Raw genomic sequence first — 242,107 nt, forward strand, 5'->3', positions numbered from 1 at the left:
CATCTCACGAGACGCAATCACTAAAACTGTGTGTTTTTGAACATTCTTAAATGTATGCACAGTTTATAGTCAAATTTTTTTAAAGAAATCTAGCTTACGTTATTACCAGGAAGAGCATAGAGGTGTGCCCGCTATTATTTCTTAATATAAGATGTCAATGTCAGAGCAAGTTTGCATTATACGTCACGTTGCTGTGGTGTTTATAATGCTGAAAGTTGAAAATTAGACAGATAGTTGTGTTGCATAGAGAAACAGTCATTGGCATATTTGCGTTTATACTTTAACGTCAGTTTTATTGTTCATGTATGTTATATACGTTTAATACCATCTAAAATAATGATTGATTTGAGTGTTACTAGCCTTACGCCGTAGGATTTCTGTTTTCAGTCAATCAAATCATTCAATCTTTTTGTTTTTGGTCAAAAGCGCGGTGGGGACGAAAAATCAAGCCAGTTGCTACTAGCACATGCCAATGAACAGGATGAAGTGGCAAAGCCTAAAAGGCTTAAAACGTGCTCAAAAATAATCAAGGTAATAATCGCTGATAACAACTAGCACAGCCACTAAACCCATAATTAGTGAAATCAATAAAACATGTTGACAACAAGTTGAAAAAAGCGAAATTAAGCATATGAGCAGGTGGTGTGTTCAAGCAACAGATGATTGAAAATTGCTTCAATGCTGTACATCAATGGATAGGAAAAGAAAGCCCACCATATAAGAAACACCATACCGGGCAGGAGCCCGGTTTCTGGTGGCCATAACACTAATGAAAGGCAGTGTTGCTGAGCCCCAGTTTGTACAGCAAAAATGCACACCAATGATAATATTTGGAAGATAATCTTTTTAATGCCCTTAGGCAAGGCCTTAAAATTGCTTTCTCCTGATAAGTGGACCTGATGAAGAATTCTGAATTCAAGCACCGAGCAGTCTAAAAAGCATAAAAACAAATTAACATAAATCTTAATGTATGATAAACAGAATTTGCGCAAAGATAAGCTCGGTAACCAGGGATCACGCGGTAAGGAATCATGGCGGAGTTTAACTTGTGGAAAGACTTTTCGCGGTTTGAGGATAAATCTTATGATACCACCATAAAATGGAATCCAGTGAATTGTTGACATTTGTAATATTTCAGTCTGCGACATGAGCATTGCAAACATTTAATCAAATGGTGAATTGAAATGAAATGACAGCGAATTGAATTTAAATACATCGGACCTTCATGCACTGCTACTCAACAATTGAAAGAAGTGCACAAATTTATTTTTTGCCTATCTTCAATAATAAAGAGCTGCAAAAGCATTTCATATACAAATTGCAAAACGTTCAGGAGTGAATTACAACTGTTTGTAACTTTGTGTAGCATAAGACTTTTAGAACACTTCATAGTCATACAATCTAAATTGTTTTGTCAAGTTTTGTGCAAATTCATACAACGTGCTATACAGGTAACTAGACAGTGAAGTTGAGGGAGTTTTTGGGTGTGTTACGGAAGCCCTATGCTACACATAAAGTAAACCAAATTTACTTCTTGAACAATTTGGCAAACATGTTTGTAAATGGTAAAACTGACTCAATTACATCATACACATTGCGAATTGCAAAAAGGATTGAGCGGCAAACAACTCAGAAACGTCCAAGTTTGTCAATTTGTTGTGTTGTAATGTAACATGCTTAAGCTGTACTATTCCATAATATTTAGAACTATCTTGCAAAACCCTTGATCGCCGAACCATGGGGTTTTGCTGAACACACTTTGGGTCTTTGTAAATTTTGCTAATAACATTTTGTTACATTTTTACATATGATTTGATACGTTAACTATTTGTGAATTGTGTTAATCACTGTTATGTTATTAACTAGCATATTGGTGTTTCATAACAACTATGCTAATTCCATTTACTTGAATTCGGATATCAGTCTTCATTGGCGTTGCAATGCAGTCTAACTTTGTCCACCACATTAACCCCTAGAATATTCAAATTTCATGCAAAAATGGAAAACAAAAGATTGCATCGTTGACAATGTTTGTGTAACTGTAAACTACAAATTTTATCTTGCCACTGCCATGAAGTGTCATCAACGGAAGATTATTTACCTATTCATGCCAGTATTGGTTGTGCTTTATGTATGCTTAACATTTGTGCAATACAGAATGATAACTGGTAACATCGATGATGATCCAGTGCATACTGCCCAGACAAGATCAGTGTTTCACGATCACCAACTTACCAATCCCTATTTCAACTCAAGCAATAAATGTGTGGTATCTCCATTATCTTGCATCACATTATACAATGTTCTTTTTTTGAAAATCATGCCATACCATGATGAAAACTTCATTGTTCATAAAATGTCTTCATTTTTAAATAAACCAAGAGGAGACTTTTCTGTTGATAAAACTGCCTTCAGAGGTGGATTGCCATACTTCTTTTGTCAACACACAACTACAGGTGTTTGTTCTCAGCACAAAATCTGTCATCATCACAGTAATGAACTCTTCAATACAAATTCAATGCCAGACACTGTGAAAATTCTTGCTTCAGTTAACGGTAATCATTGGAGTTCCAATTCCAGTAAACACTTTACTAGTAGCAGCAATGTTTTCAATCACTCCTGCTACTCCAATGCTGCTGTAACATGGGAAGTGCTGAGAACAACAGATTTCAGTTCTGAAAATTATGAAAGTATTTTTCAGTTAGTTTTGTCATACTCAAGTTTTATTCAAACTGGAAAAATCAATGCTGCGTTAGGAATACCAGTTCTGTCTTGGACTCTTTTAAGTATGTCATCACCACTAAGCAACCTATCTTTTTTGCAAAAAGAAGTTAAAGATATCTTATCCTCCGCTGAAAAGAGAACTGCACTGCAAACTAGTCAGTTGAGAAAGAGGCGATCTGCATCAATAGTGCAAAATCGAAGAAAGTTTTACTCTGATAACAAAACAATGTATCTTGCTCCTGCACCAGCAACTAAGATATCTTCCATAAAAGATACCAGGCCTGATTCATTTCTGTCAAAAAGTATTTTCAGTCATCATTTGCAGTCACGAAATGATTTTGAATCATCTGCTTCAGGTCCTGACGAAACAGGTTGTCATTGTTTCATTTTTCTAATTAAATAAAAGTTGTTTTTCAGTATTTCAGTGCAACTTTAGTTGCATATAAATTTTTAACAACATACTTTGAAATACTTTTATCGGTCAATTACATTTCACAATTAATGTTATTTGCAATTACAGTTGCTGATGTGATGATTTTGACCACATCATCTGGATCACATGGACAAAGTGAAATTAATCAACCTGACACTAGTTTTGCAATTGGTGGGTCCGGTAATGAGTTGGGAAGTGGTGGAAAATCAGGTTTTGGAAGTGGATTTCTGTTAACAAATCCATCAGTTTCCTCTTTCAGTCATTTTGCTACTAATAAAACCATAACTTCAAAATCTGTTTCTTTCTCATCATATTTCACTGAACAAGTTCCTTTAAAATCATACAAATTGTCTGCATTTATTTCAAACTCCCAAAGGAACCTTCTATCTACTTTGGAACATGCAGTTTCCTCTACACCGCTACACTCATACTTATCATTTCGATCTTCTCCAAACAAACAATTCAAAAGATTTACTGGTACCGCACATGACTCATACTTTTCTTCCAATTTTTTTACATTTGCAACTTCAAAACACGAACCAATATTGACAAAATCCCCAAAAGAACTTAGAGCAACTACTGCTGAACTCAGGCAAATGAGATCATCTGCATCAACCTTTTTGCATCTACCAGTTATTTCAAATTTTCAATCACCTACTTTGGGTGGTCCTACTTCTAAATCGTTTAGCTCCAAACAAACTAACAGTTTCATGCTGATGGCTAACATTGGCACATTTACAAATGTAGCATTATCAAAAAATACATGTAAGTATTTTGTGTACAATCAGATTGGATGTTGTCCTGCTAAAGGCTCCGGTTTGTTATTACCTTTTGTTTATTAATTATTTTTTCAGTGCCCTCTACAACTGTTGCAACATCAATTTTAACTTCACCAGCTACAAACACAGCAGGTAAGTTGAAAAACATGCATTGACCAGTAGTACCATAACATACCCAACAACTTTGTTTTGCAGAACCTCAAAACATTATCATCACAGCTACATTCGGAAAGTTGTTTGTATATAATCTACCACTTGAGTGGAAGTTTGGGTTAGTAAGAGGAGATGCTACAGTTTCTGGCCAAAACAACTGGCTTTCTTACAATTCATCTGGTAACAATCTGTATGGAGTATTACTTGATGAAACACCTTTGCATTACACATTAGTCATCACGCCAGATAAAAATTATGGTATGACAGCACCGAGCAAAATTATCTTAGATATACAGGTGGAAATAAAAAGATTTGTTAGAAATCCTTCATACCTTGTGAAAATTAACTCCACCTTAAGCAATTACCTGCAACCTGACAATGCTGAAATTACAAAGTCTAGACTTGCTGCACTGACGGCTGTCTTTTTACAAAAGGTAGCACTGATACTGCCATATGTCACTGTAAACGATATCACAGTGCATCATGCTGATGTGTTATCTATGCCGCACTTGTCAAATAATGTCCTGACCAATGGAAAAATGTTGCAGATCTGCTTGTTCATAGAAAAGTTTGGCTACAAATCATTTTTTAAGCACTATCAACCCCTTCTAGAAGATTCTGGAAACAAAGAGGGGTCAGAGAGACTGTTTTTTGCATTACTTCCAGATTTTGTGCTAAACACAGTTGATGTGGTAGGCCCAGAATTTGTTCATGGTGAAAATTTACCAGAAGCAGATGAAGATATAAACAGTACAATTGATTTATCTGTTATCTTGCCAATAGCCTTGATCGCATGTTGTTTGGTCTTGTCAGCTATTTTTCTCCTTATCAGGCATAAGCGAAAGAGACTACATGCGACTAAGTATTTCTTGGTCGACAGGACATTTTCTAGTTGCAGGTTTGTAGAGTGCATTTATCTTTTTGTGATCAACACAATTGTTACTATTTAGTACTGTTTTATTGGGGTATTTTTTTTCATAGAAATTTGCGTAGGAATTTTGCGATTCATTGCCAGTATTTTATCAGAGTTAAGCCATGCTAGTCATTTGCAAGCATACCTAAGAAAGTTAGTAGAATAAAGTGTGGACAAATTTGGATTAAAAGATAGATTATTCTTATAAGTAATTTTGTACCTCTGGGCTATTCAGTGGACTTACAAATAATATTTGCCACCTATGAATGCAAGCTGTCAAAGTAGAACGAATAAGTAGTTAAACCCTGTGACGTTATAGAAGAAATATGGTACTGGATACTAAAAATTTAAAAATTTTGGTTGTATGGACTTGAAACAAAGTTAGATTTGCATTGGAAGACCGATAGATGTTGTTTTGTTGCTATGTTATTACTTTAAAGTTAGGTCAAAACGGAATTGAGGAAAGTAACTTTAGGCAATTCATTTTTTTAAATGATGACAACCAAATTTTTTTCATGGACAGTCTTGCTTTAATTGTCATTTGGTATTGGTGCGATGTTACATTCTTTATTCTTTCTTTCAGAAAACCAGTGTGTCTAGTAGATGAAATTGAGATGGGTAATTTCCAACCTTCAAAAGCGCGTGTTCTTGCTGATGATCTTGGTGGAAAGCATTCCCAGTGCAATGTATGGAATGAAACTATTTTCACTAGTGAAGCTGGAACCATCTCTTTTTCAGAATCAATAGATGTTGCAGATTTACCTACAAGTAGTCGCCATCTTGTAAACAATGCATCAAGTGTTGATGCAAGTGGTTTTTATTCATTTGCTGATGTTGGATTTGAGCCAGGTGATGAATGTTATAGCGGTGTTAGTGACACTAGTTCATTTTCCTATGGCTTAGAGCTCATGCCCAAGAAAATACTGTAGTGTTAACCATTCTAATGTAACTGCCAAATTTACTATATTTTAAATTCCCTACTTCTGTAATAATAATGAGTTTGTTCTGTACTGCTGGTGTTTCTTGTTAATAAAACATTAACTACATAAATTATTAAAGTGGTTGTTTTTCTGTGTTTTGCGTGCAAAGTGTTCCCATGAATTTTTAATGAATTATATATTACTTCAGTCCTTAACCATACAATGTTAACATGCAGCTATGCAATCATGTATTCCTTTCACATCTTTGATAACGTTTTGCCGTGTTTTTGTGCAATGTTTCCGTTATTGGCTCACTCCAATGTAAACTGTTCTGTATCTGCAATTTATTTTATGTGCTCATTTACATAAAGTTTGTCAGGTTCCATTCAATACTGTACTATAGGACATTTTCTGTCGTTTCTTTTGAACAATACTGGCTTCAAGCAGGTATTCGTATTATGGTTTGCCTAAATCAATGTCTCCCAACTGAGTAAGATTTTATATCTGTCACAGCAATGTCAAAGCTTCTTGGATATTCTGGGTTTATCTAGGGGCGGCAAAAAATTCTAAATCTATAAAAATCTAAAATTAAAAAGCAGCACAGTATGCAGTAAAAATGATAGGCTACGCTACAGTATATGTTTGATAATCTTGTTTTGTGTTGAAAATTTTCTGAGAACAAAATTCTTTTTATATACCGTTTCTTTAATCGATGTTTCTGAAACTATAATTCATGTTCTACTCATAACTTGTATTAAACGTGTCCATTTCACTTTTTAAAAGAACAAATTATGTACTTGACTCACGTTTGTAGGCGCGCAATTCGTGTTGCTTGAACAGAATTAATAATTTTTGATTATGTCGCAATACTGCAATCTTACGCCATTAGGGACCCTTTTTGTGTTTGCTCGTTATTTGATGCTTTCGATTGCCGTTTGCCCAAACATTGGTTGGACGTTTGCTGGTACCATATGTGGAGTGCTTGAAAATATTTGACGTTTTGTTTTGCATTTGAAACAGTTGTGGTTGTAATAGATAAATAAATATTAACTGCTAATGAAGCATTTTTAACTGTAAATGAAGCGAGTAAGTATATTTTTGAATTGTGAAAGATTATTAAATTTCAGTCCATATTATTTCCTACTTCACGTTATTTGTGATGTTATGCCCGAAATGACTAAAAGACAGGTATAAAATACCCTTCACTCTGATGCTGCAAATATGGAAATATTTAGTTCATTAATTATTACTTATGGCGTGTCTTGTTTCGCAGAAAGTAAAAATACCATTTCAAATGGATAGTTTTTGCAACGTTACATTTCTCTTATCCTTAACTTGCATACCGATTTTTATACTGTGGTAAACCTTCACAACAACAATATCATTGCTGTCATGCAGTGGTAACCTACATTGAATTTAGGCCCTAAATTCATACGTAGGCCATACGTCCGGATTTCCCCGGACATGTCCGGAATTTTAGTGTTCAAACTGCGTCCGGGGGGAAATGCTAAAATATGCTTAGATGTCCGGAAATTTTAAAATTGTTTGTTGCGTTACGGGTAATAATTTCATTGTTACGTCATAAAGGTTATTTCATTTAGAACATGTCTGAAACGATAAGAGCGTATATTCGCTGAAGAAAATTATAAAGCAGTAGAAAAATAACGCAACAAGAAGTCTGTTGCAGACCAAATTAGAATACCAAGGAAATTGTCGTTTGTTTAATGCTTAATGATTTCGAAGTGGGCTGCGGGTTTTGTTCGCACCGTCAAGGTGGAGCATTGCTAGTGTGACGTCATATTGACAGACAATGTGTTCATACCTCATTCTAAAAATCGCTAGTGGGCACTAAAGAGTGTCCGGATTTTAGGCCACGAAAATATGGCCACCCTAATTTAGGGGGCAGCAGATTCATCGAAATCCAGGGGCGGTAAGTTATGCCGTTAGGTCACTGGACTCTTTCGTACGGATGGAATCTGAAATCTTCAGGGAAATTTTAGCAGCGTTTTGGGAAGAATATGAAAATATAATCGGACTGTGGTGTAATCGTCACAGTTATTGCTTACATAACTATTTACCGTCGGGCAAATTGTATTTTTGAAAAGATTTTGTCTCTGGTTTGACACACCTAATTTTTCAACGGTGAAGGATGGATGAAGTAATTCGTACTGACCACGCATATGTCGAACTTTTTAGCTTTGGCGGTCGAACTATTAAAAAAAAACTGGAAAATTAATATGTGTTTAATCTGAACGTATGTAAGTCATTCTTCAACAACTACTAGCCAACAATAATTCACGCCTTGAGATAAGATTCGTAGTATCACAGTATTGAGGAACAGCCGCGAAACAGCATCAACTTCACCATCCATCTCGCTGGACTAAGAATGAAGCCGCAAGCCGGCATGTAATATTGATAGATGTTATTGTTATACGTCAAGTAATGCAGTACATATCCGTAAATCATTACAGGGCGTCGGACCACCCCTAGATTTATTAGATAGCAGTTTTAACCAAGAACAAACTAAAATTTTCTCATGACGTCTCCAAATGCAGCCAGCTTTGTTTGAGTAGCCCCCAGCAATTGGTGACGTCACGTGGTTGTTGATCGGTATAGCACCCCGTTATTGGTGATGTCATGTAGTTGTTGATTATTTTAATTTAGAAAGGCAGGGTACTACTGTAATCAAATGCATGGCTGTTATTTTTGTACAGCAGCCTGCTGCTTTCAAATAGCATTCTGTTACTGTTTGTTGCTCAATACTTCACAGGCAGCTGTTGGGGATGTTTAACGCTAGGATGCTGTTCATGACGTAATGAACAGCAGACTGTGATTACTCGAGTAGCACTAACACTTTGCTATTGGTTGTTGCCCTGTAATTACCAGGCTACTGTTAGTGACGTAATAAACAGCAGAGTATTGCATGATTGCTTGAGTAGAATTCTGCCACTCACTTTGTTTAAAAACTAAACTGCTATTAATTACATCACGAACAGCACCCTGGTGTTACGATACCAACAGCAGTCTATCAGTACTGAGCAGCAAGCAATAACAGGGCGATATTGAAAAATAGTCGGCTGCTATACAACAATACCGCCTGTTCTTTTGGTTAAGACCTCAGCTCCAATTGTCATTAAAAAGTGTCATGTGACTTACATTTTATATCAAGCTTTTTAGTATGCAAAAACTATTTAATGACATGGAAAGCCTATAGGTGTTTCAGATTTGTTCCATTTTAGTATATTTTATAAATTGTTTAAAATAATAGCTAAAAAGAATGTTAATAACCAATTTGGTTGCCAATTGCCATTGGTTTATTAATTTTGTTTAGTTTTAATGTAAGATGTCTATGCTTTAATCACGCGACCTTTTTCTTAAATCTAGCTGTGGATTTTGGGCTATTGGAGAATGGAGATTGTAAGGTTAAAGTAGGCGTTAGGCGGTTGCCCTAAAAAGTGCTAAGGCTGTCATTAATGCAATTAAATAGGTGAATTGTGCGCTGTTCCTCAATTTTGCGATGAAGACGATTGTTAGAAATAAATTTTTATAATACAGTGATGCGTAAGTCGTTAATGTGCATAGATAATAAAGGGTTCTTCATTCTAAATCATTTAGGAATAACATCCAGTTACTTGTGCATGGATAGTAAAGGGTTCTTTAGTTACTATGTTTGTAAAAATACATCCTTAATCTTTATATTTACACATGGTTTAATATTCAATTTTTAAAAAAATTCTTTTTATTAGCATCAAAATACAGAGTACACTAAAAGCACAAGAAACTCACCATATAAACTTGAAAACTGGGTGAAAAATCTTTTTTTTCTCCTAAAAATATTAGGTGTTGCTGCCTACCATAATCTAAAAATTGTAGGTGAATACAACCTTCACTGTTCATGGCAGTGCAGATTAAAAACGTTGTCCTAAGTTTGGGCGCAGTTCAAAGTTAGGACGATTAACAGTACTTACTTTTCAAGTGTTCATTTTATTGTGGAACTTTGCACAGACTTTACTAATGTTGCATAATTTTGTCTTTTCTTTTATGGATTACGTAACTTCCATTTATGTTTTGCTTTTCACCCGGACTCCATACCTCATACACTAGTACCATATATACCTTACGTACAAATTTCAAGTTTTCAATTCTGGCCGGTGTTGACTCCGGTTTCCAGAACTTTAGCTATATCTTATGATCACTTCTATTATATGCAGTACTAGCCTAAGTAACAACTAACAAGATTTGACACTTTTCTTGTCTACCTCCCCAGATTGTTTTATATGCTATGTTTGGAGGTTAACTACCTATCTACATTTATAAATTAAGTCTGCATGTTGCCAAGTTAAAGTTGAGATTAAAAATATATATATTGTTTATTGGAAGCTCAAAACATATGGGTCATATGTATATTAAAAGTTTAAAGCATGTAGTGCAGAAGTGCACAACCAAATGACGTCACAATTTGGGTAGCTGAGGTCTAGTATACAAGTGTATCCAATGGTTGTGCACTTCTGCACTAGACCCAAACATATGGTACAAAGACAAAACCAAAAAAATTATTTATCACCAATGCTGTCATATTAGTTATGCTAATGGATACTATGCTTTTTTCCTAGATTATTAATGCTGGCTGGGTCCCCTTTAAAGTTGTAATGTTGTCAAAACTTTCGATTTGTTTCGCTGTTGTTTTGTTCATAATAAAATTGACATTTGCTTCAGAATTTGTTCCTTTATTCCTGTGGACAAATGTAAGGTATGATGCTGTATTACTTAAAGAAACTGCTCCTTGCTAATTTACATTAGTTATATTTTTTCAAACACTAAGTAATGTTTTGATGATACTTTAGTCAACCATAATTGATTTGTTACTTTGTGTCTTAATCGCCTTATCTGTGCAATATTTTTTTAAATGCAGATTGTAAACTAGTTTAATTGTCATAAAGTTTGTTTAAACTTCTTCAACAAAGCTATGCAATCCTTAACATTAGGTCGACTGTGCTTTCAAATTACCTAGAACGACCAAGTGCGTCAGTTGACGCATAATACACATAAAATACAATTCCTTCATTTATTTAGTGAGAAAAACATCCTTACTAAGTACAGCCTTCTCTGCTGCTTTTTCTCCTTTTAAATGTCAACTTCTCACAAGTACATGCTACTTTCGAATAAAATCGCTGACTAAGCGTGAATTTCTAACAGTGAAGTAGGTCGCTGGAGAAAAATTATCCCAATCCCAGTGTGACTCACAATGCTCAATTACACCTCGGACAATGTTGATTATCACATTGTTCCATTTTCTCACGTTGTTATGATTCTGTAGACTGTAATCGCACCATCCTTCACCTTCACAATGTGAAATTTTAAGCTATGTGCGTCAATTGACACGTGTGGTCGTTCAAGATAGGTATATGCTTAAATTCGCCGTTTTAATTGTAAAACCCCCAAAAGTCAGACAAACTGAGCAATGTAAGACACAAATAATTGTCAAGAAATTGAATACTTGAAATCGTCAATTGATGTGCTTGGTCGTTCTAGTGTTAAAACACATACCTGTTTTCTAATATAGCATTTATAATTCAAGTCTGGTGTTAAGGCACTTTATCTTTGCTTTTCTTCGTTTCTTTACTTGTAAATATAACCCTGGTGAGTTGCTGCATTATTCATTTATGCTCTGCAGAGATTCAAGTTGCAAATACGACACACCGCTGGGTCCTGGTGAAACAATATCATCAGTGCTTACCGAAACATATCTAAAATGTCTCGCTAGCCTTGAACCTGATAAAGCATTCATATTTGTTGCTGATAGGGTAAATTTCTTAAACACATGCTGCCTTACATAGCATATCGATTTTAATACCCTTGGATTATTTTTCAGAACCTTCCAAAGTTTTCTTGTTTTGCTTGATTGTCGTATGCTGTTTGTTGATATTTTTACTTTGTAGCCTTTGTGTCCAATTTGCTTACGCACTGAATTTTTTGTGATTTAGTTGGGTATTGAAGATTTCACTGTGTACGCAAATGGTGCTAAGGATGAAGAGAATCCATTGCGTAACGTCAAAGTGAGTTAGTGCATTAATTTCAGTTTTGCGATAATCTTTGTTTCTATTGCCTAGTTTCCCAAGATTGTTTTGTGTTAATATCATTTCTATGTTTATTATTTAGAGTTCAGACAAAGAAAAAATTACTCAAACTAACTTTACTTAGCAGGAAAGCAATACCATAATCCAAACAGTGTCAAATCATAATTCTACAAATGCTAAAAACTTTTACATAATAATAGTTTTGTAGGTTATAAAAACTGTTTTTACATGAACCATTATAAAAACTAAGCAATGATTTGGATGCAGTATTTGAGTACTATGATGCAACAAGCCAACAATAAGCGACAATCTTTGTCTCCCCTTGAACATGTTCAGAATTTAATTATGGAAAGAGAATAATTGTTAAACACTTGTTTAGTTTGCATTATGTGACAGGATCTATAAAGAAAATAATGCTGTAAACTCGAATTGAAAAGGGTTGAGGTGCGTTATCTTTCAACCATTTGAATCAGAATAATGTAATATAAAATCGTTTGATACCAAACAAGACATTAAAATCTCCAGCACCCTTTCATGAGATTTGAGAGACCTTAGCCATGGCCGCTTCTGCTTTGTTTGAAGAATACATACGTACCTTTGTAATGCTCGAATATGAAATGTGTGCAGCATTATTGGGGATCTTAAATTGTATTTTTGAATAGACATTCATGCAGCATGACTCATCAATAGCGGCGCCGTCAGTCGAACCTTCCAATATTATAGAAGACTTGCACAGCAAACTGAAGCCGATTGTGAAGGAAAACATTAATCAGATGTATTTCCCAAAATTTGATAGATCATCACACACTGCCACAGCAAGTGGCCTAATGCATTTAGGTATTTGATCACTGGTACCTTTGTATGACACTTTTTAGTCTATTAGTTATGAAATTGCTAAGATAAAGGTTGCAGGGAAAATTGTTAGTTTGTAAAAAAAGTAATCAAGATCATAATTTCGTCATGTCATCATTGTTGATATGGTAATATTTATTTACCGGTAAATATAATTATGTTACATTTCATTTATCAAACTTTTTAAATCTCAGATCGTCAAATAAGAGATACACTTCAAGCATCCAGTGGAAATTTTGTTGCTGTCCTAACATCGGAAAGAAATCCTGTAAGCCTCTAACAGATAGCTTAATGATAAATTTATACTGTGTTTCTCCTGAAAAAAACACTTAATCTAATACCAACCCTTGAAAGTGCCCTGGCTTAGTATTTTGGGTCGATTGGCTGCAAATTTAGTCAAAATTTTTTTCCAAAAATTTAATCACTGTTTACATAGCATTTATTTGAACACATAAATAATTTTGAAATTTTGGAGAAACACAGTGTACCATTACTACCATATATATTAATTGTAATTTATCATATGGTAGATAAGTCTACTTACGCTATACTTTGTAATCATGATAATAAGAAAAGTTATCTTAAATGACAATTGTGTGGGTGTTTTCATAATCAGATTTAAAAGCAACGAAAATCGACTTTATATGCGTATTCTTCTGATTATACAGTGTCATTGATTAAAAGAAACTTGTAGTCATTCATGCACTAATTAATATGTTGCCCTTTACTTTGTTAGGATTCTTATGGGACACAAAATGAAAAAACGCTGGGAGGCAGTAGACAACTTCTAGAAGATAAAAAAACAGAAAAAAATGACACTCGTCAGATGCTAGTTGGAGACTGTCTTTATATGGCATTTTCAAGTGTTCAACTTATTGTTGGTGATAAGAAGGAAACTATGGCCAATGTCTCAACTCCAGATTTTACTATGATAGATTGCAAACAAATTTCTCCACTTGCAAAGGCTCCTGTTGGTCATGTGGCGGGAAATATTACGTATGTAAACGAATGGCAGTGATAATATGAATAGTATGTCGGGTAAATGCAAATTACTACAATATAAAAATGGAAAAGACATATACGGTGGAATAATCCCATTATATGGGAGATAGCAGAAATCTCCATATACAAGTTAAAATTTGTCGGTAATTTTAATATTTTTGGATATTGTTGAAAGCTTGGGCAAGTTCATACGGATTGAAATTACATTAATAGCAAGAACTGTCACAATTATTTAGTTGAAATGCTTGTGGCGTGTTTTGGATTATTTTTACGTTTAAAACAGTTAGATATCTACAGTATAATAGGTTCTTTCAAATTTTTTCCATTTGATTTTACAGAATCCAGCAGACATTTAAGATTCAAAATTCAACCTCAGAAACTGTTGATGTGGAGTAAGTACAGTCGAACCACTGACGAAAGTTTTGTGTGAACCACAACTATATGTACAAATCTATAAACCATAAATCTATTTTCATAAATCTATTTCTTTTACTATTTCTTATTCTATCTATTTCATAAATCTATTCTCTTCCAGGATGAGATTCGTTCAAAGAATGTTTCAAGTGTCCTATAGACTTTGGTGGTACTTGGACTCAGTTCAGGTGACCCATAACGGGATAAAAACGCCTTTCGATCGTGACTTTAAAGACTCTATTTACGCTCCTGCCAACTGGTCGTTTATTTGTTATAACGGAAAGATGTCGAACAAAGCCAACAAATCAAACCCTGTATCACTTACCCTGGAATTTTTAGACTGGCAGGTTTGAAGAATTTTATCTGGACTGGTCAGCTGTCGAATAACAATGAAAATACCTTAGATCTGTGATAGATTTTTAAAAGCAATTTTTAACATTCTAAAATTATATCATCATAACTTGTTATTACTATCGCTTTTTTATTCGTTCATTTACTTCATATTCTTTTCGTTGAATTTCAGGTGCAGCCGTTCATATTGAATCGAGCCAACAACACTTTCGGTCCTGCGTATGATTGCATTGGTTGGTTTACTGGGCCTATATGGTCTGGCTTGTTGGCCACACTTCTGCTGGTTTTCTTCCTTGCGTTTGGCGTTAGCCAGCTCAGCAGCATCACTACTATGGACAGATTTGACGACCCAAAGGCGAAAACAATCACAGTTCCGCAGGATACCAGCTAGACATCGACCACTTGATTATGCTTTAAAAACATTTTTTTTCAAAAAAAGTGTAATTTTTCATTGGATAGGAATCATGTCAGCGTCGTTCCATGTCAGTACGGGAGTAAATTGGTTAATTCAAATTGATCATAAAAATATATGTGGCCTACTCTGCAACAAACCACTGTTAAGTGCTGGCATTTCTTTACCAAAGAACTTGTTAGATATGTTCAGCTTTAATATTGTTCGGAGGATAAATTTATATCATGTTAGACTGGATTTGCCTCGTGTAAGAAACCTGAGTATTTCGCGCAACATCCGATGAAGTTACTGTAGTAAACAGTCGGCAGTTTTAGAGTAGTTATTCTGCAGTCATTAACCATTTGTTTCCGCTTTTATGAAACTACTCAAGGAACGTTTGATTTTTCCGCGCATTCATCGAGTACGCATGCCATCAACATGTTTGGAGATGTTCTGCTAATTAACCGACATTCTTTGCTATTCTGTCGTCTTTCATGTTATTCGATAGAAACTTTAGAACTTGGAGTTTGTGGTACCGAGAAATATATGAGCATTTTGGTGTTTTATTTGCATATTACCGTGCAATATTCTATCTTTTGTATGTGTACGCGTTTTTCTAGTATAATAATGTATTACGTGTAGATCTGTGTTGAGTAAAAGTAAACTGTTTTGTGGCCAAGTCGTTTTAATCACCTGTTCTCTGATGAAAACGTTCAGATGTACAGGATATCTCACCGCTTTTTAAGAACTGGAACTTTTTGAACTGAAAACTAGATAGAATTGAAGATGCTGTATTATGTAAATATATCAAGACCGAGTATACACTATAAAGCTTTTCCGTGTTAAGCAACTCATAAACCACTCCTGATTAGAACAAGACGTTAATGAATAACTAATGTTTGCATAGGAAACATTTGTTTGTCATGAAACACGGGCAACAGAGTCTAAATGCTTATTTATAAGATGGAAAGCTATCAAGGGAGATACAGAAATACTGGTTTCATAGACGTCCATGTTATAACTACTGCAACGAGAAAGGAAGGAATAACTGCACGCACTGTAACTTAAAGACGAGCATAAGATTGAAACTCAGCATTGAGGCGGTAATGCTAAAACTGAAGTATATGTAATATATAGGTTTGCTTGTTTTGTTAGGAATTAAGATGTAGGAATAAAACCAGCTTAACTGATTGTGCTAGGTAGTACTTAGAATTTATTATTGCTTCAATTAAGTTTTAAGCCAAGCTTAAAATGACGTCGTCAATCCTGCCGAAAATTATCAGACAAACCAGTCAGCACCAGCCTTTGGACGATGAGGTTTTATTCTTTGAAGAAGACGAGTTCACGCAATCTTATTACAATTTAAACGAGAACAGTAGCAATGAGACGAGGCTAACATTTATTGAAAGCTCAGCAGCTGAAATCCAGTCGCCTCCAAACAGCCGCTCGAGCGTTAACGATGATGTCTCCGAACAACAAGAAGAAGGCAACGACAACCCACAGCACCTACGTTATCAAATTCCTTCTATGCATTCAGCGCTACGCAGCTCTAGAATAGCTATTTTCGTGCTTTCCTTTATTTTAGTGATTTTGATTTGCGTTTTTATTGGCAGCGTCATTGTCATCTTAAGACTCCACGAGCAAATCCGGGTTTTAAACGCTCTTTGTACTTCTACCACTTCACCGCAGTATTGACGTCACAAAACGTTTTGTACATAGTTTACGTTTGTTTTTGCACCAAGCAAAAATGTTTGTTTGCTGAATGTTGTTGTTTAAATGTCCTTGTTGTTTTTGTGCTTCTAGAGTAAAACTAATTGATAAATTGCACAGTAAATACTGCATGGTAACGTGTAGACCAGCGGTTCCCAACTGGGGGTACGAGATTGAACATCAAGGGGTACGAAGATCCTTAATTGGGCCGCAGAGCAATATATATATGAAAATGATGGAATTTTTCAATATACATATGAACAATTCCATCAGAAATTTTTTGGGGGTACGAAGAATGCTCTGACCTGACAAAGGGGTACGAGCAGCAAAAAAGGTTGGGAACCACTGGTGTAGACTATGTCGGACAAATCTGATTATTATAGAACTACACAATATGCAAGTGCTGCAGTTTAAAATTTATGGCGCTCCTGTTTTCTTCAAAAATTAATCAGTTTATATAAAATAGTGAAGCCAAACATTTTGAGTTGCATTTGCGAGTTTAGGATATTGTTCCCGCAATCAGTCAAGCTCTTCCGTTCATTTGAGATTAATAAAGTTTTGTGAAGATTGTTAAGTCAAATTTCTTTTAACCATTCTTTCAAGGTTGTTACTTTTTGCAATCATATTTTCGATTTCTCTCTCCTATACTGTATAACTTTTGTAATGGGCTACATCGCATAACATGTGTAGGGTACAGTTTTAGCCATGTTGCAATTTGAATACTAAAGCCGTATCGGATAACCCGTTAATCGAATCAAAAATGTTTGGCATGTGCTATGTTAAAAACAGCAGTTTTTTTAATATTATAAGTAGCAGTTGGCACTAAGCTTTTACACATTATTGGCACCATATCGATGTAACAGTTGAAACAAAAGTGAGCACACCGGCATATACCATAAAAGTCATGAATTTTACCCCAGAAGGGCACAATGCGTTATGAAAAGATTGATTGCGCCGTCTCAAACTGCGAATGTCTTTCGTAAACGTTTTTGTCACACTTGCACATATACATATATGTTATTAAATAACTTAATCTTATTAGTTTTTCTGGTTAGAGCTTGTAGGTGAATATCCAGCGAGCCTACTTCTTGATTTTCCTTGTTCAGATAATTTCGCAGCAGTGTACGAAAATGTTCCAATTAACGTTATAATGACTCCGACCATCTGCCCAATCACCATCGCTTCGGAAAATATAACATATCCAACAACTAATACCGCGCAAATTTTTAATTTGCAAAACACTGCGTATGTGATTACTGACGTCTGGTTTATGATGTAGAAAACTGATGTGCTCACAAGCAAAGCTAAAAGCCCCGAAACTGTCAGGTAAATCTATAAAAGAACATATAAATAAATCGACATTACATACCAGAAAAGACTTCAAAGTTACAAAACGCAGGAAACTATTTCACGAATTTGTCATTAGTGTGATATTGTTATTATTGTAATGCGCAATGTAATAAAAAGGCACTTCAAAAATTAGCGAAATACCTTAGAGTTAACTCTCAAAACAAACAAGTCAAATGTTTTGGTGAAATCAGTGAGTTGTAACGATTTAAGCCTTAGGTGGTCCGCTTTACCCCACCCTCCCCTATTTTGTTAACAAAACCGCTATATCTTACCATTTCTATGGAGTCAAATTTGTCGAAGTACGAATAGAGTTCAGGATATTCAATTGTAACGCTAATGGCAAGCAGAAGTAAGGCAGAAATTGAAGATTGGTAGAACAACAACTGAGAGGGGTCGAGCTGCAAGGTTTCCTGTGTCGTTCCAATCCACTTCATAAAACGAAGGAAGTTGTTCATTATAAAATTTTCCAAGTAGGTTTGTACTGTAAATGCTTTTAGTCATTTAGTGGTTAGTCAACCAATAGAACAAAGGAGCGTTATGAGATGAATAGTATGTTATATCATAATCGTCATTCTCAGACTAAAGATAATAATTAATCTTTGCACGACTAAATCCCGGCGGCAGGCGATGGGTAATCATCGCTCGAGCCCCGTTTACAGAGCTGGCCTTTGTGCAAGTTTCGATAGACGCACCACTCATGTTTTACTTTTTATATCTTATTTTCCAGATTTGGAACTGTTCATCAGGTCAACTGAACCGGAACGAGCGTAGTCTTGCTCAAATGCGTTACAACGGTATCAACAGTGGGCATGGGACACGGACCGCATTATTGAAAGTTGCTCGCATGCTCTAACCACACGGCCACCGAACCAATTAATTATATAAAGTACAACAATTGATCAAGTTGATCAAAGAATATTGCAGAAAAGTTTTTAAAAACTTTGAAAGTGGTATTTAAATTACATGCACTGAATTGCATGTTTTGTGCTCACTGGAGCTTCAAGTTAAGTTTTAAAAGAAAGTTTAAGCAGACGATGGCACGTGAAAAGTCTATTGTGAAATATAACTCCTATCATGATAGGCTTACTATGGTAAATAGTAATTTAAGTAAAGTATTCTCAACCTTACCGTGTAATACAACGAACATGCGATGACAGCAATTAGACCAAACATTGTTCCAAGAACGTTCAATACAACATCAGACCAGTAATTAATGATAATGCCGATCAATACCGTCAACTGCAATGTGTTTCAGCAAAATTAGCGATAACTATAAGTCGGACGAAAATACGCCTATGTGTGTGGTAACCAAGAGTTCTTACCAGTGACAATTTAACGTTGACAGTGTACTTTTTTCCATACATAATAACTTGAAGTAAGAATGTAAATGGGTCTGCTAGGCACTTAAGTATTTGATAAGTTCCTATAGTGTTGTGCTTCAACGAAAGATTGCTAAATACCACGAAACTGCAAAACGCAATGCTCAAAGGAACAACCTTTAGAATGGAAACAGATTTTACCTACATACAACAAAACACGTTTCAACGTTATTCAATGCTACCTGTAGGCTATAGATGAGTATAGCTTACTAAAAGTTTAGTAATGGTCTATTGTACTGACTGTTACTGCTTACTAATATTTAATCCAAAAATGTATTGCTTACCATATCGCGGACAAGTTTACCTTGAAAAATCTTGCAGCTATTAGGAAAAGGAGTCCGACAAAGGTGAAGAGAAACTGAAAGCCAACAAGGAACATCGGTGGCATTTCACGATGGAGGTACATGTGCTTGTTCAACATCACAATAGCAATGCTTGACACAAAATTGATGGTCATGAGTAAGAAAATGAGTAACCATCGTTTATTCTTTACGCGAGAAATCTTCAAAGTCGACATAACAAAATCAGGAAAGTTTTCTTTGCTCGAAATGCAGCGGGTACTTTATTAGGAAAAAGTAGTCCCCTCCTAACTATTGTAAATATCTCAGAACTGCGTCTGACTATAACCTAGTAGATGGTCTCCAGTTCGGGCACTTATAATAAATATAGGCCTATCACTTGCAAGCCGACAGTTTTATGCTTTTTAGCTTCCCACGCTGTGTGTACAGGAAAATAGCATTTCTGCAATTATAGGTTATCGGCAGGAAATCGGATCGGTTTACGTTTTCTACCTTCTTTATTGCTTAGTAACATCAAAATACACCATTATTAATTGAAATTTAATGCTTTACTGCTACTCTTACACCTGCAAATAAGTTACTACTTACGTATAAGGTTTTACACAGTGTGCGTATAGGCCTACTTTTTTTGTAATTAACCTGTATAGGCTACATTCGAAATATGTCGAATCAATTTTGATATCTGAAATATAGTTACAGTAGTGAATATTGAGGATTGTATTGGCTATACCTGCATGAATACTGTAACGTTGAAATTCCTGCAGGTCTTATACGGCTTACGGCAAGTCACATCAGCCAAAAACTTAAACCTCACTAAATGTATAGCCAGCTAAAATCGGCATACGGCAACCTTCTCGGTTGGGCACCAAAGCCAGAATAAACTTCTTACTATTCAGTCATCTTAAGCTACAGTTTTTTTAAGGTATCTAAGGGGCCAGTGTTTCAGGCCTCGGGGAGGGCAAGTGCAAAACGAAGTGCTTAAAAACGTCTACAAACACGATACTTGGCCTGAGACATAAGATAGGCAACTAAAATCATCCAAAAACTGCAAAGCGATATACGTTACGACGTGACACATCCGTATGGGCAACGCCATGTAACACGCTCTATATAACGTTATATGTTATTGTTTCGCTTGTGTGAAACCGAAGCCCAGATTTCACTACATCAAGTTTAATTTCCTTTATTGCTTTATTCATCACTTTTCGCTCTTTACCCTACATGTTGAATTATGTTTAACTTTCCCTTATCTTATTTTAAATAATACTTTTAACTGCAATTATCGTAGCCATTGTTACTTCGTGGTTTTTGAAAGCCATCTCATCTTTCCGCAGCATGTTAGAAAATGTAACGTACCTGTTCGTAGTGATATTTCTTCCATGTCCTATAGGCAGGGTTGCCATACCGTCCTTATTTTAAAGGTTCGTGTCTTAGAAAATTTTTTGGCCTTTTTTCTAAGAAATGTCCTTATTTTCACTTGCGTCCTTATTTTCGTCTTATTTTTAGGGCAGAGGTTCGTATTTTGGGCATTTTGACACCTTTAGTATACCATTTTGTACCAAAGGGATGCAAAAATTGAGAACATGCAAATAGTATCTCGTTTTTTTCATTTTTGGAACATTGATTGCCTTCTCCTGTTGTGCACTGTTTAAGGTAGTATTCTTCTTTTGTTTCCTGTTCGTCCTTATTTTTGAGTCCAGACCGATGGCAACCCTGCCGATAGGGTTCTTTAATTAACAAGACAGTATCCCCAAGGCATTAACGAAGGTTAGTCCTGTTCAATGGTTGTGATAAACCGTTCTAAAACGTAGCAAAATAATATAAAAAAAATCAAAAAACCAATTAAAAATTGTGCGCTTTTCGAAAGTTACACAAAGGTTAGCTCGGTAACCGGAGTTCCAGCGATGAGGAATCATCACTGGAATCACCGGGTTTGAATCGTGCGAAGATTTTCCTTAAGCCTGAGGATAAAGATTATAATCTTTATTGTTGTAATTATGCTATCATACTCTTGTTGATACCAAACTTCACTATAAATTTTTTCGGGAATTTGGAATATGATTTCGTATTAGGGGGATTACCAATTAACCCAACGTTTTTACCTTACGTCAGTGTTTCTCTACCTTTTTCTTACGGCGTACCATGTCCAGGTTCTATGATCTTGTTGCGTACCGATAAATTATCGAAAAACTCAACTTTACGCAAAATTTATATAAGGTTATTAACAGGGACGGATTAGCAAATAAGCTGACCCGGTAATTTCGAAATTACAGTGTCATTCGAAAGAGGCACGCTATCCAACTTTGTCACATCTTGTTCTCTAATCAGTCGCCGGACAGTACTTTTGCTGCTGGTAGTATTAGCGTCTCAGCAATGGTATGAGCCTTCATGTTTTGGGCCACGAGAAGGGAAACTTCATAGGATGCTTTGACAATCCCTGCCATCTTTTGGTAGTTCCGTCCTGTGTGGTCTAAGCGCTGTTTCTTTACATTCTCACCGATTCGCATTAAATAGCTCTCATTTCTATCATTATTTTCTGGGTAGTTTGACTCACGTTTAAACAAACTTGGCTTCATAGCTGTATTCGAAAGAGTTTTCAGGCAGACTCTGCATTGTGGCGGATATTCTTCTCGGTGCTCGATAGCAATAAAGCCATATTTTATATATTCAGGATAATACTTTCACTTCAAAATTTTGAATAAACTTGGCAAGGATACTACTCTAAAAGCCTAAATAAAAATTACATTAAAGTATTTAATGTAATTACTGAAATAATATACTTTTATATCTCACCAGCTTAAACTTTTGCTTTCATAAGCATGATACTGTAGGTCTCTTTTTCAACTTTGCGAGATACTGGTAGTCAAGTTTTGTATTTCTTTGTTGTTTTGGTATGATGTCATAAGAGCAATTTGGATAGAATCCGGAAAGATAATAATTCCAATCATTGATGACATGTAAAATATTTAACTCTGCATTACGATGAAGACACTTACTGCATTAGAAAAAATTATTTTAACGTTTTGTTAAAACTCTAATTTGACTTAAAAATAAATGCGTTTACTGCGTTTCTCCTGAAATCACTTCGCGTACCACAGGTTGATAATTTCTCACCCAAAACAGCAAACTCTTTCCAACCTGGGTTGTATATTAGTTGTATACCCAAGGTCACACAACAATTTCTTGTTTGCCTGTAAAATTTTAAATGGAAAACCAATTCAAAACCTTATATAAGGCTTGTTGTTGTTGTTGTTATATAAGGCCTTGTTTAACAGAAGAATATGATTACCACATACACAAATTTCCCATAGCTATATTTATTGCATTTAGCTGCATTTATACATCTAAAGAAGCAAGCTCAAGCTTGCATAAAGATGCCATAAAATTAAATTAAAGTTAAATTTTGAAGTGCTGCCGTTATTCTGGTATTAGTTTTATTATAAAGTTAATGTTTTATATGTGTGTGTATTTTGTCATACAGCCGAACTGGACTTGCCTGACAATAGGTCTACACCAATGTTTAATCAAACAATTAACGAATTCTCAATTAAAACCCGCAATGTCGCATTTTTGTTACAAATGTGCTTACGGTGTACAAAGTTAAGGATATAAACTTTTATTCTTGTAAGGTTTATGGGTCTATTTTTTGTTTAGGCATATTAGCTGTATCTATTCCGGTGGACCTAGCATCAGCTCTTGCCTTAATCCGTTACTGCATGATAATATAGTATGGTATCGTATTCATAAAGATACCTATTAAGTGAGGATATGAATACACCTGGCTGGCTTTTACATTTGGAGAATAAACACTAATTAATTACATTTATACAGTTAACAATGTTGGCTGACCATTGAATTGTTTTTGCAGTGGTATATACTAAGCATGCTGTTATAGTACAGTATTAAACATTAGGAAAAATGAAGGTGATTTGTGCTGGAATGAGTAAAACCGGCACAAAATCTATGCAGGCAGCATTAAAAGAATTGGGCTACAATGTGTATGATTTCATGGAACATTTCGAATATCTCCACGATGACTGGGTAAAAATATTAGCAGAAGGTGGAAGTACAGAAGATTTCCGAAGAATGTATGAAAATGTGGACGCTGTTACTGACATTCCAGGGAACATATTTTGGGATGAAATCCACAAAGCATTTCCAGAAGCCAAGGTTCATCATAGATAATTAGTTATTTATGTTCTGTAGTGGAAGAGCGTCTGCCTCACACGTCACAATTAGGTTAAAGAATATCCCTTCCAGGGTGCTCTGTGGCAGTACACTGCTTTTGAGCACAACGGTAGAGATACCCCAACTCATTGGTTTTGGTGAACAGTTCTGTTCTAAACTCTAGTACAAGACCATGTAAAAACCAGAAAACCGAAATGGTGAGGGATCATGGCCGTTTCAATAAAACAGATTTTTCCCAGTCCAAGGATGAACATTTTGATACTGTAGCATAGGCTGAACTATGTTGCCAATAATTATGTGGGACGATGAGGTTTACAAGTATAGTAATGAATCTCCTAGCATTGGTTTATTGTCAGATTCAGAGATATATTTAAATTTGTATCAGTTATTTTGTTTTGGTCACTTTCGTTGGATAAATGGCTAATTGTTAACTATAAGAAACAATTTAGATAGTGCTGACTATTCGAGATGAGGACAAATGGATAGACAGCGTAGAAAACCAGTACAGCAAAGCTAACAAACCCATCTTCTTTGTACTGACTTTCTTTTCTCCAACCTTTAAGAAGCTGGGAAGGTTTGGGGACAAACTTGGTATGCTGCTGGTAATATCTGATAACTATGATCGAAGGAGTGAATAGTGTCTGGTAAACACCATTTGCTTTGGGTTAAACTGAAATGGCCGAAGTCAATCATTGACTCTCTACCTCACACTATTTGATGTCTTGGTTCTGGTTTGACTACACATGTTTGTTGTAAGTCAGGTATTCCTTTCATATAATTCAAATAAAAAGTTCTTATCATGGATTTTTTTTGATTGTATTTAGCGTGTGCAATTTTTGGGTCAGCAAGCAAGGCTAGTCTTTTCAAAGCACCAACTATTAACTCCTTGCTTTATAAAATGAAATTCAGGAGACATAATGCTCATGTTTTACAGGTGAAATATGCATTCAGTTTTCTTAACAATGCATGTATAAATATTTTTGCTTGGTTTTTGTTTGTTTTAGTGAGCAATAATTGTGCTAGAAGATAATTGCTTACGTAAAATTGATCTTTATGTAATACATGTTTTGCTAGAATGCTCCAAAGGATAAACTACTTGTCTTCAGTGTCAGTGAGGGCTGGGAACCACTTTGCAATTTCCTGGGTACCCCAATTCCATCGACGTCTTTTCCAAGAAAAAATGTAAGGGAGAATAGACCAGAACTTGTGAAAGAATACATGGCAAACAATCCGACTTTTATTCGGGCTCAACGTGAAATGAAGATTTCTTTTGCTCTGTTTGTGGGATTACTCGGTTTTGGGATCTACAAGTTGTCCAGAACTACTCCCACAACTTGGATGGATACTATCGGTGGTGCTCTTGCATCTTTGAGGTCATGAAGTGTTTCTGTAGTTTTGTCACCAAATGCAAAATCGTATAACTGTTAATTGATTTTCTTGTTTCTTTAATGTTTCTTTTACTTGATCAACTGTAATTTATATACTCATACGACATGCAATTTATGAAAGCTGTGTTGTATTTAATATAATTTTTTATAACCATTATACATGCAATATTTTCTCAAAAGCAACGCCATTATTTCCTGTGCTAGTGTAACTTGCCCGCTGTAGAAGTAGCTTGTGAGCCGATAAAGTTTGAACATCTGTTTCATGACACGTCTGATACAACGGAAAATAAACACAGATTTGACCTCAAGGGCAACTGTCTTTTTGAAGCGGGAAAAGATATTTGCAGATAACAGGTGTATTGTGATCCACTTATACTTTTATCTCAATCATTCTCAAAACCTTTGACACCGCGTTGTTAGGTTCCGAAACTTAATAACTGGAAGTAAGCACCGGAAATAAACCAGTTTTGACTGCCTGATATGTATGGCTGAAGTGCTTGGCTAGTAATCTTTATCGTACTTCCGCTTATTTTGCTTACTAAAGTAATTTTTATGTGTAAAATGTTTTCCTATTGTAAATGTTTACATTAAAGCTACGGTAGGCGTGCATTTTAAACGCACTAAACGTTGTATAAAACGGAATACGCTTTGCTGGAACTGTAAGTGAGTTTTATGTGATGTCAGATTCGTTAATTTTTCTTCAAAGGTATAAAATATGTGGCCTGTAACAGAATCGAAGGAATTATTGTGCGTAGCAAACTCAGTCACAAGCATGTCTGTCCAACGTAGCAATAAAGATAAAATGTTTTGCGCATAATCAGCAATTAATTACGATGGAGTTATAAAAGAAGTTGTAATGAAATGATTGTTTATCGTTCCTTAGCCTGTAAGGACGACCACTTCAATTACAAAGTTTGTCTGTAGAATTGTTGTCTGTCCTCGATGATAAATGAGTCTCAGATCGTTGTTTCGCTTCTCTTAATCTTAGAATCAATTGTACACCATGACAACTGTATAAACTGGTTATATTTGTAATGAAATGATTGTTATCGTTCCTTAGACCGTAAGGACGACCACTTCAATTACAATGTTTGTCTGTAGAATTGCTTAATGTCCTCGAAGTGAAATGAGTCTCAGGTCGTTGTTTCGCTTCTCTTAATCTTAGAATCAATTGTATGCCATGACAACTGTATAAACTGGTCATATTGTTTCTTGTTTAAACGATTACATTAAATAAGACATTGTGACAGCTACACAATAAAGTCGACCACTTTCTATGGTTAACTTCGTAGACTGTGACGCAACGAATAGCTGCAAATGAAAGAATAACTCACGTCACGAATTATAACGATACACCGGAAGTCATGCATAGGCGACACGTAACGCAATGCTTTGCTTTGCCGATTTCCGTAGTCTATGCGGCATTCGATTTGCAAGCAATTTTATAATATCATCACATAACCTCCTCCCAGAAATTGCTTAAGATGCAAGATTAAGCAATTTATGATCAACATAAATGTAACATCATATTGTCAGAGATTCCTAACACAGGTCCTTTTAAACCCTTGCGAGGGACGACAACATGACAGCGATACAAATGGACAATATCCTAGGCATAAGACTCAAGTTATGCTTTATAGGCTTGACCAAAACATACAGTAAAATACAAAACAACGCGCTAGGATATATAGAGAATAAACAAACAAAAATCATTACTGAATGTCCAAATACCGATCAAGTTCGTTCACTGGCCTCCTACGACTAGTGGATGGGCCAGCGTGCTTTGTTCGTCGGCCATTGTTGCATTCATAGTTGACTGAATTCAACGAGTCTTCGCTGAGCACTTGCAGACGATGTAGGTAAGACATATCTTCGAAACTTGTAGTCTGAGATCACTAGACTTTTCTCAACCTCAAATGTAACTGTTCATAGATTCCTCGATAAAAGAAAAGCGTAGTTCTCACCGAGCTCGTTGGCACCATAATCGTTGTAATGAAATGATTGTTATCGTTCCTTAGACCGTAAGGACGACCACTTCAATTACAATGTTTGTCTGTAGAATTGCTTAATGTCCTCGAAGTGAAATGAGTCTCAGGTCGTTGTTTCGCTTCTCTTAATCTTAGAATCAATTGTATGCCATGACAACTGTATAAACTGGTCATATTGTTTCTTGTTTAAACGATTACATTAAATAAGACATTGTGACAGCTACACAATAAAGTCGACCACTTTCTATGGTTAACTTCGTAGACTGTGACGCAACGAATAGCTGCAAATGAAAGAATAACTCACGTCACGAATTATAACGATACACCGGAAGTCATGCATAGGCGACACGTAACGCAATGCTTTGCTTTGCCGATTTCCGTAGTCTATGCGGCATTCGATTTGCAAGCAATTTTATAATATCATCACATATTGTTTCTTGTTTAAACGATTACATTAAATAAGACATTGGGACAGCTACATAATAAAGTCGACCACTTTCTAGGGTTAACTTCGTAGACTGTGACGCAACGAATAGCTGCAAATGAAAGAACAACTCACGTCACGAATTATAACGATACACCGGAAGTCATGCATAGGCGACACGTAACGCAATGCTTTGCTTTGCCGATTTCCGTAGTCTATGCGGCATTCGATTTGCAAACAATTTTATAAAATCCTCACATAACCTCCCCCCAGAAATTGCTTTAATAATGCAAGTTTAAAGCAATTTATGATCAACATAAATGTAACATCATATTGTCAGAGATTCCTAACACAGGTCCTTTTAAACCCTTGCGAGGTACGACAACTTGACAGCGATACAAATGGACAATATCCTAGGCATAAGACTCAAGTTATGCTTTATAGGCTTGACCAAAACATACAGTAAAATACAAAACAACGCGCTAGGATATATAGAGAATAAACAAACAAAGAATCATTACTGAATGTCCAAATACCGACAAAGTGTCTTTACTGGCTTGCCACGCCTCGTGGATGGAATAGCGTGCTTTGTGTGTCGGTCATTCTTGCATTCATAGTTGACTGAATTCAACGAGTCTTCGTTGAGCACTTGCATATGATGTAGATAAGACATATCTTCGAAACTTGTAGTCTGAGATCACTAGACTTCTCTCAACCTCAAATTTAACTGTTCATAGATTCCTCGATAAAAGAAAAGCGTAGTTCTCACCGAGCTCGTTGGCACCATAAACGTTGTAATGAAATGATTGTTTATCGTTCCTTAGCCTGTAAGGACGACCACTTCAATTACAAAGTTTGTCTGTAGAATTGTTGTCTGTCCTCGATGATAAATGAGTCTCAGATCGTTGTTTCGCTTCTCTTAATCTTAGAATCAATTGTACACCATGACAACTGTATAAACTGGTTATATTGTTTCTTGTTTAAACGATTACATTAAATAAGACATTGGGACAGCTACATAATAAAGTCGACCACTTTCTAGGGTTAACTTCGTAGACTGTGACGCAACGAATAGCTGCAAATGAAAGAACAACTCACGTCACGAATTATAACGATACACCGGAAGTCATGCATAGGCGACACGTAACGCAATGCTTTGCTTTGCCGATTTCCGTAGTCTATGCGGCATTCGATTTGCAAACAATTTTATAAAATCCTCACAAAGTTATAGTACATGCCAATCTAATTTCAAGAAATTTATCACTGGCCACAATCATCCAAACAAAGCGTTTAGTGTTGTTTAGTCTTCAAAGATAAAATGTAACCATAAATAGCATTAAATCAAGTGCTAGGGGCTGAGTTACAAATCTTAAAGATGCCAAATCCTAAAAATCCCAACAGCAAAGCAAGAGAAACTTTCACTTCCCGTTGTACTCGTACAAAGGTGGGCTGAGAGGCCATTAATTCTTCGATAATCTTCCCTCTGACATTTTTTCTTGGAAACGGCTTCGACGGAACTTGAAGACCCAAAAACTGACAAAGCGGCCCCCACCCATCCTTGATGTTGAAGACGAGCAATTTGTCTTTTGGAGCGTTCTAAACAATTCGTCTTCAGCACTACATAGCATGCTACGTGCAAAAAGAGAGCAGATAGGTCTAGACTCTAGAGTCTAGACATTGATTAGCAAATACATAACTACCTGTAATACGTGGGCATTGTGTCTCCGATACTTCATTCTATAGAGCAATTGGTTTGTTCCAGCCTTATTCCCTTTCACGTAATTTTGTCCACCGAAAATTGCCAGCACTAAACAAGACGTATAAATAATTTGCCCAAGCTTTGTAATTTGCCCAAGCTGATAGTGATATACGACGTCTTCATTCAGGCAACTTGCGCATTTAGGCTATATGCAAGCGGTATACATTTTTAACAAGCAAAATATCCAGTAAACGTGTTGGTGTTTGGCTTTGTTGCCAGCTTCGCTCAGTTTTGGCAACCCTAAAGGCCTAAGTCAATAGCTCGCGGTGTAAAATACCGGAACTGTATTTGCAAACACACGGTTAGCTTGCACTCACCAGTTTGCTTCCAAAACCAACGAAGCTTGACTAAAGTTGGTGACAGGTAAATACCCAACAGAATCAGAGGATGAGCCGATTTAACCATTTGGTTTGTCCAACTTTCTATCCAATCATCTTCATCTCGAGTGGTAAGTATTATCTGAAAGAAGGCTATGTTTACTTTCAATTTCATTAAAGCGTAGTTGCTGCATATGCTCCCAACTAAAACGTACGGCAATAACACAAGAGAAACAGAGTAGCTTATACAGGCTATAGGCTACTCTATTTAACTAAGCCAGAGCCAAACAATCTTACTTTGGAATCTGGAAAAGCTTCGTGAATTTCATCCCAAAATGCAGAAGCTGGTACATCAGCAACAGCGTCTATATCTTGGTACATTCGTCGAAAATCTTCTGAGTTTCCACCTTTTGTTAAGATTTTTATCCAGTCATCGCGAAAATGTTCGTAGTTGTCCATAGTATCGTAGACATTGTAACCTAACTCTTTTAAAGCTGCTTGCATAGACTTTGTTCCAGTTTTACTCAGTCCTGCGCATATCACTTTCATTTTTGTGGCTGTGGCTTATCTCAGTAACATATCACCCGACCTGCAGTGATGTATGTCTATTGTAACTGCAAAGGCTTAGGCTTGCTTGGCAAAGGCTTTCCGACTTATGATAAAAAAAAACGCTAAACAAACTCGAAGTTGCGCTGAGTTGAGAGTAGGGTTGGCTGATTGAGTATACAATGCATGACCAACGACAGATTCGTGTGTACGTATTAAAGTTCAGGACGCGCAACCTTCATAACACGTACAGGTACACACCAAATAAGGAGCCGAATTGCCTAAAAGCATACGCATATGATAAAGTTTAACTGTTTATTGCGCCGAAAAATTATAGCCAGTATGTGGAACAAAACAATAGCCATTAGGTTATACATATAGCAACGTTATTGGAAAGATTTATGGTGACATACAGAATGCAAAATACAAAGTTAGAAGAGAAATCTGAAATGTTTTCAATGTCATTGCTAAAGTAGCCAAATGGTAGAGTAGACGTACTTTTCAAATGGTGAGTCGACCAGCAAAGTTTATCAAAATGTCTCGGCTCAGTGAAAGTAGGAGCGGCTGGTGATGAGTAGTAAGTCTTTAGCAAAAGCTGTAAGTTAGCTTCCGAAAAAGCAAGGGGCAAATCCAAAAACAAGCAAAAATAAACAAAAACACTTAAATCAAAGAGTGTAGTTATCACTTATCAGTATTCACTATTCAGTAGGCATACCGGAGAAAAGTTTTTTCAATAACTTAATATTTAGTATTAAGCATTTTGTCCGTCATGTATATAAACAACTTTTCTTTGACACAAATTCAACTTGTTTTTAGAACTGCTCTTCACTTACAAGCTATCACAAAACATTGTCAACAGATTGAACATTGAACAGATTGTCAACCAAACAATCAATATCGAGATGTTTGGTTTGCATACCGCGCACAATGCAAATGAAGTGAGATATGTAGACTGCAAGCTCGGCATTATGCTTGTGTACAAAGAATGAAAGGTTAGCACCACCACTAAACTATAACCATTAGCCGTTGAGGGTCTTTCCTTTGGCGATCAAGCGACTCCGGTCGTCCAGGCTTTCAGGTCTGAAATGTCTTGCGACTCATGAGGCATCACTATATGGTCACTAGGCCGACCGGTATATATATACAGTTATAAGTAGCTTATCTACAGTAAATACGTATAGGCCTATTTCATGTAGCCTATACTTGCTACTGCTTTTACTAAACTTATTTGGATTTTAGCTGTTGACCATAGTGAATGGTATACCGCAATAAATATATTGTACCCTATAGATTTACTACACAAGCATGACTATAATAATTAATTAGTATTGAATAAATAAATTTTAGGCTACTTTACATGAAAAAAGTAAAGGCCTGTTTCGCATATAATAGAGTACTTTGTTCGCAAATATCAAACTTTGTAGCTATCTTAATATCATATCAGCTGATAATAATGAAAGAATAATTTGCGTCGACTTAAGCAAAACCGGTACAAAGTCTGTGCAAACAGCATTGAATGAGTTGGGTTACAATGTCTTCGATTATATGGAAAGTTTTGAATAAAATGGTGTCGACTGGTTAAGAATATTAACCGAAGGTGGAAACACTGAAGATTTTCGAGGAATGTACGAAAATGTAGATGCTGTTACCGATATGCCTGCCCGCGTGTTTTGGTATGAAATTCACAAAGTTTTTCGGGATTCCAAAGTATGATTGTTTGGCATAATACTTTATTGTTTGCAAACAAAATCGTCAGATTGTGACCTCAAACACTATGTTCAATCGATTACACTGGTCTACAAAAACAAAAAAAATTTTTGTTGCATGAACTTTGATGATTGATTTAGGCTAATTTTTGGTTGCTGAATCCAATTCTGAGCTCAGAATTGCTCTATCACGTCAGGTTTTTTCGCTGCGCATTTTCCCCAATTTCATAGGTTGATCAAATTTTGACTTTCGTTAGTGACAGTACGGTGAGCGTATAACAGCAACAGATCAAATATTGTTATTGAAATCACCTATGATGAAACCTCGGCTGGAATTTTTGTTGTAGCACAGAATGACAGGGTTTTCAGTAAACTTTAATCTAGTGGTTTTCAATCTTTCTTCAATCACGGACCTCTTTTCGAATTTCGAAAATATATGTGGACGCATTCATTTTTTCTTTCGTATCTCATTACTTAGTTACCATCTTTATACATCGCGCTTGGTTTATACATCACGTTTGGTAGCTCATTACTGAGTTACCGTCTTTATCTGTATGCATCCGCCCTGGAGACTTAAAAGGCCAATGCTTTTTGTGACAGCAACCTGCTCTTTAGTAAAACGTAAACATTGTCAACAATAAACATAACATTGTTCGTATAATGTAAAAGAAAATTGAGAGCTCAAAACGAAGCCTGAAGTTCGTGTTACTTCACAATGGAAATAAATATGTATCGATTCCAGTAGGACATTCTGTGACACTCAAAGAGACGTATGAAAACATTAAGGATGTGCTGGAAACACTGAAGTACAGTGATCATGGCTGGGCATTATGTGTAGACATAACAATAATGAACCTTCTGTTAGGACAGCAAGGTGGTTACACCAAATACCCTTGTTTTCTCTGCTACTGGGATAGCAGAGCCATAGATGAGCATTGGATAAAAGATAAGTAGCCAGAAAGGAGCAGTTTAACACCTGGAGAGAAAAATATCATTCATAACCCGTTAGGAGATACCAAAAAGATCATCTTGCTGCTACTTCTAATCAAACTTGGGGCAATGAAATGGTATGCTAAGGTTCTTGATCACAATGCTTCGGAGTTAAGGTTCTTGATCACAATGGAGATTGCTTTAAGTACATCTGCTAAGCCTTTCCAAGTCTCAGTGAAGAAAAGAAAGAAAAAGGCTGGAGTTTTTAGTGGCCCACAAATAAGGAAGCTGCTCAGAGATCCAAACTTTGCAGCATCAATAAACAGAGTTGAAGCAAGGGCTTGGAATGATTTTCTTTAGTTGTTAGTAACTCCTTTGGCAACAGAAAAGCAGAGAACTATCCAGACCTCTTAAAAGAAATGTTATCCAGTATGCAAGAGAAGATATGCAATATGAGCATAAAGCTACATTTTCTGAAAAATCATTTAGATTACTTTTCTGAAAACCTTGGGGACTTCAGTGAAGAACAAGGTGAGCGCTTTCACCAAGATATTAGAGTTATGGAAGAGCGCTACCGGGGCCGATGGGACTGCCACATGATGGCAGTTTACTGCTGGAACTTGAAGAGAGAAAATTACACCACTACCCATAAACGAAAGCCATTAAAACGAAAATTTTCGAGCTCTTAAAGATTGTGGCAGTTCTGTATCATTACATTGATTGTTCAACGGCTAGTTTCTAGTGATGTTTTTTAAATGATTTCGAGGCTTTGTGTTCGTGTTTTGTATGATTAAGCGTTCCAGCAGTTTTGATTAAAACTACCTCTACATTTCAAGGCGGTTTCTGATTTGCGGTATTATTTATATTGATCATATATATTATTTCAAAAACGTGATGTGATAGAAAAAAAATAATGCCAGATTCGGATTCAGCGCCCCAAAATTAGGTAAAAAAGACCCCAACACAATCTGCAACAAAAATCGTGTTGACCAGTGTTATACATTAACATGTAGTCACGCTTATTTTGTATTTGCTATTTCTGTTACATTTCACACTAATTGAATAAATAATTATCAATTAAATTAACTGAGAGCAAATAGCACAAAAGTACAACTGCGAATGACAGGGATAACATAAACAGAGAGCTTAAGTTGGTAAATTCTCAATGCATGCCGGACACAGCGAGACGAACGAGGTGTAACAAAAATCTCAAACATAAAACGTGTGTGACGTCATGTTATTGATGTGACCGATTGTACCTGAAGTCACAGAAGCATCGCCTTTTAATTTCTTTTTTTGGCGGATATACTTTGTGTTAACGACTGGGGTTTGCACCCGAGCTTGTGGATATACTGACGTCTTTTTAGATCATATTTACACTTCGACGTGAAGACGACTGGTTGTTGAGTTGGAGAAACCAACTCATCAAGGCATCAACCTCTGCGGCTGTGCTTGGTCGCTGGTTATCACCAACCATAAGCAAACTTAGCAAGTTTCACAGAAACGCATGTAAGTTGTATAGGGTAGCCGTGTGCGGTGTACTCCGTATGTGTAGACTGTTAGAAAACTTTAGCAGGCTTACAAATGAGATGCATTTTTGTGATGATGCACCTTTACAGTGTTAGCATTTTATGGTGGATTTGCTAGACTTAAATTTGGTAGAGAACTCATCTGATGGAATAAGACTAAAACCGTATTTAGATAAGTATGGAAAAGTTACGGGAACTTATCGTTTTGATGGATCTGTACTTGATATAAAGACAATATTTGGCTACTCATCACATCTTCATCAGAGCCCAGCGCCAAGTGAAACTTTCCCTTGCTCGGTTGGTTATCTTCTTGTCATTTCTAATGTAAGGGATGTTCAGCTCTTCGCACGCTTGGTTTGATGGCATTAGCAGCGCTATTGCGTCTATGTGCAGGCCGTAAATTGCAGCAGTTTGAACGCTTGAGAGGTCAAATTGCCCCAATTTTTGTCATCTTTCTATTAATAAGCACTTTAATTACTTTTGTATATTTATACTCCCGCTAGATGAGCTAATGCTGTTTAACTTTGATATACTGCGCTAAACATCAAATTTCATTTAAAGCCGTTATATTCAAAACCATTTAAATGGCGATCAACGCAAATTATCCGGGCAGCAACATCAATCGGCAAACATGCGCAAGTTATGAGCTAATAGCACGACTTCAGCATTTGAACCAGCAAAAAGGACAACACTTCGCATTTATAACACAGCTGAGTTAGTAGAGTTATGCTGTAGGCTAGTTAGGACTATTTTCAATGGGAAAATATAAACAAAAGATTTCGATATAATCAGGAGAGTAATCAAGATAACAAAAGAAAAGAGAAATGTTGGTCAACAGAATTGAACAATCTTCAAGGATTTCAGGAATGTTTCAAACATACGTAAATTGGTCTTGCTTCGGGGGCATACCCTTGTCATTACGCGAACTAACAAATGGACTGGAGTTGGCGCCCGAGACATCCATGTCATCTTTATAACGAGCAGCTTGTAGAAGCTTTGTCTTATTGCGCGGGCCACGGAACGAACTTCGAAGTCTTTGTAGCGGAGAACGAACAGTGTGAGAAGCGGCAGCGGCGGCGAGAAAGCGTTCCATCACCTCAACATCCGGATTACCGGGTAATCGAGGTCCGGCGTCCGGCAATACAGGACTGTTCGGTACCACAGGTGAGTCCAAACCCTGCTCTCGTATTGTTTTCAATGAAATTGCTTTCGAGTTGTCCCTGCTGTGTTTTCTAGGCGATTTATCTTTGGAATGCAACTTTGTCTCTTGTTTAGATTTCTTTCCACCACCTCTCGAATCCGAAGATTTATCTCTGGACTCTTTTGACTTTCCATCTTTCGATGATATCTTCTGATCTTTCTTTGAGCCTGTTTTTGCTCCGGATTTACTAGAGTTGTCCTTCTTGTTCTCTGAAGAGCTGCCCTTAGGTCCCTTATCCCGTTTGCCCATTATGCTGGCACGAAGCAGGGCAACTGTTGATTTGTGTCGAAACGGCGATGCAGGCTCTGGGGCGCTATCTAGCGAGATACTTCTTTTAGACGAACCAGACGCTTGAATACGATAACGATCGTCTCTCTATAATGATGCAAATGAGGATCATACATGAGCAATAGAAATACATAACACAAGACCCTAAAGTTTTGTACATACGATTTGTTTTAATGAGCGTAATATAAAATCATCACAGCAATGTTTATTATCATCGTTGAACTAACCTCATTAACACTTTTTCTTTCAAAATCGACATCCTCAACAGTTTCATAATGATGCTTTTCTTGGCTTCTGGTTTTGCGTAAATTCGAAGTATTTGTGCCGATTTTCATTGACCTAAAAACGAAAAATTTACTGTAATTAAACAGATTGACAGCACAAAACAAAGTTATCCACAACAAGGGAGTGCTAGAGCAAAATAAATCTTGTTGTCAAACCATCTACAAATTTACAAGACTAATAATAAGGTATTTGCTCAAAGACCTAAGATTATCAGCTTGTTTGGCAAATTTTACCTCGACAATGAATGCACAGCTGCTTGCGGTCTCTTGTTTTCCTTTGTTTGATTTTTATTGCTACCTAAAGACGAGGTACTAGACACCTGCAATAAAAAAATGGAGCCGGTGAGAAACTTCCACAACCTGTAATTCTCTGAAACAGAGAACAAAAGCAGCAATGATAGGTATGCAAGGCGGCTTGCGTCATTTCCAACTAAATTTATTTCTCAGTTATCTTTGAAACGTGACCAAGCGTGGTAACCCCACTGGGGTTTGTTCACAAGTGTTAGAGCCGTCAATAACACTCTTTGAAATCCTTAAATTAGAACATATTTCTTACGGTTCCATTTACCTTTGCTCTTTGTATTTTAAGTAGAATATGAATGCATGTTTACGAAAGAAAATTTGCAGATCGTACAGTTAAACCGAGAATTTTAATCAGCGCGTCACAAGATGCACAGCAACCATTCAAATTACCTGTTTGCTGCTGTTTTCAGCATGACCATTGCGGAGATAACCAGCAGTTTTCAGAGCTCCGACGACATCGCTTAACTTTTCAGATCGGTCGAATTTAAGAGGCTGGTTTTCTAAATCGGTCAGCCCTGGTTTGCGAGACGTTTTTCCCTTATCGGAGGGAGCTTGGCGGCGGCTGTCTTGAACAGATTTCGAAGACTTGGAGGAATGGTCATCCCTGGTTCGTTCACCATCGCGGTTCGATTTAGTTGACCTGTTCAAGAGGGGGTTGGGTTTTTGCGATGATGGTTTTTCTGACCATACAGGAGGTTGAATCATGTCTTTTTTCCGAGGAACGCGCAAGGAGGACTGACGTTTAAAATCGTTAAGTTCTTCATCTTTTGAATCGCTTTTCTGTGATAACTCGTTAAGGAACTTTTGCCGGTTGGAAACAGCTGCTAATGGCAACGAAACACGGCGTTTGAATTCGCTTGGATTAAATTCATCGTCTTTACGGTTCGGTTTAAAGGGGACGTCGTATCTATCGGTAATAGGAGACTGCTTTTTGGGTAAATGTTTCAAACTGGCTGACATAACCGGGGTAAACGCAGACTTTCGTGTGGGCGACCTTTGGCTGAGACCGTTTAGTGTTGGTTTTTGCATGGCGGGTGGGTTTGCAACGTCACACGGCACCCCTGGTAAAGATGCCTTGGGTTTGATAAGTGGGGCAAGAAACAGAGCCGTGGGGCGCTGTGCTGGGGCTTGCGGGACCAGGTCCACCTCGGAGAAAAGACTTTCCTGCGAAGCGAGCAAGGACGGTGGCGTATCTGCAACAATAGGAGGCGAACGGGGCGGAGAAATCGGAGGCGGCGGTAGGGGTTTCGCTGCGTAAGCGGGAAGCTGAAGTTTCTCGTAATGATTCATTTTAGCCGCATTCTTGATGATTTTGGCAGGTTGCTTCTCGACGCGGGGTGCCGGTTTCTCGGGGACACATTTGACGACCTCGACTGTCTTACTACTTTTGGAAACGAGGTTTTTATCTAAATCGAAAATCTGCTTCGACACGGAAGCAGCCGATGGGGAAGGGGAGTAATTGCTGTCCGGTGTTGCAGGGGATAAAAGATGTGCCGTCTTAGCTTCTGTCGAAGAATTTAAATTGCAGTCTTTGAAGTCAAATATCTGAAACTCCGTCATCATTCGCATGGATCGTCTTCTCACCATGGAAGACTCGCTGTCCGAACTCTCTCCATCCGCCGCCCGTTTAGCCGCAGCTGAATTTTCAACAACCGCCGCAAATTTCTCACGCAAAAGCTGTTTTGCGTTTGTGGTTTTACGAATTCTAGACGAGGCATCCACGGCTTTGCCTTGAACCTTCCGAGTGCAATAAAAAATCGCTTCTTTCCTGCTCGTCTTAGGCGATGGCTGCAACGAGATAGCGCTAATGCCCAACTTAACGCGGTTCGGCAATGGCGACCCTTGTTCAACGGGCGTCAGGGGACTTTGCTTAATGACAGTAAGACACTGCGTCGGCGTTGGCCTTTCTTGCTTGTTTACCGCAACAACAGTAACAGCTTTTGATCCTTCGTTTTTTAACTCCGACTTCTGGTTCATTTCTCGTGACCTCTCGTCTGTATCGGGTTGCTCCAATATTGCTTTCCCAGCCGCCGACAGCGAGTCGACGTAGAGTGATTTGGGAACCGTTTCGTCATTAGAGATTGCAATCGATTCTTCACTTCCGGGTTTAGGTGGGTGAGCGCTTTCACTTGTTTTGGAGGAAAATACTGTGCGCTGTTTAGGCACCGGTCGGGGTGGTACAGCACTGGTAGTCTCGCTGTCTGTGGAATTTCTAGCGCTACGAGGCTTGGGAAAGACGTCATTGGGCACTTTAGCTGCGGTTCCGCGGTAGCATGACTCTTCCGGTGATTTTAACCGGATAATTTGAACCGGTACCGACCCGCCCGAGAAATTAAAGTTCTGTGCGTTTCTCTTCTGCTGCGGCGTGAATACATCAAAAGATTCATCGCTTGTGTTGTTCGCTGAGCAAGGACCTGATTGCACGCTGTCGTCCCGAGCTAATTCTGTCTCCGATAATAACCGGTTATTTAGGCACTGCGGTATTTTATTATTGGTACAAAGACCACCAACGTGCTTTGTAGCCGTGTCAGACATCGCGTCGGTCATTTCTTCTGTTTTCAATGGGAACTCGCTAATGGGTGAAGCCGGTGTAACAGCCTGAGACGCCAGTTCACGACCCAATTTATCCCGGGGTGATGTAACAGATGAACCTTGGTACCCAGAGTCTATACTGCACTCGCTAATGTGAAGCGCCGCGTTTGATTTGCTTAAAACGGGGAGGATTCGCTCGTCACTTTCCTTTACTCCATCTCCCTTCTTTGACCCCTTATTTGTAGATTGGGAGTGGGGCAGAGACATGGTTGACATGGGTGGACCAGCTCTTTTGCTCGTAAAGATCTGGTCGGAATCTATGCACGAATCGGAGTTGGGACGCTCATTAGATTTTGCCCTCTTCGTAATGACCTCCATCTGCTCCGGAGACATCTTTGGACCACATAGGAACTCTCCTCCCCACTCGGAGGAGTTTAAATTTTCGTAATTGTGCTGGACGAGTGTTCGACTTGAATCGTTGTGGACTATGGTGGCGTTGGAATCACTGGACGAGTCTCGTCCACTCGAATTATAGGAATTGACAGGGCTACTTCTGTCCCGCACGAAACCGTCGACGGCGTCTCTGTTGACTACCGGGGTCCTGCAAACAATATCAAGCCTTTAGTTTCAGTTTTAGTCTTAATCAACTACAAGCGCAGTTAGGTGAAAACAAAATTGAAATTTCTTACTTTAATATCGGGACAACGTTTATCGGTGTCAGGGACTTCTCGGATGTTGCATAAGATGGGTGATGTCGAGTTATCCCATGGTGAGAGTCCGGACTCAACCAAGGAGACTTCCCATGGTCACTGCTCATCCTGCTGATGATTTTAAGATCTTCAAACATCTTCTCCATGTGCTCCTTGAAGGTGATCGTCGTGGACCGTAATTCCAGCTACAACAAAATAACTGTTTTTCAGACGGTTATAACCTTGTGTGTTCGCGTGACACCTACGGCAAGGGTATAACAATAGGCTGACTAATTTTAACGACAGACGGGTTAACTTATTAGGGAGATAATCATAACAGGAAATAACTAGAGATTAACGTCTTCAGTCATCGTTCAGTTAACAGCACATTTGATTTCACTGGCCCTTGAGAAGAGAATATAATATTTCGTTCGAAACAAAAGTAAATAGATGTTTCACATTTGGCGCGACGTTTGTGTGTGACGAAAGGTGATATAGACCGTACTGTTACAGATCTAAGCCAGGAAACGTTCTAAGCCACGGATCGATAGAAAGTAGCCAAAACATTGACATTCACAGAAGTTTTTCTTATCAATTAATCACAGTGAGTGTAACCTAAAAGGAACCCAAAACCACGCTATACACGTGTGAGATTTAGCAAAAACTGCCCAATTTTAAGAAAGTTCGGTAAGGCTTTTGCATAAACTTTACCAGTACAATAGACAGTGAGGAAGTCACATGCCTATGTGGAGTAAATTGCCTGAAATTATATTTAGGTTCTCCACCAAATAAACACAGACCCCACAAAGCGACTAGTAAAGGCAATAAAAGTCGACCAACTCGAGACGTCGACCATCAGAGTAGCGTTTCAATTCATCTTATGTGAAGCCATTACACATATTTTATCAACTGATGCGCATAGCTGCTCATGTGGCAAAGGTGTTCAATTGCCACCGGCCCGCAAAAAAGCTTGACGAGTTTCTCGAAACTTCGGTTCGATTAATTATTTATTAATTCAAGAAAAAAAATCGATACGAAAGAGCGATTGCTTTCCGTTCACAAAGTGAGACAACTCTAGTGGTTGCGTCTAAAACCAATATTTCTTTGAAAGATACGGGCAAATCTCAAAGGCATTGCACGAATGAGTAATATCAAGATTGATGTTTTAATCTAAGACAAACACTGGCGGTTTTACCTTTCACCAGAGAGAGTAGCTCTATCGTGGAAAACTGTACAGGATGACATTTTGCTATTGAGCAAAAGTTTACTCCGTCACTCTCTCTGTCTTTCATGGCGAATTGTGTACGCCGTGTTGTGTGGTTGTGCCCTTTTGTGTACCATTGGGCTTAATTAGTTTTTATATGTTTTCACAATATCGTGTAAAAAGCAAACAAAACAATTTGTTGATGATGAACAACTAAGAAACATTGTCTTACACGAAACATGTCACAATAGTCAGGAAATTCCCGAGGCCACGCTACGTCATCAATAACAAGCCTGTGCTGACCTAATCTCAATTGATGCAAGGTGTTCAAGAGATTTTGTTAAAATTTTTTTCGCCGAATCAATTTTCGAAATTCAATTACTGGTCTCAGCAATTACTCAACGGTGCACACGTTGGTTAAAAATACGTATAGTTCATATAGAACGGTGTTGCTGAGTTAGATAATTTTAGGCGTAGGACTTCAAGTTGTCGGTGTCCTTTCACAACAATGTGACACAGAACAAAAACAAACAAAACCTCTTTCTGATCATAAATCTCATATCACGAACGGAATTAACCGTAAAAAGTATCGCAACCCTATAAGCGAATGAGCAATAATAAAGGAAATGACTCCAATTAGTGTACACATCACTGATTGTATCACAAATATACCGTGACTCTGGCAACACGGGAGAAGAAACAGCAGATATTTACAGCTTTTAAAGGTCGCAGACGACATATTGAAATTCCAAGGCAGAAAATCAACTTGAAATTGATTGCAACTTTTGCGCACGACACCACAAACAGATAATCCTTTAAACACAAGTACAAAGAGGCGATCATTTACAACTTTTAGTGATTTTACACCTGCGCAAGTCGGCAAGTTTAGAAGCTATTCATTATTATGACCAAACAGCAATAAATAACCAACTTTTCCTCTCGCTTTCAAGTGTTTGGTGACAAGAGCGAAGTTACACAAACAAAGCGAAGGCGAGCGACCACACTAAAATAGACATATGACGACAGCGGTTTGCTTTGGTTCGAAGTGCTGTGCAAGTCTCTATCAAGTGCCTCTTCCAAAAGCCGTCATGTTTCATTTGTGGCTTTATAGCTTACTTACCCGTGGGCTGTACATATACGAACAATAAGTAAAGATAAATGTCGCAATTAATGTTTCTGCTGTGGCCTTTGCTTTTCCAATCGCTTAAAGTTCAGTTAAAGATTTCCGTTATGCTTTAAAATGCCTCTGAGCCTAATCGTGAAAATATGGTGATTATCGTCGTTTTTGTAGAAAACGAATTAAACGCTTTGGTATTTTAGAGCTTAAAGATTACTATTTTTCAAGGCATTTAACGAGCAAGCGGTAAAGGTGTGCCCAGATTTCAAATTCAACATTTATAATACAACATTTCAAATATAAAATTGTGTTTTCAATTACCCAACTGAATGTAATAATCTTCAAACACGAAAATCTCTAGAAAACGGCCGGCAAAAGTAGAACAATGACGAAAGCGCTGTATGACGTAATCCGACAACATGGCAACTACACTTTGCGTTTAGTAATGGAAAATTGTATCCTATGATAAACACTACGACAACCATTACTTCATCGTGTTAAGTAAAGTAACGTGGCACAAAACTACACCAAAACAAAAGAAATGTAATTTACGGCAGAAAATTGGGCGCCTCTATAATACGCCACTTCCCAGCAGTTAGTTATTCCGTTGTAATACTTTTGTGTACACCATCAATACACTTTCGCATTAGGCCTATGACCCTAGACCCGCGCTATCTTTACTTTGCATTGGATTTAACGGCATTCAGACGACATCCATATTTGGCAGCGCCGGTACATATCGCTTTAGTTGGAGCGTTAATTATTAGGCATCAACTGAGTCTTTCTCTTTGTACAGCCCTGGTGCAGGGGTCAAGGGGGTATAGAGTTACCTGTCAGTCTTGTACTTAATTACGTTAGGGATACATAATCTCACCAAAAGGTGAAACATAGACAAAAGCCGAACCCGAAGATTGTCAATATTGTGTAGTACAGTGCATTGCTTTGTAGATGGGGCACGACCTGTGCAAGCCGACAAAGCATGAAAGTCTACAAGACAGTCTTACGAAAACCAGACACAATTACAGGCGAACGTCAAGCTTAAGCAAATAAAACAAACATTTAGTTTTGGCATTTCCTGTTAACATACAGTAGTAAAGTTATCAATGATTTAAGTCAGCACAAGGCATTCGATAAAGCCATCACAAAATCTGATAAGTTAACTGGCGTAACGCCCCGAACGGGATATAATAAAGTTTATGCCCGTAACTTCTAAAGCCATCACCGCCGTGAAAATAAAAAAATACAAGTGTCAGCAGGCGTGGATATATAATATTACGACGTCAAAGTCAGACATATTTATATATTTATTGGCCGCAAAGGGTACAGCGTCAAAAAGACTGTCAGCGGTTGGCTGTTATAGTTGACAGGTTTAACTGCAAGAAAAAAAGCGAGATTGCTACGTGTTTTGAAAACAAAAATCACTTCCAAATTTGTCCATGATACTAAGCTCTACAATACCACATAGTTTGATGATGGTAGATCACAAACGGATTTTCAAACAGGTCGATACAAGAGATAAAGCACAACTTTACTTCAAGTATTTCGTTGATAAACCACATATGAACCACCAAATGATAATAAGCAGCAATATCCGTTTAAGACCTTTCCAACGGAAGGATTGGGCAATAATTCTTCTTGGGCACCCATTTTTCAATAACATTTCAAGCCCCAGGTCAAACTGAATTACTTGATTTTAGTTTGTTTTAAGTTTGTGTGAGTTTTGTTGCGTTTTTCTTCTTTTGAAAGCAACAAACCAGTTATTACTCAAGAAATTTCATAACTCCAGCTTCAAATGACAAAAAATGTTTCAAGCAAAATTGCTTGCGGTAGCTTAAAAGCCTCCTTGTCAGTTTGAGTCAACTAATCCTTTCATACGAAAAATTTATCAAGACGAAAACATGCTGCCACGCCTCGCTTAATAACGAATCGTGATTGATTCGCCGTATGATTATGTTTTATCGGCCAGCGCCAAGCATAGTGTATGCAAAGTGTTTCGGACGCCAATGAAGCGCCTATGCCGCTCGATCGCTATTTGACTTTAAGTTAAAACCAAGGTGCTTTATTGTTTATAGCATGAGCATCGTTTCTAAGCTTTTGTTGCCTGTTAAAACTCGTCCTTCCAGCTATAGCCGATATACACTGGTCACAGTGTTCTGCATGCAGCTGCAATAACGTAAGGTTGTCGTGGAAGGCTGTAAATGATTCTAGTTAATCTAGTCGCTTTCTTTGAATGGTGATGGGCCTTGCCAAAAATGAGATCAAATAAGAGACCATGCAACGCAATTCGTATTTCCTCGGTGTGAAAATACCTAACCGTTTTCCGTTTCTCGCGCGGGTCAAAAACACCAAAGTGAAAACGTCCAGGAAATAAAAGGGGTGAAAAAAACGCATCTCGGCGTTGTGGGTGAGTGGAGTTGAAACAAAAAGAATCTAAGCCCATTTCATTCTCGGCTCATGCTGAAATCGTTAAATTGTCACAATTCTTCTCTCGACGAAAACCAAATCTGGACTTTAGAGGGTACGGTTAGGTGCGTAGTAAGTGTTTAAAACTCTTTCCGGGAGTGTCAAAGATATTCACCCCGAATACAAGTGGGCAATAGTAAAAATTCCGCGACTGCTTTGGTGCTGCGTCAAGGTATAATTTGATACTGCACGCAAACCTTTGACGGTACCTCTTATCTCAAATGGGTAATTATAGCACAGATACCTATTTTGTAGGCAGGTATAACTTTTAACGCCCCAATACCTGTGTCATGTCCAAAAACACGTCCTATATGATGAATCATATAAGAATGATGTCACAAAATGAAAAGGTATCAATTACTGTCCTATATCGAAACAGGAGATCTCCTTACACGGCGTTTGTGGTCATTTGAGAAAAGCATTTAACATAATGGATAACAGGTATAATAGGTCTACTGCCTATCAGCCCAATGCCCACAGCTTCAATAAACAATTTGAAAAAGTGAAAAACGACTTTGAAGATAGAAAGCTTGAACGAATTATACCTGGCGTTTGGTTAAATAATTAAGCGGTTCACTTAAATTAGTCAGACTAGCTCCTATAGCAAACTTCTTTCAGGAAGACAATAATAATAATAATTTATTAGGCTTGACCGGATTGTTGAGCTTAATTGTAAAAGCAAAAAAGATAAACGATTCATGCCACTGTCTTCACATCTTGCCGAACATAAGCGCATTATGGCTATAGGATATATCGTAATCAATTACTTCGGGAAAAGAACGCGTTATTTTGCGACCGTTTGACGAAGGACTGTGTTAAGATCATCACATTTTGCCAAACTAACGACGGTGTTACGCCACACTTTCAAAATAAACCGGGACCACCGCACCAGCTGCGCAAACGGTAAGATTTGCGTAAACAACGACTTGGTTTCTGGCCGCATTTAAAAAACATAAATTATTATCCATCGACTCCACGCAAGAAGCGTTTTCTTTGACAGCAATCGCTACATCGTCGGTCGTTGAAAGTGAAAGCATTTAAGTGACTTTAAACTGGACGCCTGTTTTAAACTATAGTGTCGATATTCGACAACCAACAGGTTATTTGTTCAATCACAACGACGCAAACTGTGGCTCAGAATGTACGCATGTTTATACAATGAACGCCTGCTGAAAATTGACCCACATTTTTGCTCGATTCTCACCGTTTAAGTAGTCTTCAAATAGCCTATTCAGGCCCCATTCAAAAGCTATTGGAAAACTAACAAAAAGAAACTGAGCTTCAGTAGGTGAGAAAATTTGCCGAACAAACCCTACCGTCTTTCTCTAGCTTCTTGAGGGGCTATTTCAAGACGTCGTCTTTCTGCCAACCAAATGATTTAGTAGCCAACTATAGAGTATTTGGATTGACTTACATACACTTCTTGACAGCCGACTGCCAGCTGTTTCGACAGTTTGGTCACGATTACGTATTTCGCCAACGTTCACATCATCAAACACTTAAATTGCCGTAAACATGAACATTCGAAGTACATTTAGAAAAGCGTGGGATAATAAATAATTCAAAAGAATGATTATGGGCTCACCATTTCCTGTCGTAGGCTTTGTATCTGCGAATTGAGCTTCGCAACCGACGTAGTCTTCACAGGCTTCATGGACTTAATCATGTTTTCCTTCTCGAACACTTCGTCTGTCTGCTCTGCGCGACCTGTTTTCAAAACCGCGGTGTCTCTGTCGATAAATGTCTTTGCACCTGGTTTAGTCTTTGTGAAGTGCGGAGAAACGTTGGCGTAGTCTCTTCTTCGTAAGTCGAGTTGCCTTGCCTCGGCCTCGCGGCAGTGTTGTATGGCTAGATCGACCTGACTAACACCATCCATACTTGACTTGGGCTGCTCGGTACATATCCTGCTGTTCGTCATCGAATTTGAGTAAGATCTCAGATAATTGTCTGCTGGTTCGCCTGACGAAGTTGTGAAGTATTCAGATTTTGAACGAAGGTTATTTTCGTTCGGTTTTGTGCTGCAACAAAAACGAGGTGCGCAATCGACTGTGCTAGTGTTTTGAAACTTTGTGCACAGAGGGTAATTCTCGTAATTAAAGTCGCTGCGATAAAAAAACGCCGTCTGCTGTTTGGAGTCCTCAACATTGACAGGTGTGAGCCAACCTGACTGCGCATTAAGGGCCGGATAGCAATTATAAGTGTGCTGATCTCTCTTCTCCATAAGCTGGCCGTTGACGTCACAAAGAGACCTGTTGTCTTCTCTCAAGTCAGAACTGTTCGGCTTCATCGAACTGGGTTGTAGGGTCACGTGACCTACATTTTCATGGCGTTCGACGACGTCATGGCGAACTTGAATCCATTCGTTAAAACCTGAACTGACCTGGCTCGGTTCGCGAGCGAAAGAAGCCGTGCCCCGCTGATTCCAGTCGTTGTTGTAGCAGGTTCCGTACTTGCTGTTACCTGTTTCCAGGTAATCGATGTTTACGTAATGCCTGTTCGGGTCGTCAACAGCAAAAGCGCCGAGTTGTCCATATTTTGCTGCGGGCATGTTTGTGTCGAATCAATGACGCGCTTATCCGATTTACGAAGATGGCATCGATAAACAGATGACTGACGTTCCTACAAGATATTTACAGCAACTTTAGAAGTGTTCTTTCTAATTTGCAAAACTCTTAAATCTTCTTTGCCTCGGCATCAGAATATGCTCCAGTAAGTAGGCTCACGACTTAAGTTTAACTACGAACAAGGAAAAAAATGTCAAGGTTTCCTCACAATAAAGTGAAATAATTTCGTCGATATTTCTATAATTACTTCTTTTTAAAAAATAGGGCATTGGTTGCAACGGCAGCAGTTAACAACAAAAAATATAGGTCTATTATGAATAACATGGGGTTGCGTAAACTCTGCAGGCTACCAATTACTTCTCGTGATTAAATCGTAATTAAGTATGACACAGTTGGATATATAAATAGCCAGCTATTTCATACGTAGCGAACTTGCGCGGTCTGTTGGATTTTATGCCAATTTTGCCGCGTAGTTTTGCTTTCATCGATAAACACATGCTTAGGAGAGAAAGATATTAGATTAGCGTATTCATTTAAGACTAATATTACGTTTCAAATGTTCAATTAGTACGTTCCCAAATTAAATTACGGCGAAATTTTTATTACCGGTATAGATGCTGGGTCGTCGTTCGCTGCAAGCAACTCGAGAATTACAGCATGCGAACTAATTGCCGGCTACGAGCTGACCAAAGACCCGAAATAACGGAGCAGCTATAAGCCAATAAAACCTGTGCCATGCAATTACATTAAAAAATTTTTTGCTAAGTAATTGTTTAAATTCGGTGAAGGCTTCGATTTCAAGAAAATACGCCGCTGATCTGTCAACAACTGATCATTCTAAAAAAATGCGGCAATCAATCAATTTGGCAACTACGCACTGACCTAAAGTTGTTTTATCTCGTGCAGTTGAACAACCTTGCATTCTATGAGCGATAACTTTTTACTCGTTTTAAACGCGCGGTCAAACTGAACTGCGCCGGCGTTTATTAACCCGTACACATAGAGTCTATGTCATAGAGCAAGGAGAAACCTACGCTGTAAGATATTGGAAAGTGTTCATTGCAAACTAGCTTCGTATCACAATGAGCTCTTTTTACGAATGTCTGTCTAGACGCGTTTGGTTCGTGGCTATGGCGAACAACAGCTTTCCCCCTTTTTTCTACACGAGGCAAGTTTCAAGTTGCCACCGCTTCAGCCTTTCGTCATTTGATTGGTCAAAAATAACGTCACCGAAGTCGTCAGAACAGTGAGATTCTTCACTTGGATAGATTTACTTCAAACGTTGAACAAGACTGCAATAGCATGCTATGCAGCATTGTCTTTTTGCCTCTAATCTCCCGCTGCTTCATAAGTAGCAGAGTAAGCAAGGCTGCGTACTGTCAGCTGCTTTGGTTTGCAACGCATCTTCGTTTACGTTATTTTTTCAAAAAATTCGCCTGTTTACCGCGTTAATTCTCGTCCCTAAATCCGATTTAAGTCTCTTGCGGTCGGTTCAAGACTTATGCGTCAGAATGACTGATCTGCGCTATAACGCCGCCTTGAAAATTGATAAAACTCATTGAGCAAAAGGAGATTTTAGCAAAATCAATTATAAACTGCTACAAGGTCTTTGTCATCGTTGACGGACCCGCTTTAGCCTTGTCAGGCAAACGGTATATACAGTCCAACATTGACTGTAAACTTTGCATCAAACGGATTATGGATTTTTGTACAAGCTTTGAACGGAAGGCCGTAATTTATGTGACAATTATAAATATATTTAGAAAAGATTTGACACGGTTGCTCAAACTCAGCAATGCATTGCAATCCGATTAATAGATTTTGAAGTTAGTGGCAGGATATGAGTGATCAACTTTGCTGCTGAATACCTCTATCAGATGCCTGTGCGACTGCAAAAAGGAATTGCAAATGGGTTACAGTTGCTTTACAACCTTAAATGTTATATAAAGTCAGCGCTAGAAATCATGCTTTCGCGATTAACTTTTTAGCTTATTTGCTGCACAGAGAACGCGCAGTAATATTCTATCGTTAGATGGTTTTTCTGTTTGAAACGTTAAGCCTTAGTTTCGACAAACCGCATTGCAAGTATAAAGTATAGCACGAAAACGTACGGGTTAAAAAACCATCCAAATATACAGTAATTGGATAGAGTAATTCACCAAATTTCTTACATATGACACAGAAAATTTTGCACGCTGTTAACGCATGTAAAAGGTCGAAATTCACCAGTGACGGCATTATTAACAAACCACAGTTGTTTAGTTTTCTCTGGGCAAATCCTTCTTGTAAATCCGCCACCCGTTAACCCCATAGGAATTCGTCCTGTGTGGCTACAACAGAGTCAGCAAGTTGTAACGTTTTACGGCTGCGACGTCATAACTTCCACTCTTTTGCAAGTAAAATCAATCACAAACTGTGCGGAGCCCCTCTTTAAATCGATGTAGCCGACTTTTCCCCAGTATAAATTGGTTTTAATTTCGCAAACGTTAAGCTACCTATAGTATATATTGTTCTGTGGTTCTTACATCCTGTAGTATATACCCTTTGTAAATGCCCTCTTGCTATACATGAAGCCATGTTATCAAGACTTTATCTAAATTGTCACGTCATTATCGTGCGAAAGGAAACCGAATCGAACCAGTTGTTACCCGTTTTCATTGCTCTCAGAAATAAAGCATTTTTCCCATTTTTCCCCACTCTGGTCATCTAACTAAATTAAACAGGGTCCCGGTGTAAGCGATATAGTCCATGAGTGCTCGATTGGACCTACCCGGCGTTTCAATCAGGCTTTTAATCGATTGCAAAGCCACTTTAAATCAACACTCGTCGCTCGTATACGCCATCGGGCCCATTCAGTTACCTGATAACGACAACAACTTATCCATTCGATGACCTCGCAGAGAAACAAATAATGGAATAGACTAAAAGGAACGAAAAGTCACATTAAACCGACACTACGTCAGCTAATCCACTCGCAAAAGCAAATTGGCAGAACACAACAAGTCTTTTCACTGACAAAAGATATTTTGGCGGTTTTCGCGGCTCTCGCGTCGTCCGACCGCAGAACGAAATGCTGTTTACTTGCGGTGGTTTATGATCCAAACTCTTCCTCATTCTGACCTTGTTGTGAATTGTTTTGAATCGATTAGGAAATTTATTTACCGACTTACTGCACTCGGTCAATGGTCATTTGCGTAGCGATTAGTATTCGACTTTTTCCTGATCGTGATTCACAAAAACATCTTCCTGTTCCCGGAAACTTTAAAGGAAGTCATTTTGGTAACGGCCTGTCTTAAAATGCGTTACGTCATACTTTACAGTCGTATTTCCCTTTCCTTTACTTTGCTTTTCCGGTAACCGTAACTTCAAGAGAAACGTCGTACTCACCTATTGAGAATAGGTATTTTGTTTGTTTTAAAGTTCACTTGGCATATACTGGCATTTGAGTCAATTTATCTTTGTTCTATCTATACTCATTCGAAGTGTAATAGTCTACACATATAGCATCCGAAAGATATGATTTAGGAAAAACTTCTGCAGTAGGTTATATGTTTTAGAGCTAAAGCTGTTGAAAGTTGATTCGCTCTATAAATGGAAGGCTGGTTAGCGTAGGAAAAGAATGAAGCAACTCAATCGATTCCAATCACTTCATTTTTCATTAAAAGCGCGGTGGAGACGAAAAAATCAAGCCAGTTGTTCTTAACATGCGCAAATGAACGGGGAAAGTGGCAAAGCCGACAAATTCGGCAGCAGACCGCCTATACATGTTTTAATATTTGTACATTTACACACAAGCTTGGTATGAACCTTAATTAAAGTATGTTCTGCGTGAACACTGACGCTACTGTGGCGGAACACAAGCAGATGATTATATTGCTATCACAAATAATGCCTTTTTAAACTTATAATTGTTTAAACGCCAGCGTGACCGCTTACGATTTTCGAAAACCTTTCACAGACAAGGAGAAAACCGCAGGACATGAATAGGAACAATGCACGGGCAGCGATAAATAGCGCTAATTGATCGTGAAAGTTCCAAGCGAATGCAATGAATGGAAAACTGATGAACTGAGAATTAGTCAGCAGTGGAGTATAAACACAAAGCAGGCTAAAGTCTTCACAGAAAAGCACTAGCGTATAATCGAATTTGATCCGCTATCGGAATAGCCTACTTATCGACCGTAAATCGGAAGATCCATAAAAATCAGATGAACTTTCTGCCCTTCTGAGGGTCGGCAAAACTAGCAAGGGTTTCGTCGATATCCGTGATCAAATTTAACTTACGAGGATAAAGTAGGACAAGAATGCAAAAGTTCTAAACAAGATTGCTACGGCGGGCGCTTCTGTATGCCCGATTACGTAAAAAACGTCACAGGCTAACCGACCATAACCAAATTTGGTATAAAATGCTTGTGGCAAAAAAACCTATACATACATTTATATATGTAAACAGCATACTTGCATAACTGTATCTCAAAAATCCATGTTTAGTAGCGAAAAAGCTTGGAGTACAAAAAATCAATAATACCAACAGAGCATGGAAGCTAAGTGCCGTTGTTGTGTTTTGTATTGAATTTACTTATCAGTGTTAACTGTTGTTTGCGAAATCTATATAAGCTGGTTAAAGTGCTAGTCTCCCGCTTGAACGTGTGTACAAATTGTGTTGATGTAATCATCTTTCGTTGGTACATTACCACTTCCACAAAAAATATATTAAAACTTTGAAGTAGGTGCCAAGTGGTTCTTCTGTGAAACATCTGCAACCAAGAACCACTCGATCGGTGACGAAGTGTTTGCCGCAATCTCAATAACAAAATTGTAACGGGCTTTTGGCGCTCTCGTCGCCTTTAAAACAACCCCCAGCAAACTTTCTTAAATGCTAGCAGTGGATAAAATAAACCACGAAATCTGACGCCGCGTCATCATATACCAGACTATGCAGGCTACTTATTTGCAGGCTAGTGTTCTGTGAAGCGTCTGGTAAACGGTTGGCGTGGTTTACTATCGATGTGTAAACCTTCACATAAACTTTTTGCCAGAAATAACATCGAAAGCGTATACTAGCTATTAATAACAAAGAAATAAACATTTACGTGATAAGAAGTGTAGTAACCTTTTGGGGTCTAAGTAGCAATGTCTGTAATTTGAAATTTTGTTTTTCTGCTAAAACTGCAAAAGTTTTCAACAACTTTCAGAGTCACGATTCAAAGCTTATCCAAACGTTCTTCGCTGCTACAGCTATTATGCTTGGTCGGTAGCACAATAAGCATATGTGAGAATTTGTGATACGTTTGCGCCATCTTGTGGCGTTGTTTTTCAAGCTCTTTGTCTCCACGCGTGGGCGTCGGAAGACAACAACAAAAACAAAGTGGTCTATGAAAAAGAGGACTTTTTACCCATCAGTAAAAGTATGTGTACAATTTAGATTTAAAGTAAAATGTGTGGAACTAAGCTGTTTCTTACACGGTCCACGTATAAACGAAACATTGATATCAAACTATTGACGGTCACAAGGGTATAAATAATAAACACTCTTTAAAAGCAATTTTGAAATGATATGGCAGCGTTTATTTTACCCGAAAAATTGCAGAACCACATTCAAAACGTCATTCATGAACGTAATGTTTTAAAGCTAAAGTTGTATTTAAAATCCAGCAAAAAGATCTGAAATGTTTTAGATTGAAATAAACCAAAACTAACTGTAACACTAAGACTAAAGCATATTTACAAACAAAATGTTGCACCGTACTGTATTGTGAGTCGTCTCATCTTACTCAACTTTTTCTTATATTAAGTTACACGAAAATATACAGGTAAAACGGTATACAGGCGACAGTGCGAAATATATAGTATACAGTCGACAGTGCAAGGAAGGTTGCTAACACAATCTCCCTTAAGTCAAAAGGTAGTTCAATGTGTAATTTAACAAGTCCCGGAAAATTTCCACATGTAATAGTGTCAATCCATTCCAAAGATCAGCAACAATAAGAACGTAACAATTGCTAGACGCCCCTGCACTTTGTACTTGCTGTAAAGAAACTTTCTATTTACTCGCAAGGTGTCGTTACGGAGTTATTTACAGCAACATCAAATATACCTTTTATTTACAACCTTATATGTACAGGCTTATATGAGACTAACCTTTGTCAGGCTTGTGCGGGTCCAATTTCCAAAGAATAAATTTCTGAAGATGTCAAAAAACTATGGCTATGATACCTTTACACAAAGTTAGGGAACATATGCAAAACTTATCCGAAATCGGGTCTGTATATTTATCGGGAGAAAATTGTACAACATCGGCGAATGAAAATTACATGAAAGAAAATAACAGCGCAACTCGCATGTTTTCAGGGTGTTTGGCAAACTTCATTGCTCCGTGTAAACGTTAGGTCGGGGACAATTTGGCCGGCTAATAGCCGCTAACGACTGAGAGCTCTTAGCGACTAAAGATTTTGTTAGCCATGAGCCGAAAACGTACATGAGGAGAGAATTTGGAGAAAAATGTTTGGTAATTCATTGACATGCTGTAATTTTCTGCTCTGTTAGTTATTTTAATGCTTAAATATTTTGTTTTACTGATAAACATTGTAGTCTAGCATGACATAAATTGCAAATCAGTTACAATTCTTTTCATCACATATCTTAATAATAAATAGCGGTTTTACCTGCAACTAACAATGTGACATGACAATTAGCGATTATGGCAGCTAACCACCAGCCAACTACTAATGCCATCCGGCTAAAGGCTAAAAAAATCGGCCGAATTTCCAGCTCTAGTAAACATATACTACAAGTCACTGTCTATGGCCCATTCTGTTATAGGAGCAATGAATGGTTAAAGAAATAACCAAAACGCTCAATTAAATCACTTGGAGGCAACCAGAATTTAAAATAAAAGATATCTGCATTTGTCCATCAGAGGGCACAATGACGTAACAACCTTTAGATAAATGTACATAGGTGGGCAGTACCGCGGTACTGTAGTACTGAATTACTGTACCGCGGTACTTTTTCAGTACTGATACAGTTACCATCGGTACTTTTGAAAACAAATACCGAATTGGTACAGAATCACTCTTTTCAAGAAATTTCAGTCGGGCCAGGTGCTCGGTACTTTTCACCTGATAATTTCAAAATTTTAACAAGTATGTTTTCAAAAATATATGTTAATTAATCCTTAATACTAATTTTAGCATCTGCTGATCTTTGTTAATCTAGAAATGTCAAATAAAATTGCAATCGATTTACGTCAGATATGTTTTGACCTGGAGTAACCTTTGCCGGGGGCATAATAGCGGCAAACATTGCATTTGTAGCAGCATCTTTTACACAATAGTACCGATACCGAGTACCGACAAAAGTACCGAACTACTTTTTCAAAAAAGTACCGAATACCAGAACCGTCGGTACATTTTTGCTAAATACGATTACCGACGGTACTTTCAAAGTACCGACTGCCCACCTCTGTAAATTTAAATCTTGCCCAACCTCTTTTAGAAGTTGTTATCCGAAATTATTAAGAGTGCCACCCCCGTTACCAAAATGTCCTTGTGAAAAGAGAGAAAAGTGGAACCATAGCAGAAGTTACCATGCAAAATGAACAAAGTATTATTTTGTCTCAGAGATGCGAATATGCAATCTGGTATATGATGTGCAAACAACAAGATTCAGCGCACAAATAATATGGTTTAGAGCGTATTGGGCGCCAGTATATAAGATTTATCATAAATAAAAGCATCCCTATTTGCAAGACCAACCAAGAAAAGAGAAAATTAAGATTCTTTTAAAATTTCATCGATGCGGCCCGCTTGAGATGAGATAGAGCTTGAGATCATAGTATGTGGCCCTGAACTACAATGCGTTTTGACAGCACGCAGCCACATAGTGGTTGTAGAAAAGCGCAATATTATCAAGGCCTTTATTTGACAAAAACTGCATAAGAATTTATAAAAACGTTCCTTCGAACCGGATTCGAACCAGTGACCTATGGATGCCTGAGGAGAACACTACAGTCCACCGCTCTACCAACTGAGCTATCGAAGGCTTCAGGAAAGACTCGCTTTACTTGGCATCGTTTCCTTTTGCAAATGCTACTTCAAAAGCAGATATCAGCGCTAAGCAAACAAAGTCTATGCAAGAGTTTGCACAAGCCTGAGGCTAGCTTATTTGTACGTAATATATTAATTGTCGCTTGTATTGATCATGATTAATTAAATGGTTCTTATATTCATTCAAGCCAGAGCTATAAGTCAGGCCGGGCTTTTCCGGTGGGGTTCGGGCCCGAATTCACACTCGCATTCTGCCACATTTGCGTGGTAATTTCACTTTCTTAACATGGATCGAAAGATGACTTCGATTCATTCGGTAAACTTAACTTTCGATTCTAATCAAATCAATTTTCGGGTTGGGGTTAAAAATAGCGCCCGATTACAACCCTGATTCAAAAAACGATTTAGCTGTGCAAAGCGAAGGGTCCACGATGTAGACTCAAATCGAGCTTATAACAATCTGTTCCAGGCCAGATTAGTTGTTCATTGTAACGTATATTCGCTGACATATACGCAATATGTATAGATGTCGTCCGTACCCATAATAATAATAAATAATTGGTCAAGTGGTCTAAGTCGATTTTTTGTTTTTAATCAACAGAATAGCAAATATCACAATTAACATGTAATGGTCTGGACCAGGTTGTTATTTTATTTAATAATCGTTTATTGTTTCTTATTGTTTACGTTTCGTTATGACTGGGGGCAGGGGTGGGGGGATTAGTAAAAAAAATGTGCTACGAAATTGCGTGGTCACGATTTTATACATTTACGTCTCGTTTACTATAAAGGAAAATTATTGAATTAATTTTACATCGAATGTAATTGGTAGAATACTTGACGGAGACAACCCAATGGCGTAATTTTCGGTTTTATTAGCAATTTAATTTAAGGTCACCGAGAACAATTTTAATCGCCGTTAATTTCAAGTTCTTCCTGAAATTGCTACAGCTGTTGTATCGACATTAAATCCGGTTTTAAGTATTTACAGGTGGCAAATACGAAATCCAATAACTTTCAAGAAGAGGGAGACCTATTGTATAATGCGTGCCCAGGACATATTGCCCCAACGAGACGATTTCAGTCAAATTGGTGAATCAAATATCTCAATACAGGCCAAATCTTGAGTATTTAGTCCTTTTAAGTCGGCTCGTTGAAGCCAATCGTAAGTCCGGGAGTACCTGATACTTTAGTAATTGTTTCACGCGTAACACTTAGCAAACGGAACCGTAGCTTTGGCCGCGGGTGGTCTCAAGAGTTCTGGCTGCTTTTATGGTATACCGTTACCGTTTGGTGTGCCCTGGAGTTCGCTAGAGCGTAATGGTATTCGACCTTATTCAGCCATCGCATAAACTACTCGAGAGCTTAATTGTGCTTTTTAGAAGAGCGGACTAGGAACTGATACAGTGAGTTGTTTAATTTATCTGAAGCACCTTACAGACCATATGCGTCTTTGTCTGCTCGTATACGCCGATTTTTTCAAATCCCAATGTCTAGGTCTCCCGTGGTTGAGAATAATAAGCGTTGGGTCATTGACCCGAGGGTAACACCATGTTAGTCTAGATTCATGCCTCCCATGTAAAGACACCGATTTTCCATTTCGACCTTTCATCTTGCGATTATCATATTGGTATATGTTTGCATCACTTCAAAAGCGCAAAGGGTGTCGTTGTTTATTGTCGGGAGAGACGACTACGAGTATAATCACGTTTGTACCGTGTCTGTTAAGTAGGGTCAACCGCTACATATTGCTTTTTTTGAAGTTTAACTTAGTCTATATAGACCTATCTCATGCGCTGGGTTGCTGCTGTATTTCTGTTTAATTGGTACGGGGTGAGAATTTGTAAAGTTAGTGCAAAATAACGTGGCAAAAGTAGAATTCCTACTTGATTGCAACTGGCTTATTTTATCCAATACGTGAAATTAATTTTGTAATATAATGGAGGATATGAAGGTCTATGTTTCAAAAGAGAAAAAAATAACATAAATTTAATGACATAGCTAAAGATTACCTGGCACGGAGCGTTTGCAGTGCTTGGAAATGCACACTGAACAATGAGTCCCAATCCAGCAAAAGCTTCCACCGTTTCTGAGGTCGCCGACACCAATTAGCAAAAATGTTTGTTTTCTATTTCTCGACGTATCACATTTTGAATGGCAATGAGTCGGAGTTTACATGGTTCCAAAATCATACTTCCACGTGTGTGGGCGCATTTAGGCAGTATGTTGATGTGCCCTACAACTCTAACTTTCTTTTAACTCTTCTTGTGTATGTTCAGCCTTGGCCTTTAAGCGAGCGGGGGTAATTTTTCAAGTGATAGTTTGGTAACACTAAGCGGTGTCACTACGTTTGACTGGACAAATATGATCACGTTACAGTATGGGAAGGTGTTTCTTCTGACAGCTGATAAAATGCGGTCACAAAAGGCGGCATGCCGGTGCCTCGTTAGTCAAATTTGTCATTGGTGGTTGTTATGATTTAAATCCTGGCGACTTTGCGGCCAAAATGACTGACGTATTCGTCAATATAGCTTGTGCGGTTTAAAGCAAAAGTTTTGCGTCAATAACACCGGATGCGATTTAATCAGCTTTTAAGTAATTTTATCCTCTAATTTTACTCGTCTTGTCGTTTATCTTTTCTGGCAAATTTACGTTACAAGTGGCGAGACTTCAAAGAAACCTGGGCACTTAAGTGTCAGAAATAAACTATTAAGGTCTTAAATAATCGGAAAATTCATTGTGGCTTTCTCCACTGTATATGGAATGGTAAAACCATTTATGACGATGCTATATAGCGGTGTAGTAATTAATATTATAGTTAGAAGAAAGAAATTATGTTGTCACAGATATCAGCCGTTGGATATATATATATATATATACACTGTACAGACGCTATAGCGGAACGCCAAACCACCTCTAATATTTGCCAAATCCAGCTAATTGGTCGGACAGAATGCAAAGATGAAGTTTAAGTTTCAGTCGCCAACGTTAAAACGTGTTAAGGAAATACCGCGCAATTTTTTCCCAGCTTCGCATGTGGTCTTCCATTTTCAAAGCTTCACGCTCCGGGAAAAGCATTTCTAAACACGATTGCGATTTGAAACTCCTGTTGCTGCTGTTAAAAGCGGCAAATCCGGTTTATGCTACACTGCCACTAACCGCTCTTTCAAAAAGACGCTTAATTGTAACCGATACATTATATACTTGTGCAGTTTCAATGAACAACGAAAAACATGGGCGTGTACCCACCATTAAAATATTGACCAAGACAAAAAATTCAAAATAATTGGCGCCTGTGGTTCTGCATGATAACGGAGATTGGTTGCACAGATTTCAGGATTATTCATTGTATAAAGATATACCAAGCATCAAATTTTAATCTTTAATATAAAGCTATCAATTCATTTACTCCACGAAAAAGAATTTTGCTAAGTATTATAAATGTCAGCAAATGTTTCGATTCGATATCCACTCACAACCTGTCAGTATACGCGAGCACGTATCAGATTTTTAATTTACTTCTGTCATAAACAGCGATATAGGAAATTGTTTTCATTTACTCATAAAGACAGGTGGTTGTGAGTTATTACAGTGACTGGTCGATTAAGAAACCTGTCAATGTAACCATTGTTAAATGGTTTTCTGTCACCGCTTCGCACACGAAGCCGCCCGCTCCTATAGAATATATATGATGTTCTTTGAGTTCCGATCAACGGAAAAATGTCATAACTCTTAATCGGTTCTGTCAGTCAGGCGAGTGATTGGCCTATCCGAGTCACGTATGCACAGGAAGTGGCACTGGACCAGTGTTTGTCGAGCCCAAGGTTTTGAAAACCACTGTCATAATGGATTTCTAACTTCTTGAAAGATAGCGATAATGTTTTTCTTCGCTTTGCTTACACAAAGAAAATCTTCCCGTTACTGCATATTTAGATAGGTGCTGCCGGGTGGGCTGTGTATACCATTGTTTCCTCCTATTGTGCTTAAACGTATATGGGACACTACTGGCTACACCTTCACTTGAATATACGATTTATTACAGAGATATTTGCTTTCTTAAAGGTGTAAGTGTGTTGCAGCCTTTAAAGTCAAGGTTTATAAAATCTTGAAAGCCCGGGGTCGGAAAATGAAAAACGTTTTTTTTTTCAATAAAGATAATCCGAAAGGCAAAGTATAGGTAAAACTTTTTGAAGTATTAAAGTTTTTTTTCACAGACCTCGAGATCATCATTTCTTAGTGATTCAAAACCATTGCCCAGAGAGACAGTTAAATAACAATCTGTTTATTCTTTCCGTAAGCGGAGCCAACGCATATTTTCAATTACGGAAAATCATCTGCATGTGACAGTGGCACTCGTGGTCAGATATCAAATTGCTTACGTTAATCACCAAGTTAAGTGCTGAAAAACTGGGTTTTATTGCTCCTTGTTTAACGCTTTGCTCTTTTTTTTCTTTTTAAAAGAGCAATCGTATGAAGATGGTTAAATTCGCCGTGCGAGACGCGTGACAAAAAAAGCCGGTCTTCTTCAAAAGCAACTTTTAAGTAGCACCTGGTCCAGTGACAAGAATAGATCGTGGAAGGAAAGAAGAATGTGTTGACTTTAGAAAAAACTTTTTGTGCTTTCCAAGTATCTGCTCACTTGCGGGGCAACGTCATTTGTTGTTAACCTTCGCCAAACTAAATAAAGTTTTGATAATATAAGCATCAATTCGTTTTTTTTTCAGAGTATCAGATATAAAAGCATGATAGCAGCTTTGAATATGCATCTGGGACTTGGAGCACAATCCTGTCCTCAAAATTCCACGCGTCGATCCTGCATCCAGCGACGTACATCGTTCTTTATCAGGGACATCCTCGGAAGCGGCAACGAAATGACGTCGGATGATGATGCGGAAGAAGAATGCCACAGTGTCGCCGAGAAAGAAGTTGACCCGAAGGGTTGCATCGACCATTTGGAAAAAGCGCATTCTAACTCTTCTTTAGAGGAAAACCGGATCAAGCAAATGGCCCAGGAAAACATTTCGCCTCTTTCCTGCAGAGAATGTTGCATCCGCGCCGACATTTCTTCTAGCGATGAATACTCTTTCAAAGTTCAAGAACGGACCGAAGAAGCCATTTTGACTCAGTTTTATCAAGAGGAAAAAGTTTATAAAAACTGCAACACCGAGATTGAACAGATTGAAGAAAACAACTCATCTTCATCATCAAGCCATGATGTTGTTTCCACTTACAAAATGCCATCCGTGGTGGACACCGGTCACGAGAGAAACGAGCCTAGCCCAACCACTGGAGATTTGAAAAAATGTGAGCCATCCAGCACTCCGCCGACCCCTACCAGTCATCTTTCCGAAGACTGGATATCAAGAGACTCGAGTTTCATGACAAGTGCTCAGAAATACGCTTCGGACTCAGCAAACTCCAACGTCATGAACATGATGAGAGAGCCGACGAGATACAATATTCATCCTTACAATGAACTCGTTGTCAACCCCGCCTTAATGGACATGCGATATGCTTATTATGTGCGGGCCGCAAGCCTTGCAATGCCGCCGCTGCCGTTTAACCTAGTTGCTTATCCAGCACACGTTGACCCACTTGCCAGCACACATAATGAGGCATTGTCGAAGAAAGTTGGTTTTGGTGCTTTACATTCTCCGCTTTTGTCCGTTTCCACTTCCGCCGCAATAAGCCCACGACAAGAACCATATCCGTCTAGTAGAATTTCCGAATGGAGAAAGAAGAACAACATTCACAGCAACATTTTCCTAAACCGGAATTCGACGTTTTCCCGCCGAACGTCATCGAGTCCACACGGGAGTGATGTCGCCACATATGAAGCCGCGACACGAGAAGATCGAGGCTTGTCACCGGGTCATTCTGTAACGCCATCTTCTTCCGTTTCGTCTTCGTCCTCCCTTTCGCCGGAAAAAAAATCAGTTCAACTTCCGGCTTACCTTCGGAGCAGACTCGGAGGAGGAATCAACAGCGACACGTCAGGCACCGGGGAGATCGGAAAGTCGAAAAAATGCAGAAGAAGTAGAACAGTGTTTACCGAATTACAGGTATAGGCTCAATGTTTTAAAAACTTGGTTTTTTCTTTTGCATTGAAACTCATAGCAAATAAGCAGAAAAATACATTCGTTATCGTTTATCAAGTGAACGCAGACAAATGTGACGTTTTTGTAGTTTTCTTTATACTTTTACTGAACATTTTCAGATGCTCGGTCTTGAAAAGAGATTTGAAAAGCAGCAATATCTCTCCACGCCGGACCGAGTAGAGTTGGCAGAATTGCTCAGCTTAACGCAGTTGCAAGTAAAGACCTGGTACCAAAACCGCAGAATGAAATGGAAAAAGCAGGTATGATTTTGTAGAGTGCAGATTTGAGCAAACTCTAATTAACAATAAAACTCATGTGAAAAAGCCATATTTTGTTCATGTCTTACGCAAAATGCAAATTTTTACTTGAAAAAAGTGCGAATTTCTAAATTCATATGTTGAAATTATTTTAAAGGTTTTACAGGGTGGAGGAACCGAACCACCTACTAAACCAAAAGGAAGACCAAGAAAAGTCCGTCCCGAAGAGCAAGCTGTTTCAAAACCCTTAACATCATTACCTATAACTCCTATTAGTCAAAGAGCTGAGACCAAGCGATAACAAGTTGCGTCATGAAGCTAATTTTAACTTGAAACATTCCATTATTTTTCATTTTTCATTGCCAAAACAGTAACATTTACAAAGTTTTATTCTATGCACTGTTTTTGATAACGAGTATACCTCTTGTAAAATCTGACGCTATTTGTATCTGTATGTTTTTTTCCTTACGCGTGCTTATTATGTTCGTTGTAAATTACACCGTTCGATTATTAAAATTTAGCAAATATCGTAAAAATAAAAACATCGAAAATTTAATATTTCATTGTTTGACAAATCATCTGGTTCATATAAGAACATAAAGCTCTAAGAAAAATGGCCGAACCAAGTGAAGTCCACCAGGCAGGCCAGTTTTGGATATCGAAAATATAGGAGCGGTTATAAATATTCGTCTGCGCCTAAAAATAATCCCAAGTAATTGCGACGTAGTCTTCTATAAACGACAATTAATTTTTTAATATTGGGCGATCTTTTGATCAAGTTGCAATTACTGTATAATCTACTCCAGTACATGAACATATTTCGGAATACGCTTGGCTTTTTCTTCTGTCTGAAAAAACCTGGTCATCAACCATGATTTTAGTGGTTACTGTCGAGCTGCAAGGTCTTGGTACAATAATAGCTCTCAGTGATCGACTTGTTTTCATTAAAACTACTAAAAGTAAATTTAATTAGCTAATATAACACGAAGACACGTGCCAACATGCCCAATATACACCCGATAAATGTTATCCGCAGAAAATCGTTTAAACTTTATTCCTCCTTTAATTGATGTCAGGTAATTGCCGGCGTTAAGGCCTCTGAATCGCGCAAGACGATGGGTGAGGTATAAAAAACAAGCCTTTAATGGTCGGTTGTTCCGTGTAGCGTTGTTTTTCTTTTTTCTTTTAAAACTTGCCGTTAGAGAATTAATTTGTTAAACTTTAACTTTTCTAGAAATTTTTTTAAAAATGTCCCCGCCACCGTCGCAGCAGACACATTCTCACAATTAGATTCGGGCGGGGCGCTCGTTACGATTTTTGTACACGTCAAATATCAAAGTTACTTTTGAAACGGGACTGTTATTACCATTTCCGTATATGATAGCGATACCACCTGAATTTCTATCGGCTTATACGATAAGTAACGATAGGTTGACGGTAAAAATCTTAACGTAAGCGACGTCGGTATACGTTGTAGCCTATACATACAATAAAAAAATAGACATTTCAGTGGAATATGAACTCGGTTGACCGCAAAGTCTTGAGTAAAAACCAAGAACTGTTCAGGAAATACTTTCTTAAACGTAAACGATTCATATCGCATATTTCAACCTGACTGAATAAGATTTCTATACGCGGTTACCGATTAGCTTTTCCCATTCGCGTAGGGTTACATCCTGCGGCGATTGACTCACTTAAGTGATGGATTATCGCTCAAAGAGAAGAATTTGTATAAAATCATTAAAAAGCAATGGAATGATTTTAAAGATGATTAATCCGTTAAAATCTTACTAATGTCAGCCAGACTGAAACTGACGCAGATTTGCGCCTGTGTGCTGTCAAAGAAGACAAAAACAAAAAATTGTACATTTATCATTTTGTATATACTGTAACTTAGTATAGATTTATTAGCGCTTACCATTTGCGAAGTAAATATCCAGTATCACATTTTCGACAGCGATACCGGATTAAAGATTTTCAAAGTCACAGAATAGATGCCAAGCGTTGCGTCTTGTAATATCATTGGCATGCAAATACCGCTAAACCGAACTCAATTGTAAGCCGATAGCCTGAAAGAAGTAACAGTATGGCGCAGAAAGAAGCGGGTCTATGATTCATCGTTTTGGCTACAAAAGTAACGTTTGTGGCCAAAATATTATTATTTCGGATCATGTGCGGATGGCTTGTACGAAATGACGACAGAGAAAAAACACCTGGTAGAAACGTATTTCGCCATTTAACTGTTAAATCGCCACCTACTATAATTGAACCAGGTGCGTACAGTATATAGGGCTTATCTCATAAAGGTTACACTCGGTCGAACACTAATGCATTAAATGATTTGGTATCTTTGATTCGATTGCCCGGTGGCTAAATTGACAGCCGCTCAACTGCAGCCGATGCTTGGATGGATTCAAGTAGCGTTTTGAATTATTCAATTTGAAATAAATTTCTTTGATATTGTGATAGTAATATAAGGTATTTATGTAATAACGTGTGTCGTATATGAATAATGTGCTCGTAAAGTCAACGCGCATTCTATACAGGTATGGCTTAGTCAGTTGATAATATACGTGAATCTTAAATAAGAACGACTATTGCCGACAAATTAATTACATTTAGCACCGAGTCACTGTTAACTGAATTGAGTCACAAAAAAGAAAGAAAATATAAAGATACAAAAAGATAAAGATACAGATCGGCACAAAGTAATGGAGCTCAAGTGCGGTCGTGGTGCCCCAGAAAAATAATAATAAAATTGTCGTCACCACCGTGATCAGTAAACACTGACGTAGACTCCAAACTAAAAAAGTTTTAAAAAAATTCATAATTGTAAATTTTAATAACATAACACAGCATCATTAATTTATGCTCCTGTCACAAATAATAAGAACCAGCGTGATTAAATTATCTGTCTAAGGAAACCAACGGAGTCAGGCAAATGAAGAATTTTCAAAGCAAATTATTTTTTCCACTTAGTCACCATGTAATCAATTTTCTCGACTGATATGCTTTTTGGCAATCACTTTTGCTAAAAAGTTCTTTGAGTCAAGTTCAATCGTGTTCGCACTGTTCGAATGGTTTGTTGCCATCTCCTATCACTTTTCAAAGAGTCGTCATAAACATAGTGCTTTTAGCGATATTCTATACCTGCAGGAAGCTTAACAGTGTGCGATTTCATTTCGGGGGCACGTTTCTCATTTTAAACATTCCTAAACGTGTAAAAATGCTGGGTAATTTAACTAAGAATACTAACTAACTAAAGGTTTCGCACTTTTGTTTGCCAGCCATTGGCTTTAAATGTCCCCGAAAGAATAGCATATAGCTTTTCTATTAAATAATTGGAGTAGAAAATGAACAGTTAGTCTTTAATTGTCCGTTATAAGTAAGTAATTTTTCGGTTGTAAATAACAATTTTCCGGACCTTGTTTAACCATGTTTCCAGCTATAATTGCACGAACAAACAACACGTCTGAATCACTGAACAAACAAATATGACATTGATTGCTTCATTGAGGACATAGGAGACGTGTGCCGCAAAAAATTCTCTTCTGGTCTCTTCATTGGCCCAGTAATTTAAACATACACCACCCTGCGAGATAAAATGCAAGCGCTGCCTGGGATATTTCGTGACTTTGGCCGCACAAGGAGAGCTCCCTGGGAATATGGCAGCTTCGGTTACTCAAAGCGAGCCTCAAACGCATGCAGTTGTAATTTTCAACCGTGCATGTGAACTGTATCGACTCAAAGGTTGGTCTCAACGATCGTCAGATTACATCCACCGCCGTGAGAGCTCGGAAAGTGATTGCTTACCCTGTTAAGTAGCAACCATATCCAAAGGGTTTACGCTGGTCGTGGCGGTTCGTCTGTTTTTCGGGCACTTTGAGTTTTGCAAGTTTGAAGATGAAACGACCAGTAATGGCCCGAACACAACCGCATAATGCTTCTCAAGTACCGCTTATAATAAACATGTTGAAAGTTTTTCGACTTGACGCCGTTGCTGACGCAATTACCACGGATATCGAGCAATGTAAAGACTTTTCGTATTTTTAGAATAATTATAAACGCTCACAAGAAAGAATTTCATAGCTGAGAAATATTATTAGCGTGAGTTTTCAAAACTATTTACGAGTTTCCAAAACAAAAATTTTCAAAGTCTCCGACGCTTAACGGAAAAGATAACATCTGTCGTTAAAGAGGCCATGGCATCCGTTACGGCCAATTTGGACCACACAGAACAACATTTTAATGGTTTCACTAACTGTAGCAATTTTTTAACAGTTTTCAGAAAACTTATAATAAGCGTACATTTGATCTTTAATACCTTTGTGAGATTGCGCGAAATACTGGCAGCAATAGAGCATCCACACAGCTAATTTTAAAAGTTAAAAATTATTGTATGTTTGCTAACATTATACCATTGCTAATTACCTATAAACATAAGGGCCTTAAGAAAACTCAATTTAATTTGTTGGCGGTGAAAGTTGATAATTGATTTTGTCGTCATTTTATACGAAAATAAATATGCTTCTTTATAAAAGCGGGTATAGTTAAACGTTGCAATACATTTTGCTGCTAAAAGTATGGGCTAAATGCTGTTTGTAACGTTGAAATAAAGTAAATCTGTTTTCAATATTTTATCTTTTCAATATTCTTTCTTTTTATCCCTATACGTTTATAATATATAGTTTGTTTACAATTGTCAACATCGCATTTGTTAACGAAATACTTTGTTTTTATTTAATAGTATACCAACTACAGGTTGCAGTTACACAGTGTGACGTGTACTTTGTTTTTTGATAGCGGTACGTTAGTGCATGACGTACACCTCCAATCGACTACATCTTCACGCGAATGATGTCATAGTGGCAATTAGCGAGACCGGTGTGCAATTTTAATGACATGACATCAATTAAGTGAGTAACTAAGAATTTATTGTGATAGTAATGTTAACTGTATTAATGCAGTTACTTGTACTTGTGTTAACTAATATTAATTTATAATGATTTATTCATAATATAGTTTCGTTTCATTCTAACTAACCTGAAAACTCTTCCTTGTCACAGAGCCAATGCAACTATAAAAGCAAATTCATATCAAAGAGTCGGCCACGTTTCAATCACGTCATCGCTACTTCACGTTGCCTGAAATAACCGTGTCATCGCTATTTCACATTGATAAAGAAAAAAAACAGTTTGCTGTGTAGTAATAAAAATGAATCATAAGTTACAATGAACAGATTTTCGCCTGCTGTAAAAACGTTATGTTATTTTTCTTTCACCTGAAAGAGATTAAATGAAATCTACCAGGAACAGCCGCTTCACAGACGCTTTGTTTTCATGTGAACTTAACCACTCAAGTAAAGAGGCAATTGCTGTTGTCAATCGCCACCACGTTATAACACCCGGTTATGGTGTCGTTGCTGCAGCGAGCTCAATACGTTTTGAATGCTTTAAATCATTTAATAAGATGTGGTTTAGCGTTTGTGAAAAAGTAATGACGTATTTGCAGATTCATTTAAAGAAATGCGTTGACGTCGTTTTTCATATTACGACCTCTGCTGTTTGTTTAGCCACACCTCTATTAAATTTCCCACGCGGATTGGTATAGGCTACCACGTTCTGTTTACATGCCACATGTGAAATAAAACTTGGAAAAGATTTTGGTTTCTTTTCTGTGCTGGGTTGCTTTCATATGTGTTTAAAATTGTTTGCTTGCAAACGAGACGGTGGTCTGTTGCTTATAATAATAATCAGTGTATTACATAACAATTTAAATTTTTTGCCTATAACATGTGCGTAGACTTAACCCCGAACGTGGTATAGGCTACATGCATTCAGTAGCTTGCCTTCTTTACGCTTTGCTATATCTTCAGCAATAGCCCTCCACAATACCCACACACAAGATTTCGATGTTGTTTGTCTTCAGCTATACCCGGTTATGTTAAATAAGTTAGGTTAGCCTATAGTTTCTAAGCTATACTGGAGAATGTAATGTTCAGTAAAATAAAACGGTATAGACTAACTGCATGAAATGCTTTATGTTTTTGTAAATAACAATTTTTGTTGAAATGTTATTTTTGCATTCATACCTGTAGGTAGTATATCAAATATTATTTTATTGCATATTATATATATATTAATATGCTAAAAACGTAGAAAGTAATTTAGCTATCGGTGTGCACGTGCATAGTATTAAAAAACAACCTAAAAATGCTTAATTTGCATTGTCTGTGGGCAACCATTGAAAGTAAATCTTGCAAAACATTTATCCTGCCGTGCAGGGTAGGGCCAGCGTTATCTGCTTGATTTTCTGGTTATGTATTACCCCTGCTTATTTATTCTGACACGAGTAAAGTCAATATGCCTTTTGGTGATTTCTTTTAAAAAGCTGATTTTCAGTGCTCTACCGACATGATCTACCTGTTCGTAGTTTTGGAGTTGCTATAATAGATTAACAACATATTGGACTAATCGAAAGAAAACTAGACCCTTGCTATAAGCTTAGTAGATTAACAACGTCGGCTTTAACTATTTTAGATTTATTCGGATTCGACAAAAACTCTTTCGTTTTGTAACAAATAATTGTAATCCCTGTTGAAGTTGAAAATACAGTTATAAGCGGTGGTGGGATTCAGCTAGTTCTTGGAATTTTAATGACCTCCGCGAACCGGTTGTTAACAAGCGTATGTATAGGTCTATGTGTATATCGGGTCCGGGACAATATGGCATGCCGCTAGTGAGAGAACCGGATGTTAAAATATTTGAATCCCACCACTGGTTATAAGTGAACAGGACTAAACGAACTAAATCCTATAGGTTTATAACTTGAATAAAAATCAAAAACGCCATGTAAGCTTATAGACAAATTAGACACCAATAACAAAAACCATAAAATATGCAAAGATGTTTGTTGGTCTCCGCTTTACCAAAAAGATGTAGGTCTACTGTAATCCGGTTCAACATTGTAGGCTAAATGTCTAAGCTGATGCACTCTTGACAAACTTGATACCACAAGAATTTACAACTCTCGCTAGTGGTCGCTGGGATCCAATTGTACGTCTACAACGCTTTTATGCATATAGCACTTTCAAAAATGAACATTTTCCCACTTGAAATTATCCCCAAATTGTAATTAATAACAAATGTAAACAACACATCTGAAGTAAAATGCAAAACAAGAAAATTCCAAATAACAAAAATTTGACAATAACCCCAAAGAGGTTCTAGGTCGATTCAACCCACGGACGATTCAACCCCGGACGATTCAACCCACGGACGATTCAACCCACGGGCCTTCCAACACACGGACCTTTCAAACCACGGACTATTCAACCCACTGACCTTCCAACCCACGGATCTTTCAAACCACGGACCATTCAACCAATGCAATTCAATTCAACTGGCGGACGATTCAACCCAGGACCTTGCAACCCACGAACCTTACAACCCGCGGACGATTCAACCTACGGATCTTTAAACTTACGGACAATTCAACCCATGGACGATTCAACCGCGGACGATTCAACCCAGGACCATTCAAACCACTGACGATTCAACCCACGGACGAATCAACCCACGGACGAATCAACTGGCTGACGAACAGAGTATTCTTGTGAAAGTGTGGAATTGTAACCAGTGGTATAGGTGTATTATATTGCTGTACTGGCATTGCATAATATAGTATGACTAGGCTATTCAAGATGTAATGGGTGGTCATTGTATTCTGTCACAGTAGGCACAGTATTTGTATTAGGTCGTTAGAAAATTTTTAAATTATTGATTTAGCCTAATACAGTCGGAATACCGTTCAAACGTAGCTGAAGTTGACTGAGCTAATATTTTACGGTACGCTCTCATGTCGCGCGGAAAAATGCTCTTCAAGAAAGAAATCGAGTCTGTCCCAGCTTGTCTCTAAAAAAGTTTGTTGACACTCAGCGGACAAAAAAGAAATAATATCGCAATGGAAGCGGGCGACACTGAGCAATCATGATGTCAATAATAAAAAAGAACATTGGAGGTGTTCCTTTAATCTCAGTATCGCTGCCGCATGTGGTGGTTGCTACAGAAGCCACCATAGTTTTGTTGTCGGTATGGGCTAGCGGGAATGTCAAGCATGGCTATGAAGTAAAGTTCTTATTATGAGGGCTAACGTGTTTTGTCGTCTCTATTTTGACAGCTACCTGAACATGGAGTACATATGGAAAAACGAAGTTGTTATTTTCACCGCAGATTGCAGCGTCGTTCTGTTAAATTTAGGCTACCGGTTAGTTACTAGGCTGTGAGTTTGATTAAGATTTTTAGGTGCTACATTAGGGTTTGGTTGATATGTGTACGGGAATGTGATAACTTTCAAGTTAGGTTAACAGTTTAGCGAAAAAAAAGTGTGTAATGTCTTGGATACAAATATTTCCGGTAACATAAAATAGCCTACCGTCTGACTGTACTGAAATCTGGAAATAGACACTTTCAATTCTGCAATTTGTTTGATGGCGCATTACAATACTATGCCACTGTAACGTAGTAATAAGTTACGGTCATTATCAATTTCATATGGTTGTACACTTTTGGACCAAACAACTTTTTGTGTTGGTGTTGTGTCTGTACATTATAGCCAGCAGATAGCCTACCCCTGCACTCTCAATTCCAAATTTTAAGATGAGTGCAATGTACACTGATAAAGAATTTATTTTGTCATAAGCTCTTTTATAGCACCTAGTATACATGTGCACAATCACAGGATGCCTTTGTATACCAGACCCCAGCTACTCAAACTTTGAAGTCATCTGGCATGTTTTTGCACTTGTATACTAGACCCCTGTATTACTTTCTAACTCCTTTCCATTCAGGGCTTCATGTTGGAGGGCAAAAGTAAATGAGTCTATTTTCACGACTTGACACTGACTGAGCAAACCTGAACCTGAAAATGGGTCTAAAATTTCACAGGTTTATAACTATGTAAGTTTTTAGTCTGCCTTCTCAAAGTTTTTTTCTTGTCATACAAAATTCAAATTTGTAACAGAATTGCTTTGATGAAGTGTTGTGGTGTGATGTGTTATAGCTGTAGGCCTATAGGCATATAATTTGTTATTTGCATTTCGAAAAGTTTCTTATCTTACATTTATCCCACATTTATTCTCCTAGTTTAATTTTTTAATGGTACTGCCAAGATTATGGCCATGTTATTGTAAATTAACAGTAACTAAAACATAGCTCCGGATGGATGGATGAAGGATGGTAAAAATTAAGGAGCAGTTGATTCTTGATGCCTCCTTACTGGCAGACAAAGGAGAGACGTTTTTAAGAAAAGAAGAATTAAAATCTTCCACCAGCACACTTAATTATCAAAAGCCTGTCTGTCCATACATAAGTAGCACTTTCGTAGACCTGGAAGAGGAATTTAAGCATTTGCATACTCATACATTTGTTCAACTCAATGAACTGTGCAATAAGCATGGAAGCTATTTTGCACCACTTGACCATCGTCGCACTGCACTTGATTTCAGATCATCTTCGGATTTTATTCTCAAAACTGCACTTGACAATGTTATTTCTTCAGCTCCTTTCTTCATGTGTGTAGTTGGAAACCACTATGGGCTTCATAAAGCTCCGGACTCTGACCTTTTACCTGCATCTACTTCGTATGTTGCAGTGTCAAGCCAGACCAATCTTTCACTAATGGATCGTAACTTGTTAGCAGCTGCAAATCATGGTTATCCCTGGGTTCTGGAAGAGCAATTTCAGATGTGCAGCATGATGGAGCTGGAAGTGATTTTGGCTTGTTTTGCTCTTGAGCATGACTTCCCAAAATATAGCTTTATCTACATTAAAGATTGTTACCATAACTACCTCCATAAAGAAAATAATCTGCTCAGCGCATCAAACATAATAGACGATTCGGACTTGGACAATTTTTTTGAAGTTGAAAGTGTATATGCTCAAGATCGATTGAATGATCTCAAACGGAGAATTGTCAACAAGGGTCTAACTGTAAAATTTTTCACTTCAAAAGAAGATCTGGGAAACCTGATTCTTCAAGACTGGTCCGAAGTTATCTTAAGTCTTTTACCCAAGCCTTCACTCTATTTTGAGCAAGGTAGTGTATGCGGGATACTTATTTATTTGTTATGATTTTGGTAAATTATGCAAGTACAGAAGTGTAAGGGGAATGTTTTAGTCTTCAGTCATAATTTCGCATTATTGTTGTGAAATCTAGCGGTATGAGCGTAGTTTAACCTGCACTAACACCGGGGTAATTTTAAATATAAAGTTTATGTGTTACTTGGAGCAATAATTAAATCAATTAAATGACTCAAAAACTGTACTGTTGTAGTGGACTGGGCTTATTAGTAGTGTAGAGTTTTTATGCTATTGTTAACAGAAACATTCCTCTTGGGTTGACAATAGGGATTTAAACTATAAGCTATGAATGGTCAGGCTGCTAATGTTTGCCATTGTTTATATCAATGGCACAAAGTTCATTTTAAAAAGATTGAGTAATAGGTTTTTTCAATTAGATTCACTGGCCCATCGACTAAAGTTCTTTCAATAATGGAAATTTAAAGCTACCACTGTAAGAGATAGCATTAAGGTATTACACTTCTTTTGTGTAGCCGGTCCATTCGCTATCAATTGACGTCTGAACCACAACAGTAACCCTTTAATAGTGGGCACCATTTATCAGCTGATTTGTGAACAATTGTTACATATATATACATTATGTTGTAAAGGTGATGATATTCATACCCAATTATGGTCAATACAATCTCTGCTACCAAAAATTCAACAAAAGTTTCTCGAATATGACGGGCTGAAGCAGCTCGAATTTGAACTAACAAAGCATGCCCTTTCCATTGCTGGTTTTAATAGCAGCGTTACCTTTTCCACAAATGATCAAGGTAGGAAGTACTGTTGACATAAGTCAGAATATTGCACAAATATTTTTGGATATATTTTTTGGCAGAAAGTAAAATGTACAGCGAAGATGCTATGTCTGTCAATGGGTTTAAACTTGGTGATGGTATTTTTTCTACTTCATCATCATTCATCCATTCTATCAAGTTGGTCTATTACTCTTTACAGACATATATTTTTAATAATAAAATGTAATTGTTTTTAATTTAAGTTTATACATGTAACTTATGTCAATTGTGGCCAAATTGTATAGTATTCCAATATCTTGAGTATCACTTCAGCATTTTGAGTGCCACTTGTGGTTTGCCAATAACCAAAGTAATAATGCTTCAGTGTTTATATAGGCCATTCATTTTGGCTATTCAAACACTCCACCTTTTTAAGTGTTTGGACATCGAATAAAGACCAAAACCTGTAATTTTGATTCGGTTGAATCATATAATTGAGCTAAAAGCATTACATACCTATGCAAGATTTGGCTTATATACTGATATATAATGCTTTGTGGGAATGCACTTTTTGCCAGAGACACATTTAATGTGCCACGTGTGCAAAAATTACCAACATTTCTGCATGATTAGTTCAAGGGGGTTACCCGAATCACATGAAACAGAACAAAGAATTTTTACATTGGTCGGTGATCCTGGCACTGGAAAGACTGCATTAATTGCACATTGGCTTCATAAATTTCAAAGGCAAAACCCAGATTTGTTGGTGAGTGATTTCTTTTGACACAGCTTTCACTTTATCCATGCTGTAAGAGCTGTAGTTTTAAGAGTTACAATTTTACGCAATGTATTAATACATATAGTATCCGTCTTTAAATGTGCAATTGCATGTATATATGTCTTAAAACCACAGTTTGATGTTATTTTTAACATGACGTTTTTAGGTAAGTGTTTTTTATAGATAATATCGGCTTTTATTGGTTCTTCCTACCTCAGCTATGATATAACATCATTCTGTAGAAGATGTATCCGAACTTTACGGGAAAAATATTATGACACAACGTGAGCAGATTTACATTAGTGTATAATAGCCAAGGTTACCAAGGTTTCCTTTGTCTAAGATTACTTTCTTTAAACCAAATATTTCATCTGCAGTAGTATGCCCGGTGATCTTTTGTCAGATGTGGAATCGTATGCCGGGTTATGCGACACTTTTGCCTCTTCGTTAAGCTTAGTTCCATGTCTTCTGGTTATTGATGGTGTTAACAGCTTGCGGCATGCCATGAGTGAAGATATTGGATCCGTCAAAGGTAATTTCTTTTCTTCCTTTGCTTTTGCCACCTGACATAGCAGCATAACCAGCATCAGCACCATGTTGTTTTGTTAGTAATTTTCACTGGTAAGTACTCTGGTGATTAAAATCGAGACACGCATTTGTTCTGGCCGCACCGCTGCTGTCATGGGCCATGCCGAAAGTTTAGGCGTCAGTGCGACCCGTTAGGTGGATTATACATAAAATACAGAGCTGCAAGCAGCCTTGCTAGATTTCTAACCTCATCCCCGACGCCGATTCTCACCCCACCGGACTGTGGTGGTCAAGGACGGCATGGGTATCGCTCGACCGCCCGTGTGCCGGCGTGAGCCACCACCAGACCCAGACGAAGATGATTAGAATTTAAACATTTTATGTTGTTAATATTGTTTACTACAATTCTTTCAAAATGTCTACATTCGTCATTATAAATGTTGCTAAAATTACCATTTAATTCGATTAGGCCTTTCCTGGTTGCCGAAAGTAATTCCTTCAAACTGCCGGATTATCTTGAGCACTGGACCTGCCGATCTCTCGCTTAAAACGTTGCAGGGCAGAGATGACGTCATAGTCTACAAAATGAACTCTATTGACCTCATGACAAGAAAACGAATGTTTGCGAACTATTACAGAAAAGACGGTAAGCTATTTTAGTTAATACAGTATATGAAGCTGCATTTGAAAAGCACATTTCAAATAGCTTTTTAATTCCTGTTCTGTGTCTTTATGGCCGCCAAATTTTAAATTGTCAAGTGAACTATCTTTTTATGTTTTATTTCTTTTTATCTGTTTGTTTATTTTCTATTTTCCCATTAGTTGCAAATATCTTGGGCCGAGATCTCATCGAGAAAATTTGGATGAATCGACTGAGCGAACGACCTTTATTCCTGGTCACGCTTTCCGATTTGCTCCGATCTTGTAGAAACATGCGAGAGATGGAACAAGTCATTGACAAATGTTCGGCGTTCCGTGCTTTCAGGTACAACGCTTGTGATAAAAGCAGCAAAGGATTTCTTATTTGACTTCACATATTTTCTGTCGTCACTTATCAAATTTTTTTGTGTAGAAGTCTTACACACAACCATAGATGGTGACAGTTCTCCTATATTTATATTTAAAGGGACTTTTGGCGCTCTGTCTTTCATCTTTGGAGTCGCCGTTACAGCTGGAGCAAAAATTCCTCCGGGCAGCCGGGATCGATACGTCATCGGTCAAACGCGGCGGGTTGGGTAGCCGACGCTCTAAAATTAATCGCCACTTCGCGACGTGGTCTAACCGTGGCGGAAATTCTCCACACTCTTTTCTTAATTGGATATAGAAGTCGTGCCACTGTCACTCCTGAGGACTGGTATATGTTTGCGGTAATAAAACAAATTTTGCTTTATCTAGAAGCAGCGATTGTGTGTATTGCTTTGCTGGTTCAAGTAATGTTAGGAACATAAAAGTACTATGCTTGCCCTGTTCGTGTTTTTTTTGTACATATTGGTATGGTTATATTAGTAACGCAGTAGTGTATTTACCGTAAGGCAATATCCCTCTTTGTATTGTTCCTGTCTAGTTACCAGTTAATACAACTAATATTAGGTTATTAGATTAAGTGACCACAGAAACGTGTGCACCAATAATACCAAAGTCTACCGTGTTGGGGAAGGCTCCAAATATAATGGGGTCGAATCTGCCGCGGTAAGCTTTAATTTAACCTTAGAAACTTTATTTTGAAACGCCCGCGTTTTTTTAGTCGGCAGCTGGCGCTGCGCTTCGTACCGGTCACGATGGGCTTATATCTGTCGCTCATAACGAAGCTAAGTTGGCTCTGGAACATTTTCTGTTGGGTTCTGGGAAATTCTCATCCACCAGCTCGGCATCAAGGTCTTGGAATTCTTTGACGTGTCGTCATTAGTAATGAAAGTTGAAACTATTAAAGTTTATGTTGACCTCATACTTAGTTTGATCAGTATTGAAATGTTGATAGTATATTCTTGCTGATAGTATAAGCACAGTTTGGACCAATGCCCCTGACGTTTTTGTAAACTTCGCACTTGTTTTCACAGTCACGTGGACAGCGTCAGACAACAGTATCACAATCTTTTGTCGTCATATTTCCTCAAATACGGTTCATTGAAGGGGAAACTCTACGAGCTACCCTGGCACCTCCAGCAGGCCAAAGATTGGCTCATGCTCTCCCAAGTTCTATGCAAGCCCAGGTAGAAAACTTTGGACGGTTGCAGATTCTTTTTGAGTCCCTTCCTCGCTCCTAAAGCGACACCATGCGGGACCGAGACATGCTGCAAAAGCGAGGATGATAAAAATTAAAGCTTTTTCGTTACTTTGTTTTATCATTGGTATCCTTTTTACGTTGGCAGATTCTTTTTGGCGATGTGCGAGGAGTCTATCTACAACGGTGGACTGTACTTAGATCTCGTTTCCTATTGGAAGGATCTTATCAGACACGACTTTAACCTGAACCATTCTCTAAAGGTACGTTGATTGCGGATGATGTTTAAGGATTTGTGATTTCCTGACGAGTATTCTCGCGCAGCCGAACCTACCGCCATGGACGTAGGATGTGCAAATAATGCAACTATAGATATCTTAATTGACACATATTTTCTGTGTCAAGTTCACTTAGCAAACAAGTACGATCTGAAAATGCTTAATTTTTTTATTGGTTGTTATGTAGATGCAAGTGATTTAACTTATTTCACCACATACTCTTATTCATTTAACTTGTTTCATCACATTAGATAACTTCTAACTTAATAAATCCCTCACTTAACTCACTTCCAAATAAGGTCATGATCGAGCAAGCCACGGAGGAGCCTGAAGTTATCCTGGAAGACAGACACGAGCTCTCCCGGCGTCCGAGCGCAGCCACTCAGCTCACGCACGAAGGAGGAGGAGGAGGAGGAAGGAAGTTGACGTTGATGGCAAGTCAGCTTCGAGCGCCCTCCATGATCATTGTGACGCAACACGACGATCATCCGATGTCCCTCTACCGGAGCACAGAGGAGAGTAGATCGGAGACGGAGGACAGGGACTTCAGCGAGACCGAGAGCTGCCACTTCTTCCTCACTGAGACTGAAATTGATCATCATCTCTTAGTAGGAGGTGAATTAAAACTTCCGTCAGTTTATCATTCTATGGTGAACAACGACGATAGAAAAATTATCTCGCAGCGGAATAATTGAATATTTTATATGATGTTTATGTTAGTAATCAATAGCATAACCAAAAGGAACTCAATAAGTAACATATTCCATGAAGCGGATAATCTGATGCTATTGATGGATAGATTGTACCAGACTTTACCTTTCCAGGGTGGACCCCGGCTGAAGACGACCCTGAAACCCTCGTGGATTCTTCCCCCCTTAACCCCGATGAAATGGCAAACTTGTACGTGAAGATTGCCTGGCTTATTACGCAACTCGGTAAACAGTTTTCATGTGATGGAGACAACGCAGCTGACGAGGCGTTTGAATTTTTACAAAATGTAAGGCAATAAAGTTTGTTTCGAACTGCGTATGTGTATGTATTGGTTATGTAGCAGCGGTGCGGGATGGACCAGTATTTATTACTGCGTAGGTGTACCGTATTTATAAAACGCACTTTAAGGCATTTAAAATCACTGAAATGTCAACCTGTACGGCGAACCAATGCCTTGTTAACTAAATTCAGTTATTCTCGTTGCAGTCTCACCCACTTTCGAGTTCCCAGCGGTTCACCTTGATCCAGTTGACCGTGATGGAATGCAAACATGGCAAGCAATCGAGTTGCGACAAGATCGAGCAAGCTCTTGAAATGTTCCAATACATCAAGGCAGCCATTTTTGACTTGTCTTTTGCTGAGAAGCGCCAGTTACAAGAATCAAAAGGTGGTTACCATTAATTCGCTATATCGGCGCAGTAGCGTTGTGGTTTGAGCGCTGGGAACGCAGTAATGCAGCCCCAGTTGTATATTTGTCGTCAAGCAAGTTTTTGTCCTTTATCCGGACAAGTATTTAATTGAAATAAAATGTGGTTTTTTTCAGGATTTCTTTTCCTTCAACTCGCCCGTCACTGTATCACAAAAGCAGAGTTTGATGAAGCCCACAAGCTTATATTGGTGAAATTAAAACGTTTTCTAACAGACACTGACCCTTTGTTTATAGTAAAGCGGGTGATATTAATTGTCTTCGTGGTGTTTAGGACTCGTTTGATATTTCGAAGAAAAGCAATAACGTCTGCGGCAAAGCGCACGCAATTTGGGCGCTGGGCAAGCTACTTTTTGCCCAAGGTAAGTTCACGGTCTTCATGTGAAGCAGATTCACTGATTTCAGTTTTTCTTGTCGGGTTTTTGGAGTCACCTCTCTGATGATAATTTTTTGGAGTCACCTCTCCGCGTGGCATTTTAGAAAACGTTTTAAAATATTATTGCGTTATTTGTCTGCAAATGTAAGGTAGTAACCTAAACTTAAACAACTGACTTTTCGTAGGCTTATTAGACCAAGCGCAAACCATGTATACTAAAGCTTTCACATCCTTCTTAAAGTGGTATGGAAGTATGAACACCTTTGTTGCTGATATACTGGTCGACATAGGTCGGCTTTTTACAGCTGCAATTCAACAAGATAGGTGAGTAAAAACATTTTTTGTTGCTGTAAATTGCAAGTAGCCACTCCTTTTCAACACTTGTGACTTTAAAAATGCTCTGATGCGGCCTCTCGTATTGTGTCGTCACAATACGAGTAATGTTACCTCTGAAATTAGAAATATTGCCTTTTATATAAGCGGGTGTTTCAACCGTTCTGCCTGTACAGACTTAACCAACGCAGAGCAATGTTAGCTTACAAACAAGCGCTGGAAATTCTTGAATTCAACAAGAAACCAGTAGAAGCTGCCTTTGTAACAACAAGACTTGGTAAGTTGTTTGACGAAGTACGGCGCTGTTCATTTATTTTTAAATAAAATTTGAGCAAAAGCTTCTAGCATGACCTGGCCGTGGTATTTAGTTTCCTAGTAAGTTTAGGTACAGATTTTATAGTGATACCGTTATTTTTCTTTTAAATGAGATCATTTAGGAACTATTTAAGTAACAAACGAATCGTTTACACGCTGCTTAAGCCTCCGTTGGTTTAGGTGAGCTTCTATTAGATGAAGGTTCCTTCCGAAGCAAATACGAAGCGCGCAACTGCTTCGAAAAATCTTTTGACGTCTTTGTCACCAACCGATTGCCACAAAAATCGCAAATTCGTCAAACTGCCCGGTGAGCCTTTGAAGTGTAATTTTAAGTATTAACGTATAATACAAGTATAACCCGGTCTGCATTCGCAGTATAATTTTCTTAAGTGAACATCTAGTTTTGGGCAAATATCATGTTTAACTTGTTACAATGCAGCAAATATAAACAAGTATCAAGCGATCTGAGGTCGGGGAGGTTTTGCCACGGTCGAGGGAAGTCAGCTGATCAGCGCACAGCCGATCGACCTTACAGCGCCCTCTCGTGGCACTCGAAAGATCTGAACCGGATCGTGGGTAATAACCGTGAAGGGGCGATATCATGCCGAGATGAAAAGGTAGGAGTTTTAACGAGGCTGCGTGGAATTCAGATGCTGTGTATATTTTGTAAGGGTAATAATATTATTGTCGAAAGAGTTAGCGGTGGTTTCCAACTTGGGGTCCGTGCGTTTGGCGCAGGGGTCCATGGGTTATACTTTAACTCCTCAAAAAAACCTATTAAATAACAATATTGAAGTTGGAGGCCCTCGAAAAAGAATGTTTTACAGCTTGGGTTTCCCAAGTGGGGTAAAGGTTGGGAACCGCTTCAGCTGATGAATTCAAACCTGAAGCCTGTTAACATAATACAGTCAAATACAGTGTACATTCCACTTAAGACAGTAAAATGTCTTCCGGGTGGTTGGTACACAGAAAGTCGGATCATGGACCAAGTCGCTGACCCCACTGCATTACTTCGAGTGAAACTGATCTAGGATGAAAAAAATCATTTAATTTGATTCGAGCTCCGAAGTATTGATCGGCCAATTTACAGTAGATACAGTTGAGCTTGAGCCCATTGTGGGTCACGAACATATAATTAGGCTTATGCATATGCATATGCTTTACTGCATCATTTCACTACCGGTAAGCAGTACCGAACTTGAATGTTGGTTCGTACAGAATTTTTGCAACTGCAGACGACTTACAGCGCTGATATTGTAGCCTACTTGTATTTGGCTGTGCAACCCACTCACTGAAACCCACTCCAATATTCTGGTGTTGTTTATCCAACAGATACGGTAAAGTAACGGAGGCGTGTAAAAAGTGACGTGCATTTGCGTAAATATTTTTCCAGGTGACAAACATGAAATTCATCAATACGATTTTGTGACCAATTCGCTACAGCGAACAAGTGTCACAAAATTTCAAACAAAAATTACGAATCACTTGATCCGTGATGATTTCATCCGACTTTCTGCATATCCTCATACAAATGTTAAATTTTATAAAAATTTTAGTTTTTTCTACTAAATCTTGTGCTTGGGTTTAGCCGCGTCGTACTTTACGCGAGGGTGTATCGCCTTGTCCTTCTGGTCGCCCTCCCAGCGGTGCATTCAGCACACTTTCGGTTGGAAACTATGTGCTTGTAACACCAAGAGCCAACAATTCCGCCAGAGGGGTAAGTTGTACATTCTTTAAATAGCTGGCATTGCAAACAATTATCATTGTAAATCTGCTGACTATCTGAAAATGCGGTTAAATTCGCCTTATCTTTTATACACATCAGGCAAAATCTACTAAAAATCGATGTTTTCTGGGAGAATCGCCGGTGCCAAGTGCACGCGTGGCGTCTAACCTACTAGAAAACGTCAGAAGAGGTAACATTAAACGGCTTATATTATTTAGAACAAAAATCTGTTCAAAATTCTTCGAATTCGTCGATAAATTTAAGAAAATACCTACGCATATTCTCAGGCTCGTACGTTATCCTTAGAGAAATATTAACCTCAGTCGATTCCTGTGAAACATTAACAAAATGTGATTACTAACCTACGGGAAGGAAACTTTTTATTTTTGATCACTTATTTTTTTCAACTCAGAGGAGTCACTCCGCATAGTAGGAGCGGAAGTTCGCCATGTAGATGATGGAAGAAGAAGAAACCCAAAAGGAGCAGATCTTGTGGTGATGAGACCCGAGACCTCCGAGGGCAAGGAGGTTCCGGTAATCATCGTTCCCGCAGGAAGAAACAGCCGATTGTCGGTAAAACTCGATCTGGACGAATGGGAGCGCCATGCGACTGATGAGGAGGGAGTTGTTTTGGAACAACTTAATTTAAATGACATCTCAGTGAGATCCGAGGTAGGAATGATGATAGGTGTGTATGCGTAATGATGTCCCATGGTCATGTCAAATAATATCTTTTTCTCTTCCCCTTTAGCTTAGCACTCCGAAAAGAAGTGTTCGTTTACAATCCACCCCATCTGTCCTGCCACCTAGCAGGTAATATGCAGCCAAGTTATTACTTTACTGACACCAAATGGTAGCAGCCTTTGGTTGTTTTACAGTAATCCCTTGATTCCTTGCAGCCCCGTTTTTAATCGAAGTGCAACCCGAAAACATCGTTGCGAATACAAGTCTGGGCCAGACCAAGTTTCATTAACTGTACACGGACCGTACAGCACAGTAACTGACGTGCTACGTACGCAGCGCAACAGTGTTGGGTCAGATGATGGAATCCACAAGTCAGCTTGGTTTCATGTTCCTGGCAGATACGCTAGGCCAGGACAGGTTTTGCCACCAAAACGAAACCAGGTAAATCCAAAATAATATGTTTTTTAGCTAAAATATTATTTAAATATTTTTGAAATTTTTTTGTACCAACTCACGGTCGCTTGTTTCTTGCATGTATGATTGATATCATAGTACCAATCTAAACCTGCCTAATTCTAGAAACGCTCCGGCGGCAGCATCGGTTCCACATCACGTAATAAATCGTACAGCGCTAGATCTTTTCCAACTCACCGGCCAGACAGCATGATGAGGTCATCGTACGGCAATGAGACACGTAAAGACGCGATTGATGTTGCACTCCGCAGACATAGCGAACCGTACCTAAGAATTCCGGTAAGTGGATAATGCGTTTAGACTGCCTCTCGTTTAAACCATACTTGCCCGCGTTAATTTCGGCGTGTTTCTCGATATATTGTAATTTATATCTTGGTACTTGCAGTCAACTTTCGCCCCTCCCCCTTCCACTCGCGACGAGGTTTCGCTTGTGGACGCGGAAAACGAAGATGGGTTTGTCGGGTTCACCCCAACACCTAGCATGGCTTGAAGTTTTGTCATCCTTCTATCTTTGCGATTTCTTGAACATCCGTTTCCGATTTTCCAGATCCACAAATTGTAGTTAGTTAGTTAGTTGTCCGACAAGCGGAAGTAGTATATTTGATTTAGGTTGCTTTAGTCCTTACCTGTACACAAGTCTTGATCATCATTTATAAAGAGATTATTATACACTGTGACCAAGAACGCAGTGGGAATTCTTCTTGCTTTTCATTGAAAGCACTTAATCTATGATCTAAACGTTACCGTCCAAATATTTCTGTAGAGTTTTTTCGCCTCCATGTATGCTGTGAAATTGATTAGTGTTGTTAGCATTGTTTTTTAATGCACTCATTTCTAACACGAATAAATGTATTGCTTTGCAAACAGACTAAACTGTCATGAAATAAAATTTTGTCCAATCGAATACACAAATAAGAAACAGCAACAACGCAAAAAAAACTTTTAACCAACCCTTTGTAAAATACGTCTCGTAGGACGATTGGATATAACAAGGAAATACCAGTCTAAAAACGAAAATCTATATTTCACCTTTAAACCGTCTAGTGAAACTGAGGAAAGGATACTGTCTTCTTCGACGCGGGTTTTACTGCTAAACTGATAACTGGAGTATTCGGAGTTCGATTCACAGGTCCCGTGCACTGCTGTAGCTCTTGCCTTGGCGCTGCAAAACGCGTGGCTTTGCCTGTGTTTGGTCTGGAATTTTGCAAAGATGCACTACGCTTGCTGCCGACAATGTTGCTAGAATTGGCCTTTTGGAGGGGCTTTCTCTCTGAATTAGTCCCTCGTTTAGTTCCCAAGTCCAGGAGATTATCTTTAAGCACAGGAATCCATCCCGCATCTATAGACAGTGGGTTAAACGTTGAAGTTGTTTCGACATTTTGCAGAGCGCCATCGATTTCACGAACAGCTTCGTCTGATATAGTCTCCCACTTTGGCTGCAAGGGTACTTGACTGGATATAAGCAGCTCCATAGAAGCAATAGATTTTATTAGCAAACTCCCGAGATTTTCTGAAGCCATCACAACGTACAGGCCGTGTGGTGTTGTTACAAAGGGTCCACCTTGCTTTCTGCAATAAGGAGTGGTGTTTTTACAGATAAGGCATTCGGACTTTTCCATTAGAGAGCGACACAACGCGATAAAACGATTTTGGTTCGATTCCAAAGCGTCCCAATCCATACGCCAGCAGCTGGAGCTATAGAGCAAAAGAGGGATACCAAAAAGGATCGACTCGCAAACGTTCTGGCAAGGAACTCGCTTCACTACCCTAAGCTTTGTCACTGCGGAAGCATTTGCTGGTTTAACACCGGTCTTTGTGGTCATTGAATTCTGCACCCAACCATCACTGCTGCCATCAACAACGATCTCAAAGTTGTTGTTATACGGCAGTTCTGACGGGTTTATGAGCCTCTCCTTAACATCACACTTTATAATCAAACCGTTTTCGTGACCTCGCATATTGAAGCAGAGATGAAGGTGTTCTTGGTCGGTTCCGCGGTCGCTCAACCAATTTCGCATGTAAGACTCAAAAGTTAGAGAATTGCTATCGATAACGGTCACATCCAGAATCCCAGCCAGATCCATACAGCACCCTTCCTTTAAGTCGTTGCTGCTTACACCGGCGTCCACAGTTACAGTTTCACTGCTGCCAACTGATTCTAAGGTTGTGGCGAATGACAGAACATTAACATGGCGGATGTCTTTAACATTAACTTTGGAAAGCGCGAGTGTGGCCGCTCGTCGAATCTCCTGAGAGGAATGACATGTTACTATCGTCAGTTCCAATTTAGTCAAGGTACCGGCAACTTGTTTAATTTTTTGAAACTGGGTAGCCGCATCACGGATAGCATGTTCGATAGGTTGCACATCTGGCTTAACCGACCACTTTGCACAACTTTCTGAGATAAGCTTCCGTAGTTCCGAAAGCGCCAGGTCAATTCTACTGTATGATGCCCTGTTAAGACGTTGTATTGAAAACAAAACTTCCACGTATGGGGTCATTGCCAGTAAACCACAAAACGGAATTCTATATAAACCACTTTTCATGCTGCAGGTAAGTCCAAAAAAGTTTGAAATGCCGTCGCACACTGCTTCAGTTACCTCTTTGCTAAAGCGAGAGGTTAAATCCAAAATCATGAGATGCGCCGGCTGCCTGGAATATGGATACCTGATATTGTCTGGAGTTTGGGTGTTTGTTCTTTCTTTAAACGCCATTTTCGGATTGTATTCATATGTCCTTTGCTTCTTGAAACCAGGTAGAAGTTCCGTAAAATTACATTATTGCAATTGTCTTACCTTATTAATGACATCATCCACAACAATGTATAACATTTTTGCCTTTGCAAAGTTACAGAATAAAGATGGAAAGTGAATCTGGTACACGGTTTAGCAAAGAGTCAAGGACTAATGATTAACTTACAGAACCAAACGTGCAGCATGTTTTATCAAAACTACTGCGAGGCCAAATAAGTCGACTGAACTTTGTCCTTGAACCTTGAAATGTCGGCTACGGCCGCTAGGCTACCCCAGGAAGAGCCGTCAGTAAGCTGCAAACGTTTTTAGCGAACTAGGCCTAAAGATGGGGAAACTTTTTTTAGTCGAACGCCGCATTTCAGTTTTCTGGGACTGGGAGTCAGTTAGGCTACCACTCTTAAATAAAACATTGTAAAGTTTTTCTCTGTTCTTGTTCTTTTTTTTTGTAGCAAGCAATTGGTCACAAAACTGTATTTGGCCTGAACCCTAAGGCGACACTTTCCCTACACCTGGCTTAAAAGCCTATTTCTACCATTCAACAGCACCTTTCGTGTATGCTGTCTATCAGTTAAACATGTTAGAATTAGACTTTGAATGTAATCAACATCGATAAAATCATCAAACTGACTATTTCACCGTAAGTAGGTCACGCAACCCGTTGCGAAAGATAGGTTGTTAGGTTAGATAGCCTAGGTAGGCCAACACCTTTGCAAAAAGTCGATTTAAGTTATCCATATTTAGAGTTTAATTGAAGTTAGATTTAGGGCTACTATGTGATAAGATTTAAGTTAGGTTAACAAAGAAATATGAAAAATAGCTTCGAACATACACATTTACCCGGTGCAAAAGTGGCAGCCTAACTGAAAATCATTAAATCACCAGCTTGCACTCGCCTGCTGAGAACTTAGCGGTTTGTTTTCAACCGGTTGTTTATGACGTCATATGTAAAATTACCTAATGTGATTTGCTTTCATCGGTTCTTTGCTTAAAATTCTTATTCATATCATACTTAACTATAGGGCATGAAAAGCATTACACTTCTTTATGTACCTCTGATAACTACAAGTTATTGATGTATTTTAAATGAGATCTATGGAAAGTTTACTCGATAGTTTAATACACACAGCTTAAAAGAAAAAAAACTGATCAATTAGTCTCAATCCAGGCGTTGATGTTATGACGACTGTTGACAAAATGAAAACATTTGTCGTAGAGACGTAGAGTATCGAAGGGCCGTGATTAACCGTCCTTGACTAACGATTTACTTAAACACGAACTGAAACTCAGCCTCAAGCATGTTGATACCAACCAAAGGAAAGTAGTTTGTGTAGTTTCTGGAATCACAATATTACGAACACTGACAAGTATTTACAGTAAAAAGGTGAAGTACCACACACATATACACAGTAATATTTAAGCCAATCCTGGATTCCTGGGCAGACTATACAGCGTACGGACACAGTGTATCAGTAATGATCTTTTTTAAAACATTAAGAAAACAACCAGTCACTCGGGGAAATTTGCCACTTAAGCAACAAATAAGTAGCTGACATTTGAGTTATCTGCGGTGACAGACCAAGTTACAATTAACACGATCGTCCGGCATTTAAGAATTTATGGCCCAAGCATTTATCTTGTCGACCTAATTTGTAGAGCAATTAGCCAGTCTGAATATTACTCATTTACCATTTGTTTTCTTTCGTGTCAAGACCCTGTGCACCTTTGATATTTAATTATTACGCGCGTATCTCTGTCATTTAATTGTTGGACACGATCAGAATGACATGGGTAAACGAGTTTGTGTTTGCTTGCCACTCTACTCTTATCGCGACACAGTTAGCACAACAAGGCTTTTCTATTTCAAAAGCCGCTGGGTTTTCTTTCTCCCAAAGATTTTCTTTTAACTGTTGAAAGAAAGGGCCGACTTACAGGTGAAATATATATTTCATTTATTACTTTTAACCATTTTCTGGGACCAAATACTTCCTGGATTTAATTTTTATTGGGAATTAATAAACTTCAAGTGTTTTAGGCGTTTCAAGTGAAAGCACCTAACCGGCACTTTTTGCTATGCCACTAAGACCCTCACTTGTGTAACTGCCGTGGTATTCGTTTTATTTTTGCCGACATAGAGTTAAACAATGTATGACGCCTTCACAGTTTGCCAAAGTTTTTCGGCGTCTATTGCTACTTACTGACATACGGTTTGAAAGTTTAGCCACTTGTTCCCATATGTTCTAGGCCGAACCGATAAGATTCGATTTTTCGTTTGATAATGTTTTATATTTATTGTCGCTTGCGCAGTTGATGGCACGCGAATGGGGGTCTTTCTTGGAAGGGACAAATTACGTTACTTGTCAGAAATTCCCAAGGCGTCGCTCTATCATGAGTCCGTAAGCTGTCAGATTGGGCAGACGTTTAGATAAACTGCGATTAGAGAATCGGCAGAGTATTGGCTTGATAATATTAGCAAAATGAGCCGATTCTCTTGGGAGACCATCTTACACTATAGCGCGCAGAGCACCGCTTGACATTATTACATTATCTAGTTGTAAATTATTTGTCTTTATAGAGGAAACGAGATACAAGCTTGCCACCGTCTCCTGGCGCAAAACCGGCCCAATTTTCAATTAAAGGAAGCTGATATTGTTCAGTGACTTTCATCGTCGCAACAATCAAGGACACCACGGCACGGTTCGGCGCACTTTCGAGAAATTTTCTGGTTTTATTTTTTGCCGTTAGCAGGACCTGAAATTAATTCTGAGATATTATTCTGAAAGTCCGAGAGACATATTCGGGGGACTCAGTCTTCATATGGCGCAACCACATTAAACGCTAATAGCGATAAAAAGCCTTTTAATGGCGTTTTGATCCTATCAGATTACCGCTTCACTGCTGTGAGATCGATAACTTGAACACTATTTAAATTTAGCTTTCGGTGATGTGTATTGATACCAACTGTAACAAACTGCAGCAAAGTATGTTTGGTTAATCTACTATTTAACATCAAGAATAATAAACAAGCGTTGTGATGAAGCAAAAATATTTTCGTAGTTGATAAAATTCCCCGTCTAGACTGCCTTATCTTTGTACTAGTAACACGTTATTGTGAACGCATTTGATGCACTTGTGTGAGCTAGATTTAAACCACAGCGTTAAAAACGAGATCGAACAGCGATATGCATATTGTCATTAGTTGTTTGCATGAAGCTGCTAGACAATCTAGCCGCACGCGAAAGGTTAATTAGTTTTATCAATATACGAGACAAACCGCTTCAAAGAAGGTGTATTTTTATATTAACTCGGGCCAGAATATTAATCTGTCACCGAAGTTTCGATGAAAAATATCTGATTTTTCTCCCGGAACAACTTTTGATGTTGCAATGAAGGCCGAATGATTGATGTCTTCGTCCGCTATGTCCCCGCATCAGGGACGAAGACGTGCGGAATTACATAGAGGACAAAGCAACCGCAAAAAAGTTCTCGAGTTTGTGGATATTTTTGTATTTAGTCGGTAATTAGACACAAACTTAGACAGCATAAAAAATGTGCGCAAGATGTCGCTTTGTTTACAAAGGTAATTTTTATCAATTTGAAAAGTCACTTTCGCTGATTAATTGACGTCGACAAACACCAAGTAATAGCTATTGAAGCTATAGCGGAGCTGAAACATGCTTTTATGATGATACTGTTTACCTTATGGTCAAGCTTTCAGTCACGGGCTATGATTTTACCTTAAATTTTAATTTTCATGCTAGCTCTGTATATATTATTCAATCGCTCTGGTAAAGGTTGATTATGTTCTAGATCAGACAAGTTTTCAACGAGATCTCAATGAGGACAGATAAGCTTCTGTCGTCGTTTGCTTCGCACCGGGCGATCTTAAGGGGCGTTTATGGGCAATAAATTATAGCAATATAAAGATGCTACGTTTGTTTGAATAGCACTTATCTCTTACTACTTTCATGGTTTGGTCACCGTCATCGTTTACGCAGGCAAAGAACATGCCGTCGCTTTATACATGAATAATGATCTTTGCTTAATGTGAAAAATTGCCACCGTGTAGCATATCACACTGACGTTTGTTTGTTGTCGCGCGCAGTGTCTTCGCGGAATGGAGCCAAATTAAAACAACCTGTCGGTTGGTTTTGCTGTTTGCGATCGGAATAATTAGCCTTTCATCAATATCTTGTCAAATTTTCTTATTTTATTTCTGATATCCGCTCGATTATTATCGACGTAATTTTAAACGTTACACTTTGTTTGTCCGCAATAATCGCCATACTCGTCATGGCATATGTTGGTTATGTAACTTCCAGGCTTGTCCACGCAAATCTAGCACTGTCATTTTGCGTTGTTTGCCTTTGAACGCCAAATAATAATATTATCAAGTGGTTCATATACAAAGCAGCGATAATTTTGAAGAATTTTAACTAATAAAACGCAGTGTAATCGCTTAATTTGCAAAGTTCATAATGTAGTGTATTTGCGAATGTTATCCTCCCAAAATAACCATACTCTATATTTATAAGATAACTCATAATAAATGCATTTAGTGTAGCCTGCAATTGTCGGGAGCTAGAATGATGGCAAGATGTTTTGCGTGCGCTATCAATTATCTCCTAGAATTTGCCCGGTTTAATTTGTAATAGCTGGGTATAAGGTTTAGAGCAGAAAAAGAGTTTAATGTGTCTCACATAAAAAGAGATTCGTTCAGGAAAAAGAAAAAAGCGACCGCAAAGGAGACGTGATTCGCAGTGCTCTGGGACCTGTTACAAACGCTCTGTAAACTTAGCCGACAATTTATATATAAACAGGTTGGTTCGTGTACACTTGACTCTTTGTGCGAAGGTGAACGCTGTTAGCTGGTCCAGGATTTGTTTTTTCGGTTTAATTTACATTTGCATTTGAACTGAGAACATGTCAGATGAATATGTTTTGCAGTTAAAGAAGTATTTATGTGTATTGCATTGCATTGCTATGTGATAAAATTAAAAGTTGAAAAGGGCTTCTACGAGTTGGGCGAAGAACTCACAAAGATTATTTTATTACGTGCAGAGATAAACGACAGATTTACGAGAGCTTTTGAACAGAAATTCGTTTGTGATTGACATTTTGGAAACCAATGGACGATTCTAATGCCTTCATGTTTGGCAACAATTCAGCGGCGGTCGCAATGTCTGCTCTTCAAGCGGCTGCATCAGCCAGTATGATGGACGGTAAGCCTCAGGGAGCGATGTCTTTTTACCCATATTCCGCGTTCCATGCTAACTCCACGATGGGATCCACCCTTCGTCCCATGCATGCAAGTCTCGCCAATGGCACCCCGTTCGGAATAAACGATATACTAAGTCGGCCTATCGCAACGTCGGCCTCGGTAGGGGAACAAACTGGCGCACCTTTGGCGAGCCTGTCCCCCAGTTCCCAACCGGCAAACCTTTACCCCAATTCGATGGGTCAGGGGGCAGTGATGGCGCAAGCGGCGGCAATGTACCTTGGAAACGGAAGCGTAAATATCTCACCCAATTCTGGGATGAGGTACAGCAAGCCTCTGGCTGAACTTCCTGGTCGACCCCCTATCTACTGGCCGGGTGTGATATCAGACGACTGGAGGGAAAAGCTTTCAATGCACGGTAAGTTTTACAGTTAGTGATTTAGCAAAAGTACTGAAATTTCTGTCTGTCGCGATTACGATCGGCGTTGGCATTAAACACTTTTCTATCAGAAGCAAGAAGGTATCACTGCAAAGGTTGCTGCTTGAGGTTAATCTCGTTGGGCACGCAATATGTGAACCGGCTTTGATTTAAATTTCAATTTTTTGACATTGTGATTTGTAACACTCAACGGACATAATAAAATACAAGTATATACAGTCCACAAGCCTATAAGGCCGCACCGTGGTTGTTTGAGTGTAACAACCCCCCACTAAGGCAACACTTAGCCTGTGCGAACAAACAAGCCAATGGCACAGTATGTACTGACAAGTAAAATGGCGACATGAGGTGCAGGGTTTCCTCGCTGGTCGCTACCGTTTGAATGTTTTTTCCACATCTGTCCTTGACCACATAACTGTAGTCGTCTTTTGAAGCGCGAGGATAAGCGTAACACGTACAAAGCAAAAGGAATGACGTAATAATTTAAAATTGAAAATGTGAGTGTCGTCACGTTTGCAATGTAAGAATGTTTTCTCTTATATTTGAAATTGCTCTCTATTGTCATTAAGAAAATAGACGCTGAAGTCATGACGCCCTATATAGTTAAGGCATCATTTTATTTTTTGTTTCGTTTTGTTCTTGTTCCTTTTTTGTTTTTTGTAATTGTTTTTTATTTCTTTTTATTTTATTTTCATTATTTAGCAGATATGTTACAAATAATTTGCTAACAATCCATATAAATTCCGTAATTTTGTCGAAGTTGTTAACTTTTCGACGTGTTGTTTTACAGGTACGCCATCGACTATCGTGATGGAGAAATACGGAAGAAAGAAGCACACGAGGCCGACTTTTTCCGGTCAACAGATTTTTGCTCTGGAAAAAACTTTTGAACAGAGCAAGTACCTAGCAGGACCAGAGAGGGCTAGACTCGCGTATTCTTTGGCAATGACGGAGTCACAAGTAAAGGTAAAAGCGTTTTGCTATTTTAAATATACGATTTGATACAATGAAGGAAACATTTTTAGTTAAATACCTGTATGTTATATTTTGCACTTAAATTGTTGAGGTAAAGATTGCCAAAATTTGCACATATATACAAAACAAAAAAAACAGATTTATTTCATGTTGTCGATGGATTAGTATTCAAGCCAACAAAGATTTAACTTCTCCTACTGGCAAATGTTTCGAGTCAGGATTATTTATTTGACTTTTTAACGACCAACCTCTTTAACCCACCAGCCATAAATTACATCTTATATTTTGCCAACATATGCTCCGGTCGATGTTATACTGAGTTTCAACCATGCAGATAAGCTTCCTGTATTTTTTAAATTTAACATTTGTGATCAATGTCACTTGGCGTAATTAAATTTTTGTCGCCCTAATTGCACAAAAACGTTTTAAAATTAATTACGCCGCCTAATATTAAATATACAATATGTTTTAAAGATAAATCAAGAGTTTTGAAAAATTTCGCAAACTAGATTTTATAACATTGAATTACCAAAATTCAGAAGACGTTTGACTCGCTATATATTTCAAATAAAGTGGCTAGCTTTTAAACGAAAAATACTCTAAATGAAATAAGTTTTTGAAGCGAAAACAGAAAGTGCTGTTTCGTCAGTAAGAGTATTAAGATGACCTTTAATACCGCTCGAAGATTGAGCATTTTAGCAAATTTTATTTGAATTTTTTCTGACACCAATTCAATTTGCAAGAGCTTAAAATCTCCCACGGGTCATCAATTAGAAAACATGTCACGCATTAATTGGCTAAATAGGCTTTCGCGTCGGCGATACAGACGCAAATTGGCTATTTATCTTGGCTTTAATTCGTTAAAGGGAAAAGTTCAACCGGCTAAACTTTAGTTGGCCTGTCCTAAGCCATTATCCTCGACTTTATGATAATCGTAGAATTTTAAGATAAAGCGACAATAATATCCATCTTCCTTTTCTTTTCTCCTGGTGTTTCTATACTTAAGTGCCTTATGCTTGGTTGCTTTATACTTATGCTTGGTTTTCACGATTTTAAGGGGTAAAATTGATTTTTTTTGCGAAAAACAGAAGCAGAAAAATTCGTTAATGGCAATTGTTATAAAAGCATAATGTTTTACACCAACACTTTTCTGGAGTGGGAGACGAAGGAGGCCCAATCGGACTCAATCGTGACGTGTTTATTTTTATAAGGTGACGTAAACTACGAGCACGAGATTCTGTTGGGAAGTTCATTTAACAAAAATGTATAATCTGATCCAGAAGAATTTCATTGAATTCAGTAGATTTATTGTTTAATTATATCGCAGTGATAAAGCAATGAGACAAAAATGTCATTTTGTGCTTTCCCAACACTTGCTCTTCGCAAGCGATTATTATGGAGATTTAGTGGTATTATGACGCATTAACATAAAATCTCACGTAATCGGACAGTCTGACCGTTGACGTTCATCTGTGACGCGTTAAACCAGGCGGAAAGCGATACATTCACAGCAAAAACTGGGTAATCGAACGTGTGAGAAAGTGTGATTTCAACCCATGCAAATTAACACGCGACAGCGAAGCGACTTGTCCAATCAAGTAGCGTCCTAAATTGTTTGTTTTCAAGGACAATGGACATTAATTTGCTTCATTTGTCATTAACGATGAGCATCTGCAGAATTCAGACAATTTTAAAGTGTCGCATGTTACACCATACGATTGGTGGCAGACAGAGTTATACTTGTTCCTTGTTGACCGTTGTGACCTGAATTAACGACATACTGCCGTATGGACATTTACAGCGACCTGTAATTTTGTACCTTTTCTAACAAGATTTTTGACACCAAGTTATAAAACTTTCCCAAAAAAAGTAATTGATGTTTTCAAACTTGAATAATGGCTACGATTAAAAACATTTTTTCAAAGTGGTAAAAATTGTTCACCAGTTCATAAGTAGATTTTACAAAATTTGATAATTAATCTTTGTACAGTGTACTGGCATCGATACTTGAGATGACCGCAAATCGAATTATAGGTTAGACGCGAAATGGCGTAATTAATGGCCGTGCTTTAATCGGTAATCAATATGGAAAAACCGTAGAAACGTCCTAGTAAAAGTTCAAAATTAAGCATGATACAATATTAGGAGAAATTTTGAACAAAAACTCAACTTGATTAAAATTGACGTTTGACGACCTTTTCTTTGATAGGTCTGGTTTCAAAATCGAAGAACAAAATGGCGGAAGCGTCACGCTGCAGAAATGGCGTCGGCTAAGAAGCGCCAGGATGGCGAAGTGACGCAAAAGATGAAGGAACGCGAAAGAGACGCACAGACGGAAAATCTATCGTCCTATCCAAGCTCACTCGTCGAGTCGGACAAGGAGGATAAATCGCCATCCGGAGGACATAACAATTTCGATAACTTCTCCGACACTCAATCCACTTCCGGATCGGTGGTAACCTCCAAACAAGGTTCAGATAACGACGGAAGTGACGTAGTTAGCGGTGACGACGAAGATGCCAAACCTTTGCCTCCGAATCGTCCATCTTCCTCTGGTGCTGCTGATGACGAGGACTCGGAGACGGAAAAAGAGCGCCAGTTTAAATCACTCCTCTACGGTGGACAAAGATCCCGCGGCGAACAGTACGAGCAAGCTCCTGGAGCATATACAACTCAATTCTCCGCTTGTCCTGGAGAGCTCGCACCAAACGGCGGGATTCAGTCCTTTAATTTCGGAATGCTTTCGAATAAATCCCCCGGAGTAAGCTCTGCGGGATACCGCAGCTCCGGAACAAACTCCCTTTGCGTGGGAACATCCTCTATGGTTGGAGCGGATTCGATATTCAACGGATGTCCGGCAGCGTTGTCCGGGGGCCTGGTGGATGAAATAAATCTTCAAAAATATTAAATTTGATCATCAGGCCTTGGAAGACTTTGCATGCGCCAGAATCACCCAAAGAAGACATATCTACGTTTTGTTACCGACGAGTTTGTTTTGCTTCGTAAAAAGCTGGTTGAATCTTTTAGAGCTTAACTTTTTAAAGAAGGTTTGAAAACCAATCTGTTTTTTTTTTCATTACACAGACGGAATTCTTTGCTTAGGTTTGCATTCATCGCTTAATTCAGTTCATGGCAAAGTATTTCGTGTTTAAAAAATGTTTTAGAGCAAAAGCTGTTACCATAGAGATTGAGTGTTTTTGGACCAAATGTGATTTGTTACTGTTATATATGACTGTCATTTATTTGTAAGGCGTATCACTGTTTTGTTATCAACGCGTTTTAAGTTATTGGCTGAAGAAATTTCCTCTAACGCTCTCATGCACTGTTGTATCACGCTTTCAGCCAGTTCTGTTTCTCTTAGCCCATTCGAGTTTCTTTAGGGGTAATGACAAAACTATAGGCAAATCGAATACAGAATCTAATACGGTTAAAAATCGGATTTTCTATAGTTTTAGCAAAACTTAAGCAAATTTCGAAAGATTTTTAACGCGTGTGAGACAAACGTAACGTCGTAACGACATCATCCCGTTATATGACTAAGTCCTACCCTTTAGCGAAGGTTAATTGCATTTTAGATTTCAACTGTTTGGTTTGAAGCAATCGATCACGGATAATCTAACTTACCCGATCCTTGCGGTTTGAACGACACATTTTTAATGGATACTTTAAAAGACGCTCGCATAATGTTGTAACAGGTTGAAGTGGCGGCTTCATTGCGCGAGGTTAGAGACTTGTATCAATCACCACATAACGAGAACACGAGGGAACCCACTTCACTATCCAACTATCTACTGCCGTATGGTGGTTGCCTGTTCCACAGAAATTTTATCGCTTTTGAATGATGAATAGTGTTTAGACTTAGAGCATGGTGGATAATATGCTATAGGCTACGCTAAAACCAGAAATATAATCAATTATGCAAAGATAAGCAGATTATGATCCAATCAATGTAAAAATTTCCATTTTAAAAAATATTCTCCTGGCTTTTAGGCTGAAACTGTTACCGAGTAGCCTACGATTCCAATGCTTTGTGGTTCATCATAGGGTTTTCAAAAAATTTTTATTAACAGTTTTGATTAAATTTGTGGCAATAAACATCGCTTCTTTGCTTACTTCAATCAATAATAATCGTATATACTGTACAAAATCCCTTTTATCCTCCAACCTCCCATTAAGCAAAAGGGTCATAAAATAGACAGTAATATCAAACACTACAGCATATACATTACGTGTTGCTTTATACATATCTACACTAACTTATACAAAACTAATTCTAGTAAATCCACTTTCCCGAGGCAAGGGTATTGCATTCTTGCGTATGTCATATAGAACTACAGTAATTAGCAGCTAACTTAACTTTCCGAAGTTTCGATAAGTGTCGAAACCACGACTTTCCTAAATATAACGCCAGCGCACATCTGTGAGTTTCCGTTGCCGCCATTAACAATGGTGAAATTGGCGTAGGTAGTTGAAAGAAAGTAACCGCCGATGTAAATCAGGTAAATGCTGCTAGCGTGCTCCGGACCGCAAACACAGGGTATTTTCCGGAGTTTTTTCTCTTACATGAACGCTTATGCAAACACGAAAGCGACAATGCGCTTAGCTGTTTACTAGAGTTTGACGATCTAATTTTCCCACTCCGGAAACTCGTGTGGGATAGTTTCTATTATTGATGTAAAAGGCTTACCCATCAACAACAAAGTATCACTAAAGATTAAACTCATGAAGTTGCCTTTTGCCTGTGTGTAGTGGATTTCAAAATGGAGGAGTTTTCGTAAGAAAAACAAAGTCACCAACGGTTCAATCATCAATTTTGAAATTGTTTAAACACTAAAACGAAACATTTAAATTAAAAAGTGGAAATATATAAAAGTAAAACGCATAGCAGTGGAAATTACCTAAAGCACCTTTCTTTCATCCGTTCTACCGTATATGGCAAATATATAGGATAGGCCTGTCGGTCTGTCTGATACTTCCTTTTGTTCATTTATTCTGTTCATTACGTTACTTTTCAACTTTCCCGTTTGGTGATATGTTTGGATGAACTCCACCGTCTACAACGAGGTTTCGTAGAAAATGGTTTAAAGAATTTCCGTTTTCCATTAAACAAAATCTCAACAAAACAAAGTTTGCGAACAAAACAAAAACTGGAAAGCGAAACGTTAAACTTTTAACCGCTAAGGGTTTCGTTTTCGCGGAATCAATTGACACCTACACAGCAAATTCCCTGGACGATCGGTCAAAGGCAACTTCTTGTTACGAAATCCATTTGCGGGGCATTGCATATATATTCCGTATAGGTGTTACGATGTCGAATCAGATTACGTCCAGAGAATTGCAAGACAGTCATTGTACTAATTTATATTTGCTATAGGCAAAAGCCTTTCGTTTAGTTTAAAAGTTTTCTACTTTTCAAGACAGCATGAAGTCTCTTGTAAGTATGCTTAATAATTTTTCTTGCGTGCCCTCTATCCCAGAGGTAACGACGACTTTATCACCTAAATTTATAACGTTGCCATATAAAAGTAATGTACATGCTAATTGTGTAAAGTTTGCAAAACCGTTTCAAACTATTGGAAATATTTGTTAATTGAAATTCAAAATCGAGGATAATTGCAGTATTTTGCTGATTTCTTTGCTATTTGTTCAAATACTCCACCATGCGGCGTATAGTTAACATGATGCGAAATGGAAATTTAGTCAACTGAAATCAGAAATTTTTAATTGATATAATTTTGACGATTGAGTTTGCTGCTTTGTTAGAGACGAAAACGTTAAAAGATCTAAGCAAGCGCGACTTCCTTTGTTTTTAGATAACAATCATTGCTTGCTTGTGTCTCTGTGGGATCGCCTTCCCTCGTAAAAACAACACAAATAAAGACAGAAGAAGTAAAGACAATTTAGTAAATACTGGAATGAGAAAAAAACAGAGAAAGCTGCAGTCACAACGCGAAATAGAGTTCATTTGTTCAATGTCACGAAATGACAGAAGGTTGCAATTGCTAAATTATTTTATATTTTAGTGTAACCTGAATATTACGACCTAATTATTTATATTCTATTACATATACTCTATATATTGCATAAACATTCATATTACGACAAAATTCATTAGTTATACCTATGTAAGCTATTATACTATATGTTGGAGTTGTCTTTAATCTATTTTACGCTATTCCACTTTATATCTTCCATCTACTGTAATTACCGTTGTAACAAATGCTAGAAGCTTGTTTTTTTAAATAAGTTTTGGTTACTCAAATATGTAAAAATTTAAATTTTTTCTTCATCTACTTCTAATCCTTATGAAATCGTCAAAGATTTTCCTGCAAATTATAATTTTGCGTTTTCGTTGGTGTTTGAATTAAGCAAATTTACCGTTCTTTGCAGGAAAGTAAGAGAGTATGGTTGCAAGCCAGAACTCGGGCCAATCAACAAGCATACAGTTTACACCAACAGTGTTGCTCACTGGATAAACGATCACGTGGTTTGTAAGGAGTTGGGATACGAAACAATTCCATTTGTGTGGTGCCAGGATCACTGCCAGTATAAAGACAAGAACATGGGACTTGTAAACATCACCGATTATGTTCCTGTACCTGTAACCTGGCAGATTGAGAAAAAAGTGACGTACAAGATGAAAAAAAAGATCTTGAGATGGGAGATTCCTGTTGCCTGTAGCTGCGTGCGTGCGTCGGACGTAAACACAATTCAGCTCAGAGGAAAGCGCCATACCTGCAGGCGCTTAAAGAAATTTTGATTTGAGGAAAACATTTTGTCAACGTTGTCTGCCGCTAGTTGTTATGCATGTTACTATTTTATAACCCTGTGTTTTTGCTATAACTTACGCAATTATTTATTCATAAAGCAATAAAGAGTCAAGCATTGCTATGGTTGTGGTCAAGTGTAGCCTGAGTTAGAATCTACTGAGTTCAAGTTTAAGTTGATTCGTCTACTTTCAAGAATCGAAATTCCCTCTAATGTCCATAACAGCCATTCACTTATATCATAACGTTGTAAACGGCTTTAAGTGGGATTTAATCAACCTGCTGAGAAAAGCTATACATTAATACGACAGCACCCATATTTACACATGCGCTCGTATATAAGTGAATATATCGTATATCTTAGCAGAAAACTTCCGTCATGTTAACAATGGGCTGGTTAAACGATCGGTAAAATACTACGTTACCTCATGTTCTTATAAAAGTAAATATTGTAATGGTAAAGTATCGTTACTACATGTGTCGAGCATCACCAAGCGCATATCGCTAATGTGTTAATGTGAATGTATTGCTATACAATGTTCTAATGTACATTGGGCTTGGTTTGCAAAAAATGTTACCAAATAGTAACAAACAACGTAAGTATAGTTATTCTCTCAATTCTATGTTCATATGCTCGTTGTTAAATGGTTTCTTTCTTTCCTGCAGGAAACCGAAACGTAATGGTCAAATATCACTATCAAGGCTTAAAGACATTAAATTATTAGATAATACAAGACACACGTGGAAACGTTACTCATTGGACAAACGATCACGTGATTTGTAAGAACTTGAAAAAAGAAAGACCCTTCCTTTTATGGCTGTAATGTTGTTGTTGAGGTTATGCAAGCTGGATGACTTTAAGGAAAGACAGAGGACTGATTCCTGTTTTGTATATTTTTGTGTTTTTACTCACACACTTTTTCACTATTACCGAGAAAACAATAGCTTTAAACTGTATCACTTTCGTATTCAAAATTACAAGGTGGAAACTGTGCGATTCAATTTTCAATTTTGTTTGCTTTTTTGTATAAATCGTAACCTTTTTTAAATCCATCATCATTCATCAATGGTCGATTGATTTATACATCACCATATATGACTCTGAGTCATATTTAATTAATTGAGGGAGAGGTAGAATTTTGTTCTTTTTCTTCTCTAAGGGAGAAAGTTTCGGTAATTTTGGGAAACAATAACTTTCTTTATTTGTGTAGAGGACATATGAACAGATATAGTCTTTAGATCTAATGTGGTAGAAAATTCCCATCCCTTTTAACAATCGAAATTTTAAACAATACACAAAAGAAATGCACTACCTCATATTCATACGTAAATAATAATTTGAATATCATAAATTCAACAATCCACTTGAACAATCAATTCTTGACCGATGACGGAATGTCAGAAGTATAGTCCAGAAACCATATAAAACTGCGTTTTTTATTCTATTATACCAGCAAGAAAAGTTTTACGGTATTCAGTATTGTTTGCACAGGTTACCTCAGCATCCAAGAAAAGAAACAACTAGTTTCTTTGACTCTTTGTCATACGTCAATTTACGAAAGTGTTTTTACATTCACCAATTTGAATATACGTTATTATTAACGAAATAACTTTCCCTTATTTTTTTCAAACGTTGTTTCATGCTGAATGTATTGATAGAAAAACATATGTTCTCTCAACCATTACCGATATAAAACGTCCGTCTTTAGTTCCTCTGCAACTAAAGATATAAAAGTATGCAGCGGCCTATAGGATTCTCACAATTAGCTCTGGAATCCACAAACGCCAATTGAACCAAGTTAACATTCAGTGCTAATGCTTAAAACTTTTTGATTACTTTTTTATCGACGTTTCTCGTTCAACTGGTTGGTGAAGATAATATGATGTCAGTGCAAGGAATTTTGTTGGTTAGTCCTTAAAAAATAACTCTTAGTATCTTTTTAAACATTTAAAAGAAAGATTTCTGGAAAAGAAAAGGTTTAAATGGAAGGTTTTATAACGGTTGGTGTAAACCGTTGTTTTATTTTTGCAGACCTTTCTACTGATTTATGGCTTGAAGTTGGATTTCACATGTTTTGCTGGAAGTGTATCACCTGATATTTCTGTTAAAGAAAAACTAATCAACGTTATTGAAGATCCAAGCGCTAAAAGGTAACTCTTTCATTGTAATTCTGCGTAACAAGTAATGGAATACAACTTATAAAAAAGGTCACTAAATAAAATTGTAGTGTGTGAAGAAATTGTAAAAATATAAAAACAAAAATTACACCAATCTTCGATTAGTAAAGGCATGCAGTGATTTTTAATTAAATGCAAGGTATATTTTTCATTCAGCAATATAAGTAGATACTGCGAATCGGGGCTAATTATCGACAATGAAATACACGTCCCCGGATGGCGCAGTGCGTACGTATTATGCAAGTTCTTCGACCCCGATGCAATTTGGTTTGCAAGTTACGATGGAAATGATTGCTCTTACTCCAAAGGGCGTCGTGGAAAAACAAAAGTTTTAAAATCTTACAAAGCTGAGCCGATCACTTGCAAAAGAACCTTCAAAGTGAGACAGTCCAACAATAGTTCTGTTGAGCTTGAACTCGAGCTGCCGGTCGGATATACATGCGTTCACAACAAAAAGAAAAAAGCGAGAAACAAGAAAAAAAAAGTAGGACTGGGATCAAAAAATCATTCTAAAAGAAGAAACAAGAAGCGCAATAGACCGTGACAAACTTAATTCATTCTTACACTATACTAGTTGGCTGCTCAGCCATTGCAACTTTTGGCTATCCCTATATACAGTATCGACTTGTCTTAAAAAAGCAAATTTATTTATCGCTTGTGCAAGTATTTTTCTTGGTCATTTTCTATCTTTTCTTTTACTGTATGTTTTATAATTAACTTCAAATAACTATACAATTGCTGTTGTAACGCGATATACAAATGCTGAGTTCTATTCGTAACGCACAACAAACTTTTTCTCTTCAACATATACCCTGTTACACTACGTTATTTTTTACGTACTTTTTCTTTCAAATGTTTTATTCGTTTGCCGTTGATGTTAAGGTAAATTCTTAAAATAAAAAAACTTTAGATGTACTTGCAGTTGGTGCTTTGTGTTATACCATATATAGGCTCTTACCGGTACCTTCACCTGAAAATCATTTAAAAAGTGCCAAAAAAGCTATAAAGTACTGTAAATTTACAACTTTGACACATCGATATTTATCATATAACGTTTAATGTTAGTTTTATAGGATGTTCTAATATTATAAGGTAAATATTTCTATTTGTATGTTTTTTTCTATGTTTTTTCAGCCTGTTTGTCGTCAGCGAGTAAAAGTCTGGTAGGGTTGCGTAACAAAGATTTTCCGTATGCAAAAATCTTGTGACAAGTGTTGGCCAAGCTTTCAAGTTCGACTACAAATTTTCAACAGAATGCAGGGTAGATCTTAGAATAGGTTACTGGACAAAGCAGTATAGTCAATACATGCTGTAGAATAGACCAATGCTTTACAACCGATGTGTTAAAGCGTAACTATATACGTGACCGGAACGTTCGTTTTACAGATAAAAACACCGTTTAAAAAATGTTCATTGTGTAACGAAAATATGTGACGTGTTATTTATAGTATCCTATTTTTTACCGTTTTTATGGTGTGTTAATTCTCTACTTGATATGCGATGATTACTTCACGGTGTTTTGGTTTTAGTTGATCAATTGCGATTATCGTTGTTTATCTCACGTTCTGTGCGTTCTTATCTTATAAATATCTTAAAACCTCACCTTTTACATTTTACTCATGCTCGAGCCGTTGTTAAGTGATTTAAGAAGTTCGGTTTGGTTTTGGTGGTGGGGGTTGTTTAATAAAATAAATTGATTTCTTGGGTTTTACTGATGGTGTCGCGATCCACCGGGAATGTGGGAAGATAGCCTGGCATCGAAAGCAAGAATTTTCTGTTGCAATTGTAACATAAGGGTGACTGAAAAATTGGAACACATCACGACATGCAATGAAAACTCGTATTTTTTGCGCAACCTGCATTTTGATGTTGATAAGGTTTCATCTTATTCCAGCATAGAGTGAGTCGGGAAATGATGCGAACGAGACCCGCTCAAAATACCAACAATGCAGAATAGTTCTATAACAATTTCAAGAAACGTTAACTTCAAACTGTTTTTGCGAACAATGAGAAAAATGTTCACCAATTGTGCAAAAATATTTGCAAAAACAATGTAAATAAATAAACAAGCAAAAATATTTCATTGAAACAAATCAAAATATAGTTTTAGTGCTCCATATTACTTTCTCTATTTATATACATTGTGAGATGTGCCGTCAACTTTTAAAAAGTGCATGCAAGTGTGTTGAGAGTAATAAAGATTTCAGAGGACCGGAGTAGAAATTAGACCTTTGTCTGATTTCTTAGAATTTTTTTCAATGTTTAATCTCTTATTGTTCTAACTATTGCCGAGACCGCATTTAAAAGATATGTAGGATGCAAAATGCACATGTCTCTTATAGATTATACGTAATCATTTAATAAAAAGCGATGACTTTGGCAAAATTAAATCTTGATGCAACGCGCTACTATTAATAATGTGTAGTTGCAAGGATCTGCGCAAAGTTATATATATCTTAATACTGGCACTTTTATACTTCAACTTTCGTTTTCACTGCGCTGACAAACACCTATATACAGATGTACAGCTTACATCTCAAGTTTCCTTGGGTGATCGATGAAAAAGCAACTTCATGTTACGAAACTCATTTGCGACGCATTGTATAAGCTGTAGTACTCTGTATAGGTGGTTACAATGCTGACATATAGGTTTCGTTTAAAGAAGTTCAAACGATCGAGGACTTTGTACCATTTTATACTTGCAGCAGACAAAGCATTCTGTTGAGTTTTGAAGTTTTTTAAACTTTTCAAGACACCATGAAATATTTTGTAACTATTTATATATATATATATTTATAGTATAGGCTATATAGTATATTTATACTATATAAATACTATAAATATATAATATGTATACTTTTTAAAGTCAACTACAGTAAATCGTTTGCATTCGGTATCTCTAACAATTGTATTATTGTCTTAATTCATTTTTGTCTCCGTAATTTTTCCTTTAATTTTTTATTATTGTCTTAACGCTAAAGTTTTGTTGCATTTCAAACACAAAAAAAATTAGAAAAATCAAAACAAACGGATCAGTTTCTTCTTTTCTTAATCACAATCATTGTCTGCTATAGTGTGTTTATTTGGAATCGCCTTCACAATCCTGAAATCGGATAACAGGTTTTGGAGTAATTGTTCTATTTCTATACTGACCGAGAAACAAAACAGTGACAGACAAACAAAACCTCATAACGTACTCCTTGGCAGAAGCATAGCCGGTTCCCCGTATAGCTGGAAAAAAACAAACTATACTGTTCAAAAGAAGAGCAATGTTTTCGAGGTCTTGCCATAGAATAAGTTTCATTCCAAGAAAGTGTTTTTTCCGGTATTGTATGTCGCTCTTTACTAAATCTATATTGCTGTTTTTAGTCCTTTGTTTATACTTTCAAAATATACGTTTAGGTTTATTTTGAAAACTTCAAGCATATATATTTCTTATCATATATATTTCACCTAATTTATAAGTTAGAATTTGCTGACCTTTTTACTTCAGGTTTGGCCTTTTTTTAACCGTAATCAAGGTCCCTAAAAGTGATTGGTATAACACGTCGCCGTCAATGGCGTTTACGCCATCTTGATTTTCTGCCAGAGGTAATGTTTCTATTTTAGAAAATTTCACCATTATTTACATAAACAGATGTATAAGGGTAAACCATATTAACTGGAATATTAATTTCGGTCTCTTTAACAATGAAATCTACACGTAAAGACCATTACCTCATATTCATTCAAGAGTAAATAAAAAAATTTCGGGAATCCCCTTCAAGTGGAAATGTCTACCACTGTCAGACTGACCGAGTGTCAAGACTCAAAAGTAGACCATATACCGTTAATAACTGTGTTTCTTCGTTGTTACCAACAAAATTAATAACGCATGCAACATTGTTACAATCACACAATGAACTAGGAAAGTATAGTTATTACAGTTTCTTTAAATTTTAGTCACGCATCAACATACTATACATTACATTTTTCTACAATTTAAATATAATAAAAGAAACCATTTTCTCCCATCTTTTTACGTAATGGTGTGTTACCTCAACCAACAACAACATAGAACTTTGGCCTATAAACATTTCTATAAATCGAAACTGAAAATATATAGCCTAAATGTATATATATATAAGTAAGTACGCAACGACCAATAAAAGGTATTCACAATAAATCGTGGAAATTTACAAGAATTACTTAAACCGAGTTAAAATTGAGCGCTAATATCCTAGAACTCGTTGAAACAATTTTTGGTGAGTTACCTTTTTCTTTTCGCTCACCATTCTTCGACCAGATTCTTCCAACAGGGGACACTGAAAATCAATGTGAAAACCTCCAATTATTTTCCTAAAACCACGAGTAGTAGTAGTCCACTGCACTACAGTTTCACTGCCCTATTAGCAATTTTTCTCACAACTCAGAAACGCAATCGTTAAAAAGAAGAGCTTTCTATCAGCTGTGAAATGATAAAACAAAGTTTGCAAATAATGACGACTTTTCTTCCAAATCAGTTCACACAGTGCGTTGTTATTGAAAGACGTGCAGTTACAGATTAAGATTAAAATAAAATAAATAGAGGACACATTTGAGCCAGAAAATCACTTTGAAAATGTGACAATTTAAAAAAGTCAATTTGAAAACGAAGCACTCGAATAGTCCTATATGATATATGTGTAGCTCATAATAACGTAGGCGGCGGCGCGTTGTTGGTGTATTCGGGGCAAAGGACAAAAACTTGAAATTGCGCGTGCCGACTTTTATCACGTTTATATGTGTTTGCCTTTAGCGTCATCTGTCGACGTTCCTGGGAAATTTCATTGGTTTGTTTGTTAGAAATTAACACTGTGTTTACTCTCTGCGACGATAATTAATTTGACGTAAAGAGTGAGTTAGAGTCCCAAAGTCCTGTGTTATCGTTGCGCCATATCTTGAAGCATACAGTATATGCTTTTTTCTGAACAGGTAAATGTCCATATTTTTCCCTTTAAAACTCCCTCTAACGGGTTTTCTTTTATTCCGAAGAGGAACGTATTTCTTCCAAAAATTTTCCACCAAGTGCAAACGATAAACGCCGGCAACATTAATCAAGTCGCGAAAATGCGTAGGCGAAAATGTGGTCCATTTAACACATGAAGTAAAACAAGTGGTTTTGTTTGCAAATTGTGCTTATAGTAACATATATCGAGAAAAGCCCAGCAGACAAACAGAGTTCCTCTTACTACTTTACGTAGCTTTGAACTCGAGCGAAATACAAAAAAGCTGGTGTACCGAAATGTATTGCGACAGCAACGAAAGTGGGGAATCACCACTAGGGAGTTGCGTGAAACTTGTTCAGCGATCTCTTTTAAGAACCTTTCTAGGTTACCTTAAGTAACTGCATTGCGTACTTTAGCCTTTGATAATTAATTTAAGTAGTGGACAAACAAAACATTAAAAAAAAATCAAACTCAACGTGTTACCCTGGAAATTACGCCCCGTCTATTGCGACCGGATAAAAATCTGTCGTTCCTGGCTTTGACCATTAGGGGACCTCATGAGCTGTACTTTCCGGCATGACGTAAAAGTCTGGAGAGGAATAACCAGTTGCGCTGGGAAGAGAAAGATATCAGGTGGGCAGGATTTTAGTTTCTTGGAAGAAACCAGTGCAACGCAAAGGCATTTTTGTCATCAGGTAGAGTCGATATAAGGGATGCCTCGAAGGGTTAGATATCATACAGCTCCACAACCTCATGAGACCATCATCAGAGGAAAGAAAAAGTTTTTCAAGGAAAGATTTTACCCTCGCAAGTTCAGAAATACTTAAAGTCAGCATGAATTTGCTAAAGGTAAGAATTTAGTTTTTAGATTTGCGAACTCCTAACAAACTAGTAGGATTACCTTTTTATAAGATTTTTATTAGTATATACTATATACTATATACCTTCATAGAAAAAGATTCAAAACCATTTAGAGTTTAGAATTAATTTAGAAAAAGTGTTTGAAAAGAATGCTAATATAAATTATATTTTGCTGACACCAGCAACAAGCGTTTGTTTGTTCAATAGGATTCCATCTGGGGTCAAGCAAAGTCTGTTTTTAGCGGAACAATGCATATGCCAATCTTTTATATCGTAGATAAAAAAATAGTTTTGAGTGTCATCAAATAAGTTGAGCTATAACGCAATACACTAATAGATATCTTTTTGTGTACTTTGGTCATAGTTTCTTTATTTACATGACAAAGTAGCTCTTTATTTCAAAGATACGTTCTTGTGCGATACGCAATACAAAAAATACGCTTACAACACCAAATGGGTTGTTCCTCATATTAATGACGACTGTTTTGGTCGATTATGACGAAGCAACTTAAGTCTAATCCAGGTGTTCCACCCATTGGCTCATGTCGTCACGATCACAATGTTCTTATAAAAGAACACAAACAATAGGCTTTGCTATAGAAAGGGGAATTCCCGCATATTTTGTGAGCAAGGAGCGTATTGAAATTAGTAGAGCGTGAGATTATAGGCACAATGTGATTCCAAAAACAAAGGTCGCGTTACAACTGTGTAATTGCGTAATTGTGTAATGGCTATTTAAAAAAAAAAGATTTTCGTTTTCGTTACGGTATAATCCAGGGGGAAAATCGCTGGGAAGTCGCGACCTACTAAATAAATTTTTTCAACATTTTATATACCCTTGTTATTCACCTAACGTCATACCCTCGACCGCAAACCCTGACTATTTCATTGACGTGAATCCGTTTTTCAGGCATTTTTACTTTTATTGATTGCTACCTCCATTTCTGCCGATGACCCAGAAATTGGCCAGCGAAAATTGAAAAAGCTGCTCAATAAGAGAACCGACATGACGAACAAAAGCGATAGAGAGTGAGTTGTTCAAAGATATATCGTAAAATTAAATGAACAATGAAATATTTCAACGGCATAATATCGATGTTACGGTTTTGCACAGGTTTCTCATCGACAGCAAATGCTACCTCTTGACTGATGAGAATAATACAATAATATCCTCTGAAGACCATCAAACCAAAGCAGCTGTAGCTCGTTGGAATTATATTTTTATTCAATGTGACAACCTGTTAAAACCCGACATCTCCTTGGTGCTATGTGACCGGTCCTGCTACAATCTAAAAAAGAGCACTAAGTTTAAAAGACCGAAAAAACTCTCTGGATACCAAAGCGTACATGTCACGCGTGAGCGGGAGTACGAATTGCGAGATGGAAAGGGATTTGTTAGGCTGTCTTTGCCTGTTAGCTGCAATTGCGTTCTTCGAAAATCGCTTTCAAAAAAAGCTTCAAATAGAAGGAAAACGAACAGGACCAGCTGAACAATGTGAATACAGCGATGCGTGTGATTGTGTCAAACATCAACATGTACTAGTTGCTGCATTGGATCGTAGAACGTAGGAAACGTGGTGGAATACAATTAACTCTGCATTGAACAGGAAATATTGTGAAAGGAGATGTAACTTTTGTCGAAAAGTTTGCCTTCATCATAGAGTAACTGCGCAATTGCTTTTTAAAAAAGTAAATTTTTTTGTTTTCGTTAAGTTAATCACACGGCAAAAAACGGCTGCAGTTTTATATTTTCAGCACAGATCTATGTTTATTTGTCTAGTATTTATTTTCTTATATTCTTTACGAATGATGACGTATCTTTATAAGTCCACGTTAGGTGCGTCTTGCAAAAGGAGTTAGGATTTCGTGATTTATTTTGATCAGCTGCTTGGTTGCTTGCTTGCTTAAGCTGTTTTTGCTCAGTTTCTGACATATTTTTCCTTGATTTTTCATTACTTATAAAACGATTTGATGATATATTTATTGATTAAGCGTTGTCTTTGGCACAGCGTAGCGCAAGTATATCATATTTTTATTTTTCTGTTGGCTACTTTTTATATTTTAGTGTACAATATCTTTTTATTTGCATTTATTTGATTATTTATTTATTTATTTCTCTATTTATTTATTTATTTATTTTTTATTTATTTTGTCGTCGCAAAGCATGCATAACGTGTCAGCCATTTAAGGTGATTTACCGGTACCAGCCTTTTGTTATAGAGTATGTAGTTACACTTTGTTGTTAAAATGGATTCTTAAGTCATTTAGTTCGAAATTTATTGTATTTTTAGACGGTGACATTATTGCTTTTGGAATTAACCAGCACTATAGTTATATATCGGTGATATTGTGATTTTAAAAAATTCTGTTACGTCAGTTCCTTTTTTAAAACTTTCCGCATTTTCGTGAAGATGTTTTAAAAATAAAGCTCCTTTGTGGAAATTTTTGTCATATTGATACTTCCGCAAACGGTGCCTCCGCACAATACCACAGTAAACCATATATCGCATTTATTTTATTGTAAGCTACGCCTGCGCTTAATGGTACGTATAGGAAAATCTGCACTGGAGAAAAAGTATAATAAGCCTCTGAAATAGTCTATATAGAGTTCCCACTATATACGGTACAGCACCTCCACGACAATATTAAAGTGAGAGAGCTTCAGCTGCAGAAGAGAAAAAAGGAGAAAGAGAATTTCGACGACAAGTGAAAAAATGATGACAAAGTCCCTTACTTCAAAATTCCATCTTTATTGTGAAAATGAAAGGCGGAAAGCATACAATCCACCCCACAAAGCCACTTTTTTCATTTACAGTGTATATAGGTATTCCGGACAAAGAAACAGACTAGTAGCATTCCCTGCTGTTCCCCACAACACTCCAACACAAGTGGGAAAGGGAACCCGCCCTATAACGTTTCTTCGTGACTTAGAAAACTAGACCGTTTACCAAGTAAACGTAAGTTTCAACTAACATCGCTGAAGCAGGCTGGTATTATACAGGAATGCGAGATCGTGAGAAGAGTTGGTTCTGCAACAGACGGTTGGAAATGGACTGGGATCCCGTAGACAAAGCAAGGCGAGAGCACGCTAAGAGGTTCTTCCTCTGAGAATATCTACCACAGCAAAAAGGCGAAGATTTCGTTTTCGGCATATTTTCAAGGTTCCCCAATTTGAGAAGACCAACTATATTCAACCCAGTCAATGCCACCGCCGTTCAACGAATCAAAAGAATGCTGCGAACCATATCTTTTAATAACCTATGAGAAACTTCACATAATTAAATTGTAGAAGAAACGACTAGGTTGTAGCTGAATTAATACTAGTGGGGGGGAAACTAGAATGTGTTATACTGTATGACGTGTATGTTTCATTCATACACTAAACTGTCTTATTTTACCATGGGTACATTTGTGCGCTTGTGTAGCTTATGTCGCCAAAGTGAACACCTGCCCTTTGTGTACAACTCTCATTCATCAAACTGTAAAAGTATTCAGAGCCTAAAACGTATTCATTCCTAAGTTAGCTTCCGCTAAAGATACGACTCACCCAATTAAAACGTGGGTGTTTGCTCATCGTCAAGCCCAGTAAGGTAACTGGGAATCTTACGCCCGCATCATAACATCAATTCGGTTGAACAAAAAAATATCACCTTGTTTCACTCCCGAACGTCGACAAAGAGTTTTAGGTATATGCTGAAATAATCTATGCTTTTCTTATGTGAACCATTATAATACTGCGCATTTTTCATGTAAATAAACCATTAATAAATATCGTTCATTCGCGCTTTTTCATGCAAATAAAGAACATACTGTCTGACCAATCCCCAACCAAGTCAACTCACGATAGCGACTCACGCACGACGCCGGACGATCGTTTTCCGGCGAAGCACAACGCCACAACATGTTGACGACAGCACAACAAACTCTCCATGCAACTGCACTATTTCCGTGATATGCTGTGATATACTATTTCCGTTACCAAGACAACGAAAGTTGTTGTAACATAAATTACCGCTGAATATTCGTAACAATAAATGACGCTTAACTGACCACACGATGGCCAATTGAATATGCAATTTGTTACCTACACAATGGCCGTGGGAAACTGCAAGTTCATTAACCAGTTGGCAATTAATGAAAAACAAAAATTCCAAATTTCTATTTCAATTTGCTCTTATAAAGCAACTAACGCCGTGTCGTGTATGACGTAGCAGCGATGAAAACAAGTGTTAATGGTCGTGTAACATATTTCAGAAGGTGGGAAACGGAAGAATTTATTTACCTGGAAGGGTTATGTTCACCTCAGCCTCACAGGCGGCAAAAATGCTGACCTTGCGTGATACAGGAATATAGGCTAATTAAAATCTAACCGTACTTTATTCGGTACTTAACACTGTGCGTCTTCTGTATCAGCTCGGGCTTTTTTAAAGAATCCGAAAATGCGCATACCGATTATACGACACTGATTACAATAAAGTAACTGATTAATTACAAAACACAGGTGGAACTGTACGCCACGGTCGTGACACAAGTCAAGTTACTAACAACGCAAGTCCAAGTCAAGGCGAATCGTTTTGATTAACAAACAGATAGGGTTTCTGTAGATTTCTGTAAGAGGTTTTATTCTGGTACCTTATGACGTTGGTAAGTCCCCCAATTTGGGTAAGCCACTAACGAAGAAGCGCCCCCACATTTTCAGTCAGCGAAATCAGTTTTGGTAATGGGAAGTAGAGGAGCAAGTTTCATTGATGCCTTGCCCAAAGCTATTACTGCGGTTTTACAATGGTCATCGAACACGATACCTGGGCCACATTCATTGCGAGGCCAGTTCTCGAACCATTCGGCTACCGGACCGATATTACAGTAATATTATTAATTTATTATAGGCAATACCCTGGTTTCTGGGCCTAGTGTCTTATGAACAATTTGAAAACTTCACAAGAAAAGAACTAAACCGTTAGGTGACGCAAGCAAGTTAATATGAATCATTTTTTGAAGAAGGGAAATGCCTTACACCAGTTCCGTCTACTGACAAGGAAGCTCAGGAGCTCACTGTTTGTGGACGTTCTGGGTTAAGGCATTGCGGCAGTCTTCTAGCATAGCCAAGGCCTAGTAGGCTATATGAGTGCACAACCATAAAAACAATATGGAGTCGGGTGCAGTTTCTTTATGTGTGGTCAATATTGAAATTTGAAAAAATGTTTCGTTGTTTGTGTTATTTTGTTCTCAATTACGTTAAACTTATGAATTATTTTGTCGGTTTGGTGGCCATGCTAACCACCATCTTATAGCACAATTGTATTATTGCTATCTTGCATGTTTTTTAAGCCGTTACGCTTTGCCACTTTTTGCTGCTCGTTAATTGGTCGTGAGCATGTGTTGTGTTGTGCTATAACTACAATGGTTAGCATCCTAACTTTCACTCTGCACAGTTTTAGCGAAAAATAAACAATACGATACAAAATGAGCTAGTGGCTGCTAGCCCAGTTGCCGTGTATTTTTGAGACAATGTTGTTGTGTAGGCTAGGCCCTAATACCGCCTACCGCCTAATACAGTCTGACAGCACAAGGTCTACAGGCTATCAGAGTTGGGCAGTTTGTTCTTTGAAAGTACCGTCGGTAACGGTCCCGGTACTTGGCAAAAAATGTACCGACGGTTCCGGTATTCGGTGGTATTTTAAAAGAGTAGTACTTTTTATGTAAAAGATGCTGCTGCAAATGCAATTTTTGCCGCTATTATGCCACCGGTAAAGGTTACTCCATGTCAAAACATATGTGACGTTAATCGCTTGTAATTTTGCTTGACATTTCTAGATTAAAAAAGATCAACAGATGGTAAAATTAGCATTAAGGATTAAGTAAAATGTATTTTTAAAAACATATTTGTTAAAATTTCGAAAAAATCACGTGAAAAGTCCCAGGACCGACCAAAATTCTTTGAAAAAAGTAATTCGATGTAGAGATTCGGTCCTTTTATTCGAAAGTATTGACGGTACCTGTATCTGCCCTGAAAAAATACGGCAGTACAGTAATTCATTACTATAATACCATGGTGCTGCCCACCTATGCAGGCTATACATACGTAGGCCTACCTTTGATTGCTTGATTGCTTGCATTTTGGTTTTAAATTCTATAAGCCACTTAATGTTTTATTTTTTGTTGCTGACTGTAATTCTCTGTCATATATCTAACACATATCTTTCCAAAAAATGTATGTCATTCTTTTAGCTGTGTTATATTTAATGTCAGATGTGATTTTCAATGTTTACACAAACGAACATTGTTTGATCAGTTGCCAGTTTATGTCCTGTAATTTTTTTCGTTTTACTACAGGCCTAACTGTGTATTTGCTATTGACTTGCTTGCAACCATGCCAGTATTGATATGTTTCATTATTGTGAATTGACATCCACAGCTGCACACCGACAACCTTTGTGCTTGCATCGCTGCATGTACAAAAGAGACACACTTTCAAACTTTTCAGTGGCTAATAATTAATCTTTGATATAATTTGTCTTCAGATTACATATGTTTTTGTGTTCATCTATCAAGTTATTTTAGTAATAGCATGCACGCTTGGGTGGCAAATTGCACCACTCTATCCAATTCCCTAATTGTCAAGTCAGTTTTGAATTTTTATGTGGTTGTGCTCTTTCATGCCTGATCCAAAATATCTCTCTCTTGTACGGCATATTACCCAGTTACTCTGCTCTATAAATGTGAAGCACAAGAAGTTTAAAGGCTATTATTTATATATATATATATATATAGGTCTATAAAATTTGTGTGAGCCACAGTCTTGTGGTGTGTGTATCTAAACACTATTTGACTAATTCAACTACACATGACCATGATGTTGGATTTTGACGAATGTATGTGAATGTGCCCCATCTATTAACTGTAGCCATTGTTTTATTGCCGTGTTATAAACCATCACCACAATTGTTTGTGTTGAAGTCTACTATTTATATTTGACCTTGATGTTTGTGAAAGAAATGGTGATTTTAACAGCTCATTTGATTAAATAATAGTTTAACAGATGCAGGCTTTGCATAGGCAAGAATTGCACTGAAGCCATTTCAATGTGTTTTGTGCAACTTCTGGTATACTTTGTTTTTGACTGTTAACATTTGTTATACAGTTTGTTAAGTAAGTTATAAAAATTTTTTGTCAGGTATTGGGCACATTTTTATTTATCCCAGTTTTGAGCCCAAGTAAATTCCAATTTCTTGTACGACATCACAATGTAGCCAACTCAACAAGTTGATGTTAGGAATTATTTGAGAGAATTACAAAACAAACACTGTGAACTCTTGTTATAGTTATATAAAGCAGGGAATATGCAATTGTGCATATACTGAAGCTAATTGAGTTTCAGAAGGATATAAAACACAATGGTGATGAAAACCATTCAAGTGAAAAATTATTTTATGTGTATTTAAAAAGGCAAGTATGTTCATGTTTGTTACTGTAAGCAGACCTAAGAACTAAAACTTAGTTGTGCTATTGCAGATATAGGCCCATTGAATGGTAACGCACTAAGCCCAAATGTGAACTTATTCCGATGATATCAGAGGCTTTTGCAACTCTGATAAATAACCTGTGCCTTCGATTTCGTCGTTCCAAACCCAACATGGCCTCCAACAAGAATAAATATCATCCAAAACTGAATTGCCTCATCGTTACAGCAAACGTGGGAACCCTGTTTGAAGATGTAAGTGGTGTTTTCACCAAAAATAATGTCTTATCTTCACAGTTACACGAAAATGCCTTTCGCTGCTGAATTTTATTTAATTCTTTTTTACTTTGCAGCCGGAGGGAATCCAAGATGCTTGGATTGGGGAAGTTACAAAGGTACCAAGTATTCATAGCCTTTTGTTTTGGAAATTCTGACTAATATAGGTCTGCTGTATTTTGCTGTACATACGGTGTCATTGAACGATTTGTTTGGGCTTAGTTACTCCAATTCAGAGTAATTCCTTTGCTTAAAAATTATTTTTTGTTAAGTTTTATCTCACTACCTTTCACATGTAAACCAGTTTTGCTTGTTTGTTAGGTTGTAAAGAAACATGAGCCCAATTTCATCGCTCTGCATTGCCAAGAAATAGGTGGAAAAGATTATAAGTCTTCCCTGGACCCAGTCAATGCTTTTTTCAAGTAATTTTGATTAAGTGTAATGACAGATACTGGTATTTAATTGTACTTGTGAAAAGGTTGTTAATACCATCCATGTGTCATTTAAATTCATGTAGTATTTTTACCCGAATCGGCCTATGTACCGTATTTATAAAATTGTAGGCTGCCCTCGATTGCAAACTGCAATTGTAAACTAGTCTTATGGTACAGCAAGGTAATTAAGCCTCTGCAATTGACTGTCTATACCAGGGATGGGCAAACTGCGGCTCTCCGGCATGTTTTTTGTGGCTCTTCTAGTCGAATCGTAAAATTCCAAAAAAATTGTAAAGGCTACCAAGAGTACCGTTTATGAACGTTTCTGTCTATTTTTTCTTTATTTATGGCAAAGGTTGTCAAAGTGCGCCTCGCCAACATGTTTTTTATGGGTCTTCTAGCTAAAAAGTAATATCCCAAAATGACTACTAATAATATAATAACCAAATTGACCATCATTACTGATTTTGCGGCTCGCTAGAGTTTATATTTTTCCGCAAGTGACTCTTTCATTGAACAAGTTTGCCCACCCCTGGTCTATACTCTACAACAATATCACAAACAACAGACAATGAAGAGAGTTTTGTCAATTAACTCTGGCCAACAAAAATCAGATAAAATTTTGATAAGATAAAAAATGTACGCCATAAAACTGCAATCAGTACAAGTACAATCAACCATGGTACAAACCACTATCGTTGTTTGCTCTGGGTGGTAGCGGTTTAAGTGCCAGTGGTCAATGTTCCCTCTAAGCTGCGCAAATGCGCACTGCTGACACGGTCTCCGCGCACAGAAAATCTGTGCTGCGCACAAGAAAACAATCCAACCTGTATTGAAAATAAAATAAACGCATAATAATGGCCAAAGTGCGCACGTCTGATGTTGCTCACAGTGGTCCAAGGGACCGCTCAGGGAGTTAGAGTGTTTGCTCAGACTCGTGAAAAATTAGAGGGAACATTGCCAGTGATTATGATTGGCGATAAACAAAACGTTAAGTTACATTACTCTGTGAAATTTCCTTTCATCCTAGTAATGCAGTACATGTTTGTTGTAGGAAGTTCATTGACCATGATGAACTTGCTGATTTTTCTGTGGTTCGTGGATATCTTGATGGAGACTATGACCATATCGACCAATACACGGTTAGTGAATAAATGCGAGTTAAGGCCGTTGTCTGCTCCTAATATTTAGCATATTTCTGACACTTTATGTCATTTTCCTTGACAGGCATTAGGAAATTTTTATTTCATACATAAGTCGCTGGAAAATGTCACCATGTTTGATTACTCAGGTAGGGTAGCAATAACATTCGAGTGTCAAGATGCTTTCTGTTTAGTAAACTAAACCAATACGTTTCATTATTTTATGCAGACAAACAGTATGTGAAGGTTTCTGGAAAAGAAATTGTCTCCAAAGATTTAAGTTCTTTGCCAAACATTCAAAAAGAAAAGTTTGAACAAAATTTTTTTCCCGATGTAAGTTGAATGAAAAACAACCACTAACAGTATTTGTTCCAGGCTTCGTCAATTTTTTTACCAGTGTAAACGTTAACAAATGGCAAGTAATTTTAATTTTATTTGTTAATTAAACAATAAATTGAGCCTTTTTGAATATCCTAGATAAGAACTTATAGTCACTAAATCCATTTTGCTTGCTGTTTGATAGCAAGATTAAAAAAACAATTTTGGCTTCTCAAAACCTTCATGGCCTTGCTGATGGCACCTGGCTCATAAACCCTAACAAGTAACAACTTAATAGTTTGTATGTTTTTAATAGTGCAAGTGGTCAAGGAAAGGATACAGCAGAGCACGCTGGAGAATCAACAACAAGTAACTAGTTTCATTTTCACAGATACAGAAGTTTTTCTAACTTTGTTTTCGAAGTTAATGAATAACGGGGCAGAGTATATTGCGCTTTTTAGAGTCATCGAGTTCGTCAACATTCATTTGTTTCACGACGATAGCAACTTAGTGTCCATGAAAAGCACTCCATCGCCCTACACATCTTATCGAAAACGCGCTCTAAAGTTCGTAATGCAAAGGTATAAAGCACCTTAAGCTTTCAGAGGCTTTAAATTTCATTCAACCTTGAATGAGTCGCCATTGAACGGGAACAGGAATTTAGTCGTAGGTTTTCACGTCAATATGTCAGGTTATATTTAGAACGTCGAATTTTAACGATTGAAATTGTCAGGTTGAAAGAGCTGTATCCCACAGACGAAGGAGTTTGCTTTATCTGTGGAGACTTCAATTTTCGACTGGATGTGAAATCGTTAGTTCAGGTAACCATACAGTACATTGTCGGGCGTAAATTCACCTACTTTCTATCTAGTGCCTATCATTACGTATGAAAACCATCCATTTACCTCAGGACTTCTTTGAAGCATGCATGCATGGCTGAATACCGGCGATAAACGCTTGCCTTTACGGGCGATGATTTACATAGTAAAGTACCCGTAATTGTAAAACGTCACGCTTCCTGCTTGCAAGACTATTTATTCACTCGTATATCTCCTCCCCCCCGCGCCCGCAATCACTTTTTACAGACTGCGTGCTCCCGTACTTTTTAATTTAGTTAAATTGGTGAGTAAAACACAAATTTTTTTCGAGTGGTTTAAAGTTTGTTATTGTAAGTCTGTATAGTGTTTACAGTGCATATACGTAATACGTGACGTGTCTTGATTTTTTGACACTGAGTAACACCACGCATGTACCGGTGGCAGCGTGAGCTGTTAGTGCTGTTGCTGGTGCTCAACGTTGGCTTAAGAAAGGTGACATCGATTTTTTGAAATACTTCTCGCCTGGAATGATCAGTCGTTTAGCGGTTAAGACTAGCTTTTAGTCGTTTCAGAATGTATTGCTTGTTAGTGCACTAGTGTACACTGTTATAAATATTTGGAAATTACTTTTTTGAATATTCTCTGCTGCTTATAAAGAATGTTCAAAGGGTGTTGCTTTGCTTGTTGTTAACAAAATATAGATAACCATGGAGCAAAGCACTTCCGCCTTTTAATAATAAATACGTATTGATTTGTTTTCAAAACGCTCAGATTAATATCGAATTTTTAAAGCACGGTTGGGATATAAGCTCGATTTTTATGAACGTTAATTTCATTGTTCAGTCAATATTTAGTTTCTTTACATCTAGTTATTGATGTAAATCCCTTCAAATATTTCTTGGAATTATTCCGCCATTGATCTGATACGCAATCTGTGATCATAATTTTTGAAAATTACTCGCAATTTGTGATTGTTTGTTGCTTCCCAACTATAAGAATATGAAATATTTTACTACGGGACGGAATCACGTTTTGAATAGAGAGATAAAATGAATCCAAGCATTAACTTTATTGTGTAGACGTAGTTATTTGTGTAAAAACTTAAAAATTTTAGTTTCTAACTCGTTTTTTTCAAAATGTTTTGTAGAAACTCTGTCCCAGTTCAAAGCAGCAAGTGGTTCGCGCCCCTACTGATGACGAAATCATACGGATACTAATACGTGATAATGTCGTAAACGGTTCGGCTGATGACGTCAAAGGTAGCAATGAGGTGTCGAAGGACGAAGTTGTTCTCAAGATTGAGAAGAAAGTCTTTGAAATCGAGCACTCATTGTTACACCACAATTCCAATTATGAGCATGTAATGACGTAATAGTTGACCTTTTACTTTTCGATTAAGTCGGCAAATTTAGTAGCTTCAGTCGGTCACGGCGGCCTTACTAACAACGTAGACCAAGAATAAATGGTAATATCAACAACTGAAAATTGACTTAACGTCATTTTTTTTAAACTCAGCTTCGTTCTTTCGACCTTGAACCGAAGGATTGGAAAGTTCAACTCAAGGAGTTTGACATCAACTTCCCGCCGACGTAAGATGAGTCTCTCCATCCGTAGATCTTTTTCTTTTTTATCTTCTTTGACGTTTTCGCTCGTTTACAGTTACCCTTTCTCGGAGGATACGAGTAAGTCGGATGTTTACATGGAGACAAGATGTCCGTCTTGGTGCGATCGCGTCCTCCTCTCAAATTCCTCCTGGGATTGGCTTCAGTCTGAGGTGAGTTGTCATCCTCTTTTTAATTTCAATTCATTCATTTACAGCTTTAAATCTTGGAGAAATTCGCCAAGACCGCCATGACCTCGTGTTAATTATTTCTTGTGTCGATTTATCTTAAAAATGATAATTAATTTTGTGATAATTGCGATAATTTTGTGAAAATGATCATTGGAGTTAAAATAGTGCCCAGTGCAATCAGGGTGGTATGATGCTGGAAAACTAACAATAATGACAGACGCCCCAATTGAAACTGCAACGCTTTCAGGAATTATGCCTCTTATAGAAATTGCACATAGTCTGAAATGCTAACTTACTGAATTTATGTATTTAAGTTTCCAATTGAAGCCAAGGCTGATAATCTTGGCAAACACGTGCATCAATCTTTAATGATTGGTGCCAGGTGGTGTTGAACTATGCAGCGGTTTAATACGTTTTATGAGGATAGCTTGTAACGTGTGTTTAAACAGATTGGATTTGATGCGTTGTTTTTGTTTTACGCGATGTCAATGCGCGTAAAGGCGGACTTACCGTACTAGATGCAGTTACGTACTGTAAGTAGAATTGCGTCCAACTTTCGGCACAGCAGTCTCTATTCAAAACTCACTATCGGGCTGCAAAAGCTTAGCTAGCGAGACGGCATCACCCTTCTGTATTGTTTTGCAGGAAATTGCACCTAGCGTAACATACAGCACAATAGGCCAGAAGGCATGCATGGGAGACCACAAGCCAGTTTACCTTTTCTTCAGTTCCTCGCTTGCCGACGATGACTCCGTGGCGACGTCTAGCGGTGTAAATGGAAGCGAAACTTCTTCAAAATAATTGCAAATAAATATTTTTTCTGTGAAGGAGCAACACTATGTACGTGTTTTTAGTTCGTCGCGTTCGCTGCCCGTAATTGCAATATGGGCAGTGAATGTTTAATGCTTTTACTCTCAAAATAGATTAATAACGTCGTAGCCCCAATCATCACGGTTTCCTGTGTTTTAGGTGCACCGAAATATGGTAGCTTTGTACTCGGTTTCCGTTGGCTTGATCACATAATAATTATGAGAAGTGGAAACTAATTTGAACTGCAAATATTTTTATAAACAGCTCTTCAGCGCTCTGCTAACTTATGTTGACCTTTTCGTCGTGTTCAGCTAGCTCACGGTACCAACACTTTAGATTTCAAGTTTAGAAAATACGATATACAATACCGCTAGATGTTGATAAAGGGCTGTACACGTTGCTATTAGTGAAGTGAATCGGCGTTTAATGTAATTCTGTTGAAACGAATATCGCGTTACATCTGTTGCTCAACGATCAAATCTTCGCTTTAGCTTCTAGCTATTGTTCAATTACACATTATAGAAATATTAAAACGTAACTTATTGTACATACTTAACTCTTGTTAATGCTGATTTTAACGTCGTAAACACTTGAAAAAAAGTTTTAGTTACTATGGTTACTTTTCGTTTTTTTTTTAATTGTTTAAGATGGATTTGTGTTCAGAGATTTTTGCTTGGTGATTTAGTTGATGTTCTTCTATGCTATTGCACAAATCTTTTAAGATTTACTGACGAGTTTAACTCTTGTTTTCCGCGCATATTAACTTAATTATCGTTGATGTATTGTATTTTATATTTTTGTAATTGTCAACACTCTTACGTATTCCCCTTGTATTTGTTTTTATTTCAAGCAATATAGTTTTTTGAGCAATATTTGTATCATCCGCCGGCATGGCTTCAGAAATCATCTGTCCAACAAAATTTGTTTTATTGTTTTGTGATGAAAGTTAGTTGAAGTTTTCAATGTGTACTGTTCTTGTAAACTATTTTCCAATTTAGTATAAGATCCTGGCTTACCATGGTCTTTAGAACGTGTAATGGAAATGTCGTTTTTGTTCCTAACAACTTAATACTTTCTTGAAAGCATATACCTGTGCCCATGATAACGGTTGCACAGGTGTATTTCCAGATACTCTTAGTCCATAATGCCGTTTTAAATATTTTCACTCACATACAGTTGAAAGGAATCGTGCAATGTTGTATTATCTTATTCTTGGCACTTGCAGCTTTTGGCTTCAGCTGTGCAATTGTGCAAAAACAAAACCGCAATTTTTATTAGATCAACCAATTTATACAATTTTCTGGATCGTCACCGCTTTTATGTTTTTTATTATGCCTAGATTATTCAATAAACTTTTAACCAGAACCTGTACTTTTTTGAAGAATTACTTTGACGTTGATTAGACTTACCGATGTCGTGTATCAGTCGTTTGTAATGCATACTACTTTATTGAACGTGCTCAAACCCTTCAAAACGTAACAATGTTGGAACACTGGTCATGCCGGTGACGTTGTAACTGGTTACGTTTCCATAAACGTAGTAAAGGTTTCTATCAGTCCACAGGCGCGTGATATAACGTCACTTTTTGAATCGTCATAGCACAAATCATCCCGTCTATATTCATGCTTCCAAAACAATCCGATTGCATTTTGCGATGACTCACTTCTGCCTTTACGTATTTAGGGCTGGCATCAAAGACTTTTGATTGACTATAAACAGCCAATCTAGAGAGTTGCTGTTGATGTAAGGGCTTTCATTATTTTAGACATTTGTTTGGATCCTTTTAGACTTTCGTGACATTGTTTTACAAGAAAAAATTCGACGTGAAAACAACAGGTTATATTCTAAGGCGTAAGAGCAGAATGAATTTTCAAATTTTAGTATGGACTGCCCTTGCAACGTTAGTGACGGGAAGTTCCGACTGGTCAAACTGGATTTTTGAAAGTAGTTTGACGTTATGGAGAAGAACCAAAACCTGCACCGATGAAGCCGTCGATTGCATTCGGGAAGAGACTACAACCGATATTTGCTCATCTAGTTGTTCCAGCGTTGGTTCACAAACCAACCATTTTAATGGGTAAAAAAAAATTTCATCATGGAGTAATAGATATTTTAGAATGATAACAAAAGTACGAGATGTTGGAACTTATATCGATTAAGTCAATGATAGAACGTTGTCGCCAGTCATTAGTCAATTGTGAACCAATAAAGCACTGTAGTAAATACAATATACGGCTCAATTAACTTACGTGGCAGACCTGCTTAAAATGATCAACGTAGGCTGTAGTTTACCGTACAGCACATGTTTGAAAGATCAAGATATTGAATTGCTGTAAATATTTTTCAGCTTTACGGCGTGCAACTCTTCTTTGTGCTATAAAGGAACCCACCAAAGAGAACTTCCATGTCTATCAGACAACTGTAGATTAACCCAGGTTAAAGCTTGTCTCAACACCGAATCTTGTGCCGGGCAGTGGGGCTCGTGGTCTCAATCGGATAGTTCCTCTTGTCACATTCAAGAGAGCGGAAAAACGAGGGTGTGCAACATCGAAGGGTCGCCTTGCTCCGATACTGTCAGCACAGGCGGTCCACCAAGGCAGTTTAAATGCATTCTGGTCACTACCCCACGTCCAGTGATTACTAGGAGCACATTGAAGCTGTGTAGCTCAACTGATTGCTTCACATGGACCGGTTGGTCTACTTGCCAGTTTAGAACAAGCAACGAGTTATGGCTGCGGACAAGAGCGTGCCTGAGTTGGTCCCAACAGTGTGCACCTCCAGACAGTGTAGAATCTCTGGATTGCGATCCTCCAACCACGGCCGCTAGTACTCCTACCAACACCCAAAAGAGTCAAGACGATGCAGAATCTACTCTTGTTTTGGGAGTTAGCGTTGGAGTTTCGGGGTTAGTATTGGTTTTTGTGGCAATAGCAATTGGAGTGAAATGCTGCCAAACGCAAAAACAAAAGAAAACTGTCGTTCGTCCTCGTGTCAACGAAATACGATCATCGCCAAGCATTCAATCCGCCGCATCTGCTCATTCCCTCCGACGACTTCCTGAAATTCCTCCTAACGAGATCCCTCGTCATACGCCAAACAGGGACTTGCCAAGCCCACCTTACTCCATGCCCATTGATGCTGTTATTCCTCAAATACGAATGACAAATGAACTTATCTTCGCTACAGTTACCACCAATACGTAAAACAAGGTGGATTATGGTTGACACTTGACAAAATTTTGATATAGTGCCGATTAGGAGGGGAAATGCTTTACAACGAAAGATCCATAAACAAGCAAGACTTTTCGTTACAATGAAAAAGAAGGCATTTTTGTTTACACTGTTGATTGCGTTGTAAGGTTGAACAATATTAGAACAACCTATGATCGGTTGGTAACAATGCATTAAGATGACTGCTTCGAATACAGTACTTTGCAATTTACCGATCTACTAACCTACCGTGTTTATTTCAGCTTATAAAAATCTAGGTCTTCCAATATTTATCACGATACTGTGGTCCGTTTAAGTGTAACTATAACTACCAAAGTAGTTTGAATCTATTTCAAAGTGGTCATTTTGTCATCGTTCAAAAAAAAATTAATTTCTGTTCGATGTGAGGTTATTTCAGCACATAGCTGCACATGTTTTCAAATTGCGGTACGTACATATATGCACCATGTTTGCTTATCTCCTTAGATTGCTTTTGTAGTGACTCTTATAATTCAAGTATAAAACCATAATAGTCTGTGGCTTGACGTATCAGCAGTCCGGACTGCAGAGCTTGGCCGTTTTCAACAAAACCTTGGATGGCCAAACAGCCAAAAATAACAAATGCTGTGCGCAAAAAATGCTGAGACGCAATGGAAGTTCATAGTTTCACTTATTCAGTCTTCAAAATTGAGTGCACAGAAGTTCTGTCCAAGTCATTAAGCATAAAATAACGCACATCAAAAGTGGCACTGAAGCTCATAAAAAGTAGTATTGCGTGTGCCTATGCCAAACTATGCAGCAGTTGTTCCTTCCAGGTCTATATTTGGGAGGCCGACCTTCCTAGTCGGCGTGAAATAGGGAAAATCGGGAGCTTAAATCGGATCTTAGGTAAAGTCAGCAAAGAATCGTAGAAACGAAGTGTCTCTTCCACAGGTTGATCGGTGTTCACTTAACGATGTTCCGGTCTGTATTTCATGACAGGATTCAAATTACTAATCAACAACAGTACATGACGCCACCAATTGCAGGGTTCTACTCAAAACCAACATGCTGCAATTCTTGACGTCACAAGAAAATTTTAACATGTGCTTAGTTGAAACTGTTATAGGAAATTTGGCAAATCAAATCATTATAGATGAATATAAGAAGCTCATTCGTCACGCTTCGATGAATCTCAACATTTTGCAAAGTTTGCTTGGTACTTTTCCCTGCTATGATTCTGTACTTACTTTGTGTTTTATGCAAAGCATTTTGGCGTCTTGTTTTACGAGGTAATGCGATTGCAAAGTCGTATTTTAAATTAAATATTAATTTAAATATAATAATTAATAACGTAATAATTAAAGTTTAAATACTTGCGTGGCTTAAAACATAAACCCTAATTTTTGCAGACGTAAATCTCCCTGTGCCAAAATGCAAGCTTTCCATACAGGCCTGGAGGCAGGGCTTGGCCTAGCCCTAGTATGCTGAAATTGCTGGAGGTTTGGTGTTCGAATTATGCCAATATTAAGGCTAGCTTTTTACGAATTTGTTTTTAGAATATTTTAGTTGTAAGAGGTAAGAGTTTGGGTAGATAACTAAATTACAGCTTCAAAAAAAAAACAGTAACATAGGTCCTTTTAATTCGAAAATTAGTGAATGTTTCAATCCATTTCTTTTTTCATTCTTTTAATTTTTTACTATTAATGTGGGAAACGAAAAATTATGCTGACATCGACGGTCGCGACTGTACAGTATTAGAAAAAAAACAAATAGTTAGAAATGTTACATAAACTAATTTTTGTTTTGAATTTTAGATAAGTTTAAAATAATAGACTAATCGTAGAAGTATGAGTAAATACGAACTGACATGTTATGCTGGCCACGTATTGGGACATTATATCAAACAAGTCCAGTGAGTAGGGTTCAAAGCACTGTAAAACAAAAGTTAGTGAAATATTTTTTGCTTACAATTTAAAGAAATTCATATGTTACTCACTGAGTGTTCAAAAGTTTTTACAAACCAATTTTAACGCCGAGAAGGCTTGTAATTTAAAAAAGAATGAAAGCGGGTTGACAAATTCCATGGATAACTACATTTGTAGTAATAACTGTCCTGTTCGCAGTTATTGGTAGGCTGGTTTCAGCAGAAAGATTAATTAAATACCAAATCTATTTCTTAGAGTTCTTTCTTAGAACTGTATATCTAAATCCAGTTTAAAGGGAGAAGGTATGGTCAGAATTTCTGCTACCAAATGTTTTCTTCTGTGTATCACTATGAGCCTTTGCATCTATTTTATTTTTCGCTGTGATCCAAATCCACAAAATGCTGCTAGATCAGAAAATGTAGAAAACAACTTGAATCCAAAATTTCAGCCTGTCCAAAATATGGATGAGGAAAGGTCAGTTACTAAAGTCCTTCTATTTTTTATTTGCCATGTCTCTGTAAATTTTTCTGTGGAGTTGTGAGTTTATTTGCTATACTGGCTTAACTTGTATGCATATGCAATGGTATTCAACACATTTTTCTTTAAATTTGCTGACTTAACAGCAATAATGCCCAAACATATTGTGTTTAAAGTGGTTCTGTGATATGCACTCATGATTATTTAAGTACACTTTTCATTGATGTGTTGTCTTGATATTCTTGAATGTAGTATTTTTAAGTTTATGTGTACTAAACCAAGTGTAACATGGCTTTTTTAAATGCAGGGAAGTTAAACACACAATCAATGACATTTCAGACTGGCATCCTCATACGTTGGCGGTGATTGTACCATTTCGTGACCGGTTTGAGGAACTAATGGAGTTTGCACCATGGATACATACATTTTTGAATAACCAAAAAATTCCACACAAGATTGTAGTGGTCAATCAGATAGACTCACACAGGTTTTCAGAGATCTGCTTTTGAACTAAAATATTTAGTTTGACTAAAATTCCTGAACAATGTCTGGATATATTCTATTTGATTGAACATTTATTGGTATTTAGATTCAACAGGGCATCTCTCATCAACATCGGATTTTTGAAGACAAGAGATGAATGTGACTACCTAGTGATGCATGATGTGGATCTGTTGCCAAATAATGTCGAACTATTGTATCATTTTCCTGAAAAGGTAGGCCAAATATGGAGTCAGGTTCTCTCCTACTTGCAATACTAAACTTTGAACTGCTGTTGGAATAGAGTCATGGCCTTTACTCTGCAATAACAGATGCGCATGGTTTCTATGGATATCATGCTGTTAATTAAACTAAATATTCTTTTAAAAAGGTAGAAATAGAATCACACAGATTGAAATTGGCTGTTTATGGTCAGCTTTTCCTCCAAATTTGTTCACATCCCACATTGCCTTGTCATTTAATATATATAAAATTTAGTTCACATAACAAAGCACTAGTGGGCTTGATAAGTTGATATCATAATCACTTCACCCACTAAGTAAATATTACCTGTCTCAAACGATGGGCATTGTTATACATTAACCCACCCATATCACAGTGATGCCCTGTATTTCCTAGGGCCCATATCACCTTGCATCGCCTGAATATCATCCCATGTATCACTACAAGACCTACATTGGGGGAGTGCTCATGATGTCCATCAAGCACTTTCAAATGGTAAGCATCGAGTGTATTTGCTGTGACAAGCAACCCTGTCTCTCAACAACCCTTTAACTTTTAAGTGCCGTGGACTTTCTAACACATTTTGGGGTTGGGGCAGAGAGGATGATGAGCTCTATCTGAGGTTTCGTGAAAACAGCTTAACGGTATGTCCATCATGGCTTACGGCCAGTTTAGCATCACATCAGCCACAAAGATAAAAGTGTCGGAAATAACATTTTATTTTGCAGCTCTACAGACCCACTGGACTTAGCACAGGTTATGAAACCTTTAAACACATCCATGATAAAGAGAGGCGGCCACGTGACTACAAACGATACGGTGAACAGAAAAAGGTGAGATATCTGTTATGATGTCATATCATACTATGATAGATAAGAAAAATGCTTGACAATCGGAACTTTCACAAAGGCTAGCTTGGTAACCAGAGCTCGTGTTGTCCAAAGACTTTATACAAGCTCATGGTATAGTATAAAAGTATTGTTAGCTACCAAAATTAAAAAATAATGTTTGCAGACCCAATTCCAAAGGGATAAAGCAACAGGCTATGATACCTTGCGATATACACTTGAATCTGAGCGAGTTTTGACCATTGACGAAGCACCTGTACATATATATAACGTGGAACTGTTTTGTGATAAATCACAGACTCCTTGGTGTGATCACTCACGATAGTGAAGAGAAACGAAGCTATGTTATATATTTAGACATATTTATTGAAAATGCAGTAGTTGTTTATTCACTGTGCAATGCCATCACAATCCTTGTAAAATAACGCACTAGTCTTAGCTCATCTTTTGTAACACAGAAAATGGGCAAAAGGCTGATGGCAGACATGTTGTGCTACCTAATCCTATGTTTGTCTCCAGCTTGTCAAATTTCGTTTTTATTTGCGAGTGTTGCAAATCAATTTTCTATCGTTGGTGCATATGCAAAGCATATACAAAATCATTGTTTTATTATCATAATCAACGTATTTATGGCACTATAAAAGATGTAATTTGCTTCTTTACTGCGCAGTGTCATTTCCGTTGTGTGAGTGATTATCCGTTTCCACAGTTCCATCATCTTCGTTTACCTCAATAGCTTTCTCCACTGGCATACTTTGTGATGTTGATTTAAACTCAGCATAACACATCGGGCATTTGTCTTGAATGTAAAACCACTTTTTGAGACAGTTCTCATGAAATAGGTGCTGACAGTGCATAATCCTCACATCACTTTCCATTGCCTAAATAAATTATATTCAGCGAAGGTCCTTTTCTTATTGCTGGTGTGTATTTTGCTCCCATTTGAGAACAGTTGGAAATACTCCTTCATTCCGTAATATAGTAAATAGAGCACCATACAACTTTTTTTAATTTTTACCTGATAACAGATTGGACAAAGGTCATCCTCTTTTTCCTCCAGCTCTTCCTTGGATGCGAGGGGAAGAGATTTTACCTTATTTGCTGCTTGCCTCCTCATTACCCATATTTTCCAACCTTTTCCGCCTCGCTGGACAATGCAGTAATATGTGTATACGGCAAGCATGGCAATTCCTGTAAAGATCAGTAATAGTAACAACGAATATGAGGAGTTGAAATCATGTTGATCACTTGACGATCTGGATAAATAACATACGAAAATAGAGGAAATGTTATAATTTGGTCATCTTCCTACCTAAAAAGCTTGTCATTTCTGTGTAAAGCGTCATCATTATATAACCACACATACAAAGGGTGATGCAAAACTCCACAGCTCTGCAAGTGGCTCTTATGTAAAACATCACATCATCTAAGCTAGTCCATCCTCTAAGGGTTAGATAGTCGACCATCAAAATGCAATAAATGGCAAGTGAACCCAAAATGAGTGAAAAAGTGTTCATGTAATTGTAAGTGATGATGAAAATCCAAAAAGTTGATCTGCAAAGACATTTTCTCAATCTCATTACATTGTGAACTGTATTGATAGTAAACAAACGCAAAGTGTTGCTAATCCAAGAAATCTACATGTGCTGATGAGTGATTGGAAATTAAACCAAGTGTGTTTGGTTAACAGTAAATTATTTAAATTACTGAACAACACGTAAAAGGGAATGTAAGAGACAACACATTGGAAAACATTTTATTCATCAAAAGTTTCGGTCGATACTACAACCTTTCTCAATGCACTAGAGGACAAACTATACAGCATGGTTAAGTTTACATTGAGAAAGGCGTTTTGGTATTGAGCGAAACATCTGATCAATAAAATATTTTATGTGTAAATCGTAACTCCTAACACTTTGCTGCTGCACAATAATTCTAGGTTATGTTACGTTCTAGTTTATCTCTACATGATAAATTGTTACAGAAAAAAATCATTTAAGCAGGGTACCTCATCATAAAAACAGAAATATATGACAAAAATCCTGAAACTGCCAACAGAAACAGGGCAAAAGTCACAGTCCGCAAATTCTTCCAAACAGAACCATTGTGGGCAGTTGCTAATGTCATTAATATTGGATCGACAATGTTGAAAATGCTCTGAAACTGATGATTGGTTTATGTTTAGATAAGTGGATATTAATTAATAGCAATGAATTGTGGTGTAAAAATGAAAGCATTTGACAATCTTTAAATCGGACCAAATATACACAATAAGTTAATTTTGTAATATTTCTGAATCTTAAAACTGCAGTAAAATTTCACAGATAATGATAAGTTTTTTCATGCCGATAGGTCTACCAGTTTTACCTGAGATGAAGCAATTGTATAGAGAAAGTATATCATTAAGATGAGTCGACTTTCCACTTGAACATTGATGGCATCCGTGTATAAGGTCATTATTAGTAAAGTTACTCCATCAATGACACCTTGACAACACAAAAATGCGCCATTTAAACATGAAACCATCAAATAAAAATGATGCTAATTAATAAAATACTTGCCTGTGAGTGGGCCACTAACCGAGTCAGGCGGGTGGTCGTGAAAGGACCAGTGTAACCAAGATCTGTACAACAACAACATTTATGATGTGTTCAATGCATAACAGGTGGACAAAAGTAGTGTTTGTATAAAAATTACCTGATAAGAAAGTATTGCAATTTGACACTGTTTTTTACTATGCACACAAGGCCAAATAAATTGATTGTTGTTGTCAGGCATTGAGCAACCGTAAATAACAGCAATGCTATGACTGACACATTGAAAGGAAGGTGATTGATCCATATCTCAAAGTTTTCAAATATTCCACTGTCGATGTGGCTGAAGTCGAAACCTTCATATATATTTGCAAGTAACTGAAACATATATCTCAGTACCCAGCATGTAATTAACAATCTCTGTATTTGATACACATCTAAAAGCCAGGTGATGATGCCTTGCCATCCGAAGACTCTTGATATCAGCTGCATCTTTATCCACAATAGTTTCCATTGAAATCGCAGCTTCAAAATGTTAATACCAGGCATGAGATAAAACAAAACTACAGCAATATTCAGAATATATGCAACATGTATCATGTCAATTAGCACATTGGATGCAAATAATCCACTTGTCCATGGCAAAAGGGGGCACAAAAACAGGACGAGTGACTTTGGTTTCGCATTCACAACTTTGCACGAAAGCAAGGACAAAGCAATTTGAGCGAGAATGACAGTCACAGAAGTTTCAATCGCTTCTTGGTTGCCGATGATGGTGTTTATCCATGGAATCTCACCCATGACCTCTTTCTTCACAATGCAATCATCAGCTTTGATAACATTGGTCTTTGAAAGCAGATATTGAAGCAGATAATGGCTTGCAAGCATAGAAATACACGATATTGCAAAAGAATAAAAGCTAATAAGTAATTTATGGGGAAGAAGAACAAGTAACCAGGCAACAATATAAAGAAAGAAATCAAAATTCCAGGTTGGCTGATTGTAAACATCCATCAGCAAAGTCCAGTTTTTAAAAGTCAGACTTTCCATGTACAGCAATTCAAGCATGATAACACCAGGAATTCGAAGAACAATGTCCAGTAATCGTTTTTTGTTATTATCCAATTCTTCCATTTTGGCAAATATTTGTATACAAAAGTCACAGTGTGAAGAAAAAATCAATCGAAGATTATTTGAACATATGTGTTTGTACTGAAAGAAAAAAATGAATTTATGATCACTTGTCTGATACAATGTACTTAACAAATGATACAATGATTTTATAAAACACTGGTTAACTATTACACGGTATCTCATTAAAATGGATTAAAAAATTGCAGCATATAAATACAACAATTTCTAAAATGGTTAACATGGCTGAAAACTGCACTCGTGTAATCAGTTTGTCAGAATATTTCATGGTAAACGTAAAAAACCGAGTTTATTTAAATGAATAACTGCATCTAGTTGTAAGCTGATAAATACCAAATCTATCTGATATCTGCAGCTTACTTAGCTTTTTGAATCATCGTTTTTGCAACTTACGATTTGAGTAAATGCAATAATGCCAGATGGTAAGCCAGAAACAGGGAATACGCCTGCCTCTGAAAGCTGTTGTGGAAGGGATTTTTGCTTCAAAAGCAACACAGCTATTAAGCAGGAAAAGCTGTAAAACTGGCAAGCCCCATGTGATGCTTTACTGAAATAGCTTTTTTTCAAAGTTTGATCAGTAGTTAGGCATGGACCTGTTTGTAAAAGTTTGTTTGTTATACCAGACATCTCCGAAATGGTGCTGTCATAGAAAAAGTACACCAGTGACATACATTTTTACGTGAAATGCTTGGCGTGGCATATTCTTTGGAATATTCTTGAAGATAAATTCTACAACAATGTGTAACATTAAGATATCAGATCATTTAGCCACTTTTTCGCTATTGACTGTGACATAGAGATGTGTTATAACTAACACGAATCCGAACATTACGAATCTCCTTTACTTTTGCATTCTTGTATCGGAATCAAATATTGAAAAATTATTACATCATAAAGTTTTTTCTATCACATCATAACTCCTTTCCATCTACCTTTTTTGTCCAAATCTTGCAGGCAGTTTAGGGTTGAATCTTTTATTTTATCAGTAATAAAAAATCAAAAGTAAACTTTAGAGGTCTGACTTGTTGATTGACATTAAAGACAGTGAAAGGTTTTTGTAATTTCAAATTCAAAAAATACAAGTTGATTACAAAAATCCATCAATGAAATGATAACTTCATGCATTTTTCTTGCCCGTCAGGAACTTTGCTCATGCACTATGATCAAATTTAGCGGTTTTGAATTAGATTCGCACGAATCTAAAAATTATTGATATTCTCACAAATGCGGATCTTTTTTCGATTTGGCATATCCCAACTGTCTATTCTGATTGTAAAAAGCAAAAAGTAAGCTATGGTGCTAACTTTAAGCGTATAAAACTTTCATGTTTTTGCGTTAACTATTTAAAATATTTTTGTGTGTTAGCTTAATTCCAGAAAATTTAGCGGGACGTAAATTTCTGTGTAGCAAATTGCAAGCCAAAGAAGTTTGTTTATTTTCTCTTGTAACGTACAACGCTAACCTATCCAAAATATGAACACATTATCCTCGGCTGTACTGGTTCTGAAAACATTTTCTTTACCAAAAAAACTTCAACAAGCTAACGTTTGCTCAACAACAGTATAACTCATAACCGTTTAACTAGAAATTTTACCAAATATAGTGATTATACATAAACACGTAAGGTAGCTGTTCAGGGTATCCCCCTGTCATACTTTTTTGTCGCTAATGTAAAAACACCCCAATTACGACCACGTCACATACATACAAAATACCTTCGATCGAGGTTGTCAATAAAATGACAAACGTAAACTCATATCTAACTGATGTGTAACAAATTGAATCAAATAAACTTAATTGAATGAATTTTTGCGCAAAACTTATGCATTTATACTCGCTTTGGACATTTTCCTTTTAAGTTCTCGTTTTTCTCTTTCGTTTACATTCCTTCGTTGATTACTTTACTTAATATATCCTTGCGTTTTCAACTTTGTTCAGTACGTTACTTCATATTACGACTATTTGTTCTAATTTATTTCGACAAATAAAGGGTTATCCGTTTGTTCATTTGTTGCCCGATATGCATCTATGCCAGACGTGCTACCCCAAAGAACACGTGATATTACTGGGATTCTGATGAAACATTATGCATGCACCTAGACGTCTCAGATCGGCCACATTGGTTACCTCGGGAAGTCTCGAACGTGCTGAATCAACGCCGAGTCAGTTTGCATTCCGAAAAGATCTCCCGAGTATCTGTAACCACAACGTACGACAAAGATCGAACGACTGCTTAGTATTTTGTGTAGTCCTGCAACTACGAGGATCCCCTTACCTCTGACGTATACTGCTGCCAACTTTTAGTCGATTGCGGCTCGTACCATAAGAGCACAAACCTTATCTGGGAGGTGAGGTAGAGTGGCGGCAAGCACCACCCTTCGGACATTTTTCTTTTCGTTTTCCTTGATTAACATTCCTTCGTTGATTATTTTACTTTTTGTACCTTTACATTTTCAAATTTGTTTTTTACTTTACACGACAATAACTTGTTCTAGTATATTTCGACAAATAAATTTTTATGAGTGATTTCATCTGTTGGCCGATATGCATCTATGTCAGGGGTTCTTAAAGTATGGGTCGCGACCCAAACATGGGTCGCGGAGGGTCAGAAAATGGGTCGCGACATAGTGACATAGGTGGGTCGCGACATAGGTTAATATAATATAATATAGGTCTATAGGACATTAAAATGGGTCGCGACATAGGTTTGGGTCGTGAGGTGATCATGAAACTCAGATTTGGGTCGCGCTCAAAAAAGTTTAAGAACCGCTGATCTATGTCAATGCTACCCGAGAAGAATACGTGACCTTTAAGAGAATTGTGTGAAGTATTTCTTTGTACTGTACCAGTCATAAGGTGGCAGTGTTTACCAATACTGTTATCGTTTTGCCAGCCTTTTTTCGTTTTGTTTCTCGCAAATCTTTACCCTTGTTCGGTACTACGGTGTTGTACAGTTGTAGGGTAAGGGTAATAGAAATGAAGCAAGTGAATTTAGCAATTTAGATGTGGATGTAGACTATTAAGACGCAGTGGTAAATAAAACGTTAAATTTTAATCGAAGTGTTTCATGGTGCTTGTAAGAATTTGAAAAGGTTGTTTGTTTCGTCGGAAATAATTAATAAATGATTGGCTGTTACTATTTTAACGAAAAAAAATTTGCGTTCGAAGCTAGTTTCTGGTTAACCTAATTTAAATGTTATAAGTTTTATAACATAGTAACCTAAACCTACCTTCTAATCTAAATCTAACTCCAACAAAACCTTAAAAAGCTAAGATCAACTTTTTGCATGTACCCTATCTCCTAACCGTCTTTCGTTAACAACAGGCTGCGTTTCCTACATATGGTGAAATAGTCACTTTGTAAATGGTTATATAGGCTATCATGTATACTGGTTTTATATCATGATAAAAAACCATGTCTACGTGTGCTATGGTACTTCATATGTAAATCATATAAGTGACTTAAAACATATTGCAACGATTTGAATTTTGCATGAGAGCACCGTTTGCTTTAGATACATTTATGACGTGTATGATAGGGTATTATCATTAGTGCATTATCCTCTGAGACTGCCTGTCATACATGTAAGCTTAAATAGTGTAAATGGTTGTAAAGCTTTTTTTAGAACATGTTTGCAGAATTAGGTTGCTTACTAAAATGCAAATTTTTATAATCTAACATTTGTGCAGAAATTTAATGACTAAGTTAAACTACTGTATTAAGCCACTTTAAATAGGCTGGGTCAAAATCTGGTGTATAGTCGATTCTATCTTGTCTCTGAGGTGTTTAGAACTTATTAATGTTGTAAAAAACTAATTTATTTTCTTAATGTTTATACTTCATAGGAAATCATAATATTATCAATCATAACCATAAGAAGCTAAGCACATAAGCAGGTTCATTTGCAGTGTTTACAATTACATGAAGTGCAGTTTTCCTGACTTATTGACTTTTTGTCTACGGTATATGATACTTACAAATAGTATACAGTTGTATAGTTCGTTTGTTTTTATCAGGAAATGTTTTTCACCGAATAGGCGTCAAACTTCAAAGAGTACAACTGAATTAATCAAGTAGGTTAAGCACATAAAATGAAGCTTGTTATTTGTGTTGTTTTCATGTTGCTTGGTCTTTCTCATTCACAAAGTCCAGATGAATGTGCCTGTGCTGAGTCTTGTCCAGAGGTATAGCTCGTACTTTAAATTTGACTTGGTATCTATCCTTTATTATTTGTAACGGCGATGTGATTAACTACAGTACATAATGGTTTTAATACTCAAAGGTACTTTGTTTATATTATAACTTTGTTACTTTTACATATGACTTATCGTTATATGAATACTTTGTATTTTGTGATTTACATTTATATTGCTTTCACTTTCACTGCTTTGTATTTCTTTCAATAGGAATTCAAATTTTTTTACTTAGTGCCATGTCACAATTTCATAAAATGTTATCATGTATTTGAATAGATCAGCTGTCCAGCAGAACTGAGGGTACGAGATAGATGTGATTGCTGTGAGACTTGTTTGGGTGTGGAAGGAAGTGTGTGCAGTGAAGAGATCGGAAGATTTTGTGCCTTGTCTGACCACAAATATGGATTTAGCTGTGTGATGGGTTAGGAAAACTAAACCACAGTTTTCGAACACTTTTATTATCACTGGTAGATTTTTCTGTTTGTTCTTCCTCATGACAGATCCAACCGGTAAAGACCGTTATGGTGAATGCCATTGTAAGCATCCCAAGAAAGGCCCGTTCTGTGGTCAAGATGGAGTCACTTACAAGACGAAGTGCGATCTGCAGGTTGCATCCTGGATGAGAGTTAAACGTAACTCCTCCAAGGTTGATGTGGCTTACCATGGAGAATGTGAAGAATGTAAGAATCTAATAAATTATCTACCAATTTCCTATGAAACATTAATATAGGTTACTTTATGGTTTATCACCATTTCACCAACTATTGTAGTATCACCTAGTTCCAAGCAAAACTCCTTTTCAACTTTTATAATACTGTTTAATTTAAATCCCAGATTTGATGCAGTTTTAGGATTAAAATGCTTTTCTGTTTCTGGCATTTCCTCCAGCACAAGATGTGCATTGTAAAGTCTTTAGGGAAAGTTAAATAAGTATTTTTCTTATCACTTCTTTTGTGTTGAAACTTGGCAAAGCAATCTTTAGATAGGAACAAGTTTACTGATCTCAAGAGCGTTTACATTTGCAACTGCGTGAAAAAGCTACAAAAGCTATAATTTAAAGAAAATCCGTAGCCTCTTAACTGAATGACTAGCACTTGAGGAGGCAAGATTTGACTTAGCAGATAAGCCGGGGTGTATTTTTTAGCATTTCACTATGGTTATTATTTTGTCACCAAGAGTGATCTTTTGTACACTTGTTTACTATTAACTGCTTAAGGTAGGTAAAAAAGCTCTTGTTAACACGCGTCATTTGGATTAAGTGATTCATTTGTTTAAAAACATGTTTTAACTGTCCATACTTTCTCTTGTGTATGTAGCGGTTAGCGCTTCACAAGGCTTAGCGTTGCGCATACATGTAAATATAAGCGTCTAGGTCCCATCAGCGTTACCTGACGCGATTGGTGTTGGGGGCACGCTACATCAGTGACTTGTAGGATATTTCAATTCTCTTTTTAAACGCTGCCATGTAATACCGCAAAAACATCCGTGGAAGCAACAAAATTACTAATATTCGAAAGCCGCAGGCACTTCAACTGCTGTAAAACTGTTTTAAAAGTCGACGTTTTGTTGCATTGTATCCTTCAGTAAACACATTAAATCGGATCGTTTCTTCATTTTGCGTTTTCTATGTTTGGCGTCAGAACACACATTGTTTTCCAATTCTTAGCTGCCTTGTTTGCCCACGCTGTAATATCACCAATTTGCCACATTCATAACTTCTGGTTTCGGTTTGATTTGCTGGCTGGCGAATGAAAGAAGCTTTTTTGCTGATTGCACAATTAGGATATCCTTTATGACCATGTTTACGTCACTGTAAAGCGCTTTAGTGATTAGTAAAACTTATCAAATCAAATTCAACTTGGCAGGACTAAGCTAATTGTGGTCGTTGTTGGATGAAATTAAAACTGGAGAAATTAAGTTATTTCCAGTCATTATGGAAGTCTGTGTAGGTGATGAAATTCTCCTTCTGTTATGATTACAAGGTAATAACATCTTATTTCGTGGCATCGGGTCCGTTTCTGATAAGGAAACACTCTCTTAAAGACGCCTACATGGTATGGTTTCCTGGTTGGTGGGCACGTCTTAACTTTTACCAAGCCTTGCTATTTACCGTAGCGTTTGTTTGGTTTAACTTTACCGTTTAGAACGAAGAAATATGGCAGAAAGGCGACAAGCACTCCGGTATGCTTAAAGAGAAACACTTAGGTGGCGCGATGCTCTTTCGTCGGGAGCTATCCTTTTCTCTTATACGACGAGTGGTGGACTATGCGGGATTTTCGTTTCGTCGTTGAACAAAATTGCACTTGTATAAAACAATGCATTATGGTGGCTATAAAGGAAGTGCGGCGAGGAATTTCGCCCGAAGCCATCCCGTCAGCTACGTGATTTATAACTCCCCATTATGTGGTTCTCATCTCGAAATGTCGTGACATTATTAATTAATCAGCTGCAAAAGCTTTTCATGTTTACAAATTAATCACTTTTTAAAATATGTCGCTGAAAATTGAGTGATGAAAGGGGCGAACACTTCACTCATTATAAGCAATATATGACAAAATTATTTTACCTGTTTTGTCTTATACGATTGTCTTCTCACAATCTTATACCCTCTTGACATCCAGATCCATTTATTTAAGGCATTTAAGCTATTTTGATGGACACGTATGTATCGAATATCAGTTCTCTTATGGTTGCCTGTATTTCGATATTCGTTTATAACCTATACTTGTTAACCCCAACAGTACCCATTCTAACGAGAAGACCTGGCAACGTGAACAACCGAACTGGTGAAAAAGTCTATCTTGCATGCGAAGCTTACGGCATTCCCACGCCGCATATCACATTTCGTAAAGTGAGTCCTCCCAGGGCAATTAAATTCTTAACTCCCAACTTCATACACTTGATAGCACTCTTCGTATTAACAACGTATGGCCCACTGGTAGTGAAATGACTGTTGTGGCAAAGCTATGTTCGTATCAAATCATGTTTGTTTTGTTTCCGTCGTGAACTTTTTATCATTGTCTTTTTGTTCAGATAACGCAACTTGAAGATGAAAGCGAAATGTTTGAAGAAATGCCATCAGACAGACTGAATATGGCTGTGCAAATTCGCGGAGGTCCGGACAAACATAAGATATCGGCCTGGGTTTTGGTAAGTGTTTTGAAAGTAAATGACGACCGAACGAGTACACGTAACTCCCAGACTGCTTCACACCATGAAAACCGAAGGTGTCTGGCGTAACTTTGAATGATCTTCATTTATTAAACACACTCTCAGCCGTTCTAACTTGTTCTCTTACACTCGAGTTACATAACGCGGTAGATTAAATAACGAAAACGTTAGGCTTCAATTTAACCCTGGGAGTCAAACTTGAAAAAAAATAAATCATGGTGAATCACAGATTTTATAGCCCAGTGCTGAATGGAATCGCTTTTGCTTGAATGATTTATGTCTCAGCATTTGCATGGGCGCATCAGACTAAATTGCAATCTCGACCTAAAAGCCCTCAGCCATCTGGCGCCCATACTAATGCCATCAATGGATTAAGAACATGAGTAGAAAAAAAAATTATAAGTATTGAAATAAGACCATCACAACATAGATTATGGAATAAAACCAAAGCCTATTAAGTTAACAACAGAAATATACTTGAACTAATTTTTGGATAGACATATTCAAACCATTTTGAACTTGATATAAATGTTAATTTGCTGTCGGTATAACAAGTTAACAACGCGACCCCGAGCCTGTTAAATTGCAAAGAACTGCCCATTGTTATGTGGCATCTCGTTTGCATGCCCCATAGTCCATCTTCTTCAAATACGGTCTAATTACTAAATTTCTTTTGATGTTTGTGTCTTCAGGTCGACCCATTGATGACCGAGGATGCTGGATTGTACGAATGCCTCGCTTCGAACACACAGGGATCTGTGTCTGACAAAGGTTACATTAATATCATACACTAAACGGCCAAGATCTTTTCCGACTAACACACAATAAAAGGCACTTTATCGTCAATCAGACTCCACTCAATGAGTCACTTTTGACCTTTCAAGTAGACACCAGATTCTTATATGAAGTCATTTTTAGAGTCTATTGCCATAATAATTCCGATGCTATAACAGGTTATTTTGGAGTTAAATACGGTTGCGCCTACGCAACGTCTGGCGTTTGGTATCCTTAGTGTTGTTCGCTTTAGTTTCAATGTGTTGCCTATTAATTATTATTTTTACGCATTTCTTGTCTAGGTGCTGTCATGCTTTTTACTTTTAAGCTTTTTTCTACCAATTGTTGCATGTTTTTCAGCATACGTCCCCTTGTATTCAATTCCGCGTGTTTAAAAGCGGGAAGTGGGACAGACTGAGATTTTTGAAAAATACCTTCAAATTACGTTTACGGTGTATGGTTTAAACCAGTGATTCCCAACCGCGGCTCCGAGCTAGCCTACTTGCGGCTCTCATTGACCCCAAAAAAACCCACAAAAAATATAAAAAATCTATTTATAATAATTAGGGCGATTATTTTTTGACTTGTCAGTTGGAGTTGGAGTCAAGTTGGACATTAAATTGATTTGTGGTATTTTTCTTGTTAGTGTTGCTATTCGTTGGTACATGCTTTAAAATTTTCGTTATAATTACTTTGTTTTCATGCGGCTCCATACGTACTCTGAAGTTTGAAATTCGGCCCCGACACCAAAAAAGGAACCACTGGTTTAAACTATAAAGTACGTTTGTTAACGAAGTCCCAGATTACTCTGAAGATCCCCAAAACGGATTTTTATGACGGTTTTAGATATTGTTCTTAGTGTCAAAATATCTCAGTTCTCACCATTCCTCCGTTTTTACAACGTTTTTACGTAAATTTTTACTTATCCGAAAGAATTTATACAGTACAGTTTCTTGGTACAATTATAGCTTAGCTATTTTTTCTGTTGTTATTATTAGTCCGCAATTTTTACCGACATACTCGCATGCATTTCCCGCTGTACATATACCCCGCACTCGTAGCGACTAACAAAACCAAGGCATGAATCTTCGTACAAAATACTCTGTAATTTGCTACACGTTAGGATTACACCCATCATAACTCATCTAACACCGCCGCAGTATTATATTAAGTAGTTCACGTTAACATACAAGCCCCTACTTCCATTCAACAGTCCAATAATCCGACCCGGAGATAACGTTAACCCGACCGACTGACTGGAAATGTGCGGGTCAAGGGACAACGAAAAACGTACGTGATAATTTGTCTAGACGTTTAAACAGCGCGATTTGTGGCTCGAGGCACTGACGACGATGACGTAATTTCCGTCCGTAGGTTTTCATAGATCACACTCATACGCGAACGGCGTTGAAACATTCTGGCTATATTATATGATTCTGACCGATTCTTTTAACTGGTCCTGGCACCTTGTGGAGTTGCTCAAAACCTTCAGGATATGATAAAACCTGGTTTGTGTTAATTATTCTGCCATGAATTATTAATTATTATCATTATCTTCGTTTATGATCGCATAAAGATAGTTGCTTCACCGGAACACGAGTAGCCTACGGCACGGGCAGCAGATTGTCCCACGAACTAACAAAACACTCAATTAACAATAATTAACCCCTATGTTAATCTCTAAGTGCTTGCTACTACAGCGTCAGCACATTTTAAGTTGGAGTGACCAAAATCTTACCCCAAAAGACCGAATATAGGTCTTGTTTAATTTACTGTACAGAATCACTATTGTATAAGCAATGCTACCAAAGTGCCACCATACGTAGTAGATAATCTATAGTTAATTCGCACGTCCCACGTATTCACCGGCTTATGCACCTACTACTTGTACATAATTTTTATACTAATCAAATGAATCTAAAATGAAACCATCCGAAAAATCGCAACGTCTTGCGATTGCCGATTTGTTCACAGCTGCAGTTCATATAGTAGTTAGCGTATGTGTATGCTTGCTGTATACTTTGCATCTTATTGCTGATTGTAGTTTTTGAGTCGTGACTGCTTTACGCTGCCGTCCAGAATATGAAACGTGCAGTTTTTGTTAGACGGCCTGGCCCATAATAATCCCGTTGTACATGTTTTGATCATTCGCAACTATACACACGCGCTTGTAAACTCGTATACATTATCATTACTATAACCGCATTTATATAATCATCCTGTATTTAAGCCTGTAGCAGTGGGTTCCGAAATTGCAGTAAACACCTCCGGCTTGCTAGCGTTAAGGTCTGTCGTCGGTTTAGCACTTTCGTGCGACATTTACGATGAGAATATTGTTTTACAACATCTACATATTCCTTGTTGTGGCCGACGACGACTCGTTGCGTTATATGGCGGCTTGGAGGTTGGTCGTCCACTACCTATATATCCTCATGTAGTAATTATGTATGCTTGATTATTCTTCTGTATATACGTGTACACCGCCCAAAATTATAGTACATTGACACCGTTTCTTACGTGTTGTGTGCTTACGCGTTGCGATTACGACAACGGTACATTTATAACTCTTCCTGTATAGTTCTTACACCACCTCTACCGAATTGCAAGCGTTTTCTTCTGACACTCTGTAATTCGATTAAAACTTATAGAGGAAGTTTTTGTGTTTTGTTTGCAAGTACCCGACCAGTTTCATCATTTAATGACTTCTTTGTGACGTCAGACAGTTGTATGTTCGGAAGAAAATTAGCTCACCTGCAACCGAGACCGAGGTAAAGGACAATATGAGGTGTGGCAGCAAATTTTGCATTGTCTCGAGGCAAAACATTTTGCTACTGTTTGACGAAGAAACCTTAAAAAGGATCAAACAAAACGCCCATGCAGCCTTTTGACTGAATAAATTTATTATTTTATAATTATTTAATGTTATTTTGACTCTCATTTTTCTAATCACTGGTTCATTTGTACCTGGTGAACAGTTCCGAATTCGGGCAATGAGTTACAAAAATAATAAAAAATACAGATAAAAACTATTTGTGACAATAGGAACGCACACCAAGGCAAGTTCGGTAAGTGGAGCTCAAGCGATGAGAATTGAGGAATCGTCGCCGAATTTAAATCGTGAAAAACTTTCATCAGCCCGAGGATAGAATTTGTGATATCATACCACTATAGGCTAAGTTATGTTGGATATTCTGTTCAAGCAAATTCCGTTTTCACTCCAGACTACCAAGACGAATTTGAAAAGAGCCTTTTTTTACCTTTTAGAATTCGAAAGAGAAAATGATTATTATCGACCTACCCAAGTGATTCTGAACCTATAGGCCGGAAAGTTTGAATTCTTTTTTCCACAATTCGGAAAAAGAGACCCACTTGATCTTTCACATTCTAATGGGTGATAAAAAGCATCTACCAGAAATTTGTCTGTCAGTGTCTAGTAAGTCTTTGGCATCATCTAGCGAGAAGGTTTCGGATTTATAAAAGCTGTGTTGGTAAGGCCTGCGAAAATCTATCTGCTCTTTATAAAGCAGTTGTTTTTTATATCAAACAAGTGTCAGTACCTGATTCATTTAGTTTCATCTTCAATAATTCTAGTTAACCTTCCTAATATTAACTGTTAAAAAGTCAAACTTATTTTATAAATGACCTTTAGGGGAGGTGGTCCTTCCCTCCCGCTGGCTAGTTACAACCTTCAAAATGTGGCTAATTCACATCTCGAGGGTCATACCCAGTTGTGCGTTTATCAAGTGTTCTGTGGAAATAACTTCTCATTTGTGGTATCAATTATAGTTGTAGCGACAAGCAGCGAGCTACCAACCTAACGGAAGAACACTATCTGATGGTGCATCTTGAATTCATCTTGCGTGCAAGGCTAACGTGCACTTAGCACTTCGATCTAACGAATCAGTTAGTTCTTGGGTCGTTACTGTAACTCCAATGCAATAATTGGAATAACCCAAACTCCATAAGAAGAATTCCAAACAAAGATGTTTGACAAATTCTTCAAATTTTTTCAATAGGATACAAACTGTGTTATGAAGGGGAGCACGACATATGGCCGCGGGAAAGTGGCCGCGAACAAACTCACCGGGGTCAACTGAACGCGACGTAAATTGACCGCAGACAAACTGACTGTGACATAAACTGGCCGGCGATCAAATTAACCGTCGATAAATTGGCCGGCGATCAAATTAACCGGCGACAAATTGGCCGTCAAAAGGTCAAAATTTTAAACTCGGTAGTATATGATATGTAAAGTAAATATTTGTTTGTAACTATTTCCTTTGTTTTTAACAAAATTGTTTTTTATTTCAATACACATTGAAACGTTTATTGAAATAAACAGAAATATTTCCGGAAATACGAGAAATACGAGTAACAACATTAAAAGACGTTCACTGCAAAACACATATGACACTACATAATATGGGCACTAAAATTTACACAAGCTGTTATTTGACAAACAAGGAAGTTTATTGCGCAAATTGTAGGTTTTGGGCGATGCCTCTGAGAAAATCTAATATGTCACGGTTTGCAAAATCTTCAACGATGGTTTGAAGTCGCGCATCCAGATCCTTGTATTTTCTCCTTTTGGCAGGAGGCCCTTGGGCACAGAGCTCCTCAATCTTCTTTTTGTTTATGTTCTGCAATTTCCTTAAAGCTTCTATAAATTTCCAAATGGTTGGGTGTTGCATTGATAACATCCTGTTTATTAGACTGTGGTGACCTTCAACTTTGTTGTTGGTTCTGGCTTCGCCATTTAACACCCGAACATGGACGTTCCAGAAGTCATGTGAATATGGCGGGTCTCTTCGGAGCTGAGTTCGAAAGCGACGCCCGATGTAAGTACGCTCAAAGTAGTCGAGAAGCGGAAGCATTTCATCAGGCAAAAATTCCTCTAATGTTTCAAAAGCCTCAATCAGATGCTGTATTGGAACAAATGCCAAAGCCGGTATGTGACGCAGCAGTAGTGCAAATTCTTGATCATTTTGATACCTTCTTTGAAGTCCGATTTGCTGCATGTGCTTCCTGACATTTTGAAGAAGAGACAAGAAATCTATGAATATGGGTCACCGTACAAGGGGCCAAAAAACTGTACGAGTGGCAACCTTGACTGCAATACACATACTGGATAGTGACTAGATAGCGACTAGATAGTGAATTAGAATTTTGACCTTTTGACGGCCAATTTGTCGTCGGTTAATTTGATCGCCGGCCAGTTTATGTCACAGTCAGTTTGTCTGCGGTCAATTTACGTCACGTTCAGTTGACCCCGGTGAGTTTGTTCGCGGCCACTTTCCCGCGGCCATATGTCGTGGAACCGTTATGAAGGGTGCCATCGGGTCAGTCCGTTTTAATATATGGTTATAACTGCACATTTAGTTCATAAACATAATCTTATGTGAAATAAAGAAATGCTTGAAATAAAAAAAACTGACTGAAAAAAGTGGGTTAAATTCTAAGAGAGTTCAAAACTTGAATAACTGCTTTGCATTTTAGCATATAATATGATGTCTGCAAAATGATACTTTTTAAAATCAAAACAATTGGATTGAATTACTTTCAAAGCAGCGAAGTTGCCTTTGTCATTAGTCTGTTTAAACTTTAGAAGAAGGGAAAATGACTGAAAGTGAATGACGAACATCGTAAATATGTTATGGCTTTGGAAGGTTTAGCGCAAAGACAATTTCAAGTGATGTAATAGGTGGAAACTGAGTATTAAAGATGATACTCAAGGCTATATTTTAATGTTTTATTATCTGAAAATCTTTGTGCGTATACAGGATTCTGGGGTCTAGTATACAAGTGCACAACCAGACGACGTCAAAGTTTGAGTAGCTGGGGTCTAGTACCTATAAAAACTCATCAAGTGGTTTTTCACTTGTATACTAGACCCGGATTCTGTTCAGGGATTTAATGTAATTGCTTGAAAATTGAAATTCATTGTTGTTATTGGAATTTAAAAAGTATCTGCCTGTCGGGGTTGATATTTGATAAGTGCCATGTGTCAAGTTTCCTCTTTTTTAATCGAGATCATCCTTTAAACAACTTTTGGCCATTGTTGCAGGATCCAAGTTTGTTGTTTTTTGTGCTATTATCCAATGGTTATTCTATAGCCTACATTGTCATTAAGATCAGACTGTTGAGTTTGTAGTGCAGCCACATCTAACTTTCACGTTCGCAGTTTGACATTACATTATTATTGAGTTCAGATTTTTATCTATCAGACTGCTGTGTGAGTTTGGTCAGATAATTGCATAGTCTTCAGTTTCCCACAAAATACTGTAAACAGCCTAAGGGAGGCATGCATAGAATTCTCACTACAGTATTATTGGGGTCGTAAGGATACAGGTTTTTAAAGTAGGTCTAATATCACTGACTTTACAAAATTAGAACTCTGGCATTGCAGACAATGTATGACAAAAGCAGATTTAAACCCAAAAGTATTACAGAGTAACAGAGTAAAGAGGTTTATTGATTACAATGTCTTTTGATTAATATTTGTTTAGATTAAGAAACTGCTGTGTGATGCATGTTATAGTTTGCCCGTTCCGATTTTAAATGATAAATTTTAAAGCAATAGAATCAGTATGTTACAAAGATTAACAAAGGGCGCTCACCGTTCCCAAGAACATAATAAAAACTCAAAACACCACGTTTATGGTAAATCTGATGATCCTACATTTCCATCTTGCTTATTTGATATTGCAATTATAATTAATGGCTTGATTTCAATGTTTTTATTAGATTAATCTAGAAATACTAACCTTTTAAATAAGTTTTAATATACCAGTATAATTGTTATTGAATGGACTGTTTAGAAATATCAGTAGCACTGTACAGTTAAACAGTTTCGTGTTCAATCTTTCAGATGCTCTTCTTGACAGTCCGAACCCGCCTGTAGTTGGAAAGATTAGTCATCATAGCATTGAATTATCATGGGAACAAGACCCCATGCACCGAGGCGACAAGCGGTATGACCTGCGTCGTTACTTCTTCTGTTAACCTATCAAAGCTACAGTTTATTGTCCAACAGTAACATAATATATAATACAACAAAATAAACATTTAAGTCGAAGTTTTTTCAATATGGTTGGGTTGCGTTAAGTAAGACTTGGTAAGAGGTAAGATAGGAGTTAATTTTCTGTTAGTGGCTCACTATGAAATTTCACATACTAATGTTTGACCAAAATAAATCGATGTCAGTGGATAAGTTTTGCAGGTGAAGTGTCATGATTTAAATTTTTAGGAATAGTAGGATTTTTTCGTTATAAACTTCTCTTTTGTGTGCCTAACTTTATAATATATGCCAGTATGGGTATCACTTAAGTTTTCTCAGTTCAACCGGTTAAATAGAACAAGTAAAATATAAAAACTATAAAGTTAAGTTCCGGTATACAGCAAGTATTTATTTGCTAGATTGAAATTTGCTTTAGAAGAAGAAGACAAAAGAACATCAGACTTTTCCACTGTTTATGTGTAAGTTTTAGGTTGCAGCATTTTTATTTACTGTGTCTTGTAAGTTACCTACGTCAGGTGTAGTTGAGTGTAATAAGCTGCTTTTATCCTACAGTGGTTATGCAGATTCTTATACAATTGATGGACTAGAGCCCCTCCATTCGTATAAATATCGTCTGAAAGTAGCTACTAATGATGGAGACTTCAGTCTCAGTCCAACAATCACTGTTTGCACATCAAGTAAAATTCCCTTTTCGTTTCTTTTGATACATATTGCATTTAGATTACGATATTATGCTAAATGTATCCTGTGTTTTTGTTGTACAGAGTGAAGTAACATGAATTGAATTGCCAAACTAGATGTATATCCTTAAAGTTAGTTGTTGTTAGTTTTGGAATGTTCTGTTCTTTGCTATAACATTGGTTGTTTAGGAGAGCCATTCAACAGTGATCACCTGCACAGGGCAACAATGAAGGCTGATCTTGAAGCAATTTCTAAAATACTTGCCACAGGGTTTGTATTGAATTAGTAACATTGGTATAAACTGGGATTATTTATTCTTGAACTGAACAAAGTCTTTGCGCTATTGAAATTCACTGGTGGTTGCTAACCACTCAAGCCCTGGTTACCAATCTTGACTTTGTATATTTCTTTTGGATATATTTTAGTGGGTTTGCCTGAATTTTGAAGATTTAATGGTCATCAAGACCATTGAATAAAAGTGTTGTTAATGCCTTCCTCAAAGGCATTGCATTTATAGTGTCGTCGAGTATTGAGCCTGGCTTGCATAATTGTAACTGCGACATTTTACTCAATCCACAAACAAGCCTACACTTGCTGAAGTTTGCTAAAGTGTTTGGTGTTGTTGCAAATCAGTCCGAATCCTTCATTTTGCTTATGTTGTTAAATTAACTAATGACATAATTGCATTTGATACTGATTTAGTTAATTGTTACACTTATTAATAAGCAGTTAAACTAACTTTGATCTGTTTTACCAAAGGGATGTTACTGTTGATGTTAATGACAAAATTGGTTATACACCATTGATGAATGCTGCCCAAAGAGGACTTTTAGAGTAAGCTAGTTTGTTACCTCATTTGCAGTGCGATAACAGACCCCAAAACTGTTTAGGCTAAGTGATTAGAAACAAAGCTTGCATTGGAGTGATATCTTTTAGTTACCAGTGATATACACATTATTTAGCTAGCTATTTGTTGTAAGCTGAATGCTACTTTGTGATAACACTTGGGAATTGGGATGTTTCATTGAAACTAAATCTAAACTTTTTTTTTTTCAGAGTAATTGAGTTGTTACTAGAACATCATGCTGATGTACATGCAATTAACAGCAGTGGAAAAAATAGGTATGTTACTGGATAGTACGACTGGGTTACTTTTCTCTCGGGCTTTGTTTTTCTGGTTGCTATTTGCGGTTGTTAACCCTGATGTGTTATAAAACGTAGTTTTAATGCTACTCAAATTAGCTCTTGTTACAGTGAAGTCATAAAGGCAGTTGTTTGATGATTTGTGTCAACTTGCACATCACATTAGTCTACAACTTCGTGTTGATCTTTGTTAAAAACAGCCTAATTGTAGCAAGTTATGCCGGTCATGGGGCGGTAGTAAAACGTCTTAGAGAAGCTGGAGCTCAATGGACTTGCTGCGATAAAGGTGGAAGCACTCCACTACACTGGGCTATAGATGGTGGAAATTGTGAGCTTATTCAATGGATGATCGATGACGGCGCCCCGGTAATCATTTTCATTTTGTGATTTATGATTGTTAGCTCTGTAAATTGTTGTCTTTTTGTCTGAAACTTACATTTACTTTCTTCTGTTTCAAATGTGATTAATTTGAAGAGTAGAGAAGTAGATATACTTGATTTCTTAGCAAACCTTGCCAAAAACATCCTTTACAAGTGCAATGGCGTATTTCATAGATGTCATTTCGCTTTAAATCACATTAAAACCAATTTGCCTTCATTCAATAAATGCTTCGATTCCATTTTTACGCAGGTTGACATAAAGGATAAAACTTCAGGTTGGACACCATTGTTACGATGTGCAGCAATAACCGGTGATCCAAGCGTGGCTGAAGTACTATTGTCGTCTGGAGCAGAGGTTGATTGCACTGACATGTAGGTTAAGTTGTCAAGACAAGCCTAAAGCTTGATTGCATGTTCGTTTATTTTTGTTTGTCACTTAGGCGTTGTTGTTACTTTCGTTTTAATGAAGTCCCACAAGTAAAACTTTATTTTAGTTCTGTGGCTTTTATTTTGATAAAAAACGAACGATTTCTTATGATAGTGATGGCAAAACAGCACTGATGATTGCATCGTTGAATGGGTACATGGCTTTCGTAGAAAAGCTGGTAGAAAATGGCGCAGATGTAACACTGATGAGTGGGGTAAGGTTATGTGTTATATTTAGCAATTGCCGATTGCTGGAATTTTAAGCATTCCTATTCTAAAATCATGTCTAACAACCTAGGTATTGCTTAGGCATTATAACAATGAGGCCATAGCGTAAACATTTAGATATTTATGTTTGAAAAATAATAAAATCGAAATACAGTACAGTATGTCATTAATTGTTTATTTTGTTCAGCATGGCAAAACAGCCCTTGAAATGGCTCAATCCTTCGATCGCCGAGTAAGCTGTTTTATATTTTTTCATTGTAAAAGTTTAATGTCTTAAAACGTGATAGATTTGCTGTTGTTCACATTGCGATGTTGTTGCTTAGACGGTGGTGAAATACCTTGCCAATGAGATGGGACCAGAACAGAAAGACAAACAGCATGTATAGCCAGATATCATCACTAAACAATAACAAAATATTCAAGATATGTTAAACTCTAGTCTTACCAATCTGTTTGCACTGTCAACTTTAGCACCGAATTCTGGATATCATTATTTCGCCACAAGAAATTGGTTTATGCAGTTGTTTGTTTTCATTACAAGTGATTTTATCAATTGTTGCTTGAATCACATCTTCTGCTTCAATCTTTCCATGAATATTTTGTTCTTATTTTTCTTATGTTGCCACCCAACACTGTACTCTATTGCATTTGGTTTCACGTTCCCAATAACTTTTGTTGACTGGTATACTTTGAGACCTTTATTTTTTTAAATTGTCAATTTATATCTGTAGAGTATGTAACTGTTTTATGTATTTATAATTATAAATGTAGCCTGTGTGATGTGGAATACAGGCCAAGTAGTTAATTCCACTGGCAAACAAACTGCTGTAATTTTTGGCTAGAAGTCCAGAAAATTAATTCAAGAGAAGAAAAGGAAATTGCAAGAGCAGAATTTGGAAATATTAACGAAGACTCCAAAGTTGATTCATATTTATTGAACCTAAATCTCAGATTAAAGAAAAATAAAATCAAAATATAAGGATAGATAACATTCGATAGGGATGTGCCGAATCTGAACATTACCTACAAGTATCGATAACTTTTTTATTCTCTGGAATTTATTCTTGAGCAGATTTGGACTGACTCCCATCATTTTTGCATGAAGTAAAAACTAAAAACCCAACAGCAAAGGAGACGTTGCGAATTATTAATAATTTGGCAACAAATAAGTTGATTTCTTTAGCGCACAAACATAGTGCAAGGTTTATGATCCGCTAGTTTAGCAGATAATTTGTAATTGCACAAATCTGAATCTTTTTAAATTTAACACTTACCTACATTGTGAGACTTTTGTAAAGGTTTACCAATTGATTAACTTACGAACTTTTAATGGCACAGAAATACGTTTAATATTGATATAATCACCAAAAATTCTTATTTCCAAAGTAAACATACAAAACAAAAAGATGCAGTATGACATACTATGGAACAACAAAAGTTTGATTCTAAACAAAGCATGCAATTGTTACCTAACTTGCGTAGTAAGAAAGGTAGATAGAGATTTGGCTTCACAAAGAACTGTGTAAGAAGTGCATAAACATAATAAATATAGGTAACACAACATAATACCAAATTACAGGCTTCAAAGAGCTAATTATGATAATCAAAAAAAAAAACAGAATGATTAGGTTGAATTTGATATCAAGATGCTTAGTTAAAGCTCGGATTTTTTTCTTCTTTGTTCTGGTTCTGGCGTAACAAGTTGTAAATCTTCATTTCTTATAACTTTGTAAGTAAGAAGCGAAGCATATTCCTTCAATAGTTTACTCCAATAGCAAGACACATCCTCCATTTTCAGTCGATTCCAAATAAATTTTTTCCCACTAAACCAAACACTTATGAAGTCAAAATAATGTTATCAAACATATTAGTCTTATCTAAAATATATTAGCCAACTCTTATTTTTGATTATACTTAATAATTAATTATTAAGGCACCAACCGGCTAGCTATTTGCTTCACAGCGTCATCATTCTCCTTTGCAAAGAGCAAAAGTTCTTCTACTTCTTTTAGTTTGTCGCTCACTGGTATGTAATGCACCCACGGCTTTAATGCTGGATAGAAAAATTCTAACCACTCATCTCCAACGTGGAAGACAAGTGAGTTGCAAAGAAACAGATGCTTCAATCTGAAGCTTGCAGCTACTCCTCGAAAATTAAATAAGTACCTGAACGATGTTTTAAAAAGTTATATTTTATACAACATTTATGCTTACTATGTAACATTTGATTTTTTGTATTTTAGATCTGGTGATTTTATGCATGGATATACAGTATACACAATTCCAATGTGTAATGTTTGTCATATTAGCTTACTTGTATTTACAATGATCAACAAGATGAATTGTGCTAGCAGGTTCGGCACCTAAAGTGTCCTACAAAAATCAAGACGTGTTGGCATTAATTTTTGCACACCAACAAAAACTTAATATTAAGAACAGAAAGGAAATTCGTTGAAGTACTTCTTTGGATTTCCATGCTTGATTTTTTGTATACTGAGCATCAACCAGGTCTGGTTTTTCTCGAGATAAAAGAATGAGGGGGTCCCTTGCAGCACTTGTGCGAGATCCTCGAAAAAATCCTATGTTCTCCTTTTTATCCCATGGGAATTCCTCAGCTTTTCTGTAATAACGAACGCTTTCATAAACCCACTACACTAAAATCATGTTTTCCATGCAGCGCGGTGTGCATTGAAAAAGCAACTACAGTTCCAGTACAACCAAAACAATATCTATGAAAGAAATATTGGGAAGATCAAGAAACAAGAAGTAGAAAAGCTAGAGGGCCGAAAGAATAGCTAAAGTTGATCCGAATATTGTAATTGCACAAAGTATCTGACAGACAGCAATAACAAAGACAGTGAATAAACTTGAAGTGGTAGTGCACCTCATGGCATCGATGTCTATTCCAGCTCCAGGCAGGTTATTTTACAAACCATCTTTTCATCCAGTGAAGCCGAACCTTAATAGGCTTTGGCCATTTAGTTTGCTGTACAATAAATAATCAGAATGCAAATTCTCACTTGGCAAGATCTTTCCTCATAAGATCCCAACGTCCTAAGCCAGTAGGATAGAGTGGAGAGACAGCAGGTCCACCTTGCCAAAATGTCCATGCTGGATACATGATGTCATAATGCTGAACATTCTACACAACAAAGTAGCAATCTGTTTTAACCAAAGCAAACTTCTTTTTTTTAATTTATCGGAAAAACTTGGTATTTCCAAGTGTTGCACAAGGTATCAACATCTGTCTCTCAATTCTAAATGTAATCTAAGTTCTATACCAGTACTTGATGATGCTATGGCTTGAGCAGGGTGCTTGTATGATAATGAATTGGTCAAATTTTGCTAAAACTATATAAAAAACTAAAACAGTTTAGAACTATGTATCCAACCAAAAATGCACAACAGCCAGCTTAGTAACCGGGGGCACACTTGGTGAGGAATCATTGCCCAAGTCATGCAAAGACTTTTGTCTGAAAAGATAAACATTCCAATACCACATGAGACCACTCACTCTTTCTAAGCATTAGAGCATAACTTTTAACTTACCACTTTGCTGAACGAGAAAACTGGAAGAGGTTCCATCTTTCCACCATGTCTCATTGACCGTGGCCAGTCATGGACATTTATACCCAAGTCCATATTTGGAAGCTCATCGATTATTTGCAGTATGAAATGCTCTACACCTTTACATCTGTGGAAATGAATCAGTGAAAATTAAAATTTTGTGTCAACTAAGGAATTTCATCTAGTCTTATTGGCACAAATGTTTACGTTGAAATGGGATTAGGATTATCATAAACACTTTGTAATGTTATAAATTCCAATCACTACCTGCTAGGAAAAAGGCATTTTTCAGCTCTGTATAGCTTGTGATCAATGATCTGGTAATGCACTGCTTTTTCCAGTCCTTTCTTCATGTCGGCTTCTGTAATTCCACCTCTTTCCTTCCATATCTTTAAATCCGCTGTAATCACATCAGAATGACATGTGCAATTTCCCTTGCAAGGTTTGTAGTCTTTCTTAGCTCTTTCGATTCTTTCTAGGTAGCTCTTCCATTTATTATTATCTGCATTTATTTATACAATTAAATGCAAGGTTTATCCCATCAAAAAAACAGACATATCAACCAGTGGTTAACCTCTTTTTTCCAAGGAACTTGGAGAAAACAAACTGACAAAAAGCAGGAAAATGCATGCGTGCCTCCAAGACTGAACCATGCTAAATTTATTCATATATCTCACCTATGCAAAACAAAGTGTAAGCAAGTTTATAATACAATATGTCTTCGTAATGCCAGTGTAAAATGTTTTTATGACTGACATGCCAAAGCATATATCGTAGCCAACATATTTTTGAATCACCTATGACATCAAAGTACTCAGTATTATCACATATTAAAACAATTGCACGCTGGGCACCATAAAAGCAGCAAAACTCAAGTCTGAAAAACAACGGCTATTTAGCTCAGACAAGCGTGGTCCAACTGCAGGCTCGCGGGCCAAAGTTGGCCCGCGAACTGATAATCAGCTTTGATTCAATCTGGCAACATAACTTCAATTTTTGTTTCTTTGTTATTGTAATTGACAAAAAACTTTGTGAATGATCCTTTGTAATGCGTAACAATTTTTTCAGTTCTAATATCAGTGTTACATTGTTCTTCAGTTCTAATTTAAAAACATTGGCCCGCAAGATAACATTTTCTGATTTTGGCCCGTGATGAAAAGAAGTTGGACCACGCTGGCTCAGACAATTTAAAACTGGCTTTTCACACATTGACTTGTCTATCACGCATACACTTGACATAGGCAAGTGAAATAACTATAATATAATAATTAATGATTATATAAAAAAGTTTACTTTACATATATGTGTTGCTTAGCCTATGTATGGCAGTGCAGCACAGATGTGTGAAAAATGACAAAAATAGGATATATAACGTCATTTAAAAATGCTGCATGATAACAAGTAAACAACAATTACGATATTTCAACAATAACTGACTGCAAATGTAAATTACATAAATTATAAGTTAGAGAATGGTAGACTTACGCGATATGTAGGAAGTTAAATAAAGTAAAGGCAAAATTACCATCCAAGAATAAATTACGCCAAAATTACGTCACTTCAGTCCTGAGCAACAGTATGGTCACTCAACCATATCCACACTTTTTGTACAAATATTGTGCTGTATACACACACGGATAATTGAGAACACATTAAAATTGATTTGCAACTGTAAATTGGGAAAATGAGATTCACCTGCTGGTCCAAACGTTGCCGTCGTTAACCCAAGCTTAATCCTGGATTACGTTAATCAGACTTTCTGCAAATAACCCATAAGATCTTAACAGGATAATTTTTTCAATAAAAACAAACGGAAATGCAGAGAAACAACCAAAAAACTTAACGCACTTATTCATCTTCCTTTCCACCAGTTTGTGACAAATGCTTTATGGGATCAACCCAGTTCCAACCCCTCGCGCGTTCGTTCTTAACTCCAAAGCGATCCGTTAACCTTCTCTTTTGAGCTTTAGTCAGTTGTTCTTTTTTTTCTTTTTTCTTGGAAGATTCATCCGCATCAGGTCTAGTCGAAACTTCTGGCTGTCTTGCCATTAGTTCTTCATAGTTTTCTTTAGCCCAGTCTATTAAGGAGTAAGTCATGGCACTGCCAAGCATTGAATTGCATTGTTCAGTTAAAGCTGCTGAGATTTCTTCCTTCACCTCCGGTAACAACCGATTATTGTAAAACAAATTCAAGTTTATATTCAGTGGACCAGTTGGATAGTTTGGTGGCCATTCAAATTCAATTAAAAATGATTTTAAAGATTCCTTTTCACCAATTTTGTACTGGACACAAGTTTTTGATACCTGCTTAAATGCTGAGTCATCTTCAAATATTGCTGTAAGTACTTCCAACTCCTCTTCTTGTTCTTCATTGCAACTCATACTTCTAAACTAGCCCGTATTTGTTATATAGGCTAGATGCAAAAGACAAATGCTGTACACTATAGCCTATACCTGTATACGGTGGATGTGGTATGGGACGATGTTTGGGTTGGTATCACGTTTAGACTTACTGATTTACGATACGAGCAAATGCAAAATGGTGTATATTTGAACAATTCTGATACTAATAAAACTGATAAGCTATATCTACACAGCAAAAGAACAAACAGACAAATTATTGGTGATGTTATATTTTTCCGACAATTGGTAATTATTTGTCATTTGTAAGTTTGAAGCAAAGATGCAAATTTTGGTGTGATGATGTGCACTGAGGTCTTAATTCTTTGTTTATTTATTACAAAATGGCGTTCAAACAACCAGCTTTTCTTTATTTGTTTATTATAAATCAACGTGAAAATAAAAAGGTTGCCAGTAGGCTATTTCACCGGAAAAAATCGTGCATTCGAAGCTATTTTTTGCAGCTTCTTGCTAATCTAACTTAAATGTAATCTAAACCTAACTTAAATCGGGTTTAGTAAACAAGTGCACAACCACATGATGCATTTGTATACCAGACCCCAACTACTCAAACTTTTACGTCATCTGCATGGTTGTGCAATTGTATATGCTAAACCTCAATCTAAACCTTACTCCAACAAAACCTGAAATAGGCTAGCTTTGCATACCCATTCTCCTAATCTATGACCGCCTATCTTTAACAACAGGTTGCGTGACCTACATACCATGAAATAGTCAATATGGATAAACAATCAGCGAGCAAAAGGTTGTATCGTGCAGCTTCCACACTGTGGAGTCATGGAGTGGACTGCGGTAAATAACCTAAATAAGTTAACCTGAAATTGTTCGACTAAGGTCGACCCATCAAATCGGGCCCGAGTAAAAAAACGCACGAAAGAAGAAACCATAACTATCTTCGCGTTTTGTTTAACCATTGATTATATTAAGCGAACTTTGGATTATACTTCAAGCAACCTTCTAACCTTTTGTGTAAACCTATGTTTGAAACATTAAACCACGTGGCTACTTCATTTGGGAAATTCCCAGTATGCTCACATGTGAAATTTGTTTTCCTCCAGGAATTGCCTTAGTTGAAATGGTAACTAATTGGTTTTTGAAGATTTTAACGCCTGCCACTCTGTTACACATGATAAGAACATTTTTCAAAAAAATTCTGGATGGTAAAACGTTTAATAAATTATATAGACCAGCATGTAGCACATCCACCTGCACTAATTTCACTTTTTTCAATTTATTTTTTATGGATTTAATTAATTATGGGTTTAGCAATTATAACCTTAATTAATTATTTTTGAGCACGTTTTAAGCCTCTTCGACTCGCTTGTCATTTTTGTCCGTTCATTGACGCGTGTGAGTAACAACTGGCTTGATTTCTCCTCCCCACTGCGCTTTTTATAAAACATATATGTTTGATTGACATGTCCATACCATTACCAGATCTCATTCTGCTCTCAAGTGTCTTCTCGGTGAGAAGCCCATTGTCTGCCTTATGGTGTCATTTTGAAATCGTATCAAACCGTATTGTCTTCCGCATGAAATAACTTTCTGCAGCACTCTCACAATTGCGATAAACAACAAATTAACTGGCCAGATTTATATCGACTCTTTTTTGTAAAATGACTTGAATGCTGTGTAAACCTGTGATTTGACATACATAATGCAGAGTTAATAGTAGCCTAAAAATTACAGCGCAATTGTTTAAATAGGCTATACTTCTTAAACTAATAGGAATTGTTGTAAAATTGCAGAAAAATAAAACAAAATGGAAAAACACGGTAGGCTATGGTATGATAAATAATTTAATTAATCTTTATTCTCAGACTGAGGAAAGTCTTTGCACGATTTAAACCCGGCTAGTGCCGGGGTTATGGAGTTAGTCTTTGTGCGATTCCGATAGTCACACATTTATTATTTTGTATTTTTATATAGTAAGCTTACTGGCCGAATTTTTGACATGTCCATTGAACAGGAGTAAATGTCGTTACTGCCTTGCCCAAGGACATTACAACGGTATGGATATTGATACCAAGTCGACGCCGTCATGTTCAACAACGTTTGTATAGACAAGAATAGCCGTAAAAAGACCAGCAAGGCGACGTGTGTTGCTTATCATTATGTCAACCAAAAGTCAATATGGTCAATTTTTTTAACCTGCTCACAATGCTATCAAACAAGCACAAAACAAATTTCAGCTTTGTACGATGTGTGGTATAGAAGTTATTAGGTCAATATAAAGTCAAAAAGTTACGTTAGGTCAAAATACGGTCAAATTGCTTCTTTAGGTCTTCTTTTTAGGTCAAAATCTATTAAACTTATAATTTTGTAACCATTTTGTAATATCATTCTTCCGTTTTTCTCTTTTCTTGTACCGCAAACAATTCCAGTGCCCCAAATTATACTTAGAACCAAAGCCACAAAGAGAGGGAAGGCCTTTCAGCGCGTCATGTGACGTCACGATGTGAAGGCATTGCATTTGAAACTGCAAGTTGTCAATCTTAATACGCAGAAACGAAAAAAAGTCAACACTAGAAAAGCGTTTTGTCAATTTTAAATGCAGTTTTAGATTAGAAAGTTGCTGTAGACAGTGTAGAGGCTATTAGTATAGCGTTTTTCAAAATAAGGTCAAAATTTAAACTTTTTAGGTCAAAATTTGCAAATTTTAAGGTCAAAATTTAAACTTTTTAGGTCAAAAAAATGATTGCCCTACTTATCATATAGTAGGCTTAGCCAATGAACATTATTAAAAACTTGACTGTAATCGTTTGGCAGTTTATCAAAATGTGCTACTTTTTCATTCCTGACATGATTTCGTCAGTTATATTGAGCGAACGATATCTTGCTTCTTCCCAGGAGTGATTCCCACACAATCTATAATGATATGGTACAACAGGTCCAAAGTACAATTTAAATGCAAGCCTTGGGTCGGTGAAAAGCAGCTTGAAGAAAGGAGGAACTAGTCTCAACTCCTGAGCGAGATCTTCTTGGTATTCAAACAATCCTTCCTGCAACATTAAGTTTACCCATGGTCAACTTTTCTTTACGTCTTCATAGTTCTAATAACAAGTTATGGTTGTTCATTATTTTGTTTTAGATTCTTTAAAGTGTGATTCATATCGAAGTACAGCCCACCCTCACACTATTGTACATATTTTATCACCTTTATACCAAAATAGAACAGAAAATTTCAGGCTCATATCAAACCACATAGGCTTTTATAAACCCCTGAAAAACCGAAAATCTGATGGACGGACCTTAAATACGAAACGTCCTCCAGTGTTTTGCAAAAGGAGGTCTCGTGATTCTCTCCATTTGTTTCGCATCGACTTCTTCGAAGGCAGTTTTGTTTTTCCACTTAAGACTTGGCCAACAAATCGAGCCTGAAAAAAGCAGACCAAAGCTGATTCCTTTTTGGACAGCAACACAAAGCAAAAAGCATTGAAGAGCGTTACCTGCAGTTCAGCGCTTGTCATGGCACTACCCGATCCGGGCGGAAATAAACAAACAAATGTGAGAGTTGAGGGATGTTTAAGTTCCATTGGAAATATCCATTTGTATAAACGTGCATTTTCAATATCAGCTATACGTAAACATCGAATAAAAGATAACGTCTTAATGTGGTAAATCGCGAAACATCGATTGCATGGAGAATTTGAGGATATCATATAGTTCAGGCTATCTATGTCTACATAATTCTGGAAGTAAGCCTCTTTATACAATCGAACGTTTCAAGGCGACACGAAGCAACATTGTTTTCCACTAACCCGGGAAAACATCTTCACTTAAAAAAGGAAAATGTGCTTTGTATCCAGTTGCCATGACAACCATGTCAATTTTTTCCTTTGCGCTGTTTTCAAAGATCACGTGATTGTCTGTAACACGTTCTATACCAGGTCTTGTTTTAACCCGGCCACTATAAATTTTTATGGGCAGTTCATCAGTAATTGTGATCGTAGCGAGTTTATTTGTGGGCGGATACCTGGTACGAATGCAATACATCATTCTATTTCAAAAAGATGGTTTAATATTTTAATAATACGGTTTCATTTGATAACGTGTATAATTTAGTAATCTACACGGCTTAAGCACAATCATAGGTAAGATTATTTTCAAGTTAAAATTGAGTGTTGTATCTCGCAGACCCAAAAAAGTTAACCAGTAATATTAGGCTTACTGGGATAATATTCCGCAAGCTTCGTGGTTCATTCTAGCTTCAAGAACGTTCTTAAACATACTGTTCGCCAACCATGCAGGAATCCATGCCAGTAAAGCTCGTGTAAAGCGATTGGCAGCAGACAAATCCAAGGGCAAACCATTCTTGAAAATATTAACAATAAGAAAGCTTTTCAAGCAAACTAAATAAAGATGCCAGAATAAGGATTTCATCGATGAGCTCTAAAGAAAGTGATGCTGGATAAAAAAAACAACGGATTTCAACAAATTAACGGTTGTTTGGACTTAAGGTTCACTTAGGCTGGGCTAAAAAGTTAAATAAACCGGTCTCAAGTTTTTAATTGGCTGCGCTCAGAATATATATGGATTGGGCTCAACGTTACTGAGGGCTGGTCCAAAGCCAATTTCTCTTTAAGGATGCCTGCACACTGAATGCAATTGCGTCGATCTCCACACGGCAACGCAGTCGCAAGAAATTCCATACGATGGACACCCAGTCGACGCACGCACAGTCTTTACAGTGGTCTGGGCACTGAATGTGTCGATAATTAAACCGGCAGGAGACGTCAACTAGGCTATGTGAGGCAAAGATGTAGCCTGGAAAGCTAAAATGGAGATTTCAAGGCTTACAATAATTTAGCTAACTTTCAAATTTTTCAGTTAGGCTAATTCGCTTTTACCTCGTCATATACGTAGGATACGAGTGTACGCGAACTTTGTTTGGTTATTTAGGTCCTTTTAGTCAATGAAAGGCTATAATGCCATATTTCGAGTTTAATGTAGTTTAGTTCACTTTTTGGTTGTCTTTTTACCATCCGAGCGTGATCAACGTACAGTATACCGGTATGTCAAGTGCATAACCACTCACAAGACTACTTTGAATCGCATGCAGTGATGCGAAAAAAACAAACATGTTTGTTTCGGGGAAACTGATTGGGAATGTACTGTCGTGCGCATACAAAATCATTGCAAAATTGTCATTGCAACACAGGCTGCCGCAAGTCGAGCAAATGACTTTTTTTCTGTGCGAATCACGTCCAGTGTGCAGGCACCTTAACAGTTATAGTAACACTACAATGTTTTTGCACAATTGCCAATGATGTGACTAAATATACCGTAAAATAACCTACACATAGTAAACCAATGTAACACAATCTGTCCCATACGTACCGTATGTATGCGTGGCGCAAGCCATGTACCCGATCTGGCACAAAGGAAGACGTTTTTTGCAGTGACTGCAGCATCGCATGCTAGATCGCAACCAGACGCGCTACAACCGATAACCAAAACCGATTTATCTAAATCAAACAAAGCTTAAGACCTATTTAAGCTGACTAATCACTCTAATAATAAAAAGTAACAAATGTTAAATTCGTTGACAAAAATTTCTCTGTTTAGAGACGGGCTTCGTTTTACAAGAGGCAAGCAAAAGATCAGTGGCGTCCGTACGGTGCATGTAGCTTACCTCTGAAGATTTCTTGGTCAGTATAATCTCCACTGTGGATCACCGTTCCTTTGAACACGTCATGCAACCCCGGTACGTCAGCCTTAACCTGCTTTGCAAATTTTCCAGTGGCGACAATTACTGCGTCGTATTCTTTCTCATTCACATCGTTTGTAATCAGATTTTTTGTTTTGACTATCCAGGTTCCTTAAATAACGACATAAAAAAGTAGTAAAAGATTGAAAAACATTAAAAAACAGGTTGCGGTATAGCTTAGCCTGGCAATCTATCTGGCAGAACCAACCCATTGCAAATGATACTCAAAATTGCATCCTTGATCTTGAATACCAAGTTCACAACACTAACATCCGCTTATTATCTACAACCACCTGTGACTTCGTATGAGTTTGACGGAAATACTTTGACAACTTCGGTGTCAAATTGAATGTGTTCAGTAAGACCAAATTTTTCAGCGTACATTCTGAGATAATCCAAGGTTAGATTTTGATCTAAATAAGGGGGCCAATCCTGCAATTCAAGATAAATTTGCATCGCATCAACGAAAACCACAGTACATTAGTTTTAGGGCCACATCATTAGCATTCACATCGCCAGTATGCTGTAGTTATAGAAGACATTGAAAATAGCGGGGGCGTAATGGCAATAATGGTGCTGGAGATCCGAGATCGAATGTGTGAAATAAACAATTGAGGCATACTAGAGTACTAGACAATGACAATACCATAACAGGGAAAATGACGATAATCCGTGTTTCCATTCAAAAACATTTTCCGTCCAGTTCCGTCATTGCCACCGCTGCCATTTTCTAGCAACCGGTAGCATATTACCTTTGGTGCGGGAAAGTCCGAAAATGAAGAATTGACTTTGCTCACATTTGTCACAAGCGAAGGATACAATTTGACGCAAACATCGTGCTTCGCTCGTGCAACATTATTCCACAACCCACCTAAAACAAAAAAGTTCCACAGGAAATTACTACACGTATAAGTATGGGCCGAGGTTTCAAAAAAATTGACAAGTTTAAGTAAAGCGAAACCTCATTACAGCACCAGATTTGCATGGTGGAGTTGGTGGAGGCCCTGTCATTCAAGCGCATACTTGCCGAGTTTAGCTTTATAAACTCCATCAAAACATCGTGTAAGTATATTTGAGCCAGCTGTTGCTAGATAACGACAAACATTTGAGCAAAAACTAGTACCAGCGTCGACTTAAAAGTAACAGAATACCGGTAACCAGCAACGCTACAGGAATTGAATACATATGCCAATAGCCTTGGGAATACAAGTCTGAAATAGCGATGTGCCGCGAAATGTTTCATGAAATGTATCATGAAGGTTGACGAACGAATCCCGAATCTATTCGAATTAGAACCAAACAATAAAATTTCATCCAAAAGTTGTCAAGTCTTGCTTGTAAAATGACGTAATCGATAAACAAATCGCTTTCTTTCGAAAAATAGCGTTTAAAAAACGATTGAAAAAGCAAAATCGTTTGGAAAACGACCTTCATTGTAAGTATTGCAGACTCTATTTTAGCTTCGTCGGGAAACTAGATCATCATTTTTAACAAAAGTAAGTAAATTTATAAGTAATATTGTATTCGGTTTCGCCATTGTTGGTATTCGTATTCGCCTGAATCTTCCATAAAGGCGATATTCGGCGAATCTATTCGGGTTTGGGTTCGTATCGGCCCATCCCTAGTCTGAAATAATATGGTTAATAAAATTTCGTTCGTGTTGCTACACAAGTATTGCGATTATACAGCAAAACAATAAAATTTTACATCTTTGACGTCAACTTTTCGGTTTAATTAGATAAAAATTCTTAAAAAAGTATTTTTCTTGTATTACAAACAGCAAAATCTTGAGTTGCAGTTGTACAGTTTATATCTGGGAGAGTATCACACTCCGTGCTTATGACAATCAGGGTAACAAGGAGTGGCGTATTTTGAACCGCGTTGCGTTTGCATCGCGCCCAAAATTTGCGGAAAGCAATAAGTTTGCTTTTTACGCTTGAAAATATGCTTGCTTTAAGGTGTTTTGAGGAACCTGTAAAGTGTAAACAGTCTCTCAAATTTTGTTCTTCTGCAGTTACAATCAGAAAATTAGCCTCAGTCCTTGTAAGTCGCCGTCTCTTAAAAATTTCTTAGCGGTCGTCGAGAAGAAAAACTATGTGTACTCAATTTAATATCGTTTAAGATAACAGATTGACTATTTCACCGTAAGTAGGTCACGCAGCCCATAGTTAAAGATAGGCGGTTAGGTTAGGAGAATGGGTGTGCATAAAGTTGATTTAAGCTATTTAGGGTTTAAATAAAGGTAAAATTTAGATTAAAAGGAAGATTTAGGTAAGATTTAACTTGCTACGTTATAATATTCACGTTAGTATAACATCAAACCCTGAAAATAGCTTTGAACGTACGATTTTTCCGGTCTAATAGTGACAGTTTTAAGATAAATAAGTCTCTTTAAAATTTACAACTGAAAGCTGGTTCTTTACCTACCCAAGTCAGCCGTTGTCTCAAAGCAAACAGGTTTTATTCCTTCATCTAAACAGGCCTTTATGCAGGCAAGGCCACTAGTACCAGCACCAACAATGCACACACTTTTGTTCATTGCCTTGATTGCTTAGTAAGTTGAACCTGAGTACGATCGTAGACTCTTTTCGTTAACCAGTAACAAGTTCCTGCGTTTTGTTTGCCTTAGCAAACACAGCCTACAATAGTATCGGGAAAATCATGAGGCGGCCAAAGGCTATAATTAGACAAATCTTTGACTGTGCAGCATTAGTAACCTGGAAAGAAAGCATTAGAGGCTTAAGATACGTAAAACATTGTTCCGAAGTATATTACTTCCTCTAATTTTGCGCTTTGACAACTTTCAGTGCAGTGCCTCTTTGTCCTGTAAAGTATTAGCAATAACAGCATTCTGTAGCCTCCCTCTTTCCTATTCGTGCCAACTAACACGAATATAATTGACGCTGTCTCAGCACTAAGCTAGTTATAGGTACAGTATATACTATACTATATACTATATAGCTTGTTAGCTACTAACACAAGCAGCTGTATTTAAGAGCCGTAGGGCACAAAGTACAACTACCTTCCAACTTGTAACATTGAATGAAAAACAATGTCACACTACTTTTGCAACATACGTGAAATGTTTCTACCACAAAGCAACCATCAGCTCGTTATTCGTTGTTTTCCGCTACGTCACAGTTATTTTATAACAACCCCGACAGGCTGTAGGCAAACAGCGCGACAGCCCGAAGAAACAAAGTGATTATTTTATCCCAAAAGGTCTGCTGATTCAATGTTAATTCGTGTTAGGCAAAAAATCGACTTTTGAAACTATTTTTCGTTTCGAAACCTTTCGTTAACGCGCGGTAACCTATAATATACCTAACACAAGTATATCTTCTAAACAACCTGCTGCGCGACCAACTTGCAGTGAAACATTCACTTAACGTTACGTTGGCGGCGGTGTGGTAATTTTTTGGCCAGCACCGAGGCGTAACTCGAACAAGTAATCTTAAATTTTTAAAGCTTAGATTGGATTGTTAGCTTGTTAGGTTGAAAGATCGAATGTAGCCTACGTAGTAAGTTTAACTTAACTGCCAAATAAGGTCAACATGTAACAACATGGGTTTAGGTTGACAAGTCAGTCCTGACTTAACGTGGCAAATGTGGACCAATTTATTAAATTTGTCGTATCCGAGCCACTGCTCGATTTGACCGGGACCGCTCTGGACTGAGATGCCTACATAGACTTATTTTCTGGGCATAACTTGTTCCAATATGCGTAGTTCTTGTAATTACAAGCAGCAACATAATAAATGAAGCAAGTGTTGGAAAAGGTCCAACCATACAGGTACCAAATCTGCGTTGTTCACTCGATTAAAATTCGACTGGCTAATGATTGATGGTCTGTGTGTTGCATGCCGAATGTCTCTTGCTTCTGTACGCCATAAGTTTTCTTTCTCGTTAAGTAAATGCAGACTTTACACTTTTCGATATCATACCTATTAGGCTATCACTTGGAAGCCAGTTAACATATATGAAGGTTTTCATACTCAACAATCTTTACGAACACATTACATGCTACATATACTGTATATTTATATTCACTGATGCATTGTGTTTAGGACAAGGTTTTGTTCTTGCAAGCGATTGCAATGGCCAAACATTTCAATAGAGTGTGCATTATTGGTGCCGGTGCCAGTGGTTTAACCAGCACAAAGGCTTGCCTCGAGCAGGGAATAAGACCGACTTGCCTCGAAAAAACCTCGGACTTGGGTCTGTATTCCACCGATAGTCGAAATTTAAACAATCCTAAAGACTATTCACAGTAGCTTACATAAACGTCTTTAATGGTAGTTTTTTAAGTATGATGCGTTGGCTTTCAGGCCAACCAGTTTTGAGTTCTATTTGTGTTCAGCTGTTTTAATAAACACTTATTTGTTGTACTTTTTTGGATTCTTTGTTTCTATAAATGCATGATTGCGACCACATTTTTGACACTGTATATTTTCCTGTATAGTGTATACTATAGTCACTGTATACTATAGCTTTTCCTGTTAAAGGTGGAATGTGGAATAACGCTGAAAGAATTAAACACAATATCAGCCCGACGCTGTACCCGTCGCTCATTGCAAATCTTAGCAAAGTTGTTTCTTCGTTTTCGGACTTTCCAATTCCTAAGGTAGGCTTAAAGTTCGGCTTACCGTTTTGGTGTAGTCATCGAAATGAAATTGCGGCTGATACATTTCCTTCAAATCTGCAGGATTGGCCACCCTACCTAAGCAAGAATATGACGTTGGACTATTTCAGAATGTATGCTGAAAACTTCAGCCTTACCCAACATATTCAATTTAACACCGAAGTTATCAAAGTGTTTCCATCGAAATCATACGACGTTTCAGGTATTGCTTACATAAGGCTTTCGAATCAGGCAGGCTTACGTATGATAACAATGTTGGCAATAGTGACAAAACCAAGTTGATATTCTTGTTGAGGATCGTGGATTGTGAGAACGAAAGATCTCATCACGAATGACGTCGATGAAAAGGAATATAGCGCGATTATCGTCGCAACTGGGAAACACGCAAAGAAATTTTATGCTAACGTACCAGGACTGGATGCAACTTTTAACGGTGAAGTGATACACGCTGGAGATTACATCAATCAAGAAATTTTTCGAGGTGTGTATAAATGTTTTTTAATTGTTTTGGTCTGATGTTAAAACTGACGTTGGAGGTCAGGCTGCCCTTGCTCGTACATTAATACGCCGAGTAACAGAATGTTTCGACTAATATTTATCAGATAAATCGGTTTTGGTAATCGGCTCTGGCTCAACGGGCTGCGATATTGCTTGTGAAGCTGCATCCACCGCCAAGAACGTGTTTCTGTCTGCTAGACATGGCACATGGCTTACACCACGTCTACAAAAGGTAAGCCTGACATAGAAGTTTATGAACTTGAAACATTTTACGTTGCTACTTAAGTAACTAATAAACTATACAGTTGTTGGTGTATATAGGATGGGAATTGACTGTTTCACCCAACGGTGCAAAGCAGTACTTTCGTGAGCGAACAAGCCGTTTCCTTGTAAATAACTATTTAAAACATTTTTCTTTATTATGGCAAGCAATTGAAAAACTATCTTCAACGAAGTGCACACTGCAGAGATCTATAGAATAGGTTTTACATTTTAAAGATGCCAGAGCATAACCATAATAAATAAAGAAGATAACGATAAAAACTATTAAAACCCTCAAAGTGTGAAACGTGCGTACTTGTCGTGCGTCAAGTGATAAGATGGCGCACAAAAACTCCCAAAGACGTGAAAATGGCAGTTATAGAAGTAACTGCTTTTGTCTAGTTATTCTATCCCAAACATCTAAGCTTACTTCTATTGTGGGTAGTCTAGCCCACTTGGTGAAGAGAAATTAAAAGGATTTCTGTAAAAAAAATTAAAAACCGCTCAGTGTGAAATGTACATGCGCAGCTTGCCAAGTGCATGTTGGTAACTTACAGGATTACAAAGACAGTTAGAACAGTGAGAAAATGACAAAGCAGGGGTAATTTTAGTCAAAACAAGTTTGCATCCAAAGAATCCTGTTTAAAGGTAGAGATTTATATGCTTAATTTTGCATGATATCTAAGTGTATGATATCTATGTCCTCCATTGTCTTTCAACAAATACTTCACAAGTTTCACTTTTGTCATTTTAAATGTTTTAGAAGGGTTTGCCATTTGACGTAACGATAACGAATCGCTTCAGAAGAAGATTACATCCATGGATGCCAAGTTGGATCGTCAATAGGAGATTTCAAAACATCCTTGAGAGTAGGGTGAACCACGAGGCTTGTGGCTTAAAGTCTATGTAAGATTTCTACAAGGCCATCTTTTAAATTATAGTCTAAGTTACATCACGAAATCGTTTTCCTAAAATACAAAGCCAATGAAACCAAATCAATTACAAATCAAATCGATTGCACCGAGAAATCAAATCAGTTTATAGCTAACTTTAGACAAAATGAGACGCAAAATATTTTTTGCACTCATTAAGGCCATTATTTATAGGCTATATATAGGCCTATACCAATTAGCGGTATAAACTTTATGCTTGATACTTGATAGCTTTATACGTTATTATCCACTTTAGGTATCCACCCACTAGCAGACTCGTTGTCACTACAATTAACGACAATCTGCCTATGAAGATATACAGCGGTCAGGTTAAAACTCGACCCGATATAAAACGAATAACGGAGAATCACGCAACATTTACTAACGGTGCAAAAGATGAAGTTGATGTAATTGTCATGGCAACTGGATACACCACTGAGTTTCCGTTTTTAAGTGACAACGTATTCCCAGGTTTCTTTAGGTTAATTATGCCATTGCAAGGCCGTAGCTAGGGTTAAGTTTCTACGAATGTAAACATGTCAACTACGTCCCCGATTAAATATGTTGTTAAATGTACTTTTGTACCAAAAAGTGCTGCAGTGGGCTATTAAAAAGTAGCGTTATACTCTATGGTATAAGCAGTGTTAGATAACGCTCTGTGTTGCACACTGCAGGCAATTTAGAAAAAGCACGTTTGCACAAATGGATTTTTCCTTTTGAACTTCAACATATATCTAGCTTAACTTTTATCGGAATTTTTCCTGCTGGATCCGGGGCCATAACAATGAACGCTGAGCTACAAGTAGATATATACTTCTCCAGTTTTATTTACCATCCGTAGAAAGATGTTATTGTCAAGAAGAGTTACGCTATCTTTATTGAATTCAGGCTCGTTTCGTTTCACAAGTTTTGACCGGGAGGAAACAACTTCCTTCAAAAGAATCAATGCAAAACACATGGAAAAAATCTAGGGATGTTGTCCTGCAAAATACTGGAGGACGCTTTGCTTTCAAAGTTCTCATTGTTTTATTTTCACTTTTTGAGTTTTGTAGATTTTGCAGAAAATTATCGAAAAACTCCCTATACCTAACTTATAAGCCACAAGTTATAATAATTTTTTATAACTAAATATTTAGCCTACGTTATTTGTTAATTATGAAGTTTTTTTTTTATTATAAATAAAGGACTTTAAATTGAGTAGGCTATTATTTGGGCAGACATCAACATTTGAATATCCAGAAGAGTTGGCTCATGACCTCGATTTGATCCCTTCCTTCTTCAAGCTGCTTTTAACTGATCCAAGATTGGCATTTAGGTTATACTTTGGCCCAATTGTACCTTGTCATTACCGATTGATCGGGGATCATACATGGGACAAAGCCAGAGAGTATGCACTTAACGTATCAGATGAAATTTTATCGGGAATAAAATAAACTGCTTTCAAAGAACTTTGATACGCTTCTTGTATAGAGTTGACATCACCTCTTTTTCGCCATTTCTTTTGCATTCTTTATTTCAACTTCCGTGTGTACTGGGGTTCCACGATGCGGCCTTAATCGCCTATTGGTTCCTTTAAATTCTCTGGGCTTCAAATTTCCCCTAGATATGTGAAGGTAGCATTTGTTTAACACTCGAGTGCGCACATGGCGGTAAGAAACACATGGAATTCGGGCAACCCAGTAAACCCGAAACAAACCAGTAACTCAAAAAATAAGGAAAAAATGTGTAACAATCGAAACTTGCATAAAGGTTGGTTCGTAAATCGGGGCTTGAACGATGAGAATCATCGCCGGATTTTAGTCGTGTAAAATTTTTCTCAGTCAGAAGATAATGATTATTATCATACCAATCTAGTAAACCTAGCATTTAGACTTTAGAGGAACCGGTGCGTTATCTTTGGGAAGGCCGGAGACGATGGATGGTGAGGCCGCACATGGTCGGATTCTGTGGTATAAGTTACGTCATACTGAGGTGCTTTTGCTTCAGGTTGTTTTGTTTAACCTGAGAAGAAAAGCTTTGAAATTTACGTAGTTTGTTGATGCTAACTTTGAGGACGCCACAACCTTTCCGCTTTTTTATTGAACTTTGGCTGTTTCATTCAGTATTGTAAATTTTTTTCTATGTATTTTGATCTGTCAAAAAATTGTCTTCCAAGTGGTTGGTTTGATTTGGTTTACAAATTAATGAAACTCTGATCGAATAGCCACGGTTCTAAAATTTGTTTTTGTGTTTTTGTGCTGTACTTCATATTTTTAGTCCTGCTTCTATCCAATTTGCTTTTTTAGTCGTTACTCATGCAAATTACGAGTCCTAGTGTACCTGTTTCACTCAAACTTTAAGCGACAGACATGCTAGGACAGAGGCTTGGCTAGGCGCTAGGAAACCATCCTCTCTCTTTCAGACTCTTTGAAAGCATCGTAAAATCTAGTGCGTGATAGTATTGTTTACTTTTTCAAGGATTACTGTCGAGACGTTTAATGCTCATCTTATCTTGTACAAGCATGTTTATTAGCAAGTTGGTTCATTTATCCTTCAGCCGTTTCAATGGTATTACAAAGAATAGGTTAGTCCGCTGGTGACATGTAAAAGATTAGGTCTTATAGCCTATAGTGTATGATGGTTTGCTTATGTTAAGATGTACCGGAGTCTGTACGTTCTTACGTCAGGACGTTTAATATTAAAGTTAACTACCTACGATCTACAAGTGATGATGATTGATTGATTGGTTGATGCTTGATTTGGGTCTAGTACACAAGTGCACTACCAGACGACGTCACAATTTGGGTAGCCGAGAGTCTAGTTATAGTATACAAAAGCATCCTGTGGTTGTGCACTTGCATACTAGACCCGCGGATTTCACATATAATCGTACAATACAAGTCCCAAAAACCCAAATGATAACACAGATATAGGCAACCATCAGCCACGCATTGCCTGCTGGCAGACTGCCAGGGCACGAAGAACTGAAGTAGCAGTAGCCCCCTACTGGAAAGTTTGCTTTCAGTGCGCCGGATAAATGCACCAATGAATGTAATGCCAACATATTATTTAGCCCAGTAGCCTATTGCATAGAATATGAATATATAGAGCAATTATGTTCTAGAAACTTGGGATATCATACATACTTTCCAGTAGGGCAGTAACCCAGCAGATTGGTGTCTGTAGAGTTTGGCACAGGTACTCTCGATACTGTTTTCTATTGGCTAAAGAGGCAATATTTAGGGGTGAAATTTTGCAGTCAATGACTTAAACTGAACTTATCTAAACACTTAATTCATAATTGATTTAGTGATTTAGGGTTGAATCAGTCAAACTGTGCACATTATTATGTAGTTGCACACCTAAAGCCGTCAGAGCGCACTTCAAGTGCATACAAAAATTTTTTGTCCCTGTACTTGTCATTTTAATTGCTTGGCGCACAGAAGATCTTGCTGAAAATGGCTTTACTCTGCAGTCCAGCAAGTAGCTCATAGGATAGGCTAAACTTTACTGTAATGGGACAACGTGAGGAAGTCACAAGACAAAATTAACCTAAAACTAATCCCCACCGATCCCTAAGTTTTCATGAATAAATTACCCCCAAAACTTCCTCACGTTTACAGATTAGTATTGCTATTTCCATACTTTCACAGATTAGTGTTGACCTGTGTCCTGCACTGTAAGTGTTTAAATAAAACATAAAAAATGAAAATTAAACATAAACGCTAGAGTTATCACTGCAGTATTGCCTGTAGTTCTAGCCTAAGATGGCAAAAAGAGTAACAAAATAGGTTGATTTAAAACCAAATCACCGTAAAAAGTGTTGCGCAACACTCCTGAGACTTGTAACTTTTTATGAATTTCGTGCATGCAGGTTCCACACTTTACTCTATTGGTTATATATATGTAAATTATCTTTTATTATTATGGTGTATTTTGTGCAAAGACAAAAAAGGATAGACCTAAAAGTTGTCTGAAGAAATCTGACATGGTACTGGAACAAATGCTACAAACAAATCACAATTTCATTTTTCCCAATAAAGTATGTATGTGTAACACATAATCAAATTTCAATTTTTTCCAACTTTCTACTTTTTCATCATGCCGGTGTCAACTTCGTCTGAACATAGTGGTAAAGAAAATATGAGCAATCCCAAAGGGCCTCCCTGTTCCAGTGGTAATTTAAATGTAACCTATATAGAACATAAACTACAGATGTGTGCCATCAGATTATAGAAAGTTCTGTGAATAATGACTTTAACAGATAAACGGTGATTACAGCAACACCATAACGCTTGTTTGATAATAACATAGCCTACCAGTCGTTATGATTATATTTGTATTGTATATTTGTATACGTAATGAATAAATCATTTGCAAGTGTCATTTATTTGTCCTAGACTCTGCCATGATGAATGGTGAAACAGTGCAACTGTCTCGATATGATCATCTCCTAAAGCAAGTCGAGAACCTGAAGCTCGAAAATAGTACCTTAAAAAAGGAACTTGTTACCAACACATCTCATATCAGAAGCCTCGAGTCTGAAGCATCGAGTTTAAAGGTTTATTTGTATATGCATGTTTTATCCTGCACCATTACAAGTATGGTAGTTGATCAACTGAGTGACAGTTCATTTGAGTGACACATTGGTAAGTACTGTTCAAACTACAGTAATGGGTTAGGGTTAGGGTTAATTATGTCACTCGAATGAATAATTTATGTCATAATAATGTCACTCAAATAATTTCACTCAAATACTGTCACTCAGATGATATACACCCTACAAGTATATGTGCATGTATTGTCGATACCAAAAGTCTTCAACAATAATTGAGCAATACGTATTGTGAAATATGTATAGACACCTTGTTTTGCGCAATTTGTATTTGGTTTATCAGTGTTTCCTACCCATAAAGGCAGTATATTTGTGGTACTTTGATTGGAAATGCTTACTTTTTGACTTTATCAATTTAAGGAAATGGTGTTAATGTTGGGAAATTCCATCAACCAGCAGCCAACATTAAGCTCACAAGAGAGTCAAAGTCAAAGCAACAATGTACCAGGTCGAGTGGGGTTTTTCGATTTTGAAGAGATGGCTGCATCATCCAGGCACCCTCCAGTTGTTCCTCATGCTGGTCTTGTGTCTTGCGACCCATTAGGACAGGCGGCCATGCATTATCCTGCAGCAGAGATTAGACAACAAATCAATAACCTACAAGCGCAAAGGTATAGTATTTAGGTCAAAACGCAATTAATATTTAATTTGGTAGCCCATTGATAGTGTATTCCAGCTTATATAATACATTTTTGTGTGTTTGACGGACTTCAGAATTCAAAATAATTGTCTTGAAAATTCCGCAGTCTTATGGTCAATGTATAATTTGTAATTATATACGCCATGGCTAAACGGTGTACTCTATTCTGATATAATGCACATTCAGCTTAAAGCGCATTCTATACTATTGCAATCGGTGGTGTTATTGCGACATATATACTGACATTATTGCTAATTATAAAACTAATCAGATCTGCAATTCTTGAATCTCTTAAACGTGAGGAACTCAACAAGGAGCGTTATATGAAGAAACTGAATAATATGAACGACAAGTTAAACAACATGCTTGACAATAAACAGGTTGGTTGAACAAAAATTTATAGGCCGGATGTGTTGTTTATTTGAGTTTCACTGGCTATATGATGAAATCAGGTGAACGACAAGGTATTTTAAATACTAATCTAGAATACAGATTGTTGTAGGCCTGTATATTTCTATAGTCTAGAACAGCATTTCTCAAAGTTTTTTAGCCACGGAACACTAAGGTTTGTTATTTCTCTTTACGGAACACCAAGAAAAAAAGGCTTATTTAGGGGGTGGTTGGAGTCGGGATTGTACCCAAATACAACCTTGTTAAGAAATACAGACGTAAATGGTGCACATATATTTCATATAACTAGCTAGCTTTATAACTAAACAGGAAATAAAAACGACTTTTAGTATAAGTAAGCCTACTACTATCAAAAACGCTGCAATTGTTAGATCGTAGAGTGTTGTTGTTTGTAACGTCATTGCAGGGATTTTTGACTTTGCATTACGTCACACTGTAATTAGATTGATATAAGGTTGAGGACTCGTTGTTGTTCCATCATAATAACTCAATTCAATTGCTAGTATACATAGTAACTGTTATTATGGACTACAGAAATAATTTGTATCACGGAATACAGTTTGAGAAGCGCTTTGCTTGAGTATGTGCTTGTGGCTTTAAGTCCAAACAATTCAATTATCTCGTTTTATTGTGCTTTCTAACCTGAGTTAGATAACTTTTTTTATTTTTATATTACATTTGATTGTGGCAACATTTTTGATTCTGAAGTACCTTTTCCATGTTTGTATAAAATGTGAAAAGCGCATGTAACTTGAATATGTCTGACAAAACTGTTTTTCAATAATGCCTTACATTGTTGTTGCTCATGGCCCTCTGCTCATTTTGAGTTGTTTTGTTTACTTGAGTGGCTGTGGTCATGCTAGAGTTACTAACAATAAATAGTCCAACATTTTTGTGTTCAGTCCACTTCTCTACTGAAAGCAGTAGTTGTTCTTGTTGGGTGGGTCGGGATTAATGGGTTTGCTTTCTATTGTTAGTCACTAAAGCATTTCTGTTAACCCAGTAAAAGGCTTGTTTGCGTTTTCTTCAAAATGCTGAAACCTACTTCCAAACTCAACTTATAATGTTCAACAACTAAAAATATTGGCCAAAAAACAATTCTTAGTGAAATACAACACATATGATAGATATTTATGATTTGATCACATATGATTTCTTACTGCTCAGTTTGCTAAAGTTTTTTTGACTTTAATATTATGTAGTTTACGGAACCTTTATTTTTATCAGATCAAGATTTGAATAGATATCAGTGGTTAAATTTATGCAAATGATAATCATTTTTCATTGCAATTGCATCAATATTTAAACAACCTATACAAGAATTGAAGAAGTTTGATGTGAGATATCCTATGAATATATGTTTTTGGATAAAAATTTCATTTAAATAAACATTAACCTGATTTATGACAGCCCTTTTCACCAACCACTGAGCAAACTCGCCAGTATTTAGAAGCTGGTATTCTTGAAATTCGTGAAATGATGGAAAAAGATTTAGGTTCCCCGGCTATGATGCAGCAGCGAATACAGGTTACAATTAAATTACTCATTTTTACCATTACATTACTCATTTTACCATTAAATTACTCATTTTTACCATTAAATTACTCATTTTTTTTCATTTAACACCTAGTAGAAAGAAACATGTTGACTACATTTAGGCTATTATTCTTCAAGTGGTGATTTATTGCCTTGCATATAGGAATGGCTAAGGGAAATACAGAAGATTGAACACGAAATATTCAAACTGTACAATCAACTTTTCCACACTGAAAATCAGTTGAAGTCGTTGTCCTATCCTTTGTGTGATCAATCGCCTTCAAGCAGGAAATCACACGAAACTGGTTAAATAAAAATGATTGATTTAACCGAGCTCAGAATATATGACACGTTAACCATCACTAACAGTCAAATATTGCTTTTGCTTAGTCATTTATTTCAGTTTAGAAGCAAATTCATCATCCTTCTGATCATTTTTACAGACAGTGGGGTTGTGGAAAGAGACGAAGTGTTCCACCTTGGTTCTTCATTTCTTTGTCATATTTCCACTCAAACACCCAAGTGTAGTTCTTCATTTAAAGCAACAAATCAAGAAAGCACCGATGCCCCTACACCTGCTGATTCAGCTAAAAGAGCTTGGTCAAGGTAAAATTATCTTTTATTGATATCACTTGAGGCTGATTAATTATTATTTATCAATAGCGCCCTGAATTTGTTAAAGTGGCTTAATAGTATTGTGCCGTCAATATTTATGAAAAATGCATTGATTTGTATTAAAAAAGTTAGTGTTTAAAGCACCAGTAAATTTAACTTGGAGTCAAATGCAGCAGTGTTCTTCAAAACAACACTGGAAAGCTTTATCCTATATCTCTTACTCAAAGCAATTAAATTACGTAAGGATTTTGAAAGATTTTTTTTCTAAATTTTATATAGCTTTAACCTCAGTAGTACATGAATTGTTACAGGTCCATTCAAACTCAGCAAACTTGCTTTGTTATTTCTTCTCCTTCTAACCTCGAACCTGACAATTCTAATTCTCAATTTTCATCTGGTGTTGGAGACGCTCTGCTTAGTTACTCTTTACCATCTAACAGCGTGTCTGGTGCAATAACAAACCAGGAGGTAAATCTTTTTGAATTTAAATAATACTATATCTTTTTGTAAAAAAAAAGGTTTCATAATAAGTTTTGATGCGTGATTGCAATACAATAGAAGGCGCTTAATGTAGCTGTGACTGTTTTGGTAATGTGCCAAATTTTTCCATATAAAATCTCTAGGTTTAAAATAGCCAGACCTGTGTGGATGGATATCATATTCACTTTTTATTTTTTACCGTGCACTGTGTCATTGCATTTGGGCGTTTTCATTTAGTTTCATAGATGTCACTCTTTGCTTTTTCATTTCTGCATAATATGTTAGTTTTCTGCCTTTATGCGATATGTTTTTAGTGTGTGTAATATGAGGGTTGGTATCAACCTATAACACAGTCAGTTATATTCTTGTTTGTGAGAACATAACTGTTGATTGAGTTCGATTTCTTGGCATAGACCAAAACAATTTTTAGTATAAATTATTATTTTGTGTTTGATGTTATTTTGTGGTTAATTCTGCTAATCCAGGTCCGGTTGTTCTTCGTTTTTTTTGTGATCACTTGAGTATTACGGACAAAGTGGTCCTGTCCCAAGGCTGTTGCATTTAGCGGCTTCCGCTGCATTTGTTTTATATGCCACTATATGTCGGTTTGCCCATTTATTCTATTGAATTCATGGGACATCCGAGTAATAGATGCACGACACACTCTTTATATTTCTTTAAAGATGGGCACAGCAGACCTGTTCTCAAAGCTGGGCTCCAATAACCCTGAAGAAATGAGTCGAACATTCCATTCTCTCAGCCTTTCAGTGGACAGCAGCCGTGCGATGAGGCATGGTGGTTGTCTTCCACTTCTTGTGCAGCTTTTGCATGACGGGAGTCTTCTTCCTGATGGTGCTGGACCCCCACCTGGAAAAGAGGAAGTTAATAAAGGAAGAGAGATACGAAAAATAGCTTCTCAAGCACTTCGCAATATTGGTTGGTGTTCAATTTATTCATATTAAATAGTATCAGAAACTGAGAAAATCAAGTTTTCTTCATATTACCAGTAATCGTGATTAATCTGATAATTCAGTTGCATCTGGCACAAATGAAGAGAAGGCAATCATGGAATTCCAAATACTAAGCCATCTTGAAGTTATCAGAGAACACAGTGAGGCACTTTACCAGCACATCATTTTCTTTTCAAACAAAGCCCCTCCTAAGCAGTCAAGTACTAATCAAGAAGATTTTAAACAGTCTGAAACCGCTCAACAACCCCACAGCCCACTTCCAACTATAAGCGACAGACTCCTTAAATCAGTTCAAACTGTTCTGCAGATGTTGTACCATAAACCAATCAGAGAGTAAGACATTCATTGATTATGTTACATGTCTCATAATACATCCCACGTGTGCTTTGCATTACAGCCATTGATTTTTTGCAGGGCTGTCAATGATTTGGGCGGATTATTTTGTGCTGCTGAGCTTTTAGTGCTCGATCATCACCTTGCCAAACATTGGGCTGATAACTCACCAGCTCAGGATCGGTCACGCCATTTAAGGCATTACGCTGGACTTATAATAATTAATCTAACATTTGGCCATTGTGCAAACAAAGTGAGTGTTTCTACTTAGGTCATAAAACTTATTGTAGCGTTACATGTAGCAATCTATGATGTAAATTCAAGGCCAAACATGGTATATATCTGTTTTTTTTTCTATCTAAATTTTTTTCTTAGCTTAGAGTTATTGGAGTGTTAGTCTCTCATTAGCATAATATCTGTTTCCAATATGCTTGTCATGTTTAATTATTATGTAGCGAATATTGCACTGAACAGCAACGTTGATCTGTTTTTTTTTAAGTGATTTGTATTTTATTGTGAAATCTAGTCGTTGATGCAAAACATTTTTTTAAAGACGATAGTAATCAAGATGAACGGGTTGCTTGATGCGATTATTGATCAACTTGAAAGCGATTCTGAGGAAATACAGCAGGTACAGTTGATTTTCTGCACATTGTTTCTTTAGTGGCTATAATATATTTTATTGTTTATCTGTTAGTTATTTAAAGTGTCTGATTGTCTGACACATTTCCAATATTATTAATTGCATCTGAACTTTTGTCCAATCAATTTGTCATCTTTACTTTTGATTAGTGTAGTAACAACAGTAATACAACTGCATTAAGAATTGTGTTATGCCACAGCTGTAGAAGTTGCTTCTAGTTGTCCCGCATAAAATCAATGCCCCCCTCCCCTTTTATGCATAATTTAACAGCCTGCCATTGTCATCGCTGATATTGGCATTAAGTTTTCATGAAGGCCGAACCTTCGCTTCACTCCCAACCTCAACACACTAATCCCAGGGCTATGTCACAGATGTTTTTTGTCATTCAGCTATGCAATAATTCAAATGCGGTGGATGACTATATCGGGGCTTATGCAGAATTTTTTTTTGTGTATGTCTGAGGCTGCCTATTTTGTGTTTTGGCTAGAAAGGTTTCAAAAGAATCTAATTTGGTCTGCTGCTTTTCTCACCAAAGAACTGCCTTTATTTCCTTTTCACTATGATTGTTAGGTAGGAAATGCTAACGTATAATTTTTGTCTCATGTTCTGAACTTGGTGAGAAAATGACACATTAACTGCTATATAACTAACCCTGCCAATTTCCCATCAAAGGGAACGTTTGAGTTATTACAGGTGAAGCATCATTTCCATAATGTTTCTTGATTAATTGCGGATTTTAGACAACTTTGCAAAAGGCTTGCTCTTATTATAATGGTTATTTAAGGCTTAGTTAACTATCGTTGATTTGTAGTTATATTAAGTGATAATCCATTTTTAAACTCATGCCCAACCTAGTATTTTGCTTAACTGGAGGTTGTCTAGACTTGATTGTATGATAAGAAAATTATACATCCTAGGTGCCAAACACCTGAATCAGCTTTAGATACCGCAGTTAAGATGATTGTTCGCTGTTGTAATATTGTCCGCTATTGATTTGTGTTATACAAATTCCTGTTATATCCTAGGCCTTGATTTTAAATGTAAAAACATCATTATGCCAAAAATTTAACCTTCGTCTTAACAGGCAGAGATCAGTCTGATATGTTATATAACAATGTTGGGTCAATTATTAATTTCTGCTATATATACCTTAATATACTACTATATATCTATCTATCTATATATCTACTATATACTTTAAAATACTTTATTCAATGTCAGATTAACATTAAATATGTTTCATGTTTTCCGTGTTATCCTGTAATAAAATATATTCTTAATAAATCAAAATAAATATTACTAAAATTCATCCTCAGTCAATGGCAAGTATACTCAGGAATCTCTCATGGCAAGCTGATGAGCAGGTGCAAGAGGTTTTACGGCAGAAAGGAGTGGTGAAGAAGCTCATGAAATGCGTGATCCATGTCAAACGGGAAGACACTTTGAAAAGCACGCTTAATGCCTTGTGGAATCTGTCTGGGCACTGCCCGCAAAACCGGGAGGACATTTGTTCTATTGATGTAAGCTTCTCTGCGCTTTTGATATTTTTTGTCAGATTCTTGCCTTTTGTTTACTTTGGAAGCCAAGTTACATGAACAGATTGATCTTTGTCAAAGTTTACAGTTCTTAATCTTTGTACTAAGCCTGTCTTGGTTTTATTCTGCAAAACAATTTCCCACATTGACAGCTATGTGGGATTATTGATCGTGAAGTCAGTAACAAAGCCAGTAGAAGTCGACAGCATGCTATAATAAGATTGTGGCTTTAAGTGGTAGACAAACAACATTGTCAGTGATCCTCTCAACCTATAAATGACCCAAAAAATGAACAAAACAATCTCCTAAAACTACTAATACAGCATCTGAATCACTTTTATTACTATGCAGTCACAGATATTAAAATCAATGTAATATATTTTTTGCATTTCCAGGGTGCATTGGCCTTTCTTGTGTCAACGTTGACATACCACAGCCCGTCAAAGACCGAACATGTTGTTGAAAGTGGCAGTGGCATTCTTCGCAATGTGACGAGCGTCATCACTAGAAATGCAGAATATCGTAAGGTGCTGTATGAAAGTGTCACGTTGAATGTAATGGTAATTTGGTTTATTTGGTAATATTCTCTGTTTAACCATTTCTTTTACGACCCTAGATTCTACGAAAGTACAATTGTCTCCAACATTTACTCACTCAGCTGGCTTCACCGAGCTTAACCATAGTCAGCAATGCTTGTGGCGCCTTGTGGAATCTTTCAGCAATGTATGTCATAACGCCCATTTCTTGAAAACTTTGTTGCCTTTGGCTATTTGGATTATTTGTATCGTTCATTGACCTGTAGTTTAAAAATAAATCCACTTAATGTTTTCACTTTGTGTAATAATTGCTATGAAATAATTCCTACTTAGCGAAATTGTTTACAAGTAGATAAAATTCCTCAAACAGGGATGAAACAGACCAGCAAACACTTTGGGATCTTGGGGCAGTTGGCAAGCTACGAACGCTGATACATTCAAAACATGAAGTAATTTCACGTGGAAGCAGCGCTGCTCTACGAAACCTTTTAACTAATCGCCCTGCGAAATTTTCATCTATGTTGCTTAATGGGGAAAGCTCAAAGACTGATATGCCATCACTGAAGGTAACAATGTACAATTGTGTCGATAATAAGTAAAACTCCAATAGCAAAAGCAAATTAACTAGTAAGTTTGTGAATGGTTTTGTTATAAATTGCTATTTTTTCATATATCCCTCATAATGATACCAATACAACTCGTCATTAAGGTGCGGAAATTCAAACAGCTGGAAACGGAACTAAACCAAGTAACGTCCCTAAAGCCATCTGAACTATCAGAAAATTTCTCACCTAGACATCATGCTCAACATCCAAGCAGTAAGCAACAATCTTCGTCTCTGCATCAGAGCATGCAGGTACTTTTGGGAAAGTTTAAATTTACATTCTTTGCTGTCATCACTGACATGGTCACTGCTCATTTAATTGTAACCTCATCATCATTTTTTCTGTTTGTTTTTTCTTTGAGCTGTGTTACATTATTGCTTATATTTTTGCAATTAAATTTCAAATTTTCAATTATTCAAAATCTTGTAAAATTACATAATTTTTTCAATTTTTTACTTCCATAGGGACAACACTCAAGTGCCAAACTGAAATCACAACCTGGCATCCATTCCTCCGGAAGCCTGGGAAATCTTCATCAGACTGCCCCAAGGAGACCGATCCCTGCATGGGAGGCAGCCGGCAAGATGAATAATACTCTTCCAATAAAATCCTCCACTGACGTGCTCCGTGCATCATCTGATAAAAGCAGAACCATACATAGTTGCAGCATCAATGAAAGTCCATACAGAGCTGGCATGGAATCCTCCACGGCATCTCAATTGCCCCCTGCCTTCTCCAATCATCCAAACAACACCACACTTCACCCATCGTATGATGCTAACGGTGTGAAACCTCCAGTGTATCATTCACGTTCTCGTTCCGATTTCAAAGCTGCTAGGACATGGTCCCACAATGGAAGCATGCCTAATTTAAACAACAACAACACCACTGTGGACACGACTGCTTGGCAATCCAAAGACTCAAAATCATCAACTAGTTCAAGCAATAGCAGTAAAATCTTAAGTCCCTCGCAAATGCCGACGGATTTGGTTGAAAAATTGCGCCATGTCAATGATGATTACAGCATGCAGGAAGATGATGACATGCCTGTTGATTACAGTCTAAAATTTACCGATGAGCAAAGTAGAACGCCGGCCATTCAGAGTCCACGCGCACAAAATGCAGTCGTTTATGAAAACAGAAGTAAATCTCTACCATCTCAAGTCCCCAATACCAAATTCGCAAATTCTGGAAAACCTTCAAATTCTGCCAGCTCAACTTCTGTCTGTCACACCAGAAGAATCACCGATGCTCCAAGATCCACAGACAAAGTGCACGGTGGCAGTAAAATTCCAACTCATCCAAAAATCGATCCATCTGTTGAGCAGAGAATTTTGTACGCCGACGACGAAATCTTTGAAACTGATGAAACGCCAACAAATTTCGGTGCAATATACGCGGAAGAGCAACTTTATGAGCATCTGCCAGTAGCCGACGAATACATGATGCAGCGATACCCTGAAGTTGTCGACAGCGCGCAAGTGAAGGTTGCCAACCCTGTTAGCAGCATTGAGGTCCAAGAGCGAGTGAAACATTATCACGTCGAAGATACCCCCATATGCTTCAGCACTCGGAGTTCTCTAAGTGACTTACATTGTGACACCAATGACCAGCATACTAGTGCTCAAGCTAAACCAACTGATAGCAAAATGGATGAGCATACAGATCACATCAATAACATTGAGGAACCGAACGATCTAAACGATTTTACCAACGAGGAGGACGATAAGTTCGAAACGCAGCCAGGAGCAATCACTCCTGGACCTTACTTCACAAAGTCAGCTCGTCACAGCGGCATCATGACTCCCAGAACTCCCTTCTATCAAGACACGCCTATGATGTACAGCCCAAGCAGCTCCCGTTCATCTCTAGACTCTTGTGATGCGCACTCCATCCACAGTGACGTCACAAGTGAGCCGGGTTCAAGGATGTTGAGTGGGATGATAAGTCCAAGTGAACTCCCCGATAGCCCAGGACAGTCCATGCCAGTTAGCAGATGCAGATCGCCAAGCACTCTTCAAGAAAGTTCACGAGAGATGAAAAAGTTTCCGGTCCATGCCGCCTCTTCTGCGAATCTGCAGAATATTCCTGCTAAAAAGGTTCTAGATAAAAATGCCATAAACCAGAACACGGCACCAACCAAACCTCCATTAACCAGCATATCCGGACCGCAGTTTGTTGAAAAGGCACACGCAATGCACACCGGTTACCTTGCAACGCTCAACCGACCGGATGAAGTGAAGCGATACAATGAAGAACCAGCGATGTCGGTGATAACGAGCTTCAGTGAATTAACCATAGATGATGAGAAAGTGGGTCCTCTTTGCTCGAAACCTTTCGGCCAAGAGGAAGAGGAATATACAAAAGAGGACGACGGTAAGCAGAAGATCCAAGACACAAAAGAAACTGGCAGACCCAAGGATTCGAGCAAGTTGAAAGATGCTGGAAGCCGTGCGATCATGCAGGCAGGATACGTGACTTCGCTTCCGACAAATGATGAGATCAAGCATTTTGTGTGCGAAGGCAGTTTGTCTCCGATGACATCATTGAGTGAAATAAGTGCTCTTCAATCCCACAATCAAGGATTTCAAAAGAAAAGCGGAAGTCCAGTGAAAGTTCGATGCTCCGCTGCTTCAAACAGGAACTCGTATGCCAGTCGATCCTCAGCAACAGGGGCCTCTGTTCCACTTCCACCAATATCTCAACAGGCTCAACCTAGTAGTACCGAGGGCAACGAGGAACTGAAAAAATCTTCAAGCTGTGAAACTACCGAATTGTCCGCAAATGCAAGCAGTTCTCTCCATTCTCCAGATGGAAATATCTCCAACCTTGAGCAAACAGAAGAAAACAAAAGTGACTTCAGCGATTTTTCCGACAGTTCAAGTGATGACAATGATGGCCTGCTTCAAAAGTACATCGAACTGGCGATGCCGAAAAAGAAGTAAATGACGTATTTTGTTATTATTTATTTTATAGAGCTGTGTTATATATGCTTTCATATTCTCTAAAATCTAATGCTAAACAATATTTTTTCAGAAATTTTCATAAAAAACACTTCATTTCACCACAGTGTGTATGCATACAATAATACCTATTACATTGACTACGTTAACTACAGTGATTCTTCATACATTCGCAGGTCGTCCAAAGGGGCTTCAGGCAAAAACACAAAATCAAGCAGCAAAGGGAAGCCATCGTCATCCTCATCCTCTAAACAGGAAGCGTCTACTCAAGCTGAGAAATCAATTACATCAACTCACGAATTGAAAAGCCAAGAGCAGCCAAACATGCTTAATATGAATAAACATAGCGAAACAATGAAAGACAAAGAGCCAGAAATGACAAGCAAAGCAAGAAAACCTTTTGACACTGGTTATATAACCTCCCTCCCCACAACCGATGAGACAAAGACGTTCAACACAAATGGGACATTCTCTCCCATGACATGTTTAAGTGAGATCAGCGCCTTAAATTCACACAACGGAGGTTTTGAAAGATCTGAAGCCCACGAGGTTAAAGACAAACTAAGTGGTATGCCAACCTCTTCACAGACCGTTGACAATGTCAGTAGAACAAACACAGCATCCAGTGGAGTTTTTATTCCCTCAAATGATTCCTCTAAGAAGATGAGGAAAGGTGTTACAGACTTGAAAAATGACAATGCTTCAAATAATGCTAATGCGGAACAAACTGATGCAGATGAAGTTGAAGAAAATAGCAGCCTTGATGACTTGTTCGATTCTTCCAGTGATGACAATGATCTTTTAGAACAGTATATCCAGCTTGCTATACCAAGAAAAAAGTAAGTAAACTGGTTTATGACAATGCTTATTATACTAGTAACAGACTATTGTACTTGCAAAAGAAACCTTGATGGACCTTCCTTCTTATTTTCCTTCTTATCTCCCTTAACCTTATTTGCTCCTAGTACACTAATATCATATAAAAAGTTAACGTGTAAGTCTTTGTTATTTCAGCTGCTATGTTTTCAGTTTTGTAAATCTACTTTTCAGGTCATCAAGTCGAACAAATGGTTCGAAATCCACTAAAAGCAACAGTAGCAGCAGTCGAAATAAAGAAAAAACACAAAGCCGAAAATCCACCCCTTCCAAGTCATCCAAACCATCGCTTAAGAACAGCCAGAGTTCGACAGCTAACAGGAATTCTGGTCAGCGTGTGTCCAACCACGTTCGAAAATATGACACAAGTGAAAGAATTGCAGCAGCAAACAATCGCCTTAACGGAATGGACATCCTGCAGTACATTGAAAATAAGATGTCCTCTGTGCCAGCAGCAGATGATTCAAGCGGAGAACTCGCAAAAGAAACTATTCCAAGTAAACCTGAGGAAAAAGAAGAAATTATTGCCAATGGCCAACGATCCCGGCACATCATGAAAACCGTTGAAACTCTCGGCCATAGCTATAGTGTGAAGAAACAACTCCGAACAACAGATAAAGTAGATGTTTCAGATAAAGCAACCAGCTGGGAGCCAGCTTCATCAACGGATTCATTTGTGAATTCCTCCATCCCTATGATGTCCAACAAGTCAAAAGTCCAAGCTTTTCTCCAAAGCAGACCAACAACTTATAACACCGAAGGCACGCCGATTGAAATGTCTCGTTCCACTTCACTCAGCAATTTGACTGTCGAGTCTGGAACAGAAAATTACAATTTCAGCGCCCTACAAAACAGGGCAGCAGAAAAACAGTTACACCTAAGTATTAGCAATCAACCTTCCACTCCAAGTAAACAGATGTCTGAAAAGTTAAACGCATCATCATCTGATCCAATGAAATTGTCCACGGCGCCTATTCCCGGTGAACTTACGAATGACAGTGAAGCGATTTTAGTTGAGCTTGGACAGCAAATTACGAACATGACCTTGAGCACGGTAGACCAGATTGCATCACGTGCAGATGCAGGCTATATGTCATCGTTGCCACACGCAGATGAGATCAAAAAGTTTAACGCTGAAGGTTCAGTGAGTGGCCACACTACCTTTAGTGCTCTCACGATTGACAGCGACACCAAGGTCACTCCCTGTGACCCGGACTTAACCAATCTTGGCATTCTTACTTCTCGTAATTTGATAACAAGCGGTGTAGCAGGAAAGAAAGCAGAGGACAAACACGTATCGCATGCACAATCCACTAGACCTGAGTTGCCTCAGTCCAATGATGTCGGAAATGCTGTTGACGACTTGGTATGAGATGAGTTAAAATTGTCATATATTTTTGTAGGACTTGTGTTGATAACTTAATTTTATTTACAGATTATTATGATCATTCTATATTGAAATTGAATAAAAACAATGATTTTTTTTAGTATATATAAATAACTTAATATTTCTCCATTTAGGCTGAAGATGCTTCTATCTGTCGTACTGGTAACAATAGTTCATTAAGTTCAATTGACATCGATTCCGATGGAGATGCAAATGATCTATTGAATGCCTGTATTTCATCTGCGATTCCTGATCCTAAAAGAGACCCTGCTGCTGCTTTGCCTCCTGTAAATTGCCTATTCATATAAATACACGTTTAAAATTCATAGTTCATGTCCAAGTTCCTAATTTTACCGGTTTTTGTGGCATTGATAAATTAAAACAAAGTAAAAGCACTGAAATAACTTGTTTGTGTGTCTTTGCTTCTTCACCAACGTTGCTTACTATTCTTTTATTTTTCGTTCTAGCGGCAACTGCTTCTATCGCAAAGCAACAACCCCTCGTACCAAGGTCAACAGCCAAGTAGCAGCACCACCGCCAATGCCACCATCAATGCGAAAAACTTTCATTCTCCCTGCGATGACGACTGGGACATTGTGCATCGTGGTGCCAATGCAGCTGCAGCCAGTCTTGTGCAAAAACAACAGCTCAATGCAATCAGTCCCCTGTCGCTAGTTTCAATGTCATCTCCTGATCAACCAAGTACCAGTTTCAGTCTCTCCGCTGGACCCAACACTCAAACCAGTGATGGTTTCTATCGTCTGTCACAGCAACCATCCATTGGTGATTCCAACACCTCCGATGCATCGGTTGGTTCGATGGTGCTAGGTGATGACGCAAAGTCGCTGATGAAATCTCAAAAACAAAGTCACCCTAGAATTGTAAAGGGAAAACCGTCATCTGAACTGAGCTCTTCCGAGAATAGGCCTGTGGCTGTCAAAGGTGGGAAGAAAGTTTATAGGAGCCCCATCACTGGGAAAGTGCGCGAGAATCTTCACTGCCCAAATCGCTCAAAAATCAACTCCTCGAGTGACTCGTCGAGTGCAAGATGCAAAGAAAAGCGCAATCGCAACAGCGGGAGCAGCAAGAGTCCCTGCAATAAATGCTATCCTTCACACTCTCGGCATCTACCCATCTCGGCTTCCATGGGAAAACTTGAAGACGTGCCTCCAGGAAGGTCCGATAGACACCCAATGTCAAACAGCTCAAAACAAATGGCATCTGGTTGCGGCGTCACCCACGATCAGAGGAAGCCGGTGCGTTCTAGAAGTGCACATTCCGGCTACCAACCCTACATCACCCAACTCTACCCACCAATGCGCCAGATAAACATGAATGGTGGCAACGCCATGCTTAACGGCGTTGTTACCATGGCGGCAAGGGGAGATATGGTTTTGGCTCAGTGCGACGGCCAAAGCACGCAGTTTGTGCCGGTCACTATAGCTGGACAGTATGTTACACCCGTCGGCACCAGACCCATTTTACTCAAGCAAGGTACATTCATACAAGAGGAACCAAGCCCCGCATTGCTGAGGAGTGTTTCACGTCACAGTCAAGCAAACAAAGCTGGTAACGGTAAGCCTCAATCGAGCAAGAAACTAAAGAAACCTGGTGGGAGTGCCAGCAGTGGCAAGAGTAAGATGTCATGGAAAGGTCTGAAGAAACTCCTGTCTCCCAATGAGGAGAATAAAACCATTACAGAATCCAGCCAAGGAAAATCATCCAGGAAAGGTCAGGCTGAAAAATCAAACTCTTCCTTATCAGAGAAGAAATCAGATCATTCAAAAGATTCAGACGAAAGTCCTCCCAAGATTAACTCGAATACTTGGACCAAGAGCAAGGGCCATAAGGATCCCAAAACTCCAAGCGTGTCATCAGAACCTTCTTCTTCAAAAGAAGTAAAGACTTCCAAAATTCCTAGACATGCTCCTCCACTTAGCAGCAATCGGTTGTCCAGTCTGTCATTATCAAGTAGTAGTGCAAGCAATGCAAGCAGCGGATCACTGGACACTTTCAGACAAAAACCTGAGGCTGGAAAAACGATTTATCCCACTGTAAGCTCCATCAAAAACATTCCTAAGTCACCGTCTTCAAAAGCAAGAATGCTTGTCAACAAGTCTCCAAGTTCAAAATCGTCAGCAAATGCTTTAAAACCTGGTGTCGTTTCGACAACCATCAATTCGAAACCCAGCACATCTAGTACTTCCCAAAATTGGAAGATAAGCCTGGAATCCAACTCGTCTGTTACCTCTTCAAGCACCCACGCTCGAAAAGTTGCGCCAAAATCACTGTCTGGGAGCCGGCAAAGCTCTGCAACTTCTCTATCAAGCAACAATCAGTCACTGAAGGGCAGAAAACCTTCTTTCTCCGTGGCCCCAGGTCAGATTGTGTCTGCACGGTCACTAAATGAGGTACAGTGGGCGCATGCTTTTTTCGCATGTTCGTTTTTTTGTCTTTGTCATTACTTCATATTGTCGAATGTTGATTATAGTGCTGTGCATGTGTAAGAGTATGTTGTTTAGATTGTCATATAACCCACATGTACCACTTCAACCTCAAAAATTTGCTAACCATCTCTAAGCAAGCGACTACACCGTTTTAAACACAGCAATCTTTATAATACAGGTCCAGGAAAGTTCAACAAAACTAAGCCAGGGTGACGTGGGGAGAAACTTTACTTCCCCCTTGAGAAGAGTCGTCCAAGAAGTTGCTCCATTTAATTATCGGCCATCTAAGCGACCGTCCGTTCCTTCTGATCTCGAAACCTACGACCACGACAAGCTGCAGCAGTATCTGAATCAAACAGCCGTGTAAGTGTCCCCTTGACGTTCTTGCCTTAGCGGGTGTAGCATTTGAAGTAATAGCTCAATTTCTGTGGTTGCTTTTTAAAGATTACCTACCCAATGCTGCAATTGATTTTCTTTGTTTGTGTCCTTGTGCCGTTTCTGTAGATAACTTGTTATTGTAAAACCCGGCAGTATTTCTGTGAAAAAAATGTTGTTTCTGCTATTAAATCTCCTCTTTACTTTAACATCATGGCTCGCTTGTTTTTGTAACTTTTCTTTTCATCCAAATGGTGTTCATTTCAGAGTTACAGATTTTTTAGTAATTGCGAAATATAACTGTGCTCGTGATTTATTTTCGCTTTCAATCGGCGCTCGTGTTTTTCGTCTCGCAATTATGGTTATATCTTGGTGCACAAACTCAATCAAAATCTCCAGGTTACAAACATGTCAACGTTTTTTGAGAGTTTTTTACGTCAACTCATTTCGCAGCGCATGCATTTTTCGATATGTCGTTTAGTTTGTGATTGTACTATGTGTCGTTTCTTTGTGATATTATCTTGACATGGTCACTTATCAATACAAAACTATGTTGGTTTTGAAAATGAAATATTCTATTGAATCTTTTTAATTACTTCTTACAAAGTTACCAACCGGCATTTTACGACGTACGATACACGTAATGGGGGATGTGCGTACTTCGCAATAAGTTTAAAATGGCCGCAATGTGGTAAAATATTTATTGATCCTCGGGTTGAGGAAAGTCTTTGCCCGACATTACTCATCTACGATTCCTCACCACTCAAGCCGTTATTATTATTCCATCAAAGAAAATGGCTGTAATATGGGCAATGATGATGGGGAACATGTTGATAAGGTACTTGGATGGTAAGCTACTTCTGTGAGTTTCGGTATGTGAGGACATTGGCATGTTAGAAATGGCCAAAAATTTGGCGTAGGATTGTCGTTATGAAGTTTGGATCGAGGGATCAGACAACGACAGTACCGGAAAGTGTATGACGGTCAGGGCCAGCCTTAGCAAGCGCGGTGCCCCTTGCGGATGTTAAATAACTAAATGTAATAATAAGGTAACGCAAACCAAATATCACCTCTTCAAATTAACTCCCATCAAAGCTTTGCGTCGTGATATATTTTCGCCAAAATATTATCTTTCGAGAACAAATTGAGAGCAACGCTATGATTTGTGCAAAATAAAAGCTGAATTGTTATTTTTCTTTTTGTGCAAAGCAAGGCGGGGTCCAACGCAGTCGCATCGCGTGTTTTGTGTTTCCATTTCTGTTATAAGAGCATAGACGAAGAAGTATAGAGCATAGAAGTGTCGTCATTTTCAGCGCCCTCGTTTACTCAATACGTTTCGTATCTTGTTCTTTCACACAAAACGACAGTAAATTTACTACTTTGTCGGAAATAAGATTATTCTTTCAATATAAAAGTCTAAAATACCCTGGTGTAGCTTGGAACTTATGCGCAACGCAAAGTCCATTGGCAAACACGGACAACATGTTTCAATCAGTACATATCATGTAAAATTTTGTTATGTTAGTGGTTTGAATGAAGCACTTTATTTTCTTGTGTGTGTTTCAGAAAATCTAACTGACAGTGGAAAGATAATTAATAATCCATTTTTAAACAATTAATTAGTGTATTTATTGAAATATACCGAACGCCATATCTCATGTACGGGCCTTTCCCTATTCCATACTGTCTCCAAATACAAAATAACAGCAAAAGGGGAACAAAAATATTTTGTGAGAGTGTATTTTGTACGTTTAACTTTTATGCACAACTGGGAATCGAAAATAGGCTACGCAGTAATTAACGAGCGTATTTAAATTTATAGAAATCGTCCAATACTTGACCGTATTCCAATGCTTGATATTTAAAAATATAGGAATCTGTGTGCAGTTGGGAGCAATGCCCTTTCTTTTGTTTCATTAACTAATTCAAGGTTATTCACAGAATAAGTGTGCATTTTGATCTTTAGAAAATTTGGTTCTCTTATACTTTTGCCCTCCGACTTAAAGGCCTGAATGGGTTGAACTTCAAACTTGCATGCATTTATAAAAAAAATCGTGAATCTCACAAGAAATTGTTTTATTTTATCTAGCTTAGACCTATGGTATTGCCATACGGTGCATTGTAGGCAATGTGCAGATGTGAGACAATACCGTACAGTACCCAGTATTGGTACATCACCATATGTGACATGACTTTGTCATATGTCTTATTCACTTATGATGTTTATTGTTAAATTTGTAGAAGCAAAGTAATTAAAATTTTGGGCATAAAAATGTTTAACAAAGTTTTTATTTTAAAAACTTTGTTGTTTTCTATGGTCCTGATTTATCTTGTCTGCTGCCCATATACGAAAGTAGAAGAAAGTTTTAATATTCAAGCAATTCATGACATCTTATATCATGGGACTGATGTAACTGAAGTAAGTGAATTAAAAAATATGAATTAAATACACTCACCCTGTCGTTTATGCCTTTGTAGGTTTTCTTGTTTGTTTTACAAGATATTTATTATGATCACTTCGGTCACTGTATGTTCAAATTTAATTATATACTGAAAACAATTAATTTTTGAGATGGCACGTTAGATATCATTTATTTACTTTCTAGTACGATCATCTTACTTTTCCCGGAGTAGTCCCTCGCACATTTATTGGACCGTTGTTTGTTTCCCTTCTTTCGTCTCCGATTGTGAAGTTTAGTTCAATTTTTGAAAACAATAAGTTTCTCACTCAATATATAGGTACCAATGCAAATGTACAATATGATATTTTAAATACCTTACGAATTGTGTAAAATTTTACATATTTTACAAATTAAAATTTTTACTTGCATTAAAACGTAAATGTGCTAATCCCTGCACTCTGAATACCATATTTTAATGGGGCATTACATTATCGTATGTGCTTAACAGTGGTTTTAAAACATTTTTAAGACATTTTATTATAAAAAATTGTTTGATACCACAGTGCGATTGCTGATTGGATGCTTAGTCCTTTCTGGCCTCTTCAAATTTTCCAGATCTTTGAAGAAAGTGTTTGGACTGGATGTTGTTGTTCATTTTCTCCTAATAACTTGTTCACAATTTCATTTTCTGTTTTACGCATCTCGGCCATTGGCTAACATTTTTGCAATGATACTTGGTAAGTTTCATGAGGTTTAATGTTTCAATATGTTTAAATGTTTGTGTTTTCGTTTCGTATGCTGAGATGTTAGGTGTAACGCTTAAATTGACTGATTCAAATGTTTCCTTTGATGTTTTTGCTTTACAGCCTTGCCGGCTTTAGCCTCATGGTTGAAACAAGATATTGGCAAATTTATTTGGCTCGCAGCCTTTAGTGCAATATTGTTTAGGTGGGAATTATTTTTAGTATCTTTGATAAATATACATTAGTCTTCTTAGCTGTTAAGTGCAACCAGGTGAAGACACAGAGGAATTTTTATGATTTTTTAACAATATACTTATACCCAACATTTTTCTCAGGTTTGAGCTCTGTGCAATCTTTGCTGTTTGTCTTCTGATTTCCCTAGTTCGAAAGCACACCTCTTTGCTTTATGTTTTCGTCCATGCTTTACCAGCTGGCATCATTGCCTTAGGTGAATAAGAATGTGTGAAACATTATGATTGTTAAATTTTGGTTCCTGTTTTCTGATACGTTCTAGCAGTTGTCTTGAACTATATCAGGTCTTCCGTATAAAAGAACTTAATTACCCTGAACAACTTATTCCCTTACGAATAATAATCATTGCCTTAGCCCAATCGTCCTTTTCATGTCTTCCTTCCAGGTTTCTCTGTTATGGTAGATTCTGTTTTCTGGCAGAGATATCTGTGGCCCGAGGGAGACGTAATGTGGTTCAACGTTATTTTGAATAAAAGCTCAAACTGGGGCACTTCACCATTCTATTGGTGAGAATTTGATGTTTTGTGTTTCATTGTTTGTATACTTGGTAGATATATGGGAATGAGGGTTAAATGTGACAAACTACTTTGCCATTTCATTTTAGACAAGAAAGGGTTGTCCAAGCACTGAGTAACTAATGCACTTGTAGGTATTTTACATCTACTTTGCCCAAAGCTCTGCTTCTGTCCTGTGTTTTTATTCCATGGGGATTTCGTTGTGACCCATACAGGTGGGTTCTGTGTTACTTTTGCTTAAAATTAAGAGTTATCTGAAGATATATGGACAACGATACCATAACCATAAAACACTGGTGTATGTTCTATATATATTGTATAGTTCCTTTCTAGCTAGCATGACAGGAACAAGAATATTCCAAAATATTGCATTTTACCTGCAGGTGTGCCATCCTTCTGCTGCCCGCGATCATTTTCGTGCTTCTATTCTCCATCCTGCCACACAAAGAGTTACGCTTCATCGTGTACACATTCCCGCTTTTTAACGCTGTAGCAGCGCGCGGATATGCAGATCTGTAAGTTATTGTAACGGCGTTAGCAAAGCTGGTTAGAATGCTTGGAGTTAACAGATTTTTAGTAGGTATTCGTGTACAACTGCGTACAATTAGCAAATGACCACGTTTTGAAGAATTTTGACTAAGAAACGTAAATGTACAAGTGCGCAAAAAAGGATGTTTCTGACCGTGACTTTGTTTCTTCAGAAGAATGAACTGTGCTCGTTATGTTTTAGTAGCTAATTTTCAAATAGAATGAGAAAATTTTGGGTATGATACCGAGAATCTTTGGTTGAAATTGCACAGTTGTAAACGTCTTTTGATAATCGGTCAGGCATTCTTTCGGGATCGCTAATTTCAAACTAATTTCAAACAGACAGCCAAACGCAGAGTACAGATGTTGAAAGCAAGAATTACGTGACGTAATCAAAGTTTTCAGTGACATGCTAATAAGGAATTTTCTTCTCCAGAAAACTTCGTTTTAGGAAGTCCTTCTTTTGGAAGGTTGGATATATTTTAGCCTTGTCATCTATTTTGGTCAATTTTGCGGCATCATTCCTATTTCTCAAAGCTTCGGTTAACAACTATCCTGGTGGAGAAATAATGAGTCTTCTGCACAAACGAGTAAGAAAGGTTTAATACTGCGAACTTTTTATCTGTTTTGGATAACTCGCGAGGGTTTTTGAGCTATTAGGATGTGCAATATCACGCAACGTCGATCGAAGCCTGGAACAATTTAAATCCCATTTTTTTCCAGGTACCTTGTGTGACCGATGCGCAGCCGGTGCACGTACACATTTCAAACTACGCGGCGCAGACCGGTGTAACTAGATTTCAAGAAGCATGTCCTTTATGGAGGTGAATTTAATTTAGTGACACCATCGTTTTCTTGATCTTTGCATACTTGGCTTATTTACCAATTGTCGCTTTTGAAGTCACAGAATTCAAGCCAATTTGCAGGTAGCAAATGTGTGATGTTTAACGTCAGCTTTTATTTCTTTTCACTTTGACGTGGTTTAAATCGAACTAAGCCGTTACGCAACGCAATCAATGCGGGGCGAAGTCTCCTATGACGGGTCGTTGCTCAACATGGGATAGCGCAACAATTTCGTTGAGTCGCAAGTTGGGCAAAAATTGACTATTGTTTTTCACTGATGAGTCATCTTTAAGACATTTTAACGAAATAATAGATTTGTGTTTAAGTTACCTTAATCGAAAGAACTGGGTCTTAAATTTGAAAATTTGATCTGCTCTGATTTAGCTGCTCCATAACTAGCTTTTGGCTTGACGTTACATTTGATATTTGTTTGTTATGTTGGCCATCAAGTTATGTGAGTTAATACGTGGCAGCTTAAAAACCAGCAGATAACATTGTTGGTTTATCAGAAATAGTTTACCAAAAGTGTACTGGTTATTTTAAGATGGGAACTTTTCTACCTCTATGACATTTAAAACCTAAAATCTGGAACTTTTTCTACCTTTATTATTTTAAACTTAGTTTAGATTGAAAAGTTTGCGTTTGTAAAAGGTTTAACACAAATTTATGAGAATTAATCATGGCAGGAGCATAAAACTAAAGCATTAAGCGTTATGTAGAACAAACATGTCATTCTGTCTGTTGTGGGAAATATTAAATGCGGAAAATTGTCTATGAAGCTTTAATAAGTTTAATAAAAAACAGGATATAGTTTGGCACAGTGAAGCTTAACTTTCTATTTTTGTACACTTCATTAAGTTTGTGATAGTTTTAAAATCATCCTAGAGGAGAGAGAAATAAGAATGAATAGATCAAAAGAACAATTAAAAGTAACTAAAAATCGACTCGGTTGAATCGTCACAAAACCATTTATAAATGGCTCGCAATATCAGCTGATACTACGTGGGCTATACTATATACCTGATATGGAATCAAGTTATTTTGGCGTTACAACCTATTATTAAACTTGGAAAAACTTTTTCTACCATTATTTGCCGGAAAAAAAAGAAATTACGTGATAAAATCGACGAGAATATACCAATAGCAAGAAAGAAATTTCTCTTCAAATTTTAAATGAACATTCCGCCGTTTCGTTGTTCAGACAATCAATGAATTCTTTTGGCTGTTAATTGTTTGAACGTTGTAAAATTCAATTCAAACCATGTTTCAATTTTTTTTATTTATGTTTTTATGTTAGAGGCTTATTTTTTCCAAACTTTCTCCATAATTAAGGCGCTTCATTTTATACTACCCCGTCATGTTTCTCTTTGGTGGTCCAAGAGGGCACAGAAATGGAACTTTTATTTGGCAAATCTCCTATTAATATCAGGAAAACTTCTTCAAAGCACAATCCTTTAATTTCAAGCAATACCATAATTAACACAACCCATAAAATTTATCCGAATCATCGCGTTTATGAGTTGTTGGGAAATTCTCCAAAAAGTATCTCATCACGATTGAGACCCCCGTCCCATAACTTCAACATTTTTCACAGATACAACAAAACGGAACATTTGAAACGTGACGATCTACGGCTTAATCCTGACGTCACTCACGTAATCGCAGATTACGTAGAGAGTGACGTCATCATGTGGAAAGCGACGCACGTGCCAATCGCTGAAACGTCAGCATTTTCCGGTGTCAGTTTGCGCTTCGAAACGATGTTTTTTTCCATTCCAATTCCTTACTTTAAGATGAAACCTGCTCTGACGGTTTGGCAACGGAGGGAGTTTCCACTGAACCAGGATAGCTCCGAGTGACCAGTTGTGCGCATTCTGTCAAACTTGTTTTGTCTTACTTCACTTTTAGATGTTGTTTGAATAATCCAGACTACAGAGAGTATGCCAATTTGAGATAGGCCTTGAGCTATTTCATTATCAAAAAACGTCCTACGTTGTCGCATGGATTATTCGTTGCTGCCGCCCTACTCATTGTGAATTTATACTTGTGCTAAAAAACTAAGGATTGGAAAATTGAAGTTAATACATTTCGTGCGCGGTTTGTGTATTATCGTGTTATACAATACTTCGCCATATGTTTTAAGGTTGAGTTGTCCCAACACCTCTTAAATTGTGAAAACGTTGGGGTACTGGACAGTGAAGTGGGTTAACCCTTTGAAAAATATTCGAACCAGACTACATCAGAAGACAAGTTATTAATTACGGGGCATGGCGTTAAAACAAATTTATCGGTTTAGGCCTGGAAGTATAGGCTACTTATTTTTGCGCACTTTTGCATGAAGTATGCCTATGCCAATTCTTTCTCCGCTCTGGTTGCAATGTTTACGCTTCCAAGAACTTGTCTGGAAATATAGATTTTAGAAAAAAAAATGTTAACCAAGAGGGTTAAAAGCCATTTAAATTTCACTTGTCACCGTTGATAAGAACATTTTTGTTACATCGATTTCAGCAATGGTCGTCTAAAATCAATGCTTGTTTTCCTTTCGAATGTTCCCGCCCGATAAGCGGGGTACTTAATCAATAAAGCTGAAAGCAGGTGCATCCATTTAAAAAAACGACCGTTTCGGCTTACCGTGTTCAGATTGTTGTGATAAGAGTCGACGAAATATGTAGGCTTGGAGAGTCCGCGATGAGAAACATAGGGAGTCTGATATAACAGAAGATTGCGGAAAAAGTCTGGGAACCATGGATGTAAGCATAAGCTCGAGAAAAACAGCTCAGGATTCATTTTTGTCCGTTTACTTTGTGGTCGTCATCCTCATTTCGTTCGTCAGCAATCTTCTAGTCCTCACTGCCGCCTGTCGGATTCGAACCCGCAATTACTACCGTTGTTTAATCTCAGTATGTTTGCTGGACATGCTGGCGGTCGCTTTCATATTGCCCTTTTCAGTCGCTATTATCTCCGATCGTAGTCTGGTTTCAAGTGACCCGGTCGGTAAAAGAATTTGTCAATTTTTCGGCGCGTTTGCTGCTTTCTTTCATAAAACATCGACCTCAAATCTTTGCACGACTTATCTGGACCGGTAAGTGGGCTGTGACTTCTAAAAATATAGTTTACAAATGAACTTGATAAACAAACTTAAAATATAAAATTAATATTAAGTCAGTAGTTTTATAATTTCAATGCAAATGGTTTGGAAAGTGAAAGGTCACGGGTCAAAAACTGATCAAACTGCTAACATTCTATTGGTAAACAACTTGGCTTAGTCGATTGGTGATATAGAGCTGTTTATAACTGGTAACAAAACAAACTTAACAAAGATATGCTAAAACATCACCAAGCGAAAAAATGTGGCATCACCTATTAGGCCTATAGGTTAAGCATTAGTCTACCACTTATTTTTATCCACATAGATACTTGTTAATTTGGAAGCCAATGTCGTACATCTCCAGTCGAAGATCAATCTTTTGCATGACATCCACCACTTGTAACATTGTAATTGCTATCGGTCTGTCAATTACGCCTTTTGCAATGACCGGACGGAACGAATGGGCCTACCATGCCGCCGATAATGTCCCGGTTTGCATTTTTGTCCCTACTACTACAGCGGGAAGGATTCTACTGTACATTGATGCGATCTATTCGTATGGGATTGTATGGTTCGTTATGTTCAGCAGCAGCATCGGTAAGATTTTCACATCGCAATTGCGTATGATTGATATTAGAACGAACAGTATAAGAAAAGATCAAGGTTCCATGAGGAATGATCGCAAATCCACTAAAGATTTGCAGTTTACTGTGATAATTAACTGATGAGATTCCGCGTTTCTTGCAACATCAGCAATGAAAACCAGCCATCGTTATTGATTCCAAATCAGCTTGATTAAAATTAAACTTAAATTCGTCCCAATAAACCTATATCTGTAACACGATAAAACTGCCTTACCTGTATCTATACTTCCGTAGCTTATATAATGTGATACTTGCAAAATAAGTGGATGTCTTGATGTACTCCAGGAATGCTTACCATTGCCTGCACCTCTGCCAAGAGCCGAGTGGTCCCACTGCCACAGGTGGACAACCGACGAAGAAGGGCTCTAATTCAAAAGAAACCGAAACAAACAGCTTGGTGCACCGACGCTAGCAAGTCTTCAATTCCATGTTTAAGTATATGAAAGTGCTTACTGCTTTTTATTGAAAAAAATATATGAATCTGAATGTGAGTCTATATATTGATTAACATGCAAACATGTACGTGCGAAAATAATTGCCCACGTAAAAGTTGCATAAACTTGTCTTTTGAATAATTAAAGTTAATTCATGGATAAATGAAAATTAATTAAAACCTTTTAATCAAGTTTAAAAAGTGATTGCAGCTTAATGTATTCATCTTATATAGATGAAAGGCACTCGCAAACCGCCCTAGATACCGGTGGTCCATCTTCATCGCGGATGTTTGTGCCGAGAACTGGAGCCAAAAAGCCGCAAGGATTCATCGCTCCTGTAAACAGGAAGAGAAAGCATCACAATAAAATAGGCGGAGATGAGGAAAATTTCGAACCCAGCCGGAAGTTGAGCATAGTCGCCACAAACGTAGTATTTTGTGAAGAGCTCACTCTCTTCAAAGATGGCAGCGGACAATGGAAGAGCAGTGCCCATGCGATCAACACTGGCAGCAAGGGAATCCCCTTTTCGGTTCACAGAGAAATCACTGTGGAGCAAAATTCAGATGATGAAAGCAAACCGATACGCAAATTGGCGTTTAGTTCATCAATCACTCCAACTAAAGGTAAAGCCTAAAGACTTAACGAATTATCAACTTAAACACTCAACTGAACTTTTCGCCTCTGTAAGATCTTAAGAGATTTTTTGCTGAGTTTATATTCTTTACATAGGTTTGAAAAGGTCACGAACGCTGGACCGACTGTCTTCATTTCGAAACTCGCGAAGACTGAAATTTGCGAGACGAAAATTACAGCAGCGAAGTTCGTTTCAGCTTAACATCAAAGCCTTGATGAATTTAACATTGACCTTGTTTGTTTTTTCTCTTTTAACCTTCCCCGTCTTCTACATGCACGTGACGCTGGCGTCGTCAAGGTCGAATGTTGGAATTCAAAGCGACAACACGCTGTCAGTCATTGCTAGTATAGCCATGGCAGCAGTGTACTTTACCTATCCTCTAATGATAGTTATGGCTGACAAGACCATGAAGGACACTATCGCGCGCTTGGTCAAGAAAGTTTTTCATGAAAACGACCTTGACAGTGACCTGGTCCAGACAGATCCCTCACTGGACGTCTAGAGCGCTGATGAGTCACTTATACTTTGTCATATTTCCCTGCTTTTACTGCCTCGTATCTTGTTTGTCTATATTGCATTATTTATTTTTTTTTTATATCAACGAAAAACGTAATTTCAGTGTTATTAAAATATTCCAGACGCCACGTTCATTTACAGTCTGCGTAGTTCGTTTGGGCAAAGAACGATCACATATAGTTTAAAAACTAACATACCGCACACCAAACAGACCGGATTTTAAATAGTTTTTTTTCAGTGCTTTCAGAACATCTTGTGTACATTCTACAACGTTCTTTTTTGAATAATTAACGTTTTTATACACAAACGTGTAAAGTTCATAAAAGTAAAATTACATCTACTACATTAAAAGTTACTCCGGAAATTTTGAAATAGCAAAGCGTTGAACTGAAACGACGTGACACGCTCTAAAAATTAATAAAGATCAGCAACCAAACAATTATTTATCGATTGGAATCCGCTGTGAAGATATTTCTCCTGCCGAAACGTCTCACCAATTGAAATACTTTCATTCATTTACAAATACAATATGTATTGATTTGACATCTACAGTTTCAACTGCCCGTCAAATTCAGTGTTTCACGGTCAATAAACATGTTGCGGTTGTTGGTGAACTGAATGGGTAAATTAAAGCTATCTTTAACTAAAAAGTGAGTATTATCGATCGACTTGTTGACCTTTTGTATAGATAAAAAAGATGAGACGAGAAAAGGCAAAGGCGAAAATAGAAACCGGGCTTTTTATTGCTATTCTGTTTAAAGAACGATTGATTGCTGCGGCCTAATTTTAGGACATTCCCTGTTTTGTTGATTGAATTTGATTTTAAAATGTTTTAGAAAATAACCACTTTGATCGTAGTTTTAGTGGTTTTATATCATGGATAATATTTTTGTGATTTTGACCGATTTTCTTTGAGGTAGAAGATCAAAGGCTGAACGTATTTCGATTAAACACAAAAATATTAGGAGATATTAGGTTGTTTTTTTATTTTTCTATTTTAAAAATGTGAACCAGGATGCATTAAATAACAGACAAACGTAGAAAATATAGCACTTATAAGTAGATGATGATTGTTGTTGGCTGATGATGTTGGCGTTGTTAGATTTATCACACTCGGTGTAGATTTTGTAAAATTGTCACGTCTTGTGGTACAACGTAGCACCGTTTCGTATTTTCTGCAGGGTTGGAGTGGATGTGACGTTTGTTCATCCGTAACGTTATTAAAAGTTTCTATACCCACACAAGTGAACATAGTTTATTATACGAACAAAAATTGCTTCCTCTAACAACGTGGTCTGATGTAAAAATATTTTTAAAATAACCTACACATCAGTAAATACATACAGATCAGTTCGGTTACCGAGTTAAGTTTCAATAATTAAGCCCTCTGATTGCTTGGTAACAGTCATCCGTTACTGTAAGATCTCGAAAGTTCGCAAGCATCCTAGCCAAAGTCGTGATCCTGGACATCTCGCAAGGTTATATCGCGCTATGGTGCAATGTCACCAAGATTATACGACTTCCTCCCTGACCCGAAAACGAGAATGGTCCGTTCCTTCCCGACTAACAGCAGAAGAAGTTCCCGATATACTTGTCAAAAACTTGCGAATTTTGCGCCTAGCGGTAGGTGTTGAGTCTTTTGCAGAATGAAATTTGAGTTTGGGCCCGAAAATTACTCCATCGCAAGTCCGACTTCCAAATATTGTAATTTTGTTGTAATCAGACGATGTAACTACAATATGTTTTAAATTAGATATGCGGGTAAAGTACCCACATTCAATATAGCCATGTTAACTGTGTTCATACATGAATTCGACATGAAACCATTTAATACAATATTTCATAACTTCGTCAATATATAGCAGCATATCACCTGATGGAAAAACTTGCATTTCGATTCTATTTCTCGACGAACTCATACCGGCGATTCTATCTTGTCGTCGTCTGCATAGACCGAAAATGTACAAAGAAAGCTTTAACACATTTTTATGAAAGCATGCAAAAAATATAACGACAGCGCCTCGATTCAAAGAAAGACGTATCGCATCATATCGCATTTCGTTACATTATAAAATGTTAACGCTCTTAAAAGTTTTATTAAAACATATTTATAAAATAAAAATTTATATAAAAATTTATAAAAATATTTATAAAATATCATTTAAAAAAAACTTGTGTTACAGAAAAAAAAATGTTATTCTTACAAGACGTATTCCCGTTCTCTCTTTTTGCTGCAGTAAACGGTGACTGACAAGAGCGAGATGACCATGACGACGATGAGAAATGTTATTCCAAACGCAAGTGCTACTCCGGTTGGATAAGATGGTGCTGATGCTGGAATATTTGTAAAAAAATTTAATAATTTGGGTTTAGTTTAAAATCGGGTTGGAGTAAGAAATATATTAAGCCGTACCTTCAACCACATATAACAACTTAAACGCAATTTATACCCAACTGACAGTATATGACGTGCTTTGTATATTAAATCACTCTCACACACGTGTTGTTGTGTAAGTTGTATATGGCAAAAATGTTTGCTTAGTGCTGCGTCGGCTGCCTACTGTTTCTCCCGTGACGTGTATTCTTTCTGTTACGGAGGGCGACCTTGTGGAAGCAAATTCCCTGGAATTCGTTATCGTCGACGACTTCGTTTCTGTATATGGAACGTAAGATGTTAAAAGTATAAGGAACTAACCGAAAAAGATTAAACAATTTTCACAAGTTAAGTTGTGTATACTGTAATACATTTATTATAACTTACCTGATGGTAAGGTGGTTGCATGAAAGTGCGACGAAGCATCGTGTTGAATGCTGGCTGCTCTAATATCGGCGGTTACAGACGAAGCGGTGAAATACACCGAATCAGCGGTGCTCTCTGTCGAATTGCTATAAGTAGTGGTTGCACTGATCACAGTGGATGAAAATGTATCAGCGCCTGATGACGTTGACTTCTGTGATTCGGCAGCTGGTATTTTAGGAGTTTCCTGCGAGGTGGTTTGGTCTCCGTCCTGCGTTGTTACCTCCTTGTTAACATTTGTAACCATGCCTTCATTGCCTTGATTTGTTGAAGTCTTTTCTGGGAAGTGTTCCGTGGATAGTTTCGCTGTTGATGGTACTAATGTTGATGTAGTGCTAATTTCGAATTCATCAAGAGATTTTGTGGTCGGATTAACGGTTTTCACTGGAGTGGCTTCATTCGTGCCCCCAACTAACGTTGAACTTTGGAATACATTTATTTTCGTTGCATTGTTTGTCGTCATAAACGGCATGAAGGGACCGACTGTTGAAGATAAGTTTGTGTTGTTGTGATCAGTTGCAGTTGGTCCAGGCTTGTCCGTATTATCTCCGTGTACGGGAGTAAAGACATCAGTGGTAAAGAGCGTGCGGTTGTGGGTAGTTAAATGTAATGGCGGGTCAGGTGTTTCTACTTTGCTTACTGTAGATACTTCCACAATAACAGGCGTACTATTTTGATTAGAAGCAGCTTCAGTTATCTGAGTTCTTCTACTCACTCCCGTAAACTCATTCTCCAAAGTTGTTTGATGTTCAACTTCAGTGGTTTCTAACGATGTGATTGAAACCCCTTGCGTAGCTGTAATAGAAAAAAGTTCTGATGCAGTAACTTCTTTTCTGGTCGAGGCTTCCCATGTTTTAAAAGCGGTTGAAGGAACTTGGGTTGGAATTATTTCACGAGTTGCATCAGTCATGTTTTCCAAACTGGGTTCTGTGCTAAAACCATTAATAGTACTCAGTCTGGCTGTGGTGGTTGCAGACGAATTACCAGTAGAAAATACTTGATCTGTGGTGATGTGGTTGTTTGGGATATCGTTGTGGTGAGTGGCAATTGCACTGCTCACAGTCGAAGCAAATGTGCGAGCGCCTGATGAGGTTCCATTGTTTATTTCAGGCTCTGTCGCTTCAGGTGCAGTGATAGCTTCTCCTTCTTGGGTGGTTAAAGCTTCTATTTTGTCAGTCCTTGCTAACTGTGTCTTCGCGTTTACAATGGTTGTTAACCTACCAGTGAAATTCTTTGTAGATAATTCTGCAGTAGATGGCATCATTGTGATGTCACTATTGAATCGGGAAGAGGGTACTGTCGTCAAACTTCTCGTCGGATCTAGATCAAAGTCGCCGGCTTTCGATGTTTCTTCTTGTGGAGTGGCTTCTGTTGTTGAAAATTGTTCTAGTGGCGCTGTAATATCATTAATTGTTGAAGGCAGGGTGGCGTTATTATAACCAGTTTTCTGATTTTCAGGCCTGTTAGCACCATCTCCGCTGGGGGTAGTAAATTCATCCGTTGTAAGAACTCCAATTGGGGAAGTATAAGGCAATGATAATTCCAGAACTAGTGTGTCTCTTGTTTGTACTTTGGTTTCCATAGATATTGTTGCAGTACTCAGCGTTGTAAGTTCAGTAGCAAGATTACTAGCCTCGGTATTTTGGGTTGCTTTAAAAGTTGTCGTAACTTTATTAGTAGGGGCTGATGAACGTACTGATTCAGTGACGCTATCCATTGACTCCGCTTGTGTCGCTGTAGAGTAAAACATCTCAAACGTGCTGACAACTTCTTTTCCGGTCGAGATGTCTGTTTCATTTAAAACGGTTGAAGGAATAGGTTTGAAAATTATTGCATGAGTTGTATCAATCGGTAACTCGGAGCTAAAAGTGGGGTTAGTGGTCACTCTTCCGTTGGTGCTCCCAGGTGAATTAACTATAGTCAGTAAAACAGAGCTCATGGTGACTTGGCTGCTTGTGGAATTATTGTAATTATTGATGGCATTGCTCATCTCTGACGAAGCAAATGTTTTGTTGAATGATGTAGAAAATTCCTGCCTTGTGCCAGCAGTCTGCATCATTGTAGATGTTCCAGGTGTGGTGATTCGCTTTCCAGCCTCTGTTGTTAGCGTTTTGGTATGATCAGTCTTTGCAAGATGTGTGTTAACGTCTCCAGATGTTACTAACTCATCAGTAAAGTTCTGTGTAGACAAATTAGCCACTGATGGCACCGAGGTGGGATTAATGTCGGAACTTAAAGGAGATGAAGTGAAGTATGCTGCATTTAAGTCTGTTATTAGACTAGCATGCGTGAGTGAACTGTTCACAGGTTGTGTAGAGGTAATTTTGTTTTTAATGGAGATATTTCTACCAGTTGGGGCGAGAGAAATTGACGTGGGAAGCGGCGGTACACGACTTGTTTCATCTAAAGTTTCAATTGATGTCGAAACCCGAACTACCGTGGTCTCTCTTGGCAACTCGTCAGCAAAGTGTAAGGTCTGCGTTGGTAAGGAGGCATCATAGTTTGAATGGACACCTACAACATCGTTTGTTGCAGAAGCAAGGTTTTTGACAATCCCAATGTTTGGGGTGGTATACATTGACGATACATTATATGCACCTGTGGGTAAGTTTTCTGAAGGAGAAAACTGAGTACCTACTTCTGCCACTTCAGTTACATTGGCAAATGTGGACGTAGTTATGGTCGCAACGGGAAAAGGTGTTGAAAAATGTTTGTCTGCAAATGGTGGGACTGTTGTGACGTCATTGGTTAAATCCAAAGTAGACTTATTCGTCTCTTTACTGCCGTCTATGGTTTTAGCATCAACATTAACAGTTTCGCTTGCAAAGGCAAATGTCCAATCAGACCAAGTGGAAACAGCAGGAGATTTATCCAAAATTTTTTCTGTAACTGCAGTTGTATCCCTGTTATGACCTGGAGGATTGGAAGTTGAAATTACATTTGAGGTTCTTTTATTGGCTCCTATTGCAGACGACGCTTCGTCAATGTCCGCAGATGTGCTGGTCAATGGAGAAACAGAAGGCGAAAGCGTAGGATTGGTGTCCGCAACTGTAGGCGAGTACTTTGCAGTACTTTTGGCACTAGGCATAGAATATATTTGCGTAAAATCCAACGCTGACAATCCATTAGGCCTTAGGGTTGTAGAAGATTGTGGAAGGGTTTCGTGGATGCCAAAACCACTTGTGGAGATCATTGTCACACTCAATACTGTGTTATTGGCACCTTGGCTTGTGAATTTATAAGTTTCGTTTGGTTTCACAGTTTGGTTTTTGATCGCAAGCACCTCAGTTGTGGTAGCACCAGATGATTCCAAGTTAGTTCCTTCTAAATCAATGGATATAGTTGGGTTCCTATAGACACTTGACATAGTTCCGGCCGAAGTTTGAATATCATTCGTCATTTTATCATATCTTGGCGATGAATCCTTTGAAAGTGAGACGTTCAACGGAATTGTGGTTTTATCGTGATGCTCTGTTGCTGCTGATGATGTCAATACATATCTAGCTGCAATTCCAGCCGTGCTTATAACCGTGCTTTTTTCATCAACTAACAATGGGGAGTAAGGTTTTTCTGTAATTTTACTGGGCATAGCGGAATGCATGCCATCAAAAGACGGTTCGGGAGGCACGGTTTGATTGCTAATACTCGACAGTGACCTCGTACTTGATGCCGCATTGCTGGGAGACGCAAAAGCGTAAACGCCACCGGAAGTATTGTTTGCCTCCGTTGCTGAATTGAAGTTTTTCCGAGTGGTTTCGCTTGTAGTTGCGTAGTGTGTTCCATTTTTGATTACGGTGTTTGTTGCGTAGATTGAGTTCACGAAACCGCTTGATGACGCTTCAGACAGAGCAACCAAGATTGTAGAAGTATCCTCCCTGAAAAGAGATTTGGGTGATACGGTAGGTCCAGAATCCTTTGTTTTCTTTGGGTCTGTGATAGTTACACTAATTGCGTCGTCCAAAGGAGTTAAAAATGCTGACATCTGTTTATTGTCGACATGAGAATCAATGTCAATAGTTGTTGGATATCTAGTACGTTCAATAGATTCCTTTCGGCATTTTAAAAGTGCTGTTATCAAAACGCCATCGTAGTCATTTCTTGCTGTTATGGAATTCGTAGCGTCTGTTAAAGGATCCGCCTTTAGCGACGTGTTTCTGTCACTGCTATCAACATCATTTTTTTCCGACATTACCGAAGTGAATTGCGATGTAACCGGTGCTTGACAATCTGTACTCGCAACTGCAGAGAGAAAATTTCTGACAGCTTGCAATGTTGAGGTTGCTCTTTTTTCTGATATTGAAATTGTGTCTTTAGTTTTACCAACAGTTAAACTTTTCCTGTTCTTGCTGACGTTTCTCCTATCAGTAGATGGCGTTGAAATTTCATTATATGTTGTCTTTGTCGTTCTGCGTCAGTGATCAATGTCAGCCGTATTAAACTCTTGAAACTTAGGGGTGTTTTCTTCACTGCCTGTGTAATAAAGTATGAACGGTAGGCTACAACTGTTTGAAAAGAACCTTAGTAGCATTTTCACTGCAGTTCTCACCTGAAAACGCTTTCTGTTTGGGCAGTATAGCAAAAGTCAATGATAAAGAAACTCTCTCTGGTTCTTTGAAGGAAGTTTTTGTACTTTTAAAACGTGAGCTGTATCATAGCATATTGAATTTATCTATCTGTCAATTTCATTGCCGTTTTTAAAACAATCTATAACTTACAAAAATATTTTACCTACCTCGTGTACGGCGTTGTTCCTTGATGCTACTAACGCTACTGCTTAATAGGAATGGGTGATGTTGAAGTGGCTTGTATGGTTACTGTACAAGTATCCTTTGCTTGATCACACTGGGTTCTTTGTCGAGTTGTGCTCAGTCAGAAACGTTTTCTTTCAAAAACGTAGCCTACGTTGAGCGGTAAATATAATAATGTAGGCACTAATAGCCCGTTAGAATCTCCCTATATAGGCAAGGCTATTTTCAAAAATATTCAACTAAGTTTACAAAATTATCAGAAACTTTTCGTTTTCAAAAAATATATTTTGCCCTAAAAATGCCACGTCGGTTTCTGTAAGAAACAAGTAAGCAATATAATAAATAAACAAACGTGTATTATGCGATAGCAGCACTCGTACATAACCATCTTCACAATGATCAACATTTCAGACTTTCTATAACAATTTCTCATTCAACCTGCCCCAGCACTTAAAGACCAAAGGTTGCAATGATAGGCTACAATAATGGTTCTACAATAAAAAGCAAATTTCGTTGTAACAGCAAGCAGGTGGCTACATTACTCAGACTTTAGCAGAAAAATAAATAGGTATATACCTTAGCAGGCGTATCTAAACTAAGGAAGTGGTGAAAGATTAGATGCGGAGATTCCAAAAGCAATTTAGATTTATCTATTCCGAGACACGCGCCAACTATTTACAGAGTAACTCGCGTTTCAGTAAAACTTTTTTTTTAGACCTACGACACTGTAAACCAAACTTCCTTCATAAATATTAAGCATGGCTCAGTAATACCTAGAATGATGATCGAAAGTGGACTGCGTTACGTAGTTTACTGGATCGAAGCGTTCGTGACTTGAATAACACAACCGTTTTATCTGCCTTTTCGACTTACAATACTTCATTTATGCTCCAATAAAAACCCTTCTGTGCAACTTTTCTTTGTATATTTGGATGCCTCATCACGTTGATGTACAATTTAATAAGTTTTAAGTTCGTTAATAATATTAACCAATCACCGCCTAGACTCGCTGAAGTACATATCCACGTCACGTCCGGCTTCCTTTCTCGGTTGTGACTGAAAATTCTGCTCCGCGCTACCAACTGTGGCAAGATGCGCCGTAGTTCTAACATATGATGAGATTGCCATGACGCAAAATGTAGGCGGGAGTTTTTCCGTTACAGTGGTTAAAGCGTGACGTAACTTTATATTATTGGTCTACTGTATGCTTGGGTTGTGCAATAAATCACCATGTTGCGTGATTTGTTTAAAGCAGCTAATTCTATAGCACAAAGCACGTGATATATAAAAGCATTTCTGGTCATACGCCCAATCGTTGTTATCACTGATCGAAAGTATTTTCAATATTGCCAATGGCTACAGCATAGTTTGCAAAAAGTGGCGTTGTTGATTATATGACAGCTGGTTTTCAAACAAGAATGTTGTAATTTCGTCAGGAATGAACAAAAATCTGTTTGCGCGACTTAATAAAACATTACCACGTAAGGCAAGCAAGCCACTTTTCAATGTCAATTCAATCTGTAATATGCATCTCTGAGACCACCATATAGTCCTCACCAAAAGGCAAGAAACTGTAACAGATGGAAAGTTAAATAAAGATACCTGATGCTCATACAACGAGAAATGAAAAGCATACTGGATAAATCGAAGAAAGAAATCATAGCAAAAAAATCAAGTTAAAAACAATACAAAGCACCAAAGCTAGTCATGTTTGAAAAAAACGGAAGTTTTTATTTCCTCTCGTCATACGCCGCTTTTGTCTTCTTTGGTTATAGACAGGTGTACCCTGTACCCACAACCATCTATATTTTATTTGAATTGAGGCTAATAAGTTATTGCCGGCGTTAGGAGTTAACGATGGCGTCACCGGTGTCCATGACGTCTTCCTTAGATAAGTGGCGTTTGTCATTCAAGTATTTCTCGTATTGCTGTTTCGAACGCTTAAATTCGCGAATCTTGTTCCGTATTTGCTTTGGAGTCAATTGGTACATGTTTCTCTTGTCCCTTGCCATTGCCTGGAAAGCAATTTTGCAGCATTTATTGATGTCATAACACATGACAGTAGCCAAACGTCAATCAAGATAGTCATATGCCATAATGGGGTTGCGTTACTTAAAGAAATCTTATGATTTTAAGTTATTTAATATGAAATGTGAAAGTAGAACTAGGCTTTAAATCAATAGCAACGAATTGGTTTCTGCTACATTAGCTAGATTCTTCCAGTATTGTTTATATGTTTTAATTTGTAAATAAAAAAAAATTTTCTTACAGAACTATTATTACTTTTTCTTAGTACTATTTTTGACTATTTCTATATTACATCATATCATTTTATAACATTATATTGTACGTTATTTTTGACAGTACCATTTTTGCAGAGAAAGATTCCACAATAATTTACTACACGCAATTAAACTATACCATCACTTGCTTTCTACCTTATAGTCGTCGTTATGTTTTTCAAGCATGTGAGTGCAAAAGAGAACATCTTCGCTTGGAAGTTGAAAGCGTTTTTCCTTTTCTCCCAATTGCACTTCAATTTCCATACCTTATCAAACAAATATCAGCAAATGAATATTTCCCAAAACGGAATATTACTTTAAACCTGGGTTCTTCAACTCGAGGAAATGAAATGGTTGGTTTTAATTTGAGCCTCCCAGAGGGCTACAGGCTGCTTTCAAAGCTGCATACATGCAAACATGTTTCTCCACTGTAGTTGCAGAAGCTATGCACATGCAAACCTGTTTGTTCTGCTGTAACTAGTAAGAAGTATAGTAAGTACATAATAGGTATAGAAACCTTTGTATAAAACATAAAAAATTTAAAAGACATACAATTATGGTAAAACTTTTTATGGGATCATTTTATACAAAGGGAATAAGACAAAAACCCAGCTCTTTAGTGTCTGTTTGTGCATTTAACACAAGATACGTATCGTTATTGCATATTGCTCTCTTCCATGCTTGCTTCAAGATAATAATTGGTTTGCGATAGTGATCTAACTTACAATGTCAGTCAAGAGACCAGTTCATTTAGAGTTAGAAGATTTGACAGCTTGCTACCCCGCTTTCCAGTTTTTTGAAAGTTTCAAGTTAAGTCTCATTGTATTGAATACCTTTGCCAGTGCTGACTGAGAACACCAAAGTTTAGTGATCAAAGCCTCTAACTCAGAGGCAAACTAACTGAGCTTTATCTCCAGATATAAAATTTAACCTTGTTGGGATTATTATTAAGCACCACAAAAGGAACTTGAACATTGGCATGTGTTTGTTTATAATATAATTTACCATGTCTGCCAATAGAGTTAAATGCTCTCATATGAAATCTGTGAGACTGCAGCATTGTTTCACCGTAATCTGTTACTGTTTTCCACAGCTGGATATTATTGAACATCTACCTTATAGCTTACACCTAACGCAATTATATCCATATAATTAATCACATATCCACAGTTTTGGTCGTTTCTTTATGTTCAATATTTACCTGGTGCTAGTTCATATTAAAGGTCAACTAAGGATCATTGTTTGTTTTGTACAGCCTATTATTGTGGCAATGCAATATATTAGGTTAATACTTCTTTGCTGCAAAAGTTTGTTAAAAATGGTTTAATCATCGCGATTGACCAAACCTGCCGTGAGTAATTACAGAATGCTTAACGAACTAAACGCAGTATTTGCATTTCTCCCGCACATCTTTCTATGTTTTTCACGTTTTCCCTTGCAGGGTTTCACCCTTGTTTTCTCGGTTATCAGAGAAAAAAAAGTAAGCAGTCATAACCTAGAACTTCTTTTTTGATGTAGAGTGGCCCCGGTAGGTTTATTTATCTCAAAAGTTAATCAGTTATTCCTTGCATCATAGTTAAGCTATCCTGAAAATTTGGTCAAAATCAGGCACCGGGTTTTCAAGTAATGTTGCTAAAAGATGAATAAACAAAAGTAATGAAAACGTAACTCTTTGTCTAATTGGAAGATAGTATGGCAAAATAGAACTGGAAAAAATTTACGTGAGGTAACAAAAAAATTTAGTTGGGTATTTGGGTAACAAACAAAAAAAACAGTTAGATATATGTTTAAATCTTTGTGATAGCCAGGGTGGAATACATTAGCAGTTAGTGTTCTTATGGCAATGCTATGATCACGGACGGCAACAAATATACAACCAGCTAGTCACCTTTTATAACTTCTGGCTTAAATGGTGCTTCCACCTTCTCCTCTTCAATAACCTTTGGCATAAATGGCTTAGATGGTTTCTTCATAGATTGATTTGGGTCTACAGTAAGTCCCATTTCAGCAAGATTTTGTTTAACTGTCTTCTCAGAGTCCCAAGATTGCCTGATCTGATCACTGTGATATAAAGTATTGAGGATCATTCAAAAAACGGAAGGCCTGAGCTATCTAGATCAGGGGTGTGCAACCTTTTGTACAAGAGGGCCAGATCCCAACAACTGGTTGAAACCGCGGGCCACACCTTTAATTAACATACACGTAGTTAAAAGCACAAAATCAACAACAGTTTCTTTCGTTATTGGTCTTGTGACTTTATTAGGGGTTATCTCCTTGCAGAAATATAAGTTAAGACGCAGGAATTTCTAAAGAAAACTGCAATTTAAATTAAGCGTCTACATTTTCCTTGAAATGCTAACTGCTCAGCAATTGACATCTTTGTGAATTGCGTTCTTGCTTTGCACAAGCTAGCCGTTAGGCCCTAATCGTCTGTGTGTGACGCAACAATACCCTAACGTTTAGGGTATTGTTGCGTCACAGACATTCAGCCAAGGTTTGATTCAGCACTGCAAGGGGATTGGAATTGATTGCACATAGCAGACTAAACTAAATTAAAACTCGTTTCGCGGGCCGCACACCGTTCAAAATTGTCACTTCTCCGCGGGCCACATATTTTTCCTTTGCGGGCCGCATTTGGCCCGCGGGTTGCACACTCCTGATCTAGATAGATCAAGAATTGTTAATTACAATAATCACAAAACGATTTATTTCCAATTACAAGAAATAAAATTAGGATAACTGATTAAACCCATTGGCGAAAAAAGATTTACAATAATAAAATAAAATTAGCCACGTATCCAAGCAGCATATAACTGCTTCAAAATGGCGATGCTGATTGCACAAACTACAATATTATGATGCAAACAAAACAAAACAAATGCAGAAAAGCCAATAGTTTTTACCATGGAATACGAAGATTTTGCTTTCTCTTCAATTTGCGCCACTCCCTCTTCTTGTTGGTGTTAACAAAGTCTTTTCTGCGTCGATTTTTTTTTGAACTTGGCATGATTGCCTTTGGACTTGACGTACAAATTTTATAACTTTGTACACTGGTATTCAAGAATTTGTGGGGCCACAACACAATAGAACAACAAAAGTTCTAAAAATTAAACATTTGCTGTAGATTGCATAAAATATATATAGAAGTTGAAAAAAATTTGTACAGAGTTTCAGATGTAAAACTGTCTATGAAACTGATATTTCTATTTTTAGCATATAAATCGGACACATATACCAAGTTGTTCATTCTAACCTAAAAGCACAAATGTTATTTTTCAAAAAAAAGTGTAGATGGAGCTGCAGGTGAGATTATATTTAATTTAAAATATATGCATATTACACAGTTTAAACTTAGGTGAAGTTGACCGATTCCATCACGGTGCAGGGACAATAGGCAATTCTTAGAAAGACAGAAAGATAATTCACCATGTAACAAAATTTTGCGAAAGTTTTAGTTGCATAAAAATTTTTATGTATGTTTTTTGGGACTCGGAACTAATCATAAAAATACCAATATTTTTCCTAAAGTGTCCTTACTTATGAAGAAATGTCGCTTTTTCTGACTTCACTCAAACTTTTTCAGTATTAATAAGCATAATTTTGTATTAGACTCACAAACATGCTAACACAAAGAAGTATTGTGCATAATATAGCCTACTCATGCATTATGTAAGGATGCAAATTGCAAACATTCCAAAAAACTTCAGAAGTGGTTTTGTTTGCGTGATTTGCATCTATGAACTGAGAAATCTTCTCTTTCTCGACGAAGAACATCGACATGATGAATCTAACAAGTTCCATCGTTTCAACCTTGAAGTCAGAAGTTCCGCATTTGACTTAGTGAGCCCCATGTCTCTAACTAAATCATCTAATTCTTGTTGGCTTGGAAAGTGTGGTTCTGAATTCATGTCTGTATGAGATACGTTGAATTTATCGTCAGAGTCTTTTTCAATATCTTCAGACCCTGCTAAATCTTCTGGAGCTTTTTTGCCTGGTGGCTTGGGCAGTGGCAACTCACTGCTATGCGGAACAGGTGCAATAGAAGACGGTATAGAAGGATATGCAATGTCACGTCGGTTTTTAGTTTTTCTAAACCTTGAAATGTCAACCAAACAGAAATAACAGTCATCTGTATGGTTTTGGGGTTCTCTCCAGATTCTCGGAATAGCAAATGGCATCGAATGCCGGTCTCCTCTAAGCCAGCCATCTAAATTTGATCGGCATGTTCCGCAGATCACACGAGGTGCCCAGTATTTATCTTGGTCACCAATTTTCATGCCAAAATAAAGTTCATAAGCATAAGAAAACCTTGCTTCTACCTTTATTTTGTACTTCACTTGTTTTAAACTAGTATATAGACCACAGACATAACAAAAACTATCAGCAGACAGCTTACATTTACGTGACGATGACATTCCTCAATTTACCAAGAATCACGCTACCTGTAATTAACCTAGTAAGATACCAGTAACTTTAATAGTTTAACTCAATTAATGAGTGGCTGACAATTTTAAGCTATGGTTAGTGTTGCCAAGCATTTTTGCAAAGATTGTAAAAGAGATAGCATATATTGGTTGAATTTCAAATTTTCAATATTAATTCGCCAAAACGCATTCTAAATAAGCTAAAGTGGTTTTGAAAAAAATCGCCATAAAAGTTCGTAAGATTCCTTGATTTTAACAATAAAATACTGACTGACTGAGACTATGCCAAGAACGATCATGTCGTTCTTCTTTGTTCATCACGAACGATCATCATGTATCTATTGTTACTATACAAGCTAAATTTTATGCACGTCACAGTGCACCAAAGTTATAACGAATTTACAATCAGTGTTCGAAAAAACAGGATGCTGAAAGTTTAAAAAGCTTAAAATAACATTTTTATACAACACTTATGACAACAAATTGCAAGAAATATGTTTTACTCAGCAATATGTTTTAGAAAATATTAAAAAATCGTCAGAACTAAATTTTTGTTACATATAATTAATATCAAAGTGACTATTTCATCGGCGTCCGTTTATCGAAGTTGCAAATTCGCAATGCTGTGGCCGGCAGATTTCCACTGATATGTTTATTGTATTCTGATTTTGGTAGAGAGAAGAAATAAATCCGGTGGTGTAGTGGTTAGCGATTGAGCCAGGTGCCTTTATACTATACAGTTTCACATGGACGATTCGCTTAGAGAGCTTGGACTGCTAAGAATACTTTTGGATGGGATGAAACTATTAAATTTAATTGAAACCGTATGTTTAATGTGGGTGCTTCAAACTCTTTTCATAACATCACCGAGAAAATGCTCTAATTGAATTAGGTTTTCAAATAATTTTAGTAATTTTATCTAATTTGAATTAGATCAAGGCGAGCACATAATGCTGGAAAATCTGTTAATGGCCGATAATACAAGTAGTTTGTGAAATGTATTGTCATAGCGACAACTCAATTGTATTTTACATTTTCAACCCAACCTCAAAGGATCGAAGTTGTCAAAGTGATCAAAGTAAACCTGTATATTTTGGAGGCACCCATTGGGCTTTTATGCTGGAGGTTTCAAGTTCAAATCCTGTCATTGTTTGACTATTTATTTTGATTAAATTGATATTTGAGGTAATTTAGTCATGAGAGGTAAGAGTTTGGGTCAGATAAAATTACTGTAGTTTTAAATTAAGCAGCGCGTATTCACCGGCTGCCAGTTAACAAATTTGGAAAAACTTTGGTAAAAGACCAGCCGGTTACGCAATTGGTATTTTATTATTTCGGTAAACGGCGGCCAGTGAAGTAGACACTTATTACCGGTAACTTAATCATGAGAAGTGAAAGTTTGGGTCAGAGGAGCTGTCATTTTAAGCTGAAAATTAGCAAACATTTCAATTCACTAAACTAAACTAATTGCCGTTTACCTACTTTGGTAAACGGCGGCCGGTAAACAACCTAAGTGCTTACTTCACCGGCCGCCGTAGAAAAGTACCAAATTTGGGTAACCGGATATACCCGTTTTACACTTGCTCGATTTGAAAACTTTTCAGTCTAGAGATGAAACAATCATAGGTGTAGGCTATAATATAACCCAAATAACTGAAAAAAAAACAATTTAAATCAGTATAACCTAGCCTGCTTAGGCAGATAGGTTACTAAAACTCAAGTCATTGTTGATTTTTTCCTCAAAAACTATTTTTATTAAATGCTGTACTGAAGACTCAAGCATGTTCCAAGAAAACAAGGTTTGTTTCTACAAAATCTTTACTTTTCAATTTCTAAGTTTTCATTGAGGCGTTGCATACTTTAATTGCAACAAACTGTAAAGCAATCTTTAATCCGTAGAAAAGTACAGCCTAAAGTCGAATTTAACTCTGTAGTTGGTCAGTTGATGTAGATTTTAGGTATAAAGTCTACCTCGTTTCTTTTGTATTAATTCGATTTAATAGGGATTTCCCCTACACATGTGAACAATTGATTGATAATAATTCATATACTGTATTCAACTTACAAAGTTAGCAGGTTTCAAAAATAAGTAATGGCTACTTAATATTTGAGTATAAACACTTCTGTAAAAATAATGGGAAACTGTTAAACTATAATTTCTTAAAAATACTGTTGTAAAGGTTACTTTTCCGCAATATTTAAAATTTGGTTTACAAGGTGTTTAACTTTCAACTTTTTTAAATGATCGAAAAATTATTTTTTGAAACGTATTCTTATATACCCATAAGTTAGAAGTTTAACAAAATTTTATACCTTCTGCTAAATAAATAAATACTTTTGAAAATTCACCAGTTATTATAATTTTTATATCCATAAGTAATTTGTTCTGACACGTTTTTTTCTCTTTGCAATGTTATTTTTATTTCTATGATTTAGTTTACCGTGGTGACAGTTTTAAACGTTCGTTTAACGGATTAATTAGGATTTGGAGCCAAAGCTGTGTTACCGCGAACTGTATAGGCCAAGCTTGTATATAGTAAATTATTAAATTTTAGGGAGTTTGCAGCTTTACAGTTTGTTACACAAAAAAAATTACATAGAAATTATTTCAAAATGTCTTCAGTTATTTTGTTTTGCCTTGTCTTGGCAGTGTGCCAAAATTGGCTGCAAATGCAGAAAGCACAGTTTCTAATTTAGTGCAGAAGTTCACAGCCAATTTGACGTCACAATTTGAGTAGCTGGGATCAAGTATGCATATGCATCATTTGTACACTAGACCCATAGTTTTTGTATGTGTAGATATGGTCATAGACTAAAGAGGAATATTAAATGATTAATTGTCATATTGATTCAGCTGGTATCCAAAACAAACTTTCCCTTCTGGTTGTGTGCATGTTAATCTGTTGGCGATGACTGAAAGGAAGTGACAATGCCACTAGTAGATAAAATCATGAGTTAGTATAGGTGATGAATTCAAAGGGTTAAGTGAAATTAGTAGGTGTGATATAGCCTAGTTAGTTTTATTTGATAACTTTCTTGTGATGTTACCTGTACAGCTATAAGCTAGAGAAAAGGCACTGTATCTGTATGTATGCTTTTTTTTCTGGGTAAAATGCATGACTAAAATTATGTCACAGCAGGATTTGCTGCTTTATAATTTAATTATCTCAAAAGTATTATCTGATGTTCAAGCCACCAAATTTTATTTTGTTTGCTGCTTATGTATTAGCATGGTCTCAAAAAACGTGGTCAGCAATGTCAAGGTTCACCATGTTTGTCAATTACTTATATGCATATGTAGATTTTGTTTGAAGTATTTTCATTTTAGCTTTACATGTATATATCGTGTTATTTTAAGGAAATAGTCATTGCATTATGTGTTTGTGATTTTCAATGTAATCTGGTAAAAGTAAAGTGATGGAGAACAGGAATTTTCAAAGAGGGTATGCACAAATGGATTATTCATCTCTCAGAAAAAGCACTGTTAAAGTCCGCCAAGGACAAAGGCAGTTCCCAAGTTATGAAAGGCAGTTTAATGCACACTATGGGCACGTTGCTGTGAGCAATTCTCAGGCTGAACTTTGCCCTTCTCCCATCATAAAGCCTCTTGCTCCATGTACAATTGAAACAGTGTTACCATCAGTAGCGGAACCATCTTTAATATTTGATGAGTCATACCAACCTGACACTTACTGTAAACAAGACAAGCAGTTTTCACCAAATAATTCAAAGTCTGCTGCATTAGCTTCCTCAAATCAACCACAGGGACATCTTCTGAGTCCAACAAGTCAGGATATTAAGACACAGCATGCTGCTTTAAGACAGCAAAGAAAAACGCAAGTGGAAAAGTTTTCCCAATCACAAGCCAGATATAAGTCAGTGCCCGAAATCCCAGTCCAAACTAATGGTTTCACTAATGAAGCCGAGCACACCACAAAGATTAAAAGACAAGTACGGAAGCCGACTAATCGTTTGTCGAATAGCGTTGTTTCGGTGCATAGTGAACAACTCTCTCCAAAATCTAATGGCTCAACCCAGAAAAATTGTGTGTCTCCAAAACAGAACATTTCTATAACGTCGTTTAGTAGCTCAGTGTGCAACAGTGTCACCCATGTAAACAATAACATCTCGGAGTCACATGTTACTCCCGTAAACAAAAATCCTACAGAAATACCAATAGAAACTGACTGGATGAAGGGACTTCCACCCAAAGCATTCGAACTGTTTGTGAATCAAGACATGAAGCTGAAAGAGCTACAAGTACAGGTTCAACAGTTGCTTTCCTTGCAAAAGAAGTCTTCAGAAACTACTGATAAAATTGAGCAGGATAAATTGAACCAATCTCTTACGAATAAAGTTGATGCTTATACTCAAACAGATTTATTAGGTGTGGACATTGTTGAAAAAGTGGAAGTGAATAGCATTGGTGTTAACACTAGTCAACTAGAAAATACTTCAGTGTATGAAAAGGAGAAATACACAACCGAAAACACAACTGATATAGCTGCAGTGGAGAGTAAAGATGCACAATCATCTGAAGCGGATGATGTAGAAAGTAACAAAAACAGTTCAATTCATTCCAGTGTCAAAGTAGAGAAATCACTTTGCTGGGAGTCCGATAGCTTGCACATTAATTCATCGGGATTAAAGTCAATGAACAACGAGCAAAGTATCATGTCGAGTCTGAAAGAGGTTGACATGCCTGGTCTGGATAGTAGTGAAGACAACACATCATCTCAAGCCCAAGACCTTGGTCAAGAAAGTCCGATTTTGGGAGAGAGTGCAAGCATGTACCTGGAGTCTCAACATATGAGCAACAGAAAACTTCATGAAGATCCCAAGGAGGAGGACAGTCATTATTTCGACAACTTGTTGAAGCAAGTCCAAGACATGCTAGGAAATGTAGACAATAAGAGCAGTGGCCCCCAGTCCTTGCCTGCAACACCGAGTACAATTCCTAAATCGATTCAAAGTCTTCCATATCAAAGATATTTACCTGCTAACGTGTTTTCCCAGTTGACGTGTTTAGGACTCCTAGCTAATCGGGACAAACTTGCATCTGACGAAGTTTCGGCGCTAGTTTGCAGTAGAAGCACAGATGAGTTGAGCATGCATGCAAATGCCATTGCCCTGAAGTACATGTCAGATGACCAGCTTAATAAGATTGCTTCAAATAGTAAAAACGCTCAAGATGACAACATGCCACCCCCAATGCTTCCTGACCAACACTTTGCAAGCCGTAAAACCAATGAACACTCAGTTCAAAAGATGCCCGGAATGAATTTACTTTCACCATGTGACATGTCCCTTGCAACTAAAAAGTACATGCAAAAATATGGGTTAATAGAGTCATCAGATAATGAAGAAGAAAATAAGGAGAATATTGCAATGAAAACAAAAACAATCAAAGAGGTAAAACCTGCCAGAAAACTTACGGTTTTTAATGACAAAAGAAAACCACTTCAGGAATGCAATGTAGGTGATGTTAAAAATTCAAAAGCCTTAAAATCTGCTGATCCTTCTCCGTCCCGAAACGATCAGATGGAAGTAAGATGGTCCCAGTTAGAAGATACACTTGGTGAAACACTCGACATGCTACATCCATTTTTAAATGATTTGGAAAACAACTTACAAAGTATGTCTTCAGTAAATGGACAGGATCTCAATAAACAAGTGCATATGACACAAGAACATGACAGTGGTATGGGTGAAACGATGGGACAAATCCTTTCATGTGGAATTTTACAATCATTGAACAACAAACCATCCACAGAATTATCCTGCCATTCACATAGAAATTCAACGCAAAAGAAAGGTAATCCTCACCAAAAATATGAAAACAATGAAGTTTTAGCAGGAATACTTCCCCCGAAAAGTATGAAAAAAATTGTGTCTCCTGCTCTGGAAAATCGTCGACATCTTAAACGAGGAAGAACACATTCGAAAAATGAAGTGTTGTCTGCACCAGTTTCTCCGTTTGTGACAAAACACCCTTTGCGAAACAGGATTACGTCAGCTAGATCTACTAGTGAAAATCGCAGCGAATCATTTGACCGGATTCTGGACTCTCGCATAATGCAAGTCTTTGAAAAAGGCGATGAAAGTATTACTGAATACGAGAGAGAATCAAATGAAAGTTTGTCTTTGATGGAAGTTTTTCCTGAAGAAAACATTCTTAATTTAGATAAAATAAATAGTATGCCAAAACTTCCGGTGACATAAAACGTCTTGAAGAAAACATTTCATGCAATTTTGTATTGTTAGAAATTTTTGACATTGGTCTTGCTTCAAACCGATATAGCTGAAATGTGTCCTTTTCCTTATGTGTGCATTTTTAATGTTATTTATATAACCAAACATATGTATATATGGAGTTTTCTTTAAGAAATTAGTTTAATATATATTGCTGGTAGATAAAATCTTGAGTTTTTATTAGTTCATTTTGTTAATCATATGTTTTTGTTTACCGTATGTGTGCCAAGTGTGCATTAGAGAAAGCTACAGCAGCTAATGTCATTGTAATAATTTTGTAGTTGTTAAGTTACATAATTGTGATTTAGTGTTAATATATGGATTACTTAATATTGTTTGAACGACATAAAAGTTGTGTTGTATTTCACTACAATATAAAGCATAGAACTATATTATGTGCCTTTAAACTTTAAGTAAAGATAACTGTATTAATATTTTAATATTACTAAACTGCTTCCATTTCATATCCATAATACCTAGCTACATGTAGAAATTTTCATAGTTTCCAGTGTCGAAATATGTTTACATTAATTTTATGTGGTTGCATTGTTGGTGAACGTTCTTTTATTTTTTAATACAGATCCTTCAAGTAAAAGTTAAATAAATCTGGGTTAACTTGCTTCTTGTAAGACTTGCACTATTCTGGTGATAAGTTTGAAAGAAAATGCATTTGGTTGCCAGAAATTTGCTTAAATATTTTCTACCCTTCATGAATTGGTTAAAGATGAAACAACTGCCAAGTACAATAATGCAAGACCTGATTTCAATTAAATTTTAGTCTTATTAGTATGTCACAGCATTTGGCACTGCAAATCATGTTGCACTGCATTGCAGCATTTGCACAAAAAAGCATAGTCAGCACCATAGCAAGTGTTGTTCATTGGAACTGGATATAATACAGTCATGTTCATTTTGCTTATGTTTAAAGTAACGGTGTGCGTGTAGAATAGCTTGGTGGTTGTAACTTTTTGATGAAACAAATGCAATTGCTAACCATAGAAAGAATATCTTAAAGATGAAGAGTGAAGGATTTAAACCTTTGGGTCACCCTACCGATACTATTTGTATTAACAAAACAAACACAGTTGAACAGACCTCTGTTTGCACTCTGCACAGCAGCAGATAACTGCCTGGTTCCAATAATATTTGGCTGATGTTTGCAAATAATTCATAGGGTTTGTTTTCGAAATGGAGCTCAATCGTTACTGACAATGTTAGAACTTTTAATAACTCTAAAATTATATAGTTTAGTTGTTAATTATTATATGATGATTTACAAATTGTCTCAGCATTGAGCAACTCCGTGTTTAGATAGTGTGGTGTGAAGACCATAATGTTGAATTGCACAGCAAGTTATACCAAATGCTTGATTCTAGCCAGAGCTGCATGCAAGCCAATTTCTTGGAATCAAGTTTTACCAGCCTCTCATAGAATCAGGTATAATTCTAGTGATGCCAAATCAAGCATCAGAATTGGTTGCGCATCAGGTTTTTGGGGTGACACGTCTACTTCCACTCAGCAGTTAGTTCACCAAGGTGACATCGATGTCTTGGTTTCTGATTACTTGTCAGAAATAACAATGTCCCTGTTGACGGGGGCAAAACGAAAAAATCCTACCTTGGGGTATGCACCAGACTTTGTCAGTTTTGCGATCGCTCCCCAGATCAAAGAGATAAAAAAGCGCAACATACAAGTTTTAAGTAATGCCGGAGGCACCAACCCAGAAGCTTGTGCAAAGGCCCTACAAGAAGCAGCGAAGCAGGCTGGCACCACTTTGGATGTCGCCGTTGTCTCAGGTGATGATATGATGCCAAACTTTCCAGATTTGCTAAAGAGCGGTAAGACAGAGGAAATGTACAGTAGACAGCCACTTCCCAAGTCTGTAATGAGCATGAATGCATATTTTGGAGCTGAACCAATCAGGAGAGCACTGGACATGGGAGCAGAAGTAGTTATCACTGGAAGATGTGTGGATAGCGCTCTAGTGTTGGCTCCTTTGATGCATAAATTCAAGTGGACAATTGATGACTATGACAGGTGTGGTATTATAATTATTGTTGGTTTTTTGTAAATTGACCCAAGGTATCATATTGCATATCAGATAAAAAGTATTTAAAGAAAACATTTTTATTCTACAATCTGTTTGGTTGTTGTTTTCAATGTTAGTACTACGTAACATTAAACAATATGTGTACAAAGCTACGTAAAGAAGTAACATCGAAAGAATTCTTAAATAATAAGAGACCTGTTAAATTGATTCATATCACTGCAGGTTGGCAGCTGGAAGTTTGGCAGGGCACTTGCTAGAATGTGGAGCTCAATCCACAGGAGGAGTATTCACAGACTGGCAGACAGTTCCAGCATGGGAAAACATAGGATTTCCCATAGCAGAGTGTTACCAAGATGGAACATTTTGCGTCACTAAACCTCCCAACACAGGAGGCCTAGTTACACCTGCCACAGTTGCAGAGCAACTTGTGTACGAGATTGGAGATCCGTCGACTTACATGCTTCCAGATGTAACATGTGATTTTACCAATGTCAAGATGACGCAACACGCTGCTGATTCTGTGTTAGTAACGGGAGCCAAAGGCTATGCCCCCACCAAAGACTTTAAAGTCTGTGCAACATACCTGGATGGATTTAGGACCACAGTAGTGTTTAGCATTGGTGGAAAGCGTGCCATTGCTAAAGGTTGGTTGTAGTCAAGTTCTTAGTGTTCTGGTAGAGCACTTGGCTTGCAATTTTACAATCGATTTTTAATGCTTGTTGACAATCACAATCGCTGTAATGACATGTTTTAATTACAAACTTTTGCTTCAGTTCAGAGGTTTTGCTGAACATTGACAAAATTGAAAAAGACCCCCAAAAATGACTTTTCACAGATCAATGATAAATATTCCAATACCGTGCCTGGTTAGTTTTGAGTTTAGTTCTACTGATGTTGTCTAAAGTTTAAAAAATAGAAATTCCTATTTTTGCAGGGCGTCGTACAGCAGAAAGTATCATAAAGAGAGTAAGGGCTGTGTTTTCACACTTGGGCTTGGCCGACTTTCGACGAGTTCACATTCAAGCATTTGGCGATGAAAGTTTGTTTGGTGAAAATGCCAGAACGTATGGAATCAATGGCGATGGCCCACGTGAGACCGTAGTATGGATGGCTGTGGAACATGATGACAAAAAGGCTTTGGAAATACTTTCAAGAGAAATTGCTGCCGCTGGAACGGGTATCTGTTTGAAGATTGTTTGATTTTTTAAGTTCACAACATGTTAGAATTTTATCTTTAATCCCTGGATCTGAAAAATTGTTCTAATTTTTTTGTTATTCTTGATAAAAAAAACTACCTTTTGCATGGCTATTGGTCGAATACATATATCAACTAACAATTGATACTGATCTCCTGGTACTAACTGCGCTTATCTTCTGTATTTTAGGTATGGCACCAGGTCTCAGTGGCATAGTTGGTGGCAGACCTAAAGTAAGCCCCGTGCTAAAATTGTTTTCATTCCTGCATGCAAAGCAAGATATTCCTGCGTCTGTGACTTACAATGACAAGAAAGTTGATATTCAACATCAAGTACCCGCTGGTTCCAGTGAGACAAAGGTCCAGCAAGAAACAAGTAACGACCACATTAGAAGTGGTGCTCATAGTTTCATCCTGGAAGACTTAGCATACACGAGAAGTGGCGACAAGGGCAACAGCGCCAATATTGGTGTCGTGGCCCGTGATCCCTCCTATGTGCGTTATCTTCGGAAGCATCTGACCGCAGAAGCAGTGTACTCCTACTTCAAGCATCTCTTCCCGAGTGATGTTGATGGAATGCCAGTGCAGAGATTTGAACTTCCGGGAATTGACGGATTTAATTTTTTGATGAAGGATTGTTTAGGTGGAGGTGGAGTGGCGTCCCTTAGGACTGATCCGCAGGGGAAAGCATTGGGACAGATGTTGCTTGATTTTGAGATTAAAAACGTGCCTAATTTGCCTGAACTCACCAAATAATCGAACTTGTAAAGTGTTAATACGGTCGTTTTGTGATTATTTAAATAGATATTTTGTGCAATAACTAAATAAAAACAATTAATCTTACTCTCAGTGATCAGTGACCAAAATTGCAAGAGGGTGCATGGCTAAAACTGGGTGATTGTGGATTTCCTTGTTGTGAACGGGGCTTGTGGGGCACGTAAAAAGTAAAACAGTCTGACAAGTGACAACAACAAGGCTAATTAGTAATTACTATAAAGCGTTATATTTTGCTGTTTTGAGAAGAGTTGATCAATTGAAGACTGCACAACTGAAGGTTTGCCGATTTGAAGAACTTTCTACAGATTGTACCCCAAAAGCAGCCCCTCCAAGTTTTGTTGGCCTCTATTTTTAATGCTTGCTGGAATAATCTTGACAAGGCCAAGTACGAAGTTTACCGACTACCGACAACGTTTTCTCTCTAGCTTGACAACTGGTTCATTTTTGATTATCCACATTTTCTGCTGGCGACCGATTTCTCATCAAGTGTGATGAAAGCAGAGGATTCAGTAGATCGTACATTTTTGCCAACATCATTACTACCCCGTCTAAATTACCAAACCTTGAGTCGATTAATGCTGGTACGTCGCATCCGCATGCTAACACTCTGCTCTGTGCGGAACTCTCACGTTGTTTTAACCGCACCACCTGTTATGCTTTTTACCGTTTTGGTATGTGGTTTCCCTATTTTTTTAAGTGTTTTAAGACAGGTTAGCGTTCTTTGTGAGTTGGTATCAGCATCTGTGGACCGTTTTTCGACTTCAGCTTGCGTTTCATTCAGGCTTTATTTGCGGTCTACGCAAAAGATATCTAAACTTGAGATATTATTCTAGCAATTTTGGACAATTATTTTGTTGGATCGTTTTCACTTTTCTTCCGCAAATTTCTTGTAACTGCGACATTCGTTAGGTGAGATTGCGTAAAACGAGCCGGATTGAAATACTTTTCTGCCTGCTTTATATTTGGACTTTGTTTAGTATTGAACGTTTTGAGATTGGGAAGGATACGCAGATTCGTAAGAACGGTCAGCTTTTTTAGTTCTGAAATCTCGTCATGCGCCGCAATTCTTTTAACTTAGCAATTGCTTGCATGTAGTTTAAGTTACTTCTGTTAATTACTGTCCATGTTCATATCCTAATCACAAATGTACTTAGTAAAGTAGTAACGTGATGAAACTTTTCCGTGGTAGTTTCGCTGAATTGTAATAGCTTTTTAGGAAAGCTTGGCAATGACGAGAAACTAACGTTAAACATTTAGCCTAGCACAGTGTGTTAAAAATCTTGTTGGGTAAAGGATAAGGTCGAATGCAGTTGCATCATTGGTATCGATTTGCTGTCGTTCTTGACCTGTTGGTGTTGCATAGAAACACGTCGAAATTCTTGAGACATAAGACAAACACGGATTTCTATATATAAGTTATTCCTTATAGATCACCTACGATTCAGGTAACTTCCGTAAACAATTTAAATTATTTATTTTGTATTCGAACAAAAATAATACGTACTATAAAGCATATGAGTGCAAAGAGTGTCTGGAACAAGCGGACAAGATAACGTAAAATTGCTAGGGAAACGCGCTGTTAAAAACCCCGAGTAGATGATTGGTTTTATTAAGCAGTGTTTCGTTAAATCTCAATTTCGCTCGAGCTTGCTGCAGCATCGGCCGTAAGTCTGGAGCGTCCTTGAGACAATTGGCATTCCCATTTTTCACCCTGGTCCATTCATGCAGAATTTCAACAACCTGAGCGTTCATTAAAAAACCAACGTTACGAAAATATCCAAACCATTTGTAAAATCAAAGTAAGATATTTCAACGTGCGCTATGAAAGATTCTACGGTAAATAATTGAGTTTTAAACGCTGCGTATTTTGACAAAACATGCCGTTACCGTAGCAAGTGCCTCGGTTTGTGAATTCATCTTGATGACGTCATGTATAATGGACAGCATGACGACATTAGTACTGCAGTTCCCTTCAAGGAGAACCCTCAGAAAGGGATGGGTCTGCGGTTGGAGAGAAGTGCACGGCCACCTAATTGCAATAACCAATTAATTATGTATGAGGTGAAAATTTAGGACCTTCGTTGGTTATACGAAGTACGGAGAGTGACCTTACCTTGTTAAGTGAAGAGCTGTCACTTTCTTCAAAGTACTTTTAATGAAAAAGTCTTTTATTCCAATTCTAATAAGACCTAACAAAAACTGTAAAAAGAGTCGGTTACGTACGAGATACTGGTTTAAATTAAAAAACTGCAACTAGTAAAGAATTAACGGTACTTTGTGAAGGGAATGAAGTAACGTGATTTCAAAAATTGAGTTTGGTCGCTTGTTTGTTGACGAAAGGTGAAAAGGATCAAGCATGCAGTGGCCACAAATCCTCGAAATAAAAGAAGGCTTTCCCTGAAACAAACATAAAATAATAAGCAATAATCACATCATTAATATATAAATAATAACTAAGAAGTTCATCAAAATCTCGTTCCAACCAAACCCACAAGTGGATTGTACAACCGATAGAAAGCATTTCTACAGTTTGCTGTCTCAGCATAGTCATAAGCAGTTCAGATGCATCGACGATGTTTACAAACTGGATTATGCACCATTTAACAGAAATGGAAAGAAAATGTGCGAGAGTTAATGACCCACAAATATTCCAAACCCCACATTCGTTTAAACAATTTCAAATATTCTAGAACATCTCTCGTCAATTGTCGGCACGTTTTCATATTCCTCAGCGCAACTTACAACAGGTTAGTTTACTGACACGTGCTTTTGTACTGGACTGAACTTATACTAAGTTTGAATGTTTACACTGAATTTTTGAGGTCAAAATTGTGTGTTTTTTTCATTCTGAGTGCAAACCAAGAAGTATATAATATGCAACCTTCATCACTTAATAAATTGAGCTCTCGGAGTCAGGCTAAATAATAAATAATAATTTATATTTTATAAATAATTTAATAAATAAATAATAATAATTTATAGCCCAAAATAATAATTTATCAAATCACTTCAACTGCCAGGGATGCTCTTACCAAGGTGTATAACTGCAGAGAGCAATTCAGAAAAATAGTTCCTAAAACCGAGTATATTTGCAGAAGTGCTTCCTTCCCCATACCAGCTTGCTTTATGACCTGCGTGACAGAATCAACAGCTGGTCCAAACCAACGACTTGCCATGTTGTTCCACCTCACTTTGTCCAAGAAATTCTGTGAATACACCACAAGCAAGGTACAAAATTTCTTAATAACGAGTTCATTCAATAAAAAAAATGATCGCCGACTCTGCCACATCGAAAATATCCAAATCAATGACATAATACATCCACTAATTTCTATTAGATCAGCAGTAAGCTAGGCGGTTAAATCTGTTATACCTTAGCATGTTTATGCTTCTCTGACAACGAATGAAGGAAATTTTCAAAAATTAGCTCGTCGTCTGATGAGCTCATAAAAAGCTTTGCAACATCCAGCTTGGCTATTACACTGTAAGGAAGATAATTTCCAGGGTGAATTTAACCAAAGTATCCTGCCACCATGTCGTATTTGCGTCACAATTTTGCACATACTAGTTCAGAGTGTGAAGTGCTTCGTGATTGGGAGGCAAAAGAATATTGCACTTAATCCAGCCTTGCATTGTTACGTCACAAATGGAAACGGCTGTTGTTGATTTCTTCACTGCTTGCATTGTTTCTGTGTAATCCTTGTTATGCAAATCCTTCACTCTGGCGTCGGACAGTACAGTGCTAATATACTGACACCTTGTCAAAGGGTTGGCATGTCCATCGCTAGCGAAGTGTTTCCAAACTTCAGTGAATGATATAATTTGTGTGTTTACTGTCTGGGTCCTAGAAATCACAGAATACTGAAATAAATGTTGTGTTGCAGTTTATAAATCAAGTTCAAGATAAACATTTTTTATTCATTTGTAAGGTTGTGCGTTAAGCAGCGATGTCAAGGTCCAAAGCAGACACTGAAGCAGACACTTTTAACCCACGGCGTACTTATGCTAATTCATTAATTAATTTAACTATTATTATTATGATTAGTAATTATGATTACTGAAAATGCTTTTTGATTGCATGTGCCACTTAAACCCTGTATGCAAGAATTACAAGAGCAAAATTTTGAATTTGGATTTTGGTGACTTATTTCTTACGAGTGTTATTCTAGAATGTGCCATGTGCGTTGATCTTGCATGTTAAATCATTTATTTAATAAAAATGTGCTAAAATTAGAAAAAAATATACTTGTCTTAGCCTGTAAAAAAATTAAAAATAAAATACCTGTTAAAAGGTAGAGTAAGCAAAGTGGCATCACAAGCCACGTCCTTAATGGAATCACATAATTGCTGGTCAATGTTACTGCATGAAATTTGCTTTTTAATCCACGGCAGAACCTCACTAATGATTGCAACACAAAAGCCATAGAACGTTTCTTCAAACAGGTCATTTTTACTTGAACGTAACCTTTGCGGAAAACAAATTTTGCCAAAAAAAGAATAAAAATAGATGCAGTATTAACAAAGTTAAAAAAAGATGGGGTTGATCTAAGCCTAAAATTTACACAAAGGTGCACTATGTATGCTTGGTTAGACCATGTAAGCAGCAATTACTTTTTGATAGAAAGATTTTGATACATGTAGAATACAAAAAGTATTATACCAAAAGAAAATGAAACTGTATATACCTCAGGGTGGAAAAAATCTCTGTAATAAAATTGAAAACACCACCTTGTTCAGATGGTCCAAGTGCTTCCAAGACGTTAGTTAAACAGCCATGGGGCAAAAGCATTACCTAGAAAGAAGTAATTTTAAGCCTGAAGATCATACCAAGAAATTGTTATCAAACATAGGGCATTTACAAGCTAAATTTAAAAAGAAAATTACATGTAAAATATATCGAAATTAAACCTGGCCAAGTGTAAATCTTCTGGACAGCCGCATGACCGAAGCAAACAATTCAAGATAATGTAAGAAAATTTTGTTCACTTCAAACCACTGTTGTTTTTTAATTTCTTTATCACCTATAAGTCTTAAACAAAACAAAAAAAAACATGAGCGAAATTGTAACAACAGCTGAAAGGATAAACTTACTTACCGACAAACACGGGAAAATATTTTTCCTAATTTTTTTCCTGTGACATCAAATGAAGTATCCCTTTCCAAACAAGTGAGTGTAACCGCATACAATCCTTAGAAATAATGCAATCTCAATTATAACAACAAGGCAGCATTCGTTGAATGCCTGAATCTGTCAACACACCTGTTATAACAAGCTTTTGTTTCCTGTAGTCGTATCTTTCAATTGAACACTGATCAAGAGCTGATATACTTTGCAGTAAAGCATCTTCAATGAAACGCAAAGGGCAAAAATGCACAATTATTATGACTAGTGAGAAATATCGATGAAGGCCAACTTCATTTAACTGTTTCATTGTGGAGGTCTGCAGACGTGAAAAAAGCCTGCAAATTTGATTGCATGTTAGCTACGAATGGCAATGCATTGAATATAAGTTCCTACAAAGTTTATTCATGAAATGCTCACTTTGTAAATGATCATTTGTTATTGTTTTTTGCGTTTTATACATACTTTGATTTTTCTGTTGTAGAACTTAATTCACTGTTAGTTATTAATTGGCTGTTAACTAGATAACTGTGAAATTAGAACTGCTATTTGTTACTTCCCACCTGTCTTTCAACTGGGACCAGATCTCACCATCATTTTCTCGAAGAACAAAATCCAAGACACACAAGAATGCTTGAAAGCTATCTGCAGTAGCTGTTATACTGCTGTGTTCAATCCCGACCTCATTCAGTTCACTCAACCAATCCATTACATGGAATTCTTTTTGAGTATATTGCCTTATGCCTGAAGTATTAAATTTAAGATTTGTTATCATTTCGTTAACTCTACAAGCACAATGGTTTGAAAAAATCAGCCATTACAACTTCCACGCTCCACTGTACAGTTTGGAATTTTTGTTATATTTTTGGTAAAATAGTGATTTAACAATCAAGAAAATAGATTAGAAGATAAACAGCGAGAAACTTTATTCACCAGTGAGTGCTTTTGGTTCGAAAACTGACAGCTTGAGGCTGAAGTGGCGCCAAAGAAGGTGAAATGATGCCAATTCAGTCGACTTCCATTCCGTGCTGACAGTCGAGGCTCTGAGGAGCTTCATAGCAAGCACGTAGCATTTTATGTGGAAAACTAAGACTTCTTCATCACACAGGCAATGTGATAACGACAACCTCATCAAGCGATTGATTAAATTATGGCAGAGTGGAACATCGTGGCATAATGGCTTCGAAAATTGATGTGTATCGTTAGTTATTATTAACCCAAGCCTTGCCTGATACATAGTGCTACATAAAATCATACATGTAGTGTAACTGGCATTCGCAAGTAACCAGATAAGACTTAAAGAATAGATTTTCACCAACACACACAAAACACTGAGCTCAGTAAACACTAGGAATGGGACGAGTCGTGTTCGAGTACTCAACCGTGTATTGACATATTTCCAATACTCGGACTTGAGTATAACCTAATAGGCCTACTAGGAATTATGCATTTTGTTGTTAAATTTAGCATATCACATCTGCACCTGTAGCCAACATAAATTCTAGTTGTATGAACAAAAAGTCTTAGCTTGTAAGTCACCAGAAATCTACTTAACATATTTTATGGATTCAGTCACGGCTATGATGACCAATTTGTTAACAGTTTTACCTGGGAACCTATCCACCACCATGCAAAGGAAAGAGCTGATGCAGTGTCTAAAAACTCAAGATCAGTGCTATAGGTGATGTCAACGGCGTCATTGTTCATTGTGGCTTGGACACTGGAGTTAATTATAGATGTGATAATGTTCCAAAATTGATTCTTGTCAGTAGTTAAATCCATGCATTTCTTGGTGAGGTTTATGAAGCACTCGCATGGATAAGCTTGATTGGCAAGCATAGTTGACCACTTCAAATGCCCTGCAAATTTATGACGAAAGTCATATTTTTGTGCAACACTAAACATATATGAACAAATCATTCGTAATCACGTAAAATGAAGTATGCCAGAAACCCAGAAATAGTATCAATAAATTCATGTTTCAAACAGCTTACATTCCTTGAAACATACCATATACACTACTAATGATTTCCTTGAAACAATTGGAGCTAAGTACGGCAGATTCATGTAGAATGCGACTGACAACTTTTACAACCACATCATCACTTTCAAGAACATTCGTTCCATTGCACTGATAAATCTTCAAATGCATATTAATTACTTTTACTATTAAAGTGTGCTTAAATTATGTGCAATGATTTCTGCATCTCGTAATCCTCTCAATACCATAAAAACAAAGTGCCGAATGACGTTAAACTAATTCATGTTTTGCAATAATTGTTCATGTGAACAGGTTAAACCTGGGCATCACCACAACCAACCTGAATCTTGTCAAACAGCGGAGCTCTTTCACGCAACATATGAGCAATATCCAGGAGCTGGCTATTGACATCACAAAAACAATGAAACCAATCTATCAACTTCATGTTGCTGCAGTTGTGTAATTTTAAAACTTCATCTATGTTTGCAAATAATTTAACAAAAAAGGAATCAGTTAAGAAAGAAACAAAAAACATTGATTTTTTCACATAAATAGACACTTCGTAAGCTGAACTACACAATCAAATACCTGAAAACCTGTTTTTTATGGATGGGTGATACAAAATTTTTGGACCATTTCTAACAACAAGAGAGGCTTCTGATGATAAAGACATAAAAAGTTCCAGAAGCTGGCAGAGCAATTCTGTAACATAATACCTATTAGCATTTATATAAATTAAATCCACATGGCATTAACCATGTTTCATCTCTTACAATAAATGGCAGATATATTTACTATACTATTAAAAATATGATGCACCAGACCTGTTCATTCAGCTGATATCAATTACAAATTCTACTTTAAAATTGTATATTGTCAAGTGTTGCAAACGATAATGTAAATAGTTTGCAGCTTGTATAGGCTTAAATAGTGTAATAAGCGCACACACTGTGAGATGTTAAATGTAGATTTACCTAAACTTTCCAAATCATCTTTGCATTTGCTGCAAAAGGAGCTACATTTCTGAAACAGATCTTTCAGTACATCGTTTGGTTGGAGAAGAGTGGGCAAAAATCCTCCACATTGTTTCTCCAAACAGAACAAATGCAACTTTGCTATTGCAAATATTAAGAAAAAGACAAAAATTTCCACAAATATTTAGTGATCACGTGTGGTAATAACTGAACTAAACAGAGAGGATATAACCAACAGAAGACCAAGAACAATACTTAAAAAATAGCCAACAGTACATGCATATACCTCCGTATATTGTTTCTTCAAAGTCAGAAAAATCGGTCTTGTCTTCAACAGGATTACATGGCTCAGTCCTAAAAAACAAACATTAATATAGTTCTTAAAAGAGTAATTTAAAGCCTATAAAACTAACATAGGGTAAATACATGATTGTTGCAGAAATCTTTTGAATACGTTAAATTGATGTTGCATAAAACTGAACCTTATGCCGATTGTAGTTTCCATAGAACGCAAAACAGTTTTGTTGTGCCTGTGAAGAACTGGTGAGTGACAAGCAACCAAGTCATTCTCTTTTTCGTCATCAGACAGTGGCGGGGTCATTGACCCATCAAAATTAATCGTATCATCCATTTTGCACTGTAATGCAAAGAACCTTAGCTCAAACCATTCATTTTTTCACCAAGTAAGCAAATAACAACTAACACAATTTAGAATTCAGTGGCTACACATATTAAGCTAAATGTAAAATAGAATCAAAACATAATGTTTAAAAAAGCAAAACACAAAATAAAAGAAAAGCTACAAAGTAAACTCTGAAAAATGTTAGAAATAAAGTACTAAAAATACTAATAATACCTAATGATATAAACTCATTAAAGTGATTATTTTACTGTTTGGGTTTAGTGGCAATGTTAGCCATCATTCATTTTTTATTAACTTGTTATTTTAACTAATGTACTTTCTAATCTTTTGAGTTTGCTGCTTTTTCCCGCTTGTTGTTTGATCGCTGAGTTATTAATTATGTTATGCCTCTATAATGGTTAGCATAATTGATGTGCTGCGAGAAAGATTGTTATGGTAAGATTGTCATAATATCATGTAGGTCAACACAAACGAATCCCTAACCTATTCGTAGTAGCACCAAGTGATAAAACTTCAACACAAACTAGTCAAATCATGTGAGCACAATGATGTAATAGCTAAACAAATTGCTGTTTCAAAAATAGTGTTTAAATATCAATTGAGAAAGCAAAATCATAAGCAAATGACTTTTATTGTAAGGGCTGTTGATCCTAGTTTAGTTTAGTCAGAAAACTAGATCATCTTTTCTTACCAAATACGATAAATGTATAAGTAATAATGTATTCGGTTTTGCCATTGTTAATATTCGTGTTTGTCTGTGTCGTCCGGTCAGGCGATATCAGGCGAATATATTCAGGTTGAGGTTTGTATCGGCACATCTTTAATTAGCATCTTATTTTTTGCTCTCCCACAAGCAATGACAAGAAGTAAACAGTTTCATATGGTAAGCTGGGTCATACAACTCATTCTAAAAGACAAGGCTATGTTAGGTTTTGAAAATAATAAGTAATTGGGTATGCAACATTGTAACAAGTTGATTTTGGTTATTTTGGGTTTATTTGAAGTTAAATTTAGATTAAAAGGTAAACTTAGGGGAGGTTTAGACTTTTGTAAGTTTATGTTCTTTACTTTGTAATCACATTTAGGCCTAGGCAGTGTTTATTTCATCGGTTGCTGGTTACCGAATTTGGTAAAAGCTACTTCGGTAAACGAATAGCCAATTACACATGTTGGTACTTTCTTTCATCGGTAAACGGCGGCCGATGAAGTGGCCATGTATTTTACTGGCCGCCGTTTATTGAAGTAGTAAAAAAAGAAAACGGTAAAGGATAATTACACCAGTCAGTGAACTGGAATGTATGCTAATTTTCAACTTAAAACAACTTTTTCCAGTGTGTAACTTAAACTAAAACTAATCCCCTATGACACAAACTATCACTTTTTATGATTAAATTACTAAGCCTGTATGCTGCGAATTTAAATAGATACTAAGCCATTTGTCAACATATAGGCCTACTGGTATTTTACATCTAGGCTATTTAACTCAACCGAGAGGACGAGCAAGCTGGCTGGTTAAGTTAAAACAAACATAAAATACCCTCGCAAAAAATACCAATGTGGATAAAGCCTTCTATTTGGTAGTGTAACTTAAACAGATTTTAATTTATTTTATATTTTATAGCCTACTTCATTGAAGATTTATATTTCGCGCAATCTGCTTCTGTTTAGTGCTAGACTAAATGAAGCGTAAGGAGGTAAAGAATTACCCATTAGCTCATGCGCTTTAAAGACCATAGAAATCCCAGAAAGAGAGACCACAGAGGTTGATATAAACTTATAAAGACTTTGATGCTACAGTATATCAAAAAATTACTCCGTCACTATTAACCATCGGGCATCGGTCCACAATGAAAAGCTTAGTATTTCCGTTTGTTCATGCCGTCCATAGTTCTTGATTGTCCGAATTTTCCATCTGAATCGGCATCGTTTACGTAATCAACGTCCGTGTAGACAACTTTTCTAAATTATGAATATTAAATCCCTTTCCTTATCTTTTTCGTATACCAGGCTGTTGTTTCGGATCTTACTGCAATTGGAATTTTAATACGTGGTGCCCGGATTATTATGATCGAACAAATGGAATCAGAAACATAGTACTCTTTCCCTTGCACTTCGTTATATACTGTATATTAGGGTTACCATATTTTCGTGGCCTAAAATCCGGGCACTCTTTAGTGCCCACTAGCGGTTTTTTAAAATGAGGTATGAACACATTGTCTGTCAATATGACGTCACCGTAGCAATGCTTTGCCTATCCATTGTATACCGGAGTGGATTTTTGAACATAGTGTCGTGAATTCACTAGGCTATTGGGCTATTTCTGATTTGACCTCTGGTGATCTCTAGGCTAGGGTTAGGCTATGGTGATCTCTAGGCTAGGGTCTAGGTCAGACACGTCGCGTGCCACGTGTTGGACACCCCTGATTTACAGGATTATTCCCGCAATTTTAATTCCCCCAAAATGCCCATCATAAAATTCCGGACATTTGAGCATTTTTTTAAATTCCTCCCGGACGCAAATTTATTTGTAACGTATGTCGTTGTTTAACTTCAGGTAATGAAGAAACATTGCAAAATACCGGACTGCTCTAATCAATCAATCAACCATATTATTTTCGTTAAAAGCGCGGTGGGGATAAAACAATGAAGCCAGTTGCTACCAGCAACGAACAAGGAAAAGTGGCAAAGCCGAAAAGGCTTATAACGTGCTCAAAAATAATCAAGGTAATAACCGCTGGTAACAACTAACATGGCAACTAAACCTATAATTAGTTAAATCCACAAAACATAAGTTGAAAAAAACCTGGTAATTTCGGGCTCAAGGAAGTACTTGACTGGAGTCCAACTTGAGTAATAACTATTAATTTCCCAATACTTGCGTGCGCTTGATTGTTTTTAAAACACTTGAATTGGTACTTATTGTTTGTCAATTGTCATGCAGTAGCCCCGTCTATTTGTTAATGCATATTAATATTTCTTAAATAGATTTATCTAACTTTAGCATAAGCATATGGCGATGCATTAGCTACTATGTAGTATTATGACCGACAGTCTATCCAAAATTTTTTGGTAGCCTACCGTCATGATTTTAGTAGCATAGCCTATACTATGTATGAAAATAAGTTGAAAGATATTATGAAGTAAGAATGCGATTGATGGTCTCGATCGACAGCGAAAATTGATTAGGCTACAAAGGACTTAAAAATTGCAGTGTCTGTTGTAAACATGGGATTCTAACACTGACAGAAACGATTTGTTTGATCGGAAATGGGCATTAGCGTAGCGGGGGTGCTGAGATTATTGGACCATGTCGTCGCAAACCCTTTTTGACGTCACATTTCCAAATGTCAACGAGACGAGCACGCGTTTATTTATACCTATAATATAAAATATACATGCTGGCTTCTTGTGAAGATGCTTGTGGCGTGAGTTTAATAAATCTCCTTGTTAGGCCTATGACTGATTTTGTTAAAAATGATTAATTTGGCAAGAGCTTATGCAAGTTTCAGTTGCGCAATAGTAACTTTCGTATTGTGCACGGTAACTTTCGCTCCACACAGTTAATGGCGAAATAAACGATACAATACAATATAGAAGAACACCTGAGGTTATTAGACGTCGAATGATGATAAATTGTATAGACTGGATCTATTGAAATGGATTTACAAGTTTTCTGAAAATATTATAATTGGCCTTAGACTTTTATATCCGTAAGATCGATTTACACGACAAAAAATCAATAACGTTCTTGGATTGTTTGTTTTATTACCAACAAAAAATGAACTGTTGAGAAAAGAATGATGGTAATGAAAAGAATTTTCGTCTTCAGCTTTCGCTTGCCATTACGTAGGATGACGTAGATACGTTAGAACAGCTCAGTCTTTCACTGCAGCAAGAAGCGTACTCATCGTCGCTCTCGAGCTTTAAATTGATGGTGTTGTTACTTCCGCAGCGTTCTATAGCAACTGCCTTTGTTGATGCGAACTTGTATCTTTTATTTTCCCTTGTCTCCGAGGCATTTAAGGAACTTTCGGAAACGGACAAAACGTTACTTGCGTGATGTAACAATTCGAGACGGTTAGCTTTCAACTTGTCTTTTGGTTTATCGTATCTGACGTCAGAAATTCGAGTTAAATTGTGCAACCCCTCTTCCGAGCTTTCAGCCGAACACTTGCTTTTGCTGCTGGATACGGTTATGTTTAGCTTGCTTCCTACGCCACCTGCTAAACCGGTATCGCTTACGGACTTCGACATTTTGACCCTCGTCGAAATAGATTCTTGCCTCAGATTACTGGAATAAGGCGTTTCTGTTGATCTGCTTTTATGCTTGCCACTTAAAGCTTTGGTTGAGCTTGACGCAGACATTGACATTTGCTTTAGCGAAAGCAAGACTTCGTATGTATTGTCGTCATCAATATCCTCAAACGAAGACAATAATATTTCAGTTGAATTTTGAGGTGTTGTCAGTTTATTCTTCTTATCCTTGCTGGATTGACCTTCTGGTTGTCTGTTTTTCTCACGGGCATTCTGGACCCACACCTTCCGGTGAAAAGCTCGCAAAGCTTTAGATTCCGGCCATTTTCTTTTCACGGTGTCTTTTTCCGAAAGACATTCGTTCTGGGAAATGGCTTCGTCGCCCGGAAGAGGAATGCGATTGTTTTCACACGCGTCATTTCCTTCATTTTCTGGGTTTGGTGGATGTAAAATGCTGTGACGTTTATTTAGACCGTTGCATATGGTATAATTTTTTTTAATAATTTCGTCGCTGTCCGCTGTGTTTCCGCACTTGTTGTGGAGATGCCAACTGCTTTCACAGTGAAAGGGAACACTGATGATCTCTTCGCTTCGTCGGAATTGGGTTTCGGGCATTTTATCGTTCAGAGCTGTAAATGCTTTGACAGCTGAGAGGCTTAAGCTCCTCTTACATTTGTCAAACTTACGGCTGTTTGAGTTAACTTTCAACGACATTTTTCGATTAACTTTCTTTTTTCTGCTGTAAAGAGATGAATTGGGTTTTTGCAATGATACGTCATTTTCCTGCAACTTCGGTGTGAAAGCCTGACTGTCAACGTGCTTGGTGCAGCCGTTGCTGTTTAGGCTTGCTGTATTGTTACCAGGAAGCTGAGAGGAACTTTCCACCTCGCTTTTACCAGAGTTTATGGGAGATGAAGTCGATGCTTCGTCACTGGCTTCTTCTTCCTCTGGCGGTTGCTTGTTTTGTTCGGGATCTTCTTTTTGGGTGGTTTCGTTTACCTCATTACAGTTCTCCTTTCTTGCTTTTGTGGTGGGAATTATTTTCAGAATTAGTCGGGCAATCCGCCGAAAAGGCTCTTTCTTGTTCGTCGTTTCTTCGGTGCTAGACCGTTCCGAGAAGGTACGTTTTATCGAACCGTCACAATCCTCGGCGAACATATGTTTAAAGTTGGCATTGTCTGATCGAAGTTTTTGAGCATCATGCGTCCTATTTACGTAATAAGGCATCGTGTGTGAAACGGGACACCCGACCGCAAAAGACGACCTTGGAAATACCTGTTAGAAAAGGTTAAGCATTTATTAACGACGCTGTTACCGATTTCATGTAGACCTATACTCGAAAAATAGTTGTAAATTCTTGCAAGCAGAAGAAGTTAACTGCAAGTATATGTGAGTTAACTTTCTGTATAAAGCGGAATTTATGATAGTGCTGGTTGTTTACCTTATACCAGGCCGCCTCGTACGGGGAGATAAAGTCATGTGACCATATCTCGTCAAGCGATATGTGAATCATTCCGATGAAAGATTTTCCGCGATTGTTTTTGCGTTGAAAGTACACACAGATCTGTGAATCGAACGTGTATTGTTATTGCAACAAAAAAATTTAATAAATTGTAGTACTGCTACATAGCCGACAGTAGAAACAATCTAATATTATGTGTAAGCACGACAACCGTCATATGAATTAGTTGTGGTCGGCCACAGAAGGAAACAGACAAACGAAACCATCAGCCATAAATTTATACCTGTAAGATCTCTTTGGTTTTAGTCACTTCTTGGAAAGCAGAATCATTCGCTGAAGATTTTTCAAACACAAGCAACGCATTGGACAACTCTTTTTGTGCATTAAAAGTCTCTTGGCCTTTCAAAACTTCGTTTTCGACAGAAAGAAATCCTTTGATTGAGATACCTGTCGATATTGCAACGCAGAAGTTAGACGAAGTTCGTAAAACTAGTCGAAAAAGCTGGTGCAATTATATTTATATTGTATTATAACAAGTAAAGAAGCCCAGAATGAAATTTATTTAGATAAGTGTTTTTACAATATTGTAAAATGTAAATCGTAAAGGTCAATATCGTCTTCAAAACTGTCAAAGAGGTATAAAGGGTGAACCAGTAACACTTTGAGTCAAAAATTAAACAGTATCATTCAAAAGTAAGTTGGCACTTACTAGCATCCAGGCTAGTGGCGGAATTACAATAAGTTTCTTGAAAATCGGCTACATGAACCCGCAGCTCAGTCATGTGATTGTACATGTTGATCTAAACAAGTATATTGGTGTAAGTACAAGTAAAAACATACCCTATACAAGTTGTTTTAGAAACAAAAAGCAGCTGGTTATTGCCGAGGTACCATCAATAAATCTATACAACTTAGTTATAGGATGTAATGTTCATTGTTCCACGTGCTGGTGTTCAAGTTATGAAGGCAACAAAGTTTTTAATCAGATAGCAATCATAGCAATTTTTAATAGCAATAACAATTTGTTTAGCGCACGAGTAAAAATACGAGCCATTTTAGTACAGTTCGTTCATATTTTGATGTTGTTTCACTGACAATTAAAAGAATAGAATATTATTTTGCCTTTGTACGCCCAGTACGCATATAGATACCACTTAGGCTAATGCAACTGTACGGCCCTCAAGACCTATTATACTGTAAAATCATTTTAAACTAGACCAACGTTAAGTAGCGCAGAACAAGACAGAAACAAACCTCACGTCAACAATCGTTTTATGACAACTATCCGTGCAAATATTGCTGGAAGCGACATGGAAAAAGGTCACGCCACATGGGGTGGGGCGCCGATTGGACTCATGTGTTGTTAACACGCAATTACTTCATCAAAGCTACATATAAGTGAAACTCTGCATGGGGTTTAAAAAAACTATTCTTTGTCAGTTGCGCGTAAACAAGATTTCAGTTAAAATTCAGTTTATTTGTTGACTGTTGTTGCCTTGTTACCTCTAACTACGGTAGATTGGATTTCAAATAACACAGAATAAAGTTTACGGGTCATTCAAAATTTTTTGTATTTAAATTTCCGCCATCTTTTGGTGCTTAGCAGTATTATTAGGTTTAGCATAAAACACGCGCTCGACGTTAAAAAGTTCAATAATCGACAAATTCAAATTTAATAATGATGAACCGACAGAAGTAATTCGATGTTAGTGATTACTTTCGATCGTATAGAAAGTTTATATCATAACTCTACAGTATTTTAGATAAAACAGTCTGTAATGCTGACAATATTCTTGCCAAAGGTAAAAACGCTTTTTTTAGCGATATTATATATAGTTAATTATTGCTTAATAAAGTTCAGTATTTTAAGAAAACAACTCGCATGAGCTTCATAATCAATTCGAAATCTGTCCTGGCGCCTTCTTAAATTAAAATCCTCCTTAAAAGATATTTCAGACAGATTCGGCTTCAGTCTACACCGCTTATGACTTTTTTCTGCCCAAACAATCATCAGAAAGGTCATGACATCATCAACATATCTGTCCAACCACGATCAACTTGGTTTCAGATTTCGTTAGTTTTATTTGGCTGAGATATAAATTGATAACTTTTCTTTTTTTAAATGACGCTGTCGTCTGCGCTTGAGCAAACCGGGCAAGCCTTGCAGTATTGCCAACTTTATTATAGAAATTCCGAAAGCTTGCGACATTTACCGAAATAGATGTCACGTTTGACTTACTTTTGCTAAGCTTACTTTAAAATATTTCAGGTCAACTCAGAATCACTCATGCGCATCCATTTTACATCCATATTTTTACATACATTCTGTATATTAGCCCGTACTGTATAATAACCGAGTAATTAGCACAATAAGCTTTAAAAATATGTTGTTATTGTTTTTGTTGCCGTCTAAAACCGATGGCAGCGACAGGGTAATGTTTACCGATTAAAGGGTAACTTTTTGAATTTTTTATGAGCGTTTTATCGATTACAAACCGGAACATTCTCACTTACATCAAAGTACGATTGCAAGCAAATGCACTAAACGCAATGGAATTGAGAGTTAAACATTTATCGTGAATTTGGCGGAAGATTTTACTCTTTTTATATGGGTCAAGTCCATTATAAACAACCGACAGTCGAAGAGTCGATGAAAATGATCCAGTTATCGCAAATGCTTTTCTCTCTTTTACCCAGATCACGTCAATCAAGGGCCTCGGACACCATCATCAGCTTTAAGCTAATAAGCCTTGGGTTGGTGGCATTTAGTGTAAAGTCCTTATAAGTTAGGTTTGTTCTTATTGCTGATCAAGTTGCTTTTGATGACAAGTTAAAAAGAGCAAAAATCGCAACAAAATATAAATTGGTCAGGCTCAAAATAAACATAAATAGTTTTAAATTGTTTTAAAGAAACTCGCCCAAAAAAGTTGACCGAGCCGAGTTATTTAAGCAGATTGTCGAAAACAAACTTCACAGTGCCGCCTGGAGTTGTTGTGAAGCAACATTTCCGAATTGTTAACAATGACAAGAACTAGCTTGCCCAAGTGTAAAATTAACCCATACACGACTGTCAAAAACGGAGCTACTAATTTTTGCCATAATGACGCCAAAAGCCTTATCTATTACAAAAAAGCAACTTGCCTCAGAACAATAAGCAAACCTTCACGCTTTAACCGCCAAAGGGGCGAAGGAAAAATCGATTTTCATGGTGAATGAAATTGCATAAGGGATTTTCTCTTTTCGTGATACACTTCATTTAAGCCAGCAGCTGATGGAAATCATTATCAGGACCTGGACCTAAATGAAGTTAACATCCAGAGGCGTTATAATATCAAGATCGATACATTATTAACGTCCACCAATAAGTGTAGAATTCATTGTGAAAAAAACGCTTTTCTTCTCATGTGCATTGGAACATAGATTAATATTCGACGTCCGTATACAGAAGTCAGAACAAAAAACATTAAAATTATAAAAATAGTACTAAAATCTTCTTTGTAGGTGAAAGCCTGGGCCCTTTGTTACGTACATGGTTGATCTTTTCGAACTTACAAAACCACGGATTTCAGGGCAAAGCCGATTTGCATAAATTTTCGACCGTCGTAATTTGTCGTTTACAAAAGAAGCTGCTTTATGTCAATGGGCGGACATGAAAGCTCTTTTATGAAAACTACTACGAAGTCCGAAAAAAATGAAATCTGTTCCTGGTGATAGACATTTACAGCGGGGAGTACAGAATTTTCCGCCACGTGATTATGCCATACCATATAACAACGAACAGCGCAAGCGTTAAAATAACAACCTTGTTTTCGAACAGTACTTTTGCAGAATGCGTTTTCGTGTCTAAAAGTTTTAAGTGGCAAAAGCGACAGTTTTCTATTACATGTAACATACAACAAAACAACTAGAAACAATCACCGTCATCATCAAACATTAGAAAATAGTAACATCCCGTAGATATACAAGTATAAAAAGTTTTTAGAAACCACAAGCCAAAAATTTACATTTTCAGGATTACTTAAAATTCTTTTTACAGTACGCACAAGGCAATAAGTAAAGTAAACTAATGTACAAAGTCCTATGATCATTTCTCTAAAGTATAAAGCATTAAAACATCGGGGATTTTCCAACAGTTTCGCTTTCATAATTGGCTTACCTTTGCGTATCCACACGGCAGAGCTGCCAACGACTGCCTGTCGACAATTTGGCCCGGACCTAGAGGTTCGACAAATTTCATTATAGTCGAATCCATAACAGGTATTCGGCACAGATTTTTAGAGAATCAGACAAAAGCTTCAACACTTTACTGATAGGTTTAACGCACCTGTAAATATACCGGAAGGTTCAGGCATTAACATTCACAGTTTTACACGGTTAAAACAAACTTGATACAGATCACTTCTTAAACAGATCACTTCATAAACCATACCCTATGCACGGTTGGACGATCTGATATTCTGATCACCTTTCCTCTCTCTTCACCAACTTAACTATGGCGCGAGAGAGCTCAGGTTAAGACAAAAAGCCTTTTTTCTCCACCGGTGTTGCCTTTTTATGACAAACGCTTTTTAGCCACTGTACTGACTGTTGGTAGGATGTAGTGATGTATTAAAACGGTTAATTATACCCAACAAGAGAAAACTGTGGTGTTGTCTTGGGAGGACGTTTTAAAACCAAAGGAGAAATTCTCACTGGCAAAATATCTCAAGCACAATCCGGATGCGATCAAATCTATTACCCTTTGCTTTTGTTTTCTTGAATAAACATAAATATGCGCTACTTTTAAATTCGCGTACATACCTGCCAGGCCAACGTTGTGGTTGAGTGTCTATATACCCTGTTACTGTAAAGAGGCGGCAAATAAATGCCATCCGTTTAATATGTCCATAATTCATGGTGACGTGATTTACAGAATGCTTTACACAAGACCCGACAAACATTATAGTTCCATATGTTACGGATTCATTCCTGTAGGATAGAGAAACGAACAAAGGTTTCCAAGCCTTGGGAATTCCAAACGTTCGCTTTTCATAATCAACACTGTGGGTTCTTCATATGTCTTATAAGCTCATTTTTTTGCATTTTTGTAGCACTATACCTTGTTACTTTTATAGTCATCTTGTTTTTGACATGTCTTGCTATTGTTTTATTTTTTGATGTACGGTTTAATAGAAAAGTTATGAAGAGATCGGAATAAAATCATTAAGACAGATTGGAAATAAGTAAGACATAAAATCATTAAGATTTTGATTTAAGGTTATTCGTGCAAGTATAACTTTAATAAGCGGAACGGTTTTCTTCAATTCTGTAGATCAAAGTGAATCGGTAAGCATCTTACAGTTCTATACATACCCTTACAGCTCAAAGCTCACATTAGGTATCTAATGAATTTTGTATTTCTTGCATCAGCATCATTGCACTCGAGGCACAAAAATCTGATCTTTGCATTTCAATTAGGCGTAGGGTTTATACGTAAGGGTTCTTTACCCCTGAGGTAGATTTTATTTGCTGATGAAATAACAATAGCATTTTCAGTCAGAAATATAAATTGAAAGTGTGACATTTGGCTATTGACTGATATGCCGTTGAACAATGCAATAATGTCATCGATTTATATTCAGTCAATGGAATTGCGTTATTTTATTGAACTCATTTCCCTTAGTTATACGATCTCAAAACAATGGTGCTTGGCCGTTGAAACGTTGTACAGGGTTAAGTCCGAAAACAAAAGGCTAACAATCCCGACATTGCAGATTTACAGGACGTAAACGTTCACTGATATTCGTTTAAGAATTCTGGTAACAAACATTACTGTCAATTTCTTTCGTCACTGCTTGGATTTTTTTTATTATCGTATTAACAACTGTTTTGTGGTTTTCCTGGGAAAGATTTCTACGGTAAAAGGAGGCAGAAATATGCAAACGGAAACAGCCTGG

The 242,107-nt window shown here is 37.4% G+C and overlaps 29 protein-coding genes, 1 long non-coding RNA gene and 1 other non-coding gene across 42 annotated transcripts; 18 read left to right on the plus strand and 13 right to left on the minus strand.

Annotated features, from left to right (window-relative positions):
* Positions 1 to 2,250: 2,250 nt before the first annotated feature.
* On the plus strand, positions 2,251 to 6,327 carry LOC143460799 (uncharacterized). Of its 2 annotated transcripts, XM_076958433.1 has the most exons (6): positions 2,251 to 3,095; positions 3,245 to 3,922; positions 4,012 to 4,068; positions 4,132 to 4,523; positions 4,638 to 4,987; positions 5,586 to 6,327. In XM_076958433.1, exons 1-6 carry the CDS (start codon positions 2,321 to 2,323, stop codon positions 5,929 to 5,931), a joined length of 2,598 nt encoding a protein of 865 aa, XP_076814548.1. In that variant the 5' UTR covers positions 2,251 to 2,320; the 3' UTR covers positions 5,932 to 6,327. The 2 variants fall into 2 exon arrangements, with proteins under 2 accessions (XP_076814548.1, XP_076814547.1); XM_076958432.1 differs by having other exon boundaries at positions 4,132 to 4,987.
* Positions 6,328 to 10,512: 4,185 nt separating this feature from the next.
* On the plus strand, positions 10,513 to 15,683 carry LOC143460516 (V-type proton ATPase subunit S1-like). The gene is made up of 9 exons (XM_076958045.1): positions 10,513 to 10,672; positions 11,597 to 11,726; positions 11,907 to 11,978; positions 12,662 to 12,836; positions 13,046 to 13,119; positions 13,588 to 13,847; positions 14,192 to 14,245; positions 14,389 to 14,614; positions 14,791 to 15,683. The coding sequence occupies exons 1-9, from the start codon at positions 10,572 to 10,574 to the stop codon at positions 15,007 to 15,009; spliced, it is 1,311 nt and encodes a 436-aa protein (XP_076814160.1). The 5' UTR covers positions 10,513 to 10,571; the 3' UTR covers positions 15,010 to 15,683.
* Positions 15,684 to 17,411: 1,728 nt separating this feature from the next.
* Positions 17,412 to 20,523, minus strand: LOC143461063 (solute carrier family 35 member E3-like). Its single transcript, XM_076958817.1, has 5 exons — positions 19,753 to 20,523; positions 19,392 to 19,589; positions 19,198 to 19,308; positions 18,342 to 18,497; positions 17,412 to 18,051 (listed from the first exon to the last, which is right to left on the minus strand). The coding sequence occupies exons 1-5, from the start codon at positions 19,963 to 19,965 to the stop codon at positions 17,758 to 17,760; spliced, it is 972 nt and encodes a 323-aa protein (XP_076814932.1). The 5' UTR covers positions 19,966 to 20,523; the 3' UTR covers positions 17,412 to 17,757.
* A 3,071-nt stretch (positions 20,524 to 23,594) lies between these two features.
* LOC143460801 (uncharacterized) lies at positions 23,595 to 25,631 on the plus strand. The gene is made up of 4 exons (XM_076958435.1): positions 23,595 to 23,917; positions 24,385 to 24,526; positions 24,760 to 24,869; positions 25,010 to 25,631. The coding sequence occupies exons 1-4, from the start codon at positions 23,666 to 23,668 to the stop codon at positions 25,313 to 25,315; spliced, it is 810 nt and encodes a 269-aa protein (XP_076814550.1). The 5' UTR covers positions 23,595 to 23,665; the 3' UTR covers positions 25,316 to 25,631.
* Positions 25,632 to 28,039: 2,408 nt separating this feature from the next.
* Positions 28,040 to 30,555, minus strand: LOC143460803 (uncharacterized). Its single transcript, XM_076958436.1, has 4 exons — positions 30,109 to 30,555; positions 29,812 to 29,953; positions 29,436 to 29,542; positions 28,040 to 29,331 (listed from the first exon to the last, which is right to left on the minus strand). The coding sequence occupies exons 1-4, from the start codon at positions 30,358 to 30,360 to the stop codon at positions 29,077 to 29,079; spliced, it is 756 nt and encodes a 251-aa protein (XP_076814551.1). The 5' UTR covers positions 30,361 to 30,555; the 3' UTR covers positions 28,040 to 29,076.
* A 4,516-nt stretch (positions 30,556 to 35,071) lies between these two features.
* On the minus strand, positions 35,072 to 47,355 carry LOC143458971 (uncharacterized). The gene is made up of 6 exons (XM_076955886.1): positions 46,189 to 47,355; positions 39,820 to 40,025; positions 36,989 to 39,731; positions 36,530 to 36,615; positions 36,239 to 36,350; positions 35,072 to 36,098 (listed from the first exon to the last, which is right to left on the minus strand). Exons 1-6 carry the CDS (start codon positions 47,149 to 47,151, stop codon positions 35,394 to 35,396), a joined length of 4,815 nt encoding a protein of 1,604 aa, XP_076812001.1. The 5' UTR covers positions 47,152 to 47,355; the 3' UTR covers positions 35,072 to 35,393.
* Positions 47,356 to 55,123: 7,768 nt separating this feature from the next.
* Trnay-gua (transfer RNA tyrosine (anticodon GUA)) lies at positions 55,124 to 55,210 on the minus strand. The gene is given in 2 exon segments: positions 55,124 to 55,159; positions 55,174 to 55,210. It is a non-coding gene; the product is annotated as a tRNA-Tyr (tRNA).
* Positions 55,211 to 59,792: 4,582 nt separating this feature from the next.
* LOC143459513 (uncharacterized) lies at positions 59,793 to 62,120 on the plus strand. The gene is made up of 3 exons (XM_076956708.1): positions 59,793 to 61,277; positions 61,433 to 61,573; positions 61,728 to 62,120. Exons 1-3 carry the CDS (start codon positions 59,958 to 59,960, stop codon positions 61,869 to 61,871), a joined length of 1,605 nt encoding a protein of 534 aa, XP_076812823.1. The 5' UTR covers positions 59,793 to 59,957; the 3' UTR covers positions 61,872 to 62,120.
* A 7,535-nt stretch (positions 62,121 to 69,655) lies between these two features.
* Positions 69,656 to 82,376, plus strand: LOC143460438 (uncharacterized). Its single transcript, XM_076957936.1, has 30 exons — positions 69,656 to 69,835; positions 70,419 to 70,527; positions 70,769 to 71,665; positions 72,300 to 72,467; positions 72,533 to 72,629; positions 73,065 to 73,197; positions 73,393 to 73,493; positions 73,587 to 73,741; positions 74,207 to 74,383; positions 74,560 to 74,722; positions 74,864 to 75,104; positions 75,482 to 75,612; positions 75,795 to 75,947; positions 76,107 to 76,221; positions 76,536 to 76,851; positions 77,061 to 77,233; positions 77,434 to 77,614; positions 77,771 to 77,844; positions 77,928 to 78,015; positions 78,215 to 78,353; positions 78,539 to 78,639; positions 78,858 to 78,984; positions 79,117 to 79,294; positions 80,266 to 80,394; positions 80,503 to 80,593; positions 80,816 to 81,075; positions 81,155 to 81,216; positions 81,303 to 81,528; positions 81,667 to 81,840; positions 81,947 to 82,376. The coding sequence occupies exons 3-30, from the start codon at positions 70,804 to 70,806 to the stop codon at positions 82,049 to 82,051; spliced, it is 4,920 nt and encodes a 1,639-aa protein (XP_076814051.1). The 5' UTR covers positions 69,656 to 69,835; positions 70,419 to 70,527; positions 70,769 to 70,803; the 3' UTR covers positions 82,052 to 82,376.
* Positions 73,117 to 76,607, minus strand: LOC143460440 (uncharacterized). Its single transcript, XR_013117883.1, has 4 exons — positions 76,525 to 76,607; positions 74,191 to 74,315; positions 73,533 to 73,772; positions 73,117 to 73,246 (listed from the first exon to the last, which is right to left on the minus strand). It is a non-coding gene; the product is annotated as an uncharacterized LOC143460440 (long non-coding RNA).
* A 15-nt stretch (positions 82,377 to 82,391) lies between the features above and the next one.
* Positions 82,392 to 84,394, minus strand: LOC143460439 (meiosis 1 arrest protein-like). The gene has a single exon (XM_076957937.1). The coding sequence runs from the start codon at positions 84,273 to 84,275 to the stop codon at positions 82,602 to 82,604; it is 1,674 nt and encodes a 557-aa protein (XP_076814052.1). The 5' UTR covers positions 84,276 to 84,394; the 3' UTR covers positions 82,392 to 82,601.
* Positions 84,395 to 89,170: 4,776 nt separating this feature from the next.
* LOC143461129 (uncharacterized) lies at positions 89,171 to 94,254 on the plus strand. Its single transcript, XM_076958922.1, has 3 exons — positions 89,171 to 89,947; positions 90,759 to 90,934; positions 93,153 to 94,254. The coding sequence occupies exons 1-3, from the start codon at positions 89,440 to 89,442 to the stop codon at positions 93,849 to 93,851; spliced, it is 1,383 nt and encodes a 460-aa protein (XP_076815037.1). The 5' UTR covers positions 89,171 to 89,439; the 3' UTR covers positions 93,852 to 94,254.
* A 2,019-nt stretch (positions 94,255 to 96,273) lies between these two features.
* On the plus strand, positions 96,274 to 97,713 carry LOC143460817 (uncharacterized). The gene is made up of 3 exons (XM_076958454.1): positions 96,274 to 96,377; positions 96,757 to 96,935; positions 97,334 to 97,713. The coding sequence occupies exons 1-3, from the start codon at positions 96,366 to 96,368 to the stop codon at positions 97,701 to 97,703; spliced, it is 561 nt and encodes a 186-aa protein (XP_076814569.1). The 5' UTR covers positions 96,274 to 96,365; the 3' UTR covers positions 97,704 to 97,713.
* A 7,730-nt stretch (positions 97,714 to 105,443) lies between these two features.
* On the plus strand, positions 105,444 to 108,110 carry LOC143460104 (uncharacterized). Its single transcript, XM_076957495.1, has 3 exons — positions 105,444 to 105,704; positions 106,627 to 106,745; positions 106,831 to 108,110. The coding sequence occupies exons 1-3, from the start codon at positions 105,609 to 105,611 to the stop codon at positions 107,204 to 107,206; spliced, it is 591 nt and encodes a 196-aa protein (XP_076813610.1). The 5' UTR covers positions 105,444 to 105,608; the 3' UTR covers positions 107,207 to 108,110.
* A 2,661-nt stretch (positions 108,111 to 110,771) lies between these two features.
* LOC143458678 (inositol polyphosphate-5-phosphatase A-like) lies at positions 110,772 to 120,136 on the plus strand. Its single transcript, XM_076955527.1, has 14 exons — positions 110,772 to 113,162; positions 113,229 to 113,430; positions 113,529 to 113,570; positions 113,773 to 113,873; positions 114,940 to 115,027; positions 115,113 to 115,176; positions 115,257 to 115,360; positions 115,662 to 115,714; positions 115,807 to 115,926; positions 116,079 to 116,166; positions 117,311 to 117,523; positions 117,679 to 117,752; positions 117,823 to 117,937; positions 118,601 to 120,136. The coding sequence occupies exons 2-14, from the start codon at positions 113,281 to 113,283 to the stop codon at positions 118,754 to 118,756; spliced, it is 1,368 nt and encodes a 455-aa protein (XP_076811642.1). The 5' UTR covers positions 110,772 to 113,162; positions 113,229 to 113,280; the 3' UTR covers positions 118,757 to 120,136.
* Positions 120,137 to 120,274: 138 nt separating this feature from the next.
* On the plus strand, positions 120,275 to 126,833 carry LOC143458679 (beta-1,4-galactosyltransferase 7-like). 2 transcript variants are annotated; one of them, XM_076955529.1, is made up of 8 exons: positions 123,017 to 123,245; positions 123,366 to 124,355; positions 124,666 to 124,845; positions 124,948 to 125,074; positions 125,478 to 125,576; positions 125,642 to 125,725; positions 125,810 to 125,914; positions 126,096 to 126,833. In XM_076955529.1, exons 2-8 carry the CDS (start codon positions 124,186 to 124,188, stop codon positions 126,252 to 126,254), a joined length of 924 nt encoding a protein of 307 aa, XP_076811644.1. In that variant the 5' UTR covers positions 123,017 to 123,245; positions 123,366 to 124,185; the 3' UTR covers positions 126,255 to 126,833. The 2 variants fall into 2 exon arrangements, 1 of the variants encoding a protein (XP_076811644.1); XR_013117692.1 differs by lacking the exons at positions 124,666 to 124,845; positions 124,948 to 125,074; positions 125,478 to 125,576; ... (1 more) ...; positions 125,810 to 125,914; positions 126,096 to 126,833 and adding an exon at positions 120,275 to 120,842 and having other exon boundaries at positions 121,113 to 123,245; positions 123,366 to 124,190.
* LOC143458677 (RING finger protein 145-like) lies at positions 126,521 to 129,694 on the minus strand. Its single transcript, XM_076955526.1, has 7 exons — positions 128,627 to 129,694; positions 128,491 to 128,552; positions 128,297 to 128,415; positions 127,938 to 128,092; positions 127,242 to 127,483; positions 126,948 to 127,120; positions 126,521 to 126,810 (listed from the first exon to the last, which is right to left on the minus strand). Exons 1-7 carry the CDS (start codon positions 129,595 to 129,597, stop codon positions 126,589 to 126,591), a joined length of 1,944 nt encoding a protein of 647 aa, XP_076811641.1. The 5' UTR covers positions 129,598 to 129,694; the 3' UTR covers positions 126,521 to 126,588.
* Positions 129,695 to 133,613: 3,919 nt separating this feature from the next.
* Positions 133,614 to 140,410, plus strand: LOC143459113 (insulin-like growth factor-binding protein-like 1). The gene is made up of 6 exons (XM_076956090.1): positions 133,614 to 133,800; positions 134,089 to 134,233; positions 134,313 to 134,492; positions 136,554 to 136,663; positions 136,846 to 136,962; positions 137,676 to 140,410. Exons 1-6 carry the CDS (start codon positions 133,708 to 133,710, stop codon positions 137,775 to 137,777), a joined length of 747 nt encoding a protein of 248 aa, XP_076812205.1. The 5' UTR covers positions 133,614 to 133,707; the 3' UTR covers positions 137,778 to 140,410.
* A 3,829-nt stretch (positions 140,411 to 144,239) lies between these two features.
* LOC143459382 (fibronectin type 3 and ankyrin repeat domains 1 protein-like) lies at positions 144,240 to 148,443 on the plus strand. Its single transcript, XM_076956520.1, has 12 exons — positions 144,240 to 144,417; positions 144,626 to 144,728; positions 145,174 to 145,233; positions 145,328 to 145,452; positions 145,645 to 145,726; positions 146,216 to 146,290; positions 146,513 to 146,578; positions 146,800 to 146,965; positions 147,230 to 147,351; positions 147,521 to 147,620; positions 147,821 to 147,865; positions 147,957 to 148,443. The coding sequence occupies exons 1-12, from the start codon at positions 144,345 to 144,347 to the stop codon at positions 148,017 to 148,019; spliced, it is 1,080 nt and encodes a 359-aa protein (XP_076812635.1). The 5' UTR covers positions 144,240 to 144,344; the 3' UTR covers positions 148,020 to 148,443.
* Positions 148,444 to 148,944: 501 nt separating this feature from the next.
* On the minus strand, positions 148,945 to 154,584 carry LOC143459381 (protein O-glucosyltransferase 1-like). Of its 2 annotated transcripts, none has more exons than XM_076956517.1 (9): positions 153,505 to 154,584; positions 151,775 to 151,877; positions 151,468 to 151,702; positions 151,183 to 151,327; positions 150,654 to 150,775; positions 150,094 to 150,253; positions 149,948 to 150,006; positions 149,575 to 149,799; positions 148,945 to 149,456 (listed from the first exon to the last, which is right to left on the minus strand). In XM_076956517.1, exons 1-9 carry the CDS (start codon positions 153,580 to 153,582, stop codon positions 149,288 to 149,290), a joined length of 1,296 nt encoding a protein of 431 aa, XP_076812632.1. In that variant the 5' UTR covers positions 153,583 to 154,584; the 3' UTR covers positions 148,945 to 149,287. The 2 variants fall into 2 exon arrangements, with proteins under 2 accessions (XP_076812632.1, XP_076812633.1); XM_076956518.1 differs by lacking the exon at positions 153,505 to 154,584 and adding an exon at positions 152,896 to 153,051.
* Positions 154,585 to 156,153: 1,569 nt separating this feature from the next.
* On the minus strand, positions 156,154 to 162,065 carry LOC143460116 (flavin-containing monooxygenase 1-like). Of its 2 annotated transcripts, XM_076957512.1 has the most exons (10): positions 161,759 to 162,065; positions 160,084 to 160,202; positions 159,625 to 159,763; positions 159,257 to 159,442; positions 158,962 to 159,089; positions 157,793 to 157,935; positions 157,383 to 157,597; positions 157,071 to 157,198; positions 156,873 to 156,998; positions 156,154 to 156,623 (listed from the first exon to the last, which is right to left on the minus strand). In XM_076957512.1, exons 1-10 carry the CDS (start codon positions 161,868 to 161,870, stop codon positions 156,405 to 156,407), a joined length of 1,515 nt encoding a protein of 504 aa, XP_076813627.1. In that variant the 5' UTR covers positions 161,871 to 162,065; the 3' UTR covers positions 156,154 to 156,404. The 2 variants fall into 2 exon arrangements, with proteins under 2 accessions (XP_076813627.1, XP_076813628.1); XM_076957513.1 differs by lacking the exon at positions 161,759 to 162,065 and having other exon boundaries at positions 159,978 to 160,119.
* A 671-nt stretch (positions 162,066 to 162,736) lies between these two features.
* Positions 162,737 to 167,112, plus strand: LOC143460115 (flavin-containing monooxygenase 5-like). Its single transcript, XM_076957511.1, has 11 exons — positions 162,737 to 163,124; positions 163,399 to 163,549; positions 163,837 to 163,955; positions 164,037 to 164,175; positions 164,269 to 164,454; positions 164,576 to 164,703; positions 165,496 to 165,638; positions 165,921 to 166,135; positions 166,339 to 166,466; positions 166,553 to 166,678; positions 166,882 to 167,112. The coding sequence occupies exons 2-11, from the start codon at positions 163,429 to 163,431 to the stop codon at positions 167,095 to 167,097; spliced, it is 1,521 nt and encodes a 506-aa protein (XP_076813626.1). The 5' UTR covers positions 162,737 to 163,124; positions 163,399 to 163,428; the 3' UTR covers positions 167,098 to 167,112.
* Positions 167,113 to 168,088: 976 nt separating this feature from the next.
* LOC143460114 (uncharacterized) lies at positions 168,089 to 187,182 on the plus strand. Of its 4 annotated transcripts, none has more exons than XM_076957507.1 (23): positions 168,089 to 168,227; positions 170,044 to 170,204; positions 170,619 to 170,869; positions 171,170 to 171,278; positions 172,720 to 172,836; positions 173,009 to 173,150; positions 173,289 to 173,451; positions 173,772 to 173,928; positions 174,624 to 174,876; positions 174,974 to 175,244; positions 175,326 to 175,497; positions 175,798 to 175,875; positions 177,204 to 177,407; positions 177,818 to 177,949; positions 178,039 to 178,145; positions 178,329 to 178,524; positions 178,668 to 178,814; positions 179,028 to 181,504; positions 181,703 to 182,365; positions 182,577 to 183,768; positions 183,924 to 184,076; positions 184,257 to 186,200; positions 186,415 to 187,182. In XM_076957507.1, the coding sequence occupies exons 1-23, from the start codon at positions 168,209 to 168,211 to the stop codon at positions 186,601 to 186,603; spliced, it is 9,297 nt and encodes a 3,098-aa protein (XP_076813622.1). In that variant the 5' UTR covers positions 168,089 to 168,208; the 3' UTR covers positions 186,604 to 187,182. The 4 variants fall into 4 exon arrangements, with proteins under 4 accessions (XP_076813622.1, XP_076813624.1, XP_076813621.1 ...); XM_076957509.1 differs by lacking the exon at positions 168,089 to 168,227 and adding an exon at positions 168,278 to 169,820 and having other exon boundaries at positions 184,257 to 186,168; positions 186,415 to 186,597; XM_076957506.1 differs by lacking the exon at positions 168,089 to 168,227 and adding an exon at positions 168,280 to 169,820.
* A 1,631-nt stretch (positions 187,183 to 188,813) lies between these two features.
* On the plus strand, positions 188,814 to 194,000 carry LOC143460646 (dol-P-Man:Man(7)GlcNAc(2)-PP-Dol alpha-1,6-mannosyltransferase-like). The gene is made up of 11 exons (XM_076958238.1): positions 188,814 to 189,030; positions 189,218 to 189,350; positions 189,577 to 189,750; positions 189,880 to 189,961; positions 190,092 to 190,204; positions 190,394 to 190,514; positions 190,658 to 190,738; positions 190,907 to 191,038; positions 191,488 to 191,641; positions 191,775 to 191,875; positions 193,489 to 194,000. The coding sequence occupies exons 1-11, from the start codon at positions 188,884 to 188,886 to the stop codon at positions 193,751 to 193,753; spliced, it is 1,503 nt and encodes a 500-aa protein (XP_076814353.1). The 5' UTR covers positions 188,814 to 188,883; the 3' UTR covers positions 193,754 to 194,000.
* Positions 194,001 to 194,147: 147 nt separating this feature from the next.
* Positions 194,148 to 197,326, plus strand: LOC143460647 (uncharacterized). Its single transcript, XM_076958239.1, has 4 exons — positions 194,148 to 195,579; positions 195,912 to 196,061; positions 196,294 to 196,683; positions 196,790 to 197,326. The coding sequence occupies exons 1-4, from the start codon at positions 195,330 to 195,332 to the stop codon at positions 197,194 to 197,196; spliced, it is 1,197 nt and encodes a 398-aa protein (XP_076814354.1). The 5' UTR covers positions 194,148 to 195,329; the 3' UTR covers positions 197,197 to 197,326.
* Positions 197,327 to 198,178: 852 nt separating this feature from the next.
* Positions 198,179 to 206,111, minus strand: LOC143459302 (uncharacterized). 3 transcript variants are annotated; one of them, XR_013117753.1, is made up of 7 exons: positions 204,740 to 206,111; positions 199,972 to 204,651; positions 199,711 to 199,863; positions 199,415 to 199,544; positions 199,084 to 199,154; positions 198,571 to 198,942; positions 198,179 to 198,440 (listed from the first exon to the last, which is right to left on the minus strand). XR_013117753.1 is itself a non-coding variant. In XM_076956393.1 (7 exons), the coding sequence occupies exons 3-7, from the start codon at positions 204,194 to 204,196 to the stop codon at positions 198,722 to 198,724; spliced, it is 4,800 nt and encodes a 1,599-aa protein (XP_076812508.1). In that variant the 5' UTR covers positions 204,197 to 204,477; positions 204,554 to 204,651; positions 204,740 to 206,111; the 3' UTR covers positions 198,450 to 198,721. The 3 variants fall into 3 exon arrangements, 2 of the variants coding, with proteins under 2 accessions (XP_076812508.1, XP_076812509.1); XM_076956393.1 differs by lacking the exon at positions 198,179 to 198,440 and having other exon boundaries at positions 198,450 to 198,942; positions 199,972 to 204,477; positions 204,554 to 204,651; XM_076956394.1 differs by lacking the exon at positions 198,179 to 198,440 and having other exon boundaries at positions 198,450 to 198,942; positions 199,972 to 204,477; positions 204,554 to 206,111.
* Positions 206,112 to 206,254: 143 nt separating this feature from the next.
* LOC143459304 (nucleolar protein 16-like) lies at positions 206,255 to 210,176 on the minus strand. Its single transcript, XM_076956395.1, has 4 exons — positions 209,941 to 210,176; positions 208,926 to 209,098; positions 207,194 to 207,303; positions 206,255 to 206,770 (listed from the first exon to the last, which is right to left on the minus strand). The coding sequence occupies exons 1-4, from the start codon at positions 210,042 to 210,044 to the stop codon at positions 206,600 to 206,602; spliced, it is 558 nt and encodes a 185-aa protein (XP_076812510.1). The 5' UTR covers positions 210,045 to 210,176; the 3' UTR covers positions 206,255 to 206,599.
* Positions 210,177 to 214,353: 4,177 nt separating this feature from the next.
* On the plus strand, positions 214,354 to 218,333 carry LOC143458730 (uncharacterized). The gene has a single exon (XM_076955581.1). It carries the CDS (start codon positions 214,879 to 214,881, stop codon positions 217,681 to 217,683), a length of 2,805 nt encoding a protein of 934 aa, XP_076811696.1. The 5' UTR covers positions 214,354 to 214,878; the 3' UTR covers positions 217,684 to 218,333.
* Positions 218,334 to 218,483: 150 nt separating this feature from the next.
* LOC143458731 (uncharacterized) lies at positions 218,484 to 221,801 on the plus strand. The gene is made up of 4 exons (XM_076955582.1): positions 218,484 to 219,750; positions 219,986 to 220,407; positions 220,698 to 220,940; positions 221,149 to 221,801. Exons 1-4 carry the CDS (start codon positions 219,047 to 219,049, stop codon positions 221,712 to 221,714), a joined length of 1,935 nt encoding a protein of 644 aa, XP_076811697.1. The 5' UTR covers positions 218,484 to 219,046; the 3' UTR covers positions 221,715 to 221,801.
* A 1,391-nt stretch (positions 221,802 to 223,192) lies between these two features.
* On the minus strand, positions 223,193 to 232,113 carry LOC143458728 (protein MMS22-like). 2 transcript variants are annotated; one of them, XM_076955579.1, is made up of 22 exons: positions 231,147 to 232,113; positions 230,295 to 230,449; positions 230,099 to 230,166; positions 229,813 to 229,953; positions 229,427 to 229,540; positions 229,179 to 229,315; positions 228,868 to 228,997; positions 228,466 to 228,716; positions 227,791 to 228,037; positions 227,421 to 227,601; positions 226,996 to 227,195; positions 226,831 to 226,924; positions 226,644 to 226,764; positions 226,421 to 226,527; positions 226,018 to 226,200; positions 225,301 to 225,579; positions 225,109 to 225,217; positions 224,768 to 224,941; positions 224,010 to 224,132; positions 223,849 to 223,934; positions 223,623 to 223,764; positions 223,193 to 223,475 (listed from the first exon to the last, which is right to left on the minus strand). In XM_076955579.1, the coding sequence occupies exons 1-22, from the start codon at positions 231,189 to 231,191 to the stop codon at positions 223,299 to 223,301; spliced, it is 3,264 nt and encodes a 1,087-aa protein (XP_076811694.1). In that variant the 5' UTR covers positions 231,192 to 232,113; the 3' UTR covers positions 223,193 to 223,298. The 2 variants fall into 2 exon arrangements, with proteins under 2 accessions (XP_076811694.1, XP_076811695.1); XM_076955580.1 differs by having other exon boundaries at positions 230,772 to 232,113.
* A 1,988-nt stretch (positions 232,114 to 234,101) lies between these two features.
* On the minus strand, positions 234,102 to 240,491 carry LOC143461100 (uncharacterized). 2 transcript variants are annotated; one of them, XM_076958876.1, is made up of 5 exons: positions 237,426 to 238,163; positions 236,881 to 236,971; positions 236,455 to 236,618; positions 236,151 to 236,273; positions 234,102 to 235,984 (listed from the first exon to the last, which is right to left on the minus strand). In XM_076958876.1, the coding sequence occupies exons 2-5, from the start codon at positions 236,963 to 236,965 to the stop codon at positions 234,281 to 234,283; spliced, it is 2,076 nt and encodes a 691-aa protein (XP_076814991.1). In that variant the 5' UTR covers positions 236,966 to 236,971; positions 237,426 to 238,163; the 3' UTR covers positions 234,102 to 234,280. The 2 variants fall into 2 exon arrangements, with proteins under 2 accessions (XP_076814991.1, XP_076814990.1); XM_076958875.1 differs by lacking the exon at positions 237,426 to 238,163 and adding an exon at positions 240,328 to 240,491 and having other exon boundaries at positions 234,103 to 235,984.
* Between the last annotated feature and the right edge of the window lie 1,616 nt (positions 240,492 to 242,107).

Source organism: Clavelina lepadiformis, chromosome 5 (assembly GCF_947623445.1).
Source record: "Clavelina lepadiformis chromosome 5, kaClaLepa1.1, whole genome shotgun sequence".
NCBI lineage: Eukaryota > Metazoa > Chordata > Ascidiacea > Aplousobranchia > Clavelinidae > Clavelina > Clavelina lepadiformis.

What these genes read in the sequence shown, in the direction of transcription:
- LOC143458731 (XM_076955582.1), top strand. Translation starts at nt 219,047, where the DNA reads ATGTTGAATTGCACAGCAAGTTATACCAAATGCTTGATTCTAGCCAGA. An exon ending in AAAGCGTGCCATTGCTAAAG is followed by an intron (nt 220,408 to 220,697) that starts GTTGGTTGTAGT and finishes CTATTTTTGCAG; the next exon opens with GGCGTCGTACAGCAGAAAGT. An exon ending in AATTGCTGCCGCTGGAACGG is followed by an intron (nt 220,941 to 221,148) that starts GTATCTGTTTGA and finishes TCTGTATTTTAG; the next exon opens with GTATGGCACCAGGTCTCAGT.
- LOC143461100 (XM_076958875.1), bottom strand. Translation starts at nt 240,423, where the DNA reads ATGGATTCGACTATAATGAAATTTGTCGAACCTCTAGGTCCGGGCCAA. An exon ending in CGCCACTAGCCTGGATGCTA is followed by an intron (nt 236,619 to 236,880) that starts GTAAGTGCCAAC and finishes CAATATCGACAG; the next exon opens with GTATCTCAATCAAAGGATTT. An exon ending in ACGAGGCGGCCTGGTATAAG is followed by an intron (nt 235,985 to 236,150) that starts GTAAACAACCAG and finishes CTTTTCTAACAG; the next exon opens with GTATTTCCAAGGTCGTCTTT.
- LOC143460799 (XM_076958432.1), top strand. Translation starts at nt 2,321, where the DNA reads ATGCCATACCATGATGAAAACTTCATTGTTCATAAAATGTCTTCATTT. An exon ending in AGCATTATCAAAAAATACAT is followed by an intron (nt 3,923 to 4,011) that starts GTAAGTATTTTG and finishes TTATTTTTTCAG; the next exon opens with TGCCCTCTACAACTGTTGCA. An exon ending in ACCAGCTACAAACACAGCAG is followed by an intron (nt 4,069 to 4,131) that starts GTAAGTTGAAAA and finishes TTTGTTTTGCAG; the next exon opens with AACCTCAAAACATTATCATC.
- LOC143458971 (XM_076955886.1), bottom strand. Translation starts at nt 47,151, where the DNA reads ATGCCCGCAGCAAAATATGGACAACTCGGCGCTTTTGCTGTTGACGAC. An exon ending in AACGTTGTCCCGATATTAAA is followed by an intron (nt 39,732 to 39,819) that starts GTAAGAAATTTC and finishes TATTGTTTGCAG; the next exon opens with GACCCCGGTAGTCAACAGAG. An exon ending in CTGAAAACAGCAGCAAACAG is followed by an intron (nt 36,616 to 36,988) that starts GTAATTTGAATG and finishes TTTTTATTGCAG; the next exon opens with GTGTCTAGTACCTCGTCTTT.
- LOC143460104 (XM_076957495.1), top strand. Translation starts at nt 105,609, where the DNA reads ATGAGACCATCATCAGAGGAAAGAAAAAGTTTTTCAAGGAAAGATTTT. An exon ending in TCAGCATGAATTTGCTAAAG is followed by an intron (nt 105,705 to 106,626) that starts GTAAGAATTTAG and finishes TCCGTTTTTCAG; the next exon opens with GCATTTTTACTTTTATTGAT. An exon ending in ACGAACAAAAGCGATAGAGA is followed by an intron (nt 106,746 to 106,830) that starts GTGAGTTGTTCA and finishes GGTTTTGCACAG; the next exon opens with GTTTCTCATCGACAGCAAAT.
- LOC143459381 (XM_076956517.1), bottom strand. Translation starts at nt 153,582, where the DNA reads ATGAGTTGCAATGAAGAACAAGAAGAGGAGTTGGAAGTACTTACAGCA. An exon ending in AAATGCCTTTTTCCTAGCAG is followed by an intron (nt 151,328 to 151,467) that starts GTAGTGATTGGA and finishes TCATTTCCACAG; the next exon opens with ATGTAAAGGTGTAGAGCATT. An exon ending in GTTGATCATTGTAAATACAA is followed by an intron (nt 149,800 to 149,947) that starts GTAAGCTAATAT and finishes AACATCGTTCAG; the next exon opens with GTACTTATTTAATTTTCGAG.
- LOC143458679 (XM_076955529.1), top strand. Translation starts at nt 124,186, where the DNA reads ATGGTCAGAATTTCTGCTACCAAATGTTTTCTTCTGTGTATCACTATG. An exon ending in TGTATCATTTTCCTGAAAAG is followed by an intron (nt 125,075 to 125,477) that starts GTAGGCCAAATA and finishes TGTATTTCCTAG; the next exon opens with GGCCCATATCACCTTGCATC. An exon ending in CCATCAAGCACTTTCAAATG is followed by an intron (nt 125,577 to 125,641) that starts GTAAGCATCGAG and finishes TTAACTTTTAAG; the next exon opens with TGCCGTGGACTTTCTAACAC.
- LOC143459113 (XM_076956090.1), top strand. Translation starts at nt 133,708, where the DNA reads ATGAAGCTTGTTATTTGTGTTGTTTTCATGTTGCTTGGTCTTTCTCAT. An exon ending in CCATGGAGAATGTGAAGAAT is followed by an intron (nt 134,493 to 136,553) that starts GTAAGAATCTAA and finishes TAACCCCAACAG; the next exon opens with TACCCATTCTAACGAGAAGA. An exon ending in AGATATCGGCCTGGGTTTTG is followed by an intron (nt 136,963 to 137,675) that starts GTAAGTGTTTTG and finishes TTGTGTCTTCAG; the next exon opens with GTCGACCCATTGATGACCGA.
- LOC143458677 (XM_076955526.1), bottom strand. Translation starts at nt 129,597, where the DNA reads ATGGAAGAATTGGATAATAACAAAAAACGATTACTGGACATTGTTCTT. An exon ending in ATTTCTGTTTTTATGATGAG is followed by an intron (nt 127,484 to 127,937) that starts GTACCCTGCTTA and finishes ATGTCTTTGCAG; the next exon opens with ATCAACTTTTTGGATTTTCA. An exon ending in TTTGTCCAATCTGTTATCAG is followed by an intron (nt 126,811 to 126,947) that starts GTAAAAATTAAA and finishes TAATTTATTTAG; the next exon opens with GCAATGGAAAGTGATGTGAG.
- LOC143460646 (XM_076958238.1), top strand. Translation starts at nt 188,884, where the DNA reads ATGTTTAACAAAGTTTTTATTTTAAAAACTTTGTTGTTTTCTATGGTC. An exon ending in TGAGTCTTCTGCACAAACGA is followed by an intron (nt 191,642 to 191,774) that starts GTAAGAAAGGTT and finishes ATTTTTTTCCAG; the next exon opens with GTACCTTGTGTGACCGATGC. An exon ending in GAAGCATGTCCTTTATGGAG is followed by an intron (nt 191,876 to 193,488) that starts GTGAATTTAATT and finishes CATTTTTCACAG; the next exon opens with ATACAACAAAACGGAACATT.
- LOC143459304 (XM_076956395.1), bottom strand. Translation starts at nt 210,044, where the DNA reads ATGCCAAGTTCAAAAAAAAATCGACGCAGAAAAGACTTTGTTAACACC. An exon ending in CAAAATCTTCGTATTCCATG is followed by an intron (nt 209,099 to 209,940) that starts GTAAAAACTATT and finishes TTTATATCACAG; the next exon opens with TGATCAGATCAGGCAATCTT. An exon ending in AACATAACGACGACTATAAG is followed by an intron (nt 206,771 to 207,193) that starts GTAGAAAGCAAG and finishes ATTGCTTTCCAG; the next exon opens with GCAATGGCAAGGGACAAGAG.
- LOC143461063 (XM_076958817.1), bottom strand. Translation starts at nt 19,965, where the DNA reads ATGTCGACTTTGAAGATTTCTCGCGTAAAGAATAAACGATGGTTACTC. An exon ending in TAGCTGCAAGATTTTTCAAG is followed by an intron (nt 19,590 to 19,752) that starts GTAAACTTGTCC and finishes TGTTGTATGTAG; the next exon opens with GTAAAATCTGTTTCCATTCT. An exon ending in TCAACGTTAAATTGTCACTG is followed by an intron (nt 19,309 to 19,391) that starts GTAAGAACTCTT and finishes AACACATTGCAG; the next exon opens with TTGACGGTATTGATCGGCAT.
- LOC143460439 (XM_076957937.1), bottom strand. Translation starts at nt 84,275, where the DNA reads ATGGCGTTTAAAGAAAGAACAAACACCCAAACTCCAGACAATATCAGG.
- LOC143458730 (XM_076955581.1), top strand. Translation starts at nt 214,879, where the DNA reads ATGGAGAACAGGAATTTTCAAAGAGGGTATGCACAAATGGATTATTCA.
- LOC143458678 (XM_076955527.1), top strand. Translation starts at nt 113,281, where the DNA reads ATGATATCAGAGGCTTTTGCAACTCTGATAAATAACCTGTGCCTTCGA. An exon ending in GGATTGGGGAAGTTACAAAG is followed by an intron (nt 113,571 to 113,772) that starts GTACCAAGTATT and finishes CTTGTTTGTTAG; the next exon opens with GTTGTAAAGAAACATGAGCC. An exon ending in AACAAAATTTTTTTCCCGAT is followed by an intron (nt 115,361 to 115,661) that starts GTAAGTTGAATG and finishes TGTTTTTAATAG; the next exon opens with TGCAAGTGGTCAAGGAAAGG.
- LOC143458728 (XM_076955579.1), bottom strand. Translation starts at nt 231,191, where the DNA reads ATGGCAAAACCGAATACATTATTACTTATACATTTATCGTATTTG. An exon ending in TGAAGAAACAATATACGGAG is followed by an intron (nt 229,954 to 230,098) that starts GTATATGCATGT and finishes TATTTGCAATAG; the next exon opens with CAAAGTTGCATTTGTTCTGT. An exon ending in CGCTGTTTGACAAGATTCAG is followed by an intron (nt 228,998 to 229,178) that starts GTTGGTTGTGGT and finishes ATGCATTTGAAG; the next exon opens with ATTTATCAGTGCAATGGAAC.
- LOC143460803 (XM_076958436.1), bottom strand. Translation starts at nt 30,360, where the DNA reads ATGAAAGTGATATGCGCAGGACTGAGTAAAACTGGAACAAAGTCTATG. An exon ending in AAGCTTTTCCAGATTCCAAA is followed by an intron (nt 29,954 to 30,108) that starts GTAAGATTGTTT and finishes GCCTTCTTTCAG; the next exon opens with ATAATACTTACCACTCGAGA. An exon ending in ACAATGCCCACGTATTACAG is followed by an intron (nt 29,332 to 29,435) that starts GTAGTTATGTAT and finishes CGAATTGTTTAG; the next exon opens with AACGCTCCAAAAGACAAATT.
- LOC143459513 (XM_076956708.1), top strand. Translation starts at nt 59,958, where the DNA reads ATGATAGCAGCTTTGAATATGCATCTGGGACTTGGAGCACAATCCTGT. An exon ending in CAGTGTTTACCGAATTACAG is followed by an intron (nt 61,278 to 61,432) that starts GTATAGGCTCAA and finishes GAACATTTTCAG; the next exon opens with ATGCTCGGTCTTGAAAAGAG. An exon ending in GAATGAAATGGAAAAAGCAG is followed by an intron (nt 61,574 to 61,727) that starts GTATGATTTTGT and finishes ATTATTTTAAAG; the next exon opens with GTTTTACAGGGTGGAGGAAC.
- LOC143460801 (XM_076958435.1), top strand. Translation starts at nt 23,666, where the DNA reads ATGAAGGTGATTTGTGCTGGAATGAGTAAAACCGGCACAAAATCTATG. An exon ending in AAGGTTTGGGGACAAACTTG is followed by an intron (nt 24,527 to 24,759) that starts GTATGCTGCTGG and finishes GATTGTATTTAG; the next exon opens with CGTGTGCAATTTTTGGGTCA. An exon ending in ATAATGCTCATGTTTTACAG is followed by an intron (nt 24,870 to 25,009) that starts GTGAAATATGCA and finishes ATGTTTTGCTAG; the next exon opens with AATGCTCCAAAGGATAAACT.
- LOC143460438 (XM_076957936.1), top strand. Translation starts at nt 70,804, where the DNA reads ATGGTAAAAATTAAGGAGCAGTTGATTCTTGATGCCTCCTTACTGGCA. An exon ending in AGATATTGGATCCGTCAAAG is followed by an intron (nt 73,742 to 74,206) that starts GTAATTTCTTTT and finishes TAATTCGATTAG; the next exon opens with GCCTTTCCTGGTTGCCGAAA. An exon ending in ACTAGAAAACGTCAGAAGAG is followed by an intron (nt 80,594 to 80,815) that starts GTAACATTAAAC and finishes TTTTCAACTCAG; the next exon opens with AGGAGTCACTCCGCATAGTA.
- LOC143460114 (XM_076957506.1), top strand. Translation starts at nt 169,745, where the DNA reads ATGCCGGTGTCAACTTCGTCTGAACATAGTGGTAAAGAAAATATGAGC. An exon ending in ATTCTGAGGAAATACAGCAG is followed by an intron (nt 175,876 to 177,203) that starts GTACAGTTGATT and finishes ATTCATCCTCAG; the next exon opens with TCAATGGCAAGTATACTCAG. An exon ending in GAAATGCAGAATATCGTAAG is followed by an intron (nt 177,950 to 178,038) that starts GTGCTGTATGAA and finishes TTACGACCCTAG; the next exon opens with ATTCTACGAAAGTACAATTG.
- LOC143460115 (XM_076957511.1), top strand. Translation starts at nt 163,429, where the DNA reads ATGGCCAAACATTTCAATAGAGTGTGCATTATTGGTGCCGGTGCCAGT. An exon ending in CGAAAAAACCTCGGACTTGG is followed by an intron (nt 163,550 to 163,836) that starts GTCTGTATTCCA and finishes TTCCTGTTAAAG; the next exon opens with GTGGAATGTGGAATAACGCT. An exon ending in GCTTGTGGCTTAAAGTCTAT is followed by an intron (nt 165,639 to 165,920) that starts GTAAGATTTCTA and finishes TATCCACTTTAG; the next exon opens with GTATCCACCCACTAGCAGAC.
- LOC143459382 (XM_076956520.1), top strand. Translation starts at nt 144,345, where the DNA reads ATGTTACAAAGATTAACAAAGGGCGCTCACCGTTCCCAAGAACATAAT. An exon ending in GCCCAAAGAGGACTTTTAGA is followed by an intron (nt 146,291 to 146,512) that starts GTAAGCTAGTTT and finishes TTTTTTTTTCAG; the next exon opens with AGTAATTGAGTTGTTACTAG. An exon ending in TGATCGATGACGGCGCCCCG is followed by an intron (nt 146,966 to 147,229) that starts GTAATCATTTTC and finishes ATTTTTACGCAG; the next exon opens with GTTGACATAAAGGATAAAAC.
- LOC143460516 (XM_076958045.1), top strand. Translation starts at nt 10,572, where the DNA reads ATGTTGTCAAAACTTTCGATTTGTTTCGCTGTTGTTTTGTTCATAATA. An exon ending in TTCCTGTGGACAAATGTAAG is followed by an intron (nt 10,673 to 11,596) that starts GTATGATGCTGT and finishes TATGCTCTGCAG; the next exon opens with AGATTCAAGTTGCAAATACG. An exon ending in ATCCATTGCGTAACGTCAAA is followed by an intron (nt 11,979 to 12,661) that starts GTGAGTTAGTGC and finishes ATTTTTGAATAG; the next exon opens with ACATTCATGCAGCATGACTC.
- LOC143460647 (XM_076958239.1), top strand. Translation starts at nt 195,330, where the DNA reads ATGTCGTACATCTCCAGTCGAAGATCAATCTTTTGCATGACATCCACC. An exon ending in TATGTTCAGCAGCAGCATCG is followed by an intron (nt 195,580 to 195,911) that starts GTAAGATTTTCA and finishes GATGTACTCCAG; the next exon opens with GAATGCTTACCATTGCCTGC. An exon ending in ATCAATCACTCCAACTAAAG is followed by an intron (nt 196,684 to 196,789) that starts GTAAAGCCTAAA and finishes TTCTTTACATAG; the next exon opens with GTTTGAAAAGGTCACGAACG.
- LOC143460817 (XM_076958454.1), top strand. An exon ending in ATGTCACGAAATGACAGAAG is followed by an intron (nt 96,936 to 97,333) that starts GTTGCAATTGCT and finishes CGTTCTTTGCAG; the next exon opens with GAAAGTAAGAGAGTATGGTT.
- LOC143459302 (XM_076956393.1), bottom strand. Translation starts at nt 204,196, where the DNA reads ATGTCGGAAAAAAATGATGTTGATAGCAGTGACAGAAACACGTCGCTA. An exon ending in TACAACTTACACAACAACAC is followed by an intron (nt 199,545 to 199,710) that starts GTGTGTGAGAGT and finishes CAAATATTCCAG; the next exon opens with CATCAGCACCATCTTATCCA. An exon ending in AATGCAAGTTTTTCCATCAG is followed by an intron (nt 198,943 to 199,083) that starts GTGATATGCTGC and finishes AACATATTGTAG; the next exon opens with TTACATCGTCTGATTACAAC.
- LOC143461129 (XM_076958922.1), top strand. Translation starts at nt 89,440, where the DNA reads ATGGACGATTCTAATGCCTTCATGTTTGGCAACAATTCAGCGGCGGTC. An exon ending in GGAAAAGCTTTCAATGCACG is followed by an intron (nt 89,948 to 90,758) that starts GTAAGTTTTACA and finishes GTTGTTTTACAG; the next exon opens with GTACGCCATCGACTATCGTG. An exon ending in TGACGGAGTCACAAGTAAAG is followed by an intron (nt 90,935 to 93,152) that starts GTAAAAGCGTTT and finishes TTTCTTTGATAG; the next exon opens with GTCTGGTTTCAAAATCGAAG.
- LOC143460116 (XM_076957512.1), bottom strand. Translation starts at nt 161,870, where the DNA reads ATGAACAAAAGTGTGTGCATTGTTGGTGCTGGTACTAGTGGCCTTGCC. An exon ending in TGAGACAACGGCTGACTTGG is followed by an intron (nt 160,203 to 161,758) that starts GTAGGTAAAGAA and finishes TTTTTGTTTTAG; the next exon opens with GTGGGTTGTGGAATAATGTT. An exon ending in AAGTGAAGATGTTTTCCCGG is followed by an intron (nt 157,199 to 157,382) that starts GTTAGTGGAAAA and finishes GTTTACGTATAG; the next exon opens with CTGATATTGAAAATGCACGT.